The sequence below is a fragment of the Podarcis liolepis genome (genome assembly GCF_965112155.1).
Source record: "Podarcis liolepis genome assembly, chromosome: 8".
Classification (NCBI taxonomy): Eukaryota; Metazoa; Chordata; class Lepidosauria; order Squamata; family Lacertidae; genus Podarcis; species Podarcis liolepis.
In genome coordinates, this window is record NC_139560.1 from 1,650,840 (window position 1) to 1,854,323 (window position 203,484).

General features: G+C 48.9%; 7 protein-coding genes and 1 long non-coding RNA gene across 13 annotated transcripts in view; 5 read left to right on the forward strand and 3 right to left on the reverse strand.

Moving 5' to 3' along the window:
* LOC310713255 overlaps positions 1 to 63,951 on the forward strand; it is a 258,239-nt gene extending 194,288 nt beyond the window's left edge. The window contains exon 2 of the long non-coding RNA XR_014529153.1: positions 63,777 to 63,951. This is a non-coding gene — a long non-coding RNA (uncharacterized lncRNA). The remainder of the gene's footprint in view (positions 1 to 63,776) is intronic.
* LOC310713115 (putative flap endonuclease 1 homolog) lies at positions 7,401 to 30,125 on the reverse strand. The gene is made up of 11 exons (XM_083516913.1): positions 29,966 to 30,125; positions 27,415 to 27,505; positions 23,474 to 23,576; positions 22,795 to 22,840; positions 22,537 to 22,622; positions 22,126 to 22,259; positions 18,995 to 19,055; positions 16,842 to 16,976; positions 15,308 to 15,459; positions 12,097 to 12,244; positions 7,401 to 9,460 (listed from the first exon to the last, which is right to left on the reverse strand). Exons 1-11 carry the CDS (start codon positions 30,045 to 30,047, stop codon positions 9,395 to 9,397), a joined length of 1,104 nt encoding a protein of 367 aa, XP_083373039.1. The 5' UTR covers positions 30,048 to 30,125; the 3' UTR covers positions 7,401 to 9,394.
* TMEM276 (transmembrane protein 276) lies at positions 31,669 to 37,787 on the forward strand. Of its 2 annotated transcripts, none has more exons than XM_083517063.1 (5): positions 31,669 to 31,741; positions 33,616 to 33,710; positions 34,955 to 35,057; positions 36,412 to 37,298; positions 37,584 to 37,787. In XM_083517063.1, the coding sequence occupies exons 2-4, from the start codon at positions 33,703 to 33,705 to the stop codon at positions 36,925 to 36,927; spliced, it is 627 nt and encodes a 208-aa protein (XP_083373189.1). In that variant the 5' UTR covers positions 31,669 to 31,741; positions 33,616 to 33,702; the 3' UTR covers positions 36,928 to 37,298; positions 37,584 to 37,787. The 2 variants fall into 2 exon arrangements, with proteins under 2 accessions (XP_083373189.1, XP_083373190.1); XM_083517064.1 differs by lacking the exon at positions 31,669 to 31,741 and adding an exon at positions 31,748 to 31,927.
* LOC310713192 (ras-related protein Rab-19-like) lies at positions 39,701 to 62,305 on the forward strand. Its single transcript, XM_083517062.1, has 5 exons — positions 39,701 to 40,374; positions 43,400 to 43,686; positions 45,647 to 45,809; positions 57,063 to 57,182; positions 61,551 to 62,305. Exons 2-5 carry the CDS (start codon positions 43,498 to 43,500, stop codon positions 61,670 to 61,672), a joined length of 594 nt encoding a protein of 197 aa, XP_083373188.1. The 5' UTR covers positions 39,701 to 40,374; positions 43,400 to 43,497; the 3' UTR covers positions 61,673 to 62,305.
* A 2,810-nt stretch (positions 63,952 to 66,761) lies between the features above and the next one.
* Positions 66,762 to 89,885, forward strand: ZFTRAF1 (zinc finger TRAF-type containing 1). The gene is made up of 4 exons (XM_083516894.1): positions 66,762 to 67,210; positions 79,574 to 79,812; positions 80,832 to 81,043; positions 84,143 to 89,885. Exons 1-4 carry the CDS (start codon positions 66,854 to 66,856, stop codon positions 84,532 to 84,534), a joined length of 1,200 nt encoding a protein of 399 aa, XP_083373020.1. The 5' UTR covers positions 66,762 to 66,853; the 3' UTR covers positions 84,535 to 89,885.
* Positions 89,886 to 99,028: 9,143 nt separating this feature from the next.
* TONSL (tonsoku like, DNA repair protein) lies at positions 99,029 to 139,134 on the forward strand. Its single transcript, XM_083516513.1, has 26 exons — positions 99,029 to 99,131; positions 100,907 to 101,002; positions 101,748 to 101,890; positions 103,225 to 103,408; positions 103,625 to 103,754; positions 105,388 to 105,559; positions 114,554 to 114,668; positions 114,767 to 114,915; positions 115,540 to 115,692; positions 116,442 to 116,567; positions 118,342 to 118,543; positions 120,728 to 120,789; positions 122,135 to 122,224; positions 123,218 to 123,290; positions 123,424 to 123,587; positions 125,683 to 125,806; positions 127,464 to 128,176; positions 128,499 to 128,575; positions 129,505 to 129,655; positions 131,269 to 131,347; positions 132,698 to 132,999; positions 133,655 to 133,826; positions 135,957 to 136,135; positions 136,899 to 136,972; positions 137,471 to 137,604; positions 138,476 to 139,134. Exons 1-26 carry the CDS (start codon positions 99,101 to 99,103, stop codon positions 138,667 to 138,669), a joined length of 4,089 nt encoding a protein of 1,362 aa, XP_083372639.1. The 5' UTR covers positions 99,029 to 99,100; the 3' UTR covers positions 138,670 to 139,134.
* A 267-nt stretch (positions 139,135 to 139,401) lies between these two features.
* VPS28 (VPS28 subunit of ESCRT-I) lies at positions 139,402 to 149,639 on the reverse strand. Of its 2 annotated transcripts, none has more exons than XM_083517051.1 (10): positions 149,528 to 149,639; positions 146,894 to 146,982; positions 145,819 to 145,851; positions 145,476 to 145,509; positions 143,268 to 143,357; positions 142,900 to 143,005; positions 142,427 to 142,528; positions 142,266 to 142,319; positions 140,731 to 140,822; positions 139,402 to 139,953 (listed from the first exon to the last, which is right to left on the reverse strand). In XM_083517051.1, the coding sequence occupies exons 2-10, from the start codon at positions 146,928 to 146,930 to the stop codon at positions 139,836 to 139,838; spliced, it is 666 nt and encodes a 221-aa protein (XP_083373177.1). In that variant the 5' UTR covers positions 146,931 to 146,982; positions 149,528 to 149,639; the 3' UTR covers positions 139,402 to 139,835. The 2 variants fall into 2 exon arrangements, with proteins under 2 accessions (XP_083373177.1, XP_083373178.1); XM_083517052.1 differs by having other exon boundaries at positions 145,476 to 145,513; positions 145,823 to 145,851; positions 149,528 to 149,595.
* A 3,150-nt stretch (positions 149,640 to 152,789) lies between these two features.
* On the reverse strand, positions 152,790 to 201,930 carry LOC310713031 (protein EFR3 homolog A). Of its 4 annotated transcripts, none has more exons than XM_083516656.1 (25): positions 201,828 to 201,924; positions 192,017 to 192,069; positions 188,765 to 188,779; positions 185,594 to 185,670; positions 184,700 to 184,827; positions 184,418 to 184,568; positions 182,766 to 182,887; positions 181,393 to 181,542; positions 181,089 to 181,226; positions 178,245 to 178,323; positions 176,859 to 176,994; positions 173,333 to 173,491; positions 172,431 to 172,545; positions 171,211 to 171,262; positions 169,668 to 169,840; positions 167,948 to 168,023; positions 167,640 to 167,801; positions 166,795 to 166,926; positions 165,805 to 165,872; positions 164,570 to 164,697; positions 162,763 to 162,851; positions 162,232 to 162,277; positions 160,007 to 160,110; positions 158,021 to 158,070; positions 152,790 to 155,506 (listed from the first exon to the last, which is right to left on the reverse strand). In XM_083516656.1, the coding sequence occupies exons 2-25, from the start codon at positions 192,024 to 192,026 to the stop codon at positions 155,401 to 155,403; spliced, it is 2,466 nt and encodes an 821-aa protein (XP_083372782.1). In that variant the 5' UTR covers positions 192,027 to 192,069; positions 201,828 to 201,924; the 3' UTR covers positions 152,790 to 155,400. The 4 variants fall into 4 exon arrangements, with proteins under 4 accessions (XP_083372782.1, XP_083372781.1, XP_083372783.1 ...); XM_083516655.1 differs by lacking the exon at positions 188,765 to 188,779 and adding an exon at positions 190,752 to 190,944; XM_083516657.1 differs by lacking the exon at positions 188,765 to 188,779 and having other exon boundaries at positions 201,828 to 201,930.
* Between the last annotated feature and the right edge of the window lie 1,554 nt (positions 201,931 to 203,484).

The window sequence follows — 203,484 nt, forward strand, 5'->3', positions numbered from 1 at the left end:
TTTTTCTCCCTCTCCTCCTCCTCCTCCTTCTCTTTCTCCTCCTCCTTCTCCTCCTCCTCCTTTTTCTCCTTCTCCTTCTCCTCCTCCTTCTCCTTCTCCCTCTCCTTCTCCTTCTTCTCTTTCTCCTTCTCCTTCTCCTCCTCTTTCTCCTTCTCCACCTTCTCTTTCTCTTTCTCCTTCTCCTTCTTCTCCTCCTTTTCCTTCTCCTTCTCCTTCTCCTCCTTTTTCTCCTTCTCCCTCTCCTCCTTCTCCTCCTCTTGCCCAGAAGATGCCACTCCCGTCGGAGGCAGGGCTGAGCCGCCCGCAGGGATGGCACCGGGGCCGGAGGAGCGCATCCCGGGGCCACCGCTGCCGCGCCCCGCGAGGTCTTCCCTGCTTCTGCCCCCCAGGCAGCAACCGGGAGGTCCCCGCCAGCCCGGAGTGCCGCAGTGGCGGGGCAGCTGCTCTGCAGGCCGAAGAACACGGGTTCGGTCCCCAGGGGCCCCGGCTTGCGGGTTTCCTGTTCAGGTCATCTGCTTGGCCAGGTGAGGACGGGACGATGGCCCAGGTGGGCCAGTGGCCTCATCCAGCAGGATCTCCTGCTGTTCTTAACAGAGCAGGAGAGGCTTGCCGTGGCTACTACTAGCCATAATGGCTATGCTCTTGTCTCCATAACTGGCATTGTGCCCGTTGCTGGAAACCACAGAAGGGAAATAGTGGATCTTGGGGTCGGATCCTGCTGGCAGCTTTCCCATAATGGGAATCTGGTCCAGAGATGCCAACCGGAATAAAATATTGGGGGGGCAGGTAAGCCTCACCCCACATAATCGATTCCAAGACGCAACACATACAAACACACTATTTGAATGGCAATGCCCATCAACTTTGGGGTGGGGCTCAGCGTCAACCGCCTCAAATATTTTATTGGAGATCCCTAGGAGTTGGCCGGGATGTGGGTGGCGCTGTGGGTTAAACCACAGAGCCTAGGGCTTGCCGATCAGAAGGTCGGCGGTTCGATCCCCGCAATGGGGTGAGCTCCCGTTGTTCGGTCCCTGCTCCTGCCAACCTAGCAGTTCAAAAGCACCTCAAAGTACAAGTAGATAAATAGATACTGCTCCGGCGGGAAGGTAAATGGTGTTTCCATGTGCTTCTCTGATTTGCCAGAAGCGGCTTAGTCATGCTGGCCACATGACCCGGAAGCTGTACACCAGCTCCCTTGGCCAGTAAAGTGAGATGAGCACAGCAACCCCAGAGTCGGCCACGACTGGACCTAATGGTCAGGGGTCCCTTTAGGAGTTGGCTACTGTGAGAAGTTGGGTGGGTCACTGGCCTAATTGTGTTCTTACATTAACTTTGGCCATAATCTGGGATGTTGACTTCCCTGGGTCTGGCCAAGTGGGTTCCAAATAAAAAGGTAAAGGGACCCCTGACCATTAGGTCCAGTCGTGGCCGACTCTGGGGTTACCTGGAAATAATTAGGCAGGCAGTGAAGTTGGGCTGGAGCAGTGCCAGCACAGTCTACGGCGTTGCAATTAGAGACCCGGCATGGCATAGTGGTTAGTGTGTTAGGCTAAGATCTGACAGTAAAGGTAAAGGGTAAAGGGGCCCCTGACCATTAGGTCCAGTCGCAGATGACTCTGGGGTTGCGGCGCTCATCTCGCTTTTGTTTTGTAGGGTCTGATAGCATGAGCGCAGCGTTTTGTAGGGTCCCCTGGTACTCAGACTGGAGTCCTAAGTAAAAGGTAAAGGTAAAGGCCGACTGGGGTTGCGGCGCTCATCTCACTTTATTGGCCGAGGGAACCTGCGTACAGCTTCCAGGTCATGTGGCCAGCATGGCGAACCAGAGCAGCGCACGGAAATGCCGTTTACCTTCCCGCCAGAGCGGTACCTATTTATCTACTTGCACTTTGACGTGCTTTTGAACTGCTAGGTGGGCAGGAGCAGGGACCGAGCAATGGGAGCTCACCCCGTTGCAGGGATTCGAACCGCCGACCTTCTGATCGGCAAGTCCTAGGCTCTGTGGTTTAACCTACAGCGCCACCCGCATTCCTAAGATCCGACAGACCCAGGTTCAAATCCCCATGCAGTCACAAAGCTCCCTGGGGAAATTGGGGGCCAGTCAGTGCCTCTCAGCCTAACCTCCCTCACAGAGTTGGGGGGGTGTTGAATGAGAAGCAGGTGGAAGAAGCATGTAGGTCACCTGCAGCTCCTTGGAGGAAAAGGTAGGATGTCAACAGGAGAAAACAAACCTTAAAAGCCATGATCTTAAAAAAAAAAGATTCATTTTCCTTTTTCATTTATTACACGCATCTCATATTCCTAACATTTACTATACATTCCTTCCTCCCTTCCTCCCCTCCTAGGCTTCCCCCAACTTCCACTTCTGGTTTGTTTTTCCTTTCACCCACTTTGCTGCCTCCTAAAAGAAAAAAACTACTAATAACATATTTATACAATAACATCAAACCTAAAAACATAAAAATAACAGTGAATGCACCATATTATTTCTCTATCTTCTACACATTTTCTAATAAAAAAATTCCTTCCAGTAGCACCTTAAAGACCAACTAAGTTAGTTCTTGGTATGAGCTTTCGTGTGCATGCACACTTCTTCAGATACACTGAAACAGAAGTTGCCAGATCCTTCTATATAGTGAGAAGGTGGGGAGGGGTATAAGAGTCGTCAACAGGCTCATCTCAGCTATCTGCCAATCACCCATTCCCACCACCCTTCTGAGTAATACCCCTCCCCACCTTCTCACTATATAGAAGGATCTGGCAACTTCTGTTTCAGTGTATCTGAAGAAGTGTGCATGCACACGAAAGCTCATACCAAGAACTAACTTAGTTGGTCTTTAAGGTGCTACTGGAAGGATTTTTTTTATTTTGACTATGGCAGACCAACACGGCTACCTATCTGTAACATTTTCTAATACTAATGATGTGAATGTTTATTTAAATCCTGCCATCAAGTCTATAGACTTTCTTTGTTTCTGCAAGTATAATATAAATGGCTCCCGTTCTTTTTCAAAGTCACTGTTGTTTTTTTCTCTTTGTCTGTCATTTTTGCCAGTTCTGAATAGTTCATCAACCTCTCCTGCCATTGTTCTTTAGTTGCTATTAAATGCCATGACCTGTCCTTTGCACCTCAACATGCAAGCATCTCAGACAGAGGATGCAAAGGGTCCATGCAGGATCCCTAGTGGGACACCTGTTTGGCATGCAGAAGATGTCTCTGCACTGCTGGAGAGCTGCCTCTCTCAGCTCCGGCAATGCAGAGGCTGCTGACAGCAGCAGAATCTCACAGGCTGCTCCTGCTGGGAGGAAGCAGCCCCTTCACTCCTGCTGCAAAGATGGAACCAGACTTGGCAACAGCCCTATAGGAAAGAGCCTCAGGAGCTGTGCTTTGCATGCAGAAGGCAGCAGACCCAACCTCCTGGGGGGGGGGGGGACAACTTGCAGACTCAGCATACAGAATAGGAGAACAAGAAGAACATACGTTTAAAGAAGATTGGAAAACGTTTATTGAATATATTGGAAATAACTGTGTACAGCTGAAAACGCTGGCAGCATTCAGATCAATTCAACAGGGCAAATAATTTTTGATGGATGCAATAATGGGATAGTGAATGGTATAGTTTTTGTAAAATATGCAGGGAGTTATGATATGCAAAATGAACCGTGGAAAGAGAAGAAGGGAAGTCATTGATATCTTAAGGGTGTAAAATGAGTGTTTTAATTTGTAAAACAGAAAAATTAATAAAAACTAGATATAGATAGATAGATAGATAGATAGATAGATAGATAGATAGATGATAGATATAGATAGATAGATAGATGATAGATAGATAGATGATAGATAGATAGATATAGATAGATGATTAGATAGATAGATAGATAGATAGATAGATAGATAGATAGATGATAGATAGATAGATAGATGATAGATAGATAGATAGATAGATAGATAGATAGATAGATAGATAGATGATAGATAGATGATAGATAGATAGATAGATAGATAGATAGATAGATAGATGATAGATAGATAGATATAGATAGATGATTAGATAGATAGATAGATAGATAGATAGATAGATAGATAGATAGATGATAGATAGATAGATAGATAGATGATAGATAGATAGATAGATAGATAGATAGATAGATAGATAGATAGATGATAGATATAGATAGATAGATGATAGATAGATAGATGATAGATAGATAGATATAGATAGATGATTAGATAGATAGATGATAGATAGATAGATAGATAGATGATAGATAGATAGATAGATAGATAGATAGATAGATAGATATAGATAGATAGATAGATAGATAGATAGATAGATAGATAGATGATAGATATAGATAGATAGATGATAGATAGATAGATGATAGATAGATAGATATAGATAGATGATTAGATAGATAGATAGATGATAGATGATAGATGATAGATGATAGATGATAGATAGATAGATGATAGATAGATAGATAGATAGATAGATGAGAGAGAGAGAGAGAGAGAGAGAGAGAGAGAGAGAGAGAGAGAGAGAAACAACCTCTGGGAGAAATATATATATATACACATATATAAAATATAAAATTGTCCAGTAGCACCATCTTTAGATACCTGAAGAAGTGTGCATGCACATGAAAGCTCATACCAAAAACAAACTTAGTTGGTCTTTAAGGTGTTACTGGACTATATATATATTTATATCTATATCTATCTATATCTATATATCTATATATTTCTACTGCGTCAGACCAACACGGCCACCTAGGACCTCCTGGGAGGGTCTTCATGGAGAGCCACTGCCAGCCAGCCTGAGCTAGAGATGGACTCAGGATCTGATTCAGTGAACAGCAGCTTTTAAGAACTTTCACTTGAGTTTGCTTTCCCCTCCTCCCTCCCCTTCCTTTCTCCTTGTGTGATGTCTTTTTAAAAAAAAAATATTTAATTGTTTTTTCAATACAAACAGCAACCACAAAAAGCACATACAACAAAAACCGCAATAACACAATTTAACAATTCAGATTTGAGTACTGATATACCTATAACTACACCCTTTTAACAATATTTCCCCACCTCTTCTCCCCCTACTTCCCACCACTTTCCGCCTTATTGCTTAAGTATTCCTTCCAAATTTCTTCATATTTATCCATTCTTAATTTGCGTCGATATGCAGTTCACTCATATGTAGCTAGTCTGTCCATATTGTCAACCCACATGCTCAATGGAATCTTTTTGCGGCTCTTCCAATTCATCAAAACATTTTTTTTTTTGCTTCTAATATGGCACAGCACATCCTTTCTTTTTTTTTTACCCCTTGTAATCTCCCACATTTCCAGTATATAATTTAGAATTAAATTCAAATTCCCTAAATAACAATTTCTTTTTATTACTCTTGCTATATATATATATATCCTCACCTCGCACCAAAATGATCTTAACACCGGGCAGTTAATCATCATAGGTACTAAGTTTGCATTTTCACTTCCACATCTCCAGCAGTTGTCTGCACTTGTTATTTTCTTCTGATGTCTTTTTTTTAGATGCTGAGCCTGAGGGCAGGGGCAGTCTTAAAAATGATGTTTGCAAGCCTCTCAGAGAGTCTGTTTTGGCCACAAGGAGGGCAAACATTAAGTCAAAAAGCACACACCCCTGTATAATGTCCTTAAAAAAGATATTTGACAATAGCCTTATCCCTCATAGTTTTATCTGATCCTATGTGAGTCGCCACCTCCACCCCCTGTGGCAGGGAGTTCCCCAGGTAAAGGATGTCTCATTGCAATGGCACCTTTGCAACAACTTAAAAAGAATGGTGGGCTCCCAGAGAAAATTGCAGCAAACTGCAGACAGAGGAGCAAGGAGACGTCTTTACAGGGACAAACCAGGATTTCAAATGCTGCCGAACTAGCCTTTAAAAAAAAATGCTTCAGGCTTCATGTCACAGGGGTGCTTTGTGAAGCTGGTGTTTACTCAAGACAAAGAGCAGTTCCTACAGACAGAATATAAAGAGCCCCCGGGTGATAGAGGAGTCAAATTGCAATTTGAACCTCTCAGGCAGAAAGAACAAAAATATTCTGTTGTTGCACACTGTCACCAAAGCTGTCCATGGAGGCGAAGGTCAATTCTGTGTCCAGGGCAGCTGTCTACCAGCTCTCATCTGGTACGCAGGATGAGACCCTCCCTGCCCGCAGACTGTCTCACCAGAGTGGTGCAGGTTCTGGTTATCTCCCGCTTGGACTACTGCAATGTGCTCTACGTGGGGCTACCTTTGAAGGTGACCCGGAAACTACAACTAATCCAAAATGCGGCAGCTAGACTGGTGACTGGGAGCGGCTAAAGAGACCACATAACACCGGTCTTGAAAGACCTACATTGGCTCCCGGTATGTTTCCAAGCACAATTCAAAGTGTGTGGGGGACTCCCTGGTCCTGAATGGGGTAACTTTGCCCCTGAAGGAACAGGTGCTCAGCCTGGGAGTCATTCTGGACTCACAGCTGTCCATGGAGGTGCAGGTCAACTCTGTGTCCAGGGCAGTTGTTTACCAGCTCCATCTGGTACGCAGAATGAGACCCTCCCTGCCCCCAGACTGTCTCGCCAGAGTGGTGCATGCTCTGGTTATCTCCCGCTTGGACTACTGAAATGCGCTCTATGTGGGGCTACCTTTGAAGGTGACCCGGAAACTGCAATTAATCCAGAATGCGGCAGCTAGACTGGGGACTGGGAGTGGCCACTGAGACCACATAACACCGGTCCTGAGAGATCTGCATTGGCTCTCAGTAGGTTTCCGAGCACAATTCAAAGTGTTGGTGCTGACCTTGAAAGCCCTAAACGACCTCGGTCCAGTATATCTGAAGGAGCGTCTCCACCTCCATTGTTCTGCCAGACACAGAGGTCCAGCGCCGAGAGCCTTCTGGCGGTTCCCTCCCTGCGAGAAGCCAAGTTACAGGGAACCAGGCAGAGGGCCTTCTTGGTGGTGGCACCCACCCTGTGGAACGCCCTCCCACCAGATGTCAAAGAGAAAAACAACTACCAGACTTTTAGAAGACATCTGAAGGCAGCCCTGTTTAGGGAAGCTTTTAATGTTTAATAGACTCTTTGTTGGAAGCCGCCCAGGGTGGCTGGGGAGACCCAGCCAGATGGGCGGGGTATAAATAAATAGATTATTGTTGTTGTTGTTGCTGTTGACTAGATGGTCCCCCGTTGGCCTGATCCAGCAGGCTCTTCTCACATTCAAGTCTACACCTGGCCCTGATGGCAGGTAACGCACAAACTCATCTGTAAATGTATCTCAGCCTGGAGGCATAATATTCCAGGGTCCTGGACCCACAGTGCTCCACGGGAGTTAATGCTGCACCCTTTAATTCCCAAGAGGCATGAGCAAAATACCACCAGGTTTCAATTAGGGTAAAACAGGGATTTGTTTATTGTAAAACGCCGGAACGGCAGCGCAGAGAGTAACAGCTGTGCGGGACAAGCAGGTAACAGGAGGTAAACTGGTTTGCAAAAAAATCCAGTTTGTGTCAGGACTTTGCAGGCCAAGGACGTTGCTAGGTCCTTCAAATGCTCCCAGCACTTGCCTGTGACGCATATGTATGTATAGTGGCAGATTGAGGCTGACTTTTTGAAGGAAAACCACCCTGGAAGCAAAGTAAAAAAAAAAGGAAATGTAAATTTAGAAAATAGGAGATAAGGGGCAGGAGACCCAGAGTCCAGTGGCTTGTGGTTCTTGTATTGCAGGGGGCTTAGACTAGATGAGCCTTAGGGGTCCCTTCCACATCTACAATTCTGTGCCCTCGGTCCAAGCTGCTTCCCCGGGGATGGGGAACATTACCTTTATCTGGGACCCTTCGAGCTGGAGGGCACAGCCTTGCCACCCTCCTCGGGCTCAGAGAAGGAGCCCTTGCCAATCGTTCTTGGCTGCCTGCGTAAGGCTAGGCTTCCGCTGGCGCTCGCTCCCTGCAGAGCAGGACATTTCAGGCAGCAGAGCTGTTATGGTTCTGGACTGTCAGGAGTTAACACTCCAGGAGCGTTCTTATCAACTGGGTGCACTGCCCACATAATCCGTGCTTCGTTAGCAAGGTCGTGTAGTTTTCGTTAAGAGGCAGAGAGCTGCGAACATGCAGCTAGGTTCTGCAGGTTTTCTTTTCTGTTTTGAGCGCTACTAAGCAAAGAGTTTTGGATTAGAAGCACTGGTGTCGAGCAGGACACCCCGTCGACACGGACAAGCCATTTGCTGCTGCGTGTGAACTCCGCTATTATCCGGTGGCGCTGTGGGTTAAACCACAGAGCCTAGGACTCGCCGATCAGAAGGTCGGCGGTTCAAATCCCCACGACGGGGTGAGCTCCCGTTGCTCGGTCCCTGCTCCTGCCAACCTAGCAGTTCGAAAGCACGTCAAAGTGCAAGTAGATAAATAGGTACCGCTCCAGCGGGAAGGTAAACGGCATTTCCATGCGCTGCTCTGGTTCGCCAGAAGCGGCTTAGTCATGCTGGCCACATGACCCGGAAGCTGTACGCTGGCTCCCTCGGCCAATAAAGCGAGATGAGCGCCGCAACCCCAGAGTCGGCCACAACTGGACCTAACGGTCAGGGGTCCCTTTACCTTTACCTTTAAATAAAGAGTTTTGGATTAGAAGCACAGGTGTCGAGCTGCGTTACTGAGGACACCACATCGACATGGAGAAGCCATTTGCTGCTGCGTGTGAACTCTGCTATTATCCGGCAACTGGAGAGAGTGGTTGCGCACGGAGTAGAAGTGTGTAGGCGCCATTGGAAGTTTGTCGGAGTGGCAATAAATCAAATTTATTGCAGCAGATTCAGTGAGTCAGAAGATACATGACCCAACAAACTTTCACAAGAGCCCGCTGGAGCTGTCCAGAATCCTGTTCTTGTCCGTCCTCTCCACCTTTGACCCAACACACTGCATGCCTCAAACAACCACAGAATGGACAGCAGCCAGAATTCAGAATGACACCTCTGTCTGCAGCGACTCCTTGAATTGGCTTATTTCTGTAATATGAGAAAGCGGCCGAGGGAAGGAATCTTCCTGCAGGTTTATAAGAAGTGGAGAGGGCACCACGGACCAGGCAGGCTGTAATGGGGACACAGAAGCAATGAAGAAAACTTGAAAATGCCAATGGCAGGAGTCTGGTACGAAAGACAGCAAGGGAAAGGGAAATGTCAAAGGGCAGACAGCCACCTGCTCAGAGAATGAAAGAAGGAGTCCAGTTTCCTGAAGATCACTGTGATCTGAGAATTTAGGGGCATACGAATGTTGTTAAATGAATGAAATGAAATGTTGAGGGTGCCAGCAAGCCTGAACAGCCAGGTAACACCTTCCAAAGACTTCCTGGAGTGCGGCCCTTGCAAGCCAGCGGAAAAAGGGAGCTATTTGCTCAAGTCTCCACTGCCGTTCCTGGCTGTTCCTGGGTCTTCATCTTCTTCCTGCCAGGTTTCGGTATCTGCGGAGAAGAACAGCCAAGTCAGAATGAGGAGCACAACTCAGCCATGAGGCATTTTTGACAGGAACTCACAGGACAAAGCATGCCATAATTACTTCTATTGATGCCCAGGACACCTTGGAGCAGACTCCCAAACTTCTTAGGGTCAACCCCCCCACACACACCCCCGGTGTATGCCAATCTACAAATTGCATTAAGAATAGGGGTTTGCACAATCCATTAAGGAAGATAACAACACAGCGAAACACTGTATGTTTCCAAGCACAATTCAAAGTGTTGGTGCTGACCTTGAAAGCCCTAAACGGCCTCAAAGGCCCAGTAGACCTGAAGGAGTGTCTCCACCCCCATCGTTCTGCCCAGACATGAAGGTCCAGCTCCGAGGGCCTTCTGGCGGTTCCCTCATTGCAAGAAGTAAGGTTACAGGGAACCAGGCAGAGGGCCTTCTCGGTGGGGGCACCCCCCCTGTGGGATGCCCTCACATCAGATGTCAAGGAAATAAATGGCCTCAGCCCAGTAGACCTGAAGGAGCGTCTTCACCTCCATCATTCTGCCCAGACACTGAGGTCCATTGACAAAGGCCTTCTGGCGGTTCCCTCCCTGCAAGAAGCAAAGTTACAAGGAACCAGGCAGAGGGCCTTCTCGGTGGTGGCGCCTGCCCTGTGGAACGCCCTCCCACCAGATATCAAAGAGAAAAACAAGTACCAGACTTATAGAAGACATCTGAAGGCAGTCTGGTTCAGGGAAGTTTTTAATGGGTGACATTTTAATGTATTTTTAATCTTTGTTGGAAGCTGCCCAGAGTGGTTGGGGAAACCCAGCCAGATGAGCGGGGTACAAATAAATTATTATTATTATTATTATTATTATTATTATTATTATTATTATTATTATAATATCTCACCCTCTGCAATATCTCTTTCAGAGCCGACCAGAACCTCACCCAGCTCTCTAAAAATACATACTGCAGACACAGAACAGCATCGCAATGATGGTTTGGTGGTTAGTTGGTTTTTGTTTTTAATTGAGTTTATATACCGGAGGTCTCAGGGCGTTTCACAGAAAAGATCACAACATATATATTCAGAATAAAAACAACAACGAAATAACAAGTTCTCCCACCCTGAAAAGAGCCACATTTTAAAAGGGTATAGGATATGAAACAGATCAACCAAAGGCCTGGTGTGATGTTGAAATTACTAATAAAAATATTATTAAAAAAAAAAACAAACCAAAGGCCTGGTTAAAAAGGAACGTTTTTGCCTGGTGCCTAAAGGTGTATAATGAAGGTGCCAGGAGAACTTCTCTGGGGAGAGCATTCCACAGACAGGGAGCCACTGCAGAGAAGGCCCCGTTCTCGTGTTGCCACCCTCCGGACCTCTCGAGGAGGGGGCACACGAAGGAGGGCCTCGGAAGATGATCTCAGGGTCCGGGTAGGTTCATATGGGAAGAGGCGGTCCTTGAGGTATTGCGGTCCTGAGCCATTTAAGGCTCTATAGGGCAAAACCAACACTTTGAATTGAGCCTGGAAACTAATTACAGTGGTACCTCGGGTTAAGAACTTAATTAATTCTGGAGGTTTGCTCTTAACCTGAAACTGTTCTTAACCTGAAGCACTTTAGCTAATGGGGCCTCCTGCTGCTGCTGCACTGCCGGAGCACGATTTCTGTTCTCATCCTGAAGCAAAGTTCTTAACCTGAGGTACTATTTCTGGGTTAGCAGAGTCTGTAACCTGAAATGTCTGTAACCTGAAGCTGCTGTAACCTGAGGTACCAATGTAGTAGCCAGTGCAGTCGGACCAGGATAAATGTAATATGCTCAAACCATCTTTCTCCAGTGAGCTACCTGGCCGCTGAAGTTTCCGAACCATCTTCAGAGGCAGCCCTACGTATAACACATTGCAGTAATCTAACCTTGAGGTCACCAGAGCATAGACAACAGTAGTTAGGCTATCCCTGTCCGGATAGGGGCGTAGCTGGGCCACCAGCCGAAGCTGATGAAAGGCACTCCGGGCCACTGAGGCCACCTGAGCCTCAAGTGACAGCAAAGGACCCAGGAGTACAGTGGTACCTCTGGTTGCGAATGGGATTTGTTCCGGAGGCCCGTTCGCAACCTGAAAAGAACACAACCAGCATCTGCACATACGCAGGTCGTAATTCACCACTTCTGAGCGTGACATCGTTTTGCGTGTCTGCGCATGCGCGAGGGGTGAAACCCAGAAGCAACCCGTTATGTTACTGCCGGGTCGTTGCGGGACACAACCTGAAAACGCGCAACCTGAAGCAAACGTAACATGAGGTATGACTGTACCCCCAAGCTACGAACCTGCTCCTTCAGAGGAAGCGTAACCCCACCAAGACCTCCCAGCCATTTTGTTCCTCCTTCCAACCAATTATGCCCCCCTGCCTGCCACTGAATGCTGAGCTGACTCTTTCAGTGAGTTCACCACCAAAAAAGACCCAGAGCCGATTCAGAGCACCCGTTTGGGGGAAGAATTTAGGCTATTTTGCTCCATCACAGCACTGACAGTGACCCCTCTGGCCATCCCTTTGCCTCACCCATCCATCCATCCCTCCCTCCCTCCATCCCTCTTTTGGGCTTGCAAAGGTCCAGGGGCAACTCCTCCCTCTCCTCCTCACCTTGCGCGGCCGCTTCTTGACCTGGAAGAACTCCACCATCCTCTGCTGCTTCTTGCTGCCCTTCGTCACGGGGCCAGGCGACTGGGGCTGGGCTCTCTTCAGGCAAGCGGCCCGCCACTTCTCCAGTCGGCTGCGAACCCGGCGCTTGCTGTGAAGCAGGCGCTTAGGTCAAAGAGTATCACAGAATTGAACCCGATGGGTTTTTTCTTTCTAACTTTTATTATTATTATCATTTGTTTTCACAGATAATACAGATATACCAAAGCCAACACCATTTCCTCCCGATCCCCCCATCCATTTCCATTTCCTCAATCCATCATATTATTCTTTTCTCCTTCCTCCCACTTCCCCCAACCCCCACTCGATTTTCTCCACATTATACAATTTACAATAATCTTTGCATTCTACAACCTTCTCAAATCATCTATACATTCTTATTATCTTTCCTTACTTATTTTTCTTCCATCCAGTACTTCGCATTTTAATCTAGGCATGTTAGCGCATCTTTTTTGAGCAATATTTTGCCATATATTCATCAAAACCTGGCTTGAGAGCAGTACATGTGAAAAGGATCTAGGAGTCTTGGTTGACCACAAACTTGACATGAGCCAACAGTGTGACGCAGCAGCTAAAAAAGCCAATGCAATTCTGGGCTGCATCAATAGGAGTATAGCATCTAGATCAAGGGAAGTAATAGTGCCACTGTATTCTGCTCTGGTCAGACCTCACCTGGAGTAGTGTGTCCAGTTCTGGGCACCACAGTTCAAGAAGGACACTGACAAACTGGAACGTGTCCAGAGGAGGGCAACCAAAATGGTCAAAGGCCTGGAAACGATGCCTTATGAGGAACGGCTAAGGGAGCTGGGCATGTTTAGCCTGGAGAAGAAGAGGTTAAGGGGTGATATGATAGACATGTTCAAATATATAAAAGGATGTCACATAGAGGAGGGAGAAAGGTTGTTTTCTGCTGCTCCAGAGAAGCGGACACGGAGCAATGGATCCAAACTACAAGAAAGAAGATTCCACCTAAACATTAGAAAGAACTTCCTGACTGTTTGACAGTAAGAGCTGTTTGACAGTGGAATTTGCTGCCAAGGAGTGTGGTGGAGTCTCCTACTTTGGAGGTCTTTAAGCAGAGGCTTGACAACCATATGTCAGGAGTGCTCTGATGGTGTTTCCTGCTTGGCAGGGGGTTGGACTCGATGGCCCTTGGGGTCTCTTCCAACTCTATGATTCTATGATTCTATGAAAACATTTCCACTTCGTTTTTAATTTTTGATTCGACTGATTTCTTATTATAGCAGTTAATTTTGCCAAAATTAAATATTCATTTAGTTTACAAATCCGTTCCTCCTTTGTGGGTATGGTTTGTGACTTCCCCCTAGCAGCAATCACTATTCTAGCAGCTGTACTTGCATATAGAAAAATTCTTTTTTAACCCCGTGGTATCTCATCATCTATCAATCCAAGAAGATATGCCTCTGGTTTCTTTGTTATTGATATTTTCAACATCTTCTTTAGTTCTTCATGTACTACTATCCAAAATTTCTTAATTTCCTCACACCTCCACCACATATGTATTGTTGTTCCTATTTCTCCACCCAATGGGCTTTTTAGTCCAACCCCCTGAAATGCAGGAATCTCAGCTAAAGGATCCATGACCAGTGGCCATCCCACCTCTGCTTAGAAACCTCCAAGGAAGGAAAGACCACCGCCATCTGAGAAAGAAAGGCGGCAGATTCAAGGGAAATAGAGGGGAAGGCTAGGAAAAGTGGCCAAAGAATAGACTGGCCTTTTTCGCAGATCGGGGCATGTGCAAAAGCAGAAAGCTGTGCTGGCTGATGAGAGTTGCAGTCCAGAAACATATGGTCCCTTCGCTCCATCCTTTGCTATGCCAAGACCACAAAACGCCGGTCCTGAAGGACCAGGTGCGCAGCCTGGGAGTCATTCTGGACTCACAGCTGTCCATGGAGGCGCAGGTCAATTCTGTGTCCGGGGCAGCTGTTTACCAGCTCCATCTGGTACGCAGGATGAGACCCTACCTGCCCTATCCTGTCTCGCCAGAGTGGTGCATGCTCTAGTTATCTCCCGCTTGGAGTACTGCAATGCGCTCTACATGGGGCTACCTTTGAAGGTGACCCAGAAACTACAACTAATCCAAAATGCGGCAGCTAGACTGGTGACTGGGGGCGGCCACCGAGACCATATAACACTGGTCTTGAAAGACCTTCATTGGCTCCCAGTACGTTTCCAAGCACAATTCAAAGTGTTGGTGCTGACCTTGAAAGCCCTAAATGGCCTCAAAGGCCCAGTAGACCTGAAGGAGGGTCTCCACCCCCATCGTTCAGCCCAGACATTGAGATCCAGCGCCAAGGGCCTTCTGGTGGTTCCCTCCCTGCAAGAAGTGAAGCTACAGGGAACCAGACAGAGGGCCTTCTCGGTAGTGGCACCCGCCCTGTGGAACGCCCTCCCACCAGATGCCAAAGAGAAAAATAACTACCTGACTTTTAGAAGACATTTGAAGGGAAGCTTTTAATGCTTAATAGGTTATTGTATTTTAGTGTTTTGTTGGAAGCCACTCAGAGTGGCCCAGATGGGCGGGATATAAATAAATTATTATTATTATCATTATTATTATTAGCCAAACAAGCATCTTGCAAGAGCAGCCACACTCGCGCCTTGTGATGTGAGGTGAGAATACCCTCCGGAGAATATCCTCGAGAATATTCCCTGCTAGGAAATTCTCCGGAGAACATTCTCCACAAACTGTAAATTCTAATGTAAGAACCAGTTTTACAACCCACGTTTTAAAAAATCTAGTAAATAATAAGTCAAGCTGTGATATTGCCAGTGTAAGGAATGAATAATGATTTTATTTTTTTAAATCCAGTTACATTACTGGGCATTGTGTCATTCACTATTGGCAGTTCTGAAATGTGAGCTACAGGTGGAGAAAATCAAAGAATGTGAATTCACTGCCTTGCCCCATTGAATAAAAGTATCTGTACAGTCTTTGGTTGCCATCTGAACATGTTTACCCATGAATAAACATGTATATTAACTAATTATATCATTTTCAATGCATTAAAACGCTATCATTTTCAATGCGCTAAAATGAATATTCTGTTTTAAATGAAAATTCTCTAATATTCTCATTAATTGCAAATATTCTCCAATAGATCATGCTCGAGAATTTCACACCACTACTCACGCCATGTGCTTCTCATGTGCCAGGAATTGCAGCAGCCCCTCCTCATCTGGCTCCCGCCACTCTAGCACCACTTGGCTCGGCTCGGCCACCTCGGGGTCCAGGAAGAGCCGCCGGGTCTCTTCCAAGGGCCAGTTTTCAGGCAACGGGTGCTTCTGCAAAGAGTAGGATTTTCAGCATTAACCTGTAAGAAAGAAAGTTACCTGCCCTTCGCCCATCAACCCTGAGCTGCAGCCTGCAGCAGATACACACATGGGGAGGCAAATTCAGGCCCGGGGGCCGGATCCGGCCCAATCGCCTTCTCAATCTGGCCCGTGGATGGTTCGGGAATCAGCGTGCTTTTACATTAGTAGAATGTGCACTTTTATTAATAATAATAATTTATTTATTTGTACCCTGCCCATCTGGCTGGGTTTCCCCAGCCACTCTGGGCTGCTTCCAAGAAAGATTTAAAATACATTAGAATGTCACACATTAAAAACTTCCCTGAACAGGGCTGCATTCAGATGTCTTCTAAAATGCACCTCTGGGTTATTTGTGGGGCCTGCCTGGTGTTTTTACACGAGTAGAATGTGTGCTTTTATTTAAAATGCATCTCTGGGTTATTTGTGGGGCATATTCGTTCATTTCCCCCAAAAAAATATATTCTGGCCCCCCACAAGGTCTGAGGGACAGTGGACCGGCCCCCTGCTGAAAAAGTTTGCTGAACCCTGAGCTACAGGAACCATCTTAAGAACATAAAGAAGAGTGCGCAGGATCAGGCCGGCGGCCCGTCTAGCTGACTTTGAGCTTTCAAATTACAGAGGCACCCAGTGTATCGCTAAGTTTTGGCACCCCTCTCGCACTACAGCACTGGTGTTGCCTCCTGCCGTGTGGCGCCCAGTGTGGGCGCACCGGTTGCGCCACCCTAAAACTGCCTCTGCATCTGGTACAGCACCCTGCCTTGGAGAAACTTGCAAGGAGGATCCGGGCATAAGATCAGCCCTCTCCCCTCCTGGGGTTCCTAGCAACGGAGATCCAGAAGCGAGGCTGCCTCTGGAAATTATTATTATTATAATAATACCTGAGCACCCAACAAAGGTCCGTATAGTCAAAGCTCTGGTTTTCCCAGTAGTGATGTATGGAAGTGAGAGCTGGACCATAAAGAAGGCTGATCGCTGAAGAATGGATGCTTTTGAGTTATGGTGCTGGAGGAGACTCTTGAGAGTCCCATGGACTGCAAGAAGATCAAACCTCTCCATTCTGAAGGAAATCAGCCCTGAGTGCTCACTGGAAGGACAGATCCTGAAGCTGAGGCTCCAATACTTTGGCCACCTCCTGAGAAGAGAAGACTCCCTGGAAAAGACCCTGATGTTGGGAAAGATGGAGGGCACAAGGAGAAGGGGACGACAGAGGACGAGATGGTGGGACAGTGTTCTCAAAGCTACAAACATGAATTTGACCAAACTGCGGGAGGCAGTGGAAGACAGGAGGGCCTGGCATGCTCTGGTCCAGGGGCACACGAAGAGTCGGACATGACTAAACAACAACAACATACCTGAGCACTGCAGGCAGAGCGCAGGACCTGCTCAATGCTCCCGTGTTGCCGCAGCAGCGGCAAGGCCTTCTTGGGGCCCAGACCCCGGATCTTTTCGCAGTAATCACAGCCCAGCAGGATGCAGAGGTCCACAAACTGTATTCAGGAAAGGCGCAGGGATGGGGAGAGGAGGGAGGAAGACACCAGCGTCACACAACACAGCAGAATAATAATAATAATAATTTATTATTTATACCCCGCCCATCTGGCCGGGTTTCCCCAGCCACTCTGGGCGGCTTCCAATAAAACACTAAAATACAATAACCTATTAAACATTAAAAGCTTCCCTAAACAGGGCTGCCTTCAGATGTCTTCTAAAAGTCTGCTAGTTGTTTAACTCTTTGACATCTGGTGGGAGGGAGTTCCACAGGGCAGGTGCCACTACCGAGAAGGCCCTCTGACTGGTTCCCTGTAACTTGGCTTCTTGCAGGGAGGGAACCGCCAGAAGGCCCTCAGCGCTGGACCTCAGTGTCCGGGCAGAATGATGGGGGTGGAGACGCTCCTTCAGGTATTCTGGACCGAGGCAGTTTAGGGCTTTCAAGGTCAGCACCAGCACTTTGAATTGTGCTCAGAAACGTGCTGGGAGCCAGTTTACGTCTTTCAAGACCGGTGTTACATGGTGTCGGCAGCCGCTCCCAGTCCCCAGTCTAGCTGCCGCATTCTGGATTAGTTGCAGTTTCCGAGTCACCTTCAAATGTGCTCCCAGTTCTGCTCCCAGTTCTGCTTCTGCAGAACCAGCCTCTCCTCACAGTGGCGGAGGAAGCCTATCGGGCATCTAGGACAGCGTGCCCATAGGGGCGGGAGTCGTGGCACTCATGGAGACGGCACACGGCGCCCAGAGGGAGGGATGGGAGGCACCATAGGGACGGCACTGTTGGTTTCTGTTTGTTGCCGCTGTGCAGGGCTTTGGAGTCACAAGACTCTGTTTACATTCCAGAGCTTCCAGGCTATTGGAAGTCTCACGGAAGACAGGAGACGGATGTTGCTATTACTGGTTTCCTGTTCCTTTGTTTTTAGAGTTGCTCTCTGCTCTCACAAAGAGAGGATATATTTCTTTTCTGTCTGCGTAGCTTAGTAATAAAACTCTTAGCATGTAGCTCATATTTCTCATTCCTTCCCTGTGCTGGATACTCTGCGTAACGGGGGAAAGAGTCTTATCAGAGGCTCAGGTTGTTAATCATGTCAGAGGACTCAACTGGAGGAGTCACTCGGTCGAACGCAAGTCCGACAGACACAGGGCACGTGGCACCCATAGGGATGGAGGGGCACACTGCCCATAGGGATGGGGCAGGGTGTGCCGTGGGGCCTCAGCCACCTACATTTGGGGGGAGCAGGCAGTGGATGGACAGCGTAGGGCCTCCAGGCTGTGATGGCCTGGGACTCGGACTCGGAACCAGAGGAGACTCAGTCTGCACCGGATCCTTTGCCTCAGGCATCATCTGAACCAAGTCTGGGGCCTGATCCTGAAGAGTCCCAGTCTGCACAGGTTCCCCTGGAACAAGCACCAGCTGGGCCGAGTCAGGGGCCTGAGCCTGCCCTGGCTCCAGATGCTGGGATGACCTCCTTGCCTTCAGCTGGGCCATCGCTTACAGCTGCTCCACTACCGGTTGGGTCAGGGGAGGCTGAGGCGGCCTCTGGGTCTAGTAACCCACCAATGTCTCCCAAGCTGCAGAGACTGAGGTCTGAGAGAAGGAGAGACCTGAGTACTCGCAGGAGGAGCGCTCGCCTTCGGGCGAGACAGGGAGGTGAGTCGCCGGGGGATCAGGACCGGCCATTACCCTGACAGAGATAAAAGTCTGTCGGACCTCGCCCCAGGTTGCGGGAGCTACATTGCTGTATGCCGGATCCTGCCTGTACCTGTCCTTGCCTGGTTTCCTGCCTCGTGTCCTGCCTTGACCCTGTCCGACTGTCGGATCCTTTAGATTCTGGACCGGACCTGGACTGCGTTTCTTGGGTTACCCCCGAGCCCAGCACACAAGCGCCCAAGATGCGTTGCTCAGGTGCGCTGCAGACCCCGCAGTGAGTGCCGCCTGCCATTTTGTCACCCCCCTGAGTGGGGACACCCGGGGCGTGCCGCACCTACCGCCCCCCTTGCTACGCCCCTCTCTCCTCACCTGCTCTTGCGTCAAGCCCAGCTTTTGCAGAACCACCGGCAAGGAGATCTCTTCCAGGTCTCTAGAGGAGATAAAAAACCACATAGAATCCATTACATCTCCAGGGAGCAAAGTTGAGCCGATTTCTCACTGCACAACGGCCGGCCACAGATTCCTGTATTGTGACGCCAGCGCTGAAGGGGGCTGGACTACGGAAGGAAGAGGAATTCTACCAGGGAAGAATGGCAAATCCAGAGGATGGACTCTGCCGAAATGGCGAAACTAACTGGGAAGCTCAGAAACCGAGAAGACAAGAACCTTTTTTAAAAATGGGGAAAGTCCATAATTTATATACAAGACCATTGCAAGCAGGTTAAAACATTGGCAGGATTTTAATCACACTTATAAGTAACGGAAACTAGGGGCAATTTAGAAAGAAAAATATTTGGATAAATATGGACATGCAGTTGTAATTATTTTTACGAGGACGCATGGAAGGGATGGGGGAAGTCAGGAGATTCAGAGTAATCTCAGGACTTGGATTTTGAATTGATGTTTGTCATATGTTTATATTATTATTTTTTAAAAAATTATTATATAAAAAAGAAGGGGGTTGGATTAGATGACCCTGTTAGAATTCCTGCTCCGTGATTGCAGTCATGGGATTTTTGTCTTTCACATGACGGTATATGTTTTGACTCCACAGGGTGGGAAGTGACGGAAACAGGATGTTTGTGTTACTGTGTTCCGTGAAGTGGGACTCTTGTCCTTTGTTCTTTTTCTCTTTGCCGTCTGATGCTAGAGGGAGAGGGAGCCATCTTGCAGTGCTCTGTGTGTGTTTATATGTAAATAAAGTAGATTAGCCAAAATGCTAAGTTGCTGAGGTCTGTTACGCATGATGTGCAAACTCTGCGGATACTTAAGTGTGCCAGTGTCTGTTGGCATCGGTCGCTGTGATGTTCGGGCAGAAGAAAGCTTTTGAAGCTCCCGAACAATCGACCAGGAGGGAGAGAACATGCCAGTCGGGCATGTGTCTCTGCTAGGGTCCTACTCGAGTGTAGGCTGAACTCCTGACAGACCCTTGATGTCCCTACAGTTTCATGATTCTATGACCCCGTGTCCCATTCAATGGCACCATCCACCACAGCAGCCCTGTATCGGGAAGTTTGTATTGTTCAATGTTTTATTATGTTCCTATGTATTGGAAGCTGGGGCAACCCAGCCAGATGGGTGGGGTATAAATATTATTATTATTATTATTATTATTATTATTATTATTATTATTAGCAGCTACTCATTACACACACCACATGAAAAGGTGTCATTCCTAGAAAGCACCAGCTTATCCCCATTTTGGGTCTTGGAACAGACTCACCAACTTTTTAACATGCCAGGAGAGCGAGAAATATATGTAATGACTTTGCAGGGTTTCAGAAAATCACTAAAAAAAAAACTTCTTGATTCCAGTCTGCTGTTATTCAATTTTAATAAAGGTTTTACCGACTTCTGCTATTGTAGTTCTTGCTGGTTTACGCAAGTAAGAGTTTGTGGCTTCATCACTGGTAGATTTGTAAGCCACCTTGGGAAGGAGCAACAGGAAGCCAATGTTTGCAACACGAAGCCAAACTCAGATTGTTGAGAAACTGGGAGAGGAAACAGCTATTGTGACGGGGTCAGAGAAGGCGGAAAGGGGAGACACAAGGATGGTTCTGTTTCAAAATCTGCCACCATTACAGGATACAGAAAAGTATCTCTCATAAGGCTAGCACCTCACGGGATAGCCAATGAAGCTGAATTCAAGATGGATAAAAGAATTCCTTTGTGCCGCGCACAGTTAAACTGTGGAACTCACTGCCACAAGAAGGAGCAATGAGCGCCGGATGGAATGGCTTTTATAAGAGCTCTGGACAGATTCATGGAGGGCAAGACTATCAGGGGCTCCTAGCCAGGACGGCTTTGCTTTGCCTCCAAAATCGGAGGCAGTGATGCTTTGGAATACCAATTGCTGAAAAACAAAGGAGGAGAGAATGGCTTTTTTGCTCAAATCCTGGTTGCGGGTTTCCCATAACGGGTGTCTGGTGGGCAGTGGTGTAAAGGTCAGGTGGTACCCGGGGCAGAAAATTTATTGTCACCCCCCCCCCCATTGAATTTTTACTTGGGACGCGGGTGGCGCTGTGGGTTAAACTGTTAAACCACAGAGCCTAGGACTTGCAAGTGCAAGTAGATAAATAGGTACCGCTCCGGCGGGAAGGTAAACGGCGTTTCCGTGCGCTGCTCTGGTTCGCCAGAAGCGGCTTAGTCATGCTGGCCATATGACCCGGAAGCTGTACGCCGGCTCCCTCGGCCAGTAAAGCGAGATGAGCGCTGCAACCCCCGAGTCGGCCACAACTGGACCTAATGGTCAGGGGTCCCTTTACCTTTACGGTTTGACTTTATTTCATCTTTTTGGTGGGAACCAGAGTTTTTGTGGAGCAGCCGGCGGGTGTACTGTTTTGACAGCAGCAAGCCTGCAGGCACCAAAGCCATAGCATCTCTCGCAGACGTTGAGTGCCAAACAGCATTTTGTCACTCCCCCACCCGCCTTGCGCCACCCCTGCTGGTGTGAGATAATGCCCCCGTGAGAACAGGTTAGTGCATAAAAACAAAACATAAAAACACTTTTGAAAACAAGGACCCCAGGAAGACTGACGATGGCAGATGGGGAAGCGAAGGTAGAATTATGTACAGACAGCATTATAAAAAGGGAGAAACTCCTCTATATTCTTGCGTACTGTTTCCCATCTGTAATCATGATTGTTCAGAATTAAAGGGAAGTCAATGTTCATGTTCATGTTTCCCATGAATTTGCATTTCAGAAAACTTGTAGGAACATAGACACAATTTTATTTTCTATTCTATTTAAAATGTTCTGTAATCTACAAGTAATATTAATGACTAGTAAACCAATGTTACAAGCTTTAAAAAAGAGAGAGAGAGAGAACAGGATACTTCCACAATGAGTTTCAGGCCTCGATTTTGCTTGGAAGGGACACACTCTGCTCCCCAGAAACCCCTCCCAGCGGCTCTCTGCCTCCGACCTGTGGTAGCTGGGAAGGCACTCTGCACATGCCCAGAGTCTTTACTGCTTCCATTCACGTCCAGGACACGCTCACCTGTTCTTGGCGTTCAGGTGCCGCAGGAGACGCGAGCTTCCGAAGGGCAGCGCATCCATGTCCTCCGTGGCTGTGCACCAGGCGTGCCCGGACTTCACCAGAGCTGCACAGGTCGCTTCTGCCTCAGCTGGCGCCTAAGAGGGAGAGGAAAGGGAGGGGAGCAGGAGGGGAGAGGGGGTTAGGCTGGATGACCCTTAGGGGTCCCTTTCAACTCTACAGTTCTGTGATTCTATGGAGAGAGAGAGAGAGAGAGAGAGAGAGAGAGAGAGAGAGAGGTTCCCTCGCATATAAGTATATAAATATGCTGCATTGGATGTAAATATGTGAACACGGAAGCATAGATTTGTAGGGTTGGAAGGGACCCCAGGCGGCCATCTATCCCAACCCCGAGACGCAGGAGACATTGTGTACCTGCACACAGGGAACCCCCAAGTAACCCAGCAGCCTCTCGGAGTCTTTTCTCAGCAGCCATTGCGGGGGCTCGTCCGCGGCAGGATCTGAAAGACGCAGGAAGAATGATAAAAAATAAATTTTAATTTATATCCCGCCCTCCCCAGCCGAAGCCAGGCTCAGAGGGTCTGGGGGCAGGGCTCTCCCTGCCGTAGCCCCAACTGCCCACCAATAAAAGGGGCAGTGACCCCCAACTAGGGGAGTCTGAGACAGTCGTACCTGCAGCTTTCCTCTTGGCTCCAGAGACTGCGGCGCGTTTCGCCAACTGCAAGGGGAGCGGAGACAGAAAGAAGAATTATGCAGAACTGCTTCTCCCTTTCCTGGATGGGGGGAGAATGAAAGAGCGTCTCCACTCCCATCATTCAGCCCAGACACTGAGGTCCAGCGCCGAGGGCCTTCTGGCAGTTCCCTCATTGTGAGAAGCCAAGTTACAGGGAACCAGGCAGAGGGCCTTTTCGGTGGTGGCACCCGCCCTGTGGAACGCCCTCCCACCAGATGTTAAGGCAATAAACAACTATTTTACTTTTAAAAGACACCTGTAGGCAGCCCTGTTTAGGGAAGTTTTTAATGTCTGACACTGTATTGTTTTTGCTATTTGGTTGGAAGCCGCCCAGAGTGGCTGGGGAGACCCAGTCAGATGGGCGGGGTATAAATAATAAATGATGATGATGATGATGATGATGTGCAGTTTCAGATTAACAGCAGCCTGAAACGTTGCAAAGTCAGGCCGCAATAGGAAAATGGGGTGAATGGGGGGGGAGAGACTTCTAATTCTCTCCATGGTCAATGTGATCCCTGCCTTTGCGGGTGAGACTCTCCCCCTGCGCTTCTAGCCAGGCCTGGGGGTCAGTGTTTGGGTTTTGCCCTCCTAGCCCACCCGGGATCCCCTCTTACGAACCACTCTCTCCTTGAGGTCTGGGGGTTTCCCATCAAAGACGAAGACGGGCTTGACGCCGTTTTCCAGGAGATGCATCGTCCGGTAAAAGAGCCCCTGCAGGGGACTGGAACAGAAGAGGAGGCAGTGTGTGAGCAGGGGGCCGAGGGGAGGCGAAGCAAAGCAGCCCCACGGAAGGGGGGCAGGGATGCAAAGGAGACGGGGGTGAGCAGGGAGACCTGGGCAGAACTCAAACTCAAGCCCTGCCAGTGCAGTTGTGCATCACCATCACGGTGGAATGGACCAGGAGGAAGTGGGGGTAATCATAGAATTGGAAGGGACCAGGGGGTCATCTAGTCTGACCCCCCTGCAATGCAGAAATCTCAGCTCAAGCATCCATGACGGGTGGCCACCCAAGCTCTGCTTAAAAACTTCCAAGGGAGGAGAGTCCATCACCTTCTCAGGATGTCCGTCCCACTGGCAAACAGCTCTTACTATCAGAAAGTTCTACCCTTCTTGTAACTTGAAGCCATGGGTTCAAGTCCTTCCCTTCGGAGCAGCAGAAAGCAAGCTTGCTCCCTCTTCCCTGTGAAAGCCCTTCAGATAACTATCCTAGCACCTCTCAGTCTCCTCCTCTCCAAGCTAAACATACCTGGCTCCTTCAACCACTCTTCATAAGGCTTCATTTCCAGAACCTTTATCATATTGGTCGCTCTGCACACCTTCCAACTTGTTAATAATAATAATATTAAACTAATGTACCCAGGACTAGACAGAGGACTTCAGGTGGGATGTACACTAGACATCTGCTGATGCAGCCTAGAAGGTAAAAGGTAAGGGATGCGGTCTAAACCACTGAGCCTCTTGGGCTTCCCAATCAGAAGGTCGGTGGTTCGAATTATAAATAAAAGGACACATTCTACTCATGTAAAAACACGCTGATTCCCGGACCGTCCGCAGGCCAGATTTAGAAGGCGATTGGGCCGGATCCGGCCCCCGGGCCTTAATTTGCCTACCCATGAACTACTCTATTCCAAACTTAAAAATAGAAAACGTAATGCTGGTGGTCAACAAAAGAGGTTTAAAGGCTGTCTCAAGGCAAATCTAAAATAATGTAGTATAAACACCGACAACTGGGAAACACTGGCCTGCGAGCGCTCCTGTTGGAGAACAGCCTTTACCAAAGGTGCCATGGGCTTTGAAGACACTCGAACTCAGGACGCAAGGGAGAAATATGCTAGGAGGAAGGCATGCTTGGAAAATCCACACTGTGATCAACTCCTGCCCAGAAACCAATGTCCCCACTGAGGAAGGACGAATGGATCCAGAATTGGCCTCCACAGTCACTTATGCACTCATTGTTAAAACCGTGTTTATGAAGACTATCTTACTCGGCTATGAGGGATCATCAAAGTAGAAAACATGACTTATAATAATAATAATAATAAAGTTACAGATAGGTAGCCGTGTTGGTCTGCCATAGTCAAAATAAAAAAATTCCTTCCAGTAGCACCTTAAAGACCAACTACCGTATTTTTCGCTCTATTGGACGCACCGGACCACAGGACGCACCTAGTTTTTAGAGGGGGAAATCAAGGAAAAAAATATTATCCCTCCCCCCAGCCCCAAAGAGCAACGGACAGGCTGCGCGCAGCCTGTCTGCTTCTCCCAGAGCTTCTTGGGGCTGCGGGGGAAGCCCGGGTTCCCCCACCAGCCCCAAAGAGCAAAGAAGCCAAGATAGCTCAGGGGATCCATAGCCGCGCAACCTCTCCAGCCAGGAGCTAAACCTCTCCAGCGCGGCTAAAGAAGAAGACAAGGCAGTCCAGGGCAGGCACTCACTGCCCTGGCTTCCTCTTTAGCCTTGCACAGCATCTTTAGTCTTGCACAACGGGATGGATTGCGCCCGCTGTCCACCGGGGCTGGACTAGATGACTCCTGGGGTTCCCTTCCAACCTTGCAATTCTATGACCTCGGAAGGTGTTTGGGGTCTCCACCACTGGAGGCTTTTAAGCAGCGGTTGGGGGACCATCTCTCTGGCGTTCTTTAGCTGTGATTCCTACATTGTGAGGGGGCTGGGCTAGATGACCCTCAGGTGGCCCTCCCAACTCTATACAGTCCTACAGTTCTGCAGCAGGAGATCCACAGCCACTTAGAATCATAGAATCATAGAATTGGAATAGACCACAAGGGCCATAGAGTCCAACCCCCTGCCAAGCAGGAAACACCATCAGGGCACTTCACACAATGCCCACACCATCAGAGCACTTCACACAATGCCCACACCATCAGGGCACTTCACACAATGCCCACTCCCAATTTTCATCTGAGAGACATGTGGCTTCAGTGTCTAGGCAGGTACCCCCCTACTTGCCACACTTCCCCCACCTCACTTAAGCTGAGGGAATTCCTGCCCAGAGAAGCTCCCAGGTGAGGCAAGGGTTAAGATCTACCTCTGGTAGATCTCTTGTGGCTGGAGAGGCACGCAAGGCTAAAGAGGAAGCCAGGGCAGTGGGATGGATTTGCGAAGGAGGCTTTGCGAAGCCTCCTCCCCCCCCCCCCCCTGGAGAGGCACGCAAGTCTAAAGAGGAAGCCAAGGCAGCGAACGGGATGGATCGCGTTCCCTGCTCTGGCTTCCTCTTTAGCCTTGCGAAGTCTCTCCCCCCCCCCCCCAGGCGCGCAAGTCTAAAGAGGAAGCCAAGGCAGCGAACGGGATGGATCGCGTTCCCTGCTCTGGCTTCCTCTTTAGCCTTGCGAAGTCTCCTCCCCCCCCCCCCCCAGGCGCGCAAGTCTAAAGGGGAAGCCAGGCAGCGAGCGCGATCCATCCCGTTTGCTGCCTGGCTTCCCCTTTAGACTTGCGAAGCCCCCCCCCACCCCCCCACCCCCGGAGAGGCGCGCAAGTCTAAAGGGGAAGCCAGGCAGCGAGCGCGATCCATCCCGTTTGCTGCCTGGCTTCCCCTTTAGACTTGCGAAGCCCCCCACCCCCCCCACCCCCGGAGAGGCGCGCAAGTCTAAAGGGGAAGCCAGGCAGCAAACGGGATGGATCGCGCTTGCTGCCTGGCTTCCCCTTTAGACTTGCGAAGCCTCCCACCCCACCCCCACCCCCGGAGAGGCGCGCAAGTCTAAAGGGGAAGCCAGGCAGCGAGCGCGATCCATCCCGTTCGCTGCCTGGCTTCCCCTTTAGACTTGCGAAGCCCCCCACCCCCCCCACCCCCGGAGAGGCGCGCAAGTCTAAAGGGGAAGCCAGGCAGCGAACGGGATGGATCGCGCTTGCTGCCTGGCTTCCCCTTTAGACTTGCAAAGCCCCCCCACCCCCGGAGAGGCGCGCAAGTCTAAAGGGGAAGCCAGGCAGCGAACGGGATGGATCGCGCTCGCTGCCCTGGCTTCCTCTTTAGCCTTGCGAAGCCTCCCCCCGGCTGGAGAGGTTGTGCAAGGTTTTTCTAGAGGAGGGAGAAGGGACTGACTGGCGGCGTCAGTCCCTTCTCCCTCTTGGGGAAAAGCCCGCAAGAGCCGCGCGAAGCTTGTGTGGGGCTCTTGAGGGCTTTTCCTGCCTGCCTCCTCCCTGCATTCGCTCCATAGGACGCACAGACTTTTCCCCTTAGTTTTTAAGACGGGAAAAGTGCGTCCTATGGTGCGAAAAATACGGTAAGTTAGTTCTTGGTATGAGCTTTCGTGTGTATCTGAAGAAGTGTGCATGCACACGAAAGCTCATACCAAGAACTAACTTAGTTGGTCTTTAAGGTGCTACTGGAAGGAATTTTTTTATTTTAATAATAATAAAATTTTATTTATATCCCACCCTCCCCAGCTGAAGCCGGGCTCAGAGCGGCTAACAACAGTAAAATAATACAGCATTCTAAAAACAATTCATTATAAAATCAGTTCAACAGTTTATTAGTATTAAGTGGCTTACAAATGCTTTTAAATCAACAAACATTCTTTTTTTAAACTTGCTTGCAACTTCTCACCTGATATTTTCCCCATGGCGGTTGAAGATCTTTGGCATAGCCGTGCGGAACTGGTAAAAAGCGACGGAGACATCCATTGCCACCACACGCCCTGAGCCAAGCAGGAGGGGAAAGAACTTCATCATTATTCTATGTATGTATCTGCTTGTTCTGTTTCTATCCTACATTTTTATTTTTATTTTTGAGGAGCTCAAGGTGGCGTATGCATGGTTCTGCTGCTCTTTGTTTAATCCCCATGACAATAATGGCCCTGTGAGGTAGGATTAGGCTGAGAGGAAGGAAAGGCAGAGAGGAATGGTTCTGGTTGCCTCACCTCAAAAAGGAGATTGCAGAAAAGATTCAGAAGAGAACCAAAATGATGGAGGGACTGGAGAGACTCCCTTTTGAAGAAAGGCTGAAGCATTTGGGACATCTTAGTTGAGAAAAAGGAGACTTTAGAGAGGTGACAGCATAGAAGTTTATAAAAATTAGGAATGGAATGGGGAAAGTCGGCAGACAAAGCTTTTCAAGCAGAATATAAATTTTAGGAAATAAAATAAAATAGGAATACTTGTTCCAGGAGACAGTCTAAGGACAAGTAGGGCTGCTTGGGGGCAGGAAAGCCACGGGGAACCCCCATGGACCCCACTCTGAGCCCCACGGTGGTGGGATGTAAACAGACGAAATAAATAATACCTTCCCATCGGTCAGAAATTCTGGCTCCAGACTCCCAGACAGACCCGCTTCTCCCTTCGGGCACCATGCACCCCCTACATGAGGCTTCTGCGCCCCACATGGCCAAGCCAGAGCACAGAGGAGTGTTTTGGGTGCAGGAGCGAGGGGCTATGAATCGGCTGGCGGGGAAGGCACTCTGCACATGCTCAGATTCAGCCTCAGACTCGGTCCTAAGTACCTAAGAAGAGTCTGCCGGATCAGGCCAGTGGCCCATTTAGTCCAGATCCTGACCTCACAGTGACCAACCAGATGCCTCAGCCAGCAAGCAGGATTTGAGCATAAGAGCCCTGCAGTTTCTGGGATTCAGAAGCATTTACGGTCTCCAGGCAGAGCCAGAATTTGTCCAACCCTCTTCTAAACCCATCCAAGTTCCTGCGGCAGTGAGTTCCCTAGTTCGGCTCCAGCTCCCACAGTTGCACAGGAGACGCTGTTCCCTTTTTTTATATAATTTTTATTAGTTTTTTAACATACCATTTTCAACAATAATTAAACACACTTCCCCATCTTATTCAGTTTTTTTTTACTTCCGTCAGTCATGTCTGAAATTTTCCCAATCTAATCTCTCAGTATGCATTTCTTATATCCCCTATCACATTTCAAACTTATAACCAATATTTCTTTTTCTACTTTGTAACGCTTCGTATATTTCTCCTTACAAAAAATTGGACAAAATGACAGGAAGCATTCGAAACCTGCGGGACCAGAGATTTTCAAAAGATTGGAAGAAGTATATGAATTATTTGAAGAGCAACTGTAATCAACAAATTACATTAGAAGTTTTGTAAGGAGATGCTGTTCCCACCCTGGCAAAGCTTTAACTTGCACCAGAGACCCAAAGGTCTCTGCCCAACCGGCTACAATGCCCTTGATCCTCTGGGACAGGCATCCCCCAAACTCAGCCCTCCAGCTGTTTTGGGACTACAACTCCCATCATCCCTAGCTAACAGGACCAGAGGTCAGGGATGATGGGAACTGTAGTTCCAAAACAGCTGGAGCCCCCCGCTTTAACTTGCACCAAAGACCCAAAGGTCATCATCCAGCCCAACCGGCCGAGATGCCCGCGATCCTCTGGGACAGGCACCCCCAAACTCAGCCCTCCAGCTGTTTTTTGGGACTACAACTCCCATCATCCCTAGCTAACAGGACTGGTGGTCAGGGATGACGGGAACTGTAGTTCCAAAACAGCTGGAGCCCCCCCCCCCGCTTTAACTTGCACCAAAGACCCAAAGGTCATCATCCAGCCCAACCGGCCGAGATGCCCGCGATCCTCTGGGACAGGCATCCCCAAACTCAGCCCTCCAGCTGTTTTTGGGACTACAACTCCCATCATCCCTAGCTAACAGGACCGGTGGTCAGGGATGATGGGAATTATAGTTCCAAAACAGCTGGAGCACCCAGCTTTAACTTGCACCAAAGACCCAAAGGTCGTCATCCAGCCCAACCAGCCGAGATGCCCGCGATCCTCTGGGACAGGCATCCCCAAACTCAGCCCTCCAGCTGTTTTTGGGACTACAACTCCCATCATCCCTAGCTAACAGGACCGGTGGTCAGGGATGATGGGAATTATAGTTCCAAAACAGCTGGAGCACCCAGCTTTAACTTGCACCAAAGACCCAAAGGTCGTCATCCAGCCCAACCAGCCGAGATGCCCGTGATCCTCTGGGACAAGGCATCCCCAAACTCAGCCCTCCAGCTGTTTTGGGACTACAACTCCCATCATCCCTAGCTAACAGGACCGGTGGTCAGGGATGATGGGAATTGTAGTTCCAAAACTACAATTGCGCACCGAGTTTGGGGATGCCTGCAGAAAGGCGGCGGCGGCGGCGGCAGCGCTCACCCCGGTAGTCTTCCAGCTGGACGGAGCTCACGGCGTCCGGCGCCTCCTCCCGGATCAGCTCGGCCAGCCTGGCGATCCCCATGGCCGGAGCCCTGCGCGCCCCTCCGGCTCTGCGCGCTGCTGCCGCCGCCGCCCTTCCTTCCCCGGGGCGGACGGGGAGGAGGAGGAGGAGCCCGGCCAGCTGGAAGCGGGAGCGAGCCCGGGCCGGAAAGGGGCGCGCCCAGCTGCCGGCAAGAGTGCCTCTGAGCACGTGCAGAGAGCCCCGCTCTTGCAGCCGCGCGGTGCTTTCCAATTGAAACTCTCCAAACCATTCTTTACGCAATACTTTTTTTCTTTCTAAAAAAATGTTTAGGGTTATACCGTCATTTTAGCTCAAGAAAATCACAATTTAATAGTTCAGATAAATACAGTAAATGGACAAAAGTACAAAGATTCACCAAATGTTTAGGGGTCTGCGTTCCCCCAGAAAAAAAGTACTGTTCTTGCAGCCGCGCGGTGCTTTCCATTGAAACTCTCCTAACCATTCTTTACGCAATGCGCTCCCCTCCCTAAAAAAAATGTTTAGAGGTAGAGGTACAGTATACTGTCATTTTGGCTCAAGAAAATCACAATTTTACAGTTCAGATAAATACAGTAAATGGACAAAAGGACAAAGATTCACAAAACGTTTAGGGGTCTGCGTCCCCCCCGAAAAAAGCACTGTTCTTATGTTTTGTTTTTTAATGTGTACTTCACCAAGTTAAATAAATTTCTATAATGCTCTGCATCCGAAGGCCATAGGGGGTTGACGGTATAAAAGCACCAATATGCATACCGCACGAACAAATGAAAATTATAACTGTGCTCGTAGCCAGATCACCCCCAGCTTAAATATTCATATGTTTTTGCAGCAGGTCCCTTTTTGTTCCGTGTTGGAGATGCAGATGACCCAGGCAAAGGTCCCTGCCCCGAGGAACGCACAATCGCCAGCTTTTTCTCCGTATTTTTTTGGGGAGGAAGGGGGGTTATTCCCAGCGAGCTGCTCGTGTTAATGTACGTTTTATCTTTGGTAATTCAGGATGACACTTCCTAACTGCAGCCGCTGAGCCGGTGCAGTTTTTTGAGCAATGCAAACCGGTGCAGTTTTTTGAGCAGTGCAATCTGGGGCAGGTCTACTCAGAAGTAAGTCCCGCTAGCTTCCTCGGGAATCCCTCCCAGGTAAAGCGTGCAAACTGGACTGCAGCTTTCCCATCTCTCCTAGCACTAAAATATTATTATTATTATTATTATTATTATTATTATTATTATTATTATTATTATTATTATTATTATTATTATTATTATTATTAACACCCAAGGAAGACAAGCGCATCTTCCTGATGTTGGGCGCCCTAAGTTTCTTGTTGCAACAACGCTCCCTTTCCTCTAGGGCTGGGTGCTACTGCGCGTGCTCAGTCCCGACCGCGCCTGCCCAGTAGCGACCGTTGAAGCCGCTGCCCTTTTTCCTTGCCCTTACTAGGAAGGCCCAATCCAAGAAGAGTTATTTTAGCAAAATAAGAAGCCTCTTCTAAAAGAAGTCGAGAAAGGCCGAGAGTCTCTCCCGGCTGTGGCGAAACCGCCCAAAGTGGCTTTGTTTCCCCCGCTGGGAAAAGGAAGTCTCTATGGTTCCTTCTTGCCTCTCTAGCCTGGCGCACTCTATGGCTCTTTCCTCTTCCGGTTTTCCTCTCGACGTGCCGCTCTAGCCGTGGGGAACTCGCTGTCGGGCGCTTGGCGGACTCCGGGGGAGAAACGGGCCGGGTAGGGAGAGGGAAGGGAAGCGCGGGCCGGGCCGGGCAAATGGAGGCCGGGGGAGCCCATTCCCCCCTTCTTTTCTTTTCTTATGCAGGACTTTCGCTCCCTGGGGACTTGGCGTCGAGGAGACGCCACACAAAAGGAAGAGGGGTCGGGAGGGAGGAGGAAAAAGGCAAACTCAGATCCCAAAGGGTTGTTGTTGTTGTTGTTGTTAATGTGCTCCAGCGGTTCCCAAAGTGGGATTTTCTAGAGAGGGGGACAAGCTAAGAGGCAAGGGGGGCCAGCACCGCTTTGAAATGGTCCAACTTGCCATTTAGGAGACGCAACATAAAAGGAAGAGGGGTTGGGAGGGAGGAGGAAAAAGACAAGCTCAGACCCTAGAGGGTTATTATTATTATTTCATGTGCTCCAGCGGTTCCCAAAGTGGGGTTTTCTGGAGAGGGAGGAGAGCTAAGAGGCTAGGGGGCCCAGCACTGCTTTCAAATGGTCAGACTCGCAATTTAGGAGATGCAACGCAAAAGGAAGAGGAGTCAGGAGGGAGGAGGAAAATGGCAAACTCAGACCCCAGAGGGTTTCTTCTTATTATTATTTCATGTACACCAGCGGTTCCCAAAGTGGGGTTCTCTAGAGAGGGGGGCACACTAAGAGGCAAGGGGTCCCAGACTCACAGTTTAGGAGACGCGACACAAAAGAAAGAGGGGCTGGGAGGGAGGAGGAAAAAGGCAAACTCGGATGCTAGAGGGTTATTATTATTATTATTATTATTATTATTATTATTATTATGTCAAGTGCGCCAGCGGTTCCCAAAGTGGGGTTCTCTGGAGAGGCAGGTGCACTAAGAGGCAAGGGGGCACAGCGCTACTTTCAAACAGTCAGACTCGCAATTTAGGAGATGCAACAGAAAAGGAAGAGGGGCTGGGAGGAAGGAAGAAAAAGGCAAACTCAGACCCTACAGGGTTATTATTATTATTTCATTTGCACCAGCGGTTCCCAAAGTGGGGTTCTCCAGAGAGGGGGGCGTGCTAAGAGGCAAGGGGCCCCAGACTCGCAATCTAGGAGATGCAGCACAAAAGGAAGAGGGGCAGGGAGGGAGGAGGAAAACTGCAAACTCAGACCCTAGAGGTTGTTTTTTTTTTTCATGTACACCAAAGTGGGGTTCTCAGAGAGGGGGGCGCACTAAGAGGCAAGGGAGCGGTCAGCAGAGCGCTGGACGTGAGACACATTGCTGAATCTAGGTCAAGTTCATCCATTGTGTCGAATCAGTCTTGTCGTATTTGTCCATTCAATTTCTTTGCTGCCCATCATCCGAGGATCACGGGGCAGTTTGCAACATGGAAACACAAAAATACATAACACAGGAACAAAAACGAAGAAGTAAATAGTTTCAATTGGCCTTTGAATAAATGTGCAATAATTTGTTACTGTTTCTCATTTGTGTGTGTCGTTCTCCTCCTCACTGCACACTGCTGTTCTGAATAAGGCTTTTTATAGGGCTGGATAGGAAGCACTAGGGGTGAGTTTATGGAACCATGTTTGGGAACCACAGATGTCTATCACACCCAAATGACCACAAAGTCCAGTGCCTTTGCTTTACCCCTTGCCCAACTTTTCATTAAAAGTCGGGTTTTTCCCTGCTTTAGCAATATGCCGCCATCTTTCTAACCGGGCACCTGAGGTTATCAGCTTTTGATTATGAACTTCAGCCCCACGGCTGAGCCCAGGTGAGCAGCGTTCAGGCTGATCCTCTGCCTGCCCTGCCCTCAATCTTGGGGGAAGCGCTGGGTACTTGATTACCTGTCTGAAATTGTCTCCTGGTTAGGAGATGCAGAGAGCAAGAACTTCGCCTCCGACACCTGACATGCCGATTCATTGTCTTGTAGCTTGATGCCCGCGCAGCAGCCGTGTCTCATCCTGACTCCTGGGCTCCTTAACCTGCACGCTCCTTCCCTCGCAGAGCAAAAGTCGCCATGGCAGAGTGAGTGTCTCAGAATCAAATCAGCTGACCCCTGGGGCTGCCCCTTGCTCCCTTCTAATGAGCAACAGTGGAACCAGATTCCCTTGCGACTCCTTCCTTGGAGTAGATAGATAGATAACATAAAACTTTATTTTTTTATTTTTTGCACTTAATTTATTTATTATTAATACAGCTATGAACTTAGTAACCTTTGCTGTTATCTGCTCATTTTGATCTGATAGAAGAGAGGACATTGCGTCAGTGGTTGAGCGCCCTGGGATGGTTAGTACGAGTGGGGTGAAGATCCCCACAACACCTACTCACTATGGGCCCCACTAAAGCAAACCGTCTGATTTGTCAACGTCTAAAAGATATCGAGCATCAGAACAACCTGGGCGTTATAAGGAAATTCTGCCCTTCGTATGTTCATTTTCCACCTCTCCGTTTTGATTCTCTGGCCCCATATCTGCACAAACTTATTATCCCAAAATACAGACGTGCTTTTACACTTGCAAGACTGGGTGTTTTGCCATCTGCGGTACTTGAGAGTCGATTCCAAAAGATCCCGCCTGAGAAACGTCTTTGCCCCTGTGGAGACGGTAGCACCGGAACAGCGGCACACGCCCTCCTGTCTTGTACTCCTTCCTTGGAGGTTTTTAAGCAGATACAGTGGTCCCTTGGTTCTCAAACGCTTTGGTACTCAAACAACTTGGAACCCAAACACAGCAAACCCAGAAGGAAGTGTTCCAGTTTGCGAACTCTTTTCGGAAGCCGAACCTTCTCCATTTTGAGTATTGCGCTGAGGTCTGTCTGTTTTTGCTATTTATTTTGCGTTTTTGTGGCTCTTTTTTGTTTTGTTTTTGTGACTGTGTGGAACCCAGCTCAGCTACTGATTGGTTGATTGTGTGCCTGCAGTACATTGTTTATTGCTTTCATTTTATGGATCAATGGTCTCGTTAGATGGTAAAATTCATGCTAACTTGCTGTTTTAGGGGTTGTTTTTAAAAGTCTGGAACGGATTAATCCATTTTGCATTGCTATCTATGGGAAAGCATGCCTTGGTTTTGGAACACTTTGGTTTTGGAACGGACTTCTGGAACGAAATAAGTTTGAGAACCAAGGGGCCACTGTATTGGATGGTCATCTTCCATGGATGCTTTAGCTGAGATTCCTGCCTTGCAGGGGGTTGGACTAGATGACCCTTGGGGTCCCTTGATTCTAAGGAGGAGTGAAATAATCCTCTTTCTCTCTGCCTTCATTTGCAGAGCCTCGGCCTCAATACCTGGCTGGCCTGATGAGGTGACCGGTCTGCTCTCCAACCTCCTGCTGTGTGTCGTGTCCCTAGGCTCTGCTGTCCAAACCTTCCAGGTAAGAAAGGAATGGAACTTGATTTGGGGAGTCCCCTGGTGTTTCTGCTTGCTGGCCTGACCTCTTGGGTGATGGGCCTTTGCTGTTGTTGTTTAGTAGTTTAGTCGTGTCCGCCTCTTCGTGACCCCCTGGACCAGAGCACACCAGGCACTTCTGTCTTCCACTGCCTCCCGCAGTTTGGTCAAACTCACACTGGTAGCTTCGAGAACACTGTCCCACCATCTCGTCCTCTGTCGTCCCCTTCTCCTTGTGCCCTCCATCTTTCCCAACATCAGGGTCTTGTCCAGGGAGTCTTCTCTTCTCATGAGGTGGCCAAAGTATTGGAGCCTCAGCTTCAGGATCTGTCCTTCCAGTGAGCACTCAGAGCTGATTTCCTTCAGAATGGAGAGGTTGGATCTTCTTGCAGTCCATGGGACTCTCAAGAGTCTCCTCCAGCACCAGAATTCAAAAGCATCAATTCTTCGGTGATCAGCCTTCTTGATGGTCCAGCTCTCACTTCCATACATCACTACTGGGAAAACCAGAGCTTGAACTTTGCTAGAGAGGGCTTTTGGATTCAGGCTGACAAATAATTGCTCTGTGTGACAGGGAACTTGGAACCTGCCAAATTACTATTATTATTATTTGCACATGCACACCTGGCAAATGTAAAATCTGCATGTGGAAACAGGGCTTTGCGCTCCGGGATGTGCAAAGGTCTGCTGCCCGCTCCTACTCTTGACCCTCGCCAAGGGTCACTGGGTTGGTTCTTGCTTACAGAGACCAAGCTGAGAAGCTGCAACATTTAAATATAATTCCCAATACATTTGCTACAGTCTGTTTAGGGAGGCTTTTAACATATGATGCATTACTGTATTTTAATATTTTGTTGGAAGCCACCCAGAGTGGCTGGGGAAGCTCAGCCAGATGGGTGGGGTATAAATAATAATAATAATTATTATTATTAGGACGCGGGTGGCGCTGTGGGTTAAACCACAGAGCCTAGGACTTGCCGATCAGAAGGTCGGTGGTTCGAATCCCCGCGACGGGGTGAGCTCCCATTGCTTGGTCCCTGCTCCTGCCAACCTAGCAGTTCGAAAGCACGTCAAAGTACAAGTAGATAAATAGGTACCGCTCTGGCGGGAAGGTAAACGGCGTTTCCGAGCGCTGCTCTAGTTTGCCAGAAGCGGCTGAGTCCTGCTGGCCACATGACCCGGAAGCTGTATGCTGGCTCCCTCGGCCAGTAAAGTGAGATGAGCACCGCAACCCCAGAGTCGGTTGCGACTGGACCTAATGGTCAGGGGTCCCTTTACCTTTTACCTTTATTATTATTATTATCTGAGCTCCTATTGCCGCCTACTCCCTCTCTTTGCAGATCAATCGAGGGACCTCTGCCGGGTTTCTCCTCCAGGCCCTTGTGCCCCTCCTGGATACAGCCACCCACCTCACCGCCCCCCCAGGGCTCGGTTCGGAGGCTGCCCGCTACAGCCCAGACAACGCCTGGGTCTCCACAGTGGTGGGGCTCCCCCTGCTCGCCTTCGGCTTCCACTGGCTGAACGGGGACCGTGCCACGGCGAACGCCCTCTTGGGGGGTGCCCTGCCGCTGCTGCTGGCCGGCAGCTCGGGCTCCTTCTCCAAGGAAGGCAAGGCCATGGTGGCCCACTCCGTCACCTCGGTGGTCTCCATCAGCGTCCTGATCGCTTCCATCTTCACCGGAAACGCCTGCGGGATTGTGGGCAGCCTCTTGGTGGGCACGGCTGGGGTGCTGGCAGGGACCCAGCTGCGGCGGCTGCTGGTGCTCCGGAAAGAGGACGCCGTCTGCTGCCTCATGGCGCTGGCAAACCTGGCTTTACGGCGGGCTCTGCAAGCACAGCAGCGAGAACTGGACTGAGGGGGTGGGGACTGCAGGCCAGGGGGTCCGACGGGCAGTGGGGCCGTCGCAGCATCAGGTGAGGCAGAGGAAAGGCTGGCCATGTCTGTTGGGTGCCGCAAAAAGGCTTGGGAAATGGCCTCCAGGAAAGTCTTCAGGGAGCCTACGACTCTGGAAAGGGCGCTGCCTGTTTGGATACTGCCAGGGAGACAGAGGCATCAGGCAGGCTCATCGTCGTCTCCGGACGATCACCGGTCTCCCGTGGAAACAGCGTCAGCCAATTAGCGACACGAGCCTCAGACACATTCCAAGACTCATGCAGCCGTCTCCGCAACGGAAGATTCAGACAGAAGAGCATATTTACAGCTTTATTCAACGTAGGTCAGAACAAAGTAAAAAGTATGACTCTACTGCTGGAGTCTGGAGAGTGCAGACACGTTTCTCTGTACTGCTGCAATGACAGGAATAAAGACATGTAAATAGACTCCTGTCTGTCTCTTTTCCCCTCCCTGGGGGAAAGCAGGGAGGAGGGAGGAGGGTGTGTTCTTCTCACGTTTGAGGAGGATCGCCGATTTGTGACCTTGCCTGTTTCCTGCCGGGAGAAGCAGACGGGAAGTTCAACAAGGATCTCAGCCGATTGCCTGGAGTGAGGCCAGTTACCTCTGACAGCGGCTGAGAATACTGACATCCGTGTCAAGGAAACAGCAGGAACAAAAGCTATATACAAAACGGAAGTTCCCAGCGAGAACAGCGCTGGGAGTAAACAGGCATGTGACACACAACAATCATGCCTGACTCTTTTAAGGAGGAACTATATCCTAACATCCTCCCCCTTTCCGTATAACCTGTGGTTCAACCCAATTGCAATCTCTGTACGTAAACCTTAAGTTGTTCTCTATTAACAACCTTAGACAACAGATCAGCAGCAAGGGGTCCTGGGCACTGCCTATCTCAGGCAGCCCGCTTCTTCCTTCGCAGAGCTTTCTGGGTTTAGTGAGCTGGCAGAGATGGGCAAGGACTGCTGTGTCCTTGGAGCATGGGCCGCGCCACCTCGCACTGCGAATGTTGGAAATCCCACTTCTGACACCAAAGATCCCCGCTGGTTTCCTTCGCCGGTCCCTCGGTGCTTTCCTGGGTGTGCTGGCCAGGAAGCCAGGCCAAATGTGAACGGGTGGAAGTTATTAACTCAAGGTTTCGTAGCAGCAACTTACAAAGGTGCTGGGTGTGTCACAGCTGTGAAACCAGCAGGCTGCTGGTTAAAAGGGCTCGCGTGCCTCTTGTCAGCCATAATAATAATAATAATTTATTATTTATACCCCGCCCATCTGGCTGGGCTTCCCCAGCCACTCTGGGCGGCTTCCAACAAAATATCAAAATACCGTAATACATCAAACATTAAAAGCTTCCCTAAACAGGGCTGCCTTCAGATGTTTTCTAAAAGTCTGGTAGTTGTTTTTCTCTTTGACATCTGGTGGGAGGGCGTTCCACAGGGCAGGTGCCACTACCGAGAAGGCCCTCTGGCTGGTTCCCTGTAGCTTTGCTTCTTGCAGTGAGGGAACCGCCAGAAGGCACTCAGCGCTGGACCTCAGTGTCCCGGCAGAACGATGGGGGTGGAGATGCTCCTTCAGGTATACAGGACTGAGGCAGTTTAGGGCTTTCAAGGTCAGCACCAACACTTTGAATCGTGCTCAGAAATGTACTGGGAACCAATGTAGGTCTTTCAAGTCCGGTGTTATGTGGTCTCGGCGGCCGCTCCCACTCACCAGTCTAGCTGCCACATTTTGGATTAGTTGCAGTTTCCGGGTCACCTTCAAAGGTAGCCCCACGTAGAGCGCATTGCAGTAGTCCAAGCGGGAGATAACTAGAGCATGCACCACTCTGATGAGACAGTCTGCGGGCAGGGAGGGTCTCATCCTGCGTACCAGATGGAGCTGGTAAACACAGAACTGACCTGCGCCTCCATGGACAGCTGTGAGTCCAAAATGACTCCCAGGCTGCGCACCTGGTCCTTCAGGGGAACAGTTGCCCCATTCAGGACCAGGGAGTCCTCCACACCCGCCCACCCCCTGTCCCCCCAAAACAGTACTCCTATAGCCTGCCCAGGACTGACCAGCCAGGCAGAAAAAGCCAGGTATTCCCTTCACAGCTCCTCCTGGTGGGCCATCAAACGTGGGCGGCTGTCTTGACCCTGACGGGTCACCAGTTGTCCTGTGATTTACATCAAGGGTCCTGGGGCTCCATGCGCAGTCTCTCTCATATAGGTCTTCCTGTCAGGTAGGGAGTCAACAGGTAAACATTGCGTTCACTGAAAACAGAACGAGGGTTGCGCAGTGGTAAGAGTTTCGAACTCGGACCTGGGAGACCAGGGTTCGAATCCCCGCCATGACACTCACTGGGTGGCCTTGAGTCAGTCACTGCCTCTCAGCTGAGCCTACCTCTCAGGGTTGTTGTACGAGGAGAACAACCATGTATGTGTCTCCATCTCCATCGTTCTTCCCGGACACTGAGGTCCAGCTCCGAGGGCCTTCTGGCAGTTCCCTCGCTGCAGGAAGCCAAGTTACAGGGAACCAGGCAGAGGGCCTTCTTGGTGGTGGCACCTGCCCTGTGGAACACCCTCCCACCAGATGTCAAAGAGAACAACAACTACCAAACTTTTAGAAGACATCTGAAGGCAGCCCTCTTTAGGGAAGCTTTTTAAGTTTAATAGGTTATTGTATTTTAGTGTTCTGTTGGAAGACGCCCAGAGTGGCTGGGGAAAGCCAGCCAGATGGGCAAGGTATAAATTATTATTATTATTATTATTATTATTATTATTATTATTATTATTATTATTCCACCTTGAGCTCCTTAGAGGAGAAGGCAGCATATATGAAATACAGACATCCCAGTTCACCTGCGACAATGTCCTCCCAGTGCAGATTTCCAACACAGAAGTGACAGAGGACGGGGTACCCTAATAAACAGCCGTCTGGGACCTCGGTCTCCCCAGATGAGTCTGCCAGCTGCCTCCTTCCTTTGCCACTCCAGGCAAGGGCACTTGGCTGCGCTTCAAGTGCCTGCATTTCATGGCTCACAAACGCGGCGTTTCTGAGGTCGGAGGAGAGGCGAAGAATTCTCGCGGCTGTAAAACTAGAAAACAAACAAACTCCAAACCCACATAAAGAGGCAAATAAAGATCTGATGCGGTATGCACAACATTTGCCCTGCTTCTTGCCATCTCCCGTCGGAGACAGGGAACTAGGCTGGGTCAGGGAAGGGCAGCCATCGGTGCCAACCTCTTACCACACCCCCGGAGGCTTAAGGCCTCTTCAGGAGCTCCTGAAGGAGAACGGACGGCCCTCTCTGGACATTGGCCTTGTGACTGGCATGTGACTGGCAGGGCGAGGATCTCTCCGGGGTTCCCTCGGAGGAAGAAGCCTCTTGCTCAAGTGGGCAGCTGACTCGGCTGGCCTCGCAAGGACAGACAAGGTAGATGAGCCGCTGCCCTGGCAAGACATTCCATGTCTCAGTTGGTGAAGGAGCTGGGTTGGGATGGGGGTGCCTCTTTTATGAGGCCCTGTTTTATGGGGTTCTGCCAGGCTGTCCCTCACCCGGGCTGTGGGTATGTCTCTGGTGTTTGGACCAAGGATCTGAATACCAGTGGGGGCAAATGTAAGGTTCTGCACATAGGAATAATCTAGATACACACATATAGGATGGGGGATGCCTGGCTTGACATGTGAAAAGGATGTAGGGGTCTTGGTAGGCCACAAGCTTAACATGAGCCAACAGCATGATGCAGCAGCAAAAAAAGTTAATGCAATTCTAGGCAAAAAAAGTTAATGCAATTCTAGGCTGTAAAAAGGTACAGTCATAAAAGGTACAGTTACAGATGCTTCAGGTTGCATTTTTTCGGGTTACAGACCCGCCGAAACCCAGAAGTACCGGAACATAAGACCCTTACGTTCTTATCCTCCCTTTCCCTACCTCCGCACACCTTTCCTAGCCTTCATGCTCCCGCTTGTGGAGGAACCACATGTTGATGGCCTTCCTTGCGCTTCCACTGGCAAGCGGGCATTTATTTCCCCGTGGAAAAGGTAGCCGAAAATGGAGTTTCACTTAAAAAAAGGTTATGTGTGCCATTTAATCAGCCAGATCTTTTTCTGTACACGTTTTTGCCTGCTATGCTTTTCTGTTGAATGCGCTTCAATGTTTGCTAAAGAAATCTGCGCTGAATGTCATGCTAAGTTGGCGCTGGCAGAAGTTTTTGTTTGTTTTTCCATTTGCCAGCAGGTGGTTTTTAATCTTCACATTTACACCTGCCGTGGCTCTGCAGAGAAGTAATCCTGCACTGATGTGGATGATGATCATTATTACAGTCATACGTTGTGTTGCATTTGCTTCAGGTTGAACGTTTTCAGGTTGCGTCCCACGGTGACCCGGAAGTACCAGAAAGGGTTACTTCCGGGTTTCGCCGCTCGCGCATGCGCAGACACTCAAAATGATGTCTCACACATGCACAGAAATGGTGAATCGTGGCACGCGCAGACGCGGGTTGCGTTTTGCTCATTTTGCGAATGGGGCTCCGGAACGGATCCTGTTCGCAACCAGAGGTACCACTGTATTAATAATAATAATAATAATAATAATAATAATAATAATAATAATAATAATAATACCCAGCCAATCTGTCTGGGTTTCCCCAGCCACTCTGGGCAGCTTCCAACAAAATATTAAAAATACAATAAAACATCAAACATAAAAACAGGGTTGCCTTAAGATGTCTTCTAAAAGTCAGATAGTTGTCAATTTCTTTGACATCTGATGGGAGGGTGTTCCACAAGGTGGGAGCCACCACCGAGAAGGCCCTCTGCCTGGTTCCCTGTAACCTCACTTCTCGCAGAGAGAGAACTGCCTGAAGGCTCTCAGCGCTGGACCTCAGTGTCCAGGCTGAACGATGGGGGTGGAGACGCTCTTTCAGGTCTACTGGACTGAGGCCATTTAGGGCTTTCAAGGCCAGCACCATTGAAATATACTCAGAGTCGAGAGTGGATTCCATGCTCTTTATTCAGCTCATAGTGGTGAGGGGAGGATGAAAGTTTCCCCAAAGTATCTGCTTTATATACATTATTTACACAATGGGCCCCACGTGATTGGCTAATTCTGGAATTCTCCGGTAGGCCAATCAGGTTGTGGATTCACTTCCATCTGGAGCTGGATTGGGTGGTTCCTGCAGACCAATCATACTGCTGCAGTGTTCTAGGACCAATCAGACTGCTGCATTTTGGATCCTATTCAACTCAGTACATAACAACTATACTGAATGAAGCAGTCCGGTGCATATAAGTACAGTGGTACCTCGCAAGACGAAAAACGCGCAAGACGAAAGAGTTTTCTGTTTTTTGAGTCGTTCCGCAAGACGAATTTCCCTATGGGCTTGCTTCGCAAGACGAAACGTCTTGCAAGTTTGTTTCCTTTTTCTTAAAGCCGCTAAGCCTTTAATAGCCGCTAAGCCGTTAATAGCCGCTAATAGCTGTGCTTCGCAAGACGAAAAAACCGCAAGACGAAGAGACTCGCGGAACAGATTAATTTCATCTTGCGAGGCACCACTGTAGTCATCCTTCAGTTTCTGTGTCCCCTTTGTGGGTCCACATTATAGGGGGCTGGACTATATGACTCTGTGGTTCACATTCCAGCTCTACAATTCCATGACTCACTTTAAAAACAAACAAACCAGAGATCTTTCCTTTAGGCATTTTACCACTAGAAATTAAAAAGACATAAGACCACTGTTCATGCGTGCCACCACAGCAGCAAGAATTCTTGTGGCGAGTAAGTGGAAAAACGAAACAGTACCAGCAATCACAGATTGGCAGATACTCATGTTAGAATATTTACAACTAGCAAAACTGACGGGAAGAGTTAGAGGAGTATTGAACCAGAAAATATTTGGATAATGGAGAATATTTAAGGATTATATAAGATCATATTGTACCATCCACACTATATTAGCAGAACTTAAGTGATACTTGTAAACACAACAAATACCGTTTGTGGAGTAGACGGGAACAATATTAAAGAATATAAAACTGTGCGGGGGGAAACGACGACAGTATAAACAGTACAATGAGAATGATTGGAAGGCTCGTTTTGTCAGAAGTCCTTTTTATTTAAGAATTAATTAGGAAGATTAAGTTTTTTAATGCACGTAAATCTGCTTTTTCTTCTTTCTGTATTTTCTTCTTTTTCCTTAATTCTTTTTTTCTTTAATTTTCTTTTTGTAGTATGAGATTTTTGTATATGTGTGTAATTTAAATCAATAAAGATTATTTAAAATAAAAGAAAAGAAATGTGGAAATTAAGGTGATCCAACTTGGGCCAAGCTCTCCTAACTAGTTTGTGTCTGGATCTGGGCTTTGCGTACTGGATCTCTCCTTCTCCAGAAAAGAGGGAGAGAAAGCAAACACCTATTCCCCTCCTTGAACAAACCGGCCACATTTCCTCCTCCCCACAGCTGAGCCGTGACTTCAAGGTCTCCTTCTCTCGCTTGGCAAGGGGCATCTCTGCCCGTCAGGTGTGCGCCACACCTGCTGCTGGTGAAGAAGCCTAGCCATGGAAGGTACGAGGAGCCGCAGGTTCAAGATGATCCTCCTGGGGGATTTTGGGGTGGGGAAGACCACGCTCTTCCATCGGATCAAGCTGGGGCGTTTCCTGGAGGGCGACCACCCGCCCGGCCAGCACAGCTACACCTGTGAGAAAACCCTGCCCCTGAAGCTCAACAGCAGGAACTGCCAGGTCCAGGTAAGGGCCCGCTTCCCGGGCAGCTCATTTGGTTGGTGGCTTGCCTCTGGAACTCCCTGCCTCATGAAAGGGGGAAAGGGAGAGGGAGAAACAACAGGGTCTATGCACCTTCGTAAGCTCACTTGGGTGCTTGGGCTTATACAGGGTGGGAGTTGATGGCTTGGTCCCTCTTACGATTCTGAGAGGGGCAGGGGCTCAATTTCCTGGGGGCCACATTGCTTGCTGTGGAAGCTGAGATTCTCCTGCATGCTGCTCTGCGCTCCCCTCTCTCCTCAGAAAGGAGGAGGAGGAGGGCTGTTTTTGTCATGGAGGACGGGGATATAGGGTCTTGTGACCCATGTGTGTGTGTGTGGGGGGTGAATAATAAAAGAACTGGCTGGGTGTGCCTAGATTCAGAATTTGGGGCTTAACACACTCTCCAGTGGGAGGGAGCCCCCAGCAGCAGAGTTTAAACTCACAAACTGGACACCCTTCCAGCTTGATAAATGCAATGATTCTACGAATTAAACCTTTTGCATATCCTGTTTAGTCCACTTGCAAAGCGCCCCTCTCTTTCCACCCTTCTTGCAATGAACAGACCACACACTGTTTAGTAACTTTAAAATGGTTTACTTACAAAACATTCCAAAGGTCCGATTCATGCATTTATCCAAGCAGCAGCAAGGAGAACGCAGGCAGAATCCTCTAGGGTAGAAAATACAGAAGATAATTCCAAACGCAGGTTCAAAGCTTTGGAGATGGCTTCAACGCATCCCACCTGGTGGGTTACATGGTGTGGAGAAAAAGGGAGGCACAGGAAGAGAAGGCTTAACTTCTTCACTCATCAGAGAAAAGGGGCATGACCTAACTGCGTCTAGGAACACAGCTCTATTGTCTTAACCCCTTCATGTACCAACTAGTACTCATGTATGTTTGACTGCAATTTTCCACATTTATGGCACCCAACTTTTCGAACTCCCAGCATTGAAGTCCTGAATGAATCCTAGCACTGACAGGTGAAGGTCTCCTTCTGTGATTCCTGCATTGCAGAGTGTTGGACTAGATGACGCTTTGGGATCTACAGTTCTATGATTCTGTTTCCCACACTTCACCAGCACGCCCCAGGCCAATTCGAAATTCAGAATTAGAAACAGTGAAAGCAAATTGCTGTTACAGGAATTGGGTGAGTGCCTGAAAACACACTTCTCAGGTGTCAAAGATCAGGGCAGAGAGGTGTGTCTTCAGCATTTGCTGAAAGCTGCATAAGAAAAGTGCCAGGCACGCCATGTGGGGAATTCCACAACCCATGAGCTGCCACAGAGACTCCCTTTTACGATAATCTTTATTGTCACTGTCCCATACAGAACAACAAAATTGAAAAAAATCTACATCAGACATTCAAAACCAACAAGCCTGCTATCCCAGCCTGGTTAGCCCCCTAAAAACTCTAATACCCCATAATTAAATACAATATACTCACATAAAGACTGCCTTAAGGTAAAGGGACCCCTGCCCATTAAGTCCAGTCGTGGCCGACTCTGGCGTTACGGCGCTCATCTTGTTTTATTGGCCGAGGGAGCTGGCGTGCAGCTTCTGGGTCATGTGGCCAGCCTGACTAAGCCGCTTCTGGCGAACGAGAGCAGCGCACAGAAACACCGTTTACCTTCCCACTGGATCGGTACTTATTTATCTACTTGCACTTTGACGTGCTTTCAAACTGCTAGGTTGGCAGGAGCAGGGACCGAGCAACAGGAGCTCACCCCGTCGTGGGGATTCAAACCACCGACCATCTGATTGGCAAGTTCTAGGCTCTGTGGTTTAACCCATAGCGCCACCCGCGTCCCTAGACCCTACCTGACTAGGCCATCACAAAAACCCAGATGAATCCCCCTCTAGGTTCCAGTCAGTCTCTCATAAGTTTCCTGCGGCAGAGAGTTTCCCTGTTCGGCGCTCTAACCACCTGCTCTTTTGACCTGCGCAGATTTCCCTGTGGGACACGGCTGGGGAGGAGCGCTTCCTGTCCCTGAGCAGGAGCTACTACCGGGACGCGGATGCTGTGCTCCTCGTGTACAGCCTGCAGCACCTTCTCTCCTTTGACAGCCTCTTGCACTGGCTTTACCTGGCCAGGCAGTACTGCGCGGATGGTAAGTGAGAGGGCAGGGGGAAAGGAAGAGTCCCAGGGCACACAGAGGGGTCGGTGGCCACTTTCCCCCCTCCGCCTCCGCGCCTGCGCCTTTATCAGCAGCCTGACACGCAGACGCAGAATCATAGGGTTGCAGAGCAGGATGGGACCCCAAGCGTGTCATGGTCCGGTTCATGGGGGATCGATGTCCCGGTTGGGGGTGTCTGGACAAGGGGCAAGATGGCGGGGTGGGAGCAGGAACGGGAGTCTAGAAGCCAGGGGTCAGGAAGCCAAGAATCCGAGGGTCAGAGAGCCGGGAGTCAAGAAGCAGAGGGTCTGAGGATCATGAAGCAGGGAGTAACAAAGTCAGGGGTCCGAGGGTTGAGAAGCAAGGAGTCACGAAGTCAGGGGTCCGAGGGCTGAGGAGCAAGGAGTCACGAAGTCAGGGGTCCAAGGGTCAGGAAGCAAGGAGTCACGAAGTCAGGGGTCCGAGGGTCGAAAAGCAAGGAGTCACGAAGTCAGGGGTCCGAGGGTCAAGAAGCAAGGAGTCTCGAAGTCAGGGGTCCGAGGGTTGAGAAGCAAGGAGTCACGAAGTCAGGGGTCTGAGGGTAGTGAAGCAAGGAGTCACGAAGTCAGGGGTCCGAGGGCTGAGGAGCAAGGAGTCACGAAGTCAGGGGTCCAAGGGTCAGGAAGCAAGGAGTCACGAAGTCAGGGGTCTGAGGGTAGTGAAGCAAGGAGTCACGAAGTCAGGGGTCCGAGGGCTGAGGAGCAAGGAGTCACGAAGTCAGGGGTCCGAGGGTTGAGAAGCAAGGAGTCACGAAGTCAGGGGTCTGAGGGTAGTGAAGCAAGGAGTCACGAAGTCAGGGGTCCGAGGGTCGAGGAGCAAGGAGTCACGAAGTCAGGGGTCCGAGGGTTGAGAAGCAAGGAGTCACGAAGTCAGGGGTCCGAGGGTCGAGGAGCAAGGAGTCACGAAGTCAGGGGTCCGAGGGTCAAGAAGCAAGGAGTCACGAAGTCAGGGGTCCGAGGGTCAGGAAGCAAGGAGTCACGAAGTCAGGGGTCCGAGGGTCGAGGAGCAAGGAGTCACGAAGTCAGGGGTCTGAGGGTAGTGAAGCAAGGAGTCACGAAGTCAGGGGTCCGAGGGTCGAGGAGCAAGGAGTCACGAAGTCAGGGGTCCGAGGGTCAGGAAGCAAGGAGTCACGAAGTCAGGGGTCCGAGGGTCGAAAAGCAAGGAGTCACGAAGTCAGGGGTCCGAGGGTCAAGAAGCAAGGAGTCACGAAGTCAGGGGTCCAAGGGTCAGGAAGCAAGGAGTCTCGAAGTCAGGGGTCCGAGGGTTGAGAAGCAAGGAGTCACGAAGTCAGGGGTCTGAGGGTAGTGAAGCAAGGAGTCACGAAGTCAGGGGTCCGAGGGTCGAGGAGCAAGGAGTCACGAAGTCAGGGGTCCGAGGGTCGAGGAGCAAGGAGTCACGAAGTCAGGGGTCCGAGGGTCGAGGAGCAAGAAGTCACGAAGTCAGGGGTCCGAGGGTCGAGGAGCAAGGAGTCACGAAGTCAGGGGTCCGAGGGTCGAGGAGCAAGGAGTCACGAAGTCAGGGGTCCGAGGGTTGAGTAGCAAGGAGTCACGAAGTCAGGGGTCCGAGGGTTGAGAAGCAAGGAGTCACGAAGTCAAGGGTCCGAGGGTCGAGGAGCAAGGAGTCACGAAGTCAGGGGTCCGAGGGTCAAGAAGCAAGGAGTCACGAAGTCAGGGGTCCGAGGGTTGAGAAGCAAGGAGTCACGAAGTCAGGGGTCCGAGGGTCGAGGAGCAAGGAGTCTCGAAGTCAGGGGTCCGAGGGTCGAGGAGCAAGGAGTCTCGAAGTCAGGGGTCCGAGGGTCAAGAAGCAAGGAGTCACGAAGTCAGGGGTCCGAGGGTCGAGGAGCAAGGAGTCACGAAGTCAGGGGTCCGAGGGTCGAGGAGCAAGGAGTCACGAAGTCAGGGGTCCGAGGGTCGAGGAGCAAGGAGTCACGAAGTCAGGGGTCCGAGGGTTGAGAAGCAAGGAGTCACGAAGTCAGGGGTCCGAGGGTCAAGAAGCAAGGAGTCACGAAGTCAGGGGTCCGAGGGTCGAGGAGCAAGGAGTCTCGAAGTCAGGGGTCCGAGGGTCGAGAAGCAAGGAGTCACGAAGTCAGGGGTCCGAGGGTCAAGAAGCAAGGAGTCACGAAGTCAGGGGTCCGAGGGTCGAGGAGCAAGGAGTCACGAAGTCAGGGGTCCGAGGGTCGAGGAGCAAGGAGTCACGAAGTCAGGGGTCCGAGGGTCGAGGAGCAAGAAGTCACGAAGTCAGGGGTCCGAGGGTCGAGGAGCAAGGAGTCTCGAAGTCAGGGGTCCGAGGGTCGAGAAGCAAGGAGTCACGAAGTCAGGGGTCCGAGGGTCGAGAAGCAAGGAGTCACGAAGTCAGGGGTCCGAGGGTCGAGGAGCAAGGAGTCACGAAGTCAGGGGTCCGAGGGTCGAGGAGCAAGGAGTCACGAAGTCAGGGGTCCGAGGGTCGAGGAGCAAGAAGTCACGAAGTCAGGGGTCCGAGGGTCGAGGAGCAAGGAGTCACGAAGTCAGGGGTCCGAGGGTTGAGAAGCAAGGAATCACGAAGTCAAGGGTCCGAGGGTCGAGGAGCAAGGAGTCTCGAAGTCAGGGGTCCGAGGGTCGAGGAGCAAGGAGTCTCGAAGTCAGGGGTCCGAGGGTCGAGGAGCAAGGAGTCACGAAGTCAGGGGTCCGAGGGTCGAGGAGCAAGGAGTCACGAAGTCAGGGGTCCGAGGGTCGAGGAGCAAGGAGTCACGAAGTCAGGGGTCCGAGGGTCGAGGAGCAAGAAGTCACGAAGTCAGGGGTCCGAGGGTCGAGGAGCAAGGAGTCACGAAGTCAGGGGTCCGAGGGTTGAGAAGCAAGGAGTCACGAAGTCAAGGGTCCGAGGGTCGAGGAGCAAGGAGTCTCGAAGTCAGGGGTCCGAGGGTCGAGGAGCAAGGAGTCTCGAAGTCAGGGGTCCGAGGGTCGAGGAGCAAGGAGTCACGAAGTCAGGGGTCCGAGGGTCGAGGAGCAAGGAGTCACGAAGTCAGGGGTCCGAGGGTTGAGAAGCAAGGAGTCACGAAGTCAAGGGTCCGAGGGTCGAGGAGCAAGGAGTCTCGAAGTCAGGGGTCCGAGGGTCGAGGAGCAAGGAGTCACGAAGTCAGGGGTCCGAGGGTCGAGGAGCAAGGAGTCACGAAGTCAGGGGTCCGAGGGTTGAGAAGCAAGGAGTCACGAAGTCAAGGGTCCGAGGGTCGAGGAGCAAGGAGTCTCGAAGTCAGGGGTCCGAGGGTCGAGGAGCAAGGAGTCTCGAAGTCAGGGGTCCGAGGGTCGAGGAGCAAGGAGTCACGAAGTCAGGGGTCCGAGGGTCGAGGAGCAAGGAGTCACGAAGTCAGGGGTCCGAGGGTTGAGAAGCAAGGAGTCACGAAGTCAAGGGTCCGAGGGTCGAGGAGCAAGGAGTCTCGAAGTCAGGGGTCCGAGGGTCGAGGAGCAAGGAGTCTCGAAGTCAGGGGTCCGAGGGTCGAGGAGCAAGGAGTCTCGAAGTCAGGGGTCCGAGGGTCGAGGAGCAAGGAGTCACGAAGTCAGGGGTCCGAGGGTCGAGGAGCAAGGAGTCACGAAGTCAGGGGTCCGAGGGTCGAGAAGCAAGGAGTCACGAAGTCAGGGGTCCGAGGGTTGAGAAGCAAGGAGTCACGAAGTCAAGGGTCCGAGGGTCGAGGAGCAAGGAGTCTCGAAGTCAGGGGTCCGAGGGTCGAGGAGCAAGGAGTCACGAAGTCAGGGGTCCGAGGGTCGAGGAGCAAGGAGTCACGAAGTCAGGGGTCCGAGGGTTGAGAAGCAAGGAGTCACGAAGTCAAGGGTCCGAGGGTCGAGGAGCAAGGAGTCTCGAAGTCAGGGGTCCGAGGGTCGAGGAGCAAGGAGTCTCGAAGTCAGGGGTCCGAGGGTCGAGGAGCAAGGAGTCACGAAGTCAGGGGTCCGAGGGTCGAGGAGCAAGGAGTCACGAAGTCAGGGGTCCGAGGGTTGAGAAGCAAGGAGTCACGAAGTCAAGGGTCCGAGGGTCGAGGAGCAAGGAGTCTCGAAGTCAGGGGTCCGAGGGTCGAGGAGCAAGGAGTCTCGAAGTCAGGGGTCCGAGGGTCGAGGAGCAAGGAGTCTCGAAGTCAGGGGTCCGAGGGTCGAGGAGCAAGGAGTCACGAAGTCAGGGGTCCGAGGGTCGAGGAGCAAGGAGTCACGAAGTCAGGGGTCCGAGGGTCGAGAAGCAAGGAGTCACGAAGTCAGGGGTCCGAGGGTCGAGAAGCAAGGAGTCAAGGAGTCAAACACAGCAAGGCAGGGAACGTGTTGCTGTGGCAAAGAGCTGAAGGGAAAATGCTGACCTTATATCCCTTCCCAGCTCTGGCCACCAGGTACAGTGAGTTACCAAGCAGCCTCACCTTGCCTCTCCAGAACAAACTTAGGAAGGCCCCAGTCCTGCAGAGTCCTATTGGTCACAGGGCTTGGCTCCTGCACTCACACCTGACCAAGTCGCAATGCATGGCACATTTATTTAATTAAAAGCATTTTGGTTGATGAATTCAGTAAAACAGATGAACTTGATCCAGTCCTACGGTGGTAGTCATTTCCACCTCCCTGCTGTAACCTGCCATCGCCAGCTGTTTTTGGACTACAACGCCCATCATCCCTAGCTAGCAGGTCCAGTGGTCAGGGATGATGGGAATTGTAGTCCCAAAACACCTGGAGGCCCAAGTTTGGGAAAGCCTGCCCTAGGTAATCCCACTGACCACCAGGAGGCAGTATTGGCCACTCTGAGAAGCATTGTCCTAAATCAGGCATAGGCAAACTCAGCCCTCCGGGGGCTGCTAGGTTGGCAGGAGCAGGGACCGAGCAACGGGAGCTCACCCCGTTGCGGGGATTCGAACTGCCGACCTTCTGATCAGCAAGTCCTAGGCTCTGTGGTTTAACCCACAGCGCCACCCGTGCCCCTCATATAATCCACTACTTTCTCCCAAATCTTAATAAGACATTGTAAAAACATGTTTTAAAGAAGCATTAACCTTATTACATTTCCAACAAAATGCAGTCTTAGGCAGTCCTTTTCTATACGAACATAGTGGATGTTATGTACTGAGTTGAATAGGATCCAAACTGAAGCAGTCTGATTAGTCCTAGAACAATAGGATTGAGAATGCAGCAGTCTGATTGGTCCTAGAACAATGCAGCAGTATGATTGGTTGGCAGGAACCACCCAATCCTGCTCCAGATAGAAGTGAATCCACAACCTGATTGGCTTACAGTAGAATTCCGGAATTAGCCAATCATGTGCAGCCCATTGTGTAAATAATGTATATAAAGCAGATACTGTGAGGGGACATTCATTCATTCCTCCTCACCACTATGAGCTGAATAAAGAGCATGAAATCACTTTGCGACTCTGAGTATATTTCACTGGCGACGAGGGTGGGATCCCGCTGAGCTGACTGCCACACACAGCACCGCAGCACCGCCACCTGCCGCAACGCTGCCTCGCACCGGGGATCCAGGCTTCAGCTCCGGGACACAAGGAACTCAGAATGGCAGCCAACAGCAGCTTCTCGCCATTCAACCCAGCATCTGGAGACTGGGAAGCGTATGCCTCCCGTTTCACCTTCCTCCTAGAAGCCAAAGGGGTCACCGACGAAGAAGACGCCAAGAAGAGGGCGATATTCTTCAGCGTCTGCGGAGAGGAGACGTTTGAAATCGCCCGGGCTCTCCTTGCGCCTGAAGACGTCGCTACTGTTCCATACAAAACAATAATGGAACAGCTGAAGGGGCACTTTTCACCGCAGCCCTCAGTGGTGGCTCGTCGAAATGCCTTCTACGCAAAGCGACAAGCCCCTGGGGAAACCATAACTGGGTTTGTGACCTCTCTCCGCCAAGCCGCCCGGTTCTGTAACTTCTCAGAGCTGGAGAACATGCTTCGTGACCGCCTCGTCGGTGGCCTGAAGGATGAGAAGCTGCAACGACGCCTCTACGCCAAGAAGGACCTAACGTTCCAGGTCGCTCTGGAGGAGGCCCTGGCAACGGAAGCTGCCGAGAGGTCGACGCAAGAGGCACGGCCGAGCCTGCCATCCCAACCGAGGGTCCACCACGAAGACCTCACCGACGACTCAGGATCCGACAGGGAGGAGGTGCACCGAGTACAGCAGCGCACTCAAGCAGCGCACAGACCACAGCTGCCTCGACGAGAAGGAGGAAACTGCGCAAGCTGCGGGGAGAATCACGAGAGGAGGACCTGCCGTTTCCGCAACGCAGAGTGCAGGCAGTGCAGAAAATTGGGACACATCGCCCGGGTGTGTCGGGCTCGGCCCACCCGACACCAGGCATCAGATGACCAACCCAAGACCCCCAGGTCCCGGGGCCCAACGCACCAAGGCAACTCGACGGAGCTCACGGACTGCCAGGTATACCAGTTGCCCCACCCCAACGTAGAGAAAATTTATGTAGAGGTACAGATAGAGGGGGCCCTATGCCGTATGGAGCTTGACACAGGTTCAACTCTATCCATAATCTCGGCAAGGACCTTAAGGAAACTGTGTCCTACTGGGGGTCCCAAACTCAGGCCGGCCCCATTCACCCTACGGGACTTCCAGAAACGTAAGGTCCCCACAATGGGGGTGGGGACCTTCAGGGTGCAATACCGAGGGCGGACGCGGCAACTGGACTTGCTTGTGGTCAAGGGCCCCTACATTAGCTTACTGGGATTGGCATGGTTTGGACCATTGGGGCTAGCTGTCACGGGGGTGAACCACACTAGCTTACAAGTGGACGTGGATGCCATATGCAAGGAATTTCCAGGGGTTTTTGACGGGAATTTGGGACAGTATACGGGCCCCCCCATTGCGCTACAGCTTGACCCCGCAGTACGACCGGTCAGGCTCAAGGCCCGCCGGGTCCCGTTCGCCTTGAAACCCCGTATAGACGAGGAATTGGACCGACTCGTGGAGCAAGGAGTGCTGGAGCCGGTGCCTAATGCCCCCTGGGAAACCCCAATCGTCACACCCGTCAAGCCTAATGGTTCAGTCCGCATCTGCGCAGACTACAAATGTACCATAAACAAGGCCCTCACGGCCCACGCATACCCAGTGCCAGTGGTCAGCCATGTCCTTGCCACCCTGGCTGGGTCGAAAATTTTTGGCAAGCTGGACTTGGCCCAAGCATATCAACAGCTGCCAGTAGATGAGGCCACAGCAGAGGCACAGACGATTGTGACGCACAGAGGAGCGTTCAGGGTAAAGCGGCTGCAATTCGGGGTCAGCGTGGCACCAGGCATATTCCAGAATCTAATGGACTCTCTCCTTAAAGGGATTCCTGGCGTCACCCCCTTCTTCGATGATGTGTTGATTGCCGGGCCCACACCAGAGGAGTTTGAGGACCGCCTCCGCACAGTTCTGCACCGTTTCCAGACGGCGGGTCTCAAGGTGAAGCGGGAAAAATGTCTACTAGGAGTGCCTCAGGTGGACTTTCTGGGATTTATGGTGAACGCAGAAGGGGTCCACCCGACTGGGGACAAGGTACGGGCCATTTGTGATGCCCCAGCACCCAAGAGCAAGACTGAACTTCAGGCCTTCTTGGGACTATTGAACTTTTACCATTCCTTCCTTCCCCACAAGGCGGCGGTAGCGGAGCCCCTACACAGACTCCTGGACAAGCGGGCCCCTTGGGTGTGGGGCCAGCGCCAGGAGGCCGCATTCCAGGCAGTCAAGGACTTGCTTGTCTCAAACTCTGTCTTGGCACACTTCGACGAGAGGCTGCCGGTGGTGCTAGCATGCGACGCCTCACCCTATGGCATTGGCGCTGTCCTGGGGCACCAACTCCCGGATGGAAGAGAGGTACCGGTGGCGTACTTTTCACAGACACTCAACGCAACTGAGCGGAACTATTCGCAAATCGACAAGGAGGGTCTGGCAATCGTGAAGGGAGTAAAAAAATTCCATGATTTCTTGTACGGGCGGCCCTTCACCGTGGTGACTGACCACAAGCCGTTGCTTGGCTTGTTTGCTCCCGAAAAGCAGACCCCCCAAGTGCTGTCTCCTCGCGTCCTCAGGTGGTCAATTTTCCTTGCCAGCTACCAGTATGCACTGATTCACCGACCTGGGAAGGCGATGGGCCATGCGGACGCCCTCAGCAGGCTACCACTACCGGAAACAGGCCCCGACCCAGCACCTGCACAAGAGGTTATGACCCTGGAGCTGCTTCCCGACCGCCCCATTCAGGCACAAGAAGTTGCACACCATTCCAAGAAAGATAGGGTCATCTCCCGGGTCCTGGACTGGGTGTGGAGGGGATGGCCCAGCAGCAGCCCCGGGCCAGAATTCGCCGGCTACACAACCCGCAAACATGAACTGTCGGCCCACAAGGGGTGCCTGTTATGGGGAAGCAGGGTCGTTGTTCCCCAGCCCCTCCGCAAAAGGGTCCTCACAGCCCTACACGAGACACATCCAGGGGTAGTAAGAATGAAGGCCCTGGCCAGGAGTTATGTGTGGTGGCCGGGGATCGATGGAGAGATAGAGGCCTGGGTCAAACACTGCCAGGCCTGCCAAGAATCCCGCCCGGATCCCCCAAGGGCCCCAGTCCAGTCCTGGGAGTCCGCCCGAGCACCTTGGTCACGCCTGCATGTGGATTTCGCTGGCCCCTTTCAGGGGAAAACATTCTTCATAGTGGTGGACTCCTACACCAAATGGCTGGAAGTCGCACTGGTACCGTCCACTTCCACGTCTGCAGCCATCCGGGTACTACGCAGGCTGTTTGCAACCCACGGGCTCCCTGACACTCTCGTCTCAGACAACGGGACTGCATTTACGTCAGGAGAATTCCAAACCTTCACAGCACAGAACGCCATCCGCCACATCCGTTCGGCGCCGTTCCACCCTGCCACCAATGGCCAAGCAGAACGCATGGTGCGGACCACCAAGGACACCCTCCGCCGCATGACACAAGGGGACTGGGAGTACCGCCTTGCCACATTCCTTCTAGCACAGCACAGCACCCCCAGCTCAACGACTGGCCGGAGCCCCGCTGAACTACTAATGGGTCGGCGCCTTGCAATCAGATTGGACCGCCTTCACCCCGATAGAGCTCAGGATGAAGTAGTGGTAGGGGAAGGCAGGAACCCCCGGACCTTCAGGGCCCAGGACCCAGTGTACGCAAAGAATTTTGGGGCAGGCCCAGCATGGGTACCCGCCACAGTCACCAGGGTCACTGGCCCAGTGTCGTACGAGGTGCTAACGGATGGGGGGCAATGCTGGCGCCGCCACTGCGACCAGATACGGCGACGATTCCTGGGAGAAACCCAGGAGGAGGACAGGTCAGAGGAGTCCCAAGGGAACAGCGGGGCAGTGAGGCCCATAGAGCAGGAGGGGCCAGCAGGAGAGGCAGAATCAGTAAATACAGAGAGGACCCGTGAGGCCGGAAGGACACCGGAACCAGAACCACTACTGAGCGAGCCGGTTGCGCCAGACCAAACAGCCCCATCACAGCCAGTATCCTTGGAACACGAGCCAGAACCTGGAGCCCGGACCAGGGAACACTCCAGGCCGCAACGCACACGTAGGCCGCCGGCATACCTTGAGGACTATGAATGCGACCTCCCGGGCAGGACTGGAACTTAGAGGGGAGGGGTGTTATGTACTGAGTTGAATAGGATCCAAACTGAAGCAGTCTGATTGGTCCTAGAACAATAGGATCCAAATTGCAGCAGTCTGATTAGTCCTAGAACAATAGGATTGAGAATGCAGCAGTCTGATTGGTCCTAGAACAATGCAGCAGTATGATTGGTTGGCAGGAACCACCCAATCCTGCTCCAGATAGAAGTGAATCCACAACCTGATTGGCTTACAGTAGAATTCCGGAATTAGCCAATCATGTGCAGCCCATTGTGTAAATAATGTATATAAAGCAGATACTGTGAGGGGACATTCATTCATTCCTCCTCACCACTATGAGCTGAATAAAGAGCATGAAATCACTTTGCGACTCTGAGTATATTTCAGTGGAGTTCAATAAATTCAAAATATTATTTTCTGTTGTATAAGTCACAATTTAAGTCATATACCTTTGCTATAGAAGTGAAAACACTCTCCCATTGTCTAGGCAACACAGCAACCACAAGTTCTTTTTTCCAATCATTTCTTAACATCTGCCTGTCAAATTGATAACAAATAATAATAATAATATAATAATTTATTATTTATACCCGCCCATCTGGCTGGTTTTCCCCAGCCACTCTGGGCGGCTTCCAACAGAACACTAAAATACAATAACCTATTAAACATTAAAAGTTTCCCTAAACAGGGCTGCCTTCAGATGTCTTCTAAAAGTCTGGTAGTTATTTTTCTCTTTGACGTCTGGTGGGAGGGCGTTCCACAGGGCGGGCGCCACTACCAAGAAGGCCCTCTGCCTGGTTCCCTGTAACTTGGCTTCTCGCAGGGAGGTAACCGCCAGAAGGCCCTCGGCGCTGGACCTCAGTGTCCAGGCAGAACAATGGAGGTGGAGATGCTCCTTCAGGTCTACTGGGCTGGGGCCGTTTAGGGCTTTCAAGGTCAGCACCAACACTTTGAATTGTGCTCGGAAATGTACTGGGAGCCAATGTAGGTCTTTCAAGACTGGTGTTATGGTCTCGGCGGCCGCTCCCAGTCACCAGTCTAGCTGCCGCATTCTGGATTAGTTGCAGTTTCCGGGTCACCTTCAAAGGTAGCCCCACGTAGAGCGTGGTCCAAGCAGGAGATAACTAGAGCATGCACCACTCTGGCAAGACAGTCCGTGTATGTTGAAAAGCATGGGGGAGAGGACAGAACCCTGAGGCACCCCACATGTGAGAGCCCAGGGGTCTGAACACTCATCCCGCACCACCACTTTCTGAACACGGCCCAGGAGGAAGGAGCGGAACCACTGTATAGCAGTGCCCCCAGCTCCCAGCCCCTCAAGACGGTCCAGAAGGATGTTATGGTCGATGGTATCAAACGCCGCTGAGAGATCCAGCAGAACCAGGAATATCTATAAAAAGTCATTGTGGGTGGTGGTTTTTTGTTTTAATAAATTTAACCAGCAGTATCTCAGGAGTCTCAGAAGCTGAAAACGCTGCTGGCCCAAACAAAATTGTTAACAAATGTTGGAGCTGCAAATATCCTTCCACCATACATGAACTGGCCACCTCCTGCCCTGCCAGGGGCTCAGAGCCTTTAGCCGCAGACCTGTTCTCAGATCTTCCTGTTCTTTCTCCCTCGCCCCCGCCAAGCCAATCTCTTCCTCCTGGGCAACAAGAGTGACCTGGAGAGCTGCGTCCCCGAAGAAAAGGCCGAGAGGTTTGCGGTGGAGCACGGCGCGTCCGGCAGGTTCAAGGTGTCAGCCAAGACAGGTAAGGAGGGGAGGGTCGCCTCGTCTTTCCGGCTGAGCTGAGAGAAGGGGTGATGCAAGTGAGGTTGGTGTAAAGATTAGGGGCAGCGATTCCACTGACCCACCAAGCACAGAAGAAGCAGGAAGGGGCTTGAAACGGGGGACGGCGGTGGCGGACTATCGGGGGCCGCATTCCTTTCAGGAGAACATTGCAGGAGTCACAGGCTTGGGAACAGCGGCTGAGGCCAGGGATGATAATAATAATAATGATTGATTATTTGTACCCTGCCCATCTGGCTGGGTTTCCCCAGCCACTCTGGGCGGCTTCCAACAAAGACCAAAAATACACTAAGATGTCACACATTAAAAACTTCCCTGAACAGGGCTGCCTTCAGATTTCTTCTAAATGTCAGGTAGTTGTTTTTCTCTTTGACATCTGGTGGGAGGGCGTTCCACAGGGCGGGCGCCACCACCGAGAAGGCCCTCTGCCTGGTTCCCTGTAACTTGGCTTCTCGCAGTGAGGGAACCGCCAGAAGGCCCTCGCCGCTGGACCTCAGTGTCCGGGCAGAACGATGGGGGTGGAGATGCTCCTTCAGGTTTACTGGACCAAGGCCGTTTAGGGCTTTAAAGGTCAGCACCAACACTTTGAATTGACCTTGGAAATGTACTGGGAACCAATGTAGGTCTTTCAAGTCCGGTGTTATGTAGTCTCGGCGGCTGCTCCCACTCACCAGTCTAGCTGCCGCATTCTGGATGAGTTGTAGTTTCCAAGTCCCCTTCAAAGGTAGCCCCATGTAGAGCGCGTTGCAGTAGTCCAAGCGGGAGATAACTAGATCATGCACCACTCTGGTGGGACAGTTTGCGGGCAGGTAGGATCTCAGCCTGCGTACCAGGTGGAGCTGGTAGACAGCTGCCCTGGATACAGAATTGACCTGCGCCTCCATGGACAGCTGTGAGTCCAAAATGACTCCCAGTCTGTGCACCTGGTCCTTCAGGGGCACAGTTACCCCATTCAGGACCAGGTAGTCCCCCACACCCGCCCACCTCCTGTCCCCCCAAAACAGTACTGTCTTGTCAGGATTCAACCTCAATCCATTAGCCGCCATCCATCCTCCAACCGCCTCCAGACACTCACACAGGACCTTCACCGCCTTCACTGGTTCTGATTTGAAAGAGAGGTAGAGCTGGGTATCATCTGATGATGATGATCTCTGCCAGTGGCTGCATGTAGATGTTAAAAAGCATGTTCTTATGGAGGGGATATGGCCTAGGGAGAGTCTCAGAACCCAGCTAGAGAGTCCTGGAAGTCCAAAAGAAGCGAGTACCGTGGTGAAATTTACTTTTGCAGCTCTGCGTACTTTTGCCTCTGACAATTGTCTGGCTGCTTCTCTTTGACGCCTCCTAGAGCTTTCCATTTACAGCAGCTTTCTGTTTCCACATCTGCTGAGGCTCCCCTTCTTTCCTTCCTTCCTTCCCCAGGTTCTTTAGCTTCTTACTCTGCTGATGGGCGGGCGTTTCCAAAGATGCCAAGTCAGCCTCGTAAAGTCGTCACCGAGAGTCAGCATAATTTCCCCAGGCAGCTGGCACAAAATGACACAGAGAGCAGGCTGCGTTTGGCATCCTCCTGAGTTCACCGTGTCTGATCTGCTCTTTGCCGAAGTGGGTGAGGTTAGCAGGGCCCAAATGAACAGCTTAATCATGGAAGCATAGAATTCTAGAGCTGGAAAGGACCTCTAATGGTCAAAAGTGTTTTAAATTTGTTGTTAGCCACCCTGAGCCCTGTTTTCTGAACCAGGAAGGGCGGGGTATAAATAAAATTATTATTATTATTATTATTATTATTATTATTATTATTATTATTATTATTAAGTCCAACCCCATGCAATGCAGGAATCGGCACTAAAAAGTCCTTGACAGATGGCCATCCAACCTCTGCTTAAATACCTCCAAGGAAAGAGACACCATCGCCTTTTGAGGGAGTCTGTTCCACTGTCAAACAGCTCTTGTTGCCAGAAAGCTCTTCCTGATATTTAATTGGAAGCCCCTTTCTTGCAGCTTGAAGTCATTGGTTCGAATGCTGCAAGCCTGCTCCATCTTCCATGTGACAACCCTTCAGATATTTGGAGATGGGTATCCTGTCTCCTCTCAGTCTCCTCTTTTCAAGGCTAAACATACCCAGTTCCTTCAACCGCTCCTCATCAGGCTTAGTTTCCAGAACCTTGATCAGGCATAGGCAAACTCGGCCCTCCAGATGTTTTGGGACTACAACTCCCATGGTGCCTAGCTAACAGGACCAGAGGTCAGGGATAATGATAATAATAATAATAATAATAATAATAATAATAATAATAATAATAATTTATTTATATCCTGCCCTCGACAGCCAAAGCCGGGCTCAGAGCGGCTAACAGCAATAAAAGTAACACAGTTTACATAAAATCACAATCAATTAATTGAAATACATTCTAAAATCAATTCATTCTAAAATCAATTCAGAATCAAATTCAAATTAATGGCAACCAGTGGGCTAGAGTTATGAGGATTACCAAAGAAGGGGGTCAGACTGTGCCTTGGCCAAAGGCCTGGTGGAACAGCTCCATCTTGCAGGCCCTGCGGAAAGATGTCAAGTCCCGCAGGGCCCTAGTCTCTTGTGGCAGAGCGTTCCACCAGATCGGGGCCACGGCCGAAAAATCCCTGGCTCTGGTCAAGGCCAGCCTAACCTCCCTGTAGCCTGGGACCTCCAAGGTGTTTTTGTTTGAAGACCCTAAGGTCATCCGTGGGACATACCAGGAGAGGAGGTCCCGTAGGTAAAAGGTTCCTAACCCATATAGGGCTTTAAAGGTTAAGACCAGCACCTTAAACCTGATCCTATACTCCACTGGGAGCCAGTGCAGCTGGTATAGCACTGGGTGAATGTGATCCTGCAGCAAGGACCCCATAAGGAGTCTCGCCGTGACATTCTGCACCCGCTGGAGTTTCTGGGTCAGTCTCAAGGGTAGCCCCACGTGGAGCGAGTTACAATAATCCAGTCTGGAGTTGACCGTCGCGTGGATCACAGTGGCTAGGATGATGGGAATTGTAGTCCCAAAACATCTGGAGGGCTGAGTTTGCCTATGCCTGAGCTTGATCACCTCATTCGCCCTCCTCTGCACACGTTCCAGCTTGTCAACATCCTTCGTAAATTGTGGTGCCCAGAACTGAACACAGGACTCCAGGTGTGGTCCGACCAAGGCAGAACAGAGCGGAACTACGGTATTACTTGCCTTGATCTGGGCACCAGATTTCTGCTGACGCAGCCTAAAGCAGCATTAGCTTCTTTTGCTGCGGCATCACACTGCTGCCTCTTCTCCTCTGGGCTCCTTCCCCTGCCCCCAGCATGCAATTAGGCAGAAGCCTGCTGGTTGCTCAACCTTGCTTTAAATAGTATTTATTAGCTTGCACCAGTCTTGCGTGAAGCTGTGGTGTTTGCAGCAGGTTGGGTAGGCGCTAATTACCCACCCGGCTGCCAAGCAAGGTCACGAAGGGCCTTCAAGCCAATCTGACAGGCGGAGGAAGGTAGGGGTGGGGTGGTGGTTTGCAAGCGCGCCAGCCAGACTTCTCTGGAGGAATGTGCACCTCTCAGGGCGTTGAGATAATGAATGGGTGCGCAGCAGCAGGTTCTATTTCTGGACTGGCAAGCACCGGCAGAGAAGGGCGCTTTGCTAATATTAAGTAATACAGCAGTCTGCTTTCCTGGCACAGAACATTGGGAGGGGCAGAGACCGGTCTGTGCCAACAGCGCTGCTATTATTGTGGCACCTCCAGTCCATCAAAGAGCCTCCCTCTGACCTCACCTTCATCCACAGACTCGGCGCCTTTTGTTTTTATATATACATTTTTATTAATTTTTTAACATATCATTTCCACCAGTCATTTAACATACGTTTTTATCTTATACAATTTTTTTTAGACTCCCGTCAACTACCTCTGAAGATTTTCCATTCTTTATCACTTAATCTGCATTTCTTAATTTCTCTGTTACTTTTAATTATCCTTAACTAATATTCTCTTCATAATCTTCCTTGCAATATTTCGCATAATCCTCCTTACAAAACTTCTTGCAGTCCTACTAGCGTAATCTGTTTATTACAATTGCTTTGCAAATAGTTCAAATATTTACTCCAGTCCTCAAAGAATCTTTGGTCCCGCAGGTTTCGAATCCCTCCTGTCATTTTGTCTAATTCTGCAGAGCCCGTTAATTTCATTTGCCACTCTTCCTATATACCTGTAATAATCAGAATAAGTGCAAACAGGAGACTTGCCTGCCCACTGCCTGGCCTTCTTCCTCTCTCCCTCTCCCTCTTCCTCCTCCAACCTGGCCCAGGCTTCCTTCTCTCCTCCTCTCTTCCAGGTGAGAACGTGGAGCGCAGCCTGCAGGAAATGCTGGAGAGGCTGTTCCTCAGGAACGAATTCCAGCACAGCAGCCTCCATCTCCCCCTGCAAGATGCAGGCTACGCCCAATGTGGATGCTGAGCTTGGGAGAGCTTCCTGCCACAGCATTTTAGAGGATGCTCCAGGTAGCCTTTGGTCTCAGGTAGCCTTTCTCCGTGCGTTTGCCGCATATCGGATCGGGACATTTGCCACTTCCTCGGAGATGGCTGGGCTATAGCAGCCGCCTGTGTCTGACCTGATGAGTCTCTGCAGCATATTCTGCTGTGGCGCTGGTACCCTTGGCTGGAAGTCATCTTGGTGGGCCAATGAGAGCCTCCCTCGCTTCACCTCCATCAGTGCTTCTCTTTGGAGACCTGTGGGTCATTTCCTGCAGGATGCCGAGCTGATGAACTGACCCCACTGTGGACACGCAGCCAACTTCTGGAACTGCGGCTTCTGAGCTACTATGGGATCTGGGGGGGTTGTATGTGTGAGGGTGCAATCCTTGGCCTCTCCCCATGTCCTGTCGGTGTTCCAAACAAGGTAGTACATCATCCTTGCTCTCCTCCTCCTGTTCCAAATTTTCTCTTCTTAAGAAGAGTCTGCAAGATCAGGCCAAATGGGGTCCAGCTAGTCCAATATCCTGATCTCACAGTGGCCGACCAAATGCCCATTATGGGAAGCCAGCAAGGAAAACCTGAGCACAAGGATATAAATAAATTATTATTATTATTATTATTATTATTATTATTATTATTATTATTATTATGGCCATCTCCCCTCTTGTGGTTTCTAGCAACTGGGATTCAGAATCATGGCAGCCTCCAGCTATTCCATAACAAGAATAATACCGTATTTTTCGCTCTGTAAGACGCACTTTTCCCCTCCTAAAAAGTAAGGGGAAATGTGTGTGTGTGTCTTATGGAGTGAATGCAGGCTGCGCAGCTATCGCTGAAGCCAGAACAGCAAGAGGGATCGCTGTGCAGCGATCCTTCTTGCTGTTCTGGCTTCTGGGATTCAGAATATTTTTTTTCTTGTTTTCCTCCTCCAAAAACTAGGTGCGTCTTATGGTCTGATGCTTCTTATAGAGCGAAAAATACGGTAAATAGCAGATTTTTGTCCTTCCCATCACTTGAGAGACATGTCACTTCTGAGATGCCCTTTTTTCCTAAGAAGGGGGCTGACACAAATTCTGCTGAGGTTGTTGCTATCAAATTTAAGCTAGCATCATCAATGCATGCAATGTTCTGCAGACTTGTGCAATGGGACATCCCCCTCAAAACTGACTCTGGGGGAGTCGGTATAAGCCCTGGAACAGCACGCACAGGGATGGCTCTGTCTGGTGAGGTGAAATGCTTGTGGGGGCAGAACGTTGATCACAGCGTGACATTGAATCCCACCCTATAAAACTGCATTTCTGGCATGTTGGAGACAGCAGAATACTTAAGCAATGACTTTGTGCTCCATTTGAGGTACGCAACAATGACCTTCTGAGGAAGGAGGCACTTTGCAATAGCATGGCATTAAGAGAGACATTTTCCTCTTTTGCGGCCAGAGAATGACTCAGCAGTCTCACTGAAAACCCAAGTAAACATGCTTAAAATTATGCTGGGAGGCCCCTAATTGTCTTTGATTTGCTGCTTCTTAAAAGGCAAGGGCTCTGTCCCTTCGTGGCTGCCTGATGACAGGTAGAAATCAACAGCTGGAGAAATCTCTCGGCTTGGAGATGTCAGCTCTGAAGCAAGAGCTGCCTCTGATTTCTGCCTGCAATGATTTCTGCAAAAATAAAACCCAGTACTCTCGGCTTGGAGATGTCAGCTCTGAAGCAAGAGCTGCCTCTGATTTCTGCCTGCAATGATTTCTGCAAAAATAAAACCCAGTACAGCGCCTGTTTCTTGTTTGTACTTCACATAGGAGCAAAGCCCAAAGCAAAGCCTAAGAAAAGAACAGGTAGCACACCTAAATCTTCATTTATTTGAATTTCCCTGAACAAGGAACAGTAGGGTCTGAATAGGACTGGCTGGTCGTGGGCATCCTAGACCCTGATTTCGGGACCCAAACCTTAGACTTAGGGGAAGCTTCTGCTGATGTCATTGGGGCATTCCCTGGTGATGTCACAGGGCTGGGTCCTGGTGATTCTCTCTCTTACCACTGAGCCCTGGAGATGGAGGTTAATTGGGAGAGGGGAAGGGGGCAGACCCCAGAGAGTTTATGTGAGAATTATCCTGCCAGGCTGCAGCTTGCAAACTGCACTCATAGTCTTCTTAATATAAATAAATAAAAATAAAGGCGTACTTGCCCACCTGGAGATTCAAACCCACCCCTTCTCCCCTGTAGGGAGGTCCAAAAATTGTACGACAAATAAATGTTTCTCTTCTTTACTACCCTGTTGCTTTTTTGCTCCGACTTCCAGTTCCTTCTGGGGGATTCTAAGGTCTCATATATATAAATCACATGTTCCTAAATGTACAAGGCAAACACACATGCATAAGTATAATGTCTGAAACAGTACAGGAGAGCAATCCTGAAGGCATTTTGACTTTCCCAAATTGACCTCAAATATTTCCTTGCAAGGAGGAAGGAAATGGGAAAAGCTTTCCAGTTGTCTTTGGACCGTAGGAGCTTACACCTACCTTTTCAAATACAGTCTGGCAATTACCTGCTAAGCTGAGCAAACTATGAATATATGTAAGAGATTCAGGAACTAAACTGTTTACCATCTCAAAGGAATGGCCAGGATGCCCAGGTACAAGCATTCAGTGACCATTAGCAGGTATCCTGGAAGACAGGTTTTCTGCTGTAGACCTCCCCTTCAGGGATGTATGTATGATGTTTTGGGTGGTGGTCTTGAGCTACAGGGGATGCAATTTCAAAAAGTCTATGAAAGGGCTTGCACACCATTGTTCTAGGTTCCTCTCCTGCCTCCTGCATGTGGTGAGTGAGGACACTGTTGCAACAGTTTAATAAAGATCAGACTTACTAGCTGCCTTGCTTCTCAATATTCTCTGGTTGGCCTCTGTTATTTTCTCCTACAGATAGAGAACCTATTTAAAGACTCTATACGGGCTCTTAGATACCCCATAAGGGCAAAGGAGCAGTATTTTTCTTATAACAGCTGTCATATGGAGGATGGAACAAGCTCGTTTTCTCCTGCTCTGGAAGGGAGGACCCAAGTCCCCAGATTCAAGTTACAGGAAGGGAGATTTGATAGTAGTAATAATAATAATAATAACATGCACCACTACCGAGAAGGCCCTCTGCCTGGTTCCCTGTAGCTTTGCTTCTCGTAGGGAGGGAACCGCCAGAAGGCCCTTGGTGCTGGACCTCAGCGTCCGGGCAGAACAATGGGGGTGGAGACGTTCCGTCAGGTCTACTGGGCCTTTGAGGCCATTTAGGGCTTTAAAGGTCAGCACCAACACTTTCAATTGTACTCTGAAACGTCCTGGGAGCCAATGTAGGTCTTTCAAGACCGGTGTTATATGACATCGGCGGCCGGTCCCAGTCCCCAGTCTAGCTGCTGCATTCTGGATTACAGTATTTTGTGCTCCATAGGACGCACCGGCCCATGAGGCGCACCTAGTTTTTTGGGGGGGAAATAAAGAAAAATATTTTTATTTTCCCCCCCAGGCGCAGGGCTGGGGTGGGGGAAGCCCGAGCTTCCCCCGACCCCAGCCCCCAGAACAGTCTGCTCTGCGCAAGCCGTGGGAGCCCTCCCGTGGCTTCCGCAGAGCTTCCTGAAGCCTGGAGAGGGAGAGGGGTCGGTGCGCACCGACCCATCTCGCTCTCCAGGCTTCAGCGAAAGCCTGCCTTCGCCCCATAGGACGCACACACATTTCCCCTTCATTTTTGGAGGAGGGAAAGTGCGTCCTATAGGGCGAAAAATACGGTGATTGCAATTTCCGGGTCACCTTCAAAGGTAGCCCCACATAGAGCACATTGCAGTACAGTGGTACCTTGGGTTACATACGCTTCAGGTTACAGACTCCACTAACCCAGAAATAGTAGCTCGGGTTAAAAACTTTGCTTCAGGATGAGAACAGAAATCGTGCTGCGGCAGCAGGAGGCCCCATTAGCTAAAGTGGTACTTCAGGTTAAGAACAGACCTCCGGAACGAATTACAGTGGTGCCCCGCAAGACGAATGCCTCGCAAGACGGAAAACTCGCTAGACGAAAGAGTTTTCCGTTTTGGAGGTGCTTCGCAAAACGAATCTCCTATGGGCTTGCTTCACAAGACGACAATGTCTTGCGAGTTCCTGCGGTTTTTCCCCCTCCCCCCCCTTTTCTAAGCCGCTTAGCCGCTTATCAGCTGATCCGATAAGCCGCTAAAAGCCGCTAAAAGCCGCTAATCCGTCAATGGGCTTGCTTCGCAAGACAAAAAAACCGCTAGACGAAGAGAATCACAGAACGGATTCTTTTCGTCTTGCGAGGCACCACTGTAAGTTCTTAACCCGAGGTACCACTGTAGTCCAAGCGGGAGATAACTAGAGTAAGAGCTGTTTGTCGAAAAGGTGGTGGCCTCTCCTTCCTTGGAGGTTTTTAAGCAGCGGTTGGACGACCATCTGCCACAGATGCTTGAGCTGAGATTTCTACGTTGCAGGGGGTCAGACTAGATGACCCCTGGGTTCCCTACAAGTCGGTGGGTCTATTCCCTGCTTCTCTGCAGGGCAGAATACCGAAGGAGCCCAATGTCCCCAGCTCCTCTGCATCACATTGCAGAGCTGCCTCCCTGGCTCTTCCAGAGCAGGTGGGCCTAACTCAGCTGTTATAGCGTCACACCTTTCGGACTACAACTCCCATCAGCCCCTGCGGCGCGAGGTGGGCCTAACAGGAGTCGCTGGTTGGGGGGCCTCACGACGCCGGAGGACTACAACTCCCGCTTTCCCTGGCCGTTGGCCACCCCGGCGGAGGCTTCTGGGAAAGCGAGTCCAACGTCGCTGGGGCGAGTTGGTCTTTTGTGCTGCCCCAGCGGCGCGTAGCCCCACCCCCCGCGAGAGTCGATTGGCTGCTTCGGAGGGGCGTTCCCGGAGCCTTGTCCCGTCTCTGAGGTGAGCCGGCACGGGATTGGTCGGGAGAGGCTGCCCGTCCTACGTCGCGCCATTGACGGGCGGCGGGTCGCGACGCCCCGTGGCTCTGATTGGCCGGGCGTGCGGGCGAGGGGGCGGGCGGAGGAGCCGGGCGGGGGGAAGAAGGAGCGGAGCGGCCCGAGCAAGATGGCGGCGTCTGAGGCGGCCGAGGCGGGCCTGGGGACGGCGGGCTGAGCAGCCGCGGCCGAGCCAGAGCGCCATGTCGGGGCCAGACGAGCGCGAGCCCGGCGGCGGGGCGGCGGCCGGCGTGGTGGCGGCGGGCGCCGGGGGTCCTCTGGCGCTGGGGGAGGCGGCGGGGCCTGGCCCGGGGGGCGCCGAGGAGCCGGGGCCGCCGCTCGGGGCTGGCGGGGCGGGCGCGGGGGGAGGCGGCGGCGGCGGCGGCCTTGTCCGGCAGCCCGAGCCCGGCGGCGACCGCGACTCCGACGCGCCGCCCAAGAAGCGACTGAAGCTGCCGGGCGGAGCCGAGGGAGGCGGCGGCGTCAAGCTGGAGGAGCGCCTCTACTCGGTCCTCTGCTGCACCGTGTGCCTCGACCTGCCCAAGGCCTCCGTCTACCAGGTGCGACCCGCGTCCTCCTCCTACACGTGTACGCGGATACACGCGTGTACGGGTCCCCTTCCCACGTGCCGGGCTCCCCTCCCTCCGCAATGGCGGCATTCGCAGGGGGTTGCATCCCGCTGAACCTTTTGCCCCGGGGAGGGAAGGGCTACCTGGGGTGCAGGTGTTCGTGTGAACGCGAAGGGAAGCGGGAATGCAGAGGAACGCAGGCAGCGGCGACCTTGTCGTGAGCCAAGCCCATACCTGGCTCAGTAGGGTCTCCACCCGTTTTTCCCAACCTCGGGGGTTGTTGGACTACAGCTCCCTAGCCAACAGGACCCGGGGTCGGGGATGATGGGATATGTAGTCCAACAGCTGCTGGGGACCCGAGGTTGGGAAACGCATGGCAGGCAGCAAGGACTCTCTCCCAGCCTTACCTGCAGTTGCCATGGGGATTTGAACCCGGGACCTTTTGCATGCATGATTGCAAGGCATGGGCTGCCGAGCTTTGGCCCATGTCAGTTGTGACTCCTGAGCCGCCCATCTCATTTCGCTCGTTTCAAACTTGTAGTCTCCGCTGCCCTTGGGTTGGGTTAGGAGCTTTTCAAAACGAGGGGAGAAATGCAAGGAAATGCTTGAAATAGGGGAGGGGGAGAGAAAACCACGCTTTAAAAAATGATGTTAAATCTGCGCTTTCTAAGGATCATCACTTAATAATGCGGGTGGGTTGTCTCCTAAGTTAAGGTGCTGAGCTGATTATTCTTGCCGGACTGGTCAAATAGTGTTGTGGATCAGTCCCCTTCTCTTCCTCCCCCCTCCCCCCCCGCCCCTCCTTCTGTGCATATTCTGGGCGGAATAGCCAATATGGCAGGTAAGTACAGAAGTAGGGAGGCAGTAACCACTTGAATCGGAGAGATGTGCTTGTGGTGTGTTTTCTTGCATTGTTCTTCCCACCGTCTTGCACAGAGTGAGTGTCCATCAGATAACGTACATACATTTCCCCCTTCCCATTATGCTGTATTTCTGTAAGCCATGCTGGAGAAATCCCTAAAATGGAAACAATTATCTAGTTCCACAAATCAGACACGCCCACCTTGTTTTGCTTTGTCTGAGATCTGCATTTATCCAGCGTTTGGGCAGGGTCACTTCATACCTCTTCCTGTGTGCTGCTTGCTCCTGACTCATTAATTTAGCCTCTCGGGTGGCAGGTTTAGCTGCTGATCTTTCAACCTGTGGTATAACTTGTTCTGCTCATAATTGCTGCTCTGAGCTTCCCTTCCCCCTGTGTTTTGGAGGAAGGGTGAGATGTAAGCACAGTGGTACCTCGGGTTACAGACGCTTCAGGTTACAGACTCCGCTAACCCAGAAATAGTGCCTCAGGTTAAGAACTTTGCTTCAGGATGAGAACAGAAATTGTGTGGTGGTGGCGCAGCGGGAGGCTCCATTAGCTAAAGTGGTACCTCAGGTTAAGAACAGTTTCAGGTTAAGAACGGACCTCCAGAACGAATTAAGTTCTTAAGCCGAGGTACCACTGTAGTAAACTAGGAGTGAGAGTTGTTGGGATGTACCGTATTTTTCGCTCTATAACACGCACCGGACCATAACACGCACGTAGTTTTTAGAGGAGGAAAACAAGAAAAAAATATATTCTAAACGAAATAGTGGATATATGATTTTTGTGGTTCATGCTGTGGCCAACAGACATGTGATCTGACAGTGAGTTTGGAGTAGCCCAATGCAAAAATCCTGAGGATCCATGTGGATCCGTGCTTTGTAACTATGGAGGAGGGAAGGAAGGGGAACCATGGCTCACGACTGCAGCAGATCCCCCCGCCACCGCAGGCATTCGCTCCATAACATGCACAGACATTTCCCCTTACTTTCTAGGAGGAAAAAAGTGAGTGTTATGGTGCAAAAAATACGGTAAATGGTGAACTAGGAGTGAACCCATGGTACAACTCCACTCATCTACAGGTTCAAGAAACCACCATCTCCTGACTCTGTTTTATGGTAATGTTCAAAGTGCTGGATAGGACTTCTCAGTGTGTTGATTCTTCTTGTCGCCACTGGCTCTGCAAGTCTCATCTGCTGTGATTCCTTAAGATCCTTTGCTTGCATATGATGAGAATTCCTCTCTGCTATCTTTATACCTAATGAATGTGTGCATGAGTATCGGAAGGAGAGCAGCCTGACAGCTATAAAAGAGAGGCAGTCTCTTCTCTTTCTTCTCTTTGGTGATCATTCGTAGCTGAGTAAGATTGTTTTCCATAAACACAGTTTTAATGAGTCCTTAAGTGACTGTGGAGGCCAGTTCTGGATCCACACGTCCTTCCACAGTGGGGACATTGGTTTCCGAGCGGGAATTGATCACGGTGTGGATTTGCCAAGTGTGCCTTCCTCTTAGCACGTTTCTCCCTTGCGTCCTGAGTTTGAGTGTCTTCAAAGCCCATGACACCTTTGGTAAAGGCTGTTCTCCAACTGGAGCGCTCGCAGGCAAGTTTTTCCCAATTGGTGTTTATACTACATTTTTCTAGATTTGCCTTGAGACAGCCTTTAAACCTCTTTTGTTGACCACCAGCATTACGCTTTCCATTTTTAAGTTCGGAATAGAGTAGTTGCATTGGAAGACAATAATCAGGCATCCACACAACATGACCAGTCCAACGAAGTTGATGTTGAAGAATCGTCGCTTCAACACTGGTGATCTTTGCTTCTTCCAGTACACTGGCATTAGTTCTCCTGTCTTCCCAAGTGATGTGTAAATTTTTTTGGAGACACCGTTGATGGAATCTTTCGAGGAGTTGGAGATGGCGTTTATAAATGGCCCATGTTTCACAAGCATACAGTAAGGTTGGTGGTGATCCAGCCAGTGAGTAAGAGAGGCAGTAGAGACACATTAAGGGACAGTGGTGAGAAGATTGGGAAAGGTTCAGAGAGCCTCATTTAGCCTACAGGTTGAATGAATATTACAGGGCCTGGGTTCCTACTTTCCTATGAGAAAGATCTGCTTGTCTTTCTCTACAAAATTAGAGATACTTACTATCTTCACTTTTAAAACTGTGGCTTGCTTCTTCTCTCCTCTCCTCTTCCTTTCTACCTACTTCCAAAGATATGCCAGACTAAGTCCCCACCTCCTGTACCTAAATGAGAACATCCAGACTATAACTTCCAAGTAGTTCCTCCCACCTTACAAATGCACAAAACTTTCAGAATTAGCTGCAAGGTGCTAAAATCATCTCAACAAAATTAAGCGTTGGCACTTATTTTCAAAGAAGTTATGGGATGTTGTTGAGAGGCCAGAGAAGTTGTATGGACATTGTTAAAAGTCCCAGATCCTCTTGCTGGGGAGGAAGTCTGGTGTGTTGTTTTGGCTGACAGATGTGCCTTGCTGTTCTGACCAAGAGAATTCAGGTACTGCTACCAGATGATGCTTTTTGCCTCTCTGTTTTGGTAATGAAGAGCTCTGCAGTGTCCACCAAAGCTTGGAGAAACCCTCTCCCCTCTTTCCAGGAAACTGTTTTGCAAAGTTGTTCCCTTAAGCGCTTGTTTAGCGCCTTCATTATCAGAACCTGCTTCCCTCCGTTTTTGTGCTCCATTTAATTCCTGCAAACATTTTAGGGTAAAGAAGCCACAGAGGACTCTTCAGGCAATCTGTGCAAACAAATCAACAATCAAATGGACTTATGTCCAGTTGTGCCTCTGTTGTTGGCTGTTCAGCTGCATGAAAGCCTCCTGTTCTCTCCCCTGCCCCCCCCCCCCGCACAATGTTTGCACTTAATTGGTGCAGAACAAGGACTCGCACTAAAAGAAGCCAAGTGTGAACCAGAAGCATGGAACATGTGACTTGCAGCATGTGACTTGGCTTAGTTAAGTCCCTAAATGCAAAGGTCATCGCCTTGGTGATGTTACACTTTGGTGGTGGCGCCCTAATAATATCCGCACAGTGTTCGCTGCCTCACTGTAGAATAAAGAGATGTCAGATGTGCCATCTCCATAATTCCTTGCTGAAAAACAGGGCAGGAATTGCATTTCGCTTTTGGAAGAGCAAGATTAGTGTTCGCTTAACCACTTTGAAAACAAGCTCAAGATCCCAGGGAAGAATAGCAGCATTGTTGGTTTCAGCGCGATGAGAAGAAGCACACAGGCAATTAAACTCTGGCAGGGACAATAATGGAAGCATTTTGTGTTAATACAGTATCTGTGTCTGGAGTCCAGTGGTTGTTGCAATCATATGAGGCTCCATGATAATTGAGAAGCTTCAGCCGATACAGAATGCAGTTGCTCGTCTCAGATACTGAGAAATGTGCATACAGTCAGCCTGTTCTGCATCAGTTGTAACTGGTTGTCAGTCTGTTTCTGGACCCAGTTCAAGGTGCTGGTCTTGATCTTGAAAATCCGTGACCTTCAAAGGCTGTCTCTCCCCACATGACACATGCACAGACACCCCTGCTAGGTGAGATCTAATAAACACTCTGCTTGCCATCCCAGCTCTGTTAAGTCAGGAGAATGATGACTAGAAGCTGAATCTTAAAGTTTATGATCATGGTTCCAAAGTTGTGGCACTTTCAAAGCCGATCTACCAGCTGTCTTCTTGGAAGGACAGAGGGCGGGAGCCAGTCTGTCCAATGTACCATCAGCCACCTGCTAAAGTTAACTGGCCTTCCTTTCCAAGGTTGTCTATCACCAACCGCTGTGTGGGAAGGATTATGACTTATGTCTTGAATTTTTAGTCATTTGTTTGTTTGTTTGTTTGTTTATGCATTTAGATGTTGTTTGTAAGCCACCTTCAAATATCCTGAAAGGCAGGACACAAATAATTATAATAAATTATGGAAAAGTTCCAGGACCTGCTGACCTATTATTCATGATTTATGATGTCCATCTTTTATGGTTTTTTTGTTAGTTCTGGTGGTTCTTTTTCAATTATTTGATGTTTACAACTTTAGTAAAGGCTTTGTGTAAATATTTTATCTAAACTAAGAATAATTGCCTCGTTTTGCCATTCTGTGGTTTGAGCCTCAGAACTAAGTGTCATAGATCTGTAAATAGTTGTTTCCACTCTTTTCCATACAACATTTCCCATACAGTTGGGGAAGCAAGTAAAAGCTGGTGTTCTCTTGCACACTGGGGGGATTGTAACCTAAGCAGCGAAGGATGGCGACTGGTACCGAGGAAGGCGTTTAAGAAAGCCTACTACTTGTGTTAAAGGTTACAAAAGGAAGCAGGGTTCCCGGAAAGGTCAGCTCAAAGTTGTCTGTGGCTGCTCCAAGCCCAGGAATGTATTCTTGCAGCTTCATTTGAGAAGACTCAGTGGTAACAGTTCACGCAAAAGGTCTGAAACCCCTGGAGTCTTGTCTACTTCACAGTATAGACCCAGGACCCATCTTTAGTCCAACCATACATTTAGGGAAGTCTCTCTTTAACTGCTTGTTTACCATATATTTACAGTATCTGCTGCTATTGCTGTTGTGTGTTCCCACCTTAGAAGAAGTCGCAATGCAGCAGTGGGGCGTCCTGACCCACCAGTTGACGACCAGTGCCCAGATTGTTGAGCCATCAGAGCTGAGGAGAGGAAGAGGGTTTTACTGCTAAGCTCCTTCCCATGCAAATTGTGCAACATAGTTCAAAAGAAGCAGCTTAGAAACAGGAAGGGGCTATGCCCTGAGAGTGTAAACAGATTTGTTGCAGGATACAGCCCTGGCTGGTAGGTAGCCTTGAATGCTTTGAGTGTTCAGGAAAACTTGTCCTTCCCGAAGAGCCTCAGTGTCAGAAAGAATTGTGTAATAAGTGCCATTTATATAACTCATACTATGATGTGCAGATGCTTTGGAAGATTGTTTTGTATTCACAGCAGTCCTGAGAGCTAGGTGGTTGCAAATAGAAATACAGTATGCAGATAATGGCATATTTTGCAGGCAGCAGAACTGAGGCTGAGAGACTTGCCTATTATAGTCCAGTGTATCTGTTGATTCTTTCACTGAATAGGGCTTTGAGCCCCTGCCTAAATGCTGCAGGAGCCTACAGATGTTGTCTAGACTCAGAAAAAGAGGGGAGAGGTTTCTTGAGTGCCTCCAGCTTAGGAAATGGCAGAAGCACTTCTACTGAGTTACTCCCTCCCCCAACTCAGGGTTTGCCACAGTAGTAAGCATAGGCCTTGGCACCTGTGTGGGCTTGTTGAGAGGTTAGTTTGTCAGGACTTGGCGTTTCATGATCATATGGCATTCATCATTTTTCTCTGAAATGTTTCTAGGAATTCTGCCTGTCTGCTGCAGCTCTTGTGCTCTGCTCTGCTGCCAGGTAGATGGATTCAGGGTTTAGACTGAACTTCCAGGAGGTGACTGAAAGGTCTCCCAGGCTGCCGGAAGCATCTGTAACCTTGCATGAGTGTCTGAAGGGAATATGTCTTGATAGACGAATGTAGTCAGCCTCCCCTTAACTCGACATGTTACTTTGACCAGTGCAGTTCTTGGCATGATGTATCTATCCTTCTTTGCTTGGAGTGTGTGTGTGTTTTATGCCCCATTTTCCTGTCCCAGTTTGTTGTACACCCAGGTCTTCCAGCTGCCACAATCTCTTTCTAGGCCCACGTGCAGTTGATTAGTAAATGAAGAGGAGCAGCTAAAGGCAAGGGGCTCTCAGACAGATTTATTTAAGCTACTTGCCTCCCTCCCCTTTCTCCAAGTAGCCTACAGCTGGCATTTTAGACACACTATGTGGTGGGTTGGGCCAAGGGATAGTGACTTGTTGAAATCATCTGAGTGAGGTTTGAACCCGGGGTTTCCACATTGAAACCCCTGAACTGCACCTGGGTGGCCTAAACAGGGCTATTGTGTGCCCCTGCTTTCCCCCAGCCATACTGTGATGTCAGATCCTGCCTGGCTCTGTTAGTGACGCTGTCCCTGGTGACTTCATCCTGTTGAGAGGTTGTGCGCCTCTGCAGTATACATGACCTTCTTTACTCTGTCATTAGTAGCTGTTGCCCCAGAAACCCCATACCTGTTGTCTGATGATTGCCTAGATTAAGGTTACCAGATTTTTTTCAGTGAATCTGGGGACACTTTTCAACTCCATTAGACTGATTTGTAAATCCGGGGACTGTCCCCAGGAAACGGGGACATCTGGTAACCTTAGCCTAGATGCCTCTTTGAGAAACCTTGGGTGAATGACATCATGCCCACCCTGCTAACTTAATGTAGTATACTGAATGAGGGTCAGTAAACGGGAGACCCAGTCCACACTGTAGTCCAGCAACATCTGGAGGCCGATGGGGTCATTAGCCAACCCTGCTCTAAAGAATTAGGTTTGTAGTTTGGGGGTGCTCTTGGACCTAGTACAGTGGTACCTCGGATTACATATGCTTCAGGTTACATACGCTTCAGGTTACAGACTCCGCTAACCCAGAAATAATACCTCGGGTTAAGAACTTTGCTTCAGGATGAAAACAGAAATCGCGCTCAGGCAGTGGGAGGCCCAATTAGCTAAAGTGGTGCTTCAGGTTAATAACAGTTTCGGGTTAAGAACGGACCTCCAGAATGAATTAAGTATGTAACGAGAGGTACCACTGTACTGTTGCTGGATAAGTGGCCTTCTCTCATCGTCTTAGGGCTGTGGTTGATAGATCAGCTTAATAGAAACGGCGTTGCCACCATTACCCACATTCTGTCATCACCGTTTTGGAATACTGCAATGCATCATGCGTGCGGCTGCCTTAAAAAAACCCTCCAGATGTTTCAGTTGGTTCAAAATAGGCATCATGATGGTTAATATTATGCTCTGTCATCTGCATTGGCTGCCCATTCCTCAACCCATTTCATAATGCTGGTATTAAAGTCAAAAACAGGTTGTGGCCAAGGAGTGCCAGCCTCCGCCCATATATGCCCACGTGTACCATAATATCGTCTTCTGAGGCCCTTTTCTGGATGATTTTGTCGGATCAAAACCTTTCTTAATTTCCCCAAGCTTTTTGGTCCGTCAGTTTTAAAAATGGGTTGCCTTTTTAAAAAAAGATCTTTGCAATACTGTTGGTTTTGCTTTGGCTTTATTCTATGGCTGTTTTCACATGGTTTTATCCTTGTATTTTATGGTTCTAAACTGGGTGGCTAACCCATGACCCTTGATATATTGGTGGACTATCATTCCCATCATCCCTGATCATTGACCATGCTGATGGGAGCTGTAGACTGACAGCATTTGGGGCCACTGTTTAACTGGGAGGGCTCCCAGTACATTTCCGAGCACAATTCAAAGTGTTGGTGTTGACCTTTAAAGCCCTAAACGGCCTCGGCCCAGTATACCTGAAGGAGCATCTCCACCCCCATCGTTCTGCCCGGATGCTGAGGTCCAGCGCCGAGGGCCTTCTGGCGGTTCCCTCATTGCAAGAAGCAAAGCTACAGGGAACCAAGCAGAGGGCCTTCTCGCTAGTGGCACCTGCCGTATGGAACGCCCTCCCACCAGATGTCAAAGAGATAAACAACTACTTGACATTCAGAAGACGTCTTAAGGCAGCCCTGTTCAGGGGAGATTTTAATGTATGACATATTAGTGTATTTTTGGTCTCTGTGGAAGCTGCCCAGAGTAGCTGGGGAAACCCAGCCAGATGGGCGGGGTACAAATAATTTATTATTATTATTATTATTATTTATTATTAACCTGTTTTGTGAACCACCCAGAGAGTGCCTGCTATTTGGCAATGTAGAAATGGAGTTAGCAAATACATAAAGGCTTTGTTTACAGGTCACTTGTGAAATCTTTGCTACACCAGTGTTCCTGTTTAAGGCAGAGTGTGTGGCGATATGTATTTTTGGTGCCAAGGAGGATTTTGACTTATTTCTCTAGTTTCTCTCTCTTTGATGAATTCCTGGCCAGTACAGTCAGAGGAATTCATATTGGTCTTTAAATTGAGCGGAACATGGTTTTGTGAATATTCAGCCCCTCTGCACAGAGTTATTTATTTGTATTTGTCCTGCAGGTGTTGTGCCTTCATTTTACTTCAGCCTACAGACCACTTGGTTTGGAGCTACTGCTTTGGGATGTTTTCTGTTATGATAAAAAAATTCCTTCCAGTAGCACCTTAAAGACCAACTAAGTTAGTTCTTGGTATGAGCTTTCGTGTGCATGCACACTTCTTCACACGAAAGCTCATACCAAGAACTAACTTAGTTGGTCTTTAAGGTGCTACTGGAAGGAATTTTTTTATTTTGACTATGGCAGACCAGCACGGCTACCTATCTGTTTCTGTTATGATGTTACCTACTTAGGAGAAATGGCTCCTTGCACAGGAGGCAGGTGGGGCCCTCCATTCCTAACAGGAAAAGAAAAATCAAGTTTCTGTTCTGGGAGTTGTAGAACATTAGGGAGACAATGATGGAGAGCTAACTGAATCTAGAGCCCATTTGAGGTTCCCTTTATGGTGGTGGCAAAAAGATATATATCTTTTCTGTCGCGAGTATATTAGTGGAATCTCATCCAGCAGAGCTGTTGCGTGGTGCCTTCAGGGTTAGCAGTGACCGTAGGCACTGCTATGGTCTAAGCTATTTATTTTCTATCTGTGCTTGAAGAAGAGACCTGTAAATTGACCAGCAACGATACTGAGCCAGAGGGAGATGCCTGCTGAAGTTGCTCAGACTAAAGCAGTGTTTTTCAGTGTTGAGTCCCCAAATGTCAGTCTACAACTTGCATTATCCCCAGGCAGCCTCACCAGTAGTCAGGGATGAGGGCAGTTGTAGACTTAACAATGCCTTAGAGGTTTTCTTACAATCAAGTGGTGTATATAAATTCCAAGAGTAAGAAATATCTCCCAAGGGAGGGGGTATGGCTGAGGAAAATGCAGAGTTCAGGTATGTTTGCTTTTTATTTAATATTTTTTTTAGTAATGTAAAAGACATCACACACACCTGATATCTCTCCACAAGTGCCAGCAGACATCGATGAGTCTGAAGGAAAGCAGGCTAAAGGAATCCAAGATAGAAGCAGTTGGCCGGATGCTGAATAATTTTGGTCTCTTCCGTCCAGCATTCGTATATAACTGCACTTACACTTAGCCTTGTATGTGACTTATGAGACAGACTGGTGAAAGAGGCAGTGAAATGATGATCTATGGCCTTTCATTCCCCCCCCCCCCACTCTTTATTGGCTGAGATTTACAGGTAGCAGTAATTCCAGCATTTGGACTCCACCATCCTAGCTTGTAGGTGCTGTTACTGACATCCACTTCCTGTGTTGATGCTAAAGTATAATTGCTGTGTTTTTCTCTAATTAGGGTTATGAAGCACCATGTGGTGTTTTGAGTGAGAATAAACAGGAAAAACCAGGCTCTTGTTTCCCGAGCCACCTGCCACCTCCTCCTCATGAGGACTTGGAAAGACAGGTCTGTTAAATGCAGGGCACAATTGTGCTTCCAAGCCCAAAGCCTTGTTTATTAAAAGCCCCATAAGGGGATGATTCAGTGATGTTCTTTTGGTTGTTATCCTTCACCTGGTTTTGCGTTAGGGCAGAAAAGTAATAGTGATGTTTGTGCATTAGCCTTGCTGTGATATGAAAATAGCATAAAATAGTGACTGAGTAAAAGGAGCTCCTTGGAAGAAAAGATTGTATATCAGTCTGGCACATTAAATAGATTATTGCCTAGACTCACAGTAGTGGTTTGCAAACCTGCCCTCAAATTCTGAGTAGTGGGATTTTATCCATGTGTACAAACTCATCAGGCTCAGATTGGAAACTGCTAAATATGTATGTAGTAAGCAATAGATGGGAGTGACAGCCTATTCTAGAATTGTCTGAACCTCTTGTAGGTAGGTATCTTACAGCACAGTCCTGTTCACATTCACTCAGAAATAAGTCTCTTGGTGTTCACTGGGGTTTCATCCTAAAGAAGTGTGTCTTTGGATTGCAGCTGAAGTGTAGGGTGGTCTATGCAGATCACTTTTCTTCTTTGAGGATGGTCTGTATCTGAATGAATGGGAGGATAAGCACACTTGAGATGGGACTCTTTAAGTTGGCAAGAAATTAAGGAAGGTGGATAAAAGAGGCACCTCTGTTATCGAATGTTCTGCACTTGACTAGATGACTCCCAGCTGTATGTTTGGTGACTTTAATTAAACTGTACCTGTTGAGACTGATTGCCTGAGGACAGCAGGCTTGCCTAGCCTGAATGTATTTGGCCGATTTGAAGGCACAACTATTTTTGGACAGTGCTGTACAGTCTTTCTCACCTCATTTGCAGCTTACAAAATCACCTTCAGGTCCCTGAGTTGTGTGGTGGGCTAAGAACATAGTCCTCTGCATGTTTGAAAGGAATGCTTCTCAGGTTCTTGCTCTGGAACACTTAATGATTTGACCTCCTTGAGCTTGCAGAGTGGCTGGGTCTGAAGCAAGTACAGTGGTGCCTCGCAAGACGAAAAGAATCTGTTCTGTGAGTCTCTTCGTCTAGCGGTTTTTTCGTCTTGCGAAGCAAGCCCATTGACAGATTAGCGCTTTTAGCGGCTTTTAGCAGCTTATCTGCTGATCGGATCAGCTGATAAGCGGATTAGCAGCTTAGAAAAAGGGGGGGGGAACCAGCAGGAACTCGCAAGACATTGTCGTCTTGCGAAGCAAGCCCATAGGAGATTCGTTTTGTGAAGCACCTCCAAAACGGAAAACTCTTTCGTCTAGCGAGTTTTCCGTCTTGCGAGGCATTTGTCTTGCGGGGCACCACTGTATGCTGGCCTTGGGCCATGATTGCTTACATAGAGAGGAGAACTGTATTCTAAGTCATTTCCGTCCCTGCTCTTTTTCTCACTAGAGGTGAGGAATGCAATGAAGGGGCTTCTTGAGCAAATAATTTTTTTTTAAGTGTAGAGAATTGAATTTTTTTTGAATGGGGAACTGTTTAGAAGAGGAGAAGAAGAGGAGTTTGGATTTGATATCCCGCTTTATCACTACCCTAGGGAGTCTCTAAGTGGCTAACAATCTCCTTTCCCTTCCTCTCGCACAACAAACACTCTGTGAGGTGAGTGGGGCTGAGAGACTTCAGAGAAGTGTGACTGCCCCAAGGTCACTCAGCAGCTGCATGTGGAGGAGCAGGGAAGCGAACCCGGTTCACCAGATTACGAGTCCACTGCTCTTAACCACTACACCACACTGTGAAGTTTTTAATGTTTAATGCTGTATTGTGTTTTTAATATTTGATTGGGAGCCGCCCAGAGTGGCTGAGGAAACCCAGCCAGCTGGGCGGGATATAAATAATAAATTATTAGTAGTAGTATTAGTAGCATTAGTATGTAAGCAAGGAAGAATGGAAGTATAAATGACATAAGCTACGTAGAACTCAAGCATAACACAGGGATTGAGTGAATCTTCTGCAGTTCTAGAAAACCTCTGAAGTTCTGGTTTTCCTTTTTCTCGCAGTGTACAAACGGTCACTTAATGTGTGCTGGGTGCTTCATCCACCTGCTGGCAGATGCCCGGCTGAAAGAGGAGCAAGCCACTTGCCCAAATTGTCGCTGCGAGATCAGCAAGAGCCTCTGCTGCCGAAATCTTGCCGTAGAGAAAGCAGTGAGCGAGCTGCCGTCGGAGTGTGGCTTCTGCATGCGTCAGTTTCCTCGCTCTCTTTTGGAGAGGCATCAGAAAGAAGAATGCCAGGACAGGTAAAGGGTTCTTCTTGCCATTTAGCAAAGAGTTGCTGTTGAATCAAAGGCAGTTTGCTATGATGTTATGGGATGGGCAGGAATGGTGCCGACAGGAAAAAGGGGCACTCCCTCTAGTCGTCAGCGAAGTTGGGGTTCTGTGCTTAATATGTATTGTACAAATCTTTTGCAGGAACACTCGTGTGTGTGTGTGTGTGTGCGCGCGCGCGCTACCCATCTTACAGTTCCATAGAAAACTGTAGGGTAGTGATGAAGATGAGCATTTATGTCGCTTACTACATAAAATGCCTCAAAGCAACTTACAGTTATAAATGCCTGCAGAATACAGAAAAATTAAAATAAGATTGAAAAGATGAAAGAACATTATTGATTAAACGTGTCATACTTCAATGACACCAAAAGGATGGCTCCTACCCTGCCCAATTGTAAGATGAAAGCCAATACAAGGCTTTGGGTATCATCATACCAGAGGGCCCCAATTAAAAGCCAAATGCCAGGGTAAATAGGCATGTCTTTGTTCATGACGGTTTCTCCAGTTTTGAAATGGACCCACAGGTACAAAAAGGCTGGCAGCCCATGATTTAGGGTGCCAGAGCAGGTGGTATAAAGACCAGTGGCCTTGCCTTGGCCACGGGGGCAAGAGGAATGGTAATGTAATGAGATGACTTTAAATGTCTGGTCTTGTTCTTCAGTGATGAAACATTTTATTTGTGTCCTATCGACAAGCCCCATCCTGGCGATGAAGGCACAGCTTTTCTGTACTGACACCTGTTACTAACATCTGTGCTGGGAAGCTATGGTCAGTGCAGCAGTCCTGGGGGAGAGAAAGGGGTCCGGTAGTTTGTGAATCTTTCATATCAAGGGTTGGAATTCCAGGGTCCTTTTCTTTGTGTGTCACTTTTTGGGACTAATTTTTGCCCCGAGCATTGCTGCGCAGTGTGCCAGCCCACCTCCATCCGCCCTGGCATCCTACTCGAAACAGCTGCTCATTTGAGTTTTGCCCTCCTTTCTGCCTGCAGAGTTACTCGGTGCAAGTACAAGCGGATTGGGTGCCCCTGGCAAGGCCCTTTCCACGAGCTGACCGTACACGAGGCGGAGTGCACACACCCAACAAAGACGGGGAATGAGCTGATGGAGATTCTGGATGAAATGGACCAAACGCATAAAAAGGAGATGCAGCTGTACAACAGCATATTTGGCCTGCTCAGCTTTGAGAAGATTGGCTATACAGGTAATTGCTGGGATTTGATCAGGCTGTAGATGAAAAGAGCTTTTGTGATTGATGCTGGGTTGCTTATTCCTTGCTTTTTTCCCCCTTGGTGCATTAGTGCCGTTTGTCTATTGATAGTTGTGTTTCTCTTATGCAACATTTATTAATTTGTTTTCATTAAATAAACATGCAGCAACTGTTCCTCTAGATCAGAAGAGCGAGACTTTGCTGATCAGACAGGGCTACAGCACAAAATGTCTGCCCCAGGAAACCTCCTTGTCCACTTGAGAGTTCAGGTTTAAGGGTGAACCTCTGTGTGTGTGTGTGTGTGTGTGTGTGAAATATTTTACATGATGCTGAGGGCCTGGGAAGAAAAGTGACCGTGTGTGTGTGTGTGTGTGTGTCACAAGCTACACAGTCTGTGCACAGCTTCTGGTCCCTGAGCCACGCGCTCAGAGGCCATCTTCTTGAGCAGAACTGACTGCTTCTTTGGCATTCTTCTTTGCTGATTATTCCACTGTGCAGCATTGATGTCGCATGGAAGAAGGACCTTTCATAGCTCCAGGTAAGGCGTTGTAGTTGCATTTGTGGGGCTGATGAGCCAGGTCTCAGACTAAGGCCTAAAACCAGTGTTGGTTCTGCTGCTTTGTATGGGGTTGGGGACGGTGGGCGGGGGGACGGGACAGTGTTTTAATATTGATTGCCCTTTGTCAGTCATCCAGTTTGGTTGGGAATTTGGTGTATTAATATCCATGTTACTTAGGTTGTAAACTCTACATGAAATCTATTCTTTGCGAAATGAAGTATTATTGCACCTTCCAGCTTAAGTTTTGATTACTATTCAGAGAGTTGGTTGTTCATGTGGTTGCTATACATATTTTGAAAACTTTGGGAGTTTTCCATCCAACCCCTTTTCCAAAGAGGTTGAAACATTGTCATCCTTTCCTGATGTGGGGCTTTTCCTGATTTTCTTGACCTAGCAGCAAAGTGTTTTCCCTCTTAAGTGGGGGAACCATAAAGGTAAATCTTCAAGGTTAGGGAGGAAGCTGTCATTTTATCCTGATAGAACTAAACTGCTTTTCCAGGTAAGCCTCTGACTCCGTTGGTATGACTCCTGAAGTAGGCTTGGCAACATGTTCAGCATAATGTGTGGAAAAATCACTGTTTATTGATTGGGGGTGGGAAAATAGATACTGAAACCTCCTTTGTTTTGCTGTAAATGTTCACCTTTCCTGCAGAGAGGACCTGAATGAGTTCACCCTGTTGTCTCCAGTCCTGAGAAGTAGTGGATTTTCTCTGTTGCCCCAGGAAGTGCTGCAACCTGCAAAGAGGATTTTGCTTGTCTTGGCTAAGTTAGAAAAGGTGCTTGGAGCTTGAAAAAGCAAAGCGACAATAAGAGTCCTGGTGGACTTGGGATGTGGAGCAAGGTGGCCAGATGCCTCCCTCCTGAGAAGTTCCTTGTTGTCCGGGCAAAGCAGCCGGAATTGGGGGTGGCAAACAGTTCAGTTGGACACCCTGGTGGTGCCAGATCTGAGAACCTCAAGGAAACGGCTCTACTGAAGAGCTAGGCAGTGCCCGCATGGCAGTGCTGAGGGCAAGGGTGGTGGGTTCAACCTGCACAGGTTGAGAGCTGCCCAGTGTCCTTGAACACTGCGCAGCCTCTGCCCATGAGAGAAGATGGGTGGAGATCTTCCTCTGCTTTAGAAAAGAGGCGGCCTCTGTCCAGAGAGGCTGTCCCTGCTTGACACGGAGAGATCAAAAGTGCTGAGTCGGGCTGATTGTGTGGCTTGAATAACTCCATCACCTCCTTTGTCCAGGTGTTGCTGCCGTTCCCCGGAAACACTGAAGAATGCAAAAATGTACACAGAGGTTCCCTGTCCCTGAGTTTCTGTGAGATTCCATGGGTTTTGTACACCAAAGACTTTTAAAACACTGAGCCAACAATCTTGATATACTTGAACAAAACACAGCACTTCGTTGCACTGTGGACTCTGCTGGAGAAGGGTTTTAAGAGACTGACACTGGACTTGTGCTAAATTGGATAGAGCTTTCAATGATTCAGTGTACTGTTCTCTGTCTTTCATGTATCTAACCCCAGGATTTTCTGCACTGTGTGAAAACCTGAAGGCTTTCTTCTTCACCCACCCCACTCCCTGTTTCTTGGTTTGCATTGTGGTGATACGTAACTGTGCCATCTGCAGATCTGTATTGTTAATGCCAATAAAATAAAGGTGCTGTGTTACATGAACTGCATTGTCTGACTTGGTTTTTATGCACCCGTATGTTGTTATGGACACTCATAACGAATCTGGAACCAGCGGCCTTTCCCCTACAATTCTGAATGGCGCATGAGTTGGTTTCACTGCCTGTCAGTGGCCCAAGAATTCTTAAGCGGGTACTTGAAGAGGACTCCAGTGTGGTGCTGTAAAGGGTCTGGCCTTAGACCTAAAGTCTGAATTTTAGAGCTGTGATGTGATTGTGCCCCACAAGCCGCTGCTGGTGGCCTCTTGAGGAAATGCTCCTTATTCAGTGGGGCAACATCGTGCAAAGAATGGAGGGCAAGACCAGAAGACTTGAAGATGCTTCGGTGATAGCACCTTCCGTGTCCTGCGATAAACGAACGTGGAGCAGAAATCCTCTTGCTTCCAGACGCCTCCCATCCTGGAGTGGTGATTTTTGGATTGGTTACTCCTGACGCTCCCACAGGGTTCCTTCAGGCAGTGTGGCTCCAGGCAGACAGCTTTGTAGTAACAGTGGTTGCATTGTTCACAGTTGAGCTTCCCTGCCAATTCTCTCCCTCCCTGCTCCCCCCCCCCAAACTTAAGCAATGATGAAACTGTGTAGTGGTTTTTAAGTGTTAAAATGCATTGATGTTTTATCTCATTTTCTCCTCTTCCCTACTCCCCTTCCCTCCAAGAAGCCAAGTTGCTTCTCCCCCTAACTAGCTCTGAATGGCTACTCTCACCCTTGTTGTCTCCTTACGTCCTGGCAAAGAAGGCCCCTCACAGTAGCTACAGGTAACTTGAGCTTTGTTTTTTTCTGCTGCCAACTTCTCTGGTTTAACTGTGTGTCTCCTTTCTTCCACACACCCCCAATCCCCTTCTTCTCGCTCTCTTGCAGAGGTTCAGTTCCGTCCTTACCGAACAGATGACTTCATCACCCGCCTCTACTACGAGACTCCGCGGTTCACGGTGCTGAACCAGACCTGGGTATTGAAGGCTCGAGTTAACGACTCGGAACGAAACCCTAACTTGTCGTGCAAGCGGACTCTCTCCTTCCAACTCATTCTCAAGAGCAAGATCAACTCCCCCATGGAGTGCTCGTTCCTGCTGCTCAAAGGACCTTACGATGACGTGAAAATCAACCCTGTGATCTATCACTTTGTCTTTACCAACGAGAACAACGAAACGGACTACGTGCCGCTCCCCATCATAGATTCTGTGGAATGTAACAAATTGCTGGCAGCCAAGAACATCAACCTGCGTCTCTTTATATTCCAGATACAGAAGTAAGCGTAAAGCAAAGCTTGGCTTTTCCAGGAGTGACCGAGAGAGAGAATGAGAGGGCGAGAGAGAAAGCGTGCACCACTGAACCAGAGTTACCTCGAACGGCTGCCTCGACCCCTTTATGATTCCACAGTTATTTGATTATTTTAAAGAGAACATTTTGCATGTGTGGTATACAACAGCTTTGAGCGGCCGCTACCTTCCTCGTCTCTCTCTCCATCTCTGCCAGGAATAGGCGACTGGGGAACCGGCTCGGTGCAGGGTACTGACGAGGCTTGAGAGCGTCAAGCTGGCAACCACCAATCAATACATTGTGAAAAGGCTGCATCTGTGTCATGATTGTGTGTGATCTCCACAATGTAGTGTCAGGGCGGTTGGGTGGCGGTGTTAAGGTCCTTCACTGTGTCCTTCTGACCTGGTGGGGAGACATTCTGGCTTGAAGAATAGTAGCAAGAATTGGGTAGAATCTGGAAGTGGTGGGTTCAGTCTTCGATTTACTGGAATAAAACAAATGGGAGATTCTCAGATAACCAAGTCATCTTCAGAGACCCCCGCCCTACCCAGGCAAGGGGCTTTTTGCCAGGCTCCTTCTAACTGGGCTAAAATGCCACATTCTGTAGAGTTCTGTAGAGAGGGGAGATAATAGCGTACTGGGTGCTTTGTGGCATGAATCAGTAGCGGGCTCACCAATCTTCCATTTGTGTATCAGTAGTTCAGATCACCCCCCCTCCCCCAGCTTTTTCCATACGGTTCAGCTGCTGGCTGGTGAAGAAGCATTTGAAATGAAGTCAGGATTAATAGAAGGTTAATGATGACAAATGGAAAAGTTGCTTGCTCTTCCTTTCTGGCAGGAAGTAGCATCCTCAGCGTGGCTTGAATTGCACTTCACGAGGAGAGAATCCAGAGAGGTCCCGGCGTTGCCCTGTTCCTTCTGTTCCACCCCAGTCCCCCCACCATCAGGCTTGAGATCTTGACAGACTAGATAGGAACCTACATAGAACTGACCCAAATCAGTGCAGACTTCTCGGAATGCAGGGTGATTTATTCTGTCTGTTTTGGGAACTTTCCCAATACTTTGAAAAAAAATCTTTCTTTCTTTCTTGTGCAAATGAGTTAACAGGCTCTTCTAGTAATTATGCAATTTTACAATGTGATTTTATGTATGTAATATATATATATATAGATATATGGATGAGGATAGCGTGGCCGTTCACCAAATTTCAACGAGATCTACAGGGATATTTTGCTTGATGCTCTTAAACATATTTTTAACTGGGGTGGGGGGAATTGGTGGTGGATGAAGACTGTATCATGAGGAACTAATAGGTTACGTTGCACATCCAAGATGATTTTCTTCCCTCTCCTTTTGACTCCTTCCCCCTCATCCTCATGCCATTTTTTTATTTAAAGGAAGCTACTTTTGGTGGCAATGTATGCTTTATGTGGACTAATTGGATCAGGTATGTTTTTTAAAACGTGAGAATTTGCTGCAGGTGCTGTCCTCCTTGGGACTTATTGCTGTTAAAAGGGTAGCAAAGCAGTCCCCGTCCCCCCCAGTTTTAATGTCCTCCTTTCTCCCTCCAGCCTCCTGGTCATAGTGGTGGCAGGTGGTAGTCAAAAGAAGCGTTTTTAGAAATGTGGGGAGTTAGTCTGCGATGTCCCAGGTGTAGGCTGGTCTGTTGTCACTGTGACCCACCAAGCTATGCGCGGCCCACCAGCTGCACACTGTGCCATGCCAGGTATGTGGACACCCGTCTTGTGTTTGTCCTGGCAGGGCAGCAAAAGCTCCTGGTGACTGCCTGGGCCACATTCATTTTAGCAGGCCACATGCTCTTGGGAGACCCAGAGTAGGAGAATGTCATAGCATGTGTTTAGAAAAAGTAAAGTGCCCAAGGATAACGAGAGCTGAAGGTTGGCAAGCTGTTTAGCAGGATGTTCCAGCTGATGGCATGTTAAACTGTTCAGCAAAGGAGTTGCCCCATATTATATTAGTCCTGTCTGATGGGAATGTGAAGGCAGAACTTCTTTCCTGAACAGCATGAGTGCGATACATGGAATATCTGAAACAGTTGTGAGCTTCAGAGGAAGAGCTTTTCAGACATGCATACAGCTGTGGCTTGTTTGTTCGTTTTAGCTGGTGATTAGGAATTATTGACCAACTAGGCAGGGTTTTGTTTTTGTTTTACCAGTTGAGGGTTGCCAAAGCCAAAATTATGTCTCTTTTGCCCTAAGGTGTTTTAATTGCAAGGACTCTGAACCAGGAACTAATTCTTAAGATCTTCACAAAGCAGGCTGCATGCTAAAGGCAACTTCTTGTAATGGGCGCTTTTGAGAATTGGCAGCCTGGAAGATCAGCCTTTGAAATGGTCTGTGAAGGGCAGCACACTTGCTCAAAACACTTGGAACAAGAATGCCCCTTAGATGCCTGTGTGTGCATGCAGCTGTCTTCCTTGTATTTGGGAATGCAAACCAGCACTGAGCACTTTCTCAGGTATTCGGAACGAAGAGGCTGTTTCTGGGCTCAAGTGCAGAACATGTGGATTGAGGAAGCTTGCAGCTTGTCCTGGGAACTAAAGCTCATGGATCCTTTTATTGTGGAGCAGATTTCAAGACTGCAGCCTCTAAATAATAGCCAGAATTTGCACATCACTTAATCCTTAAACTGGAGCAGGTCTAGACTTGAAATAGTTATTCCCTACTTTACTCATGTACTGTGGTTGCTCTGGAAATAAATGCACACACCAAAAGTTTTACTTGTAAAAGGAGCTTATGTATACACTAATGCAGAGGTTAGAAATCTGCTCGTCATGCTTCCAGGGACTGGCTTCAGCATTAACCTTAACTTATGAGTAGAAGTGATATACTAGGTAACTGCAGAAGAAGGAATGCTTTCAATGGGCCTGCCTTTCCTGCAGCCCGTCTCTGGAAGGTCATAGGAAAGCTCAGACCTCGTCCTCATGTAGATTGAAAAGGCAACATCAATTCCCACAGGCTAGCAATGGGGGAAAGAAGTCTGATAATGCCTATGTCCAGAGCTTCCCAGACCCTGATGTTTGGCATGTGGTCATGTAACTTGGATGCAAGAGCACCTTTGGGAGTAGCTCTAATTGGTTGGATGTTGGAAGAGCTAACATGGTAGTTAGGAGGAAGGTGTTCTTAGCAGGACTTCAGACCCCTCTCGTAAGAAACGGAACACAATCCTGGGGATGGGAAGAGAAGGAAGATGAGATTGTGAACCATCTTGTCCAATAGGCAGTGCTGTACCTTCCTCCCAAGAGATGGAAGTGTCTGGAAGAATACCAGTGGAAAGAGGGGTTTGCTTGGCATCCCACTTGGGTGTGGGAAGCGAAATGGGCTTGATCCTTGAGATTCAGAACATGGCAAACCGAGTGGAGCCTCTTCCACTCCCTCCCTTTGGATCCTACCAGAGAACACCTGTCCATATTTTCAGAATGCACTTGAGAGATTGAGGATTGGGCAGTCCTCCCATAGGATGGTATTCAAATTTGTTTTATTTGGAGCAGACCTGTTTAAATTAATGGGTCTAACCTAGTTATGTTCTTTAATTTCAGTGGGTCTCTTCTAAAACTTAGTTGAATGCTACCCATGGAGTCTTCCATGTGTGGACTTTTTCTACTGGGTCATCTGTATGTCTCCTGTTGCTGCTTTTTTTTAAAAAAGAGACATTTTGCTCTAGTTAGGACTAGAGGAGACAGAGTTGGCTACTGACGACTGGAGCGGAGGTCTAGAGGAATTTGTGATGTAGTAACTTTGAATGAAGTGCAGTTGAATTGTGCTGCAAACAAGCTGTAGCCTGGTGGTTGTACCTCTCGGCTCCTTTCCAGAGTTGGGGTATCTTGGGTGTGAGTTCTCCCATCCAGACGCTTCAATACATTTGGCACCTACCTCCTAAAAAGAGACCAGCTGCCACATTCTTCCTTCCCCAGCAGGTTCCTCTGCTAAGACAGTTAGTGGCTGATCATCTCAGTCTAGCCAGTGGCAAAGAGCTAACTTGGAAGTTACCCATTGGGAGCGGTTCATGGGTAGACATCATTTCCCTTTCTCCTGTATAATTGAAGGTAGTTCTTCCCCCTCCCAACGGTTATTGCAAGAATCTATTATCTATTGCCAAGCTTCTGACTTCTCCAGTATTTCTGGGAGGGAGGGGGCAATGTGTTGGAACAGCAGTGGACAGAAGGGACCCTCCTAGTTTCTTGAGAAGCTGTTGTTTAGGCATGATCGCATCATGGCAGTGGTTAATTCTCCCTGAGAGCCAAGTGAGGGATGGAAGTGGCTGCAGAGCTCTCCCTCCCCTGAAATGAAGAGAGCAACTGTGGCCACCCCAAGAGTCTGTATGTAGTGAAGGACAAGCACTTTGAGAGTGGAAGATGAGCAAGTCTTCCCAGGGCTTGATATGAGAAGCATGTTAAGACTTTCTGATCTGCTGGGAACCATTTGTGTGATTGGGGTCCTCCTTAGGGATACCTCTCTGCCAGGCTTGCCACTGCCAGCATTTTTGCTTCCCTGCTTTCATTCTCATCCTCCCTGCCTCACCACCACCACCACCACCACCTCCTCCTCCTCCTCCTCCTGGGTTGCCCTGTCCTCACTACGGGACTCTGTCCAACTTCTACTTGGTAGCTGAGCCTTATCTGTCTAGTTCTGTGCTAGACGCCTAAAGATTGTAGCATGCTTATCCATGCCAGGGCCTGAAGGACTGGCAGACCACAAACCTCCTTACAGTATTCACTGTGGGTAATTTATTTAACTAGCGAATGTAGAATTAAAATAATTTAAAAGAAAACTAATGGTTTGTTTGCAAGATGGTATGTCCGTTGTACTTGGCCTGATTTTTCATTATTTGTGTTCCTGTTGATCTTTTCTTCTTCTTTTTTGTGGAGAAAAAGAGAGAGAGAGAAAGAGGGGTTCTCTGTTGGACCTTGGAATCCAGCTGGAAGCTCTGGCTTGAAACCAGAAGAAAGTGGGAAGGGCAGGGTCAGTCTCCAGGCGCTTGTATAACGGAAGGCTGCCACTTCTGTCATCACCCCCTCCATCTCTCCACCCTGCGGGCTGGCCAAGGAGATGTGGGGCAGGGCGCTGCAGCTGCTCCAGCGTAACAGCTTTGGGGGCACCTGGCCATAAGCTTCCGCCGCTACCGCCCGTCCCACCTTGTGCCTTCCCCATTTTTGCGAGCACTACACATGATACCGAAATGGCTTTTACAAAAATGAGGGATGGTTTTAAATGTTGTTGGGAATGATTTCTTTTGTTCCTTTATCTGGTCTGCGTTTGTTTGAAGTTTCTGTATGTAATGTAGTTTAAACGAAACAAAAAAAAAAAAAAGTATTGCCAACCCATGGCTGTCTGCGTATGTGTGTGTGCTTGACCCAAGCGTGGCTTCTTTACCAAGGCGGAACCGAACTCGGGACTGGGGTGAGCACGGTCCCTTCCAAAGGGGCCTGTGCTGATTGCATGCGGCATGCAGCTCATAATCCCGAAGCTGAAACACCATCGGGAAAAGCTCTCGCTATCTGGAAATAGTTTTTCTGAACTCCTGCTCACTAAAAAGGCTGGCGATGTAAGCAGAACGTTAGACCACAGTTGTCCACACCAAGTGGGCAGCAGTTTCTGCAGCAATTCCTCCTGAGGCCTGTTTCCCCACCCCAAACGCTTCACCTTCAGCACCTCAATACTTTGTCTCAAGTATTTCAGCACAAAAGTAGCCAGCATCCTTTTACTCCTCCCTCTTTCATTTTCATTATTAAAATTTATACAAGAAGGTTGTCTGCTCTGCCAAATGCCCTGCTTCTGCCCTCTATAATGGAGGATGCCTTCATGTAGAGAGGGATGCAGTAGTCTAGTCAGGAAGTTGCAAACCCGCTGCAGCAAGAGAGGTGGTCTGCCAGGCATAAGGCAAACTCGGCCCTCCAGATGCTTTGGGACTACAATTCCCATCATCCCTGACCACTGGTCCTGTTAGGGATGATGGGAGTTGTAGTCCTGAAACATCTGGAGGGCCGAGTTTGCCTATGCATGGGCAAGGAGGTGTTGGCTGGCCGTGCCCATGGCTGGCATGCAACCCACTGTCCATGTGAGTTCTTCTGTAGTCTTGATCTTGCTATGGTCCCAGGACTTTGGCTTGGCTTGCATCAGCGCTCTTCCACTTGTGATCAGGTCTGAAATTCCACTGTATGTGGCCACTTAGGAAAAACCGTCCCTGTGCAGCCTGCTGGGCAACTGTCCTGGCTGAAATAATAAAGTAACCGTGTGCTCTAGCTCAAGAGATGCAGTTAGCTGCTTTGCCAAACTTTATGGAGCAACAGGTTGTTTTAACTTTATTGGAAGGCGGTCACCCTGTTCAAAGCGACAGACTATTTATTTATTAAATTCATATACCGCCCTTCATCCGCAGATCTCGGAGTGGTTCACAACATAAAAAGACAATACAAAAGCACAAAATACGTGATGAAAACAAGACTACTCCTGGGCACTGTAAATAGACTGCAAATGACACTCCTTCCTTTTTATCTTCAGTAGTTGAGTTGTTCCAGTCACTAACTGGCTGGATTGTTTGGAGCAAAGATTTCAAAGAGGGAGAAACGAGCAAGGCAAGAAGGATAACCTTTTGAGAAGGTGCTTTGCTGCAGAAGTTTTGTCCCGGCCAACATCGCACCAGGAGTTCAGAGTGTTGGAACATTGAGGGTGAATAAGAATTGTTATTTTTTATTATATAAGAATAATAATAATTATTATTATATATGCATTCCTCTGCATATGCACACTTCCCCAGACGGATGCACTTGATCTCCTGCTGACAAGATCTTGCACATACCATATTGTAACATTCGACATGGGTTTCACTGGGACGAATGCTTAGAGCTGCTATACCAGCTCTTCAGCACATGAAGATTGAGTCTGCTCACTCCTGGACTCGCAGTGACACTATCCTGGACCTTCTGCCCAATATCTGTTTTAACTAGAGGTGCCAGGAGCTGACCTTGGGCTCCTCAGCATGCCCGGCAGATGTTTCCCCCTCTACTCTTCCCTCCCTGTTTTGCTTTATGCTGCCTTTTTAGAAAAGGAGATGGTGCACCTGCTCTGTACCGTCAGCGGCAGCATGACGGCTTCTGTCCTCAGATGTGTCGTAAAAAATGAACTTCAGTGCTGCAAGGTCACCCATGTATGGGGAAGCATTGGGGCCTGGAAGGTGGAATAGAGGAGATTCCCTTCTTGCCGTGTGCAATTCTTTCAAATACAGTGGTGCCCCGCAAGACGGAAAACTCGCTAGACGAAAGAGTTTTCCGTTTTGGAGGTGCTTCACAAAACTAATTTCCTATGGGCTTGCTTTGCAAGACGACAATGCCTTGCGAGTTCCTGCGGGTTTTTTCCTCCTCCCCCCCCCCTTTTTCTAAGCCGATCCGATCAGCAGATAAGCCGCTAATAGCGCTAATCCGCTAATCCGTCAATGGGCTTGCTTCGCAAGACGAAGAAACCGCTAGACGAAGAGAATCACAGAATGGATTCTTTTCGTCTTGCGAGGCACCACTGTAACAGGACAGTTTACAAGTGTGGCTGAAAGCGGCATGTTTGGGAGGAATTCTCACACTTGTGATAGAAAAATAGAATATTTTTTTTTAAAAAAATAAAAATTAGAAAAGTATAACTGTAGAGTTGGGAGGGATCCCAGGGGTCATCTAATCCAACCCCTGCAATGCAGGAATTAATTCTGCATTAATTCAGGGTCTGTACATCCCCTGGCCTTGGACGCGGGTGGCGCTGTGGGTTAAACCACAGAGCCTAGGGCTTGCCGATCAGAAGGTCGGCAGTTCGAATCCCCACAACAGGGTGAGCTCCTGTTGTTCGGTCCCTGCTCCTGCCAACCTAGCAGTTCGAAAGCACCTCAAAGTGCAAGTAGATCAATAGGTACCACTCCGGCGGGAAGGTAAACGGCGTTTCCGTGCGCTGCTCTGGTTTGCCAGAAGCGGCTTAGTCCTGCTGGCCACATGACCCGGAAGCTGTACGCCGGCTCCCTTGGCCAATAAAACGAGATGAGCGCCGCAACCCCAGAGTCGGTCACAACTGGACCTAATGCCAGGGGTCCCTTTACCTTTACCTTTACATCCCCTGGCCAGTGTTCATCAATATTTATATTTTTAAGCGGCCCAGACTAAAGGTGGGTGGTTTGAAATCTTAGGAAGGGAATGCATAAGGATGATGAGCAGCAAATATTTCTCTGTATTCCAACTTACCATTTCACACAAACAAGATGCCCTGTTAGTGGAAAGAACTATGCTTGGTTATCCCAAGCTCACGCAAATTGCTCACCTCCACCTTTTTGGAGGTTGAAAGCGAAGTGCCGGGAATAGACTCACCTTGCAAGACTCTTCTCTCCCCCTTCAGGGGTGAGTGAGGCTCACTGAGCAGAAGCGCCCAGCCAGGATATTGGGAATAATGCATGGAGGGCCAACAATGCAATTCTGGGCTGCATCAAAAGGAGCATAGCATCTAGATCAAGGGAAGTAATAGTGCCACTGTATTCTGCTCTGGTTAGACCTCACCTGGAGTACTGTGTCCAGTTCTGGGCACCACAGTTCAAGAAGGACACTGACAAACTGGAACGTGTCCAGAGGAGGGCAACCAAAATGGTCAAAGGCCTGGAAACGATGCCTTATGAGGAACGGCTAAGGGAGCTGGGCATGTTTAGCCTGGAGAAGAGGAGGTTAAGGGGTGATATGATAGCCATGTTCAAATATATAAAAGGATGTCACATAGAGGAGGGAGAAAGGTTGTTTTCTGCTGCTCCAGAGAAGCAGACACAGAGCAATGGATGCAAACTACAAGAAAGAAGATTCCACCTAAACATTAGGAAGAACTTCCTGACAGTAAGAGCTGTTTGACAGTGGAATTTGCTGCCAAGGAGTGTGGTGGAGTCTCCTACTTTGGAGGTCTTTAAGCAGAGGCTTGACAACCATATGTCAGGAGTGCTCTGATGGTGTTTCCTGCTTGGCAGGGGGTTGGACTCGATGGCCATTGTGGTCTCTTCCAACTCTATGATTCTATGGTTCTGAGGGGAGGTGCATCAGGAGAGCAAACCTCTTAGCAGTGGGAATCAACTTGGAAGGTTGCTGCCAGACAAGAAACAACATTGGCTACTCAATAGACCGCTGCTGACTTGAGTCAAGGCAGCTTCCGCTAGGACAGCTGTTCTCAACCTGTGGGCCTCCAGATGTAGGACTACAACTCCCATCATCCCTGAGCTCTGGCCTTGCTAGCTAGAGGTGATGGGAGTTGTAGTCGGACATCTGGGGACTCACAGGTTGAGAAAGGTTGCTCTAGGATGTATGGCACCTGGCGTAAATCGCTTTCAAACACATTCAGAGAACAAGGGACCTGCAAAAACGGGGTTGGACTAGATGGCATTTTGGGTCCCTTCCGACTACAATTTTATGACTCCACACCACTGAGCAAGAAGTGCCTAAAACGGCCAATTCAACCTTTCCTGCGTTTTCTTTCCATCCAGCACTTGGCATACTGTGGCTTCTGGGAACCACTAAGCAGGTTCTGTTCTAATTGAGCTTTTATTATATTTTTTTAAAAAGTGGGAAAGGGGTACCCCTCTTTTATTGTTTTTTTTTAAAGTGAATTGTCCTTCTGCATCCCTCAGAATTCACCTGGGTGTGTTGATACCAACTGGGTGGTTTTTTTAGCAGCCCCACACTTGTTTGTACTCAGCCACCTGAGCTTGCCAATAATAATAATAATAATAATAATAATAATAATAATAATAATAATAATAATTTATACCCCACCCTCCCCAGCCAAGGCCAGGCTCAGGGCGGCTAACAAGCAATAATAAAAACAAGTTGAATGATTACAACTTAAAAACAAAATTAAAATACAACATTAAAATATTGAAACATTAAAATATTAAAATGTAGCCTCATCGCAGGAGGAGAAAGGGAAAGAAAAAAGAGAGGGAGGGAATCAAGTTGATTCCAAGCCAAAGGCCAGGCGGAACAACTCTGTCTTACAGGCCCTGCGGAAAGAAATCAGATCCCGCAAGGCCCTGGTCTCATGAGGCAGAGCGTTCCACCAGGCCGGAGCCATTACTGAAAAGGCCCTGGCTCTGGTTGAAGCCAATCTAACTTCCTTAGGGCCCGGGACCTCAAGGGTGTTGCTATTTGTGGACCTTGAGGCTCTCCGTGGGGCAGACCGGGAGAGGGAACTACAATGGTGCCTGCTAGCTGCGAGACCTCAGAGTCCCCAGAGGCAGTAGTACTTAGAGAGGTGATGGAAAATTTGGAGAGGGAGGTTAAAGGTCTAAACAGTGTGATGGTTAGACCTGTTTGTATGTCTCCACACATTCAGCCCACCAGAACCTTTGTTAACTAGCCTTATGCTAAAAGAGAACAGAGCTGCAATGGTCCAAGTTTTCCCTGCTGCCCTAACCTGACATGATCAGGTAACAGGTATTGGCATTCATTGCTGCTCAGCTGTTTCTGAAAATTCACCAGTTTCCACTAACTAATTCTGCATTAGGAGAAGCAGGCAATTCCTGAATCTGCTGCCTGTCAGTTTCATTGGACAACCTCTATTTTGAATTGCGCGTGAGTGACAGAATGAAAGGGAACAACCCTTTCTATTTTGCAGAGAAGCCATTTTGGCAAGAAGGTGGAATATAAATGAATAACATTCCCCAACCTTCATAATTTTAGCATCTCTGCATCACAGTCCTACGCTTGTTCACTAGTCCATCCAAGTCCAGTAGGGTGCCTACACAGGACTACATGTCCCAGCATGCCCTTGAGAGGCTTCCAGCTGCGTCTCTCCGAGCAAAAGGGCAGCAGAATAAGGCAGAAGGGGGCAGCTGTCCCTGTAGAACGGACTAGAGCTGGATCTGCCTTTGCTACTCATCTAACTCCACCTTTAGCAAAGTTAATAAAGGGGGACGGTGTTTTCCCAGCTGTGCTCCGTCTCTCTCCCTGCTGCCTGCTGGAATTCCAAGGAAGGCGGATCAAGCCCTTGTTCCATCTTCATGCCGGCCCTGCGAGGTAGACCAGACTGAGAAACAGATGGCTACTCACCAGTCCTGCCCCTCCTCAGTGCTTTCTGGTTGGGTGGGGATAATAATAATAATAATAATAATAATAATAATAATAATAATAATAATAATAATAATAATTTATTATTTGTACCCCGCCCATCTGGCTGGGTTTCCCCAGCCACTCTGGGCGGCTTCCAACAAAGATGAAAAATACCGCATCTTTCGTTCTATAAGACGTGCCAGACCATAAGACGCACCTAGTTTTTGGAGGAGGAAAACAAGAAAAAGAATATTCTGAATCTCAGAAGCCAGAACAACAAGAGGGATCTCTGCGCAGCGAAAGCAGCAATCCCTCTTGCTGTTCTGGCTTCTGGGATAGCTGCGCAGCCTGCATTCGCTCCATAAGACGCACACACATTTCCCCTTACTTTTTAGGAGGGAAAAAGTGAGTCTTATACAGCAAAAAATACGGTACATTAAAATGTCACACATTAAAAACTTCCCTGAACAGGGCTGCCTTCCGATGTCTTCAGAATGTCAGGATCTAACCCCTGGGCCCTTCTGCCATGCTTGGAGTCTGCTTACTTGCTATGGAGATTTCTCCCCACAAGCCAAGTCCCAGGGGGCAGCTCAGTGCAGGATTGACATATAAGCTAAACAAGCTATAGTTTAGGGTCCCACTCTTGGGGGGGGGGGCAAAAACAAACACTGAATGTACATTTCCAAAATATGAGATAAAAAACAAATAAAATGAAACCAATATACAGCAACAGTGTTTTGTGTTGTGTAGGCTCCTGTGATGTAAGTAATGAGCCCCGCCTGCTAGCCTGCTCCCCAAAATATCACTGGTTTGCTCATTTCTATATATATAGGGTGCCTACATTCTGCATGTGCAAATGGCTTTAGGTCCATAAATTACTGTACAGTGGTACCTCGGGTTAAGAACTTAATTCGTTCTGGAGGTCCGTTCTTAACCTGAAACTGTTCTTAACCTGAGGCACCACTTTAGCTCATCCTGAAGCAAAGTTCCTAACCCAAGGTATTATTTTTGGGTTAGCGGAGTTTGTATCCTGAAATATCTGTAACCTGAGGTACCACTGTATAGCACGGGCATAGGCAAACTTGGCCTTCCAGCTGTTTTGGGACTACAACTCCCATCATCCCTAGCTAACAGGACCAGTGGTCAGGGATGATGGGAATTGTAGTCCCAAAACATCTGGAGGGCCAAGTTTGGGGGTGCCTGGTATAGCATATATTCAACACAAAAACATTGACCATTTGTTGTTGACAAAGGACAGCTGGACATACGGTCTGGGAATCAGCGTGTTTTTACATGAGTAAAATGTGTCCTTTTAGTTAAAATGCATCTCTGGGTTATTTGTGGGGCATAGGAATTCGTTCATCCCCCCCCCAATAAAATATGTCCGGCCCCCCACAAGGTCTGAGGGATAATAATAATAATAATAATAATAATAATAATAATAATAATAATAATTTATTATTTATACCCCGCCCATCTGGCTGGGCTTCCCCGGCCACTCTGGGCGGCTTCCAAAAGAATATTTAAATACTATAATACATCAAACATTAAAAGCTTCCCGAAACAGGGCTGCCTTCAGATGTCTTCTAAAAGCCTGGTAGTTGTTGTTCTCTTTGACATCTGGTGGGAGGGTGTTCCACAGGGAAGGCGCCACTACAGAGAAGGCCCTCTGTCTGGTTCCCTGTAGCCTCACTTCTTGCAATGAGGGAACTGCCAGAAGGCCCTCGGAGCTGGACCTCAGTGTCCGGGTAGAACGATGGGGGTGGAGACGCTCCTTCAGGTCTACTGGACCGAGGCCGTTTAGGGCTTTAAAGGTCAGCACCAACACTCTGAATTGTGCTCAGAAACGTACTGGGAGCCAATGTAGGTCTTTCAAGACCGGTGTTATGTGGTCTCGGCTGCTGCTCCCAGTCACCAGTCTAGCTGCCGCATTCTGGATTAGTTGTAGTTTCCGGGTCACCTTCAAAGGTAGCCCCACGTAGAGCGCATGGCAGTAATCCAAGCGGGAGATAACCAGAGCATGCACCACTCTGGCAAGGCAGTCCGCGGGCAGATAGGGTCTCAACCTGTGTACCAGATGGAGCTGATAAACAGCTGCCCTGGACACAGAATTAACCTGTGCCTCCATGGACAGCTGTGAGTCCAAAATGACCCTCAGGCTGCGCACCTGGTTCTTCAGGGGCACAGTTACCCCATTCAGTACCTGGGAGTCCTCCACACCTGCCCGCCTCCTGTCTCCCAAAACAGTACTTCTGTCTTGTCAGGATTCAACCTCATTCTTACTCTTATTTCATTCTTACTCTTATTTTCATTCTTATTCTGACTTTGAAGATGAAGGATTGGTGGAAATTTTGCAGCAGTTGGTTTTAAGTGCTTTTGTGGGAAGAAAACTTGGCTTGATTGGGAAAGAACTCCTTCGAGATCCGAAGACCAACATGAAGGAACACCAACAAAACCGGCGGAGAGGGACTGAAAGAGATTTGAAGGCCTCGGACGTGAGGAATCCAGGCTAAGAACTGTTATTTTGGACATATATTTGGGAAGGGACTGAAACCGGGGATGGGAGGGGGGAAAAACAGAATTTCAAAAACACTTATGACTTTTGGGTTTAGTCAATATGATTTATGTTTTATAAAAAATGGGAAATCGATGGAAGAGATTTTGAGTCCAACTTAGGAAAGAACTTAATTTTTTATAAAAGATGTAATATTAACATGGTAAGGAGAGAAAATAATAACTTGCTGACAGAATTATGGGAATTGGGATGCATGAAGGGGGGTGGGGGGAAGTCAATGACCAAGGTTAAGAAAGTAAGATTTTTGAAATTTTACGTGTTTTTGTCTTTGTCTGTTATGTGTGTGTTATGTTCCTATAAAATTTGAAAAACCAATAAAAATTTTATTAAAAAACACACAAAATGACCCCCAGTCTGCGCACCTGATCCTTCAGGGGCACAGTTACCCCATTCAGGACCTGGGAGTCCTCCACACCTGCCCGCCTCCTGTCTCCCAAAACAGTACTTCTGTCTTGTCAGGATTCAACCTCAATCTGTTAGCCGCCATCCATCCTCCAACCGCCTCCAGACACTCACACAGGACCTTCACTGGTTCCGATTTGAAAGAGAGGCAGAGCTGAGGGACAGTGGACCGGCCCCCTGCTGAAAAAGTATGCTGATCCCTGCCTTAGGGCCTCATCCTACCTCAATCCGGCTCCTCACCAGCAAACCACCACCCCCCCCCCCCTTCTTGGAAATCAGGCAGGAGTCCCGCCGCAGAGCGAGGCGTCCGAGGAGCATCGGGGGGGCGGAGCCAGCAGCAGCTGCAGCTGAGCTGGCCCCGCCTCTTCGGGGCGTGGCCAGGAAGAGGAAGAAGCGGCGCTCAGCCAATGAGAGCGCGCCAGGGCCCGGCCAATCAGGGGAGCCCTCGGGGCGAGCGGGAGTTTGGCGCGGAAGAGAGAGAGAGAGAGACGAGGCGGAGGCGGGGGCGGCCATGGGGGGCGCGCGGGACCGAGAGATCCGCCGTGAGTGGGGGGGGGGAGGGGGAGGGGCCAACTCGGGGGGCCTGGGGGGTCTTCACCCCCTCATAAAATATTCGGGGTGCCCCCCAGGTTGATGGGCATGGGGGGTGCGCCACGTCATTTGAACGATTATGCGGGGCGGGACTTAACTGAGGGACCCCCCCCATTTTATCCAAGTTGGCCCCCCTGCCTGGAGGGGTTGGGGGAGGGGAGGAGTTACCTGAAGGGGGGAGGAGGTCTTCGCCCCCCCTCCTAAAATACTCGAGACCTGGGAATGGGGTTGGGGGAGGGAATGGGGGGGGGGTGCGCCACGTCATGTGATCGATTATGTGGGGGGGGCTTAACTGGGGAAACCCCCCATTTTAGTTACGTTTATTCACCTCTGTTGGGAGGGAGTTACCTGAAGGGGGAGGGGCGTCCTGGGGAGAGGGGGAGGGGCCAACTTAGGGGGCCCTTCGCTCCCCAATAAAATATTCAAGGACACCCCCAAGTTTATGGGCATTTCCATTTAAGTCGGGGGGGGCACTGCGTCATGCGATTGATTATGTGGGGCGGGGTTTAACTAGAACACCCCGGCCCATTTTATTCAAGTTGGCACCCCTGCCTGGAGGGGTTGAGGGAGAGTGATACCTGGGGGGGAGGGGAGGGTTGGGTTACCTGCCGGGGGGGGGGGAGAAGTGGGAGCAGGGAGACCGTCTTCGCCCCCCCCCTTCACCACCATCACAGGGGGTAAACCAGGCATGGGCAAACTCATCACTCCAGATATTTTGGGACTACAGTTCCCATCATCCTTGACCACTGGTCCTGTTAGCTAGGCATCATGGGAGTTGTAGTCCCAAAACATCTGGAGGGCCGAGCTTGCCTATGCCTAGGGTAAACCAAGGGTTTATCTGTTGTTGTTGTTGTTGTTGTTGTTTAGTCGTTTAGTCGTGTCCGCCTCTTCGTGATCAGAGGAGGGCAACCAAAATGGTCAAAGGCCTGGAAACGATGCCTTATGAGGAACGGCTAAGGGAGCTGGGCATGTTTAGCCTGGAGAAGAGGAGGTTAAGGGGTGATATGATAGCCATGTTCAAATATATAAAAGGATGTCACATAGAGGAGGGAGAAAGGTTGTTTTCTGCTGCTCCAGAGAAGCGGACACGGAGCAATGGATCCAAACTACAAGAAAGAAGATTCCACCTAAACATTAGGAAGAACTTCCTGACAGTAAGAGCTGTTTGACAGTGGAATTTGCTGCCAGGGAGTGTGGTGGAGTCTCCTACTTTGGAGGTCTTTAAGCAGAGGCTTGACAACCATATGTCAGGAGTGCTCTGATGGTGTTTCCTGCTTGGCAGGGGGTTGGACTCGATGGCCCTTGTGGTCTCTTCCAACTCTATCATTCTATGATTCTATGATCCCCTGGACCAAAGCATGCCAGGCCCTCCTGTCTTCCACTTCCTCCCACAGTTTGGTCAGACTCATGTTTGTAGCTTTGAGAACACTGTCCCACCATCTCGTCCTCCGTCGTCCCCTTCTCCTTGTGTTCTCCATCTTTCCCAGCATCAGGGTCTTTTCCAGGGAGTTTTCTCTTCTCATGAAGTCTTGGAGCCTCAGCTTCAGGATCTGTCCTTCCAGTGAGCACTCAGGGCTGATTTCCTTCAGAATGGATACGTTTGATCTTCTTGCAGTCCATGGGACCCTGAAGAGTAATAGTAATAGTCATTATAATTAACACAGTAAATATCCATGTTTTCTAACCGGACGAGACTAATGGGTCTTCTACTGCTGCTGTCCTTCAGAGCTCCAGAAGGACAAGGAGAAAGCCCAGCGGAAGGGGGACCTGAAGGAGGAAGCAGCCCTCTGTAACCAGCTGGGAGGGATCTTGGCTCGTCATGGTGAGTGTCCTGTAATAATAATAATTATTATTATTTATACCCCAGCTTACCCAGACAAAGCCGGGCTCAGGGCGGCTAACACCAATAAAATCACAGTAAAAACATACTAGGGGAAAAGGGGGGGGGCAATTTAAAATACAGGTTAAAATGCAATTTAAAATGCAGCCTCATTTTAATAGTAGCCCATAGATCAAAACCATAAGGGGAGGGAAACATAAGGGTCAGACCGAGTCCAAACCAAAGGCCAGGCAGAACAGCTCTGTCTTGCAGGCCCTGCGGAAAGATGTCAAGTCCCGCAGGGCCCTGGTCTCTTGTGACAGAGCGTTCCACCAGGTCCGGGCCAGGGCTGAAAAGGCCCTGGCCCTAGTTGAGACCAACTTAACCACCTTGTGACTTGGCACCTCCAGAATGTTGTCATTTGTGGACCTTAAGGTCCTCCGCGGGGCATACCAGGAGAGGTGGTCCTGTAGGTACATGGGTCCTAGGCTTCCAGATCCAGGAGACTTTGAAATAGCTTTAAACAGCTAATTTAGGTAGGTAGTGGTCCCTTAACCTGCTCAGTTGAGGCGCAGAAGACTCCCCGCGCTCAGTTGAGCAAGCCCCCAAGCTGCTCTGGCGCATCTAGGGGAGAAAAGCACTGGTGAAATGTGTTTTTCTCCCTCCACTCCCTTGGTGCAATAACATGCGCATGGCACTTGCTTTGCCTGCCCTCTAAGGCCCACCACTGACCCTTCTTTCCTGGCAGGGCGCTTTGAGGAGGCGTTGGAGGAGCACCGGCAGGAGCTGCATCTCTTGGAGAGTGTTGATGATGCCATCGGCTGTGCTGTGGCCCACCGGAAAATTGGGGAGTGCCTGGCTGAGCTGGAGAGTTATGAAGCTGCACTGAAGGTGCGAGGGCTGGAGGGGGCGGGGGTCCAGAGGGGGGAAGCTCTTTCCAGAGATCGCGGCTTTAAGCCACCTGGTTTTGACAAATAAATTCCCTTAAAGTGGTGCTTACTTCAAGAACTGCTTTGAAACTGTTATTTATAATCAAACTGCCAAAGATTTTTCAAGTTGCAGGTAGGTAACCGTGTTGGTCTGCCATAGTTGAAACAAACAAACAAAAATTCCTTCCAGTAGCACCTTAGAGACCAACAAAGTTTGTTATTGGTATGAGCTTTTGTTTGTTTTTTTAAAAGATTTTTCAGTTCAACAAAAAGTATCCTAAATTTGAAGTCCTGTTGATCACAGTGACGCTTTACAGTGGTACCTTGGGATGCGAACAGGAACCGTTCTGGAGCCCCCTTCGCATCCAGAAGCAAACGTAACTAGCGACGGCATGTCTGCGCATGTACGCGTCGCTTTTCGCCGCTTCTGCGCATGCGCGTGACGTCATTTTGAGCGTATACGCGAGCGGTGAAACCCGGAAGTAACGCGCTCCGTTACTTCCGGGTTGCCGCGGAGCGCAACTTGAACACATTTTTTCGGGTTACGGATTGCTGAAACCTGGAAGTAGCAGAAAGGGTTACTTCCAGGTTTCGGCGGTTGCGCATGCGCAGAAGCGCTGAATTGCATTTTGAGCTTGTGCAGAAGTGCCGAATCGCAACCGAGACGTGCTGCTGCGGGTTGCGAACGCTGTGGGTTGCAAACGTGCATCCCGCACGGATCATGTTTGCAACCCGAGTGTCCACTGTAGATCCGAACAAAGGACACAAATCATATAAGCTTATGTACGTACTTTGTGTTTTTATACTGTGTTTTTATATTGTGAACTACCCTGAGATTTACAGGTGAAGTTCAGTTTTAAAAATTAAAGCCTCAAATGATTTTGCTCCACAGTCACAGGACGTCTGTATTTCACCACAGGGACCTTGCTATTGATAAGCCATAAACCATTGCAACAGTAAATCAATCCCTTTGCTGCGTTCCTTTGAGCTTCTTGCTTCCTGGATGCAGGATAGAGAGGAATGCATGAGTGTGTGTAACAATTAAGCTACAGTACAAAGGTAACATGAGCATGAATGACTCCATCCACTTTGGCCTCTGGCCCTGCCTACCTAGCACCTGGCCCCCAGAAGGTTGTCTAGAAGGGAATGTGGCCCTTTGCTGCTTTGGAGGTGGGGGCCTGGACCAGGAAACGGAAAAGCAGAATTCTGAGGCCCACCCAGTTCTCTCGTGGGACTGGGGATGGATGCTGCCGGGAGACCCGGCCTTGACCCTCCCCTCTGTGTTCCTCTCTCCAGCACCAGCGCCGCCACCTGGATCTGGCCCGCTCCCTCTGCAGCCCCATTGAGCAGCAGAGGGCCTGGGCCACCATTGGCCGCACGTACATGTTCATGGCGGAAAGTGACCCCTCGAGCGAGGCCCTGCAGGAGGCGGAGACGGCCTTCATGAAGAGCCTGCAGGTGTTGGAGGAGCAGCTGGAAGGTACCTCTGGCGGAGGCGGGAAGGGAGCTGAGAGGGAGCCTCATCCTGAGACTCTCTCTGCTGAGAATTCGGGACTTCACGTTGCCTTGGCGGATGCTGAAACAGCGGATGCTGTGAGCTGAATGGAGGGCCACCCTCTCGGCCCCTGGGAGGAGGATTGTGTGCGGGTTGCGACCTGCAGGGGGTAACGGCAGGCTGCATCCTTCCTTCTCACAGGGGAAGTGCCACAGCGGGAGGCCAGCGAGATGAGGGCGAGACTCTACCTGAACCTGGGCTTGGTCTACGACAGCCTCAAGAACCCGGCACAGCACGCCTACTACATCAAAAAGAGCATCTACATCTCTGAGTAAGGACTGGGCTGGGCCCTCTGGGGCTCTAGGGCTCTCCTCCCCCTGACCTTTATGTAGGGTCCTGTCATGTGGTCGTTTTGCAGAGCCATGCAACATGTAGCTAAACTATGGAACTTTTGTAGTATGGGTTGGATGGCTTTAAAAGCAGTTAGTTGCTCCTTTACCTTTCTCGCCCTGATCTGGCCACTGTGATCCACGCGACGGTCACCTCCAGGCTTGATTATTGTAACTCACTCTACATGGGGCTGCCCTTGAAGCTGACCCAGAAACTCCAGCGGGTGCAGAATGCCGCGGTGAGGCTCCTTACGAGGTCCTTGCTGCAGGATTACATTCACCCAGTGCTTTACCAACTGCACTGGCTCCCGGTGGAGTACAGGGTCAGGTTTAAGGTGCTGGTTTTGACCTTTAAAGCCCTATGCAGCCTAGGACCCTCGTACTTACGGGACCAGCTCTCCTGGTATGTCGCATGGAGGACAAATAACAACACTTTGGAGGTCCCGAGCCTCAAGGAGGTTAGATTGGTCTCAGCTAGAGCCAGGGCCTTTTCAGCACTGGCTCCGACTTCGTGGAACGCTCTGTCCCAAGAGACTAGGGCCCTGCGGGACTTGACATCTTTCCGCAGGGCCTGCAAGACGGAGCTGTTCTGCCTGGCCTTTGGTTTGGACTCACTCTGACCCTTATGTTTCCCTCCCCTTGTGGTCTTGATCTATCGGCTACTTTTAAAATGAGGCTGCTTTTTAAATTGTATTTTAACCTGTACAGTGGTACCTCGGGTTGCATATCCTTCAGGTTACATACGCTTCGGGTTACAGACTCCGCTAACCCAGAAATAGTACCTCGGGTTAAGAACTTTGCTTCAGGATGAGAACAGAAATTGTGCTCCGGCGGAAGCAGGAGGCCCCATTAGCTAAAGTGGTGCTTCAGGTTAAGAACAGTTTCAGGTTAAGATCGGACCTCCAGAACGAATTAAGTTCTTAAGCCGAGGTACCACTGTATTTTAAATTGTTTTTTCCCCCCTCCCTCTCTTTTCCCCCTATTATGTTTTTACCGTGATTTTATTTTATTGGTGTTAGCCACCCTGAACCCGGCGAGGGCGGGGTATAAATAAATTTTATTACTATTATTATTAAAAGAGGAATGGGCAAATTTATGGAGGAGAAAACTATCAAGTCAGCTCTGCTTCTGAGCACCAGGTGCTGGCAGCCACAGGAGGGGAGAGGGGTCTTGAGTTCGAATCTTGCCTGCAGGTTTCCCAAAGGCGTCCGGTTGGCCCATGAGAGAGCAGGATGCTGGACTAGATGGGACTTTGGCCTGATCCAGCAGGGTCTTTATGTTCCTAATGCTGAATTGGGAAACTTTCCTCTCTGTGTATATATTTATTGGACGTCCGCTCTCTCTGCCAAACATCTGCCCTGCTAATTTCACAAGCTGTCTTTCCTCCTAGCTAAGAGGCGTTGAACTGATCGGCTACACGCTGGTAGTCTCCCACCTGCCCCCGTCGGCACGTGTGCTGTGATTTCGCTAGGCCCCCCCCTTGCATCATGTGACCGTGCTGCCTGGGCTTGATGGGAGCTGTAGTCCAAAGCAGCTGTTGGGCAGCTGTCAAAGGCTTCCTCTCTCCTCCCCTAGGCAGACTCAGCTGCACGAAGACCTCTACCGGGCCTACTTCAACCTGGGCAACATCCACCTGCGGGAAGGGGAGCACTCGAAGGCCATGCGCTGCCTGGAGAGGGCGCGGGAGTGCGCCTGCAAGATGAAAGAGAAGTATATGGAGAGCGAGTGTTGTGCGAGCATTGCCCAGGTGAGGGGGGCAGAGGTGGGGCGGGCGCCTTTCCAGTTCCTCTGGCCTGGGGACGGGGGTGCGTGTGATGCCTGGGGAAGCGGCTGTGTGCAGCTTCTGTGCGTGAGATGCTCCGACCAGGTTGAATCACATCCAATCCATTCTCCAAAGATGGTTCCCATTGGGCTTCTGGTTTGTCTGCGAAGGGAAACGGCGACGCGGTGCGAGTCGTCCGTCTAAAAGACGACTGTTACCGGGGTTTTTGAGTGGTGGGGGTGAGTTCCAGGGTTAGACAGGGTTCTGTGTGTGAGATGCTCCTACCTGGTTGAATCGCATCAGAGCCATTCTCCAAAGATGGTTCCCATTAATTCTCATGTTAGTGGGATGAGGAGTCCCCAGTCTGCATCTGGAACCTGTTTGGAGCAGAGCTATGCCCTCAATTTCTTCTTTTTTGCAAGCATAGAATCTCCTCAGCCTCTTCTCTCCTCTGCCCTTCTAACATGGGTTGTAAATTCTTGGTGCAGAAGCCACATTGCTTATGCCAGCAGTCAGCAAACTTTTTCAGCAGGGGGCCGGTCCACTGTCCCTCAGACCTTGTTGGGGGGCCAGACTATATTTTGAAAAATAATAATAGTGAATGAATTCCTATGCCCCAAAAATAACCCAAAGATGTATTTTAAATAAAAAAACACATTCTACTCATGTAAAAACACACTGAGAAGGCAATTTGGCTAGATCCGGCCCCCGGGCCTTAGTTTGCCTACCCATGGCTTATGTGTTCCATTTTATTATTATTATTACGAATTTAATTTATATACTGCCCTCAGGGTGGGTCAAAGTTAAAGTTAAAGTTAAAACTCAGGGTAGGACAAAGTTAAAACTACAAAGAAACTATTTCCTACTTGAGCATGCATAGTAGTCCAGAGTAAATAAAAGAGGAAGCAAGGAGGAATGCTTTTTAGGAAACTCCAGAGATCATAAACAGGAGAGGAAGGATGTAGTGATCAAGTGGGATTGCTATGAGGAATTATAACAAATATGGAGTAAGCCATTTGTGTCAGCAATGAAAGGATTGCGCTGACTGGGTTTAAGCCATTTTGATATGGTTTTTTATCAATCCACGCCTCTGCATCCCTGTCCTATATCTCTTGCTTGACAAATCACGCACACAGGCCAGTTGCCGGTTGCTGCATCAGGTATCCTAGGCCATGAAAGATAGTAGGCAGTTTCTTTGATGTACCCTTCCTTGATTCTGTTAATCTTAGGGCCTGGAAATAGTTTCACAGGAAGGTGATAAAGTTACCTATCTCCTTGCCATCCTTCCGTCCTCTCCTGTTTATGAACTCTGGAGTTTCCTAAAAGCATTCCTCCTTGCTTCCTCTTTTATTTACTCTGAATTACATATGCATGCTGAGGTAGGAAATTAGCTCTTTGTAGTTTGAATCTTTAACTTTGTCCCCACGTGGGGTTTTTTGAAATGCTCAGAGGAAATCTGATTGGTTCTTACGAACACTGTGTAAAAAGTTCTTTTGTGAATACAGTGGTGCCCCGCAAGACGAATGCCTCGCAAGACGGAAAACCCGCTAGACGAAAGGGTTTCCGTTTTTGAGCTGCTTCGCAAGACGATTTTCCCTATGGGCTTGCTTTGCAAGACGAAAACGTCTTGCAAGTGTTCCGATTTTTTTCCGCTCCCCCCCCTTTTCTAAGCCGCTAAGCTGCTAATAGCCTTTTAGCTGCTAATCCGCTAAACCTTTAATAGCCGCTAAACCGCTAATAGCGCTAAACCACTAATAGGGTTGCTTCGCAAGACGAAAAAACCGCTAGACGAAGAGACTCGCGGAACGGATTAATTTCGTCTTGCAAGGCACCACTGTAAAACGACCTGGGCCGGAGGGTGGAGAGGAATTATTATTATACGCACCCCTCCCAGAGTCTTGCTGGTCAAGCCTGTGTGTGTGCATTTTATCAGAGTCCAATCCTTCCTTTGCTTTGGGAACAGCACAAAAGGATGGGTAGTATAAACAGGAGAGGAAGGATGGGTAGTATTTACCATCTCCTTGTGAACTCTCTTCCTGGCCCTTAAATTCTATCTAAAGATTAACAAACTACATTAAAGTAACCTATTAACTTTATGTACTGAGGATGCCCGGTGCAGCAACTGGCCTGTGTTTCAGAATGCTTATCCGTGCCTGTCAGGCGTTGTCAGGGGTTCAGGAGCAGAGACGCAGAGAAGGGAGGAGACAGAGAGCGAGGGGGAGGAATACGAAGGAAGGATGAGTGGGGATGACGACCCGAGATCACCGAGCCTGTCTAGCGAGTCCGAGGATTCCCAGAAGGGAGCGCCAGCAGCCAGAGCAAGGGGGGAGAGCAGGGGGACACCCCAGGAAGAAGGGTCCAGAGAGGGATCAGAAAGCAGCAGTTGGAGATCGGGACCCACGTTCCCAGCCGGGAGCAGCGGGGAGAAAGGGGACCAGATATCGGGCTCCGGAGACTTTCAGAAGGAGGGAGGGCATGAGTCAGGAGTAGTCACGCCCACCTCGGGGAGCGAGGAAACGATCAAGAGGAAAGTGGAGAGTTGGGCGCGCGCGCCAAGTTCAAATGTAACGGAAGCTGGCGCAGTCAGCAGCCCAGAGAGTGAACCGGGTCCCAAAGCCCGCCGCAAGGAGGCGGAAGGGTCAGGGGGGTCCGCGTCAGAAGAGAGTAGGAAAGGAGAGACCCAGGGGGGCAGGAGGACCCAGAGACGGAAGGAAAGGCGCAGGAGGTGGAGCAAGGCTAGGGTATTAAGCTGGTGCGCTAGAGGCGGAGACTCAGACGGGTCTTCGTCGTTCTGACCTAGAAGAAGTAGGGCTGCACGTTGCAGTTTGGAAATGGAACCTGTAATCCAATAAAGACTCTTTGAAACTGAACGCTGGCTGACTTGGTCCTATGTGAGCTGGGACTGGGCGGCAGCCCTGACAGTAAGACCCGTCTCTCAAGCTTCTGACACCTGATACCTCGCAGCGGAGACAGAAGCAGCTGGAGGAGGGGATCGGTGTGTGGGAGCAAGCTCACGACGGTTGGCAAAGATGACGGAAGCAGAGAAAGTTTCAGCGCTGCAACAGGCAGTTACCCAATTGAATGCGGAGGTACTGGCATCCAAGAAAAGGGAGGAGGATGTGGCAGCCGCCTACCGAGATCTCCACGCCAGGTTTGAAGCATGGGTTAAGCATGGGCAGCCAGGACCCAGACCGGAGGGGGTTGGGTTGGCACGGAGAGCAGGAGGGCTGGTGGCTCACTTCGATGGAAATTTACAACAGTACCCCAACTTTCGAGCAGATGTGATGTGCGCACTGCAACTGCTGGCAAAAGACTTTAGAGATGAGCAAGAGAAAGTGGGGTTTATACTGTCCCATTTGCATGGGGATGCGAAGGCGTGGCTGCGCAATTTGTGGAGGGATAAAGATCCGGCGCTTCAGAGTGCAGATGCCTTTATCAAAGCGATGGATGCATGTTTTTTGTCTACCATTGATGTGGATCTTGCCCGACGGGAGATTCATGGACTGAAACAAGGGAGGGCGAGCGTCCGACAGTACCACGCCCGCTTTTTTGCGCTGGTCAGTGCATTGGAATGGGACCGGGACTCGCCCCCAGTCAGGGACCTGTTCTGGGAGGGTCTCAGCTCTGCTGTGAAGGATGAAATTGCGAGGGGGGAGAGGCCCCGAAGCACGCAGGAGGTGGTCCAAAGGGCGCTGACTGTGGGGGTGAGGCTGGAAGAACGTCCATGGTGCAGAGATGAAGGACGTGGAGGGCGCGAAGCAGCGAGAAGTTTCTCTTTCGTTCCAAGGGAAGCAGCGCGTGCGCAATCCACACCTCCGCCAGGAGGGGGAGTGGAACCTATGGAAGTGGGAGGCGCCAGGGCTCAGTCAGCTAGCAGAGCCTCTGCACCGACAGCAGTCAAGACTAAACCTCCTAGAGGGACCAGGAAGTGTTACATATGCGAGAGCCCTCAACACTTGGCGAAAGAGTGTCCCCAGAGGAGCTCCAAGCACACTGCAGCCTCCGCAACGGTGAAAGTGGCCACACAATGCAGCGAAGCCCAGCAGGGAAACGACGATGTCTGGCTGGAGACAGAGGCACTGGGGCCCAGCCAGACGCATCAGTGAAGCAGTCCCCAGCGATATTGCAACCCACGGACCCCCTCCCACCCAAACCAGTAGTGCAACTCACAGCGTCTCTCCAGCTACCCAATGGAGTCACCATCGAAGTGCCGCTTTCTGTGGATTCTGGAAGCAACGCAGACTTTATAGCACAGGATTTTGTGGAGCAGCACGCTATAAAGCTGCTGCCTGCCACTCTGCCCCTGCAAGTCGTCACAGTGGATGGCAGAGAGTTGCTAGGGGGGCAGGTGGTGAAGCAGACGCCACCAATGGTGATGCAACTTGGTAACCACAGGGAAGTCATCAGTTTTAATGTCACCCGACTGTCGGACACGCCCATTGTGTTGGGCATGAGTTGGCTGGACAGGCACAGTCCAACGCTGGCTTGGTACCAGAGACAGCTGATCTTCGGCTCCTCTTACTGCGCAGAACACTGCATCCTGCCCCGGCAGGAGGGGGAGGAGGAGGACTCACAACTGCAGTTGGGAACGTTGCAAGCAGTTCCCCACAAATACGCGGACTTTCTGGAGGTCTTCTGCGAGAAAGAGGCAGACAAGCTACCACCGCACAGGCAATATGACTGCAAGATTGACCTCCTGCCAGGGGCGACGCTGCCGAAGGGGAAGCTATATTCCATGTCTGAGGACGAACTACAGGAACTCAAACAGTTCATCGATCACAATTTGCAGCGTGGTTTCATCCGGGAGTCCAGCGCAGTAGGGGGCAGTCCTGTTTTCTTCGTGAAGAGAAAGGACACGCCCCAAAAAAGATTGGTCGTGGATTACCGCCTCTTAAACAGAATGACCAAGCCCTCCGATTTCCCTATGCCCAGGATTGACGACCTGCTGGCGACGGTGCGCAAGGGACGCGTGTTCACCAAGTTGGACCTGCGAGGAGCGTACAATCTCATCCGTATGAGGGAGGGCGATGAGTGGAAGACAGCCATGTTCACGCCTCTGGGCACCTACGAATATAGAGTTATGCCTTTTGGATTGCAAAATGGCTCCCACGTTTTTCAAGCTTTTATGCATCACGTGTTGGCGGGACTCCTCTACAAGAAGTGCGTCTGCTTTCTGGATGACATCCTGATATTCTCTGACTCGCAGCAAGCACACGACCAGGACGTTCGGGAGGTGCTGAAGAGGCTGCAGCAGCATAGACTGTACGCCAAACTGGAGAAGTGCCAGTTCGACACGACGGAGGTGGATTTCTTGGGTTACAAGCTGTCGGACAAGGGGCTAGCCATGGACAGCGCCAAGGTTCGTGCGGTGTTGGATTGGAAGAGCCCGCGCAACCGGAAAGAGGTCCAGAGGTTTGTCGGATTCGCCAATTTCTATCGCAAGTTCATCAAGGGGTTCGCGATGCAGACGGCAGCTATTACGGACACGCTAAGCTCCAAGAAAAAGAAATTCATCTGGACGGAGCAGGCGGAGCGGTCCTTTCAGACACTCAAGCGTCTCTTCGCGTCGGAAGAGCAACTGCTGCATATCGACCCCAGCAGACCGCTGAGGGTGGAGACAGACGCGTCCGATAGAGCAGTGGGAGCGGTACTGCTGCAGAAGGACCCGCAGGGGGTCTGGAGGCCGGGGGCGTTCTACTCCAGAAAGCTCAGCAAGTCGGAGCAGAACTACACCATCTGGGATAGGGAGCTGCTTGCCATTCATGCAGCTTTCAAGGCGTGGAGGCACTTCCTGATCGGCGCCAAGCACACGGTGCAGGTCTGCACGGACCACAAGAATCTGGAGCACTGGCGCACGGCTCGGTTCCTGAACCAGAGGCAGATCCGTTGGGCGGAGTTCTTTGCTGACTTCAATTTCCGAATTGAGTACGTCCCGGGCGACACCAACATCATGGCGGATGCCCTGTCCCGAAAACCGCAGTACCTCGAAGAGGCGACGCCAGCGGCGGCCATGCACATCTTCGCGCCAACAGCGTGGGCGTGCGCTTCAGCCACAGTAGACCTGGATGCGGTGCGAAGGGCGTTGACGGACGACTCATTCGCGCAGGCGAAGATGGCAGAGGTGCACAAGGGCACGGCGAAGGGCGACGAGTTCCAGATACGAGACGGCTTGCTCTTACGTAAAGGGGCCGTCTACGTGCCGGGAGACGAACTTCGCGCCCGGGTACTGCAGCAGCTGCACGACGCACCCACGGCCGGGCACTTTGGCACAGAAAAAACGGTGGAATTGGTCGCAAGAGACTTTTGGTGGCCCAGACTGAGGGGGGAAGTCGCGGATTACGTCGCGAGGTGCGACACCTGCCAGAGGGCCAAGCCGGTGCACAAACCACCGGCGGGACTGCTGGAACCGCTGCAAACGCCGTTTGAACCATGGGAGAGGGTGGCCCTGGACTTTGTCACGGATCTACCCAGCTCGAGAGGCAAGACAGCTGTACTAGTGGTGGTGGACTTGTTCACCAAGATGGCACATTTCATACCGTGTGCGAAGGTGGCCACGGCAGAACAAACAGCCAAATTGTTCATAGATCACGTGTTCAAAGTGCACGGGCTGCCACGGTCTATACTGTCCGACCGCGGACGCCAGTTCATCTCGAATTTCTGGCAAAAGCTGATGGGCTTCCTGAACGTCAAGATCAACCTGACATCGGCAAGGCACCCGCAGACCAACGGGCAAGCGGAGAGGGTCAATGCCATCATGCAGCAGTACCTGAGATGCTATGCCAATCAACAGCCGGCGACGTGGGTGGATTACCTGCCGCTCGCCGAATTCGCCTACAACAACACGAAACACGTATCCACAGGGGTGACGCCGTTCTTCGCCAACAATGGGAGGAATCCCAGAACCTTCCCGGGACTGGACAGAGTGGGGGAAGGGGAACCACAGACGGCGGACGCTTTCGCATCTGAGTTGCAAGAGGTCCACGATCAACTCAGACGGCAGCTGGAGCTGGCGAAGCACGCATACAAGGTCCAAGCTGACAAGCACAGGCGAGTTGGCGAGGAGATCCGAGTGGGAGACTGGGTCTGGTTGGCAGCCCACGCGGTGCCGACCCGATCGTTAGCCAAGAGGAAGCTAGGGCACAAGCAACTCGGTCCATACCGAGTCGAAGCGCAGATCAACCCGGTGGCTTTCCGGCTGGTGCTACCAGAGGGTTCCAGGATGCATCCGGTGTTCCACAGGTCGGTGCTCACTCCCTACAGGGCACCGCACAGGTTCCAGGAACCAGGAACGGCACCGAGTCAGTCTCCGGAGCGGACGGAGGTGGGAAGATTGCCACAGCAGGACCCCATCAACGAAGTCACGGAGATTTTGGACTCCAGATGGGGGGAAGACGGAGTAGAATATCTACTAGCAAGGGAGGGCACCCGGGCCAGTACTAATAGCTGGGTGCCGGACTACGCCTTGGAGGAACCCCTGCTCAAGGATGAGTTTCATGCCCTTTTCCCACACAGACCTATGCCAGCGGGCTTCTTCGACAACTGGTTGTTCACGCCCACGCTTTCCTCCAGCACGTTCCATGGCTTCGACTCGGAAGGGGAACCCGCACCGCGCACACGTTCCCCAGAGGGGTCACCGGAGGGTTCGGCGTCCGACAACTCGTATTGGTGGGACGATCGGCCAGAGGAGCAGTGGCGCCGGAAGTGGCAGGAGACACCAGGTCCAGCGACAGACGCAGAGACGGACATGGACGTTTGCGGGGAGGACCTTGGTTTCGAGCACGGCGGCACCGAGATGGAGGCGGAGGAGACCACTGTTGACGAACGCGGGGAGGAAGACTCGGAGGTCTTCAGTTGGCGGCCAGCAACGGGGAGCGAACTGTATCCGACATTCACTCCCGTGATGACGGAGCACCCACCAACCACCCTTGAAAGCGGGGAGGGGGGAAGGGGGGGCTTCGAGGGGGGGATGGATGTCAGGGGTTCAGGAGCAGAGACGCAGAGAAGGGAGGAGACAGAGAGCGAGGGGGAGGAATACGAAGGAAGGATGAGTGGGGATGACGACCCGAGATCACCGAGCCTGTCTAGCGAGTCCGAGGATTCCCAGAAGGGAGCGCCAGCAGCCAGAGCAAGGGGGGAGAGCAGGGGGACACCCCAGGAAGAAGGGTCCAGAGAGGGATCAGAAAGCAGCAGTTGGAGATCGGGACCCACGTTCCCAGCCGGGAGCAGCGGGGAGAAAGGGGACCAGATATCGGGCTCCGGAGACTTTCAGAAGGAGGGAGGGCATGAGTCAGGAGTAGTCACGCCCACCTCGGGGAGCGAGGAAACGATCAAGAGGAAAGTGGAGAGTTGGGCGCGCGCGCCAAGTTCAAATGTAACGGAAGCTGGCGCAGTCAGCAGCCCAGAGAGTGAACCGGGTCCCAAAGCCCGCCGCAAGGAGGCGGAAGGGTCAGGGGGGTCCGCGTCAGAAGAGAGTAGGAAAGGAGAGACCCAGGGGGGCAGGAGGACCCAGAGACGGAAGGAAAGGCGCAGGAGGTGGAGCAAGGCTAGGGTATTAAGCTGGTGCGCTAGAGGCGGAGACTCAGACGGGTCTTCGTCGTTCTGACCTAGAAGAAGTAGGGCTGCACGTTGCAGTTTGGAAATGGAACCTGTAATCCAATAAAGACTCTTTGAAACTGAACGCTGGCTGACTTGGTCCTATGTGAGCTGGGACTGGGCGGCAGCCCTGACAGGCGTAGAAAATGAACGGAAGAGAAAATGGCCAGAGATGCAGAGGCTTGTGGGATTTGATCAGAAATTATTGTCAATGAATCAAACCCAGTCAACGCAATGATTTCATCGCGGACACAATGGCTTGATGCGTATTTTATAATTCCTCATAGTAATCCCATCTGATCGCTACACTCCTGGGTGAACTCTCTCAAGAGGGAGCTCAGCCGCCCCCAGCAGCTTCCCCGCTTGACCCTCCGTCTTCCCCCACAGGTCCTGCTGAGCCTCGGGGACTTTGTGGCAGCCAAGCGCTCCCTGAAGAAAGCCTATCGCCTGGGCTCCCAGCAGCCGCCGCAGCGGGAGAGCATTTGCCGGAGCCTGCGCTACGGTGAGTGGCGCCGCCGCTCCCTTGGGGGCTTCCCCTGGGCCCAGGCACCCGGGCACACATGACCTCACGGCTTGTGGCTCTCTCTTTCTCTCTGGCAGCCACAAAGGTGAGCCGCCTGCAGCAGGAGCTGGAAGAAGCAGAGGCCGCTGGCAGCCTGCGAGAAGCCCTCGGGCTTTGCGAGCAGCTGGGTGACCTGTTCTCCAAGGCGGGGGATTATCGCCGGTCTCTGGAGGCCTACGAGAAGCAGGTGAGGCACCTCCTGGGGCTAAGGGTGGCCTTGGGGTGAGGACCTGGAGGAGGAGGGGTTGTAGAGCTGCCAGCTGGACGGACTTGGCATTTGAGGGCTCCCAGAGCTCTGGTACAGGCTGGTAGTAGTAGTAGTAGTAATAATAATAATAATAATAATAATAATAATAATAATAATAATAATAATAATAAATATATATATTTATACCCCGCCCATCTGGCTGAGTTTCCCCAGCCACTCTGGGCGGCTTCCAATCAAATGTTAAAAACAATACAGCATTAAATATTAAAAACCTCCCTAAACAGGGCTGCCTTCAGATGTCTTTTAAATATAAGATAGCTGCTTATTTCTTTCACATCTGAAGGGAGGGTGTTCCACAGGGCGGGCGCCACTACCAAGAAGGCCCTCTGTCTGGTTCCCTGTAACTTGGCTTCTCACAGCGAGGGAACCGCCAGAAGGCCCTCGGAGCTGGATCTCAGTGTCCGGGCAGAACAATGGGGGTGGAGACGCTCCTTCACTTATACTGGACCGAAGCCATTTCGGGCTTTAAAGGTCAGCGATGGGCTGCGGGGTGCCCTGGGCCTCTTTGCCACGGCAGTTTGGGTTTGTCTGTTTCCTTCTCAGCTGTGCCACGCGCGGTCTCTGAAGCGCCCAGACCAAGAGCTGGCTGTGATCCACGTTTCCTTGGCCGCCACGTTTGGAGACCTGAAGGACCATGCCCAGGCCATAAAGCACTACCAGGCCGAACTGGCCCTGCGGAAGGGGAACCCCTTGGAGGTAAGGGGGGCAGGCTAGGAGCAGGGCGAGGATGGGGCCAAGCGAGGCGATTCAGGACTTCTGCTACTTGGATGCCAAGCAAACATTCCCTGCTCCTGATCTGTGCCAACTGGGCATTGTAGGAACAGCTGTTTAGAAACTGGTGTCTGAATTTTTGACTTTCATTTTTCCTCTTCCCTTCCTATCCCTTTCTCCTTGTGTGTCGTGTGAGGGTTTTTTTTAAAAAAAGATTGTAAGCCTGTGGGTAGGGGCTAATTTGTTTTGATGGTGTGTGCGCTGTGGGTTAAACCACAGAGCCTAGGACTTACTGATCAGAAGGTCAGCAGTTCAAATCCCCGTGACGGGGTGAGCTCCCGTTGCTCGGTCCCTGCTCCTGCCAACCTAGCAGTTCGAAAGCACGTCAAAGTGCAAGTAGATAAATAGGTACCACTCCGGCGGGAAGGTAAATGGTGTTTCCGTGCGCTGCTCTGGTTCGCCAGAAGTGGCTTAGTCCTGCTGGCCACATGACCCGGAAGCTGTACGCTGGCTCCCTCAGCCAGTAAAGCAAGATGAGCACCGCAACCCCAGAGTTGGCCACAACTGGACCTAATGGTCAGGGGTCCCTTTACCTTTACTTTAAGCTGCTCTGGGAGCCTTTGTGGCTTAAGAGCGGGGTACAAATGCTCCAAAATAAATAGATAAACTTGCTGAACTGGTGGGCGGATAAGCCAGACGGCTCCTGGAACTCATCTTGCTCTTTCCATGGCCAGGAGGGGAAGACGTGGCTGAACATCGCCCTTTCCAAGGAGGAGGCCAAAGAGAGCTACGAAGAGCTGCAGAGATGTTTCCAGACGGCTCTCTCCTACGCAGAGGAGGCCTGCGACGCCAAGCTGCAGGTGAGGCCGGCAGTGGGGTTTGGATGACGCCACAATACTAAAGGTATTAGCGTCGATGCTTCATAGTATTCATACACCGAGTTGTAATAGCATCCACGCAACAACTATCTGATAAACCAGTAGTTTATCATATCCTGCAATGTGGCAAGGACAATTTTGCCACGCATCCCCATCCAATCAGAAACCTGGGAATGCAGGAGAGTGCTGGCGTTCCCATCACAACTTTGTGTAAGGTAGCATCATAACATGAGGCTCAGCCATACGATTCAAGAGGCACTGGGTCAGCCTCTAAACAGGGCTGCCTTCAGATGTCTTCTAAAAGTCTGCTAGTTGTTTATCTCTTTGACATCTGGTGGGAGGGCGTTCCACAGAGCGGGCGCCACTACCGAGAAGGCCCTCTGCCTGGTTCCCTGTGACTTGGCTTCTCGCAGGGAGGGAACCGCCAGAAGGCCCTTGGAGCTGGACCTCAGTGTCCAGGCTGAACGATGGGGGAGGAGATGCTCCTTCAGATATACTGGACCGAGGCTGTTTAGGGCTTTAAAGGTCAGCACCAACACTTGGAATTGCACTCAGAAATGTACTGGGAGCCAGTGTAGGTCTTTCAAGACTGGTGTTATATGGTCTCGGCGGCTGCTCCCAGTCCCCAGTCTAGCTGCCGCATTCTGGATTAGTTGCAGTTTCCAGTTGTTGCGTTTGCAAAGTAAAGGAAGGATTGAACTCTGATTAATAAGAATACACACAGAGGCTTGAACCAGCGAGACTCTGGGAAGGGCGCGTATAATCGTGTCTCTCTGTGCTTGTCCGATCTGCAGCCCCCTGGCCCAGGCTGTTTTTATTCACAAAAATGCTTTTTACAGAGCGTTCAAAAGAACCAATCAGATTTCTTCTGAGCATTTCCACAAACCCACGTGGGGAGAAAGTTAATCTATAAACACTAGTTATCCATGCATACTTTTGGGGTAAATGAATGAATACTACAAAGGAGCGAATACAGCAACCCCGGAGGTAATAAACAATCAGTACACATGATAAGAAGGATGGCCAGGAGGACCAGATCACTACCACCTTCATGTGAGATCTGTTTCCTGGCTCCAAGATTAACATTTTAAGATTATATATAAGAAAACTACATCAAAGTAACTTGCCTACTATCTTTATGGCCCAGGAAGCCTGCCTGGCGAAGCAACTGCTGTGTACGCTGTGTACGTGACGTGAGGAGAGAGAAAGGGGCAGTAGGGTCAAAAGGGCCAGAGATGCAGAGGTGTAGATTGATCAAAAATCATATCAAAATAGTTTAAACCCAGTCAACGCAATGCTTTCATTGCTGACACAGATGGCTTACTCTATATCTGTTATAATTCCTCATAGCAATCCCACCTGATCACTACATCTCTGGATATTTGCACTCCTACACCAGTCGCCCCACTTAGAGCGCATGGCAATAGTCCAAGCGGGAGATAGCCAGAGCATGCACCACTCTGGCGAGACAGTCTGTGGGCAGGGAGGGTAGGCACTGCAGGGAGGCATTGCAGAGGGTTGGACTAGATGACCCTCAGGGTCCCTTCCAGCTGTAAATTTGATTTCTATACTGACTCTCCACTGTCTCAAAGAGAGTCCATGAGGGCTGGTTAGAAATAGATTGACTTCAAGCAACATCAGCAAGCCTGGACACAAACATTTGAATGCCTGTCGTTGCTTCTTACCCTGAAAACTAAAAGTGAGCTTAGAGGCCAGATCAAACTCTGTTTTTAACCCCCAAACGAATGCTTCTCAGCGCCAGGTCCTGCGGCACTTCCACGCCTGCCAGCAGAGGTGCGGGCGCCCCGAGGCGTCGAACACGCAAGCCAGGCTGCAGGAGCTCTGTGGCTCCCGGGGCTGGCGCTCGAATGGGGAGATCAGTGAGGAAGAGGATGAAGAGGAGGAAGCCCAGAGCAGTGAGCCCTTGGAAGAGAGCGACCTGGAGCTCTCCGATAGCGGTGAGAGACGGGGAGATCGTGGGAGCGAAGGGCGCTTTCTGGGAGGGAGTGGGGGCAAGGCTTGGGGTTGCCCACGTGGGAGAAGAAGAAGAATAATTTATTATTTGTACCCTGCCCATCTGGCTGGGTTTCCCCAGCCACTCTGGGCGGCTTCCAACAAAGATTAAAAATACAGTCATACCTCGGGTTAAAGTTGCTTCAGGTTGAGCGTTTTCAGGTTGCACTCTGCAGCGACCTGGAAGTAATGGAACGTATTACTTCCAGGTTTCGCCGCATGCGCAGATGCTCAAAATGACATCACGCGCATGCACAGAAGCAGCAAATTGCGACGTGCAGATGTGGGTTGCGTTCGCTTCAGGATGTGAGCGGGGCTCCGGAACGGATCCCATTCACATCCAGAGGTACCACTGTACATTAAAATGTCACACGTTAAAAACCTCCCTGAACAGGACTGCCTTCAGATGTCTTCTAAAAATCTGGTAGTTGTTGTTCTCTTTGACATCTGGCGGGAGGGCGTTCCACAGGGTGGGTGCCACCACCGAGAAGGCCCTCTGGTGTTGTAAATAAAAATACGCCCTTTTCCCTTATGGGGTATCCAAGAGCCCATATAGAGTCCTTACATAGGTTCCCTATTGGTAGGAGAAAAAAAACAGAGGCCAACCAGAGAATATTGAGAAGCAAAGCAGCTTGTAAGCTTGATCTTTATTGATCTGTTGCAACAGGGTACTTCCCTCACACGCAGGAGAGGAAGAGGACCCCCAAAATTGCTGTGCAAGGGCTTATAAAGACTTTTGAAATTCCCATCCTCTAGATCAAGACCACCCCCAGAAACATTATGCATACATCACAGAAGGGGTGTAACCTAAGACCACCCCTCAGATACATCCCACCTACATCACAGAAATTTAAATGTTGTTTTTCTCCTGTCACAGTTTATCTCCTGTCTGGCAAGTTACTTGATTGGATTTCCTGGGGAGCCTGGCCATTCTTTTGTAGTGGTAAAATACTTATTTCCTGGGCCAGGTCACAGGCTCACACCTTATTCAAACAGACATATCCTTGAGACAGGATTTGTGAGGAAAGAGACAATGGGGAGGCTTTTCCAGGTTAACCTTGCAGAGAAAGGATTTGGTCTGTTTAGGAATCAAAATGGTTCCAGGTTGGTCTTCCTGTGTTGATCTATGTATGTGCAGTTATGAACATTACCATATCTCTAAGACCATAAAATTCCTATCACAGTGGGAAGGGTGGTCTATAAATACAGTGGTACCTCGGGTTAGGGATGCAGGTGACGCTGTGGGTTAAACCACAGAGCCTAGGGCTTGCTGATCAGAAGGTCGGTCGTTTGAATCCCCGCGACGGAGTGAGCTCCCATTGCTCGGTCCCTGTTCCTGCCAACCTAGCAGTTTGAAAGGACGTCAAAGTGCAAGTAGATAAATAGGTACCGCTCCAGCGGAAAGGTAAACGGTGTTTCTGTGTGCTGCTCTGGTTTGCCAGAAGCGGCTTAGTCCTGCTGGCCACATGACCCGGAAGCTGCACGCCGGCTCCCTTGGCCAGTAAAGCAAGATGAGCACTGCAACCCCAGAGTCGTCCGTGACTGGACCTAATGGTCAGGGGTCCCTTTACCTTGGGTTATGTTACCTTCGGGTAACATAATTTTGGGTTGCAAATGTGGCAAACCCGGAAGTGTATGCTGTACGCGGGTTCCGTCGCGTGCACAGAAGCACTCTATTATGCCACGCATGTGCGCAGAAGCGGTGCCTCTGGATACAGACTTTTTGGGGTAAATACGGACCCCCAGGAAGAATTAAGTTCGTACTGTATTTGGAGGGTTCACTGTACAATCAAAAATCATTCTCTCCTAAACCTATGCCTTGAATGGGGAAGGACTCAAGGCAAATGGATGGAAGGGCTTGGCACACACACCTCACAGCCTGTGGAACTCATTGCCAGTGGACTGGCTTGTTAAAAGTTGTGTGTGTGTGTGTGTGTGTGTGTGTGTGTGTGTGTGAAATGGATAGACTTGTTGCTGGTAGCTATGATAGGCTGGGGTAGGGGATCTTTTGTCTGCTGGCTGTCTAGGGCAAACAGGAGACCAGCGTTGATTTGGGGATGTACATTTCTTGGTGGAAGGGGTGGTTTGCTTCAGGGACGGTGACTCTGGGACTCTCCCCTCTCTTCCAGGCGGAGAGGACGACCTGGAGGGCTACAACAAGACGGTCCCTGGACGGCGAAGGCTCAACAAGGTATGCCAGGGCCCCAGTCCACTCAGCTCCATGGGGCCAGCTAAGTCTGATGCCCAGAGGTCAGGGCATAGGTGAACTGTGGCGCTCGCTCCCACAGAAGACAGGGATGGCCACCAACTTGGGTGGGTTTTAAAAGAGGATTGGACCATTTCATGGGGGAGGAGAGAGCTGGCCATGGCCAGGGGCCTCTGCCCTGCCTCCAGAGTTGGAAGCAGCGATGCCTCTGCATGTCAATTGCTGGAAATCTAAATATGATATAAGCAATTCCACGGACTTCTGTTCCTTTTTATTAGAAGCTACTGCTATTATTGGTTGTATTTTTATTTTTTTGCAATTGTTAGGTTTTTTTTTAAAAAAAAGGTTTTTTATGTTGTAATTTTAAATTGTTGTAACCCACTTGGGGACCTCAGTGAAGGACAGGTAATAAATAACAGTCATAATCATAAAACAGAATATTGTAGGGCAGTAAGCTAGAAGCAGACCTTTTTGCCATCGCCTCTTCCCTGTGGGATTCCTTTCCCTCTTGCCTTACCTGAAGCATCATCCATCAGTTGCTTCAGACGTCTTGTGAAGCAAGATCCCCTAAGATCGAAGCCTGTTGTTATGGGATTCTTGTTTTTATAATCCTGTTTCACCAGATACTGTGTACCTGCTTTCATCATTTTTGCATGCCGCTTAGAGATTTTTAAATATGAAGAGGTTTAGAAATGCTTGGGAATCAGCAAGTGAATAAACTAAGCAGGTGATCCTCCCGAGGGGACTGGTGTCAGCAAGCCAGTCATTGGAAATATTAGAATACTTGTCTCCTGCGCATCTGACTGTGTTGCCCCAGCCACTCTGGGCACCTTCCAGCAAAATATAAAAACACAGTCAGACGTACATCTTCTCCCTTTGGCTTCACTGTCTTGGAAACTGGGGTGGGTAGTTGGGGGAAAGTTACTGATTTCATTATTATTATTATTATTATTATTATTATTATTATTATTACCCTCCCATCTGGCTGGGTTTCCCCAGCCACTCTGGGCGGCTCCCAACAGAATATTAAAACCACAATAAAACATCAAACATTAAAAACTTCCCTGAACAGGGCTGCCTTCAGATGTCTTCTAAAAGTCAGATAGTTGTTTATTTCCTTGACATCTGGTGGGAGGGCGTTCCACAGGGCAGGTGCCACCACCGAGAAGGCCCTCTGCCTGGTCCCCTGTAACCTCACTTCTCGCAGGGAGGGAACCGCCAGAAGGGCCTCGGAGGTGGACCTCAGTGTCCGGGCTGGACAATGGGGGTGGAGACGCTCCTTCAGGTATACTCCTTCAGGTATTCCTCTGTTGCATTTCCCTCTACCCAGTGGAACCAGCGGAACGAGCGTGGGGAGACTTTGCTGCACCGCGCCTGCATAGACGGGAACCTGCGCCAGGTGCAGTTCTGTGTGAAGAAGGTGAGCTGCTGGACATTAAAAGAAAGGAAAAGCGGGCAGGGACGGCGGTGGTGCTGTGTGGGATAGTGTGCACCCCGGAAATGATCTCTGCCTTCTGGAAGGAAGGTACAGTGTTATAAAGACTAGGACTAGCCGCCTGAGAAACAGTTTCTACCCAAATGTTGTTTTAAACACAGTGTAAGGTAGTGCAACGGACGCGGGTGTCACTGTGGGTTAAACCACAGAGCCTAGGGCTTGCCGATCAGAAGGTCGGCAGTTCAAATCCCCGCGACGGGGTGAGCTCCCGTTGCTCGGTCCCTGCTCCTGCCAACCTAGCAGTTCGAAAGAACGTCAAAGTGCAAGTAGATAAATAGGTCCCGCTCCAGCGGGAAGGTAATCGGCGTTTCTGTGCGCTGCTCTGGTTCGCCAGAAGCGGCTTAGTCATGCTGGCCACACGACCCAGGAGCTGTACACCGGCTCCCTCAGCTAATAAAGCGAGATGAGCACCCGCGACTGGACCTAATGGTCAGGGGTCCCTTTACCTTTAAGCTAGTCTCTATGGGAGTATATTGTTTTTAATTATGGGGTATCAGAGTTTTTAGGGGGCTAACCAGGCTGGGATAGCTGGGTTAGTAGGCTTGATGGTTTTTGAATGTCTGGTGTAGATTTTCTCAATTTCGTCGTTCTGTATGGGACAATGACAATAAAGATTATCGTATTGTATTGGGATGCCTTTGGACAGAATCAGGGCAAGCTCTTGTGATCTGGTCCCTGCCACTAGCTTTCCCCAGATCCTGGCTCAGGCCCACGAGGTTCAGCTCCTTTGTCCGTAAAAACCTCTTCCCTCTCTTTCCCTGATGGCTGGTTTTGTCACATGGGACGTGTGAGGATCTCTCCCCCCCCCCATTTGGAGAGAGGGAGGCGGGGAGCAGGTGCCGGGTGCGATGAGAAGGACGGGGCCCCGGCCAACTTCTGACCCCCTGAGCATCCGTACGTTTCTCCGCTCTGCCTCAGGGTCACCCTCTCAACCCTCGGGATTACTGCGGCTGGACCCCCCTGCACGAGGCTTGCAACCACGGCCATCTGGGTAAGTGCTGGGACAGGGGAAGGGGCTTCCTGGGGGGCCTGAAAGTGGGTGCTCTGCGCCCGGGAACCTTTCCCCTTGGCGGCGGAGTTGGGGCTGCGCTGGACGTGACCGCTCCCCTCGCCTCTTCCTCCAGAGATCGTGCGTTTTCTTCTGGACCACAACGCCGCCATTGACGACCCGGGGGGGCCTGGGTGTGAGGGCATCACCCCCTTGCACGACGCCCTCAACTGCGGCCACTTCGACGTGGCGGAGCTCCTGATCCACAGGGGGGCGTCCGTGGTGCTGCGGAATGCCAAGGTGAGGCACCGGGGCTGGGACGGGGCGAGAGTTGCTGCTGGGGAGCAAGGCAGTTTATTCATTGCATGTATACCCATCACTAACCACTGCGCCACAGTGCCTCTCTTCCCCTTTTTTTTTTAAATCTCAAATTTTTTTATTTTCAATGCAGAATCATAACAAAAAATCCAAACATTGAATCCAAAATAATGCTATACAAACAAAAATCCCCGGAACATATTAAAAAAAAAAAACAGAAAAGGAAAAGGGAAAAACAAACAAACAAAGGAAACAAAACAAAACTAAACAAAAACGAAAAAGCACACATCTACAGAAAAAAAACCATATCATTACGTACATAAACACAAATTGACTTCCTTCCTTTGTTCTGAGACCTCAAAAAATTTACTCTTACTGTATTGTTGTGTCTAATTAGAGCTTCCTTTTTTTCTTAATAAATCTTTATTAGTTTAAAATACAATCATACAGTAAAGGTAAGTAAAACAAAAGTAATCACAAAAAAGAAAAAAGAAGAAAAGGGATTTGTCACCACAAAAAGGTCGAAAAAAGGTTTAAAAGTGACAAAAAAAGACAATTAAAAGAACCACAGAAAACTTTATTGGTTGATGTTGTATAAACATGTGGTTCACACTGCCTCTCTTCCAGCGATGCACAAAGGGAACTGCAGCCCCTCCTCCTGGTATTGTCTGGGGTGGGGCTCCAGCCCTTTCCTCCTGGTGTTGTGGTTTCTGCCTTCAAAGTTTTTGGAGGGGGGCGGCATTTGACAAATCCCCAGTTTTGAAATTGTGGGCATTGCCTTCTCAGGAAGGCCTACTGAGCAGCCTCCCTGAGCTGCTTCCATCCCTCCCCCCCCCCTCCTCCTCCCCACTTCATTGTCTCCTGCTGGAGCTGTCTTCAGGGGATCCTCAATTCTTGTGGGGGTCAAGGAATCGAGGGCCCAAAGGCCACCTCCTACATCCAGGATACATGCACCGTCTTGTTTGAAGCCCAGCCCCCCCCAATCTCGTGCCCCCCCGATGTTGTAGGTTGGGGGGCACAGGGTTAACCTGCAGTGCACAGCCTATTATTATTATTTACTGAATTTATATAGCGCCCTATACCCGGAGGTCACAGAAAAGATCACAATATATATATTCAGAACAAAAACAACAATCAATAACACCCCCCAAAAAAAAAAACCACATTTTAAAAGGGCATAGGATGTCAATCAAATCAACCAAAGGCCTGGTTAAAAAGGAATGTTTTTGCCTGGTGCTTAAAGGTGTATAGTGAAGGCGCCAGGCGAACTTCCCTGGGGAGAGCATTCCACAGATGGGGAGCCACTGCAGAGAAGGCCCCGTTCTCGTGTTGCCACCCTCTTGACCTCTCAAGGAGGAGGCACACAAAGAAGGGCCTCAGAAGATGATCTAAAGGTCTGAGTAGGTTCATATGGGAAGAGGCGGTCCTTGAGGTATTGCGGTCCTGAGCCATTTAAGGCTTTATAGGTCAAAACTAGCACTTTGAATTGAGCCCAGAAACTAATTGGTAGCCAGTGCAGTCCGACCAGGTTCGGTGTAAGATGCTCAAACCGTCTTTCTCCAGTGAGCTACCTGGCCGCTGAATTCTGCACCAGCTGAAGTTTCCGAACCATCTTCAGAGGCAGCCCTACGTAGAACGCATTGCAGTAATCTAACCTTGGGGTTACCAGAGCATAGACAACAGTAGTTAGGCTATCCCTGTCCAGATAGGGGCATAGCTGGGTCACCAGCCGAAGCTGATGGAAGGCACTCCGGGCCACTGAGGCCACCTGAGCCTCGAGCGACAGTAAAGGATCCAGGAGGACCCCCAAGCTACGAAACTCTCCTTCAGAGGAAGTGTGCAGACCCACGTTTCTAACAGGCCCCTATTCCTCACAGCTCCCCCTTCCCCTTGGCTTAGGGACAGTGGCCTTGCATTGGCCGCTTGGCATCCTGGCAGCTTCAGGGTCTGCTCCCACTACAGGGACGGGGGTGGCAAGCCCACCGGGCTTCTTGGGTGCAGCCCAGAGGCGGCGAGAGGTTTCTGGCTGGGCTCCTGTTTCTGCTGGGGCCAACCCTCCCTGCATTTCTGTTGTCAGGGCCTGACCCCGCTGGGCACTCTCCAGGCATGGGTGCGTCTCTACGGCAGGGACCTCGACCGAGAGACACGCCAGCGCTGCCAGGCCATGGAGGGGCTGCTCAAGAGAGCCCTGGCAGACCGAGGTGAGTCTGCGCTTCGTTCCTGGGGCTCAAGGGGTGTGGGGCCTGCTCCTGGGGACACCCTCAAGGGGCCGTTTGCATAATAATAATAATAATTTATTTATACCCCGCCCATCTGGCTGGGTTTCCCCAGCCACTCTGGGCGGCTTCCAACAGAATATTAAAATACAATAGTCTATTAAACATTAAAAGCTTCCCTAAACAGTGCTGCCTTCAGATGTCTTCTAAATGTCAGGTAGTTATTTTTCTCTTTGACATCTGGTGGGAGGGCGTTCCACAGGGCGGGTGCCACTACCGAGAAGGCCCTCTGCCTGGTTCCCTGTAGCTTGGCTTCTTGCACGGAGGGAACCGCCAGAAGGCCCCCGGCGCTGCACCTCAGTGTCCGAGCAGAACAATGGGGGTGGAGATGCTCCTTCAGGTATACTGGACCGAGGCTGTTTAGGGCTTTCAAGGTCAGCCCCAACACTTTGAATTGTGCTCGAAAACGTACTGGGAGCCAATGTAGGTCTTTCAAGACCGGTGTTGTGTGGTCTCGGCGGCCGTTCCCAGTCACCAGTCTGGCTGCTGCATTCTGGATTAGTTGTAGTTTCCGGGTCACCTTCAAAGGTAGCCCCACGTAGAGCGCATTGCAGTAGTCCAAGCAGGAGATAACCAGAGCATGCACCACTCTGGTGAGACAGTCTGCTTTACTGGGAATTCTCACCCAGCCGAGTCTTCCTTTGTTCTGGTGGAAAGCCTTAAAGCTGTTGTGTTTTTAGCAGGCCGATGTCTTTGATGCTTCAAGTTCATGAGAATGAACATTGGAGGAGAGCTCTGGGTCCCTTCCTTATCCTGCCCAGATTCTGTCTCCCTGCTCTGCTCAGAACAGCACCCTGTTCCAGATTGAAAGGGACTGAGGGACCCACGATCTCTGTCTCCTTTGTTGCTGTGCTTGGGGCCAAACCTTGCGGTGCTCTTTGGGGCTGAGTGGGCAAGGAGAAATCTTTTTAAAAAAATAAAATATTTATTTATTTGGTTTTTCAAATTAAAGTTTTTCAGAAATATACCAAACATAAATCATAAAAACAAGATTCCAATGAATCTCCTGGGCTTCATCTTCCCCTTTGTGGGTCCTATGATTAAACATTTCCTCCTGCATCTTTCATGATCATCCAAATATTTTACGTCTCTGTTGTGTCCAGAATTCACCCTTAAACTACAAGTCATATTCCAATCCTAACAATCTTAACTGAATCCAATGGTTTTTAAGATAAGTTATAAATTTCCCCCATTCCTTATTAAAATTTCGGCCTTCCTGATTTTCTGACTCTTCTGGTCAATTCAACTATTTCAGCATAGTCCATCAACTTCAATGAGAAATTTTGGGAATATTATCTGAAACAATTCCTAGTAAAAATTCTTCGGGTTTCTTGCTAAATGTAGTTTTTATCAGTCTCTTTATCTCTTCATAAATCATATTCCAAAATCTTTGTATCTCTAGACAGGACCACCACATACGGTAGTGTGTTCCTATCTGTTCCTTACATCTCCAGCACTTGTTATTATATGATTTATTTATTTTTGCTAGTTTTACAGGGGCCAAGTACCATCTATAGTACATTTTCATAAGATTTTCCTTTAGAAGGCTGTGAACTTGACGCCTTTGCTTTTGCCCCTCCAGGCTCCAAGGCTCTGCCTCCCCAAGAGCCACCGGCCAGCCAGCTGTTTGACGCAGAGCTCTCCGAGTCCCCGCAAGCCCCCTGCCCTCTGGATCCTGCCCCAAAGTCCCCCAGTCCCCAGAGGAGCTGGAGGGAGCCCGAGGAGGACGACGCCATCAGTCCCTTGAGGCCGGTCAAGAAGAAGCAGCGGCTGTTTGGCCAGGACCCAGAGAGGGAGGCCAGGCTAGCTGCCCCGGCCGAGTACCGGGCTGCCATTCGCGGGGTGGGCAGAGCCAAGCCCTGCCCTATGCCCAGCCCTGAGCGCCCCAAGTCTTCCGCTGGGCCCGCCCTGATCCCCCCAGAGGAGTATGTAGGAGACGACTGGCTGGAAGACGACCTGGGGCAGAATCTTGCCTCCCGCAAAAGGAGCCGCCAGAGCCCAGAAAGCGAGTCTGGGACCGAGTCGGAGGAGAGCCTGGGGGGCGAGAGTGACGGGGGCTTTCCCCGCCAGCCCCCCGAGGCCACCAAGAAGAGGAGGAGGAGGGTCCGGCAGAGTCGCCTCACCCATATTGTCGACAGGACTCCGCTGGGACGACTCCGAGGGGCCGGCGTGGTGGTGGCGGAGAACCCAGAGTGTGCGGCAGATGCCAGCATCCTCCAGGGGGCAGGGGGCAGCAGCCACGTCAATGGGGGGACCCCTGGGCGTGGGGAGAGCCCCCCCTCGGCACCAGCACATGTGAGTTTCCAGGGTTCGGGGAGAGAAGCGGGTCTGGCTTGGTTCCTTTCTGGCAGGCGCTCTTTTTGCCGTGGCACTGTGAGAAGCTGGCTGGCTTCCCTGGGCCTTGAGAGGCCAGCACTCCTCTGGGATTGGGGCCATCCTATATGTTTTTAACTGCCGCTATATCTGAATTGTCTCTGTTATACCCAGTTGCAGTTCAATGTACTCCTGCTGTGTTTTATGATTTTCCTGATACTGTAAGTGAGCCAGAACTGGTCTGTGACCGTAATAATAAAATTCATTCGTCCTCACCCTATTTCTCCTCCCCTGTTCTCTGCAGCTCCCTGCTCCCCCACCTCCGATCCGGGTGCGAGTTCGGGTGCAAGACAACGTCTTCCTCATCCCCGTGCCCCACAGGTGAGAGAACTGGGGCTTCCTCAGCCCCTTTGCCCTTTCCTCCCTCACTGAGCTGCCTCATCGGAGCTCTGGGTCTAAGCCAGACCTTGTCTTTGTAGAGGCAGCTTCAAAACTCTCCACATAAGCACTGTGGGAAGCGTCCAGTGCCAGATTTACATATAAGCTAAACAAGCTGTAGCTTAGGGCCCCACTCTATTGGGGGACCCCAAAAAAATTTAATGAAAAAATTAATAATAATACTAATATACTTTTTCTTAATTGTACAGTGGACGCTCAGGTTGCGAACGTGATCCGTGCGGGATGCACGTTCGCAACTTGCAGCGTTCACAACCCGCATCTGCACGTGAGGGTTGCGATCAGCGCTTCTGCGCCCGCGGAAAGCGCGATTTAGCACTTCTGCGCGGGCGCTGAAAGCCGGAAGTAATCCGTTCTGGTACTTCTGGATTTTGACGGTCCGCAACCCAAAAAAACGCAACCTGAAGCGGCTGTAACCCGAAGTATGACTGTATTTCAGTTCAACAACTACTTTAATAAAATACATGTTTTGTGATGCGCAAATGGCTTTAGATACCTATTAGGTCCATAAATGTAGCATATATTCAACACAAAAAATAGTGACAATTTGTTGTTGACACAGGACAGCTGACATATAAAGGACCCCATTACCTTCAGGAGCTGATGGCCTCATCAAACCTCAATCCGGCCCTGGAAACATCTGTAATTGGGGAGGCCGGGGGCGGGATATTTCTGCTGTCCTCAAACCACCCCCAAATAATATTTCCCTCTGCACTGTTTGGATGATTGCTGCGTGGCAGGAGACTGAATCCTTGCCGGAGGTGGGGCATTTCAGAGCCCCCCACTGCATGCCCCCAGGAATATAGGGAGGGGAGGTGTCTTCCTACTGCAGCCCCTCTCCTCCTTCCTTACAGTGAGAGTCGCCCTGTGTCCTGGCTGGCGGATCAGGCCTCCCAGCGCTACTACCAGACCTGCGGGCTCCTGCCACGCCTGACCCTGAAGAAGGAGGGGGCCCTCCTGGCCCCCCAGGACTGCATCGTGGACGTTTTGCAGAGCAACGAAGAGGTGAGCGGTCGCTGCCAGCTGAGGGAGGAATGGGCAGCGCTTCTCCCCATAGCCCCATTCCTCAGCTGCTGGCAGGGGAGTCTGTCTGGGGGGTGACGGGGGAGCAGACCACCCGTTTTGAAGGCACAATGTCCTCAGTTTAATCATCCACAGAGGATGAGGGGAGACTTCTGCCAGGAATCCTGGGGAGCAGCTGCTTGTCAGTGTGGGCAGCACTGAAGGGCATGGCCCAGTGGTCGGACTTTGCAGGAGCCAGATTCCTGTGCTCTTGTTAAGGGCTGTTTTGAGGCGTTTGTAGGTTCTGATGGCAAGGAAGCAGGTTAATATCTGCCCTGAGAAACTGAGATTGGAAAGCCAGGAGCTAAATGGCACCTTAAACCGAGGTTACGGGCTCAACCATGGAATGTTTGGAAAACGTTTATTGAATATATGGGGAATAATAGGGTACAGCTGAAAACATTGGCAGCATTGAGATACATTCACTAGTGTAAATAAGTTTTGATGGATGTAATAATGCAATACTGAATGGTATAGTTTTTGTGAAAATATGCAGGGATTTATGATATGCAAAATGAACCACAGGAAAGAGAAGAAGGGAAGTCATTGATACCTTAAGGATGTATAAATGAGCACTTTAAATTATAAAATATAATTTTTTTAAAAAAAATAATATATATATATATATATATATATATATGCAGGTTTTGGTGTCTTCGGGTGTCTTCCCGTGTAAGAGTTGGGGTGTCTAGGCGACGTTTCGACGAGGTCTCACTCGTCATCTTCAGGCTGGTGCTTTCGGCTTCTTGTTACTGGAACAGAGCAGGATCTCAGTGTTTGAGTTCCTATAAATACTGTTGAGGGGGTGTGGTGTATAGCCTCCAACGTTCTGGGCAGAGAGGAAGTTCCTCTCTGCCCAGAACGTTGGAGGCTATACACCACACCCCCTCAACAGTATTTATAGGAACTCAAACACTGAGATCCTGCTCTGTTCCAGTAACAAGAAGCCGAAAGCACCAGCCTGAAGATGACGAGTGAGACCTCGTCGAAACGTCGCCTAGACACCCCAACTCTTACACGGGAAGACACCCGAAGACACCAAAACCTGCATTCCTGTACCCGTGAAAATCTACGAAAGCATATATATATATATATATATATATATATATATATATATATATATATGGGGGATGTGGGTGGCGCTGTGGGTTAAACCACAGAGCCTAGGGCTTGCCGATCAGAAGGTCGGCTGTTCAAATCCCCGTGACGGGGTGAGCTCCCGTTGCTTGGTCCCTGCTCCTGCCAACCCAGCAGTTCAAAAGCACGTCAAAGTGCAAGTAGATAAATAGGTACCTCTCTGGCGGGAAGGTAAAGGGCGTTTCCATGCGCTGCTCTGGTTCTCCAGAAGCGGCTTTGTCATGCTGGCCACATGACCCGGAAGCTGGATGCCGAGGGAGCGAGATGAGTGCCACAACCCCAGAGTCGTCCGCGAGGTAAAGGGGTCCCTTTACCTTTATATATATATAAATAAAAGGAAAGGTGTTCCCATTGGAGTTCCACCTTCCTTGGGCCCCAGCTGACCCCCCTGCTGACCTCTCTCTCTCTCCCCCCGGCAGGTCTTGGCCGAAGTGCAGTCCTGGGACCTGCCACCCCTTGTGGAGAGGTACCGCAAGGCCTGCCAGAGCCTGGCTGTGGGTAAGCCCAAGTTCCCCTGCGGAGGGGCCTGGTGTCGCTGAGCCCCCCTACGTCCTTCAGAGCTTGCCTCTCTTGGCAGATGGGTTCCCGGGGGGGGGGGGAGTCCTCAGGAGGCTGCGGGCATCTTGCTGATGCTGCTCTGCCCCAGTTCAGACGCAGCGCCTTCTGTCCTGTTGGGCTCAGAGAAGGGGCTTCTTCCCAAAGGGGTTTCAAAGAGGAACCTTTTCCGCAAGCCAGTTGCTGTGACGGCTGTGCTGGCTTTTCCACAGAATTGTAGCGTTGGAAGGGACCCCGAGGGTCATCTAGTCCAACCCCCCTGCAAGGCAGAAATCTTTTGCCCAGCATGGGGCTTGAATCCATGACCCACAGATTAAGAGTCTCATGCTTTACCCACTGAGCTATTCTGCATCTTTGTTTATCTGTAAAAAATATCTGCGTACTGCTATATCATTTTTTTAAAAAAACCCTATCAAAGCCGCTTATAGCAATACAGTGGTGCCTCGCAAGACGAAATTAATTCGTTCCGCAAGTCTCTTCGTCTTGCGGTTTTTTCGTCTTGCGATGCACGGTTTCCCATAGGAATGCATTGAAAATCAATTAATGCGTTCCTAGGGAAACCGCCTTCAGACCACCCCCAGCCTTTTAAAAAACCCTGGGACAGCGGAGGACTTCTCCGCTGTCCGGGCGATCTTAAAATGCTGGCGGGCAGCATTTTAAAATCGCCCCGGGACAGCGGAGGACTTCTCCGCTGTCCGGGGCGATTTAAAAGCCCCTGGGAAGGCAGGCAGGGGGGACAAAGACTTTCGCCCCCTGCCCGCCTTCAGAAGGTGTTCCCGCCCCCCCGCCCCGCTTCGGAGCACCGGGAGAAGCGATCTCCCCGCCGCCCCTTGCTTCAAAAGAGAAGACTCGCTGTCCCCGGGGCAAGCTTCGTTTTGTGAAGCAAGCCCATAGGGAAATTCGTCTTGCGAGGCAACTCGAAAACGAAAAAACCTTTCGTTTTGCGAGTTTTTCGTCTCGTGAGGCGTTCGTCTTGCGGGGTACCACTGTAGAAGCATAAAACCACACATTGAGTTGAATTGAATTGCATTATTACGGTCACAGACCAGTTCCGAACCATACATTAAAACCATAAAGAAATCAGATGTCGGTTAACCATTGTGAAAGGCCTCATTCTGAATTGCCTTCACAGGCCTGGCAGAATAGAAATGATTTCAGCAGGCCTGCCAAATGTCTAGTGGCGGTGAGTTCCGCAGGACTGGCCCAATGACACTGAAGGCTTGGTTTGTGAGTCTTTTGCCTTGACTGAAGCCTGGTGCCCTGTGTGTGTGTCTCTCTCCCCCCGGCTGGCAGGGGAGCACCGATTACTCCTGCAGCTGCTGGAGTGCCAGGAATCGGGTCCGTCCTTCAACGTCCCGGGCCTGGCCCTGCGCCGCCTCCACCTGACGCCTCTCCTCCGTGCCCTCAAGCTGCAGACCTCCATCCGGCGCCTGTGCCTCCCCGGGGCAGGCCTGGGCGATGACTCGGCGGAAGAGCTGCTGGCCACCGTTGCCACCATCCCCGGCCTGGAGGCGCTGGACCTCTCGGCCAACCGGCTGGGACCCCAGGGGCTGCGCAAGCTGACCGCAGGACTTCCCGGCTCCGTCACTTTCCAGGTACGGGCAGCAGAGGAGCTGCTCTGGAGGGAAGCGGGAGAGTGCCATAATAATAATAAAAATAATAATTTATTATTTATACAGTCGTACCTTGGTTCTCGAACAGAATGCATTCCGGGAGTCCGTTTGACTTCCGGAACCGTTTGAAAACCAAGGTGTGGCTTCCAATTGGAGCCTCCTGCAGCCAATTGGGCGTTCAGCTTCTGGAAAAAGTTCAGGAACACTCACTTGCTGGTTTCAATTCTTCAGGAGCATTTGAGATCCAAGGGACAACTGTATTATTATTATTATTATTATTATTATTATTATTATTATTATTATTATTTATTGCTATTATTGTTGCTATTTTAAAAATAGGAAGCTGAGTTTCATGCAGACCTTTCAGGCCCTATGTGAGACACCCCGTCTCGGGGTACTGACTCCCTCTTTCTACCCTCGATCTGATGGCAAGTGGCTTGTATTTTAACAATACAATACAACAGGTTATTGTATTTTAATATTCTGTTGGAAGCCGCCCAGAGTGGCTGGAGAAATCCAGCGAGATGGGCAGGGTATAAATAATAAATTATTATTATTATTACTATTACTATTATTATTAGCATTAGCCCTCCCTCTGCCACCATCTCACTCGAACCCACACCCCTTGTTGTTTCAGAACCTGGAAGAGCTGGACCTCAGCCTAAACCCCTTGGGGGACGGCAGCACCCAGCCCCTTGCCTCCCTGGTCCAGGCCTGCCCGGTCCTGAGCACGCTCCGACTGCAAGCCTGCGGCTTCACCACCGCCTTCCTGCAGCACTACCGCCTCCTGCTGGACAGTGCCCTGAAAGGTAAGAGGCGCAGGAAAGAGCGTCGGCTGTCAGCAGGGATCAGGTCCAGTAGAGCTGGATTTCGTAGAACGGTCAGGTTGGAAGGGACCACGAGGGAGATCAGGATGAGTTAAGCAAGTCTGATCTGCCTTGGCTTTGCACAGTTAATTCTGTTGGCCTGTAGGATGTAGCCCTTAAGAGGGTTGGACTAGGACCTGAGAGACCAGGGTTCTTTTTTCCATAATAATTTTTATTTTGTTTTACAAATATTAATTCATAGCAATCCAAATTACATAATAATAATAATAATAATAATAATAATAATAATAATAATAACAACTTTTATTTATATCCCGCCCTCCCCAGCTGAAGTCGGGCTCAGAGCGGCTAACAACAGTAAAAATAAACACAGCATTCTAAAATCAATTCATTCTAAAATCAATTCAGAATCAAATTAATGGCAACCATTGGGCTAGAGTTCTATGAGGATTTCTACAAATCTCTGGACTTCCCACCTTCCCCTCCTTGGTCCTATGTACACCTTTTTTAACTGCATATTTCCCCACAATCCACATTTTATATCTTTCCGTCTTGTCCATAATATTTGTTACATTACAAGTGTTATAAAAATCCTGCTAGTGCTTTCATCTGTTTATCTCCTAGATAAATTATAAAATTTCCCCATTCGTCATTGAAGTTTAGGTCTCCTTGGTTCCTGAGTCTTCCAGTCGGTTTGAAATTTCAGCATAATCCAACAGCTTAATTTGACCATTCCTCTCTGCTAGGGACTCTTAACTTTTGGGAGAGCAGGGTGCAAATCCCCACTTGGCCATCAAGCTCACCTGGTACCCTGGGCCCTGGGGCATTCGTGATCTCTTAGCCCTGGTCTACTTCGCAGGGTTGTTGCCAGGGTGAAATGGAGGTGGGGGCAGGAAATCACATCTGCTGCATTGAGCACCTTGGAGAAAAAAGTAGGATGTAAATGGAAAAATAAATAATAAATAAATATTGGAGATGGAGGGGCAGACAGATTTGCTGGGAACTGAACATTACACTTAGCCAAACAATATGATGCACACACACACACACACACACGGGTGTCCCACAAGATGTGGCTCAGAGCCTTTTTGTGCTCGAAGACCTTTGCAGCCCTTATTTTATTTTCGATGAGCCGGTCACCTTATCTGTCTTTTTACTTTTTAAGCACTTTATGTTTTACCGTATTCTTCGCTCCATAAGATGCACTGTTTTCCTCCTAAAAAGTAAGGGGAAATGTGTGTGTGTGTCTTATGGAGCGAATGCAGGCGGGAGCCTCTCCCTTTAAAGAGCCACGCAGAGCATGTGTGTGGCTCTTGCTGGCTTTCCCCCCAGCAGCTAGAAGGGACAGACAGGCTGCCTCCGAGGGACGGAAGGGGCTCTGTGTAAGGGCTCCCTTTCGTCCCTCATCCCGCTTTGCTGGGAAGCCAGCAGAACAAGAGCCACTGCGCAGCTTTCACTCTTGCTCTGCTGGCTTCACAGTGAAGCGGGAGGAGGGACAGACGGAAGCAAGCAAAGCGAGAGCCGCTTACATGGCTTCTGTCCCACTTTGCGCAGCTCTCACTTTGCTTGCCCATCCCTCCTCCCGCCTTGCTGTAAAGCAAGCAAAGCACCTGTCCCAGTGTCTCCTCCTCCTCTTACAGCGAGGTGGGAGGAGGGATGGGCAATAAAAGTGAGAGCTGTGCAAAGCGGGACAGAAGCCATGTAAGCAGCTCTCGCTTTTCTTGCTTTCCCCCTCTAAAAACTAGGTGCGTCTTAAGGAGCGAAAAATACGATACCATTATACAGCAGTCGGAATATTCTGTGAAATGCTAGGACAGAAACGCTTCTATAAATAAGCAAACTGCTCAGCTGATTTGTGTGAGGGCATTCCTGAGTGTCTCTCTTCTGGGGACGGAACATGACAAGGTGTGGTGTTTTCCTGTCGAAATGAAGCCCCTGTGCCAATGCGGACGCTTTTCTTCCTGCGGCCCGTGGAGGTTCCTGCTCCCTCCCACTTCACTTCCTTGTGGTCCCTGCATCACGGGGCATCGGACCAGATGGCCGCACTGGTCCCTTCCACCTGTATTGCTTTCCCCGACTTCTGCCAACTCCTCCTGTGCCCTCTTCCCTCAGGAGCCGTGCACCTCAGGCGGCTGACCGTCTCCCACAACGCCCTGGGCTCCTCTGCCCTGGAGCTGCTCCTGAAGAGCCTGCCCTCCGAGAATCTCACCCACCTGGACATCAGCTCCGTGGGCGCCAGGCCAGGGGACCAGCAGCCTCTGCAGGACGCCGTGGCCAGGTACCTGGCGCAGGTAAGGTCGACCGGGTGCCAGCAGGGAGGCAAGCATTCTGGGGGACCTCAGGCCTTCAGCCCAGCCAGCTGACCCCTTGTGCTCTGGTGAAAGACAGGGGAGGAGGAAGGCCTGGCTCATGGGTAGGCAAACCAAGGCCGGGGGCTGGATCCGGCCCAATCGCCTTCTCAGTCCGGCCCACAGATGGTCTGGGAATCAGTGTGTTTTTACATGAGTAGAATGTTTCCTTTTATTTAAAATGCATCTCTGGGTTATTTGTGGGGCACAGGAATTCATTCATTTTCTTCTTCTTCAAAATATAGTCCGGCCCCCCACATGGTCAGAGGAACAGTGCACCGGACCACAGCTGAAAAAGTTTAGACCATGGTTTAGACCATGGGCAGGCAAACTAAGGCCCGTGGGCCAGATCCAGCCCAATCGCCTTCTAAATCCGCCCATGGATGGTCCAGGAATCAGCATGTTTTTACATGAGTAGAATGTGTGCTTTTATTTAAAATGCATCTCTGGGTTATTTGTGGGGCACAGGAATTCGTTCATTTATTTATTTTTTTCAAAATATAGTCCAACCCCTGATAAGGTCTGAGGGACAGTGGACCGGCCCCCTGCTGAGAAAGTTTGCTGACCCCTGGCCTGGCTTCTCCGCTGTGTGAGGAAACGATGGGACATGGTCTGAGTTTCCCCACCTGACTAGGTCTTGGAGAAGATCCCGACACTCGCACACCTTAATTTTCCGCATTCTGAATCTTCGTTCTTCTCCGTGCAGGAAGGCTGTGCTCTCAACCACCTGGCTCTCTCTGGGAATCACCTCAACGATGACGCTGTTGCAGAGCTGGCTAGGTGGGTGGAGGGAATGTGGGTCCTGTGCTTTTTCTGAACCTTTTGGCAGGGGGTGGGTGTCTTCCACAGCGGGGAGGGTCAACCTTGGCCATATCTCTAGGCATTCTTGACAGTGGCAAAGGGCTCCTCACCTCCATTTTTGGTACTCTGAGCAAAACATTTCCCAGGTATGCTTTGATTAATTGAGGAAGCTCTCGTTTCTGACGGGAAAAGCTGTTTGACACTTTGGAAGATGGTGGTTTTTAAATGGCTTGGATGGCCGGCCATCAAGAGATTCCTTAGCTGCGATTCTCTGGCCCCTGGAGGTTCCAGAGTTTGGCTTCCTACTCCTCTCCCACTTTTTCTCATAGATAAGTGGTTCCTGCCTTGCAGGGGGTTGGACTGGATGAGCTTTGGGGGTCCCTTCCAACTCTACAATTCTGTAATTTTCAGCGTAGGTGAGCCGAATGCAACCAGATCCATCCATTCCTGATTCTGACATTGGTTCTCTTTCTCCAGCCACCTCCCTACCTGCCTGCCTTTAGTCTCGCTGGATTTGTCAGCAAATCCTGAAATCGGCATTGTTGGTCTTCGGACGCTGCTACTTGCCCTCGAGGAAAGGAATCGGGGCCTCCAGTTCCTCAGCTTGGCTGGTGAGTGCTGGATACGTTTTTTACCGGCCGCCCCCCGACTGCCCCTCCCCTCCAGAACTGCTGAAGAGCAGTGGATTCTGCGTGGCCCAGCTGGATTAGCCTTGGTCTGTTGTTTTGCCCGCAATCCTGTGGTTTTCTCATGCACCCCTCTTGACGTCAGTCCAATAAACCAAAAGCAAAATTTATTTTGTCTAAAGGGAATTAGCATGCAGAAAACTAGGATGTGATCAGGGAAAAAGCAGGAGGATCTTTGTTTTGATGAAGGGCAGGCTAAGTAATCTGAGCTTCACCTCGGTGCATCCTAAAGCTAAAACTTCAGGAACCTGAGCCATAGTTGTGGGATGTGGCTGGACTGTTGTAGCCTGAGAGCCCAGTTTTCAAAGTAATAATACATATATTCTTTATACCCCACCCATCTGGCTGGGCTTCCCCAGCCACTTTGGGCGGCTCCCAACGGAATATTAAAAACACGTTAAAACATCAAACAATAAAAACTTCCCTAAACAGGCCTGCCTTCAGATGTCTTCTAAAAGTCAGAGAGTTGTTTATTCCCTTGACATCTGATGGGAGGGCGTTTCACAGGGCAGGAGCCACCACCGAGAAGGCCCTCTGCCTTCTCTAGGGGGGAAACCGCCAAAAGGCCCTCGGAGCTGGACCTCATTGTCTGGGCTGAACGATGGGGCTGGGGATGCTCTTTCGGGTATACTGGGCGGGGCCGTTTAGGGCTTTCAAGGTCAGCACCAACGCTTTGAATTGTGCTTGGAAAGTTAACTGGGAGCCCATGTAGGTCTTTCAGGACTGGTGTTATGTGGTCTCGGCGGCGGCTCCCAGTCCCCAGTCTAGCTCCTTCAGTTCTTCCTTCCTTCCCTAGGCTGCTCCGTGAGAGGACCGCTAGACAGCGTGACATGGACAAAGCTCTCCTTGAACGTCTCTCAGCTGCAGCTCTGCACTCGCCACCTGAGCAGGAGTGACCAGCGGAACGTGGCGGAGCTGTGGCGTGGCCCACCGGGCACCTCCCTCCACTCAGTCACACGGCATCACAAACTCTTCTGCCACTGCCTGTAGGACGCGATGCTTCTCCTCCATGTGCTGTGGGCCTCACCCATGAAGCCGCCTCTGGAACGCTTCGCAGGCTCCAGCAGACTGGGATTGCGCTGCTCAATGCGGCCGTGGACTTAAGGCAGCTCCTGGGCTCCTGTAAGCTGGCATGGTCCAGATGAAAGCAAGGGGTGTCTGTCCTCTCTCTCAAGGGATGTCAAGAAGGGAGATAGCTTGGTGTTGCGCTGCTTAGGGTGGGACTAGACACCTGCCCGGCACAGGTGCGTCCAGAGCTCCAATAGGACCAACTCAATACTGCCATTATGAATTATATTCTGAGTTTGGTATGGTGGCTGAGAAACAGGAATATTGGTATGTAAAAAGCGGCTGCCTTTGTCCTGCTCCAAGGGTCTTCTGCTCTCTCACCGCTTGCGCTGCCCAGCAGTTCTGTGATGTGATTTCCAATATTTATTGAATGCCTCGCAACACAAAGATGCTGTGTCGTCCCTCGTCTTGCCTGTCCGGTGTCTTTGTTGCTGGTCTCGAATGGGCAGGTAGTGGTGCCACAGGGGTGGGGAAGCTGCGCAGGCCTTCTGTGTTTTGAGCTTCGGGCTACGGAAAGAAGTCATAAGCTGCTGCTTTCTGAAAGCTCATTTGGGATACGGGACCAGGGAAATAAGTCCCAATTTTTAGAACCGTATTGGAGTCACCTCTGGGTGGGAAAAAAGAGCCACCTGAATCAAAGAAATAAGGCCACCATTTGTCACTGTAGAAAGATTTTTTATTTGCTTCAGACCGGTAGAGTCTGCCTCTCTGAGGCAAAAGCAACACTCAAATAAATACAAGCACCACACAGACTTTACCTGCCCCACCACTGACCCCCTTCAGGTGGCAAAGAGAGTTAGCTGTCGGTTGTTTGCCGCCTTCCGTGGTGCGTTATTAGACTCCCTCCCCACCCCACCCCCTTAGAGAAGTGGACACAAATACTATACAATGCAATGAATGAGAAAACAGGAGAGCCATGGAACTTAAACATTAACAAGAGGGAGTTTCTTTTTCCCACCCCAAAGGAGGGGAAACGAGTCCTCGCATTCAGAGGGACAATGGGAGGAATGTACATTCTCATCCCCGGCACAATGGCTCTATAACCGCATGATGTGGCCGCTGTCGACGGGGCCCAAAGCCCCTCCTCCTCACGAGTGCAGGAAGCGGTTGAAGGCATTGTAGGCGGACTCCAAGTCAAAGAGCATCTGCCGCACTTGAGAGTCATCCAGTTCGTCCGAAGCCGACATGCCGCTCAGGGTTTGCAGCCTGGAGGGAGAGCAAGAAGCATCAAGCACTGGAGCAGAATGAGCAAGAGGGAGAGAAGGGGCGTCTTGTCTCTTCCCCTCTCATCCTGCCTTCCTCCTCGTGACTCCACAATATACCGGGGGGAGGAAAGAGAAGCCTCTCCTGGGAAATGCCTCTGACGGGCCGTAGGAGAGGCAGATGGCTCTGGCCTCTTCCCTGTTCCAAGCAGAAAAGTGAGCGCAGGCTGGGGGGAAGTTTGGAAGCCGCATGGAAAGACCTCGGGCGTTTCCGCCAATCCACCTGGGATGGAAAAGCTATAGCTTTGAGGCGCAGCCTTTGCTGCAGTCTCCCCACCAGACAGGTGGGACGTGGGTGGCGCTGTGGGTTAAACCATAGAGCCTAGGGCGTGCCAATCAGAAGGTCGGCGGTTCGAATCCCCGCGACGGGGTGAGCTCCCGTTGCTTGGTCCCTGCTCCTGCTAACCTAGCAGTTCGAAAGCACATCAAAGTGCAAGTAGATAAATAGGTTCCGCTCTGGCGGGAAGGTAAACGGCGTTTCCGTGTGCTGCTCTGGTTCTCCAGAAGCGGCTTTGTCATGCTGGCCACATGACCCGGAAGCTGGATGCCGAGGGAGCGAGATGAGTGCCGCAACCCCAGAGTCGGTACAACTGGACCTAATGCTCAGGGGTCCCTTTACCTTTTTTTACACCCCCCCCCCGACAACCATTTCATTTTAGAATAATTGAAAAGGGTAAGAGGAGAGAAACAGAGTTCCTAATTCTATGGGGAAAATGCTCACCACTGGTTCACTTTCTGCCGCCCCTCAAAGTCCGGGGGCAAGTGGCTCATGCGGTTCATGGTCTCCATCAATTCCCGGAGGTCAGGCTGGATCTGAGGAGGAGGAGAAGGAGAGGGAAGGTCACTGGGCAGCCCTCCTTGGTCAACCTCCCACCATCCCTTCCAAGCCACAAAGCACTCAAAGAAGTGTCTTGGCAGGCAGGTGCAGCTGCTGATCTCTGGACACCAAGCAATTTTCACTAAGCGTATAGTGAAATTGTGAAAAACGTGCTTCAAATCATGGAATTGGGATGGCAGAAGGGGCCCCAAGAGTCTTCTGGAGTCATCTAGTGCAGCCCACGACAATGCAAGAATCTAAATTAAAGAATTGCTGACAGAGGGCCATCCAATGAAGGAGAGGATATAGACAGAGCCCTGTGGCTGGATCAGGCCAAAGACCTCTCTAACCCAGCATTCCTTAGGGACAGGAATGCTTCTGATCCTGCAACTGCCTACTAATATTATTATCATTACAATTTCTTCCCCTCCCTTCACCCCCAGGTGCCTTCTGTGCCAACTTTCAAATGCCTGAAAACTGTTCTATTCTGCGAGGTCAATGCAGCCAATTAAGAGTTCATCCTTCCACCATGGTTTATCGATGCTTAAAAAACAAAACTACTTCATTATTATCATTATATATTTATATGTTGGCAACCGCCTCTGGGTATATTTTTATTATTTAGCGGTATATCAATATTTTTATAAACAAAAATAAATAAGCAAGGTCCTAAGGGTGGGTGAAAGCAAAATTACAGAAGTACGTTGGGTCCTAAAAACACTCATCTCAAGTGTCAAAAGGCAGGGTGATGATGGTAGAAGACACTGATAGCTTTATCTCCCTGTGAACATGTAGGGAGTATGTATTTCGTAAGATTTAGACACTGCTTTTGGGGACACCGTCATTGCGATTACACCTAGAGACAGGATCCTATCAACTGCTTGCCCATTTCACAACGAAATCTGTGCCAGTATCTAACACCCCACAACAAATGCACAAGTCAATAATAATAATAATAACAACAACAACGAATAAAATTTTATTTATATCCCATCCTCCCCAGCCAAAGCCGGGCTCAGAGCGGCTAACAACAATAAAAGTGACACCGTTCACATAAAATCACAATCAATTAATTGAAATGCATTCTAAAATCAATTCAAAATCTAATTAATGGCAACCATTGGGCTAGAGTTCTATAAGGATTACAGAAGGAGAGAGGGGGTCAGACTGTGCCTTGGCCAAAGGCCTGGAGGAACAGCTCCGTCTTGCAGGCCCTGCGGAAAGATGTCAAGTCCCGCAGGGCCCTGGTCTCTTGGGACAGAGCGTTCCACCAGATCGGGGCCACGGCCGAAAAAGCCCTGGCTCTGGTTGAGGCCAGCCTAACCTCCCTGTGGCCCGGGACCTCCGAGATGTTAAGGTGCTCATAGCATCACCCTGACCAACCTTGGCCTGGGGAGGGCAGCGCCTTTGGGTGGAAGCACCCCTCTCATTTCACTCACCTCATCCATTGCCCGGATCTCCAAGCGCAGCTTGTCCATCACTGTGATAAAGAGCTGGAAGGAAGGAAAAGACCTTCAGTTTGGGCCCAAGGAGCATCCGGCAGAAGGACCCCCAAGAGATGCCCTTCTGCTCCAGGTCGTCCCTCCCCCTGCCCACCTACCGACACGATGTCCGCAATGCAGCGGTTGAGGTTGCCCTTGTCGTCCTTGATGGTAATCGGCCGGTCTTCCTTGATCCTCTCCATGGCCAGCGGGCAATCGAGCTACGTGAGAAAGAGGAAACGGGGACGCTCAAAGGAGCGAAACACAGATCAGCCACAACTTTCCCACAGGGATCCCCTCAGGCTCCCCCAGCCATGGTCTCGATCCCCTCGAGGACCGCAAGGCGGGTCAGGAGCTGGAAAAAGCCGCTTCATTGATTGTTGTTAGCCGCCCTGAGCCCGGCTTCGGCTGGGGAGGGCGGGATATAAATAAAATTTATTATTATTATTATTATTCATCTGCACTCTGGGGTGAAGGAGCAGAGGTTTGGCACCCAGGGATGAGAATCTGGCTGCACAGCTGGGACCAGAGGACACCACTCCCCGCTCACCGCCGCCCATACAGACGTCCCCCTTCAGCACCAACTGCTTACCCGAAATTTACGGCAAAAGTCATCGATGGAGTTGATTTCCGGGCCTTGCACCTGCTTGAAGGCTGCCTTGTACTGGACTAGGAGGCGGGAGCAAGCTGCAGTGTACCTGGAAGGACAGGGGACCACATGGAATCGGCTGCCCACACCTCTGCCCCCTTTTTCTCCACAGCTGCCCATGACGGATGCTGCCCTGCTCCACTCCTGAATTAAGCAATGCTGCCCTAGATCTCTCCTCTTTTACAGATCTCTTGAGGGAGCTGCGTTGCAGGGGCTTGAATCAGGTGGCCCTCTGTGTCCCTGCCACCCCGGCAATTCTATGAACCCAGAGTGGCACTGCCTCAGATCCCTCCAGGTGCCTGTCAACTCACTCGTTGGGGGTGACACAGTCCTTGATGTAGGCTTTTTCCAGAGCCTGCATGGTCTTCACCACAGCAAACAGCTCAGCCATGTTGTCGTACCTGAAGCAAAGTTAAACGAGTCAATTGGGAAGGCCCAGCTGCACCCTGACCCGTTTCCCTCTGAGAAAAGAGACTCTGACAGAGGCCAGGAGCCTTGGGGGGGGGGCATAGGGGCATGCGGACCTCTCACATGCCTTTCAGACAAGGGCTCTTGCATTTGTGGGGAAATGACACGGCACTCAAAATATCAAATTCCACAGTTGCTAGGGGAGCAAAGGGTTAAGACACATGGCGCTCCCTGTAAAGTCCTAGAGGGCACTCTGTGTGAGGTCACATCCTCTGCTTGCCCAGGCGGAAAGGGTAACAATAGGAAAACAATCCTTGTCACTTCCTCCCACCGGAGGAAAACTCTCTCATTGTGCAGCCATAGGCAAAGGGTGCAGGATCTGTGCTCCCCCAAAGCACAAGCCCCATCTTTGACCTAAACAATGTACTGTATTTTTTGCTCTATAAGACTCACTTTTTCCCTCCTAAAAAGTAAGGGGGAATGTGTGTGCGTCTTATGGAGCGAATGCAGGCTGCGCAGCTATCCCAGAAGCCAGAACAGCAAGAGGGATTGCTGCTTTTGCTGCGCAGCGATCCCTCTTGCTGTTCTGGCTTCTGAGATTCAGAATATTTTTTTCTTGTTTTCCTCCTCCCAAAACTAGGTGTGTTTTATGGAGCAAAAAATATGGTATTTTGCAATTCTGAAGTACAGTCAAACCTTGGTTCCCAAACACCTCCATTTTGGAACGTTTGGCTTTTGGACGTCAAAATGTTCCAGTTTTCGAACGTTCCTCAGAACCCGAACATCTGACGCTGCTTCTGATCTGCAAACAGCCTAGCTGCCAGCCAGTCAGAAGCTGCACCTCGGAGTTCGAACATTTCAGAAGTCAAACGTCCTTCCAGAAAGGATTATGTTCGACTTCCGAGGTTCCACTGTATATTTTGCCCTCCTTATTTCACTGCTATTTTCTACCTGAATCGAGTCTGCAACTTTATGTCAGGAAACAGTATTTATATACTCTTATACCACAGACTTCTGGGTTGTTATTTTATTCAGAGGACTAAACAAGGCAGGATGCCCAAGGAATCCTGGGTAATTAGAGAAAGCTCCACAGCCTTGTCCAAAGTTTCAGTGCTAATGCAGCATAGAATGGCATATTTTAACTCTGCTAAACTAGACACCCAGCTTCCTCAAGTGAGTAAGAGGAAGGATGATTAATAGTTGATGCATTCCACCCTACTTTCCAAATCCATCCCAACAGCAATTAATGCAGAATTTGATATCTTATGAACTGCTTTCCTAAAGAAGACTCAGCCCCTCAGACCACTCCCACGACTGCGGAATCTCCAAAAGTCGCTCCCCCTTCCTGTCAATCAAGCCCCTTCCCAGGCAGAGAGAGTTAATAATAATAAATAATAATAAATATTTATACCCCGCCCTTCCTGGTTCAAAAACTGGGCACAGGGTGGCTTACAACAATGTAAAACACTTAATTGTAAAAACAGCATAAAATACAGTATAAAAACATGAATAACAATAAAATTCAGAAATCAATTTAGGGGAAATAAGCATTAGATAATCCCGAGGGCTGATGGGACGCGGGTGGTGCTGTGGGTTAAACCACAGAGCCTAGGACTTGTTGATCAGAAGGTCAGCAGTTCGAATCCCCACAACGGGGTGAGCTCCCGTTGCTCGGTCCCAGCTCCTGCCAACCTAGCAGCTCAAAAGCACGTCAAAGTGCAAGTAGATCAATAGGTACTGCTCAGGCAGGAAGGTAAACGCCATTTCCGTGCGCTGCTCTGGTTCGCCAGAAGCAGCTTAGTCATGCTGGCCACATGACCCGGAAGCTGTACGCCGGCTCCCTCAGCCAATAAAGCGAGATGAGCGCTGCAACCCCAGAGTCGGCCACGACTGGACCTAATGGTCAGGGGTCCCTTTACCTAATCCCCAGGGCTAGCTGGCTGAATTGGTCCTACTTGGGCCAGCAAGGAGGCCAGGGGAGAATTAGCTGTGGGGACTCAGAGCAGGTAATCAGAGCGGGAGTCGAACAGAGGTGTGGCCTGAGCCATCACTGAGCATGTCCTTTGTAACGACACACACTAGAGCTGGGTATAATTGGGGCAAATACTCACTTCTCTCGCTCCCGGGCGTTCTTGTATAACTTCACTTCCTGCAAGGGAAAGGAGAGTGACATTGGATCCACCAAATCTTTGCACCACACGAAAGGAGAGTTGGGGCATCGGGGACTTTCAAGTCTGGGCTATGGGAGGCCCCCAAATGCCCTTGTAAGGAGCAGCGAGGGGAGTTCCCCAGGGGAGTCCTGCCCAAATCGGGAGCGCTTTGGCTGGCAGTCCTGCAATCTGGGGGAGTGCCTGAAATTCCCCGCAATATTGCAACTCCCCCTCCCCAACCCACTCCCCGTGCCTCATTTGAAAGGAGTTTCTGGCCACTAAGCCACGAGAGAAGCAGCATCACTTGCCTCGTATAGTTCCGGCTTATTCGCTGGGGCTGAAAAACAAAAAGGCGGAAATACATGAGACCAACTTGCTCCCAAACTGCTGCCATGAACATGAGAAATGTTCTCCAGGAAACCCACAAGCAGGATTTCAGCACAAGAGCCTCTACCCTCCTGCGGTTTCCAGCAACTGCCTCTGACTTTGCAGGCAGAGTATAACCATTGTGGTTAACAGCCACGGATTGCCCTCTCCTCCTTGCCTTATGCCAGAACATAAAAGAATTTGGAAGAGGAGCCCAAGATCAGTGGGGGTTTGGAGATACCATGCCTAGCACACAGGTTAGATACACAGAATCCTTGCCATTTATTTTTAGGCTTCTCTTCAAGATCTTATGCCAACACACCTATTCAGCGGTTTATAAATTCTTTCAGGTTGCGCTAGTGTCATACCTCAGGTTACAGATGCTTCAGGTTGCGTTTTTCGGGTTACGCACCCACCGAAACCCAGAAGTACCGGAACAGGTATTCTGCGCATGCGCAGAAGCGCCAAATCGCAACCTGTGCATGCGCAGATGCGGTGCTGCGGGTTGTGAATGTGCCTCCCGCACGGATCATGGTCGCAATCCGAGCGTCCACTGTATCTCGTATTGGTGGTACAATAGTAACTCGGGTTACATACGCTTCAGGCTACAGACTCCGCTAACCCAGAAATAGTGCTTCAGGTTAAGAACTTTGCTTCAGGATGAGAACAGAAATCGTGCTCCGGCGGCGTGGCAGCAGCGGGAGTCCCCATTAGCTAAAGTGGTGTTTCAGGTTAAGAACAGTTTCAGGTTAAGAATGGACCTCCGGAATGAATTAAGTACGTAACCAGAAGTACCACTGTATTTAACGTTTTATTACACTGACATATTTTACTTAACACTGCCTTGATATTTTATGTGAAGGGGCAATTGATACGTATTTTTATAAAGAAATATATAAAAACGCTTCCAAAAAAACCCCATGCATACCATAGGCTAAGAACTCAAGGTCTAAGAAACCCCTGTACTTGCTCTGGCCACCCCAGAATTAGCTCAAAAGCAGCACTGGACTCACCTCCCATCCCAGGGGCTGCCGGGATTCCATGAAACATTCTTCCTCCAAGGGTCTGCAGCTGAGATCCAAAGTACCAACACGCAAGGTACCTGTGATAAGAGCAGGTAAGAAGTCACAGCTAAACCTCCCTCCGCATTTGTTCATTTGCTGATTTTGTATTCCAAGTACTTAATATACAGAATTTCCAAGCAGTTTACATAAAATGTTTTTTTAAAAAAATAAGGGAAAGAATAAGAACCATGAAAATTAATCCTAGGACAGAGAACTCCCTTAAAATGCTGAAATATGAAAGTCCTTGCCAAGCACCTGAAGCTGACGAGGGAGGGAAGCCTGTCTAATCTTGGTCGGGAGGCTGCTCCCATAATACTGAATGCCCTACTTCTGAAATTTACACATTACACCTTAGATGGCAACCCTGCAAGCTCTTCTTGGCTAAATAGCCCTGAAACAACTTCTTCTTTGGCGATCACTCATAGCCTTTCCGCAATCAGTTCTGTCACCTTTTTAAAAGAAATCAATAATTTTGGCATCCCTGCTAAGATCTCTTCTCTCTCCCAGATTTTTTCAATGAGCTTGTGCAGTTGTTGTGTAAGTTCTATTCCATCCACTCTGAAGACTTTGGCAGGTATCCCATCAGGTCCATATGCTTTGTTGTTTTTTATTTGGGTTAATAGCTGTACACAACTCTCCCAGATTTGGAGATACTGCAAGCTCATGTCTAACTTGGTTTTGCAAAATTTGTGAGAGGACCTCAGCAGCTACAGGAAAGTTGCGGTTAAGGAGATGTTGGTAATGTTCTTTCCAGCGCACAAACAAACAAAAGGGGGAGTGTTTTTCAACAATAAATGGAGACTTTCCCCAGTGCCGGATATATGTATAAGCTTAACAAGCTATAACTTAGGGCACCACTTTCTTGGGGGCCCCAAAAAAACTTAGAGGAAAAAACCAAACTGGATGTACATTTCCAAAATATAAGATAAAAAAACAAATAAAATAAAACCTACATACAGCAACAGTGTTTTGTGTTGTGCAGGCTCCTGTGATGTAAGTAATGGGCCCCGCCAGCTAGCCTGCTCCCTAAAATATCACTGGTTTGCTCATTTCTATATCAATTACTTTGATAAAATACATATTTTGTTATGTGCAAATGGCTTTAGATACCTATCAGGTCCATAAATGACCATATAGCATCTATTCAACACAAAAAACAGCGACAATTTGTTGTTGGCAAAGGACAGCTGGACATAGAAAGGACCCCATTACCTTCAGGAGCTAAGGGCCTCATCCAACCTATATCTGGCCCTACCTTTCCCCCAAACTGGGGATAAGTGTGGTCTAGAGAGGTCCCTGCCCCGAGGAGCTTCCTCTGGGGAAAGAGGGAGCAGCGGAGGAAGTTTACTGTTTAGGGAAGCTTTTAATATTTGATGAATTATTTTAATATTTTGCTGGAAGCAGCCGCCCGCACACAGTGGCTGGGGAAACCCAACCAGATGGGCGGGGTATAAATATATTATTATTATACCTTATATATTATTATATATAATATATATGACTGGGGAGGGTGGGGTATAAATAAAAGTTGTTATTATTATTATTATTATTACTATTATTATTATTATTAATTGAGGTGATTCAGACCAGGCCAGCTCTGCCCCGCCCCCAGCAGCAACAACAACCCTGTGAGGGAGGCAGGCAGGCAGGAGGGAAGAGAGAGGAGAAGGGATGGGGGGGCACATCCTGGCTGGCCCATTGACTGACGGACGACGGACCCACGGAGATCCAAGGGGCGTCCTGGCGGTGGAGGAAGCTGCCCCAGCTGGGGGGGGGGGGTCCACAGATGTCAAGGCAATAAACAACTATTTTACTTTTAAAAGACAACTGTTTAGGGAAGTTTTTAATGTCTGATGCTGTATTGTTTTTAATATTCATTTGGAAGCCGCACACAGTGGCTGGGGAAACCCAACCAGATGGGTGGGGTATAAATATATTATTATTATTATTAATTTTATATATTATTATATCTATGGGCTACTTTTAAAAGAAGGCTGCATTTTAAATGGCATTTTAACCTGTATTTTAAATTGGGGTCGTCCCCCGCATTATGTTTTTACTGTAATTTTACTGGTGTTAGCCGCCCTGAGCTGGGCTGAGAGCCGCCCTGAGCTCTGGCTGGGGAGGGCGGGGTATAAATTATTATTATTATTATTAATATTATTATTATTATTATTATTATTAGAGGTGATTCAGACCAGGCCAGCTCTGCCCCCCAGCAGCAACAACAACCACCCTGTGAGGGAGGCAGGCAGGCAGGAGGGAAGAGAGAGGAGAAGGGATTGGGGGGGCATCCTGGCTGCCCCATTGACTGACGGACGACGGACCCACGGAGAGCCAAGGGGCGTCCTGGCGGTGGAGGAAGCTGCCCCAACTGAGGGGGGGGTCCACGGGCCCCACTCCCCCCCCCCTCAGGTCTGAGAGAACTATGGCGTCCCCCTCCCCAAATAAGAGAGAGGCGAGCGGGGGCCGCATCCCCACAAGGGTCCCCCGAGGACCAGGCCCCCCCAGAGCCCCCTCCCTCAAACCTCGCCCCCCCCCCAGTCCAGGGCTGCCCCCCCCCCCAGAAGCTCAAGGCCTTACCCGGCTCCGGCTGCTTTGTTTCCTTCCCCACTTCCGGGAAAATGGCGCCCCGCCTCCGATCGATAGCTCGGCGCGCTCCCTTCCCCCCCTGCGGGGCTCGGCAATCGCTTAGTCAGGCCTGGTGTCCTCAGGGCGAGTTTCGGGCTATAGATCTACGGCGAGTAGAACTCTCGCACGCACGTGGAGTTCCGGGTTCGCTGCGGGCGAGGCTCGTCTCTAGAATTGATATGATACCCAGCTCTACCTCTCTTTCAAATCAGAACCAGTGAAGGTCCTGTGTGAGTGTCTGGAGGCGGTTGGAGGATGGATGGCGGCTAACAGATTGAGGTTGAATCCTGACAAGACAGAAGTACTGTTTTGGGGGGAGAGGAGGTGGGCGGGTGTGGAGGATTCCCTGGTCCTGAATGGGGTAACTGTGCCCCTGAAGGAGTCATTCTGGACTCACAGCTGTCCATGGAGGCACAGGTCAAATCTGTGTCCAGGGCAACTGTCTACCAGCTCCACCTGGTACACAGGATGAGACCCTATCTGCCTGCAGAGTGTCTGGCCAGAGTGGCGCATGCTCTGGTTATCTCCCGCTTGGACTACTGCAATGCGCTCTACGTGGGGCTACCTTTGAAGGTGACCTGGAAACTACAACTAATCCAGAATGCGGCAGCTAGACTGGTGACTGGGAGCGGCCGCCAAGACCACATAACACCGGTCCTAAGAGATCTGCATTGGATCCCAGTACGTTTCCAAGCACAATTCAAAGTGTTGGTGCTGATCTTGAAAGCCCTAAACGGCCTCAGCCCAGTAGACCTGAAGGAGCGTCTCCACCCCCATCGTTCTGCCCGGACACTGGGGTCAAGCGCCGAGGGTCTTCTGGCGGTTGCCTCCCTGCGAGAAGCCAAGTTACAGGGAACCAGGCAAAGGGCCTTCTCGGTGGTGGCGCCCGCCCTGTGGAACTCCCTCCCACTAGATGTCAAAGAGAACAACAACTACCAGACTTTTAGAAGACATCAGAAGGCAGCCCTGTTTAGGGAAGCTTTTAATGTTTGATGCATTAGAGTATTTTAATATTTTTTTTTGGAAGCCGCCCAGAGTGGCTGGGGAAGCCCAGCCAGATGGGCAGGGTATAAATAATAAATTATTATAGTATTATTATTATTAGGGATGGCGGGGAAGGAAGCTGACCGGGTCGCCAACCCCCATTCCATGCCAAGGGCAGCTTTTGGGGGTACGGTTCTGAACGCCTCGCTCAAAAGGGATGTTGCAATGCAGAGGGGGAAGAGATTCAAGGGGGGAGAAAGGGTCGCCCCAATGACCGAGGGGGCGGGTTGCCATGCGTCCGGGTTTTCCCGGGCATACAGGACCCTGTATCCCGGGTGGAAATCTGTTAAATGTGATCGAGTATTCCAAAAGGCCTGGAGTAAAGTTATACATTTGAAAGATTATTGCAAGCAATCGACAACACTAGCAGGGTTGTCTGAAGACTTGTAATGAGAAACTTTCTACCAGTTTTATTTAAATTTTGAGTCATTTTGTAATGAGTGTAATTAGAACTGGAAAACGTACAAAATGCAATGATATAAAGGGTAATTTTGAAAGCCATGAGGTGGGAGGGAAGGAAGTCGATAGGCTCTAAAGAGCCAAAGCGGTAAAGTGGATAATGATGATGTGATCGATTTTCCATTTGTTATAAGAAAAATACCGCTTCCTTTCCCCTATGGGGTATTCCAGAGCCCATATAGAGTCCTTAAGCGGGTTCCCTATTGGTAGGAGAAAATAACAGAGGCCAGCCGGAGAATATTGAGAAGCAAAGCAGCTTGTAAGCCTGATCTTTATTGAACTGTTGCAACAGGGTGCTCCCCTCACACACAGGAGGGAAGAGGAACCCAGAACATTGGTGTGCAAGCTCTTTTACAGACTTTTGAAATTGCCAACCCTGTAGCTCAAGACCATCCCCCAAAACATCATACATAAATCACTAAAGGAGGCGGTCTACAGCAGAAATCCTATCTGCCAGGATACCTGATAATGGTCACTGATTGCTTTACCTGGGAAGCCTGGCCATTCCTTTTGAGATGCTAAATATTTACTTCCAGAATCCAGGTCGCAGGCTCACCCTATTCATACACAATACACCCTTAAGACAGGATTGGTGAGCAAAGAGACCATGGGGAGTTTTTCCTTCCTCACAGCAGAGAATTTTTGAGGTGCTGGAAGAGTCAAAATGGCTTCAGGATTGTTCTCTTCTACTATTTCAGGCGTGGTTTATCTACTTATGTTCATAAATCTACAAGGCAAATACATACATACATATGATTTTTATATATGAGACCTTAGAATTCCTGTAACACATTCAAATAGCTCAAAAACGGCATTAGTTTGCCCAAAAAACACATCAACTTTGGGCAAAAAAAAGCAGTTCAGTAACTTTTGGCCTCTGTTCCGGGGGATGGAATGACTGCATCATAAAGGAAGGCTGCAGCATTTGGCACTGAATGACAGAAGTTCTTAAAACTATGCCTGATATGTAGAAAGTGACTAGAAAAAGTTCCCCTCTCAGCACAACTCACGGACACTGACAAGGCTGAATGTTGGAAGATTCAAGACGGATACAAGGAAGAAGTGTGCATGCACATGAAAGCTCATACCAATAACAAACTTAGTTGGTCTCTATAAGGTGCTACTGGAAGGAATTTTGTTTGTTTGTTTCGGATAAAAGGAAGTCCTTCATACAGGGCAGAATTAAACTCTGGAATTCCCTCCCACAAGATTGGGCAAATTCATGGAGGAGGAGAGGGCTATTATTATGTTCCCTGCCCCTCAGCTACAGTCCTTCCAAGGTTTCCAGAATTGTTTTTTTGCCTCGTATGCTTTTGAGGCAGTTGTTTCACCTTATTGCCTCCACGTAAGACAGGGACACGGGTGGCGCTGTGGGTTAAACCACAGAGCCTAGGGCTTGCCGATCAGAAGGTCGGCGGTTCGAATCCCCGCAACGGGGTGAGCTCCCGTTGCTCGGTCCCAGCTCCTGCCAACCTAGCAGTTCAAAAGCACGTCAAAGTGCAAGTAGATAAATAGGTACCACTCCGGTGGGATGAGCGCCGCAACCCCAGAGTCAGTCATGACTGGACCTAATGGTCAAGGGTCCCTTTACCTTCACCTTACGTTTATTGCACTGTGTGATACATGCAAAAGAGTTTATATTTGCACCCCAAAGTGAACCCAATTATCCACAAACCAATTAAACACCTGGGAAAGAAAAATAAAGCCATGCTTGCACTTACTTGGTTTATTTTATTGCTTACATGTGGATTGCACAGTATTATCACAGTGTTCTTACATTTAGTCAAATGGCTCATTACAGAGTGCGCAGAATATATATCCAAGCATCAGTAAAATAGACAATTCGGTTGTTCTCTTGACCGTCCTCCGTTATAACAGCTTTCGTTTACACCTTAAATCTAAATTGCTATGAAATGCTAAACATTCTTTTACACGTCGTCAGCTGAAACGCCAAGGTGCAAGGTAGAATACGAACAAATGCCAGCAGTGGCAAACATCTGAACAGCGCCAAACTGTTCCCACAAACACGGCTGGTCAAGCACATCATGGCCTTTGTGTCTTACACTCTCCAAAGTTCATTGACTTACAAAATTAGCGATAGTTGTCTTAACCATCCGTCCCGTCTCAGTGACCAAGGCACTACAATGCCTAAGACACTGCTTTCCCAGGCCTGTACAATTCACAGTGGAATGAACATTTTGGACCCAGCATGGCAGCTGTCCTGCATCTGCAACTAGCCCAGCCTCAAAAGATCAATGCTCTTGCTTGCTTCTCCCCCTCCCCTGTTCAATGCTGAGAAAGAGCAACATTGCTTTGGGGAATGCAGACGCCCACTAGGCAACACACCGAAGGCAGGCAGGTGAAAACAACTCAGGTGAGGCTTCAAAGCAAATACGACATGAAGTGCACGGCATCTGTTACATGCAGAGCTGATACGAGAAGCGGCTGGGTGTGTTTAGCACCACGGTCCACCGACTGCATGAGTGCAAATCAAAACAGCATTCTTTTATTTTTATATTTTTTATATATATTGTACAAAAGCAGTCACACGATAGAAAAGCAGCAGCGTGCATGATCTCAGTGCGCGCACTGACCTCAGGTTAACTTTCGCCTTCGAATAAGACACCACTCTGATGACATCAGACGCCAAGACATCTTACCTTCCAAAACCAAAAAGTGGAAGCTAAGGGCGTCCAGAAAACGGCACCACGTCCTATGACGGGCGCTGGCGCCTGTGGTCTGAGCAGGGCGGAAGGGTGGAGCAGCTGCAATCACAGGGGAATGCTGTGCGAAAGAGGCTGTTTCGTCATCCGCTAAGAGCTGTGATTGCGCTGTCAAACTGAAAAGAAGGGCTTGGTTACCAGCCTGAGCCCAGCAAGTGCTTCCCAAGATTGACAAACTAAAAAGGTGGGAGGGAGACCCAGCCCTCTCCTACTTCATTTTTTTGAAAAGCAAAACGAAAACAGAAGGCTGAGCATTTGGTACACTGTCAAGCTAACCTCTCTCCACACCCTCCCAATTTTATGCTCAAATGCTGATCTGGCCAAGCCCCAAGCTGATGTTTTCACACTGAGCGGCGCAATCGGGCAGCGCAGATGTCTTTCAGTTTTTTTCAACAAAACTGAAATTGTGAGTTGGACATAAGAAAAACTGGCCTGTTTCTTTTGTGATGGGTGTTAAGTGCTCCTCCCTGCACGCAGGGATACACAGGCCAAGGGAGTCAAATGTCTCACACTTTTTATCCTTGGAGGAAAACGCAGCAATGAAGTTAAAGCAGATGGAAGTTGTTGCATTTTTAAAATGCAACTACTTCTCATGGAGGGGAGGGGAAGCACACGATAAAAATTCTAACCTCTCCAGGAAGCTCCATCCATGCGTTTTGTTTTCTCTTTCAGTTGACAAAATATCACTAAAAGGCTACCACTATACTACAGAGGGAAATATTTCAAGGAATAACCAGCTTCTCTTCTACAATTTCAAACAGAATTAGTTAAAAAACAAAAAAACTATTTACCATTTGAAAATGCCCTTAATCTCTTACGCTATATACCAAATATATATATCTATGTATCTATTGTCTCGTTTAGGTACTCTAAAAGCAACACAGAAAAATACGTTTCCCCCAAAAAGCACAGGGCATGAACTAGACACATTTAAGACATCAAAAATATTTCAAGGTTTTGGTGCTTGTACAGAAAGAGGCATCTTTGCCACAGCAAGGCTTGTGATGTGGGAAATCACATGTGCAAAGAACCACAAGGAAGCATGGTACATTCAGATTTGCTGCTGTGATTGGAGAAGGGGCAAGGGGTCACCCCCCCAGGCCTGTGGTTAAGTATTATGGGATTACGACTAGCAACGTGTCTACCCAGCATTGCTTAAGGTGCTGAGGTTCTTGTGCTGAAAGAAGCTGAAGAGTAAACAAGCCAGCAAAGAGTTTGCCAGTTAATCCTACGACATCGAGACAGTGCGGATGCCACAGACCCTGTAGCTCCTAGTCTAAAATTCTCCGAAACACAAAACGATTTGGCAAAAGAGACCGTATTACACTTGTAAACGTATTTTTTTTTACGCCGAAGAGAGAAAAAAAGGGTGTGTGAAATACTCTGAAAAAGAGAGATTTAACTTCAAGAGCAGAATGATCAGGGTAAGAAACCTGTGATGTGGGCACCAGCCCAACGGCCCCAAGTCCAGGGCTATGTCTGAAAGCTCTATTAAAATGTGACAGAGGGAAGAGGCGAGACTGAGCTCAAAGCTCATCTGGAACTCTACACAACATGCTCTGAATGGTAAATAATGCCCAGCAGAGGGCAGAAGACTCTTTAATACACACAAAGATCTGGAAACTTCATCTCATAAACCGGAACCGATTGATAGTGGGTGTGTCCAGCCGTGATGGTCAGCGTCCCAGAGGGGCTGGGAGGAGGACTGCAAAGGAGACATTAAAAGAGGGTTAAGATCTCACAGCACGTTTTGTCTCGTCTCAGCAACATAATAATAATAATAATAATAATAATAATAATAATAATAATCAGTTTAGTGGAGAACACAGCCTTCTTGTGAGATATTCTCCTTGCCTTACTTACTTATTTTTGAATTGCCTATCCTGCCTTTCTGTCAAACTGATCCTCAAGGCAGCTAGCAATCCATAAAGCAATTCAACAAAGCAACACAACAGGACCGTAAGGGAACTGGGGCAAGACACAGACCCAAAGAACCCAACATGGACCCAATTAGCTCAAGACATTACACAAAAGCTGAGTGAACCAGATGAGTTTCAGGCCTGCTTCCTAAAGATCATAAAGAGAGAAGAAGGGATGGGGGCAAATCTCACTGGTCATGGTTTTTGTTTTAGTAGAGTAAATGGAAAGTGTGAATCTTCCATGTCAAGTCAGCTTGGCGCTATAGGAGCCATTTTCTTTGATAGATAGATAGATAGATAGATAGATAATTTTATACATATAAAACAGAACCATTTCAAACGTTAAAATACAAGGTTCTTTTGAACCTTTGGACTTCCTTCTCTCCCTCCATGGATTCCATGTTTAAGTTTATATTTGCTGCATCTTTTACCATTATCCATCTACAGTGGTACCTCCGGTTGCGAACAAGGTCCATTCTGGAGGTCTGGCCACATCCCGAGGAATTTGCAACCGGAGGACCACTTCTGCGCATGCGCACAGAGCGTAGGGGGTTTCTGCACATGCACGCACGGCAAAACCCGGAAAAATACTTCTGGTTTTGCCGTGTTCACATCCCTAAGTTTACGTATCCAGAGGGATACATAAGCAGAGCTACGACTGTATTATATTACCACAAACAATTCCACATTACAAGTGTCATTGCAAAAAGGTGGGTGGTAGTCTCGCTTCTTTTGAATCTGTCCTCCTTATGGTTCTGTCCATACCCAGGGAGACTACCCCATTCATATCACCCAGTACAGTGGTGCCCCGCAAGAAGAATGCCTCGCAAGACAAAAAACTCGCTAGACGAAAGGTTTTTCCGTTCGCGATTTGCCTCGCAAGACGAATTTCCCCTATGGGCTTGCTTCGCAAGACGAAAACGTCTCGCGACTTTTTTTCTTTGACTAAAAACAAAGACATGTTTTGTTTATAAAGTTAATTTATTTTCCCTTAAATTTTCGAACTGCTCTTTACAGTATGTGTGACTTTAAAGAGCAGTTAATAAACTGTTGTTGTACCAAATTTGGCTTTGTTTGGACTTTTTTTGACCATAGGAACGCATTAATTGATTTTCAATGCATTCCTATGGGATTTCGTGCTTCGCAAGACGAAAAATTCGTTAGACAACAAAAATTGCGGAACGAATTAATTTCGTCTTGCGGGGCACCACTGTAAAATTATTTTCTGGTCCATAATGGTAGGAGCCATTTTCAACTGCAAGGAGCCCCAAGGCATACTGGGGCAGCCACTCCTCTGTTCACCCAGTTCCCCATGATGGGGAGGAGATGTCGATCATGAGGTTCCGGGCTTCCCACATATCTCTGGCAGCGCAGTGCTCCTGCAGCAAGCCTGGCACCAGAGTAACATGAGGAGTTGCCTAGGAGGACAGCACTGGCGTGTGCCAGCTAGTAACAAATCAGGGGTCCCAATCATGGAGGCCCTCCCTTGCAGAAGCTGATTACCTGAGAAAGTGTAATAATAATAATAATAATAATAATAATAATAATAATAATAATAATAATTTATTATTATTATTATTATTATTATTATTATTATTATTATTATTATTATTATTATTATTTATACCCCAGCCACTCTAGGCAGCTTTCAACAAAATATTAAAATACAGCAATGCATCAAACATTAAAAGCTTCCCTAAACAGCCTTCAGTTGCCTTTTAAAGATAAGATAGCTGCTTATTTCCTTGACATCTGCTGGGAGGGCGTTCCACAGGGCAGGCACCACCACCGAGAAGGCCCTCTGCCTGGTTCCCTGTAACTTGGCTTCTCGCAGTGAGGGAACCACCAGAAGACCCTCGGCGCTGGACCTCAGTGTCCGGGCAGAATGATTGGGGTGGAGACGCGCCTACTGGACCAAGGCCGTTTAGGGCTTTAAAGGTCAGCACCAATGGAGCCGAAGTAGGTCTTTCAAGACCGGTGTTATGTGGTCTTGGCGGCCACTCCCAGTCACCAGTCTAGCTGCCGCATTCTGGATTAGTTGTAGTTTCCAGGTCACCTTCAAAGGTAGCCCCACATAGAGCGCATGGCACTAGTCCAAGCGGGAGATAACCAGAGCTTATGTAATGCTTATGGTAAGCTGCTGTGTGCCTGTGGCTTTATTTCCTTACCACTCAGAGACAGGTCGGCACCTCTGGCCACAGAAACAGTATGCCCAACACTACCGGGTTGTCAGAACTGCCACTACCCCCCCCCCCCGTGACTCCAGGGTAGGACCTCCAGCTCCTGGCCATTTCCCTTACCGAATGGTGAGTTCCAAGATCTGAGCAAGTCGGTCGTGAAGGAGGTTTGCCTGTAGGGAGAAAACATACATTTATTGGAAAGTATTCCAAGGTGCAGTTCTATGCAGGAGTGTTGCACCATTTGCTTCCCTTTCCGGAGTCTGGGATTTTCTGGGGAGAAAACGGGGTTTTGTGTCATTCCAGGCCTCGGAGCCCAAGAAAGAGCTCGGTCAGACATACAAGCACTTGGCCAAGCAGGGGCCAAACTGTCTTGCAATGCGTTCGTTGAACTTTTAATGGGGAGTTTGCTGGAGGACTCTTGAGAGTCCCATGGACTGCAAGAAGATCAAACCTCTCCATTCTGAAGGAAATCAGCCCTGAGTGCTCCCTGGAAGGACAGATCCTGAAGCTGAGGCTCCAAGACTTTGGCCACCTCATGAGAAGAGAAGACTCCCTGGAAAAGACCCTGATGTTGGGAGAGATGGAGGGCACAAGGAGAAGGGGACGACGGAGGACGAGATGGTGGGACAGTGTTCTCAAAGCTACCAGCATGAGTTTGACCAAACTGCGGGAGGCAGTGGAAGACAGGAGGGCCTGGCATGCTCTGGTCCAGGGGGTCATGAGGAGGCGGACACCACTAAACGACTCAACAACAACAACAACAATTGCCCTCTGGATGCAGTTTAGCCAGCCAGAAAGGAAACCAGCATAGAGCCCCACCCTGCCATCATGTACTGCAGGCCACAAATTCTCTTGCAGGGACCAGACACCCTGTTCCAATGACAGGTGACATGGTGCAGAGTGGATTTTGGTCCAGGCCAACTCTCAAAGCCCTCCTCCCCCAGATCTTACAGCATCACAGAAAAGCCTGGTGTCAGGGACTGGACTGATGAGGAATGGTGGGGGCCGCCACCCTCTCTTCCTGAACCTTCCTGAGGAGAGGCGGACAGTATAGATTTAGAGCAGTGGTTTGCAGAAGGTCATAGTTCTGAGGCTGCAGAGGGGAGAAGCTGGGAAATATTGGGAGAGCAGCAGGAAGAAGAAGCACCAGGGGAGAGACAGCTGACAGACTCAGTGTCTTTAGAAAGTATTCCTACCTGTCCCCAAGGACCCAGCATGCATTGAGGGTAGTAGAGCAGAAAGCTCAAGAGGCAGAAAGACTTTAACATTTGATTTTTTTATCATGTTTTTAATGTTCTGTTGGGAGCCGGCCCAGAGTGGCTGGGGAAACCCAGGGCAGGGTATAAATAATAAATTTATTATTATTATTAATGAACTCTTAATGAAAGAGTTCTCCTGCTGCTGTTTTCTGCAGATGCGATAGAGGCGGTGAAGAAAGTCCTCGTCGCCGTTGCTGTCGCCACTTGGTAGGCTCGACATTGAGCTCTAACCCGTGTTCGGTCAGATTCAGAATGAGTTTTCTGCCACAAGCGTTCTAGCTGTCTCAGCGATTGTTTCATCGCCCTCAGCTCCTCAGAAAACCCACAGGGCTGTCCGGACTCCATGCAATCGGAGAGGGCACTTTGGAGCCAGACAGTCAATAGCCTTGGTTAACTCCGCATTCCAATGGGTCACCAGGGAATCAGCTGAAAGGCCATCAACATGGGATAAAGCATCCCCTACCACTCTCTGGAAACCATTTGGTTTCCAGCCGGCACAGGGATGACGTAGAATAGGAGGGACTAAGAGGGTGGGACTTTACTTGGAGCAATGCCATTATCTAAGAGAGACCACATTCCTTCTTCTCTCTCTGTGAATACTGAATAAACCACTTGGTAAGAACTCTTCTTGTTTATCTGCTTCTTGGCTGCCCCCGTGGGAGGGATCAGATTCCCTGAAGCCTGACACCTGGTGTAATAGCCAAGGTCATCTAGCAGATTTTAGGCAGGAAGTCTGTTCCAAGCCCTTTACTCCTAAAAGGTTGTCGTACTCCAAGACAATCCTCTTGCTCCTCTTCTACAGATTTCCTTACCGCTCACACAGCGAGATCCAGATCCCTGGGCTCACCTTGTTTTCACACTGGGCTGCAATCTCTTCAAAGGGAGCTTTCTGGAACTTTTCAATCACCAGGCGCCTCTTCTCCTTCTCTTGCTCTTCAAGACCAGTGTTATCTTTGGCAAGGGAAAGAAAAAGAGAGAAAGAAATGGAGTAACTGCCAGAGACTCTTTAGGCAAGACTGGCACAACACACAAGCAATTATTGTTGTTTATTAAATTTGTATACCGCCCTTCCTTGGGACGCGGGTGGCACTGTGAGTTAAACCACAGAGCCTAGGACTTGCCAATCATATACGCACCAGTCCTAAGTCTCTTCCACCTGCCTCTCCTCATCTCCCCCACCCTTTGTCTTTCTTTTAAAGTAAAATAAGCACCAAGATAAAAGGGACGTGGGTGGCGCTGTGGGTTAAACCACAGAGCCTAGGACTTGCCAATCAGAAGGTTGGCAGTTCGAATCCCCGTGACGGGGTGTTCTCCCATTGCTCGGTCCCTGCTCCTGCCAACCTAGCAGTTCGAAAGCACGTCAAAGTGCAAGTAGATAAATAGGTACTGCTCCGGTGGGAAGGTAAACGGCGTTTCCGTGCGCTGCTCTGGTTTGCCAGAAGCGGCTTCGTCATGCTGGCCACATGACCCGGAAGCTGTACGCCAGCTCCCTTGGCCAGTAAAGCGAGATGAGCGCCGCAACCCCAGTGTCGGCCACGACTGGACCTAATGGTCAGGGGTCCCTTTACCTTTATACCGCCCTTCATCCAAAGATCTCAAGGTGGTTCACAACAGGAAAATATGTACAAAATACATAGCAATCCAGCTGAGCACAGACCATGAGGGATTCCTGAACCTTCCCGTTCTCCTGCTTGGCTAGGACTGCAAAACCAGGGCTTCTGCCAAGCACTTGCTGGGCCACAGTGTGCGGCGAGTCATGGGCTGCATTTGACAGGGTGGGCAACAAACTGTGCAGGCTTCCTTCAGGGGTAAGCTTATCAGCACCTGCCAAAAGGCTTTTGTCACTCAAGTTCAATTCCGTGAGAGATTCTTCTCTTAAGCTCAGGGGACACCTAGAATTCCATCCTACGCACTTCATGCTCTTTGAATAAATTTTGGGGTTTTGAGGCACTTGCATGCATGTATTTACTAGGAAAGTTTTAAGTAAAGAGGTTTATTGTAAGAGATGAAAGTGGGCCAAGTCAGAATCTAAGATATTGGTCTTTCCAAAGCGATTTCATACGGTCTTATTTCACAAAACCCAACAGGGTTGCCTAATGAAGCTGAAGGTTCAGGACCGGCATGACCGCCTTGGTAGCTCAGTCGGTAGAGCAAGAGACTCTCCAGCTTAGGGTTGCGAGTTTGAGTCCCATCTTGGGGCAAAAAGATTCCTGCATTGCAGAGGTTTCAACTAGATGACCCTGGTAAAGGTAAAGGGACCCCTGACCATTAGGTCCAGTCGTGGCCGACTCTGGGGTTGCGGCGCTCATCTTGCTTTATTGGCCGAGGGAGCTGGCGTACAGCTTCCGGGTCATGTGGCCAGCATGACTAAGCCACTTCTGGCGAACCAGAGCAGCGCACAGAAATGCCGTTTACCTTCCCGCCGGAGCTGTACCTATTTATCTACTTGCACTTCATGCTTTCGAACTGCTAGGTTGGCAGGAGCAGGGACTTAGCAACGGGAGCTCACCCTGTTGCGGGGATTCGAACCACTGACCTTTTTATCGGCAAGTCCTAGGCTCTGTGGTTTCACCCACAGCGCCACCCGCGTCCCTAGACGACCCTGGTTGTCCCCTATAATTCTCTGATTCTAAAAGAACTTCTTCACCCAGCATGGGGTGGCTGCCAGTATATACTAGCTCCAGTCTCAGAGGCACTATGTCTCTGAATGCTGGTTCTGGGTGACATGAGTGGGGAGAGCTCTGCTGGGCTAAGGTCTGTGGGACACAATATGCTGCACCAGAGAGATCCTTGGTCTCATCTAGCAGGACTCTCCTTATGGTATCAAATGTGTAACGATATTTTCACACCTTCACGTTGCCTGACATGGTTCAACAGGAATCTCTGATAACACCAAAAGCACTCAAGTAATTGCAGCAGGCGGCTGTTGCAATCAGAGAATCTTCCTTACAAAATGCTGAACGAAGATCTTTTCTTAATTTCAAATCATAGGCTGTCTGGTAAGGGCCAATGCCTGCTGGAGGAGAATGCAGGGAGAAAGCTAGCTTCACAGGGAGCTGAGGGCAATCTCACCTATAGCTTTCTTCAGTGCTTCAAAAGTAATTTCCTCCGTGTTAACCTGGAGAAAAGATCAGATATTTGTTTAAACCACATAAGCAACTGAACCATTTGGGGGTGGGGGATGCAATTCTTTGTTCTTATTTACTCGTGACTGTGTGCAAAATTTGGAACAGATCAGCTTGTTTATAGGTAGTCATTATTTGGTGGCAGGTCTGGGTGTTGGGGGGGGGGGGGATGACAGAGAATAGGAAGTTGAGCAGCTGAGATTAAAAATTAAAAACTGGACATTACCTGAACAAGAATTTTACTTGTCAGGGGTCTAAAATTCTGAAGTTGAGGGTTGTTCAAACAGTTGTGAGGTCAAAGAAATTAAATGTAAGAATGACACCAACCACAGAACATTTGCATTGTCAACATAGCCTCAGGAGCAAGACTCTAAATCACAGACAGCACAAAGTTATTCTGCCCTCTCTCTAAAATGAGAGACGCAAGGGAGAAGTTCCTTTAAGACTCATCGCACAACCTGACAGAGAATAAACTCACCTTGTCTTCTGTGCCATTGCCAGGGAGGATGTCCACTTGAATAGATACAGTATCCACAATACTCTTCCTTCGGGACAGCCGGTCTTCATCTGCAGACACGGACAACCCAAAATAAAATTTAGAAAGAGCCTTTATTTCGTTGTGGAGGAGGAGGATGGGCCCCTTCTGAGACAGTAGCCAACTAAGTTCTACTGAGAGTACTCATTAAAATAAATGGACCTACTTTAGCTAAATCCATTCATTTCAGTGGGTCAACTCTGGGCAGGACTAACACTGAAGACAACCCATTGAGCTTACTGACTTCTTCGCCATTTTCTACATTCTGACAAAGCTAACATGTAGTTTTATTTAGTGACCATTTAGTGGCAGTTACGGTGCATCTCAGGGTCACGTTTTCAAATAATTTGAGTGGCAGTCACAGATGTGACGGATGGCTGGGACAGGGAGGGTGGTGGTCACAAGAGGCCAAAGAGTTACTGCTCTGGCCTGCATGGCATCCTACGGAAGAGAACCTCGCACCCATCTATCTCAGGGGACCCCTTGGAAAGTTCATGCCACTGACCTAGATGGGAGGCAAACCCCCTTGTCCATCGTCAAGCAGCCCATCTAAATCACAATCTGGGCACCTGCAATGACTAATCCAAGGGAACAAGTTGTGCAGGACAGAGGAAAGGAAAGGCCCCCGGAATAAGGAAGGATGAGGGGGAGAGGATTCTGACAGCATGGCTCCCGGTACGTTTCAAAGTGTTGGTGCTGGCCTTGAAAGCCCTAAATGGCCTCGGTCCTGTATACCTGAAGGAGCGTCTCCACTCCCATCGTTCTGCCCGGACACTGAGGTCCAGCTCCGAGGGCCTTCTGCTGGTTCCCTTACTGCGAGAAGCGAGGTTACAGGGAACCAGGCAGAGGGCCTTCTCGGTGGTGGCACCTACTCTGTGGAACGCCCTCCCATCAGATGTCAAGGAAATAAACAACTATCTGACTTTTATAAGACATATGAAGGCAGCCCTGTTTAGGGAAGTTTTTAATGTTTGATCTTTTATTGTGTTTTTAATGTTCTGCTGGGAGCCACCCAGAGTGGCTGGGGAAACCCAGCCAGATGGGCAGGGTATAAATAATAAATTTATTATTGTTGTTGTTGTTTTATTGCATTTCTATTCCACCTTTTCCTCCAATGAGCTTCAGGTGGCATGTAGATGGCTCTCCCCCTCCTCATTTAATCCTCACGGCAACCCTGTGAGGTAGGTTGGGCTAAGAGGCAGTGATTGACCCCAAAGGCCACCCAGTGAGTTTCACGGCTGAGTGGGGATTCGAACCCTGGCCTCCCAGGTCCTAGTCCGGCACTTCTGCACCACACTGGCTCCTCATGGCATTATCCCACAAGTGGAGAATGTCCATGGCAGCCTTGCAGTAGATGTAACTTCATATTTCTTAACTATCACTTTGAAAAGAGAAGGCAGGTGCCCCAGGTTTCAAGGAAGGGCTGGAAGCAGAAGGTCCCAGGCATCTCCGGGTAAAGTTAGGGGGGGGGGGAACCTGCCTGAAACCCTGGAGAGCTGCTGCCAGTCAGTATAGGGACACTTAGTCTTATGGACCATAGATCTGACTCTGTGCAACACTCTGTGATCGTTAGATTGTGAAAACCTCCAGAAGCAAAAAAACCAACAAACCACATTTACTCCTCCAGAAATCAGAGCTCTGCCTGCACCCCTATTTGATGCTCATGGCAAGAGGCAGGTGACCAGCCGGATGTGAGACACAAGCACGATGAACGAGCGAGCGCCACAATCAGAACCACGTAACCGCTCACCTGTCACCTGGGGCACGTAAGGCACAGAGAGCCTCTCCACGCTGTATCCACTGCCGCCCAAGGATTCCGCAATCTTGTGAGTCAGGAAAAACAAGTTCTTGTCGTCCTTGTCTAAGGCTTTGGGGAGACTGTCGAGAGCAAAAGTGCAGGAGTTCAGGCAAGAAATTAAGAAGGCGCAAGTGGGATGTGCAGCTCAGGGGGTCGGAAGGAGGGGAACGCTCAGAGTGCCAGCCAGCCAGCCATGCCCTCCTCCAACTAACCCCATTCCTCTCTTCACAATACTCTGTCCCTTCCCCCTTCAATCAATCAACATTGTCATAAACAAATTTAACAAATTTGTCATAAGCAAATTTTAAACCACTTCACACTGTATGCTTTTCAAGCTATCACTTCATTTGAATGTAGCAAGAGAGAAGGAATGAATTAGGAAACCACTCAAGGAAGCCCTGTTTAGGGAAGTTTTTAATGTTTGATGTTCTATTGTGCTTTTAATTCTGTTGGGAGCCGCCCAGAGTGGCTGGGGAAACCCAGCCAGATGGGCAGGGTATAAATAAATAATAATAATTTTATTATTATTATTATTATTATTATTATTATTATTATTATTACTACTACTACTACTTCTACTTCTTCCGAGCACAATTCAAAGTGTTGGTGCTGACCTTTAAAGCCCTAAACGGCCTTGGTCCAGTATATCTGAAGGAGCATCTCCACCCCCATCATCCATCCCGGACACTGAGGTCCAGCTCCGAGGGCCTTCTGGCGGTTCCCTCACTGCGAGAAGCCAAGTTACAGGGAACCAGGCAGAGGGCCTTTTCGGTGGTGGCACCCGCCCTGTGGAACGCCCTCCCATCAGATGTCAAAGAGAAAAATAACTATCAGGCTTTTAGAAGACATCTGAAGGCAGCCCTGTTTCGGGAAGCTTTTAATGTTTGATGTATTATAGTATTTTAATATTCTTTTGGAAGCCGCCCAGAGTGGCTGGGGAATCCCAGCCAGATGGGCGGGGTATAAATAATAAATTATATTATTATTATTATTATTATTATTATTATTATTACTACTACTACTACTACTACTACTACTACTACTACTACTCAGGCACTGGAAACAGCAAATTAACATGGAGACTCAGTGTTCACGTTAGGTATTAAATTTCCCCCATCTTGTTGCAAAAGTCAACCAACTGGCCACAATGCAAAATTTCCACTACTAAAAAAACATGCAACATTTACCTGCACTTGTCTCTGAATATGGTTTCTGGCAAAAAGTACGGTGCTTCCACAGTTCTGGTTTCAATGACCTAAAAAGCACCAAAAAATAAAATTAAGCCATCCAGAGAACAGAACAAAATTTGAATTGCAGAGGCAGATTCTCTCTGCAGGGAGATCATGAACAGTTCACAAAAATCTGATTTTGCTGGATGCACTGGAAGACTCACAGGTTACAGAACCATCAACAAGCAGGATCATGATCCTTCAGGGGGAAGAAAAATCATCAAACATGCAAATTTGTCAAGGTTCAATTTTCAATTTGCACGTTGAACAGCTTGATGGCCTTTCTTCCCTGTGAAAGATTTAAAAGGAGGTTTGATCAGGTGGGAATCTAAAGAGAAAGACAGAAAGGTCCTGAGGTGTCTGCTGACAGTAAGGGGGGAAATTGTTTTCCAGTGTTGCAAGAGACTAAGGGAGCAGGCAAGCCTCTAATGGGATTGTCACTTGATGGGGCGAACTCTCTTACAGAGCTTTATGCAGTATTATGAAGGGGCTGCATTATGCAGCAAGCATATTAATATTCGTTCATTCAAAATATCTATATACAGTGGTACCTTGGGTTACATATGCTTCAGGTTACATACGCTTCAGGTTACAGACTCCACTAACCCAGAAATAGTACCTCAGGTTAAGAACTTTGCTTCAGGATGAGAACAGAAAACGTGCAGCGGTGGCAGCAGGAGGCCCCATTAGCTAAAGTGGTGCTTCAGGTTAAGAACAATTTCAGGTTAAGAACAGACCTCCAGAACGAATTAAGTTCTTAACCTGAGGTACCTCTGTACTTCCTGTCCATCAGGTTAATTCCAGGGAAGTTCACACAATTAAAACTCCAAAGAACAAGAAAAGACACACATTCTGCTGCCCCTTTCTCCCAGAAACAAGACGGCCCCCAAGATCACGGAAACTGGTCACCCCTGGGTAGGAAGACGAAAGGAAGGCACAACTGCGCACCTTGCTGATATGCTGGCAGAAGGCAGGCACTGCGATCATCTGACTCAGGAAGTTGAGGTACGCGGCGACCAGCGCCATGATGCTGCAGCGGTGAGACATTGGCAGGTTATCCTCGTTCAAGATGGCAGTATCCTTTAAGGTGGGGGGAAGGAGAGGGAGAACATTGAAAGGCACCGACACACCTGCTTGAAGACATTTCTGGATCGTGCACAACTCGTGTTTCCAGCCAAAGTACACCCCCCTGGGATTTTTGAAGACATCTGAAGTCAGCCCTGTTCAGGGAAGATTTTAATGTGTAATGTTTTAATGTATTTTTAATCTTTGTTGGAAGCCGCCCAGAGTGGCTGGAGAAACCCAGCCAGATGGGCAGGGTACAAATAATAATTATTATTTGTACCCCACCCATCTGGCTGGGTTTATTATTTGTACCCTGCCCATCTGGCTGGTAAATTTATTTATTTATTTATTTATTATTATTATTATTATTATTATTATTATTATTATTATTATTATTATTATTACAGTGGTACCTCGGGTTACGTACGCTTCAGGTTACGTACGCTTCAGGTTACAGACTCCGCTAACCCAGAAATAGTGCTTCAGGTTAAGAACTTTGCTTCAGGATGAGAACAGAAATCGTGCTCCGGCAGTGCGGTGGCAGCAGGAGTCCCCATTAGCTAAAGTGGTGCTTCAGGTTAAGAACAGTTTCAGGTTAAGTACAGACCTCCGGAACGAATTAAGTATTTAACCTGAGGTACCACTGTATTCTTATTATTCTTATTATTCTTATTATTCTTATTATTCTTATTATTCTTATTATTATTATCTCTTCCTGCTGCACATACCTGCAAGGCAATGGCCAGGCGGATGAGGTCAGTCACCACCTCTTCGTTGGCGAGTTCAATCGTTATCAGAGCAAGAGACGTGTAGAGCAGCTCAAAGTTCTTATGCACGTTGTCGACTTCTTTGCAGCCCATGTAAACGTGCCTGTACAGCTGCTGGCCGTGCTGCGAAGGAGAGGGAAATCTCAGGAAACGCAGTAGGTAGAGAGGATTTTTCGAAGGTAAGAGCATATCAGTGGAGAATGACAACGTGTTTTAAGGGATGCAGAAGGAACTCAGCAAAGGAAAAGATTCCTGCTTCTTGCAATTACCTTCTTCATGAAGCTCACATCTTGCCGCGAAATTTTGTCTCGCTTTATCTTCAGATCAGACACATCAGGTATTATTCTAGATATGGAACAAATACACCATTCTTAATTTCAAAAAAACATATTATCATCATTGTGTGCTGAGAGGAAGATGCAAGTTATAATTCCCCCCCCCCAATCTTTTCCAAGTTTGTGTTCAATTCCAGAGAATTCACAATTTATCATCATCAACTTATTATTTCCATTTCTTACCTGCTCTGAACCATAAGGACCCAGGACAGGTTACAGCAATTTAAATTTTAATATTAAAAAGAGTTTAAAACAAATTATAGTCACGGGAATAGGGTGGGTCATGAACAACTCTGGTCAGCTCTCTTTTGTCACATACTCAAGTGTTCATTTTTAAAAATACCTATATGAAAAATTCTGGTACAACTGCAGAATTTGTCCTCTTCAAAGGAAGAATCCAGAAGAAACCATGTTTACCAAAAGCAATACAGAATAGAACACAGATTGCTAATACAATATGACATTTAGTGAGATTGCATGCATTTATGTTGCCGCTATTATTATTATTATTATTATTATTATTATTATTATTATTATTATTTTATTATTAGGCAAAGGTAAAGGGACCCTGACCGTTAGGTCCAGTCGTGGCCGACTCTGGGGTTGTGGCGCTCATCTCGCTCTATAAGCCAAGGGAGCCAGCGTTTGTCCACATACAGCTTCTGGGTCGTGTGGCCAGCCTGACTAAGCCGCTTCTGGAGAACCAGAGCAGCACACGGAAATGCCGTTTACCTTCCCGCCAGAGCGGTACCTATTTATCTACTTGAACTTTGATGTGCTTTCGAACTGCTAGGTTGGCAGGAGCAGGGACCGAGTAACGGGAGCTCACCCCGTCACGGGGATTCAAACCGCTGACCTTCTGATCAGCAAGTCCTAGGCTCTGTGGTTTAACCCACCGTGCCACCCACGCCATTTATTATTATTTTATTACTATATTATTATTATTATTATTATTATTATTAGTCCCCTTAAACCAACAATGTCTCAAAGTGACTTATAATTCAAAAACAAAAATGCACAGAAGTTAAAACAAGAACCACAAAAGTAGTCATACAATTGCTGGAAAAGTTAGAAACATCACATCATCATAAGCATAATCACCATAAAGTTAGCCAACTGAAAAATGCTCCAGCAGAAGAGCTGAAGTATCAACGCTCAATAGCCTGAACAAAAACGAAAGTCTTTGCAAGGAAATAAAAATATGTTAATTGCAACTGCCTGTCAAGTTCCCCTGGGGAAGCACTACTGAAATGCCCCTCTTGTTGTGACTCTCCATATTTTTTCTGGAAGGAGCACAAGAGAAAGTGAGGCAGTGGGAACCCCCTGTTAGGTCTAACACCTAATTAAAAGAACTCTTAACTGATTAACTGTGTAAGCGTCAGATGATTGATTAATTAATTAAATCTGAACACATCTGCATATGAGAAGGAACAAGTTCTAAAGACAATTACTTGCCTTCTGATGATACATGCAAACAGGGAAATAACTCTCAAGGTAGGATTTGCAATCTCAGAAGGCACCTTTTTGTCAAAATACTGCAGCCCTAGTTTATATACAGCAAAACCATTTCACAGGTTAATTTTGAGGCAACTGCGCCAATCATCACTGCATTTTCCTGAGGCTGTTTAACGCAAAGTGGCATTTTTGGTCCTACCTTATTCCTCTGAGCTTTGCTCTGTTGTCGTGCCGGTCAATAAGATTGTGTAGTACTTCTAGAACGAGCTGCCGGAGCTCGCTGTCTTCCGTGAGCGAAGAGGACAGCAGGGGATCCAGGAACGGGGCTGAGAGAACAGTCATGATGCTTTTGGCATTGTACCCCGAGGTGACCTGCCAAGGGGTTCAAGACACAGCAAGTGTTTCTGACGCAGTTCTTGCTCATCCACAATATTCAGAATGGCAGCAGCAGTTCATATATACCTAAGCAGTTTGCACAGTGAATCCAGATATCTGAGGCTGGATCATATTTTGCTGTTTACACATAGCATGACTTTTGATGCAATTACACTGTTTGGCTTTTTTTCAGTTGTTTTGTTAATAGTGTTTTATAGATTGCAATTGCTTTACTGATGATTTGCTAATTATTCAATATGTTTTTCTATTATGTTATTGTTATTTATTGCTTGCGAGCTGCTTTGTGATTCATGCGAACGAAAAGCGGCATAGAAATATAATCCATCAATCCGTCAATCAACAGCAGGGAAGATGGCTAACCTGCGACACTCTTGCAACTGTTCTTGGATTCCTGTTCCCAACAGCTCCATCTAGCGTGGCCCACGGTCAGGGCTGATGGGATCTGGGCTCCAACAAGAGCAGAAGGCCCACAGGGGAGCTGCCTTTAGGGAAGAGTATGGGAGCACAACTAGCAGGTGGCTTCTCGCCACCTGTTCAACGCCATGCATGACCTGGAAATCTGCCCTGTGTGACCCAGCCCTCCATTTTGGTGACTGGTCGTGTGGACACGCTTCCTCATGTGGGCCCAAGATGCCCCACAAGAGGGTGAATTTAGCTGTGGGTCAGTTGGTAGGAGAGATTCCTTCTTACCTAAAAAGGTAAAGGACCCCTGACAGTTCAGTTCAGTCCAGTCACAGGCAACTCTGGGGTTGCGGCGCTCATCTCGCTTTACAGGCCGAGGGAGCCAGCGTTTGTTCGCAGACAGTTTTTCCGGGTCATGTGGCCAGCATGACTAAGCCACTTCTGGCAAACCAGAGCAGCGCACAGAAATGCCATTTACCTTCCCGCCAGAGTGGTACCTATTTATCTACCTGCACTTTGACATGCTTTCAAACTGCTAGGTTGGCAGGAGCTGGGACCGAGCAACAGGAGCTCACCCCGTTGCGGAGATTTGAACCGCCGACCTTCCGATCGGGAAGCCCAATAGGCTCAGTGGTTTAGACCACAGCGCCACCTGCCGTTTTTAGGACCCACCTCATTTTAAAGTTGTTTTTAATGTTGCATTTCGGTACTGCAACCCACCCTGGGACTTCTGGGTGAAGGGCGGGTAATAGATAAATAATAAAAACAAGAGTTCTCACCCACAGCTGAAATGAAATCGAAATATTTTAACTTATCCATGCATCCTACTCCATGACAAAAGCCTAGAGACTGTGTCCCACTGAAAACAGACACATCACACACACACACACACACACACACACACACACACCCATACTCCTCTGCGGAGCCATTATCAGACTTACCATAAGCAAAGACCGCAGCAACATGATCTGAATCCTCCTGGTTCCCAAATCCCTGGAGGGGAGCAGAAAAGAGCTGTACTTTAGATCAATATGGCTCCGTGATCCAGTTCACTCACTAGAGCTGTGCATGTTTTGAGTGCAAGCTGCACCTCTGATGTTGTTTCCAGCCAGAGCCACGGCCGGCTACTTAGTTTGGGCAAGTCCCCATCGCTCTGTGGCAAACACCCTACCAGACCCATCTCTCAAGCCACGCACACCATACCCAGATGCATACAGAACAGACTGGCAAAGAACACTGAGAGCAGCAATGTTTTTTGTAATTCTTTGCCAGATGGCATTCCAGGAGTCAACTCTAAGAGAGGAGAGGCATGTCACAGACGCCTTCTGCTTACATTCCAGCTAAGTTCATTACGGCAGGTGTAATATCCCATTTTTAATCTCTTGCTATGATTCACTACTGGCAACCACTTCCTGCCCACTGATACCTGGAGTGACAGAACGCCCTGAAGGGCCATTCCTGCCATACTAGCGCTGAGATACACACGGACCAACTGATAAGTCACATGTGCAAACTCAGGGCTGCTGCTGACACATGCCGTGGGAAGGAGTCAGAAAATGACCAGAGGCAACAAGTAAGGGCAAGAATGACTTATAGGCATGCATCTTGCAAACCCCCTAAGACCTCCTTCACTATTCCTGCATGACTGTTCTGGTTCTTGGGGCTATTCTGCAGGAAGCCTGTCGGGAAAGGCAGGACCAGAGACAATCCTCAGTGAACAAAGCCCTCCTGGGCTTGTGAGCCATGCTCACCCGATTCTGTCACCCTCAGATCACCTCCTCTCTTAAGCAATCTCACACATTCTCCTTCTGCAGGCAGCCACCCCTGGAGTCTGGAACTCCCAGACCTGTCGGCTACGCAGTGCCACCTCTCTCCCTGCTTTCAGAATTATTTTTTCCTGGGAGGCCTTTGGATCTACCGTAATCCTCATTCCCACACCTGAATACTTAGTATGTGCATACTGGGGGAAACGATCAATTGCAGGTACTTAATTGTTTTTTATTTATAGCTAACCGTATCCCTAAGGGTTCAACAAGGGATCATCTTCCCTCAAAGCCAATCGAATTGCAAAGACAGCAAGAGCCGCAAAAGGAAGCCACAGTTTTAAGAGCATCAGCTCTGCCACCAGAGTTCTGGAACAGGCAAGAGGGAAAGTACAAACCCCAACTGGCTGGTGTCCACAGTCTGAGATGCTGACCCAAACACAGGGACCTTCCCCATAATGAACATCATTATTTCGGAGCGCTGGTAATCTGGGAGGTTGCTGCCAAAGAAACCTACGGAACGGAAAAGGGAAGGATGAGGCAACGCTGGGCCATCTGTTCATAAAACAGAGAAGGCCAGAGAATTCAAGAGAGTCCACATCACTGTCTTCCTCCCACCAGATCTTCTGAAATAACGGCTGTCTTGTGATAACAAATCTGAGTCACTCGTCTGGTTTGGACAATCTCCCCCAGTTTATGAAGCTGGGAATGAGAGTCTGGCCCAAGCTTTCCTCCCCTCCCATGTGGGCTTCAGAGCACTTCATTCCAGTGTTCCCTGATGCCCAAACTGAGAAAATCTGCTTTAAATGTTAGTTAATCTTGACATTAAGACAGTCATTAGGCCTGCGTTTCCTGGTTTGGATGTAACAGGCAGCTCTGGCTTAAAAAACCCAGAAATGAAGCGTTGAAGCCAGCGCACGGCTGGGAAGGAGGAGAGGAGCTGGTCACCCAGACCAGGCCAGCTCCCATTGTGGTTTTCTTCTGAGAGGTCTCTTAGAAAGGCTAGGTTTATTCTGAGCCCCACAAATGTCTGTTATTCCCAAGGTGAAATGACCCAATTTCTCGAAACAGAACAGAAGCACTGAACTGCATCCCATCTTGGTAGAAAGTTCTTCTAAGCACTTTGCAAGATGAAACCAGTGTGGTGGCTGGTGTCATAGCTACAGTCCTTGTGGTGAGGACCTGGGTTCAAAAGCTCAGCTCCATTATGAAGCTCCCCCCCCCAAAAAAAATGCAACACAGGATTTCAATTTTTTGCTAACATACACCCACCTAAGGGGGAATTATCTGACTGACTCACCAATAGTTTGAATGATGGCATTCTGGACGATCTTTTCATCGCTCTCTTTTGTGCGGCTGTTGAGGCTACCTTTGCCATCAGAGTCTTGGCCCAGTTCAAAATCCACACTCAAGCTCAGGTGCTTCAGCAGCGTGTTAAACACCTCGAGGACAGTCGGGCCTGTGCAAAAGACGACAAACACATCAGCCGGAATCTCGTTTTCCAAGGACAGGGAACTTTCACAAAATTGGAAGTCAGAAGCAAAAGCTATTTACTTACAGTGGTGCCCTGCAAGACGAATGCCTCGCAAGACGGAAAACTCACTAGACGAAAGAGTTTTCCGTTTTGGAGGTGCTTCGCAAAACGAATCTCCTATGGGCTTGCTTCGCAAGACGAAAATGTCTTGCGAGTTCCTGCGGGGTTTTTTTCCTCCCCCCCTTTTTCTAAGCCGCTAAGCCGCTTATCAGCTGATCCAATAAGCTGATAAGCCGCTAAAAGTCGCTAATAGCGCTAATCCTCTAATCCGTCAATGGGCTTGCTTCGCAAGACAAAAAAAACGCTAGACGAAGAGAATCACAGAACAGATTCTTTTCGTCTTGCGAGGCACCACTGTATTTTCCAAATATCCAAGGGCAGTTAACAATAAAATAACCATGAATAATATAATAAAAACTGAGGAATACATAAAGTCCATATACAGAACATGATGACGATGATACCCACCCACTCTTGGTTGCTTCCAGCGAAATATAAGAACTGCATGACAGGCTCCCAAACATCAGGTAAATGTTTTGATATTTTCCCCGACATCAATATCTATGTGCAGCTTCCCTACCAGGGTATAGAATCATAGAGTTGGAAGGGACCCTGAAGGTTGGACTAGATTCCTGCAATGCAGGCATATCAATGAAAGTATCCATGACAGTATATAGTCATACCTTGGGTTACAGACGCTTCGGGTTGCACAATTTCAGGTTGCGCACCACGCCGAACCCGGAAGTACTGGCACGGGTTACTTCGGGGTTTCGGCACTTGCACATGCGCAGAAGCACTAAATCGCGCTTTGTGCATGTGCAGAAGCGCCGAATTTCAATCCGCGCATGCACAGACGTAGTGCTGAGAGTTGTGGATGTTGCAGGTTGCAAACGTGCTTCCCGCACAGATCACGTTCGCAACCCGAGCATCCACTGTAAAATCTTGCCTGCAGCAGTATTTGGAAAATACCCTTTATCATGTTCTAACAGGTGTCTGTGAGCCCCTCTACGCACGCCTGTGTACCCACAGTGTTCCGCTTCGTGTGTGAGGCCAGCACTCTCATAACTGGGCCAGGATGCAGACAGTTGTGATAGGGGAGCACAAACTGTATCCAGCCTCAAGGTGCCATCAAACACATTTCCCTCTGCTGTAGACCAGGCCAGGCTCCTTACCTACACAGCTCAGCGTTGGCCAGCCTAGCCTAGGCTCTTGCTTTGAGATGGGGGGGTTGAGAGGTGGCCTGAAAGTGTGTGTTTTCCCCTGCTCTCCTAATCTTTTTGCAACTGGAAATGCCAATAAAGATAGAACCTGGGACCTTCTGCGTGCAAAGCCAGAGCCCCCCCCTTTACCACTGAGCTATGATGGGGCTATAAAGGGACGCGGGTGGTGCTGTGGGTTAAACCACAGAGCCCAGGACTTGCCGATCAGAAGGTCGGTGGTACGAATCCCCGCAATGACGGGGTGAGCTCCCGTTGCTCGGTCCCTGCTCCTGCCAACCTAGCAGTTCAAAAGCACGTCAAAGTGCAAGTAGATAAATAGGTACCGCTCTGGTGGGAAGGTAAACGACGTTTCCGTGCGCTGCTCTGGTTCTCCAGAAGCGGCTTAGTCATGCTGGCCACATGACCCGGAAGCTGTACGCCAGCTCCCTCGGCCACTAAAGCAAGATGAGCGCAGCAACCCCAGAGTCAGCCACGACTGGACCTAATGGTCAGGGGTCTCTTTAGCTTTTATGATGGGGCTATGAGGCGAACCCAGCTGCCAGGAGGAACTCCCTCCAGATTTGGTGAGGGTTTCTAAAATCCATGCATGCAGTGGCAGACTTGGGTAATGTGGTGTCCTGTGCTAGGCCAAAATCTGACTCCTTCCCTCCGGCCAAGCCCCTCCCCCCCACTGCCCTCTCAAAGGAGGTAAACAAGTTGCAGGGGCTTTGGGAAAGAGGCACGAGGCTCTGATGGTGTTCTAGAGACCTCTCTTCTCCTCCCCAAAAGCTGGGAAAGCACTAACAAGGTTTGGGAAGGAGGTGGGAGGACTTTAGGATCCTGTCAGAGCCTCGCGCCCCCTTCCCAAAACCCTGCGCCCTTGGCTTCAGTGATCAGCGTGTGCACACCGCTTGCACATCCCTAAATCCGCCCCATGCATGTTTCAAAGTACAAATTCCATGATAAAGATGCCAGCGCCCACATGTGGAGCAAAACATGCTGTCTAGCCGAGAGGTTCCAGGGCTTTAGGACGAGGACACTCTGCACCTCTTACTCCTCATTAAGTTCAGACTCCAGAGCAACAAAAAAATCAAACAACAAAAGCAGTTTGTCGCAACAAGCGAGCACCAGAGTCAAAAGAAGACCAACAAACCAGCAATCTGTCACGCCAAGTTTCTGTTTTGGAAAAAGCCAAATTAAAAACACCCACCAACTGGGAAAAAACAACGTGTAGAAGTCAACAACGGAAAGACAACCAGGAGAATCCACAGGGTGCCTCTTCTGCAACACGGGCATCCTTACCATCTGGGTATCCCGCGGCCCCCACGTCTTCCACGCGGTGAGTTTGACACCAGGCTCCATCGCAAGGACTCCCTTCCTGAGACTCCATTTATCGCACACAAAAATATCCTGGCATTCGCTCACCCTCTTCCCCAAGGACCACTCGTCTCTCCTGCTTCACAATCGCACTGAGACTCCTGCCTTTGCTCTAAGAGCCTGAGGCTTCCTGCCAGGTCTACTTCTACTTGGCTTCCTTCTCTCTCTCTCTCTCTCTCTCTCTCTCTCTCTCTCTCTGCCTACAGATCCTGCATTTTATCTGCAGACCAATTAGCAGTAATTAGTCCTTGCACGCTGGGTCACACCTCTGTTTACTGGAGCTACTTCCGGTCACAGCTCTTTGAAAGGGATCAATTAACTTTAGCACACATGCCCCAAGGCTGCCAAAAGGAGATTCTGAGCATGATTTTTAATATAACAAAATAATAAAAATAAAATAAAATTATAAAATTAATAATAGTAATAATAGTAATAGTAGTAGTAGTAGTAGTAGTGGTGGTATACCACTCTTCATCCTTATCATCAGGGCAATGGACAGCATTAAAATACAAGTCAAAAACACAAAATACATAATAAAAACAAGGAAAAAAACCAGTAACTCCAGTAATCTACTGCTCTTCTACCGGGGGGAAAGTAGATATATGAGGAGGGAAACCAGAATTAGACATGGCACTATCTATTCCACATTTCCATAACCAACTAGCCCTTCTAAAAACTCCCAGGTTTTTAAGCCATCCTGAATTAACCGGTCTCACCAATAGATCCTTTAGCAGCAATGGCCACAGCCTCCAAAAGGACCTGGATGATACCAGCTCGAACTCGGGGAGAGTCTCGTTTGCAGCAGTCAAGGTGCCCCAGGATTTCCTGTATCACATGATGAGAATACTGCGCCTGGGAAGGGGAAGGAAACAGCAAAAGCTCATTATAGCCCTTCAAAATTACAGCTATGGCTCCAGAGTTGGCCGTTCTAACTGATAATACCAAGGCACATTCGCACACCACCGGAGTTGGGTGCTTCAGAGAACCCAGTGGATAAGCCAGGCTGTATTACACTCTAAAGAGGCGTTTCAATAAAAGTGAGAGATGGCAGAGTTTGAAGAATAAAGAGCACAAAGGGGGGAGGGTACACAAAATATTCATTGGCGGTCCAGAAAAGGCGCTGTGGGTTTTGAAGACGAATTTGATGTAACAGAAAGAACAAAATTAAATTTCACAGTAAAGGGAGCTTGAATTTCAAAACAGATGGAAGGAGTTCCTCCTCACAGCAAACTCTACTAATTTCCAGTCCAGCAGGGAACAAATATCTTTAGGATGTTCTCATCTATCCTTCTGTTTTTGAACAGTATTTCCCTAAAACCTGGCACCTATAGTGAGTTCAGTTTTGTCTATATTTAATACATTTTATCCCAGCTCTCTACCCGAGTATGAGGCACTTAGAGTAGCTCACAATCAACCTATAAAACAGATATATCTAGCAAACTAAAAAGCAGAGAGGGCAGGGGAAGTGTGCGGGTGTGTAATTTATGTATTTTAAATACTATGTTGGGAAAGATGGAGGGCACGAGGAGAAGGGGACGACAGAGGATGAGATGGTGGGACAGTGTTCTCGAAGCTACCAGTTTGACCAAACTGTGGGAGGCAGTGGAGGGCAGGAGTGCCTGGCGTGCTCTGGTCCAGGGGGTCACGAAGAGTCGGACACGACTAAATGACTAAACAACAACTAATACTACGTAAACTGCTTAGAGATTTTGAAGATTAAGGGGTATATAAATCCTGTTAAATAAAACTAAACATACAGACGGAGGAACAGGAAAAACAGTCAACAGAAAACCCTGCTAGAACAGAAACAATTTTTCAACCTGCCACACCATGAAAAGATACTCAACACATATTACCTTCAACAACACAACAAAAAATAATAATCAGGAACTTGAGAGAAGAGAGTTAAACGGCAGAAGCTAGACGCTAATGATAAATTCTCCAGCATGAACACCCCTGAAATGATTATGATGGACCCTCCAATGTTGCAGAAGTCTGACCATGCAAACATCCAGAGGGGCGTCTGCTGGTTCCAGCCCTAACTTCCTTCTTTATCTTAATGGGTTATTGTTGACTATGAAATAGGTACAGGGTAAACATACCTGTATGGAGTACATGATGATTTTGAAGCAGTGGACAGCAAATTCATTGGGGTCCCACAGTCTGTGATGGTCTAAATGTCTGTTAAAAACAAACCATGATTAAGGACCTGTAGCAATTTCAACATTTAACAATGGGCTCATTCGGATGTCAAATCCTAGTTTGGCTGTCGCATTACTCTGAGAAGAAGAAGCTGGCATGAATAAGCAAACACTGTATTTAAAGGAATTGAGGCGTTCTGGAATGAGGGGTGAACTTTTAGGGATGTTTCTCCAGGTGCGTTTTTTAAAAAAGGTAAAGGGGACCCCTGACTATTAGGTCCAGTTGTGGCCGACTCTGAGGTTGCGGCACTCATCTCGCTTTACTGGCCGAGGGAGCCGGCATACAGCTTCCGGGTCATATGGCCAGCATGACTAAGCCGCTTCTGGCGAACCAGAGCAGCACACAGAAACGCCGTTTACCTTCCCGCCAGAGTGGTACCTATTTATCTACTTGCACTTTGACGTGCTTTCGAACTGCTAGGTGGGCAGGAGCAGGGACCGAGCAACGGCAGCTCACTCCATTGCGGGGATTCGAACTGCCGACCTTCTGATCAGCAAGTCCTAGGCTCTGTGATTTAACCCACAGCGTCACCCGCGTCCCAGCATTTTTGTACAGATGTCCATGTGCTTAGTGTAAGAGCTATGAGGGGGTGCATGGTTATGTAAATTGCAGGTTCCCCCTTCAAAATATTCCTACAAAGTGACCAAGAAAGGATCAAGGCTGCACATCAGAAGGGGCAAATCACAAACTATTTGCCCTTTGTAACTGATGTGAGCAAAGAAGATTGCTGAATGTCAAACTATGTAAAGACTCCTGGCTGATGAGTAACCTCCAGATCATTACTTGCATGCCAGGGATTTTAAAGATGGTGACTTGGAAGGCAGGCTCCTGTTTCAACCACAAAGCTTTCTCTTCCAGGGATTATCTCCGCCCTCTTCCCTCTCTTTGCTGTTGCTTCCCCATTCTATCCAGGAGGAAAGGGCTCCTGCCGCATTGTCCTCAGCCCAAGAAAATCACGGAAGCACAACAGCCACTGGCTGTTCCAGAGCATCCTCCGTCCTCCGCTGTGCGGATGCAAGGAGTATTAAGCAGCAAATGGCTGTACCAAATGTCGCTGCACCATCTGGCTTGCTGGCTGGAATTTCAACCAGCAAGGATGATGAACAAGGAAAACTTGATGTATTCAAATTGAGGAGCACAGGCAGGAAGGGGGCGATCCCATATCATCACATACAGCATCGCCTATTGAAGCTGAATGTGGGGGGATTTTATTTGGATATGTATTGTATCCTGCACACACAGGGCCATCCTATTTTCATCCTGATATTAATCCAGGAAGGCAGGTTAAGTAACCTGCTCAGAGCCAACCTAAATGAGGACTGGACACAGTCAAAGTCCGTACTCTGTCCACTACACCAAGCTGCTTTTTGTTCTTTTGGATAAGTACATCTTCAGGATTGGCTTTTGGCTCATGGGACACAGTTATATATTAATTAATTAATTAATTAATTAATTAATAATAATAATTTTTATTTATACCCCGCCCTTCCCGGTTCAGAAAACCAGGCTCAGGGTGGCTAGCAACAAATTTAAAACACTTAATTGTTGCAACAAAAAACAGCATGAAATATAGTATAAAATGTGAATAACAATAAATTCAGAATTAAAAATCAATTTTGGGGGAAATCCATCCAATAAACTTTAGATGATCACCAGGGCTAGCTGGCTAAATTAGTCCTATTTGGGCCAGCGAGGAGACCAGGGGAGAATTAGCTGTAGGATCCCAGAGTAGGGAATCTTCATAAAAAGGGGAGAGGGAGGGAAGGAAGGGGAATAAAAGATCAGGCTAAGTTCAAATTGAAAGCCAGGCCCTGTGGAAGGAAGTTAAATCCTGCAGGGCCCTGGTCTCATGGGACAGATCAGTCCACCAGGTCGGAGCCATCACTGAGAAGGCCCTGGCCCTGGTGGAGGATAATTTGACTTCCTTAGGGCCCGGGACCTCTAAAGTATGATTATTCATGGACCTTAAAGTCCTCTGCAGGGCATACCAGGGGAGGCAGTATATACAGTGCTTGTTTTCTTTTAAAAAAACATTGAGGGGTATTCTCATTTTCCTACTCATATTGAAATACTACCCCTCAATGAGGCCAAACTTATTAGATTCACAAAATGTTTAGGGGTATGTGTACCCCTGTGTACTCCTAGAAAAAAAAGCACTGGTTATATAGCAATATGGAAGATCAGAACAGCTGAGGGAAAGATAGTGTTCTCGGGACTTTTCAGCAGCCACAGCCAACCTTGAGGGAGTTTTGCCAACTATTTCAAAGGCATTTCCTGCCCCACGAAACGCTTAGAGGATTCTGGAGATTTCCAGCACAAACCTCTCAGGCCCTAAGATAGGCAGGAGAGACCCTGTTGGTGCTGCTGCTGCTGCCACTGGCTTTTGCCCAGTTGGCACTGACCCATGGCAGGGCCTTCTCGGTGGTGGTTCCTCATTTGCGAAAAGCCCTCCCTGTTGTGGTGCTCCTGTCGTCCTCATCATTAACATTCAAGGGAAAGGTAAAAACATTTCTCTTTACTCAGGCATTTGATGGCTGAAAGATACTATTCCTGCTAACCTTGAAATTACAAGCTGCAGGTTGTGGTTGCTTTTAATTGTTTTTAAATATGTTTTGATTGTTGCTGTATTGCTTTAACATTACATTATTACTTTACATATAACATTAGCATTGCTGCCCTGGGCTCCTTAGGGAGGAAGGGCAGGGTAAAAATGTAGTAAAGTACATAAGTAAACAGATGCTTACGCAAAGACTGGTCTCACAGCATTATTCATGTTCCCATAGGTGGCGCGGCCCAGCAGCTCCCTGAAGCAATTCTCAGCCAGCACAGCTGGGTTCTCCTCTTTATCACCTCCTGTTGGAGAGGAGGGTGGCCCAATCCGGCTGCAAAAACAGGCACACACACACTTGGACAGGGTTGCCAGGCTCTGACATTGTGCTTCACTGCCATGACAGATGATGCAGCCACAGCACCTCCTGCCCACACCTAACCCCTCTCCTCCTCCTCCTCAGGGCCAGCAAAGCCCCCCCCCCCGAGAGACAGACATACCTGTCGACATCTTCAATCTTCTGCATATTATAAAGCAGCGAGGGAACAATCTTGTCCATATGCTGAGGCTCCCATATGGTGGCTCGGAGCTCGTCGTTTACGGTTTTGCGAACCACCCCCTGGATGCCCCTGATTCCAGCAATTCGGATCCTGGCACATGAAACAATGGAATTTTCATAGAAAGGAAAGCTACAGGATCCCTGCATTTTAGATGTGATCCCTGCACTGCAGGGGGTTTGAGTAGGGGAACCTTGGGCATCCCTTCCAACTCTACAGTTCTGTGGAAGATGGAAAGCCCAGAGCTTAAGCCCAAAGACAGCAGGGCTAGCCAATCTGATTACTGAGACCAGTGAGCAAATATCTCTATGCAGGCATGTATATTTGATGAAGACACATGAGGAGAAGAAGAAGAAGAAGAAGAGTTTGGATTTGATATCCCGCTTTATCACTACCCGAAGGAGTCTCAAAGCGGCTAACATTCTCCTTTCCCTTCCTCCCCCACAACAAACACTCTGTGAGGTGAGTGAGGCTGAGAGACTTCAGAGAAGTGTGACTAGCCCAAGGTCACCCAGTAGCTGCATGTGGAGGAGCGGAGACGCGAACCCGGTTCCCCAGATTACGAGTCAACCGCTCTTAACCCCTACACCACACTGGCTCTCGAGGACATCCAGGTCCAGACTCAAGCATACAAAGACAGGAGCCAGCAGGACTTTTTCCTTTTCTTTTGCCCAGTTTCACCCTAACCTCATTCAACGAATGATGGGCATACCTGCTCCCGCAAGGAAAGCAGTTTTCTAGGTCAGTTTTATCCTTCCCGCCCTGCTTCTAGTGCCCCAGCCACCTTCTGTGTTTCTTTAAAGTGCTGATTTATGAATATACATTTAAACAATCAAACAGCATTCGTTCTTACAAAAAAACAACAACAGCCCAGTCCACCAGCACTCTCAACATCCCCTTTTGCTTCCAACTGGCAGAATGTTCTCTCCAACAGTTCAATGCTCAAAGAGATAAAAACATGATGAATACATTTTCCAAAGCAAAGTGGCTCAGGTTATTATTTACTTATGTTTGCCCCCATCCCTAGGGTAACAGCCCATCTCAGATGACTATCATTTGGGTATTGAGCTTCATGGACTCTTGGATACTTGGTTTAAGCTACAAGAGCTTTTTAGTTTGGCAGAGGCTTCCCCGGCAAACCTCAGCAGAAAGACTCAATACTCTCTGAAAAGGGTACATGAATTAAACTCCATTGACGGTGCTTGGCAGAGCATGAATGGAGGGCTTTGCCATCGCAGAGATTCTCAGTAGCCTGGTAATTTAGAGAGCAGATACCAGAAAGTGCTCCCATCCCTTCGCCGCATATTGTTACTTACTCGTCCCGTATTTCCGGGTCACTGTGGCAGGAGTGACACATGCCACTGAAGCGAGACACAAAGAAGTCATAGCGGCGGTGATAGGAAGGCGTGTCCTCCTCAATGTTTGCAAATTTGACAAACTGCAGAAGAGGTAGGAGAAACAGAGAGGATTCCGTACAGCTTCAAAGCAATCAGAAAGTTGGCATCACCCAGCGCCAAAATGCTGCAATCCCCGACTACAGTTGAAATTATCCAGAAATTGTGTTATTTATTTGGTATGTTGGTTTTATTGGCTTTTAAATGAGGTTTTGTGTTGTTTTGGAAGCTCCTTGTACATTTTGTTGAAACTGAAAGAGGATGTAAATATTTTAAATACATAAAAGTAACCCAAGGCAGACCTGGCGCATCCCTGATACAGCACTTGAGCTGAACCAACCTGGGCTCACAAGACCCTTACCCTCACATTGGTCCTGTTGGCTGTCCCTATCCTCGGACCAGGCCCGACTCTCAAAACTTTCTTGACTCCATTTCAGCTACTCCTTGCTTGCTGCAATACACTCCTACACTTTGGAGACTGGATTCTGTTACCGTGAAACGGTATCACAGGCGGGACAGTCGGGAGTGCAAATGCAGAAGGCACTCCGGGCTCATCACTAATGCAGTAGGGAACAGAATACCTTTCACTTGGAAAATAAAGGGCAAGCTAAGCTTCTATTTAAAGGCTTGCACAGATCTGCTGGAGAAATATAGAGAGTGGATTTCTAGCCCTGTCAGGTGGCACAGAAAAATCTCAGACAAGCAAGCAAATAACCTTAATGGAGCATCAGATGGGCAGAAAGAAAAGGGTCTTCTTCTCAGTCTTCTAGGTGATGGCTAGTCAAAGGGAAACCCACATCTCCTGCAAGGCTTTCTAAGTAGCCAACTCACACCTTCCACAAAAACCATGGCCAGAGGGAAGGGTTTCTTTCTTCCTAACCTGTGTCTCTGAGGGAGTCATTGATCAGGGCCTGCCTTAATCCACCAGATGTGGATTAAAGTTTCTTATTCCCCCTTCTATGCTTAAGAACCCGCCATTATCCCACCAATATTTTTAAATTTATATCCCATACCTTCAGCACAGATTTATGTTCCCTGGGTAGTAGAGTAGTAATAGGAAACCAAAAGGAACATCGAAAATAGCAACAACAACCATGTATACAAACTGTACGGCAAATAGCCAGATTAAAACTGAGGGCGAAAGCAATCCACCTATAAATTAAAGGATGCTTACGTTAGAAGTTATTTAAAGTTGCAGGAAACAGAAATGTTTTTGCCGGGTGCCTACATGAGAGAGGGGGCCTCGAAGGGGAGATCTCCCAAAAGTGAGGAGCCACCACAGAAAAGGCTCTGTCTCCAGTAATCACCCACTTCATTTTTAAGAGGGGCACAATCCATCTCATGGTATGCAGTCAGGGGAGGCTCAGGGACGACATGTGGCTAGTCAGAATCATAACCAGGGAAGAAGGTATGCAGTTTGGTCACATGACCAGGGGTTGGGAAGTAACTGCATTCATCTATGCTTCTTCCTAGCCATATCCTCTGTGCAGCTCCCCAAAGGCCATGCCAGAGCAACTAAACTGACTCCAGACAGTAGGAGAACCAAGTGGGGGACCCAAGGAGCGTTCACTCACCGAGTTGGTTCCCAGGACTTGCAGCCTCGGCTCTCCGGACTCCAGAAGCTTGGCCACCATGTGGAGGAAGCTCTCCACAAACGGCTTGATACTTTGAGAATGGCAAGCCATGAGCAGCTGGTCTAGGGCTTCCATGGCAATGAAGACATACCTGCATGCAGAAAGGTGAGCACAAACATCACACAGCCTCCTTGCTTGGGGGGTTTGCCACAGGAAAGGAGGCCAGTACTGGCGGGGGAAATGAGAGGCAAGATTTGAAGTGGGTGTCAGCAGAAATCTTACCCACAGCGGTGTCTGACAACATCTCTGCTCAGCCTCTCTGCTAAATAGGCACCGATCCGATCAAGCTTCTCAGGAGCAGAGACGGCATAGAAGGTCAGTTTCTCCATATCTCCTTTGACAAGGCCATCCTGCACAGGTGAGAGAGAGTTCAAGGAAACAACTTTAAAGATAAATTTAAGTGGTTTGTATTGTACAAGCTGATATTTACTACAGTTGATTTTATGAGACTTACGAGGCTAGTCTCAGCAAAGCATACACTTTAAACTATCGCATTTTTCGCTCTATAAGACGCACTTTTCCCCTCTTAAAAAGTAAGGGGAAATGTGTGTGTGTCTTATGGAGCGAATGCAGGCTGCGCAGCTATCTCAGAAGCCAGAACAGCAAGAGGGATCGCTGCGCAGTGGTCCTTCTTGTTGTTCTGGCTTCTGGCTTAGCCACGCAAAGCCTCTTCAGGGCAGGGGGAGCCTTCATCCCACTGCCCTGAAGAAGCTTCGCACAGCTATCCCAGAAGCCAGAACAGCTGTGCAGCGATCCCTCTTGCTGTTCTGGCTTCTGGGATTCAGAACATTTTTTTTCTTGTTTTCCTCCTCCAAAAACTAGGTGCGTCTTATGGTCTGGTGCGTCTTATAGCGTGAAAGATATGGTATATTGTGTGAAACTCATACGACGTGTGCAGCTATATCCATACCCACAACTAGTGCTATCTTACTTAGCATCACAACCTGGGTGATTTCACAATGCTGAAGTGGCCAGCTGGCCAACCTTACCAAGATAACATCTTTAAACAAAAGCTAAAAATAAAAAAATTGCCTGAACACGAAAACCTCAAAACTCCCTACAACCCCTCCCCCACCCCACCCCAAATTAAAACATGGACTGCAAGGGCTCGCTTACTTTTGGATCTTCGGGGAATATGTTATCTACCAGGCGCTTGTAACGGGGGCGCAAGGCCGCACAGCAGCAGCAGACTCCTGAAAAAACAAGAACCGCAATGAGAACCAAACTCTGTGGAGGTGAAGCCCCTTTTTTTCAGAATGGACTCTCCACTCGCAATGACACCCACACCCACAATTCACAGGTTCAGGTACATGCGCACTTCTGTGAGAAAGTGTCCCACAGGTGTAGGTGTAGGTTCAAGAATTTAAACAATGGTTTTAATAGTGGGGAAAGCAGCAACTGGATGCACAAGCTGAATGAAGGGCAGCAGTGAAAACTGGCTCCTCTCCAGAGTCATCCTAGATCATGCATAGGCAAACTCAGCCCTCCAGATGTTTTGAGACTACAATTCCCATCATCCCTGACCGCTGGCCCTGTTAGCTAGGGATGATGGGAGTTGTAGTCCCAAAACATCTGGAGGGCTGAGTTTGCCTATGCCTGTTTTCAGATCATGACCACGGGGGGGGGGGGGGGAAGCTGTGCAGCTTTAAGCCAGTTTTAGATCACAAGATACAGCTTGGCACACAATGGACTTTAAGATGCTTATAGATGTGGTGACTTTTAAGCCCACACATAATTATGTACGTGTTTCAATTATCAAGTTTCTGCTGTAAAAAAAGCAGCGTGCATGTGTGTGCACACGCGCACGTGCCCCCCCCCCCACATACAGAAGTTATTAGCTTGTGCACAGAATTTTTAAAATTTATTTTTATTAAATTTGCGTTCTGCCCTTCCTCTGTAGATGGGCGGTTCACAGCATAAAAGTACAAGATAAAAACACAAAATCAAAGCACAGCAAGGAGATCTGAAGCACACACGAAATTTGGGAATATCCTTTGAAATCAAAGGAGTGGTTTCACATGCTCCCAAAACCACACTCAGTTTGGAAAGATGGGTAGAAAGTGTATCCAATTCACCAGCAGAAAAAATGCAAGGTATTCATTTCCTCTTTTTATATGAATATGCGAGGGAAAGATCTGCACAAAGAAAAAGCAGCTGAATTGAATTTAAGGCTGCAGCACCTGGGAGTAAGCTCTACTCAACTCTACAGGTCTGCCATCATTAATTATGTTAATATATCCACATCTCTCCTTTCTCCCAAGTTGGAATCCATCTGCATAAATCCTGCTCAGGACTCATCTGTAAAGGGGACTTTCCCTGGCAAGCTACATTCAAAGCCTGGAGACACAGCCAGACTCTAGTCTGTGATCCCTTGAACTGATTGTGGAGATTCTTGAATATATGGGTGGACTTGCATGAAAACAGCCAAAGATACACGCTTGGGCCCAAGGTAACAGCATTTTAATATCCAACTTCTGCGTTCTTCGAACTGATCACCAATGGCACAGTGGTAAATTCTGAAGGGCAGGAGCTTATCACGGAAGTGGCCACAGCCACATTCCAAAAGAGAGTCCAAAAACATAGCAACTACATTGACCTGCAGCAGCAGCATCTAGTAGAGGTACCCAGCGTGGTGCCTTCCTGATGGTGGCAGACTACAGTTCCCATCATCCCCAGCCAACACTAGTTATCTCCCACTTGGACTACTGCAATGCGCTCTATGTGGGGCTACCTTTAAAGGTGACCTGGAAACTGCAATTAATCCAGAATGCTGCAGCGAGACTGGTGACTGGGAGTGGCTGCCGGGACCACATTACACCGGTCCCGAGAGATCTGCATTGGCTCCCAGGACGTTTCCGAGCACAATTCAAAGTGTTGGTGCTGACCCTGAAAGCCCTAAATGGCCTCAGCCCAGTATACCTGAAGGAGCGTCTCCACCCCCATCGTTCAGCCCGGACACTGAGGTCCAGCGCCGAGGGCCTTCTGGCAGTTCCCTCCCTGCGAGAAGTGAGGTTACAGGGAACCAGACAGAGGGCCTTCTCGGTAGTGGCGCCCGCCCTGTGGAACGCCCTCCCTTCAGATGTGAAGGAAATAAGCAGCTATCTTATCTTTAAAAGACATCTGAAGGCAGCCCTGTTTAGGGACGTTTTTAATATTTAATGCTGTGTTGTTTTTAACACTCGATTGGAAGCCGCCCAGGGTGGCTGGGAAAACTCAGCCAGATGGGCGGGGTTTAAATAAAAAAATGTTGTTGTTGTTGTTGTTGTTGTTGTTGTTGTTGTTGTTGTTGTTGTTTATTACGGTGAGAGATGATAGGAGCTGTAGTCCAAGAACATGTGGAGGGACACTCTGTCTGTTGTCCTTGCAGAATACCAATTCGTTAGGATCAGTACGGCTGCAACCCAAGGCAGTTTCTTGAGAAGAGGCTGCACTGAGCTCAGTCATGCTCACTTCTGACTGCAGAGGTTCAGCTTGCAAAATCCATCAAAGAAGCTCAAGGTCTGCTTGATTTGGCGGGGAGGCAGGCCAGGGCCTTCTCTGTGGCAGACCCTAAGTTATGGAGCACTCGGTTCCTGCACACTAGCAGACTATGTAAACTATGCTGAATATTGCTTTCGGAAATGGGAAAGAGTGGGGTGTGAGCCGGAACAAACTAGAGACGTAGCTGCTTCCATGGGTCTAGCACAAGGGTGGGGAACCCATTTTCTGTCTGAGGGCCACATTCCTTTCTGAGCAACCTTTTGGGGGCCACCTGCCTTTGATGGGCAGGGCTGGAGACGAAAGTGGGCACAGCAGTGCATGTAAGTTTCACTTCCATTCTGCAGGCAAGTTTCTACTATGCTCCCTCACCCACCCCTCTCCATCCTGGCAAGAGAGGGGCAATGTGGGAGTTCAAGGACACAAACCAGCCCAGAAAAAGCACTGGGGAGCATTCCAAGGGCCAGTCAGAAAGGTTAGGAGGGCCACCTCTGGACTGAGGTTCCCTGATCTAGAACACCCCGCTCAAGAACTCAGAAATGTTAATTTTGAAGTGGACATTTGTCCTTTCCTGTATGCAGTTGCCTTCCCTCTCCCCCTCTGCAAATTCCTTCCTTCGGTCTAATATGGGGCAACCAACATTAGCTTCCAACTGGTCAAATTTCCAAGATTTCAGCACACGGTTACACTCGATCAAACCAAGAAAACCACTATGCTACCATGCAAGGAGGCAGCAACGCCAACGTTAAGTGTATACAGTTATGGTACATGCCAGCAACTGGTCCACACAGTAAGAACAGACTTATATACCTGGAGAATATGTGTCTGGGGAGACATATGTAGGGAAACAAGGAAAAAGCAGCTTGAAATTTTATCTGCAGTAAAATCAACAGCACAGTTTACTCCACGTTGGAACAAGAGGCTCATGTTAACATCTCTTTTCACACTGCCCCCCCCCTTTCAACTTAGAAATAATCCATGGGTTTGCTCAAATACTGAACTGCATGCATTGAGGATATTAAGAAGAGAAAGAGGACAGTTTAAGTATACAGATGTTTTTCAAACTTTCAAAAGAAAGCAATGTTCCTTCTCAGCCAAATAACGGAACAGGGGTGAGGGAGGGAAGGGGAAGAGAAGGCGCTCTGAAGAATTCACCTACCAAGGCACACGCATGGGCCTGGTTCCCATTCAGGATTGTAGTCATAGGACTTATCTTGCTCAGCCACAGGAACTGCCACATATGTCTTCATCCTGTACCCTCCTGGCAGTTCTGCAGTTCCACCTTTCTTTAGCTGCCCCTCTACACCTTCCCGGCTCTCTCCTGCCCGGGCTCGGCAATGTCAAATTCAGGTACAGGCAGCACACACTTATCTAGCCAGCCCTGCACGTGACAGAAGCGCCAAGGGACCCTGCACATGAGAACGCCGCGTATCCAATTGCACCGACAATGCCAAGCTCTGGAAATGAAAGAGAGTGCCTGGCCCCACACGGCCAGGGTCAGTGCACCTGACATGCATGTAACTAAGCCTGGCCACCTTGTAATGAGACGCACAAAAGGAGAAAGGACATTTCTCCATTGTCCTAATAAGAAGCTTAGCCTATTATTTACAGCCGAATAAGCGTAGGGTTAAAGGAGAAAGGAAACAAACTCTCTCAAAATACTACCCATAAAAAACTGCATTAACATTTGCAGAAATAAACCTAATACAGTTCTGTGCAGAAATATATGTACACACTGTAACCCAGCCACCCACATTGGTACAGAGGGCTGGCTGTTTAATGCTGCTAGCAGGACAAGCGTCAAATAGCGCTCCGGGCCAGACAGCAGCCTGCTGCTGCAGCAGCTTCTGTGCGATAACCAAACTGCGGGAGGCAGTGGAAGACAGGAGTGCCTGGCGTGCTCTGGTCCAGGGGGTCACGAAGAGTCAGACACGACTAAACAACAACAACAACAACAACAACCTTTCTCCTCCTCTGGTTCCATCATGATTATTACTACAACCTATTGTAGTAGAGACCAGTAATGTACTGCCTTGTTGCATTCACAGGCTTTCAATACTCCTGAACCAAGAGACCTAGACTGAATGCTCATCTTACACGTTGTTTTTTTAAATGGACTACTGCAATGTACTACACATGGGGCTGACCTTGAAGATGGTTCAGAGGCTGCAATAAGTGCAAAATGCTGATACACTGAACTCTGCACTGTCTGCCTTTTGGCCACCAGAACCAATTCAAGGTATTGGTTCCAGGATACTAAATCCTATATGACCTCGGTACTTAAAGGAGGTTCTCCCTTACTGTTCCCCAGCCTAGGTTTTGAGATCTGCTGGGAAGGCTCTGCTCAGTGTCACCAATGGCCAAGGTTTACCGGGAGGTGGTGCCGAGCAGGGCCTTCTCAGTTAAGGCCCCTTCTTATGGAACGAAGCTGTGATCAGATTATCTCCCTTATTGGCGACATCACCTAAAACCACATTTAGTTTTGCTAGCATTTGGTGCCTAATTGTACAGTGTATCAAGAGAGGGTACTTTATGAACCGATGCTGTCTTCAGTGTTTGAATTGTTTAATTATTATTTTTTATACACACACACACACACACACACGTGTGTGTGTGTGTGTGTGTGTGTGTGAGAGAGAGAGAGAGAGAGAGAATGGTTTTGAATGGTTTAAATTGCTGTTAGCCTCCCTGGCTCCATTTGGAGGAAGGCAAGAGTATGAACATAAGCAGCAAATAAATAACTAAATCTATTTGAAGATCATTTTTGATACAATTTTAGTGAAAGCAAAGAGCTCACCACATCCATGCAAGCAACCTCCAAATGCTATTAGCCTTAAGCTTGACATTCACTTTAGCAGCCCGCCAACGCTCCAGAAGTACAGAACACTTCTTCTGTAATGTTGCATCTGCTGTATAGCCAATGTCATGTTGCTGTTTGTTATGTTGAAAGAGCTCCTTCTCTTCCTAGCCTGAGTGATGCTGATCAACTGCTGCACTCAATAAAAGGAATACATTGTTCACACTTGAAAAGCGTACTTTAAAAGGATCTCTCTCTCTCTCTTTCTAATCCATTGTCAAAGACAGCCAAGACACAATGCCAGCTACAGAAGGAAAGGTTGTGGTACTCATGTGCACACACAAAAGTATGAAAAAATATTGAAATCAAAGGCCATTGTATTTCACTAGTTCTGCAAGAAGGATCAAGGCTTCTCACACACAAAGCATCTTAGAAATATCTGAATAGAAAAGTATTGATGTTTCTAAGTCACTGAACTAGGTGTTTTTAAAAAGGGGCACCACACTTGAAAATGAACGGTCTGTCTTTTAAAGAGAGGTAACCCTTTTTCCCCCTAGACCAGAGCTTCTGAATAACTTAGAATTTTTTTAAAAAAAATTAAACATGGATAAATACTGATTTTTTTTTATTATTATTTTTAAAGGGAGATATACCCAAGCATACAAGAAAATAAAGAAGCACAAGAATACAAGTAGCTGAGCTACTTGCCCATCTTAGCCAGTAATTACCGGTACTACAATGGATTTCCCATTTTTGTGCATGTTTTAATTATAGCAGCCACATCTAAAGACTGTGTGATTGTGAACCTCAGTACTAACTGCACACCAGTTATTTCCTTCATCAAGCTTTCGTTTCAATTGTGGGAATATTTATTTCTTGACCTCTCTATTATGAATGTCTTGATAAAAAAAGAGTTAGCCAGATTTTACCGATAAGTGTCCATTTTATTTTCTGCTAAGTATTTAAATAGCAGTTTTTGCTCTGCACTGGAGGGAGTTCCACTTTGACTGCTACATTTGCCTAGCAGCTTAAGACTCAAGCCCTCTAGCTGCTAGGAGTATTCACAAGAGGAGTTAATACATTTCTGGATGGCAATGAGCACGTCTGCTACAACGTCTGAAGCCAGAGCTCCACGTTCAAAGATGCCTCACACTTGCCACATTTTGTTTCTGCTTTTCCTTTTTCAGAAGAGATTTCCACCGAAGGACCGAATCTCAAAGTCTCAGTGCAAGCGCCTTACATTTCCAACAGGTTGCCATACTTACTGCCAGGCATTGTTGATGGGAAGCTTGGCTTCTATTTTCCACCATGTGATAAACTGCAAGAGAAAAAAGAAAGTTCGTTACTTGGTGCAGCTGATGCTATTAACAGGCTTACAACTAACTCCCGCTGAACAGTGAAGAGAGAAGAAGATCCCATTGAAGACATGGAGCTAAGAGCTCAGGACCAAGAGACAACCCATCCAGCCCCTAGTCCTGTCCACAAGCAGTGCCGGATTTACGTATAAGCTAAACAAGCTATAGCTTAGGGCCCCACTCTCTTGGGCCCCCCCCCCAAAAAAAATTCACTATTAATATACTTCTTCTTAATTGTATTTCAGTTCCACAATTGCTTTGATAAAATACATCAATCAGAATTCACATTCAGAAACAAGGCAGATCTTTCAAAGCAGCATGAAGACATAAAATGAAGGCCAAAACAAAACAGATTAGCAAGAGCTAAAAACCTGGGAAAATATAAAAGTCTTTGCCCAGCTCCAGAAAGACATCAGAGTAGGCACTGGAGAAATCCTCTATTGGGTGAGAATTTCAAAACGAGTGTCACTGCTAAAAATGCCCTTTTCCCAGACAACTAACCACTGCCTCCAGGTGATGGGGAACCTGGAGAAGAGGCCCTCTCTGATCATCCAGGAGTTAATATTTAGATCTTACACTGATGCCCCTTTCCGTCTTGGAGGAGCTCAGAGCAGCTCCCCTTGGGCTGCCAGGCTGTCTTTCCACTCAGGCTGTTCGCAGGGCCAAATCTGCTTAGCTTCTAAATGAAGCTGTGCCATGTGCCTCCAGACCTTTCGAAAGGCGGAGTCCGATACACAATTACATGAGAGCAACTCCCACTGGATTTAATAGCATTCTCTCCCCAAGTAAACATGCCCAAGATCACAGGGCAGGCGGCAGAAGTCTTAAACAGGCTCCACTCTATTAGAAAAGAGAATCTGCCCATGTTTAGGGTATCACCGTCCAACTCCTAGATATAAGGCCAAATAATGTTAGTTATGGGACGCAGATGGCGCTGTGGTCTAAACCACAGAGCCTAGGGCTTGCCGATCAGAAGTTTGGCAGTTTGAATCCCCATCCAGGTCAGCGGTTTGAATCCCCGTGACGGGGTGAGCTCCTGTTGCTCGGTCCCTGCTCCTGCCAACCTAGCAGTTCGAAAGCACGTCAAAGTGCAAGTAGATAAATAGGTACCACTCCGGCGGGAAGGTAAACGGCGTTTGCGTGCGCTGCTCTGGTTCGCCAGAAGCGGCTTAGTCATGCTGGCCACATGACCCGGAAGCTGTACGCCAGCTCCCTCGGCCAATAAAGCGAGATGAGCGCCGCAACCCCAGAGTCGTCCGCGACTGGACCTAATGGTCAGGGGGGAAAGATTGAGGGCACAAGGAGAAGGGGACGGCAGAGGATGAGATGTTTGGACGGTGTTCTCAAGGCTACCAGCATGAGTTTGACCAAGCTGCGGGAGGCGGTGGAGGACAGGAGTGCCGGCGTGCTCTGGTCCATGGGGTCAGGAAGAGTCGGACACGACTAAACAACAACCACCTTTACCTTTTTAATGTTAGTTATTAAGCTTAACGCTATTAAATTTGGTTATTAATACATTTCAGTGTAGGGTTTGGAGCAACTGCATACGTGCCAGAGTTCAGTGGTGCAAACCTTTCTAAATCTTGCCTTGGGGAAGCTTTCAAGTAGAGAAATAGGATGCACTTCAACTGGATAATTCCCTTCTCTGCACAAGTCCCAATGAAATGGAACAAAGCTGAGCAAGGGCATGACCACAGTTTTTCTGAAGCTCCTGAGGGCTGCAGGGGAGTTTGCGCAGAACTCCGAGGTGAATTATGCCTTAGTTTTCTACACAGGAACTATATTTTCTGCATCCCTCACCATCAACATGCATCCCCTCTGACATTCCTTTCTTAATGTGATATTGTACAGAGCTCATGAAGGCAGGGGATGGATGGACTGAGAGATACCCACCTGCATTTTCCATCTGTCAGAGCAGCAATATTTTAAAGAAATGTTTTAACTCTGCCTTTATGATTGGGGCAATCAGCAACAGCACATGGTCTGCTAGCTAGCTCATTTATGTACGTTCATGCCTTTTTTGCCCTTTGAGGCAAAGCCAAAAAGATAAATGCCTCTTTGCACAACTGTGGGAAGAAGGCACGTGTACAGAAGAAGCAAAGGAACACAACAGAGGAAGCGAAACTATGTCTGTGGGTGGTGTCAATTATGTAACAGCTTCCCTGGCTTTTGTGGGTACACTTCTGCTGTCTTGTCTATGAGCAGCATGGCTTTAATTAATGCCTCTGATTTCGTGATCGGCCATACCATAATCAAAATTCAATCTTAATGACTGTCAGACCTCAAAGGCCAAAAGAAGAAGAAGAAGAAGAAGCCATGAACATACATAAAATGAGCTAGCTAGCTTGACCATGTGCTGTTGCTGATTGCCCCAAACATAAAGGCAGAGTTCAAACATTTCTTTTAAAATATTGCTGCTCTGACAGAGGTTAAAAACAATGGAAAATGCAGGTGGGTATCTCTCAGGCCACATCTTGCCTTGCACAAAAATAAGTGGGATGGAGCAATGTGGAAATGGAACAGACTATGAAGGACAGACTCCCTGGAAAAGATCCTGATGTTGGGAAAGATGGAGGGCACAAGGAGAAGGGGACGACAGAGGACGAGATGGCTGGACAGTGTTCTCGAAGCTACCAGCATGAGTTTGACCAAACTGCGGGAGGCAGTGGAAGACAGGAGGGCCTGGCGTGCTCTGGTCCAGGGGGTCACGAAGAGTCGGACAAGACTAAACGACTAAACAACAACAACATGAAGGACAGATGATGCGCTAAGGCGCATTAAACAAAAACTGCCTTACAACAAGTTCTATTACTAGTAGCGAAATAACATTATCAAATGCATGTCCTCTTTTTCCAAGGATTTGACAGGGCAGCGTACACTGGATTGTAGAATTTTGTCCTCACAACAACCCTGCTAAGTAAGTTAGACTGAGACATAAAGAAACCGGATGGGTTTCATGGTGTTTCATCTACTGCTGGCCTTTCAAATATTTATTTTGCAGGCAAAACGAAACGAAAACGTGTGAGGAGGGCATGCAACCACGTGGATAGGACGCAGAAGATTTAAATATTCATGCAACAGCTAATAACTTGAGCTGTTAATTTCTGGGAGTTTCTGCTTGAGAACCCTAGAACTGATACTCAGATGGACTGACTTAGATTAGGGATTTTATAGCTCAGCAGCATCTAGGCCATAGGGCACCTTGTACTAGAGCATGTTACAAGCAGTTGTTCTGATGATCTAAAATCCAATCAAATGCTCCACTACCTGGGGCTCATATTTCCCACCACATTGGTGTGATGAAGCAGACTCCCTCGTCAGGTACAGTGGTACCTCGGGTTATATACGCTTCAGGTTACAGACGCTTCAGGTTACAGACTCTGCTAACCCAGAAATATACCTCGGGTTAAGAACTTTGCTTCAGGATGAGAACAGAATTTGTGCTCCGGCAGTAAGGCAGCAGCGGGAGGCCCCATTAGCTAAAGTGGTGCTTCAGGTTAAGAACAGTTTCAGGTTAAGAACAGACCTCCGGAAAGAATTAAGTACTTAACCCGAGGTACCACTGTACTCATGTTCTGGAGCATTTAAACTACGTCTGCATTCAAGCTACATCTGCTCTCCTTTAGTCTACAAATGTTTCTTACAGAGCAACTAAATACGAAGTTTTGGAACCAAAAGGTTGGAATCTGCAGCAACTGTGAGGATTCTGCTGCTCTGGTGACTCCAACATATGTTTATTTTTTACTGCAGAGTGACAGACAAGAACTAACTGAATGAAACAGTCAGAAGGGAAGCAATCAGTTCATATCCCTTAATGCACGGATGCATCATACGGTACCCAGGAAAGCTTGTCACCAGTTCCCCTTCTTCACTCAAAGACAGTATCTAAATTGCACGGACTAATGGACAGTCGGAGTTGGGACTCTGGAGGCCAGGATTCATCCCAGTGCCACCATAACCTTACATAACAAGCTTACAAAACTGTCTTAACAGCAAGGGGGGGGGGTGGAATATGGTTTTAAAATTGTCTAAAGACTTCTACGTATTCATTATTACAGAGGTGCAATCTGCTATCTACCCAGACAGATAGTTGACTGGAAAACTACACTTCCCACTCTACTTGCTACAAGACAAAACTATATTATTTTAGGAAAGGCCATGCCATCTGCATCACCTCATATGTAGAATACAGAGCAATCTGTGTGTCTTAACCTATATAGCAGCCATGCGTTTAACTGGCTTTCCATCCAATTATGGTTTTCTTTTTGCCTTATCTGACTTTTAATCACAACCTTCACTGAATTAAAAAAATGAGTTTTTGTTTAAATGCCCCAATTTAAACAGTGCACCAATGCCATCTTTTCAGGGGGGAAAATCCTCAAAATACATTTTCTTTTCAAGACATCATGTGAATAGAGAAAAGGGAGAAAAAGAACGGCAATGTTTAAAATATTCATTGTGGGAGCTGTAAAAGTTAAAATTAATGACAGCTTGTAATAATAATATAGTTTGGGGGGGAAATACCTTACTTTAATGTTTCTTCATCAAAGCTGAGTTTGGATCTTTGCATCCTTCTCAGTAACAGAGGTTTCCAACACTATGCTCAAAAAAAGAATGGTTTATTCTTTGTTCCATAACCACATGTTCTTTTCTTTGTGGAAAAAAGTTCTGAAATGCCCAGCTAGAAATTCCCAACGATATTTTCCTAGAACTGTTTAAGGTAGATTTTTTTAAAAAATCCTTCCTGCCTTGCACAATTTTTTCTCGAGGCAAAAACCGCGTCCTGCAATGACCTTCCCACTACACCATCAGAGAAACTGTCACTCCGTGCCATCATTTTATCTCACAAAATCCTAGAATCACCACCACCCAACGCTACGAAGTACCCGCACTGTCACCCAAAGCTGTGCCAAAGTCCTGACAATCACCCCAAGGAGAACAAAGCAGCCCCTGTCCCTCCACGCCTTGTCACTGATACAAAGAGAGAGAGAGACCCACCTTGGCAGGACACACAGCGTCTTAGTGCGCCAGTTCCTCAGAGAGGAAGGACGGCACAGAATTATGCAGCCAAGGGCACAGCCCTAGAGCCAGCCTCATTCGCAACACGGAAGAACTGTCATTTGCCTCTGCTGTGATTACAGTGCCAACAAACCCCGGAGCATTTTTCCAGTTTAGAAGGTTGAAAAAACCACGACAATTTAGAACTATTTTAACCTCCAAAGAGCTACCTGTGCTCAGGGCAGAACATTTCAAATGATTCTAGGAATGAAGGTCACATTTTGAGGGATCTGGGCAACCAAATGTTTTAGAAAAGTGTATCACTGATAACTTAATGCGGAAAACTTAATGCAGAAAGCTATTTGTACACTTTGGCAGGCTTGTACAAACACGCAGCGACAGCACTTGCCTGACGATGCACCAGAGATGAGGGGTCCCTTGGGGTCACTTCAATTGTAGCACAGTCTCCAGAGAAAAACCCTGAGCAACATCATGCGCTGTTAAACTCCACCAGGATACACTGATACTGGCAGCTGCACTTTTTTAAAAAGCTGAGAGCGTATTGTGGATTATAGGCAATAAATACCTGTTCCTTAGGACCTAAAGAAACCGTCTTGGCTGAGAAGAGTTCTATAGTGAAGCAACAATAGGAAATTGTTCCATAAGGCTGAATAAAGGTAGTTAGTTACCTCTCAGCTGTAATAGGAAATTGTTCCATAAGGCTGAATAAAGGTAGTTAGTTACCTCTCAGCTGTCTCTCACCAACAATCCAAGTACGGTAGCTAAAGAGAGGTAAGGGGATGCGCTTTTACTCGGCCATTCAGCAGCCTTGGCAATATGGCCACAAATATTCATAATCTGATAACTTTGATAGTCTTTACTTGGACTTCATTATTTTAACACTGGCTTCCTAGAGTACTTCTGCTATGGGGCAACTATATAAATGAGGCAGGTAAATAAATAAGGGGAAAGCAAAATGTCACTTAGAAAAGGATCTGCAAGGTTTTCCTCGAAGCCCTGAATTTGTTTTATTCTGGGTTGTTTGATTTGATGATTTAATGGGCTGTAAACCATGTTGAGATTTTTTCTATAAAGTATAAAGCTGTATAGAAATGAGATGAAGATGAATTGTACTCATTCTGCATGCCTATTCTAGAGTTTTGCTTTTCTTCTTTTAATTTTCGTCTGCAGTTACAATTGTTCTCTCCGTTAAAAAAATGTAGTATAAACGCCAACAACTGGGAAACACTGGGCTGCGAGCGCTCCAGTTGGAGAACAGCCTTTACCAAAGGTGTCACGGGCTTTGAAGACACTCGAACTCAGGACACAAGGGAGAAACGTGCTGAGAGGAAGGCACGCTTGGCAAATCCACACCGTGATCAACTCCTGCCCGGAAACCAATGTCCCCACTGTGTGAAGGACGTGTGGATCTAGAATTGGCCTCCACAGTCACTTACAGACTCATTGTTAAAACCATGTTTATGGAAGCCAATCTTACTCGGCTACGAGGGATGGCCAAAATAAAAAAAAAAGAGATACGTTATAAAATGAAATGAAAAAACTTTACAAAAAAGTCTGCAAAGTTACTAGTGAGCTGGGAGATTATCAGAGGAAGGGAGAGCCCAGCCTCCCCTCTAGCAGCCCTTTAGGCTTCCGTATGGGGCACAGAGGATGGAAGAAGCAGCCCTCTGCCCCTCCACTCACTCACTAGTGCCTAAAGACAAGGTCTGAATCAATTCAATGCAGAGCACAGAAGAGGTTACTGTGCCACCTGTGAAATGGGCGCCATCTCATACACAGATATGCCAAAGTCACGAAGTTCTTGTGAGGCTGGCAAATCTTAAGGAAGAGCAGGGGTGGGAGACTGGCCGAGATGTGATTGATTGAATGAATCTTTCTTTGCATCAGCCATAGCAATAAAACAACAATACGATATACAAAGACTAGAAATAAAAAGTCAATTATAAAAAACACATTTTAGGGTTTTGAATCAAGATCCAAAGTGAGTGCCTGTCCAAACCTGGGCCCCATATCATAGCTGTGCTGGGGGTTCAGCTTGGAACACTTCCAGGACTGATGGTGCATGTTTACCACCTTTTGTGCAGAAAAAGCTTGTCAGAATTTTGGCGCTTTGGGACGCTTTTTCTTTTGCACATTTGCTCCCCATGACCCCATAGACTGGAAAATAAGCCCAGGATATTTGAAAACTTTGACCTGCTCAATTAGTTGGTTGTACATGCGCCATGCAGGGACCCTATAGTTTCTTGAGAAAACCATGACTTTGGTTTTCTTGTAATTCACGGCCAGCTGTTCTCTCTGACAATATCCGGAAAGGCCAGATGTGATTTTTGCCCCGCCTTACTAAGGCCATTGCCTACAACCAAGGGCGTTCTGCCATGCTGGGTTTTGCTCACCAGGTTCCCTTAGCAATACCAAGACCCCCCCCCTTCAGTGTAGACACAGAAGCCTGTGTTTTTGGAAAGCAGCAAGGTGTTTTAATGCATAAATTGGATGGTCATCTGCCAGGGATGTTTTGCCTGCACTGCAGGGGGTTGGGCTAGATGGCCCTCAGGGGGCCCTTTCCTTCCAACTCTGCCATTCTAACAGCAGAGGAGGGTGGCAGCCCCAGGCTCTTGAGTTGCCACAAGAGAGCAGGAAGTGGGGAGGGGGGCAAGAAGAAGTTGGAGCATTCCTTCTTTGCGCACACTTCCCTCTGCAGAGACCCTGGGGGGACAAGGGGTGCCCCAACTTCGCCACTTGGGAGTTTTTAACCGTTAGGCGGCGAGGGAGCTTTTAAAACCGAAACAAAGCAAGCAGATGCTGGCAGAATCACGGAACCGTGGAGTCGCAAGGGACCCCGCGGGGTCATCCATCCCAACCCCCTGCAATGCAGGAATCTCTTTTTTCTTTTTCTTTTTTGCAAAACAATTTACATCGAATATAGACCAAAAAAACCCCAAACCTAAACAGACCATAAACTAACAACATTACACATTTAGCATAACACACACTGTAACTTTTGATTCACCTCATTGCACTTATTACATCTTATTGTTCTATACGCACTTCATTATTATTTTCCCATTACTTATCAGGAAAATTTTGACTTCTCTAATTTCCTTATATTTCAAGATTCAATCAAAATTTGTCAGGAGCTTTGCATTATCACAGTACAGTGGTACCTCCAGTTGCGGACAGGATCCATTCCGGGGGTCCGATCGGATCCCGAGGTTTCCACAACCTGAGGACCGCTTCTGCGCATGCATGCACGGTGAAACCTCGTAAAATACTTCCAGGTTTGCCGCACATGCATCCCAAAGTTTACGTAACTAGGGGGTTACGTAAACGGAGGTTCGATTGTACTTTTGAAGATATTCTTTGAATATTGTCCTATCTTTACTGACTCCCTGATTTGAGTCTCCTCTTATTCTCTCAGTCATTTTTGCAAGTTCTAAATATTCTAGCATCTTCGCAGGAATCTCAATGAAAGCATCCAGGGCAGATGGCTTAGAAACCGCCAAGAAACGCTTCCTGGAAAGAAACAGGAACCCCATTTTGGGAGGTGGGAGGCAATGGTTCTACTGGCGAGCAGGTTTACACTCCAACTTGGTGGAGGGGAGAGAAAGGCGGATAGGGGGAAGGAGGAAGGGGGGCTCAGGAAAAAAAACTCAACACTCCCCCCCCATCAGAAAAACTCTCACAAAGAAGATTGGCAAAACAAATTAATGAACTATAATAATAATATAATAATAATAAAATTTTATTTATATCCCGCCCTCCCCAGCCAAAGCCAGGCTCAGAGCAGCTAACAGTAAAAGTAACACAATTAACATAAAATCACAATCTATTAATCAAAATGCATTCTAAAATCAATTCAGAATCAAATTAATAGCAACTATATGCAGGACATATTAGATCATTGGAAACCCAAGAAAGAAAAAGGACATTGATTCTTTTTTTAAAAAGGGGGGAGATATTTAATGCACACTTTGCAAGCCTTGTGTGCAGGCTTTTACATGAAACTTCTAAAGGTCTCTTGTAACAACATGAACAAGGCTTTAAAATTGGACTGCTAAGAATATAAGATTTGACGGACGTGCATGAATAAGTATAAAAGAATGGAACCAGGAGGGGGAGTGGAGGGAAGTCAATGAAGGCGAATGATTTAAATTTTTGATTGTGATCTTCTTTTTTGGTTTTTTTGGTTATTATAAAATTAATAAATTGGATCTAAAAAAATTGGAAGTCGCCCAGAGTGGCTGGGGAAGCCCAGCCAGGTGGGCGGGGTATAAATAATAAATTTATTATTATTATTATTATTATTATTATTATTAGGGAAAAAGAACTCTCACACTCTCACACATACCCGATCAAGGCCTCTCACAGGATACAATAATGGAACTGAGGAGGGAGGAGGAGGGCTAGGAAGGGAACCCCAAGGGACATCTAGTCCACCCCCTGGTTTCTGTGTGTGTGTGAACACGGGCAGAGAAGCGTGTCCCGGGGGGGCTGCCTGCCTTTGGACTTTGAGCTCCATGGAGTGCCCCCCCTCAACCCCAAAGCGAATGGGGGGGAGGAGTATCTTTTTTGGGGGGAGGGAAAGACCCCAGACCCCGCACTCCCTCACAGCGAGGGGGCGGGGATTTAATAAATAATGACGATAATAGCGATAATAAGGCTAATATTTCTTCCCCTCCCGCCCCCCCCCCAGGGCAGGACTCACCGCCGGGGCCTCCGCCTCAGAGCAGGCGCCGCCGCCGCCGCCATCTTGGCCCGCCTTTCCGGCCCTTCGCGAGGCTCGGCCGCCGCGCGCGGTGCATTGTGGGCGCTGTAGTCCCTCGCCTCAGCGCCGCCGCGTTCGCGCAAAGGGGTCCGGCGCCGACCAGGGTCATCTAGACCGACCCCGCGGCGACGCTCGCTCCCCGCCCGCTTTTCCTTTCCTCATTTGTATTTATCAGTTTACTTGCTTGCGCATTTCTATCCCAAGGAACTCTCGCGCATGCGCAGGCACATTTCTGCCCTCACAACAAGCCTGTGAGGTAGGCCAGCCGCAGGGCCGGATTGAGGTTGGACGAGGCCCTCAGCGCCTGAAGGGAACGGGGCCCTTTCTATGTCCAGCTCTCCTTCGTCAGCAACAAATGGCCCCTGTTTTTGGGGTTGAATAGATGCTATGTGGTCATTTATGGACCTCATAGGTATCTCAAGCCATTTGCACGTAACAAAACATGTATTTTAATAAAGTTATTGAACTGAAATACAATTAAGCTGGAGGAGAGACTCTGGAGAGTCCCGTGGACTGCAAGAAGATCCAACCTCTCCATTCTGAAGGAAATCAGCCCTGAGTGCTCACTGGAAGGACAGATCCTGAAGCTGAGGCTCCAAGACTTTGGCCACCTCATGAGAAGAGAAGACTCCCTGGAAATGTTGGGAAAGATGGAGGGCACAAGGAGAAGGGGACGGCAGAGGATGAGATGGTGGGACAGTGTTCTCGAAGCTCAACATCAAGAAAACGGAGATCATGGCCACTGGGCCCATCACCTCCTGGCAAATAGACGGGGGGGGGAAATGGAGGCAGTGAGAGATTTTACTTTCTTGGGCTCCACGATCACTGCAAATGGTGACAGCAGTCACGAAATTAAGAGACGCCTGCTCCTTGGGAGAAAAGCAGTGACAAACCTAGACAGCATCTTAAAAAGCAGAGACATCACCTTACCAACAAAGGTCCGTACAGTAAAAGCCATGGTTTTCCCAGTAGTGATGTATGGAAGTGAGAGCTGGACCATCAAGAAGGCTGATTGCTGGACACGACTAAACGGCTAAACAACAACATAATATTAATAAAATACTATGAAAATTAAATTTTTCATAGTAGGAAGACACCCCCCCTTCCCTATATTCCTGGGGGGCTCTGAAAAGCCCCATCTCTGGCAAGGACTGGGGGGGGGGATTCAGTCGCCTGCCACGCAGCTCTCATCCAAACAGTGCAGAGGGAAATATTATTTGGGGGTGGTTTGAGGACAGCAGAAATATCCCGCCCCCGGCCTCCCCAATTACAGATGTTTCCAGGGCTGGATTGAGGCCCTCAGCTCCTGAAGGTAATAGAATCATATAGAATCCTAGAGTTGGAAGAGACCACAAGGGCCGTCGAGTCCAACCGCCTGCCAAGCAGGAAACACCATCAGAGCACTCCTGACATATGGTTGTCAAGCCTCTGCTTAAAGACCTCCAAAGAAGGAGACTCCACCACACTCCTTGGCAGCAATATATATATATATATATATATATATATATATATATATATATATATATGCTTTCGTAGATTTTCACGGGTACAGGAATATATATTCATAACTGCATATATAAACCACATGTCCGAAACT

Excerpts from the sequence above, each read along its gene's own strand:
- LOC310713192 (XM_083517062.1), top strand. The coding sequence starts at position 43,498 with ATGGAAGGTACGAGGAGCCGCAGGTTCAAGATGATCCTCCTGGGGGAT. Across the intron at positions 43,687-45,646 it reads GCAGGAACTGCCAGGTCCAG|ATTTCCCTGTGGGACACGGC; the intron begins GTAAGGGCCCGC and ends TGACCTGCGCAG. Across the intron at positions 57,183-61,550 it reads CAAGGTGTCAGCCAAGACAG|GTGAGAACGTGGAGCGCAGC; the intron begins GTAAGGAGGGGA and ends CCTCTCTTCCAG.
- LOC310713031 (XM_083516655.1), bottom strand. The coding sequence starts at position 190,800 with ATGTCAAGCTTAAGGCTAATAGCATTTGGAGGTTGCTTGCATGGATGT. Across the intron at positions 166,927-167,639 it reads GCCTGGCCATTGCCTTGCAG|GATACTGCCATCTTGAACGA; the intron begins GTATGTGCAGCA and ends CCCACCTTAAAG. Across the intron at positions 162,852-164,569 it reads TTACGTGCCCCAGGTGACAG|ATGAAGACCGGCTGTCCCGA; the intron begins GTGAGCGGTTAC and ends CCGTGTCTGCAG.
- LOC310713115 (XM_083516913.1), bottom strand. The coding sequence starts at position 30,047 with ATGGGGATCGCCAGGCTGGCCGAGCTGATCCGGGAGGAGGCGCCGGAC. Across the intron at positions 22,841-23,473 it reads CAGACCTCAAGGAGAGAGTG|TTGGCGAAACGCGCCGCAGT; the intron begins GTTCGTAAGAGG and ends CTCCCCTTGCAG. Across the intron at positions 19,056-22,125 it reads CACCTGAACGCCAAGAACAG|AGACCTGGAAGAGATCTCCT; the intron begins GTGAGCGTGTCC and ends TATCTCCTCTAG.
- VPS28 (XM_083517051.1), bottom strand. The coding sequence starts at position 146,930 with ATGTTTCATGGAATCCCGGCAGCCCCTGGGATGGGAG. Across the intron at positions 145,510-145,818 it reads GCCGGAACTATACGAGGCAA|TGAAGTTATACAAGAACGCC; the intron begins GTGATGCTGCTT and ends CCTTGCAGGAAG. Across the intron at positions 142,320-142,426 it reads GCATTGCGGACATCGTGTCG|CTCTTTATCACAGTGATGGA; the intron begins GTAGGTGGGCAG and ends CCTTCCTTCCAG.
- TMEM276 (XM_083517063.1), top strand. Across the intron at positions 35,058-36,411 it reads CTGCTGTCCAAACCTTCCAG|ATCAATCGAGGGACCTCTGC; the intron begins GTAAGAAAGGAA and ends CTCTCTTTGCAG.
- TONSL (XM_083516513.1), top strand. The coding sequence starts at position 99,101 with ATGGGGGGCGCGCGGGACCGAGAGATCCGCC. Across the intron at positions 99,132-100,906 it reads GCGGGACCGAGAGATCCGCC|AGCTCCAGAAGGACAAGGAG; the intron begins GTGAGTGGGGGG and ends GCTGTCCTTCAG. Across the intron at positions 114,669-114,766 it reads TTGCCGGAGCCTGCGCTACG|CCACAAAGGTGAGCCGCCTG; the intron begins GTGAGTGGCGCC and ends TCTCTCTGGCAG.
- ZFTRAF1 (XM_083516894.1), top strand. The coding sequence starts at position 66,854 with ATGTCGGGGCCAGACGAGCGCGAGCCCGGCGGCGGGGCGGCGGCCGGC. Across the intron at positions 67,211-79,573 it reads CCAAGGCCTCCGTCTACCAG|TGTACAAACGGTCACTTAAT; the intron begins GTGCGACCCGCG and ends TTTTTCTCGCAG. Across the intron at positions 79,813-80,831 it reads AAAGAAGAATGCCAGGACAG|AGTTACTCGGTGCAAGTACA; the intron begins GTAAAGGGTTCT and ends TTCTGCCTGCAG.